Below are 282360 nucleotides of genomic sequence, written 5' to 3' on the forward strand. Positions count from 1 at the left end.
TCAGTGACAAACAGCTGAGTTAAACTTCTTTTAATCTCTGTTAGCTGAATTAGCACGTAAAGCAATTGAAAAGTTAGCCATAAGACATAAAACATTCAGAACTACATGAGAGGTAATTTAGCTTAAAAGTGATTTAAAGCAACATTATATAGAAATTGGCATTTTGTTCCAAATCTAAAATTCGAGCTGATCACCGGGACTGTGTGGATGTGGTATGATCGCATTTGTTTGACAGGGAGCTCAACACCTGTTGTCAGAATCTGATTTGAATGCTGCTGAACTCTGATTGGTGCACAGAAGAATGTGACATCACCTCATTCTGTCAGAGCACCTCCCACTTTAAACCAGCCAGAAGAACACAGAGAACAGAACCAAAATTCTTAAAATCTAATTTAAATGAGCAACATATAAAAAAAAACCCACTCAAAACAAAGAGGGGACAGCATGTTGCTAGAGTAACTGCTAACTGCTGCTTACAGTAGCTGCTGTTAGCTCTGTTAGCCATGCAGCTACTGGTCTGGACTGAGAGAGCCGGAGAAGTGTTGGTGGGATGGGTGTTAGCTGGTTAGCATGCTAACTTCAGTAGTTATCTGCAATGCTATACACAAACTACAGAAAACACCACAAAGCATCAAAGGTGTTATCTCTTAATTTTCTGCTGATCAATTTTGGTTCAATTCTAAATGTCATCAGCTAAAATTCTTACATACTGCACCTTTAATCCAGTTGAGCGTACACATAGATGTCATTGATATTCAATTAAATTATAAAAACAAACTGCAACAGGCAAACTGGTAATATTATCATTACATTTGATACTTAAGGTCATATATGTATTTGTGGTGGACCAGCCTCAGGCGTGTACAGAGCCATTAGGACTCCTTTGTCCATCGTACCTGATCCTGCCCATTCCTTCGGAGGCTGCGGGGGGATATGCACTCATTACCTCCTGCCTCTTTATTTTAGCCGGCCCTGCTGCAGAGGCATTGTTCCAGCTGCGCTTATCGACGCCGCTCATGTGGTTCAGTTGTATCCTGGAATGCAGAGGCTGAATAACTGGAAAATCCCCGGTCGCTCGCCTCAGAGAGTGAGTCTGCAGGATAGAAAATGGGAGAGTAAGTAAATGCAGACAGAGACACAGAAAGTGGCTCCCTCGTTTTAATATAAGACTGGAAAAGTACATTTAAATAGCTGATAAAAATCACACTCAATGGAAGCCAATTTGTGGCACAGCTGAGAAAATAGACTGCAAACTGTATGTAAGTCATTTCACACACATCGCTTTTTACTACTCTGCTCGGCTGTCCCACAGAAGCCAGCGTAGGCAAGAAAATGTTGCAGTCATCATCAAAGTATGTGTGGTTCAGATCTAACCTGCGTTAGGACGCTGGAAAATAACTGTGTTTGTGTGTGTGTACACTGCAAATCACCTCCTCGCGTCTCTCCTGGGACTGTTTCCTCAGAGGGAGTGGCAGGAGACAATGTGTTCAGGCCCGGAGCGTAATATATGTCAAGAGAACTGAATCTCTCTGCTGACGCAACTGAACTCGAGATGTTTACAGAAACTATAACAACCAGCAAGTTTTAGTGCTCTGAGGTCTAAAATGAAACTTCTAAACTTCATTTCTCAGGTTTTTAATGTACAACAATGTGTTCTCCATCCCTCCATCCCTTGATCTTGGATGATCTTGGACAGTCCGTTAAACGCACATTCAACTCGCTGTTTTTTGTTTTGTTTTGTTTTGTTTTGTTTTGTTTTTTTTTTGCATAGACAAGAACTCAGAGTCTGCGTGGACAGAGCAGTGTTTTCCTCTTTCTTTTCATTTTTTATTGACATGCATCTTTTTACACTCAGCTGAACTGATAAAAGCGTTCTCACAATGGTAGTTTTTCTATACTCTTAATGAGCCTGAATCAAAGTATCTCAGGAAATGTGCATCTCCTGAGTGACACTTAATGTTTTGATGTCGGGCTCTTTTTGTCCTCTATTTGCACATTATTTCGTCGCGGCGACCCGTCTGCACCAACAACAGGCCCGGGGTTTGTTTCATTGCCTGTCTCTGCATCTGCGCCTGTGTCATCTGTCGGGTCTGCTCCACAGTCCGTCTGATTGAGCTGCCGCTCCAGCAGAGTGATGCGCTGCTTCAGCCGTTGCTGAGTGTGCGTGTACTCGCTGAGCAGACGGGAGAAGCGAGTCTGAAGACTGTCCAAGGAAGACTCCAGCCTCTCCACCTTCTCCTCCGTGTCTTCTTTCTGTAGCCCGCCGCTCTCTGCGTTCTCGTCCAGCAGACCCTCCTTCATCAGGATCTCCCGGCCCCTCTCCTCCAGAACAGTCTTAGCATCTGGGTACTCGGTCACTGCTTCCATCAAGTCGTCCTTAGAGAGGCAGAAGAGATCAGAGTAGCCCAAGCTGCGGATGTTGGCTGTTCGCCGATTCCCCATTTTGCTACCTATTATGTTCAGGATGCTGATTTCCCCGAAGCAGCTGCCGGAGGTGAGCAGAGCGTACTGTGTGACCCCGTCGTCTGCCACCACTGCCAGCTTCCCCTCTTTGATGATGTACATCTCCTTTCCTATGTCCCCCTTTCTGCAGATGTAGTCCCCCGGACTGAAGACCTGCGGGCGCAGCTTGAGCACCAGCTCCACCAGCAGTCCTGCCTCACAGTCTTGAAAAATGCGTACTTTCTTCAGAGTCTCCAGGTGAACATTAATAGCTATCTCAGCACGCAATTTGTTTGGCAAGTTCTTCAGCACCTCCTGCTCGTCCACTGCCTTCTTGTTGGTCCACAGGTAGTCGAACCATTTAATCACACGCGTCTCCAGTTCCTTGCTGACTTTGCGGAAGTGCATGTAGTGTTTGATGGCGTCGATCCGAGCTTGAAACTCAGCACGCGTGGCGTTCATGTTGGCGATCATAGAGCCCACGTTTCCCACAATCGTGGCAAAGATCAGTACCCCGACAAGAAAGTCAAAGACCACAAAGAGGTACTCTTCGTCTCGCACAGGTGCGGGCATCTCTCCAATGGTGGTGAGGGTAAGTGTGGACCAGTACAGACAGTAGACGTAACTCCGAGTCAGGGAGGAAAACTCAGGCTTGGAGATGTTCGGGAACACCCAAGTGTCTGAGCCCAACCCCAAAGACTTGGATATAGCGTAGTAGATGCAGGCGTTCCAGTGAATGATGACCAGGATGTAAAGCACCAAGTTGCCGATACGAAAGATGTTGGGGTAGTTGGTGCGTGTCTCAGTGCGGTCGAAGAACTCAAACATGCGTGGGAAGCGCAGCAGGCGGTTGAACCTGAGCTGCGGTGTGTGGATGCCGGTGGAGATGTACGCCAGGTCAGTGGGCAGGATGGAGACCACGTCCAGCTTGAACTGTAACGTTCGGACGTAGCTGTCTCTGAGCTTGGCGTGGTCCTTCACCAGCAGGCCTTGTTCCAGAAACCCTGAGACGAGAGACATGGAGCGCAAATTCAGTTGAACGGTGAGAGTGACAGTATGACACAATATGGGACCTTTTAGGCTTAGCACCTCTGTTATGTGAATAGAGGCCAGAGGCTAGATTTTAAAATAGGCTACCTGTGCGAAGTCGGACAAGAGTGTCCATCAGGTACACAAAGTCAGACAGGTAGTCCAGCACCAGCCAACAGATGTAATTGCCCACCTGTAACCTGTCAAAGCACGCCCTGTTAATAAAAAGAAGAGAAAGATTTATTGCTCCAGTTGGAGAGGACAGTACACAGTACACCAGTCACTGCATCCATCACCTCTCTCTGGAGGCTGCAGGGCTCCGACAGATAACAACTGCTGTGTGATTACCTCGCTACGACGAGGAACCAGTTGTAGAGCACCGCCATGGCGATGACGAATAGCCAACGGTAGTAGGCGTTATCGGATGGGGACACCACAAACAAATCCCACTTTTTCCTGAAAGAATGGGAGAGAATGAAAAATGATACCAGATGCAACTGTGGCTTGTGTGTCTGCAAAGACAGACGGCAAGATAGAAGTAGCCGCGAGATATAAAAGCAATGTGTGTTGATTCTGTGGGGTCATTTTTGAAGCTTGTGCTGTTTCTGTACCTTATTCTTCTTTGCACACTCATAAACTGCAGACAGGGCGCAGCGTATTACCAGAGTAAGTAAGTAAGTCTTTAAACTGGGCCATGTTCACTGGGAGGCTGCTGAGCCCAGTTCCATTGCCTGTGTAATAAACCCCAAGACGGTACGCCAAGCTCTCAGTCTGGGTGGACCTGAGTCTCCTAATGGGCCACTAGCTGCATGGCTAACTGAGCTAACTAGCTAATGTCAGGTGGTAGTGACAGACAAGTGAGGTAGCAGTTAGCGGGGACTCTGCTTGGCTGTCCCCTGTATGTTTGGAGCAACCTTTGACTGGTGGCCATATCTTACTTCCTGACCTTCAAACCTGCCAGAGTTGAATCAACACCCTGAAGTGCTGTGCTCTTTTCCCACGACCCTCTCGTAGAACTGGCCTGCATTACTCCCATTGTATATAACGTACTGTAAATCAAAGTGCAGAGTAATGTTTCATGCACGCAGACAAACCTGAAGTTCCCTTTGGCATTGTTGCCGTTGGCGTCTTGCGTGGTGCTGTTGCGGCTGGGAGCCATCCTCAGCTCAGGGCCCCGAAAGCGCTCCATGAAGGAGTCGGGCCGCTCCTCCTCCTCCAACAGGCTCCTGTGCGCCCATTCCCTCAGTCTCACCACCAGGCTCACCAGTCTGACACACACACACACACACACACACAACAAACACACAGTCACTTTACCAGTGAAACATCATGTGTGAATCAGAGCTGTTTCTTTGGAAGACGCTCATCAGATTGAGCACAGATGAAAACAAATCCCTGACACAATCAAGAAGCCGCAGAACAACTCTCCATCAAATGGACGGTTATTTATGGACAGAAACATCACAGAGTGGACCGGCAGCCTCGCCAAACACCATTTCCTCCAGCTGTCAACGTGTCTCACAAAACCAGACGGCGGGACAAGTGTAAGGGTGATGGAAGAGTCGCTTCCAACATCTGTGCAACATCCTTGGATTGATCAAAAACAAATGCGTTATGGGAAAGATTAAGAAACCAAAGAGATCCAGGAATTCCAATTAAATCATGTTAAAAAAAGGTACAAAATATCCTGAGCAAGTAACAGCTTTGAGTAAATCAAGAGGAAGTTTTACACAACAGAAAATGAGGGAAAACCTTCTCACTGGTTTTTAAAGATACAGTATGCAACATTTCAAACGTTGGACCAAATTGTCAAATTGTACCTTGTTGAATTTTTTTAGTTGAGATGGGTTTTTTTTTACAACAATTTTCAAACCAAAAGGAATCCGTAATTTCTTTAAGGGCTACACTGTGTTTTATTTGGCCATCTGGCGCTATGACTTCTGGGTAAACACCTGATCTGAGTCACGTCAGATAGATTGGCAGCGGGTGGTTGTTTGTCAGTGAAGACATCAACTCCCATGATTCCTTGCTACTTCACGACATTATCAAACTAAGTTTTATGCCTTGTTTGACTGAGAAACTGTTAGTTACATACTGTGTATTTAAGCGTTTCAACTAATGAATATAACAACATACTTCTATCCGACCTCTGATCTTAAAAAGACTTGAACAAAAGACTCGTCGTGACTCGTCGCCAGTTGATGAAAGCTTTGTGAAGGAGCCTGACGTGGGTTGTCAAAGCTTTACCTTGAGATCGCTCCGTTCCTTTGAAAAGAATTTCTGGAGTTGCCGCCATGAGGGTCAAGAGCGGCGACTCTGTTCAGCTCTGAGGACGTGTCATCGCAGACAGATGGCACCCTGCGAGATAAAAAACACACACATGGTCCTACATGCTTCTATCAGACAAAACCTCTGACACAAACACATCCCGACACAGGTCGTAACTGTTGCTGTCACCTGCTAAGAATACTCTCGGCTCTCTCGATCTCCTCCTCCAAGGTGGTCTTCACAGACAGATTGTGTGGCGACCGGTCTCTCTCCGCCGCCTGGCCCGTCATCTTCAGATCTGCAGGTGTGGGCAAAACACTGGTGTTACAGCCTCCTTAGATCTATTCTACATGACCTCGGAGTGATGGACGTGTTTTCACTCCTCCTGCAGTGGCAGCAGAGGAAAGTGTTTATAGTTTACAGGGAGTGTTTATGGTGCGTATGACAGATTATAGTCAGGGGACAGGGGGAGGGAGGACGACTGGGACTGTCTGCCACAGTCCCTCACCTGGCCCGCCACGCAGCAGCCGGTTGCTGCGGTGACTGAAGCACACGCTGCATTGTTGGAAACGCAGTCTTGACGTGATGGAAGTTCACCTGAAACATGTTTTTTTTTGCCCCCCGTCCCCTGGAACAGGAGTTGAGCGGCCTGCTCCCACCCGCGGCAGCGCAGACGGATGACGAGGTGTTTAGTCGACTGTTGCCGCTGTGTGACTAATTGGTGGATCATTAACGAAAACACACACACACTCGGGCTTGAAGCTCACAGAGCCAATCAGCTGGTTCCCCTCAGGGAGCCACATCGCTTTGGAAACCAGGGTGCTGAATAAAAGCCAAGTGGGTTCATCAAACCAGTTGAACTTCCTCTTCTTCTTCTTCTCCTTCTTCTCCTCTATGTTTTTTTTTTTCAGAGCCACATGATTCCATAATCATTTCTCAACTGTATTGCAAAGTTTCCAAGAAAAAATACTGTAAATTGGTTGCAATTACATAATTACTTCCAACTAACTGCTAGAGTAATCTCAGTACAGTATTTGTCAGCAGCAAGCAGTTTAAAACATAGGGAGATTGAATTATTTTACCTAATAATTAATGATTTTTCCCTATAATTACTGCCAGATTACATAATTATTTCTCGGAAAGGATTACAGATCTGTAAATAAAGCTTACTTAAAAAATCCACTTAACATCTTCTCAACAATTGCATATAAATATGTGATATGTAATATATACATATTGTTTTTTTCTGCATTATTAAGCTGAGCTTTTTGAACATTTTGATATATATTAACATCTCTCCTGATTCCTGTCACTGAATTGTTTTATTAAGAAATTAGACATGTGGATTATCAGCATTGTGATTAACGAGGTTAGCCAAACAAAAGGAGAAGAAAATGATAGAAATATAAATCAGTTCACACACGTCTGTAGTCTTACCTTTAGTTCCCTTCAGTGACTCCAATAAAATCCTCACGGTGACTTCACACAGACACACCCAGAGCAGCTCCTTCCCGGCCAGTCCATCCTCAGAGCCCGCGGTGGATGTTACAAATGGAAAAAATCAAACGGCATCCAAACAAGTGCTGTTTTTGCACCATCTTCTGCATGTGAGCCTCCTCCTGAAGTGCGTTCCCCACTTCTCCTCTGGAGCAGGTAACACGTGGTTGCACCTTGTGCACATGCAAGAAGAGGCTGGCAGGATGGGAGGTGCAGGGCGATGGAAACCTTCGAACGGTGAAGAGGCCAGATGTCAGCTTGAGACCGAGGAGTCTTCTGGGGAAAAACTCTCAGCAGTGCCTTCCCACTGCGCGTCTCTTACACTGGAGAAACAGCAGTGAGAAAACAGAACATTCACCTCACTGGTTGTGTTTGATATTCAGCTTTCATTGAAAATTGTGTAACTATATTAAATTACATATACTGATAATCTGTTCTAATAATAATCTGTATTTATGTAACACCTTTCTTACCAAGGTTACAAGTTGCTTGTGCAGAAAAATAAAATGAAAAACTCTTCAGATAAAATAAAATGCAATTAAAACAACATAATGCAAACACACTACACCAAATTACCAGAAGAATAAAATCAATAATCAACTTGTGAAACCAAAACATATCATGTCATATTTTAGGCTGTTTACTGGACATTTCCTTAAAAACAATTGTTTTCATAGCGCATTGACATACTGGCCTCACATGCTGCAATAATATTAGAAAATTTGTTCTGAAGTTTTTAATTAAAATATTGACTTACAGTGGTGACAAAGTATGATTAAAGTGAAACTACTTTGTTTGTGAAGCTACTTTATACTTTTGAATCCTTTAACTCTAAGACTGAATGTGGTACTTGTTACTCCACTCCATTTGTCTGATGCACTGCAGCTACTGGGTACTTCATGTATATTTTAGCTGATACTCGGCAGACACACTCATTGATGCAAATGGAGCATGAAAGTCCACATGATGAAGGCCACAGGAGACGGCTTCCTCATCACCCAGCTCCCTGACAGTCTCAGCTTTAATCAGATTCTTGGAAAACGGGGAAGGATTTGAGACTCACTGACGAAGCCTTCGGAGATTGGAACCAGTGAGCAGTGAAGTACAATCTGCCACGGCTATCCCCCTGTTGTGCCGCCAGACAGCTGATGGACTGTAAAAAATCAACGTTAACGAGGGGGAGGAGAGGTAGCAAATCAAATGTGTCAACAGAAATCTCATGTCACGTTGGAAATGTAGGCATTAAAACTGAAATTCTCCTCAGAGTAGATCCAACATAATCTAATGTATTATTTCTTTATATGTTGTGATGCTTAAAGTCTTCCTCTCTGGCAGACAGCAGCAGAGGGGAGAAACACAAACAAACAATATATAAATATGTAGTTTATTTTCACAAGGTTTGATTTAAAATACCAGCTGTGTTTTATGATGAAAAAAAGAGGGAAGAACATAAAAGCACAACAGCAGCAGAACAAACACAAATGGAGATAACAGAAAGGAGAAGCAGGGAGCAGTAAAACTAAATTGAGGTTGGATCATAAAAGTGTTGTTACAGGAGTTCATGCAGGCTGTTCTGCACTCCACACGTTAGCTTAGCTGGGAGCAAGACTGGGAACAAGGGGCACCTGGTATATAGAACACCTGTTTCTGCGCTAGGTTTTCATATATAATGATGTGTTAATGGGTTAGTTTGTAGTTGCTGGTTGGTGGGTAATGATTTGTTCGGACAGAGTCAGACCAGCTGTTTCTCATTCACAACTTTTTTTTTTTTTTTTTTTTTTGCTGAGCTACGACATTAGAATGTTGAACTGTTCCTTTAAATGCAGACTTGTGTTGCAACTAACATTTGTTACCGTTAATTCTGCCAATTGTTGCCACGATATCCCTCAAATTTCATCTTTAGTCCAACCAACAGTCAGAATCCCCTCAGCTCTTCGTTGACTGACGTACATAACAAAGAAAAGCAGCAGATCGGCAAATGTTTGACATCTGCCGGAAAAATTACTGGGATTTTTAAATTAAAATAAGTGTTTTAACTTTTATCATTAACTTTATATTCCAACAGAGATCAGTGTTACAGAGTCTTTGGTCAGTAAGCCGTGTCTGTCCTCCCTCTGCTCATGCAGAGAAGACATTTTCTGTTATCCCCATCAGGACAGGATCCTGCTGTTTGCTGCCATGTCTGACACAGAAATAGCTAAAACGACGCGCCACACTTTGACTCCAGAGGAAGATGCTTAATTCTTAAGCTGTAAACATGAAACACATACGCAGTTTTCAAATTCTTATTTTATTGTTACATGTAAAGCACTTAAGAGTAGACGACAGACCAAATACAATTTAGCCCTTGTCATAGAATATTGTGAAAACTACCTGGAATGAAGTAACTGTTTATATTTGGTACTGTTGGATACAATAGAAAAAAAAAAAAAAAAAAAAAAAGGGAAATCCTCAAAGCGCGAGTACAAATCGTCTTTGAGACAAGAGGAAGGCACAGCAGAAGCCAGGAGAGTCCAGTCAGCCTGCTCCTCATCCAACGTAACAGACAAAAAAAAAAACAAAACCCCAATACAACAAAGATTAGACACCCCAGAACAGCATTTACCTCACGTAATAATCCCATGAGACAAACATATGACGAGTACAAGAATACAGACGGCACATCAGGCTGGTCATTACTATAGTCTGACCGTATGGCTTCTGTATACAGATATGTAGAAGTTTATGGTGCCAGTTATGAAGACATGCTCTAAGCGAGAGGGAATGTTTGGGTGTTTTTTCCGACATGTGCTCCACCTAAACATCCCTCCAGTTTTTCCTTTTTTTTCTTCTTTTTTTTTAAACTTGTCAAGCATTTAATCATAAGTATGGTATTCAGGAATGTGTTGCTTGGTCAAGGATATAATTTACTTATCAGTCTGAGTAAAAAATATGTAAACAACCTTGCAGCTGGAAATATGCATACTCGCTTTAGAAAAAAAAAAAAGAACAGCATTCTTATACATTTATCAAGACTTCTGCATGTTGAAAGTAACAAGTTGTGCTCTGTAACAAGAGATCCATCTCTTTTAAATGCTGTAGCATTGTGGACTTTCTTTAAATAGGTGGACTGCTCATGATTCTTCAGTTAACACCTCGAATGAGGCAGGGTAACGTTCACGCCGAATTTCTGATTTTGACTTCATACCGTCATGTTATCTTCATTCAAAGAAAAGAAAGAAAAATAAACACTTCATTCCTTCAGTTGGGGGAGCTTTTTCAAAATGCAAGTGTCCCAATAAGTGCCAGTGTCTTAGTTGGCCTTCTTCATCCCCCGACCCATCAAGCAGGCGAAGACTGTCATCACCATTTTGGGCTTGACCTCCACGAGGTCTTCTGGGAGAGCGTAGACACGGGCTCCGATCTTCCTCGCCATAGAGACGGCATATCTGGGAAAGACGGAGAGGTTGACTCGTATAAAACTTCCTGACATAGGGTTAAATCACTGCTGCTTTGTTTTCTTTTGGTCATAGAAAATTCTTACTTGGCATTTTCCAGCTTGTCGTCGTCAGAGAGGCTGCTGGTTTTTACCAGCTCGTAGTTGATGCTGCCGGGCTGGATGGCGTCTATCAGCTCCAAAACTGCCAAACTGCTGCTGATCTCCTTGTCCTGATCACCACATGAAACACAGATTACATAACCGATGGGAAAATGTAGCACCTTTTGGTTTATATGACACTCTATGACAGTGCCTGCCTTTGAGCCTGGATTATTTAATAACCAGCCTTTCTTTAGGTTCCATAGTAACATATCTAAATGAGTCAACATAATTATTTACACAGAAATGGAATCAACAAAAAACAGGCTGACCTTAAAGCTCGAAATCTTGGATGATTTTCCAGCTTCTGCCAAAGTCTGGTTCACCCAATTTACGATGATGTCGTCATTTACTTTCTGCCCGTCGCCCAGGTCCTCCAGTACATTCAATGTATATCTGAAAGAGTGGACAGGCTGCGAGTTAATAATGAATAGGAACTACTGAACTACTGGGTCGGACCACACCCATCTTCATACCCAAGGTAAAAACATTACCTGTTGGCGAGGGCAGGACTGTCTGGTTGTGACATGACAACCCTCTGTGAGCCAATTGTCAGCATTTGTCAGAGAATCTCACTTTTTACTCCTTCTGTTTCACTGGGAATTGTTTTTTTTGTCACCCAAACCGTATTGCTTACTATGACACAAAGCATATGAAGTATAGACAACTACTCAATCTGTCAACGCACATCTTCTGTGACAGGGAGGCAACAGAGTTTACGGAACTGTGGTCTCAATTTGGAGGAACACACACAATAACAACACCACAGGCATGAAATAGAGGTTACCAGCTACCTTTAACTGTTTACAGTAAATATACACAATGAGGCTGATAATGAAGACGATGGTGACTGTAGTGTTTCTAAATACCACACAGAGACAGACTGACTGAAAAACAACATGTTCCTCAGATGCAGCTGATTCATTTGGCATTGTGGTCACGTACCAAAATAATAAGCATTTTCATTTTTTTATTTTGGTTTTCCTCAGAAAACCCCAGTAATTCCCTGAAAGTAATCCACTGTGATGTCTCATGGCTCCAGAAAAAACACTTTTGAAAGCCCTGATTTATGATTTTATTTTTTTGTTTAGTTTATATATTATGATGCATAACCTTAATGTTTTTATTACTTCAAGTATTTTATGACATTTCATAAAAGGCGACAATGCCACCGAGATGTTACAGAGAATCCAAGTATGTAAAACCACCACACATTCCAAAACTGTCAAGGCTTAGCATGCACGGACAATTTAGTTTTTTTCTTGTGGATCAAAACGGGATGTGGTTTTTACATTTTAGGAATGTATTTCTACTTTTCTGAATTTCAATGTTTCACCTTCTCATCAGCTGCCACACCAGTGCCAGAGTCAGGGTAGGGTTGCCATCGTTCAGGTCCTGCCCGCCGATGCCAACGAGGGAGAACTTTGCCTTATTTTTGCCCAGTTCCACAGCATGGTTACAGTTCTCCAACTGGGGGCACAAAATAAAAACTGCTGCAAAAAGGAGCCTCACATTTTTCTGTATCTGGGAACAGTTGAGAAGGAATCTGATTTACCTTTTTCATGTTGGTTCCCAGCTTGGGGTAAGGTGGTTTGTTGACCTTGTTCCAGTCAACGGGCACTTTAATTTTCTCATAGAGTTGAAGGATGACCATGGCGTCCTGTAGGTCTCTAGAGAACAAGGTTGTTTTTGACAGTCATTGAATTCATTAGGATAAAAGAGAAGATCCCACCTGAGCTCTTCAGATGAATTACCAACAGAAGTGAGATTATAGTATATTTTGTTTATGATACACACCCATACAGATGATTGACATGTGGGTTCACTCCCAGAGAGTTCATCCAGTTTCGGAATGTCCTCTCTTCTCGTGTCTCACCTAGACAGCAAAGGATCATGGGATTCAGGTGTGTTTCAGGTGACACAGCAGACTACTACACTGGAAATCTCAGTAATAGTCAGTTGGTTCTAAACATGCAGCGTGTTTGTCTCATAGGAACTGGATAGAACTGGTTTGATTTTGACAGTTCTGATGTCACTCTGTCAACTACACAAGCAAAAACATCTGGTCACCATCACAGAAATACATGTTTTCAATGTGTCCAGTAGGTGTTAGCAATGATTTGATGTCACAGTCTAATAAAAACAATGTGTTTCTATGTTAAAATAACCTGCAGGGGAGTTAGTTAGCTAACAAAAACAGCTGTTTTTTTTTTCAGAACTGTTTCTTCTCAGGCTGCAGAGTTGAAGCCCTGAAAAAGGACTTAATCAGTCAGCATCTTACGAGTAACGATGGGATGAGTCACAAAACAAAGGAGTAGACAGTCAGATGACAGATTATCTGTGTTTTGACTGCTTAGCTCTTACCAAATAATTCCCACAGCTCTGAACTTTGACTCTGTTGCATATCTCGTCATGAATCTTTAAAATTGTAGAGGCATTTGTAAGATTTGACCCTACATTTTCAGGGATATTTAGACTAGGACCAGTGGTGTGGATAACTGACAATAAACTGATGATTATTCAGTCTTCATCAGAGAACAGAGAAACCGTTTTACAAATATCCCTCTGGTTGTTATTTGTGAATTTATATCTTAGTTGTTCACAGCCAATTCACCAGTCGACCTCCGAAAAAATATATGTGAACGACCCAATCATAAATCTGACATCTTCAAGTCTATGTGCCCACCTTCCAGAAGTCCCCAGTCAATGTCTTCATTCTCAGGTTTGGTCAGCGCAGGATACTTGTTGAACATATTGGCCACAAAGGCGAGGTTGAGTTTGGGGTTTCCACTGACGACGTCAGCCGGGGTGACAAACTGTCGACAGCCGAGCCTGTCGGCCTGCTGCAGCATGGCCTCTGCCCTCTTCATGTCGTCTCCCTCCTGTACAACACACGGACCATAGCCTCCCATCAGACACACTGTGCAGCTGTTACCATGTGGTGGAGACTCTCTGACTGTCAGAGCACTTACCCCAAAGCCTCTCATGTCAATGTCTATGCGTGGCTGATCTTCCTCTGTGCCTTTTGGAGAGATTTGATTCAGGAGATGGAAATAGGCCCTTGAGTCCTGGAAAATAATGCAAACAAACAAGAACAGTTATAATAATAGTAATGGACAAACAAGAAAATACACAGTAGGACATAACTTTCATTAACAGGCCCTTGACACCTGGCATTGACAAGCGTCTCGAGTAACCGGATGTGATCAGAGCTCACTTCACATAATCTAACATTTGCTAACACTCGTGATTACTGTTCACACATTATCACTGTCATCCTTAAGGGACACGACCCATTCAGCAGCATTTTTGGAGCAATCACAAACATAAACTGCCCGGCACTGTATGCTGATAGATACCTGCATTTGTGTATTTAGTGGCTAGAGAAGTGCATGGGAATAAACAACTTTAAAAAGTGTTTTCACTACCTGCATCTAGTTTTTAGAGTTAGTGAGTAGGCCCACCTTGATGTCACAGCTGAAGTTGTTGATCTTCTGCCAGCCAGCGTTTTCCAGGTGAAAGTTTGCCCAGCGCAACAGCAGTTCTTCTGGAGACAGCTTCATCAGGTCCTCCAGGGTTTCCCCATCTCTCAGCAATGCTGCCAGTGCTGTCGAGAGGTGTTAATGATTAGTGATGCTACTTAACAACAGACCAGGAGACCCTAGTGATAAAACACAGTCTGGAAATTCATTAATTATGTAATGGTCATTAACTATGCCCTGTACCTTCATTTCTGCTGAGCTCGATGTCAGCGAACAGACCAATCTTGATGATCTGCCACAGCAGGCCCAGCACCAGGTGAGGCTTCCCTTCTTTCAGGTCTGACGCACCAATGTTCACCACGTGACAGCCAATTGCAGAAGCAGAGTTCAGGGCCAGGTTCAAGTTTTCCTGTATAGTACAAAGCGTCAGTTGTTAGAAAAGATACATAAAGAGGAAGAGAAACAGGATCCCTGTAAATTTAACTGACCTGTATTGTAAATGGTGTGAGCTTCTTCTTGTTTATGGTCCTCTCGTCGATTGTGTCTGGCACTGACAGGTTGATCATTTTGCTGTGCAGATGTAAAAAAACAAAAACATTTGATGTGGTGTACACATCATAAAAAACAACAGCCAGCCTAATATTCATTATTGGCAAAAGAGCAATGCAAGTCAAGTGAGTCCAGTCAGAGACCTTTGTTGACACTGCACAAATCTCTCTCTCTCCACTTGTTTCTTGTCTATACTGAATACAATCTCTGTTCACCCACAGTGGTGCTGGAAGCAGAGAGTATCTGAACATGAATTAAAAACAAAACAAAAAAAAGAGCGAGGGCATAATGCGAGGACAAAGCCCCCGGATGTGACAAACAGTAACATGGACCTTGAACAATATGCAACCATTTGGTGTTTTTTCTTTTAGCTAGAATGTCATCACAGCATTAGGTGCTGGTATTTGACATTTGTTTCAGAGGGGTTGCTGGGAGAAGGAGGGGGAGGCAGAGTTGCTGGCTCGAGGGAAAAACAGAAACACTCACCAGAGGACTATACCATCACTGACAGACGAGAAGAGGGAGCCTGTGCTGTGATCCATGGGCAGGACATGTTGGCAGTCAGGATCTCTTTCCAGCGCAGTGTTGATCCAGTTCACAAAAGCGAATCGCTCCTCCTCTGTAATGATGAGCACATACAGGCATCAGTTAAAGTTGAGACACAAACATTATAAAGTTACAGAATGTCTAATAAGGATGCATTTCAGTGGGTCACATTGTCGACTACAGGTTTCTTTAGTAAGTGGAGCATATGTAGCTGAAGCGCAGAGAGCCAACAGTTTATAACAACTATTAGCAGGGACTGGAGAGAGTAAAGAGACGCGTGTCTTACCAGAGAACGAGTGTTGTGTGCCTTCGCTCGACAGCTCGGATGTCCCTCCAATAGCGAGGATGCCTTCTTTTCTGTTGATGACTTTGCGGAAAGTTTTTGCTACTTCACTGCCCCTCAGTTCATTGAGGATCTAAAACAAGACCAAGAAATGCAGAGAGTGAAATCGCCACTGTGTCTCCAAAATCCCACAGTAATGTTTAAGGCTAAAATGTATTTATCTTTGGTGTCATTTAAACATATAATCATATGTTTATTACTGATGTCATGGCCTCCTCATTTGCATACACATGGGCGCACCTTTGAGTGTGTGAATGCAGTCACAACACAACTACTAACTATGACCACAATGCTAGATCATAAAATTTAAATAATATTTTCATGACAATGTCAACAAAAGCTGAACAATGTAGGCATCATAAAAGTTTATGGCAGAATAGTTCTATTGGATCGCTTTAGACTGTCCACCAAGTGCCCAGTGTGTGTATAACTGCAAATATCTAAAGAAACCACAACCAGATCAAACACATTCATTCATTCTTCTTCTTCTTTTCAGCTTTGTAGAAGAAGAAAAAAAAAAGACTAATACTTAAAAATGTTGAACCAAAAAATGAAAATTTTGTCATTATGTGTTCACCCGCAGGTCAGTGGAAAGGCGGGTCAAATTTCGTAGTCCACAAAAACATTTGTGGGCAAAACAGCATTCTCCTAAAGTAGATGGAGACTTGCTTTACAATGTAAAACCAAACAAAAAAACCCAAATCCTAATAAGGCATATAACTCATCCGGCAATATCCAAATCTAACGAGCAGCCAAGATCCATTTTAAAAAAGACATTATTTACACTCTTTTTAAATTCAAAGTCTTCACTGTACCTGCTAAGCTACAAGCGTTAGCTAGCTGGCATCTGAAGAGGGTACAAAAGCTAGACCGCCTGCCGAGGGTGTATATAATGTCTTTTCAAATCAATTTGGGCTTACAGAGACACGAATTACACTAGACAAACTGGAGCCTTTTTAATGCATCCATTTAAAAACAAATATCTTGCAGTGCAGTTTTGTATCCCAGAAAAGTTTTGTGGACTACGAAAAACCTCACCCGACTTTCCATCAGCATGAGGGTTAACAAACAATGAATGAATTATCATTTTATTGTGAACATAGCCAATCACATCCTTCCTCAATGGTGGAAAAACTCTTTAGTTGCATTCATATGTCTGTGCCAAAGCCTCAATCATCTTCTCTTCTTTGAATGTTATTTGCTTCCCTTGTTCTGCTGTTGAGCTCCTCTCCACCATGACAGGCCAGGTCACTCTGCAAGCTCAAAAGTACTCCTTGAAAACGTAAACACCCCCAGCTAAAGGGCTGACAACAGTTTTTGATCAATGCAAATGTGCTGGAGAACAGTGTTAATATTTAATATTATAGGTGCAGGAAGGTGTGTTTACAAAAGTAACTGATGTTATGTTGTGCATTTAAGTTCAAAGTAGTGATTTAAAGCCAGACTGTGCTTTCACTACACGTCTGAGTATTACAGTGCTGAGTGCCAGTATGTCATTATGGTTATCAGCAGTAACACTAAACCACCCAGGCTACAGCTGTTATCATCCCCCACACTAATACCACCCGCAGGCTTATCCACACATCCTAACATCAAATAATTATCTCCGAACATTAAATCAGGGACCATAGAGATCTGTAGTGTAGGTTCATGCTGTATGTAGCTTATCAGTAACGCACAGCATGTGAGCGGCTTCACACAAATGACAATACGTATTCTACAGTAATATGTGCGATATTTCCTGAACCTGAAGTTATCAGTGCTTCATCAGTGACCTCAGCCCCACAGGCGCTCAGTGTGACCACAATGAGCTATTCAGCCTGGCACTGCGAGACTTGTTTAAAAAGCGCAGCAAAACTGACCACAAACAATGTACGAGAGTCACACGGTGCCGGCTTGCATTTTTTGACCACTCAAGGTAAAAGAGGTAACCACAACAAGGCAATCATGACCTTGCACAGAAGATATGATTTCCACTTATTCTGCCAAGTTAGCAAAAAGCTGTTTTGTTTTTTTTCCCCTTTGCTCAAAACTCACATCTGTAGGTAATAAAGAGGATATTTACATTAACTCCACATTCATTTAATCTGAGTTGTCATCATCCATGAGAACTATTTTGTAAAAGGGTGTTTTATCAAAGCATAGCAGTGGAGAAAACACCAAACTAATACAAAGCTACAATGCTGTTTAGCTTCTAACGGGAGGCTCAGATGTCCTCAGTACATGAACACTGTGTTATATCAGTCACATCTAATGGGTATCATTAAATAAACATTAACAGCCATGCACCCAAAAAAAATTTAACTATCATAGTGAAGACAACACAATACACTACACTACACACTAAAGACAGATATAGAATATGTTTGTTTAAGCCCTGAGCTCCTGTACAAGAAGCTGCTGCTGTGAGCGACTCCGCTCCCTAAACGACTGCTCCCTCATCACGGCCGAAACAAAATACTGGAACTCACACCACTTTGCTGACCTCACTTCCACATTCCTTGAGTATGTATGCGTGTGTGTGTGGTTCGTAGAGGCGTTTCAACTACTCTGTCGTGTGTGTAGCTGCTCAAAGTTGCTTTGCATAGTGGCCCCATCCGGGAGGGTGAGGTGCGTTAAGGCAGCAGAGAAAACAAAGACCTACTCAGTAGTACGAAAGGTTCTGAGTCAAGGTCGACAGTGCGAGCTGGACTTAATTCTGCTTAACGTACCATCAAAAACTCGTCAAAGCTGATGTTGTTGTCCTTGTTGCGGTCGAGCTGTTGGAGGATCTGTCGAACCTTGTATCCAGGTTGTGGATAGCCGGCGTCATCAAGGAGCGTTTTTAATTCACAATCGGAGATAAATCCATTGCTGTTTGTATCTACAGAAACACAAAAAGAATCGTTAGACACCGGGACACAATGACACAACTAAACAGAAAACATGCATTCTAAACAAACTGTAACCAGCACATATTTTGCTAACATAATTATGTTCTAATAAAAGGGTAACACATTTAATTTTGTTAACAGTTCTTGGGGAGTACAACTACATATGTCAAATAAATTAGTTTAAAGACTTTAGAAGCTGCTGGTAATCTGCTAAACTACCTTCATTAGTGGAGGCAATTTATCAGATCAGATGCAGCTTCCTCTGGAACTACGAAAAGGCTTCATATTACATATACTTTTCGCCTTTAATAGAAGAGTAGCAATGATAAAGTGGCTTTAACTCACCAATTCTCCCAAAGATCTCCCTCATCTCTTCCATCTCCTCTTTTGTTATCTTTCCAGACATTTTTCTGTGATTGACCTGACGTGGTCAGTCAGAGAAAGGTGAGACTGCGGAGAAGAAAATGACACATTAAAAAAAGACTTGAGAGGGACCCAATATTCATCCGCCTTCTATAAACCTCCTTTCAGCCGCTGAATCATATCCAGACTGCAGCAGCCTTCTGCATTTTCAACCCTATCATCTCACTCCTCGCTGTTCTGCTTCTTAGATCACCAACTGGTCTCAGCTCTAGCTTCCTTGCCAATGGAGGAGTGACCTTTCCCCCACGGCAGAACAAAACTCTTACAGTAGTACCTCATATAACCGGCTCCTCAGTGAGCCCCCCTGATCCCCACCCTTGCTGATCATACCTTTTGTTCTCTTCAGTTTCTGTAGTGAGCCCTTTTCCTTTTCTAAGCATGTCTCTCGTCCATAATCAAAGTAATTTCCTGTTAGTTCCATTGTAAAGCAACAAGCCTATGTTGAAAACAAAACAAAACAGGGAAGCTGAGATTACTCCAGTCCATTATACCATTTTACTATAATCTTTGCCTTTTTTGCCCTTTATTCTGACCTTAACATAAGAGTAGAATCATTTTATTCTAGCTTTTTATGTTTCTTGTAAAACTTGCACGCAAACTGAGCTTTGTAACGTTTGTGAGCCTTCTGTAAGGGCTGCCTTGATGCCGTTATATTTCAGAGTTTTAGCAGAGAAAAGTACCATCACTCGGCATAGAAATCCATCAAAATGTGTAAGGACTTAACTCACAAAACAAGACTACAGCCAGTGCGACTTTATTTTTCCGAGGTTATTTTGCTAAACAAAAAAAAAAAACACTGTGTTCCTAAACTCCTGGGAGGCAAAACCACCATCTGAAAATCACTGAAAATAAGGAATTCCTCAGAGTGCCTCCTTCCCGTTCTGTAGTGGCAGAGGAATGCATAAGGCCTGGGCTTCACTTACAGAGACTCAGAGAGGTGAGCAGGGTGTAGTACCGCCTTGCTCGCAAAGACTGAACCGGTATGGTGGCATTCCTGTCCAACACAAGTGTTCAGAAAACAAAGATGAGGCTTACGCTGTGCTTAACAGAAAGATCCTAATTTTTCCAGACAGAGGAGTGTTCCCGTTTCCTGATTTAAAGCACAGACTGTTGATTTTCACTGTCTATTAGTCAGAAATCCTGGGCAAGGCCATTTCTGGTTTCCACAGTACTGCACATGTAAAACCATATTAGGGAATAGTTGACTATTCACTTGGTCAAATGGATAATAATTCAAAAAGTACTTTATTCCTGAATTGGTGAATTTCTTTAACCAACCCGTCCTTCTGTGGTCCCAGCAGCCTCACAGACACACATTCAGTCAGACAAACAATGAACAAAAGTCCACTAACGGCACATCCTCTTTCATGAATGAAACTATTAATAGTGTTCATGAAAGATGATTCAACAGTAGCCATGTGGTCACGGAGATGTGACTCAGTTCCTGTAATGCTGCTCTTACAAACAAAACAAGGTGATGAAACAGTTTGACCAACAATTCAAAGATTATTTTGTTGTCAAATGAGTCATTAAAGCTCAATACGGTAGAAAACTGGCCCTAGGGCAACGATAATATGGTTATCTTTGTCCCTTAAATCAGAACCAACACTTTGCAGAGATGCTTTTAAATGCCACTTCATGAATCACAGAGAACAGGGTGTTTTTCTTCTACCAAGTAACACTAAATCAGGGAAAGCACAAACTCCTGACTTAACGATTAGGAAAAATGACGATGCCAGTGTTGCTATATTTAACTTCTCTCCAGAAGGATGTGAAATGTGGCTGCTGAAGTCAGCCTCGCTCCAATAAAGGGCTGACAAACATTACGTTCTTTGCCAGCCCCTGTCACACCCTCTCGACAGAGGGAGAGTGGAAACAGAAGAGGGGTTAAGTACATGGGCGAGGGCACAGATGGCAGCGGACAAATGCGAGATGTATCACTGGTGGTACAGAAGAATAGAGGGTTTGTGATCACGGTCACAAACCACGGCAATAAATCCTGTGTAGCGCGAGAAAATGAGTTCGGAGTGTCAGGCTCCACAGACAGTTGCTGTCTTTGACAGCTGGGCTGTGTGCATCGAGTGCAGAGAAAATTCCTGCAGTCTTCAGCAAGCTGCTAAATGGAGCAGCTCATGTTTGACTAAAAGCATATCAATACATATCAGAATGACGCTGCCATACTTTTTAGGGATTGACCGATATGTGTTTTTTCCAAGCTGATCCCAAAATGATGGAATGTAAAAAAGTGTTGTTCAAGTACTGTACTTAAGTACAATTCTGAGGTACCTGTACTTTAGTTTTCTGCTACTTTTTTTACTTCTACTCCACTACATTTTGGAGTCACATGCTGAACTTTTACTCCCCTACATTTAATTGATCATTTTAGTGACTTTCCAGAGTGACTTTTCTGCATCAGAGCCAAAGTAGCACATTTTTAAATTAACTATTTTCACTGGCCATTGATAATAAATAAATAAAAATTGGCAATGAAACACTGAGTAAGGATAATCAGCCAGGTTGATAATCGGTTGGCCCATAGTATACTTTCGGTAACTTTACAAAACACTGCCGATACTAACCCGATACTGATTATTAGTAATCAAAGAGACCAATAATATTTTGAACCAATACACATTTGTAGTCTACATGAACAATTTATTTACAGTATTTACAATTTACTCAAGTACTGTAATTGTACTGTATAATTATGAGGTTCTTGTACTTTCCATGAGTATCTATATTTTCTGCTATTTCCACTCCACTACATTTTGAAGGCAAATAATGCACTTTTTAACTAATCTACATTTATTTTGACAACTTCTAGTTGCTTGCAGATTGATAGGCTATTCTTTGTGACAGCTGTAGTTTTGCACTTTGGAGGGATTTAAAATGACCACCTAAAAAAAAGCCTCACAGAGACGCTGTAACACAAACTAAAAACAACAAATGCAAGTTAAGTCATCCAGGTCACATGACATCTAGCAGTAGCAAAAAAAAAAAAAGAGCATCTAGACTTGCTTTGTCATCTTTAAGACAATATTTCACCACTGATTCAAGACATCCTCTCAGTTCTCCTGCTCTTGTTTTACAACTAGATATCACCCTCACTAGCATGTATTTCTTTCCTAGCACCAACTTTAATTGTTGAACCAAAACAGCACATTGACGCTGTTTACAATCGCGTTTGAAGGATCTTTGAGTCAATTTAAAACCAAGGGCTGTTCCCAGATGGCTGAGTTAAATGTGTAGAACCGACACACCCCGTCCTGCCAGTGTTTCATCCACAAAGTTACATGGGAAATGTGAGGCACACAAATAGATTGGGCACCCTTCCCAAGTGTGGTTAAGTCCATAAGCACACACCCAACAAAGTCTGCAGGAACACGGACATTTTTTACTCAGTCACAATCGGCTGCAGATGTGAGGCGAACTGACTCATGAACAGTCTGTAACACCAGCCCTTTATTTCCTCTTCATGCTGTGTGGATAAGATAAGCATGGCAACACTGACAGGTAAGGAGGAGGTGACGACAACAAACTCTGTACGTGGAGTTTACACAACTCTCACATTATGTCCAGCTGCATGCAGAATAGCCTGGGCTGCGTTTTAGGGGTATTACAGAAGCTCACAAAGCTTAGTGTATACTGTGAATCATCCTGAAAAAATTTCAAATGAAATGTTCCCTTGACACAACCTTAACCATCTGCAGTTGATCTTTACAAGTTACTTGGTATACTTTACAGCAAATGAAAGCATATAGCTGTTAGCATATAGTTGTACAAGATGCAGTTATTAAAAACTGGCTGTGCTAGTGAAGACGTTAACACAGGAATCCCCTACCATCACTTAAGAATGTCATACAACAGGTTACTGAGGTGCTATATGTAAGCAGCCACACCTACAAGGGCTGGTCCTTACTTAACAAAACACACTGAAAAACATTAATTAGCACATAATCAGTTAACATGAGGCACCACCCTTTCCTCACGCAAGCATGACAAACACATGACGTACTCCCTCTTTGCTCAAGGGCCATTTTTATGTATATGACCACTGACCTCCAAAACAAGGGACACAAAGGCAGGGAGTATTTCTTTGTGGGGGTTAATAAATCATTACACTATTATGTTTAAAGTTAAATGAAATAGAGCAGTCAATGTAACCCACTGTGCTCTTTGCTCAAACTGGAAACCTTTCAATTAAAAAAATTTAAATCAGGATAGTTGTCTTGGTAGCAAGAGCTTTCTTATTTGAAATAGCTTAAGAAACTGATAAAGCTTAAAAAAAATAAACAAAAAAAACCCTCTTACAATCTTGCCAAAGTATAAAGCTGAAGAAAACAATTCAAAGTAAATCAAGTGAAAAGTAACTTGATCACTTTCACAGCAATGGATGGCAAGTGAAGGAACCTGTTTGAAATCCTGGCTATGCAGAAAGTGGGGAAACCTGTTCATTCAGCACAAAATATAAGCACACTCCCTTACCTCCCTGTACTTGACTATCTGGTGTGTTCTTACAGAGACACCATCAGATATGTAATGTCTGTATTTAAAACACCTACAGTAGGTGATCTCACATGGTTGAGCAGCATGTACAAGGGAAATGAGCATTTTACTTAAGCTGTTGTGAAGCATAGTTATCATACCACACATGCAACTTCATGGGCAATTGGACCAAACCAATCAGGCTAATGACAGGCACAGTTGGAATGAATTACAGCCCTTTCCTGTCCCATAAAGGAAGTGCAAACAGCACTTTATCCACTGCTGATCCTTTGAACAATCCTTCTGTATTCTGTCTTCTGAGCCCTGGTGTCAATAATGGCTTTAATACTTTTGTCTTTACCAATTAAACATCTTTGCCCAAACATCTCTATCAAGAAATACTGAACAATGTCGAGAGTATGCGGCAGTGATGCCAGGAGTAGGATCGCTGTATTCACAACATGCTCCTTGTTCCAAGTCATAATATTTCTCAAGGTTCACATGCGGGTCTTTCTGATACTATCAGAGAGGCTTGCTGTTCAACACTGTCACGATTGGGATCCCAGCTGTACATGTGCTGCAGCCCCAGATGGCTCAACAGGAAAAATCTGGTAAATCACTCAGAGCAATGAAAAACAAGTTTACATAGACCTGTGTTTTACATGAGCTCAAAATACTGAGTAACTAACAGGACTGTCTCATCACCCACCTTCCACTGTGTACTGTGACACTTACATAAAGACCATATGAGAACAATGTTCTCTTTTTCTTTTTTTTTGGGAGGACCGAGTGAACCAACTGGTGTACAACTATCTCATATCATGTCAAAGAAATGTGGCACAGAGAGGGAGGAGGTGGATCGATTTAACAGAAAGTATCATATTTTTTTAGACTTGTGCTGGCATCCCATACACAGTCCACTTTTACCGATCATTGTGAAGACTGGCTGTGTCCGTTTGTTTATGTACGGGTCATTTAAGCGCCTGTACCGGGAAGATTTTGAAAAAGTAGTGCAGGCTCCACCTATGCAGCTTCCCGGTGCACCGAGGGAGCAAACCTAGCTGTGCCACACGCTTTTATTATATTCACAAATATGAAATGATGGAAAAACACGAGCCTTATGCACACTAATAACGATAATGAAATAAGCGCACACGCCGAGTTATAGGTTTTACACTGGGAGTCACTTATTCTAAAAGTTACCTCGTCACAAATTAAAGTAGTCAGAGACTACTGGTCATTTCTCGGACGCCGAGGGGATGAATAGGCTACAGTGAAGGTATAAGCTAAAGCTAGCCGGCTAACGACAGACATGCAATTTTTATGGGCAGGAAACTATCCGTATTTACTCTCTCAAAAAAAACCCAACAAAAAAACCCTCCCAGCCCTCTGAGCGGCGGACAGCGGCTCTCACAGAGGATAAAAGACTAATACGAGGGTGATGATTGTTTTTTTTTTTTTAGTAAAGACGCTAACAGAGACGCACTCTATGCTGTAAGTAGTCGTTGGTGTAGAGAGAAGTTGCCAGGTAATTGGTACTCACTGTCGTTGCGCCTGAAATTCCAGACAGCGTCCAGTCCGCAGCCGTCCTGCCTCCTCCACGTACAGACAAAAGTAGACGGCAGTTGGAATGTTGGCCACGCCCTGTCGGTGACGTCACCGCCAGACGTTGAGATCCGGTCTGTGGAGGATCGTCTGAGCCTCGAAAACCATTAAGAATACAGAAAAGGATTAATGTGTCTAATCCCCGTTCTCTTATCGAAAATGTAAAGAAAAATGTTGTTGTTTGTGTTTGAGTCTTCGCAGTTACGTTATGGGGGGAAAAAAAAAGAAAAAAAAGAACAAAAATAATGGCTCTGTTTTTATAGCCGACTTTCTGCGACTCCAAATAAAGAACAATAAGAATATAGTCTATGAACAGTAAAGGTGAGAGATATAAGTAAAATCTGATACTTAGAGAAATAGAGAAAATAAAAATAATATGAATATAATGTGAATAGAAGCCACACAGAGGCGGTTTACCTTTACATTTACAGCAAAGTCCCATTTAAAGTGACATTAGTAAGCAAATAATAGTATATCCAAGAGCCTTAAGCAATATAGATGTACTATCTATGAGTTTATTTTCCAATGAACATTTGATGATATTATTTTAACTTATGTAGGCTATTGAGGTCAACTCTCTGTATGAATCACTTGAATGTAATCGAGGCACCTGCAGTTTTAAATGATGAACACCATGATGAGATAAAGGGTAAAGATGTGGTCCCCCTCAAAAAAAAAAAAAAAAAAAAGGTGAAATGTTTGCTCTGAAACCAGCAGTCAGGATATGAACATTCAAAATCAATTTGCAGTCAAAATTAGTCGGGTAGTGGATCTAGGATAGTGTGCTCATAAGTTATTAATATCCATTGTAATATACAGGTGGGGTCAAGTGAAAGAAATATAATGTATGCTGTCAGCAAGGTCTACAAGAATAGCTAAGGGTGGATGAATGGGCATGTGATTGTGGGTTTAGGTGCCCAAAATGAACAATTCTATGAAAATAATTAGACAGAATAAACAAGGAGAAGTTTATTCATTTATTTTTATTATTTTTTTTATTTTTGGGAGTGGGGTGTGTGAAAACATAGCAAAGTAGTCCATTTCAACATTTAAAATAACTGTGATGAGGATCATTTGATCAGTGTGGTAAAAAGCACATGACTGTGCTGTGGTGTGGCAAACAGGGGGAAACAGACTGGCTGCAATATAGCAAAGCAGTCTGTAATAGAAAGAACAACAGTGGGATAAGTCAGGAGCCAAATGTAATAACTCTAAAAAAAAAAACAAAAACAAACAAAAAAAAACATGATGAATTAAATATATTCATAGGCTGTTCCAGGAATGGAGTTCATCAGGAAAATGTTGAGATGGAGATTGGAGCTTGTCAAACTTAGAGCAGGGGTGCCCAGACTTTTTCCCTTGTGGGGACAAAATTGAAACTTAATGTTGGGTTGTTTGGCCAAAAACAATCCCCTGTTGTGCTATATTGTATTGTTATGATGCAAAATGATCCTTAACTGACTGACGTATAGTCCACAATGCTCAGATTATATAGATAAATAATGATAAACGATCCTACATTTTAAAAGAAACATTTTTATGTCACAAAAAATAAAAAGCATAAAGACGTAAATTCAGTTTAAACGTGTAGGGCCAAATTCAACCTTATGATGGTATGACAGGCTTAAATAAGTGCCTGTTTATCTTGGACTTTACAGACAGAAAGCACTCGCTGCAGATTTGAGGGTACCCTCAAATATACCTTTTGTAACAGAGGTTATAGAAACACCGACACTTTTTAGAATATATCTTAGTGCCAGGGAATTAACACCAGGCAACAATGGCTCATAAAACGGCTGCTTGCATGAGAAAAGCGGGCAGTAAACATAATCTGGTACATACTCCGGAGCAGCAGGTGGCGCTAATGAGCGACATGTCAAATTGTAAGTCAAGTGCGTTAAAAACACCAAAACAAGTGGAAGGGACCATTCACTGCTCATCGCTTACTGCTTCTCTGCTCATGGCTTGAGGAGGAGATGCTCACAGCAGATTGAGCGCCATATTTTCACCAGAATATATCGGTACCATGAGAATATAAGGACCTTAATGACCTCGGTTGTCCCCTTGTCTCGGGATATATCTGCAGCAATGTTGAGGTAAAGACTACGGACTGAAATGCGGTTGCCTGAATACGCTATAACGGCGAGTTAGCTTAGCAACCAGCTAGCCGTGTGAGCTAACAGCTAACTAAAGTGATAATGTCACCATGGATGACAAACATTACAGTTTAGTCAGCTACTTACTCAAATTTAATATCGTTAAGAGGTCCTGCACAGCACGGAAGGTCGTCTGACTTCGATAAAGTTGTTTTCTTGACGTTAATGGTAGTTATTATTAGCTATTTTTCGCAGCCATTGCTAACAGATACATTAAACCTGTTATCGCAAAGGTTATAATGTCCAACATTGTGTCAGCTGCAGTTTGTGGTGCTGTTGAATTTAAACTGCGTCATTTTTGTAGATAATTCTGTAATAATCTGTCCACCCCCTTTAATACAGCGCAGGACACACGAGACAGTTCAAACACTTCCATAAATCTCATCACAGATCAGCAGCACTGGCAATAAAGATGAAGCAACATCTCTCTCCAACACAGCCAAAACCAAAACTGAGCGTTATAATCTTCATGGATGTAGGATCCATTGCGCTCTGATAAACTAATAGTTTCTATATTTATTAAGGAACCGAACCATCCCACCATGATCCAGTAACAGCTGCAGGGCTTGAATAAAAACACAACAAATGAACACTTGACACCTGCTACATTCTCGGTCCAAGTAACTAGGAGGATAGATGTTAAGATGAAACACCTCAAACATTGCTAAACATTAAGAAGGAGTTAAGGAGTCTGAATCTGCTGAAGCATGAAGCCCATGTTTGAGGACTTTGACAACCAATGAACTGCTGCCTTTCCCCCAACTGAGATATACTGTGGAGTATTGTGACAGATTTCTCAGTTTCTAAATCAGTTAACTAAAAGTTCATCATTGATAAGTTCCCTCCAAAAGTAAACAAAGTACCCCAACTAAAACTTCATATAATAAGCTGTTTTGGGGTTTTTTTTCCAATTTTATATAACATCCTTTGATTAACAGAAAAAAAATAATTTCTGGCTTACGTATTTCTCTCCTGTATTTGTTTGCTATTGGTCAAGTGATATCTTATTGTGATGACTGATAACCACTTAAACATACAGTAAGTATATGGTAGGAACATGTTCACATTTTCTTGGCTTTCCAAGATTTTTCCATATTCAAAGGAAAATGTGTGTTTACTTCTGTGTAGTTGTAAGTTGATGTTTACTAACCGAAACTACATCGATACAAGAACAGACTATATTTGTCAGGCTTTCAACGAACAAGTTGAATAACCAGCTAGCCATTTAAAACTGTTAAACTGATCTTTACCGTGCTCTCTTATTTTGCTTGAATGTAGCACCACCAGCAGCAAGCTGAATGTATTGGTCAACAAACTACACGAGTACTTGGCTCACTCCACTGTCGAGGACAGCAATGGCACACCACCCTCAGAGAATGCTGATGGTATGGCTTTTGATTAGTTTAGTCTTTAGAGGGATGTAAAAATACTCATCATGTTTCCATGCTCAAGAAACATTTCAAACCTATCTTCTGTTCTCAGGTCTGACAAACAGTCGCTGTTCTGTTGGAAACTCAACTGGTCATGCTACAACAGAGGTAACCGAACATTCTTGGTGTTTTTTCATATCTGTTGTAGATCCCTTAGATCTGGACACTAGCGACACCAAAGGTGACTACCAAAATCTGGTCACATTCCGAAATTTGCAGCTTTGTCAAAGGGAGATTCCACAAGTTCTGGCACTAACGCAGGAAGGAATAGTAAAGATAAATAGGATTTTACCAGTTTCAGTCTCTTTGCAAAATCTTGCACATATGTGGGCCTTCTATTTGAGCTGGTAAGTGCTCTGTATAGGCATCCAACTACAGCAGTTTTTCATCTACAGTATCCAATTGGAGTGTCATCCATTGTCAATGTGCAGTTATGCATGCAATATCCACCGTGGTCTACATTGATTAAATCTCATGCAGTCAGTACCAGGCTGATGAAAAAGAGCCACAGAAATGTCTGTGTCTCACACACATCACCCAGGTTGGTTATATAATGGCATTGTATAGTAGCGGTCATTTAAACCTTAATGCAGTTAGAGGTTGACCTGTAGCTGTGATGAATAATGTGATGTGGCAGAACAGAAACATGTCTGCTGGTTAGATTTTTATCTTACCTCATTTCCATTTTGCATGTGCATCTCTGGCCAATAACACGCCAGAAGTGCACTGCCACTACATCTAAATATGTTCCCACTTCAACCTTATCTGTACTTTGTATGAATATTACACAACATGGTCTTTAAAATTCAGTCCATGGCTTAAAAACTAAATGTTTGCTTCAAGATCTCCCTGTCACTGTTGAGACTGGCAGTCTTGTCAGTCTTCCATGGTCTCCTCCATTTACTCCATGATGAATTTCTTCTCAGTAAACAGAAGTCCAACTCCACATTACTACTTACTGTGTATTCAGTGTAACCAATTACACTTTTTCCACAAGACTCACGGTCTCCTAGAATGATATTGTTCGCTTAAAGAAAGTACTAGCTTCTGAGTGAACATCCCCTACCACCACTGACAAATATAATAATACACTGTCTTGCTTTGCAGGCAGGACTGGATACCAGATACTCAAGGAGGTGAGTTGGCATTGCATTTAGACTCTGCAAGAATTGATTAGCATCATGGTATGAAACAACAGATTTAACGCAGTTTATTGCAGTAAATGATGTATAATATGATGGGCTAAATTAACAAAAATTAAGCAAGTGTTGGAAACAGTAGTCTTGATAACAAGAGGGATAATGACAATTATGTAGTGTGATATGATTGTACTTGAGTGATAATTTTAAAAGCTTCAGTAACCCGCTACCGTCTTTCTCAATTTTCAAGTGGACCAACCTGTGGGAAATGTTGTTAAGCTCTTGGACTCACATATTTTTTCTTTTTCACCGATATTACAGAAAACCTACTGTTGTCATAAAGCACTCTGGACTCGATGAATCTGGGGACTCAAATGCAAGCGAGGACCTGGAGTTACCACTCATCGTAAATGGCCACCTTGATATCAATAGATTGCCGAAAGGTATGTCTTTCCTTATTTACTTTTTACTAAATGTAGATGCAAATAATGTCAATTTGTTATTTGTGTCCATTGCCTTTCAGTACAAATTTACATAATTTTTGAAGATTGGTGCTTTTCTACCCTTGATTTATCGGTGGTATGTCTTATTTAAACAGGCACTGTAATGGTGAGGCCTGAACCTGTTGATAATGGAAGAGATGACTTCAGGGGTCCAGAGTTTCGCAGCCGGAAATCAGGTGTGCTGCGGAAAGAGTTTTCCAGAAAACGTGGAGGTCAGTTATTACTGGTGGATATTGTCATAAAATTGTACATCGCATGATTATTCAGGCAGCCATTTCTTTAGTATAACAGAATCACGTTGTCACATCGATCAATTTTAAGCAGATGAAACAGAAAGAAGGAACTTGTTGAGGGTACTCATCCACAGACAACAAACACAGAAAATGCAAGAAAAAAAGCCTTTAGTTGTCAAAAAGAGGTGAAAATTCACAGAATTTTCTGTCCAGATGCAGCTTGATCAGTATCCTGTGAGAAAGATCACGATACTCGATTTTGTGGAAAGAAAATAGCTGCTCAAATTGCTGCATGTTTTCATATCCTAACCAGGGGGTTTGTTCATGGACATCTTTCCTGCAGAATGTGATGGAAGGGGGCTGTCTCACACCTTCTGAGGCCCTTCATCAAATCACAGTCATAACCATTATGTTGATAATGACAGTGGTGTGCTTTCTTAGGAGGGGAACACATGGAAATTGTCAGTTGCACCGCATGTGGCCGACAAGTTAACCACTTCCAGAGAGAGTCCCTCTTTCGACATCCAGCTCTGAAAGTACTCATTTGCAAGGTGAGTCCTCATATTTATTAGAAACAACCATTTAGAGGGTTTTTAAAATTAATTTAACCATTTTCTGTGACCTTAATGACAGTATTTATCACCGTGAACATTTTGTCATCATTCATAAACCCTGTAAAATATATCTAAATATTAGTTAAATATTTGTTGTTATGATGATGATTAGATGTTAAACTGCATGTGACTGTTCATGAAAATATATACATGAAATGGTGATTATGATTAGATTGACATTTTAGAATGTTGTTACCCTCTCACATAATTTGACATCTTAATGAAGTCAATAGTGTCTCTTCTAGTCCTGTTTGCTTGTGGTGAGTGTTCGTCATGTTGACATGATAAACAGCACTTTTTTATTTTTAGAGAAATTACAGTGTTTAAAACGTGACACGTTTTGTTTTTGTTAGTCTTGCTACAAGTATTACCAAAGTGATGACATCAGCAAGGATGGAGATGGAATGGATGAACAATGCAGGTTGGATTTATAATATTTCTCCTTAACTCACTTTGTACTAAGTTTTTATCAACTGTATCTAATATTTCATCCGCCTTGCAGGTGGTGTGCTGAAGGAGGCAACTTGATATGTTGTGATTACTGTAGCAATGCCTTCTGCAAGAAGTGTATTCTTCGAAATTTGGGAAGGAAGGAGCTGTCTGGCATCTTGGAGAGCAAGTGGTACTGCTATGTGTGTAGCCCGGAGCCCCTGTTTGACCTGGTGGTGGCCTGTGACAATATCCTTGAGAACATCGAGAATCTGTGGAATCAGCATCGCAGGAGGAACCGAGTCGACCCAATAAAGTCTGAACTTTACCGCATGTTGCCGCACTTGCAACAAAACGTTCCTTTGGATAAATGGGATCACACTGGTATGGATGGTAATGTGGTGTTCAACTATAGCACACTGCAGGTTTCCAAGGATATCACCAAAAAGGCCAAACATTTAGTGGACTCAACAAACATCTTAAACCGAACATTTGTCAATTTCATTCATTCTGTGACGACGACGAAACAAACACCTGGTGTTCGCCACCTATATCTGACCTCTTTTTTGTCTGTAATTAAAGGCTTGAGAAAATCACTTGCAGCGCTTGAGGAAAGCCTTAAGGAAGAGTTCAGTGACTTGGATATCTCAAGCTATTTGGAAAAGTTCCTTTCTGATGACTCTGATACACAATTGGTGCCAGAAGGAGTCACAGAGCTGGGTATCTCTGATGCAAGATACTTGAGTGGCTTGCAGAAACTGGCAGAGGAACATTTGATGGATGATGATTCTGACTCCAAGGGATTAGCAGATCGGAGAAGTGCACACAACTGTGCCAGGGAAGGCATTTATTCAGACTCAGAGGAAGCCAGACAGAGGGCACAAAAGACTGGCATGAATCCTTCCGAAGGTGGTGTCAACATCACTAAAAAACTAGTTGTAAAACTTACACCTGTTGCTATGGAACAGGAGCCGTCCTCTGATGAACCAAAGATGGAGGGTGACACCCACATGATGGATAAGTCAGAGGGAAAGGATTCATCAGAAGATGACGAGACAGGTGGTGCTAAAACTGACAGCAAGATGAGCAACGACAACTCTAGTGCATCTCTACACATAGAAGAAGAGCATGGCAATAGGCGGTCTCCTCGTGTGAAGACAACACCTTTGCGTCGACAAAGTGATGTCAAGGGCAAACCGCCTGTTTCGGCAGCAGACAGTGACAGTGACTCTGACCCTGAGGAAAGTTCAAGCACAGTACCAGCCAAAAACCCTGAAGAACAAAGTCTGAGCAGAGCAAGGGACGACTCTGACTCTGATGAAGTCCCTGCAGCTCTGCTTGAGCGAGCAGCTTTGTCACAAAGCTCTGATGAGCCCCAGAGTGATGATGATGGGGGAAAAGCAACAACTAAGGTAGCCAAAAAGTGTCTGTTTTGGCTGACGAAGAACACCCCGATCTCACCGGAGAAGATGCGCCGCAAACGGAAGATGCTGGACCGTTCCTCTGAGTCCGACGCAAGCAACAGACGAGTAAAGTCTAGAAGGGAATGTGGGACAGATTCCTCTAGTGATGATCAGGACTCACAGAAGAAAATACAACACTTGAATACACTGAGGTCAATGGGGAAGCCTCACCTCGTCAAAAGAGAGGACGAAGGCACGGCTAGACAGCAGGGTCGGATGCAGGCTGCGAAGTCTAAGACTAAGTCTCGTCAGGAAGTTACTGAGTCGTCATCTTCATCAAGTGAAGATTCTAATGAGGATGACTCTGGGAGTGAGGGGAGTGATCAGAAGATGAAGCCAATCACTGAAGATGTGGCCTTAATGGGAGCAGCAGCATTCCACCAATCATCAGGTGAGTCTTTTTGTATTATTGATTATTATATTGGAGATACACTAATGCACTTTTTTAAAGTTCCAAATTGATTCAGATACCAGAGTTTGGTTACCTGCTTATACCGATACAACTAGTTATAAAAGTTACCAGCAGCATTCTAATACAATAATTACTGTCAGCAGGCCACAATGAATGTTTTAGTTGCACCTGTACTGCCATGTTAATTGATGTGCTGTGAAGAAGGTGTGTGAATCTTACTGCCACTGGAACAATTAAGAAACAAGTGTGATGAATCTAAAACTTATTTCAAAATTCATGTTAGCAAAATGTATTGAGACAGCAGAGTACATTGTGGACAGACTGATGAGATCAGTTCCTCTTGGCATTTGAGTGAACTGCAGCTTACGAGTTTGTCTGTTGGATGTTATTTCTCTGCTACAAAACATGACTTGCTTAATTAAACAGTTTATGTTTCCAATTTCATTGTTTTTTGTAGGAGATGAGGAGCAGTCTGGGCCCTCGTGGGCAGCAGAAGATGATGACGATCCTGAAAATAGGTATGGTTCCAAAAGGTCGGATGTAAAGTTTGTAAAACACCCTAAGTGCGGAAGAAAGGCTGCACCTTCGAACCCCAACTACCGTGCCAAATCTAATAACACACCTGTCATTAAGACTCAGGTCCAGCCTATTCAGACAAGACCAAAACGTAGCTGCAGTAGAGCCCCAGCAATTAAATACACTTTCTAGAGGTACACTGTGAAGCCCACTTTATGATGCAATGAGACTGAACCTGCCTTAGATCAGGCTTGTGAATGATGAGCAACATTCTCCGCTTGTCTATGTTTTAGTTAGTGTTCAGTCCAGTATATATGTAAATGCAAGAGACACATTTTAATGAAGATTTTTTATTATAATTCTTATTTCTTACGCCATGCTCGTGTTCTTTCACTGGCAAATTAAGCTGGTACAAAAGGGAAAACGTTTCAGTTGACACGTTGAAGTGGCTTGGTCAATGAAACTTACTTAGCCTAACACTTTGACCTGTTAATGCACTACAGGTTTGTTTTCATGATAAAATTTCACCATATTTTGAACATTTTGAACTTGTTCAACGAACTGTTGGGCCCCATCGGGCAGCATTGTTATCTAAAGTAGATTGAATATTGTTGATTACGGTGAAGTATAAAGTTTGAAACAAGCCTGCCAGATTATCCACACATAAAGACGTTTTGAAAACGAAATACAATTATGGGAGATTTTTCTTTTAATCATATTCTCCTTAAATCATTAGTAATTGCAAGCAAATTGTTTTGTGGTCACTTATGGTGGGCAAGGCTGACAAAGTTGTAAGCATTTATAAAACTTTTATGCTTCACCATCTTTTTGATATTCTGCTCTTGGATAAACCTTCAAGGTGTCTCTAGTTATGATGGCAAAGGGATTGTTAGACTATTTGTACCTGGCTCTGTAAATGCATTTGAGCTTTATGTAATTAAGCTTTTAAGTTCTTTTAGGCACAAAAGTTGCTTTTCCTTCCTGTTACAGCTCTTGTTCATTCCGGCTACCAAATATATTTAGTACTTCTTCTACCACACATGACTGGAGCTTGACTTAGTGCTGTGTTTCCATGAATGGGCTTATATTTGATGCCTACTGTTGATACATTGTTTCAGAGTGTTTGTTTTGAAAAAGACAACAATGATGGTATCATGAACATCTGTAAATCTCAGGTCTGGTTATAGGGCTGCTCTCACCGTCCAACATTTGAACATTTTTAGAAATGTTTTCTGGTAATAAACCCCTACAGCCCTCGACCTAAAACACCATAAACAATTGATACATTTCTGTTGTTTTTGTGTTATTTTATTGAGTTGAGTTTTGTAATATGCAAATCGTGGTAGACACTAATGTTAACGGCCAAGTACACGTCAGCTGACATTCCTTTATTCGACATAAAAGGCATCGACCTCGAGGCTCTGGTATTTGCACTGGGCTACCATGATGCGAAATAGATTTTATTTGGATGTAATACATGTATAGTGTGTCTTTTTCACATGCAGGCTACTCGCTCTGGTGTAAAGATGTAATGTAATGCCTTTTCACAGAAGTTTAGTGCTGCATTTCCAGATGCTACTTGCAAACTGTTTTTGGCCCGACTGGACTGGTGACTGTCCGCAATCCCACCGGATGTAGTTCAGAGCAGGCTTTATGGCACATTGACATTGATTCACAGAATGTTTTGAGTTCTCATTTGTATTAAACTATGTCAGAGCCTCTGACTCATTCGGTGTGTTACTGGCTTCATTGACTGTGTCAAGAATCTCAAGTAAAAGTTATAAACATGAAACCCTGGCGCTGTTTTCCCAAATTATCTCAATGGCGGGATGACATTCGCTTCATTGTAAGTATTTAGGCTTTGATGGGTGGAGCATTCATGTTAACGGATGACTTTGATATACTGCTGCTATTCACTTGACACAGTCTTGATACAAGACCAACATTAGCGCTCCTTTGTATGTTTTAATGATGTAATATTTGTGATACAGATGCACCAGGTCAAGGTGTTGTTGGAGCTTGGAGCTGACAGTACACATCGGCATAGTATAAAAGAAAGTTCAGAGTGGGCGTCATTTAGCTTCTCCAACAGCGCTGCTTTCACAAAGACTCTCTTAAATTGCTGTCGAAGTCAAATCATGACAACATATTTTTATCTGTCTAAGAATATTTACACGGCAGCACAATGGAGTTGGATGAAACTGTGTCGTGCCAAGCCCTGAGGAACAGCACAGGGTTTGTGTAGAGATTTGGTATCGGAGGTCATGTGACTTTTTACCCACACAAACATTTACAAAAGATGTAGCTGTTCAGCAATGACAAACAAAACCACAGTCACGTGCAATCTGTAATGACTCTTTTCTTGTGAATATATTTTGGCCATTTGCGCCAAAATAGTCATGCAAAGTTGCATTAATATCCTTTTTTGGCCATTCATGTCGAGCCAGCTCAGCCAGGGAAAGCCTTAGTTGTATGTGTGCGCTGTGTTCCCAGTGAGCAGATTTAATTGGAAAGAAAAGACACGATCATGGAACACTGATCCAGTTCTTATTATGCATCCACGCTCAAAACACTGAGGAATGCACTGAACATTGAAAATGGTTCTTTCTGGAGACAAAGTCCTGGTTAATCAAACTAATTTACGTACCTCATGATCAACAGTGTCCATCAGAACCATAGCGGTGTTTCTGTATGTTTTACCCCACTTTCTATACACAGAGTATACATTACTGCTGACCATTTTCTAAAGCATACAGCCGCCTTTACCACATTTACACTCGCAGAGCCTTAAACCCTGCTTGACACTTGAACACGCTGTCGTTTTTTTTTTTTTTTCCCCCCAAATCAAGAAATCGAAATAATGATAAAAAAACAATTCGTGTTAAAAAAACCTTCCAGGTCAGTGCTTTTAAACGTTAATGAGAAGGTTGTATATATCTGAGAATTGAGAGTGGGCTGTGAAACAACAACCGTTAACATGCAAGCAGCGACCCAAGTCACATTGTGCCTTTTTAATGACACCCATGTTTGTTTCTTATGTTTTTTCCAGGTCGGATTTTCTGACAGCACAGGAGTGAATGCAGTGTTGTTAGGCAATCTGGGATATTGTAGCCCGCCCCGGTCGGATTCAAGTCGTTCTTATTTTTTTCCCTAAAGTCTGTTTACAGCTGTAGTGTTGATGAAGGTTCTCGGTCACGATGCAGCACTTTAGAATTACGGCTGTATTCATAGCACAACTTTATCTTTAAAAAAAAAAAATGGTCAGCAGAAATGTAAGTTTTATATTGTTTGTAGTTAGTGGCATAAAACATGAAAAGTGCTGTTATTTTCCTTTAAAATCCACACAGCATGCGATTACCAATGGCAATGATGCCAAAGTCATGTGTGGCGGTATGTTTATATTATACAGTGTTATTATTTCTTATGCTGTTTCGTCCTTTTTCCCAGTTGAACAGTGTCATATGAGGTGAAAAGCTCCGGTCTGTTACTGCTGCAGTCGTTTACATCTTTTACAATAAACTCTCATAATCCAGTAAACCGGCAGTTTTCCTACAACCAGCGACCGGCGGTGACAACGATCTTTAAGATCAGGATCGGACCTGTGCGCGCACGGCGGGTTGCTTGGTGCGAAAGGGCAGTTGACCAGAGAGTAGATGAGCTCGAGCCGGACTCATGTCCCATGTAAGCTGTTTGACTCCCGGTTATCATGAAATAATCACAGACCAGTGTTGGGAAATGCATGTTGAACACTGGTGTATGCTGAAGGGAATCTAATTGTGTTCAAAACCCAATATCTCAAAACCATGAACTTTATGTTAAATGTGACTGTGCATAATTTTCTTTATCTTTATGCTCCACTGGAGTATAAGGGGTTTAGAAACAGATGAGATAACTTCTTGAGTGAATACTCATGTACAGATGCTGTTGGTAATTTGCTGTGTTTGTGTCCAACATGTTTTTCTGCTCCTTTCCTGAGGCGATATTAAACGGCGTGTAGTACCAGAGGAGCATGTTGCCACCCAGTCAGCCCTTAGTGTGTATTCAAAAAGCCTGTAGCTCCTCAACCGGGACCTGTCGTGACTGGATGAACCAGAGATCGATGTCATTTTTATTTTAACTTTAAAAAAAAAAAAAAAAAAAAGGACAAATATCGTTGTCAGACTTGAACCGGCACAAGACATTGTAGGACAAAAAAAGATGAAAGTATCCCTGCCTATTCCCCAAAAGAGAATAAACTGAGACTATGTCTTTGTTTTTTTCTGTGAAGAATACTTGTTTGTTGGAATAAATTCTTACTCGTAAAATGACTCCGTCTCAATTTTCTTACTTTTTCTTCTTTTTCTTTTTCTTTATTTTTTTGTCGTCCCATGTGGTTTAATTCGTCCTTGTCCTCACTCGCAGATCTTTACACCAGCCCATAATATTGACTGACCAGAGGTGAATTCTGATACATTTTTAAGACCAACTGCACGAAGACTGTTGACACCTAGTCGACACTTTAATGATGATTTTTGTTAAATATCAAAGGTCAAATTGCTGTTACACTGTAAGTTTAACAATATCCAGCTGAAGACAATGTTACTGATCATGAAATGAACTTCAGGTACCTTTTCCTTCTTTTCTACTTTTGAAAGAATCGCTAAGAACATGCTATTGGCCCAAATCAATCTGCCCTCTTCAGATGAGGAAACGCAGGAGGATGATTCTGAGTCGGAGGGTGAGAAGGCAGTCAAACAAAGCAAAGACGATAGTGGAGCTGATGAAAATGGTAAGTTTTCACTCTAAATTAGCACATTCGTAGCTTTCATCTTGTGCATCTCTTTTATAAGCACAATAATTATTTACAGTTGTAGTCATATTAATCTATCTGAATTTGGTATTTGTTGTTTTCACCCAAAGTTGTGAAAAGAAAGCATTTGGGGGGGGTATTAAAAAAAGTGGAGATAATGATAGATTATATCTCTGCAGCAGGGGAAGATTTGGCTTCAGAACCATCTGACACCATGTCTGAGGGGCCCGGTGCCAGGCACCATCTTCTCCGCCACAAACTAACCTTAGACGAGGGACCATCAAGTGACAAGGCCGCAGCAGAGGGTGAAGAAGAAGGAGAAGAAAATGAGAGCAAGCGAGGAGCCAGAAAGAAACAACAGAGCTGTAAGGACGCCTCTGACATTGGAAACTCACCTGTCCAAGCGGAATGTACACGCTTTGCTCTAACATCTGATTTTGATTTTTGTCAAGCTGATAGTGAAAGTGATGGATACAGCACCGAGTTATTCCCAGAAGATGATGGCATGAGCGAGGAGCTGAGTCAGTCAGAGGATGAATTTGATGACGATGGACCCAAAAGGTGCGTCAGTATCAGCTGCCAGTGATAACAGAAAATGGAAAAAATTAAAAATGTCTTAATTGATAAAATGAACGCAATTGTTTTAAATCACAGTTCCTTGGGTTTATTGGATACACTGAGAGATATAATGTGACGCATCGGTATCATAATGGAATAATGAACCTTCACATGGCAGCCATTTTGACTTGTCATAGCAGGTTATTAATTACACTTATGTGTTTCCCATGATAAACAGCCACAACTTATACTGTGAAAAGGATCGATACTCTGATAAAGGAACAGTAAAAGTCCAGCACTTATGATCCTAAAATGTAGAAGTGTGTCAGAACTTACTGAAGCTTCAGGGAACCATTAGCCCAAAAATTAAGATTCAGTCACTGTAATGCTGATGTAAAGTCAGGTGAACTTACGCAGTACACATAATGTTTCTGGAGCCTCACTGCAAAACAGCACTGCAACATTCTCCTCAACAGCTGCCATACAGCTCAAAATCCTGAATCCAAGTCTCTGTAAGCACAGAGCTCCCAAATTGATGTGAAAAGAAATTATTTACACACTTTTGTAAGACTAAATCCTCGATGTGGCCACCAAACTTGAAGCCCGTCTGAAGCGGTTACACAAGCTGGACTTCAAATTGAGTGGATTCAATTTGTCTGTACACTGTGCAGTTGGTGTTGTACCATTTGTAAACAGTTACCAAATAATGACAAATGCTAAAATGTAGCACAACAGTAGCACAAGTAAGACATGTTAATAACTATATAAAGTAGGCTGATATTAGTTATCATGGTCATGCCAGAGCAGGTTGGGTGGTATCAGCAAAGATGGTGTTGAACTGAGTAAAGGTGAGTTTTAATTTTTATGAGATAAATGATTAGTTTGTAGGAGAATGAACTTGCTTATGTCTTATTTCAGGTTAAATAATATCAGACATACGTGTACATTTAGTCTTGTTTCCCCTCACTCAAATTACAATTTCAATGAACACCTTTACACTGAATATTTAACTTCCATCCTCTTTCCAGCTCCAGATCATCCACTAAAGTGAAGAAGTCACCAAAGAAACAAGTGCCCTGCATTTGGTTGTCCGACTCCAGCATTGACAAGGTAGCAGCTGATGTTGCAACTAAGTTCTTTATTATTTTTAACCTGCTCATCTCTCGTAACCTAAACTTGTTTTCGACCTAATTTAACCTCCAAGGCTAAGAGAAGGTGGCTGACTTGGGTGTCTAATGGTCGTGTTGCTTGTGGATCTTTTCTGTGTTTGAGCAGAGTGACAATGAGGATGGCGACGGGGAGACGAGCGACAGTAAAGGCACGCCCAAAGGACGCAAAAAGATCCGCAAAATCATCGAGGTTGAGAATCTCCGCGCAGAGACCCAGGAAGCCCTCAGAGAGGAGGAGGAGAGATGTAAACGTCTGGCAGATAGGGACAGCCAGATGGAGGACAGGAGAGAGGTAGCACGCACACAGCAGCTCAAACTGGCCTTGAACTCTGAACTCTTGAAGAATAACAGATGTTGATGAATGATAACAAGCACAATACATGAAAGTTTTCATTGTGGGGAGAAAAGGGGGGAGCAAAAAGACAAAAATCCAACCAGCTGTCATTGTTTTCCAGATAATTGAAGTACCGGATGAACTGTCTCAAGTGGTGTGTCCCGTCACCACCAAGCTGGTCCTGGATCAGGACGAGGAGACAAAGGAGCCGCTTGTTCAGGTGCACAGGAACCTGGTGACGAGCCTGAAGCCTCACCAGGTGGACGGTCAGTTTGTGTTCTCTTTTTTTTACTAACACCGAGGAAGACATTGCTTTGCTATTATGCACAACACAGCAGGTCGACGGCCTCACAATGACAGCCTCACTTAACAGAGTTCCTGGTTGCATCAGTAATAAAGTTGTGACAGTTTTTAACACCTTGAAATGAGTTCAGAGATATCTCCAAGAACAGTGGGAAGGTCTCGTCATGCCTGTCAAAAAAGCCTTAAAAATAACTGCAATAACCAATAAATCGTCACATCTTTGCTACATGTTTTTTACATTGTGGGCACATTTTTTTGTTCCCCGGCCTTTTGTTCTCTTTATTTTCCAACAGGCGTCCAGTTTATCTGGGACAGCTGTTGTGAGTCTGTGAAGAAGGCCAACTCTTCTCCTGGATCAGGCTGTATACTGGCACACTGCATGGGCCTGGGAAAAACTCTGCAGGTGAAGGCATAAACACAAACGTCCAACTCAAGTGTTCTTGTTTGCTTTGATTCGTCCTAAACAAATGAGTGATTAATTAACATGATTGTTGAGGCTGCTCGGATGTATGTCACCTATTATCAACCATTTTTATTTTCCATGATCTGATTTATTGTGCTTTCATATTCATAGTATTTTCATATGTATTTTTTATTTTTTTGTTTGTTTTTACAGGTGGTAGCGTTCCTCCACACGGTGCTGCTGTCAAAGAACCTGAAGTTCAGAACGGCGCTGGTCGTTTGTCCACTGAACACCATCCTCAACTGGATCAGCGAGTTCACGAAATGGCAGAACAACATGGGACGGGATAAAGTGAAAGTATGCAAAGAAGTGTAGTGTTTCAAATCGCAGCTAGACACTACAAAATATTATGTTTCCGATGCTTTATCTCTCATTCTTGTCTTATCGTGTCCAAACACATGTATGTACTGCACGTGGGTTTTTGTTCCAACACACCTGTACTCTGTGTCGCAGGTTACAGAGCTGGCTACAGTGAAGAATCCTCCAGAGCGACTCAGAGCTCTGCAGACATGGCAGAGAGACGGAGGTGTCATGATAATGGGCTACGAGATGTATCGCAACCTGTCACTGTGCCGCAGAATCACAGATGAGGCGTCAAGGAAAGAGATGAAGAGCGTGCTGGTGGATCCAGGTACACTAACTTCATAATGGGGTGACGCTCTTACAGTGTCTGAAGCACTTTGGATCTGTAGCAGTTTTGTATTGTGCTATTTATTTTTAAATTTATTTTACAGGTCCAGACTTTGTGGTTTGTGACGAGGGGCACATCCTGCGCAATGAAGCGTCCGGTGTCTCCAAAGCTATGAATGCCATCAAGACCAGAAGAAGAGTGGTGCTGACTGGCACGCCGCTACAAAACAACCTGCTTGAGTGTGAGTCTGCACCACAACGTCCTTCTGAATACTTTTCCATTATTTCACCACAGTTTGAATTTGACCTTTTCTTTTGTTTCCATTGCACCATTTAGATATTTTAGTTTGAAATCAAACTCTTTATATTGATACAGCACATTTTGTTCCCACAGATCACTGCATGGTTAATTTCATCAAGAAGAATCTTCTGGGCTCACTCGGCGAGTTCCGGAACCGCTTCATCAACCCCATACAGAACGGCCAGTGTGCCGACTCCACGCCGAGAGACGTGCGGATCATGAAGAAGCGAGCACACGTACTTCACGCCATGTTGGCTGGATGTGTGCAGGTAACAATGAGATACTGCCGGTTTCAGGCTGTCTCTGCACGTTCAGTTTTGGTTTTATATTCTTGCCCTTATGAACTTGTTTTGTCGTCCTTTAGAGAAGAGATTACTCTGAGCTGACTCAGTTTCTGCCTCCCAAACATGAGTATGTGCTGGCGGTGAGGATATCCCCTCTTCAGTATCAGCTGTACCGCTGCTACCTGGATCATGTCACTGGTAAGAATCTGTCCTCACATTGTTGCTGTCAGAAAAGTATTATAGAATTATAGAAAACATCTAAATTGTGATTTTCCCCAGCATGTTATATTCTGTTGGATTCATGGTGGATTTGTTCCCCCATGACTGTTTTCATGGATGAATACACAACTTATCCAGAGCTCTAGTTAAGCCTTAAGCTGTTTTTGTGTTAAATTATTGTTTCAAATGGCCACTTATCAATTATTTCTTCTCCTGATTCCATGCATTTCGCAGAATATCGGGGATCCTGTAAGTCCTTGAAATCCTTTAAGCTCTATGAGTGGGGGGGCAAGGCTTTTTTGAAAATAGAAATATATAAATATATGTAATTATTGCTTGCATTTGTTTGTTTTGTGCAAGAATAGAAATTTAATTTTGCTTTGATATTTTTCTTTTCACTTGCTGTGCGTGTAAAGGTTACGTTTTGCTCTCTGCATGTGTGTCTCCTGCATGTTTCTGCCTTCAGTGAAATCGCGACTTTATGATAACGTCTGGTTGTTTTTTTAACTGTGTCGCTCACAGTGTGAACATAACACAACAACACAACTGACAAGTATTCGCTTATTCAAGCCTTTTTAACGGTTGTCTGTGTGCTTCTGTACAGGCTGCGAATTTTCATTATAAAAATTCTGTGTTGTTTCAGTAGTTTATCTTGATCCAAATTTCAAACTCTGCTTCAGTCCCTGAATTTGAGGGAAGTGGATGAATTAATGGACTCCTGCTTACACAAGCAGACTTACACAATTTAACAACTCAGCCCCTGAGATTAAATCATTAAAGGCTGGGATATGACCATCGTAAGCAAATGAGCTCATACAGATGTTCAACCATCTAAAGTTGTTTGTGTTTCCAGGTGTGGATTCTCAGACAAACACAACTAAGGCGCGGACCGGAGCGAACCTGTTCAAGGACTTTCAGGTGCTCAGCCGTATTTGGACCCATCCCTGGTGCCTTCAGCTCAGCTACATCAGCAGAGAGAACAAGGTCCACAAACAGTCATGCTGGAAGTGTGTTGCTTTCTTATCAGTCTGACAGAATGTGAAGTGTTTTTAACTGAATTTTTATTACAGGGACATTTTAAAAAGAAGGATCAAGTGAAGGCAGCAGCTCTGCTGGGACCTGAAACCACTGAGGCTGCGACGTAAGGCCTGTTTATAATCACAATCTGCCATGACACTTTATTTGTTTCTCACGTAAGCTGGGGCACATCAAGTGGCTGATGAAAATAAAAAGATACAGGGACGTTATTTGTGCCTTTGAAAGCCATGCTCAGTGAGTTAAAAATCAAATATCACACTTGATTAAAGGAAACAGGATGAGTTGAAACACGTGCATATTGTATGTAAATATTCATGTAATTCTATATTGATAAATGTGCAAGACCTTCCAAAATTAAGCTCTTGTGATGCATTATCTGCCATCAATCTACACCTTTAAAAAACAGTGTGGGTTCTTTCAAGCTATCTGCACTTGTTTTCCCGGATGTAGAGCACTGAGAGAGAATCAAGGAGGAGAAGGGGCCGTCGGTAACAGCACTGCCGATGTTTCCAGTGGAGCTCCAGCAGCAGCACAAGGTTTTAAAGCTTCATGGGTCACAAATAGTCAAATCCTTTATCGTGCACACTAATATAGCTCGTCCTGTGTTGTGTTCTGTGTAGGAGAGATGGCAGCTGTCAGCTCGAGGTCTCAGAGTCTAGACGAGGGCTGGTTCAAGAATCTGCTGTCTGAAGGAGACGCCAAAATCCTGGAGCACTCGGGGAAGATGGTGCTGCTGTTTGAGATCCTCAGAATGGCTGAAGACCTGAATGACAAAGTGTATGTTTCCAATCTGATCTGAAGTACTTTTCCAACAGAGACACTGTGAATGGATATCAAGTGTTGATATTTGTTTACATTTTTGTATTTTCAGGCTGGTGTTCAGTCAGTCCTTGATCTCGCTAAACCTGATCGAGACTTTCCTCGAGGCTTCTCACTTTGCCAGAAAGTCATCGTCATTCAAAGGTATGCTGTTTGAGGCAAAATCAATATGAATGCATTTAAGAAACTTCTTCTTTGGTGGTACTTTACTTCATTGTTCTCTCAGCGGGCAGCTGGATAAAAAACGTCGATTACTATCGTCTCGACGGATCCACCCCTGCTCCACTGAGAAAGAAATGGACGGAGCAGTTCAACGATCCTGCCAATTTCCGGTACAGATTATCTTCAGTCTTTCTATATAAACTTTACAGGAATAAAATTAGCGCGTGATGTTGACAGAAACATCTGATTGTGCTTTTACGTATCTTTATATTAGCGGCCGATTGTTTCTCATCTCAACGAGAGCCGGTTCACTTGGCATCAACCTGGTTGCTGCCAACAGGGTCATCATCTTTGATGCCTCGTGGAATCCCTCGTATGACTTGCAGAGCATATACAGAGTGTACCGCTTCGGCCAGCTCAAACAAGTCTTTGTGTACCGCTTCCTGGCTCAGGTAAGACCACTGATCTTTGTTATAGGATATAATGCTTCCACACTAAAATGTATAAAAACAACTGGAGCATTGTTATATATTTTTTTAGTTTGTGTAAACACATTATCATTTTTACAACTTTTAAATGAAAAGATGATTGGAATTTTATCATTTAAAGGAACTTACATTTGGCTTCTTGTGCTCATGTAAGCAGCTCAGTGATTAAGTGAATAACACAAAAGTCAATTTTCATGTCCAGGGCACCATGGAGGAAAAGATCTATGATCGCCAGGTGACCAAGCAGTCTTTGTCCAATCGAGTGGTGGATCAGCAGCAGATTGAGAGGCACTTCACCCTCTTTGAACTGACTGAACTTTACACATTTGAGCCAGACCTGCTGGACAACCCAAACTCCAAGAAAAGCAAGAGAACCACTGCTGTTGTGCCAAAGGTGACGCCACCGTCTTTATTTTTTTGAAAAATATAATACACAGCTGTCTGACACAAAAACTTACAAGCAGAACTGAATGACTCTCTGTCTCTCAGGATGAAGTCCTGGCAGAGCTATTAGAAATCTGTAAAGACCAGATAGTGTCTTTCCACGAGCATGAATCTCTGCTGGACCATAAAGAAGAGGAGGAGCTCAGTGAGGCGGAACGCAAAGCCGCCTGGGCTGAGTTCGAGGCCGAGGTAAAGAGCTGCACACTGCAGAGCATAAATTATCATGAGCAGGGAAACGTCTCGTGAAACCGCATGTCCTCAATTTATACAAGGTGTTTAACATTATGACTCTGCGTGCTCACTGCATGTAAATGTGTTTTCTCCTTAGTCAAACACAGCCAGCCTTCTGGCAGGCTCGAGCCAGAGCAGCTTGGAAATGAAGACCAATGAACAGCTATTGGTATGAATGAGCATCATTTTCGGAGAGTTTTTTTCGTGGAACTTGTGCTGGTGACGTTTGTACCTACTCAACGCATTAAAAACATGTCTGCAGGAGCTGCTCAACAAGAGCAGAGCGAGTGTATCGGAGGCCTTCCTGTCACTGCAGAAGATGAGACTCTACACCATCGATCAGTACAAGTTACTACTGGTGAGTGAAGTGGTAAATAATTGTCTTGGAGGTGTTCATTATCGCCATTATAGCCTAAAAATGATGTTGCAATATTTATTAGGCTATGGTATTTGTTGTGGCAGCTTTTCAGTTGTTTGGAATCACTGCTTTTCTTTCATACCTGATAATATTTGTATGATGATGATGCAATGTTGACAATTTAAAATTTCCACTGTGGAGTTTATAAAATGCGCTGCAGCACATTACTTGGAAGTTAACAGAGGACATAAATAGGTCATAATACAGACCTTACGTCACAGCTGAGAGCATGTGTTGAACATTCATCCATCTCTCTTGCAGAGGCAGCAGTATCCTCAGCTGCAGGAGGCCGAGGTCCAGACCAAGGCTCAGGACTGGAAAGGGTGGGACGAGAAGGTGAAGGAACGCAGAGAGGCCATTTATCGAGACAGTCTCACGCAGCAGCGATCAGTAAGTAATTTATTAGTAGTTATTTTTTTTACACGTGGTTGTGTGTGCGAGACAGACATTCTCACGTTTTAATCGTATCCCTCTGCAGCTCACACTGAGCATTCAGGCCATATTCAACAGTCGGAGAATTCAAGTGATGCAGATGGCCGGGGCCGCCGTCAACCAGCCTGGACAGACCTGAGGAAAATAATCATGTTTTAGTGAAAGAGGGTGATGATTCTATTCTTCATCATGTTAGGGACCTTGTTTCAGCTTACCGGTGAACTGAATGTATGTCTAACCACTGTGGAAAAAGTGCCCTTAACTCCCAGAACATTTAAACAACATAACATCATTTTTGTTAGATATTTCTCATTCCTTAGTTACTCTGTTATAACACTCCTTTGTATTAAGTCCTGACATTTTTGTTCGTAACACTTTGAGCACTTTAACTTACACGGTAGTCAAGTTGTACGAATGTCCTTTTCAAAGAGTTTGCAAAAATTGTTGTTCAGCTGCTTCAAGCCAAAAATACTGTGCGGCATCCAGACATGCTGGATGTCTACTGTTCCTTAAAATTCAATGTGTCACTATTAAATTATGTTACATTGTGTGTTTGTTACCAATTTGTCATAATGTTGTAATAAATCTATAAAATAACAGAAAGCTGCTCTTGTCTTATATTTCTCCCCGTGTTTGTAAACCATCAACAACAGACTGAGACCATAAATTCATTCAAAGACCATTCCATATCATTTCAAGAATACCATCCTGTGAAGTCACACATACGTTCTGAACATATGTAGCTTTAAAGCTTTACGCATGTGTATCTCGCATGTGCTGCATTCTCCCTCTCCCTGACATAAACCAACATAAGGCGCTCGTGTCGTCCCCCTGAGTATCCCGGTAGAAAGAAAGCAGCTGTTCAGACACGGACTCGTTCCCCTGAGAGAGAGGCTCCCTGGCCAGAAGCTTATTTGTTAATTAATGAAAGCAAGCCAGCTGCAGTGGTGGAGAACCTTCAAGGTTTCCCTCAGGCTGCACTACGACTGACACTGGTGAAGAGTAAAAGAAGTGTGCACAAAAAAACAATGATATGTTTCTTATAAATTATATTTTTTAAGTGGTATAAAAGACATTAGACAGGAGTTAGTCTACACGTACAGCAGTTTCATAGAAAATTTGGCAGTTTCACCGTCATGACAAGGTGTCAGTGTTCATACACTTGCAGGTATGATCACCATGAAATAACTTCTTTTGCTTGAATTTGAGATTTACAGCCCTCTTAAGTTCAGACAGTAAAAGCAATACATTTGTGATGCAAGGTAAGGTAATGGTATCGACTATAAAGTTCAAATGCACCGGGAATGTTGAGTTCAAGGTCAATAGGAAAGGCGATGTACACTAGTGGATGGAGTAACATTTAACCACCAAATCTTGTGATGGTGTGATGCATGCGGTCAGTCAGGTCCTCGGCTTGCTTACTGCCTGAGAGACAACAGTCAGTCGTGCAAAGGAAAGAAAACACCAACAAGCGTGTGAAGAGGTTACTGCCAGATTTGACTTGAGTTGAAAAAGGTATAAAAAAAAAAAAAAAGGAAAGGTAAAACGACACTCAGACAGTGATATTTTAAGTTAATTCATAAAAACTTGGTATATTTAAAAAAATAAAAAATAAAAAAAATTAGTTGACATAAAGTAGTCCTTCACAGTGATGGCTGTAGTTTCCTGAAGTCTGACCCTCCAGAAGGACGTTCAGTCTCTTATGTGAACACAAACACATTGCTCGTGTTTGAAGCTTCACACGTTCCTCCTCAGTCTGTGCACTGTAAAAGCAAAAAGTCGGCCTGAGCTCCAAGCTGTGCAGGGAACATTTCCGCGAGTAGCCAGAGAAGCAGTCCGTGCGGTGGTTTGTCAGTGTCCTGTATCCAGGTCCCTCATGTACTCCTGAAGAGCCTGCAGCCTGGCATCAATCTCCGACAGTTCAGCGCCTGTATCTGCAGAGCTGTCTGGGTGCAGACAAATGAGATGAATGGTAAGATGGTGTGTATTTGTATTTTTTTAGCGAATCCAAACCAATTTTTATTGTAACAAGGCTTGTGATGAATTACCTTTATCTTTCATTCTGTGTGATGGAGTACTGCATAATGGCTTTCTGGTCAAAAGGCCTCCTCGAGACTAGAAACAGATTAAGTGCACATTAAACAAGAAGTCTGGCAGTATTCTGTTTTACAGAAAATCCAAGAAAAGATCAAACTAACACTATTATTTATTTTAATCTTTATCCAAGTTGTTTTTTTATCTGTCATTTTTAAAGCACAGATTTGCTGTGTTTCTCTGTGTTTGGGTTTTGGTTGAACAAAAGAAGCAATTTGGGCATGTGATGTGTGCATTCCACAATTTTTAGACATCTTATTGACTAAACAATTAACTGTCACAATAAATGACAAATAATTCAACAATGAAAACAATCATTAGTTGCATGTCCTAGCTCCAGTGCTGTTCTGCATCCTGCTGCCTTTGATACTCTTGTACACTTGTATCAAATGTGTATTAATCCTCAGCTGAATAGTCCCCAACATATGCAGCATTTACTCATTTTAAATAGCATTTGCCGAGAACTACAGTGGCCGAGATGTTTTAGGAAACAACTGAGCCTTTAAAAAAACTGAAACTACATCATTTGCAACCTGGTTTCAAGATTTGTTTTCAAAGGGAACAAATGGATCTGAGGCTGTGAGCCACAACAATTGAAATAACGCATTGTTGGTTTTGTGTCTTTGGTTTCTTTTCAAGGGATTTGTTGATTGTGAAATAAATAGTGTTTCATGACTCACCATGTCACTCACCACACTGGGTCCATTGTAAGTCTGTTTTCTTCCTCTGTAAACAATGAAAAACATTTTTTTAAATGTAGAAAGTAAAGTAAAATAATAAATTATAAATGAATATATTGAAAACATTAAATATAATAACAACAACAATACTATACTAATACTACAAAATACTAATACATTTAAATAAAGTAAATAAGAACACAAAGCAACTGTGATTTCACAAAACCTCAATGACCCCATCATCACCTGAACAGAGTTTGGGCCATTTCCTCCATATCCACTAACGAGCTCTCAGAGGAGTTCCTGCTCCCTCTGCGCTCCACGGATAAACTCCTGCCTCTGCTGCCAGACCGGACCATCTGAGGATAGGCCTCTCTGGAGCGTGAACGCCCCCTCTCAGGGACGACAGGTGATGTCAGTATGTCCCGCCGTACCTTCCTCTGTCTGACACACAAAACGGAGTAAGCAGCAGATACAACATCAGTCTGTCGTCTGATGGCAAAATATTGGAAACCAACTTTTTGAGTTCTGCCTCTCTCTGCCGCCGTTGTCGGTCCTGGATGTAAGCAGTTGGGTCAAAGCGAGGAGCCCGTGACCCTGTAAGACAGCAGGTAGGAATTTTAACACCTAAGCACAAATCATGATGGCGAATAATAGCGTTAAAGCAACTTCATGAGAAGAGGCAGTACCTGTCGGAGATGGTGACGGCCTGGGTATGCGAGCACGTGGTCCTGAGGAGTCCGCTCTTCTTCCTCTTTCCTCTGATCTTTGCACCCTGTCCTCCATCCGTTCTCTGGATCCTGAACGAGCCCTGACTGTCCCGTAGCCCGGCCTCCTATCGCGGGAGAGCGAGCGAAAGAATTCCTCGTCAACCCGAGAGCTGAGGCGAGCCGACACAGGAGTCACTCTACTGCAGACACACAAAGAAGGTGTGCTTTAAGTAGACAAATAAGAATCTGACTACATTTGTTTTCTCCACATTGCAGGTGAATGGATGAAAGAGAGAGAAAGTAGATATAGTACACGCTTAGATTGTCTAACCCTCTCCGCAGCAGCGCCAGTTCATTGGTGAGACTCTTGACTCGAATGCGTAGGGCGCGCTCTGATGCCCTCAGTTCCTCCAACTAGCACGGAAGATAGGAGAGGAAATGTTAAAATCTAGCTGAGTAACATCCTCAATCTTTTTCAGCTAACTCCAGCTGCCGAGGAGGCTTACCTGCTCCGTTAGCAGTCGCTGCTCCTGACATCTCTTGCTCGCTGAGCGCTGACTTTTGGCCCTTTCTTTGCCAAGCTGCTCCTCCAGCGTCCTAACCACATCTCTGGTTCTCCAGTCCTCTGGTCCAGCTGTGGAACCACTTCCACTGACCTGCAGTCGCTCCAGAATCTTCGCCATGGCCTCCTTCTCTTCTTTCACCAGAGCCAGCCTAAAAAAGCATTTTAAAACATTTTTTAAATAAGCCCAAAATCCTTCAAAAATTGGTCACTGGAGAAAATAAACACAACCTACTCTGATCGTAGCCGCTGTATTTCTAGCTCTGCAGATTTGTTGACTCCATGAGAAGCGACGGCGTTGAGCTCAGCCCTCAGGGCTCTGACTTCCTTCTGCAGGGCGGCTGGGTCAGGCTTCCCTACGTAAGGCAGGGGTAGTGGGTAGTGTATCCTAAAAATACAAAGTAGTTGAATAAAGACACAACATACATCTGAGGTCAACAACAAACTAAATTTAGTTTATAGGTCTAGTGTGTCGGATTTTGCCTTTTTGGGGGGCAGAAATAGATCATATTGACAGAAATCAAATATTATGTTTTCATTATTGTAAAATCAGCTGAAACAAAGAATAGTTGTGTATTTGTTAAAATTAGTCTTTCAGTTCTACAGAGAAAGCAGATCTTCAACTACAGAATCTGCCATGTTTCTAAAGTGTCTGAGAACAGAAAAAACAAACATTAACTCTAGAGAGCCTTTCACGTTTTTTCACATTGTTACTGGTCATTGACGAGGGGTGTTCAGTTGGTAGTAATCTGTAGCCTATTTGCTAGGTGCCACTAAATTCCACACACTGGACCTATAGGATGTGACTGAATAAACTTCACCTCACACAAACCTGTCAAACTCCACAGTGTAGATGAGGATGAGATATCTTTTGGCAGTGAGAGCAGACGACTGCTGATTCCCGCGAGGGCGACTAACCACTCCTGCTTTCCTGTTACGTAGCAGCTCCAGGTCGGAGTAGGTCAAGAGGTCGAGCGTTACAGAATCACTCGTCTGAAGAAAAAGCTCAAGTTAGAGGTACAACATTGGAAATAATACATACCTAGAACTAAACTTACAAGGCCACAATCATAAAAACATTTCTTTTACATGTGTTATGTTTACAGATTTGATGACAGACATGCTCCAATATAAAATGTTTTACTGTTTAATTTACAATTATCATTAATAAAAACAGTACGATTCAGTATTTTCCTCTTCTGAGAAGCTTGAATCAAATGTTGTTTCATTGTATTTTGACTGTGTTTTTGTGGTCCGTGTATCACTTTTGTTTTCGCCTAAAACGACTTGACAGACTGGACTGACGTTAGCAACACACACAAGTCCGTGTGTGTGTATGTGTGTTTGTGTCCTGCGCTTGTATTTTAGTTGAGACCAATTTCAAAACGTACACAAATTTTCAGTTGTTTCCCTGATTTCCCTCCAGGCCCTCTCCTTTTGTGAATTAATGAAAAGAGAGAAGGAATAAGACAGCTCGGGATAACTGTGCATTTTTCGCTCAAGTGGAAACATTAAGCTCGAATGAATGAGTCTCGCCTTAGCTCACACAGCCTCGGGCAAATCTGTGTCTGTTCTCATCTCTCTAGTGGCTGTGTATGCATTCATGCCATCTCAGAAATGTTTCTTCCTATTTTCCCTGAGCACACCTTCAAACGTACCTTTCTAACAGCCGATTCCAACATGCTGCAGAAAATGGGAAACTGCTTGAAGTTGCCAGTCTTGCGGGTGAGGTCCTCAATGTCTGAAAATAAAGGTTAAAGAGTGAGTGAGACTGTGTGTGCCCCTGCTCACATTTTTCATCTATGATAAATGAGTGCTACTTACAAGCTGGATCAAAGTCCCCTCTCCACTGATCCGCCGTCGCGGAGTCAGAGATTTCCACTATCAGCAGACCTTTGTCCAACTCTACCTTCACAGAAAACTCCACTCCTCGAAACACAATATCTTCCATCAGCTCAGAGCCCTCGTCCATCGCTCTGCGTCTGTGGTAGAAGACAATAGTAATTCCCTGGATTCCTGACAGCCTGAATGACCTATAAGGTCTAAAGGCTGATCATTACCCTGATCTGATCAAGAAAGTGAATGTTCCTTGCAAAAAAAAGAGGAACCGCTCAGTTGTACGGTTAGCAAATGTTTCATATTGTAGGAGGGTTTAGGATTCAGAAACCCTAAAATGAATTTTCCTTGAAAAAGGAGACAGCCTGGAGGGAAATCCAAACCCTCCTACACAATGAAACATTTGCTAACCGTTCAACGGAGCTTCTGACCAGATGAAGCAATCAAGATCATAGCAATCAAATTTGGACTAAGAGGTGCACGACGCAGGGAAATTTATCTTGTCTGCTATTTATTCTTATCAGTAAAATTATAACGGATAAATACAGATGAAAATACATGGGAAACCCCTACACAGTAGGTATGGGAATGGACCGTTTAACATTGGTTTGTAATCTGCCAATGAATTCAGTAAAGAAAGAACAAGCACAGATCATCATACATTTCCTGAGAGGAGGGAAAATGTTAACAAGCACATCCGAAACACAACAAATCCACTATGGGAATTTAAATCATCTATCAATCTTTGCTCACTACATCTTAACTTTCCCCTTTTGTCAGGTGTGCATAGAATACAACTTAGAAATGTCCCTGAGAAGCAGGCAGTTACTGGCATCAGTGTACACTGAAAAAAATAAATAAATGAAAATCTGTATTGTGCATCCCTAGTTTGGACAAATCAAAACCTGACTTCCAATATTTAAAAAGGGAGCTCTGAATAGACGTCTGTGATGAATCAGTCAAAAACAATGGAAGAGCCTCATCTTCTGTGCAGAAGTTGTAGGGGACATATTTCATGTGCACATCCTGTTTTTTATACTCACAGGATTGATTTCTCGGTTCAGTATCACAAGATCCTACATGTAAAAGCACAAAACGTGAAGCGTTTTGCCACAAAGGAAACACAACATATGTCTGTCATCTGGGGCATATTAGCATGCTTATTTAAAAACACACCCATGTCATCATCCTGCCTCTCTCTTTCCTGTGTCACCTGGCTCACCTCACAGTCCGTCGTCATCACAACACACCGCGCGGGGCGGTAGCGAGCGGACAGAGTCCATTTCAAAAGGTGTCATCATTTTTATTGGAAAAAGTTCGGGTTGGTGGGACATATCTCACGTCGGGGACTCTGTACATGTTCTAAGTCATGTATTACGAGGTAAGTTATCATTTCTGTGTTGTCGTCGTTCTTAGCGAAGTTGCAGTCGTGTTAGGTTTCGCGCTTGACTTCACTTTCTCCCGGTGCGGTGAAAGAGAAATCTTTGTTAGGTTCACCTCATCCTTCGCTGTGACATGCACAGAAATCATCACCGACGGCGGACAGTTTCTCGTTTGACTTGTCAAAAACAAATATCGTTAAGTTCGGGGCTGTATTGAATTAATTAATCAGGGCATTTTTAATACAAGAAACGCGACGTTTTTCTCCACTTCAGCTAGCGAGTGTTAACATCCCTGCGCTGTTAACGTCAACTGCCAAACGTTAGCTAAGGTTAGCTAGCAGGGGCATTATTGTTAGTTAGCGCTGCTTCACCACAACTAACCCTAACTTGACTCGCAGTTAGCTAACTGAAACATCTGTATGAGGAACCCACCATGATATTCAGTGTGCGGATAAACGCCAACATTAAAAAAAAAAAAAAAAAAAAAAAAATACGCACCTTTGGTTGAAGTAATGATGCTGAATGAGGCAGGGTTAAGTTGTCAACACATAGCTACTCGTTGGAAAAAGCATCACGGCGCGTTAGCTCGGTGAGGTAAATGAGACAGCTAGCGTTAGCCGCTCGACTGGTGCGACGGGACAGTCCAAAACAATGTGTAAGACCCTCGGCACCGTGGAGACTGGAGCGGTTCAACAACCGGGAACCGTTAAACTCTTCTTCTTCACTTCGCTCTGCCACTGCCGCCTCTTCCTCTGCCGACATTAGACGGAGGCTCGAAGCCTCTGAGGCGTGTCGCTGCCCCCTGCAGGCCGTGGACAGACATTACACCCGCTGTAGTGCAACACAGACCAGGGGCCACTGGAGGAAGAACTGTCAGATACCTTTATTTAGTAAAGGAAAAGAAGCAATATGATCATGTTATTGCTCCAAGTTATTGCATTCAAACATTTAATTTAAACATACTTTAGTGTCATCATTAATGATATTTGATAAAATGCAAAACATACTCAAGTAAACACACAATAAGCAGGAAAAATGGCACTTGTTTATAAATCTTCTGACTTTTGTGCAAGCTTTTGGAATTGTTTGATACGTGTTCTTGTATTTATTTATTTATGGCCTCCTATTTTGCGCATCTATACACATTTGATCGTAATCATTTTTATAGTTTTATTTCTTCCACGTTCACGTCTTCTACTCTCATTTTATTTGCTGGTTTTATTTTCTTTTGTAAAGCAGTTGAACAATGTAAGGATGCTATTTAAATACATTTTATCATCATATTATTTTCATTACCACTGTTAAAGTAAATATAGAACTAAAGATATTGTGTTCTAATATACATACTGATATCACATGTAGTTAAGGATCAAGAGTATATGTTTTGTAAATTGTACATATATTTACATGTTAGTATATTGTGTACTATGGCTGGACAGATTATTGGATCTGATCTTTTTTCCTGATTATTGGAATTTGAGGGGTTTTTTTTAAACTTAATGCCCAAAAAATAAATTAATTAATTAAAAATGCATCTGCTTTGGCTCTGATGCAGTGTGCCATGTACGAAGTACTTTTTACAAAATTTATCGGATAAATTTAGAATGATGTGGAATAGAGGTAAATTAAAAGTACATCAAAACTGTACTGACGTACAGTAATTGAGTGATTATACTTAGTTACGTTCTCTCACTGATTGTTTCTCTTAGACTGTGTTAACTTTACTTTGAAAGGTTTCATCTCCAGCAGTGCATTGTATTTTATGCAGTATTCTGATAACCTGCTGTGTTTGTTAAAACTCTAGTACCTGGTGATGTCAAATAAAAATACAGCATTACATTTTTAACACATTTTCAAAACTTGAAACCAACTTCCATGTTGTCATTGTCAGCATGTCTGTCTCAGCCTTCCACCGTTCAGTTAATGGCCATTTTCAGCAGGAAGAAAACAAGCGCTCCCGATGAATGTTTGACAAACCTGTTGTGTAACATCCGAGCCGACTGCGTCCTCTGCGAGTCGTCACCCAGTCGTGGTTTTAAGGGCTGTTTCCATGGAGACGTTGTTCACCCATTAAGGAACGAGTTGAGCGACTAAGTCTGAAGTCTGAGGTCCTTGCTTCCTGTCTGTAGATGCAGGAAAACACAGGCATCAGAGGAGTATGACCTGACGTGTGTGTGAGTGTGCTGACTGAATTATGACTGACTGAGGTTTTTTTTATTGGTTTTCCGATGCAGAACTCCGCATGGAAGAAACATAAAACGTCGCCACTCCTTCTCATGGCTCCCAAGACACCTCAGCAGTTGATGCAAGTGGCCGGACATGCAGGTTAGTTAGTTTGTCTCTCTCTCACTTGTCACTTCATCTAGCTTCTCGGCTGGTCTTATTCTGGGAAACAAATATCCACAGGAATGGAGTAAACATGGTTGTATGTTTCTTGATAGGTGACTTTCGTGTTGGGGATTATGGCACAATGCTGAAGAAGTTCTGTGAGAGGGAGCAACAATGCTACCTCAGGCTGATGAAAGACGCTTTGAGGCCCTTTGTTCCAGCCTACCACGGTGTGGTGCAGCAGGACGAGGAGGATTACAACATGATGGATAACCTGCTGAACGATTTCAGCACACCTGCTGTCATGGACTGCAAGATGGGCAGCCGGTAAGCTTAAACAGGGCAGTTTTGTCACTGAGAGCAGCTGAACGTGTCTTGTTTTTTTTTTTTTCAGGCAGATTTGAAGGAGACGTACTAGAGCGCAGCACAAAAAGGACTCATAGGTCTTGATTTCTCCTGTTTATCAAAAACTACATGAATGAGACAGTCGTATTGTCAGAAAACCAGCAGAAAAGTTTTCTTGTGAGGAATAAAAGCAGTTAAAATAGTCGAGGAACTCATAACAATTATAGTTTTAATAGTAGCTTTAATAAGCTGTCAGATTTAATGGAGAATAACAGATTGTTTTGCACTCAATCTATTAATTCCCCTTTTAAAAGCTCTGTATTTAAACAGTTACAATAATCCTTTAATGCAATTTATGCGCCCCAGTCACAATACTTTCCTTCACAGCACGTACCTCGAGGAGGAGCTGCTGGTGGCCCGAGAGCGGCCCCAGCCTCGTCACGACATGTACGAGAAGATGGTGGCCGTGGACCCAGAGGTCCCGACAGTCCAGGAACGAGCCCAGCAGGCGGTGCTGAAAACCAGGTACATGCAGTGGAGGGAGACGCTGAGCTCCACGTCGACTCTGGGTTTCCGCATTGAAGGATTCCAGGTGAGCTGCAAAGTTCTGGACAAAGCCAGATGTGTCGGGTCAATGATTGTTCGCTTTTTTTCAACGTGTCAATTTTCATTATCTAAGAGCTGCAGTTTTTTGCATTATGATGCTGTAATCTGTATTTTTTGTCTGTGCAGAAGTCCAATGGAGAATGTCTCACCAATTTCAAGAGGACCAAAAGCAGAGATCAAGTGACAGAGGCATTCAACAACTTTGTTGAATCCAATACACACATTGTGGTGAGTGTGAGATTCGCTGACGTTTCTCAGGCGACTCATAGATTGTCTCTCTTTGCTCTCTTATAAATCTTATCTGTCCCTCTAGTGGGGCTATCTCAGATGGTTGAAACAACTGCGCCAGGTGTTGGAAACGTCAGACTTCTTCAGAGCACACGAGGTCAGATGTGTTGAAAGGAAAGAAGCACTGAGCTGCAGGCTCATCATTTATACACATTTGAGCTGGTGGAATGTTTTCTGACAGCCGTATCTCTCCGCAGGTCGTGGGCAGCTCCCTGCTGTTTGTGCACGACTGGACCGGCAGAACAGGAGTCTGGATGATTGACTTCGCAAAGACCGTGGCCTTGCCGTCACACATCACCGTGGACCACCGCAGTCCCTGGGTAGAGGGCAATCGAGAAGATGGCTACCTGTGGGGTCTGGACAACCTCATCGACACGCTGGCCAACATGCTGCCACAGACTTGAACGGCGCTCCAATCACACGTGGACGTTTACTCTCAGCCCTTCCTCCACCGCTCATGAGCGAACGACTGCAGAGGCACCGTCTTCTGAAACGGTTGTGTTGAAATAAGGGAATGAACTCTTCAGAATAATAATCCAGTGCGAGGGTGTAAAAAATGATTGCAATAACAATACACCCAGCAGAATTTGTTATATGGGTAAATACTTTTCCAGAACAGATATATATTCGGTAAATTAGACACACAGCGTTGGGGTGAAAGAATGCCGGTGATTTATGGAACCAAAAGTTCGACCACTGAATAGACCAACGACACGGAGCTCAGCCTGTAAGAGCCACGACGTCTCCAGCCTCAGCGGGAGACCCTCCTGTCTTAACATGACCTGCTCATTATTCCAGGAAAACATGGCACAAGCAATTATAAGCCAAAGATGCTGTCTGGCTGCCCCCTCTGACTCCTGATGATCAGCAGTTTAAATGTCACACTGTGTCATTAAAATGGTGCTAAACTATCAGGCTACAAAGTGGACTTCTTCCCTGCATTTTGATTCATTTGTGCTCATTATCATCATTATTTGTTGTCCTTGTTTTTTTATAAATGAGTCATTTTGCAGTTTGTCACGCATTATAAGTAAATGAAACATTTATGAATAGGAGTTAGGATTATGTTGTTAATGTAAACTACACGTAATATTAATAGCAGAGAGTGATGTTAGGTAGCTGAGGGTACCTAACATCAAGATGAGCCCTCTACACAAAGTGATTTTATGGAGTTAAAGGACAAGTTCACCCAAAACATTTCTGGAGCTTTACAGCAAAACACTGTAGCAGCGTTCGCCTGATAAACTGAAGGAGATTTTAAAAAAAGTAAGTGAAAAAGACCTAAAATATCTCGGTATAGTTCATCTGGTGTAATCCAAGCATCGGTAACTGCCAGTGATTACAAATTAATTTGAAAAGATAATATTTTTTATACCACTTTTAAGACAAAATCCTCACTGTCACTGCTAAACTACAAGTGTTCGAACACATGCTGACTTAAATAGTTTAACAAGCTCAACTGCGTGTCAAGGATGTAAATAACATCTTTGGGGGTGAGGACATGAAGGCTGAATGAGTAAAATGATTTTGCACTTACAAGGGGCTTAAAGTTAGTTTGAACTGAACTGAAAGGATGACTTTCTCAGCATCCTGGTTGTTATTAGCAGATGTTAGCTAGCGTGTGAAATTAACATGGATAAAACTATAAAACATCACCACACTTTGATATTATCATACTCGTTGATGTGAACATGCTAACTAGCCTTTAGCTCAAAGGAAAACAGTCATGCCTATGTAGCTACAGCCTGTAGACTCAAGGCAGCAACAGAAGATCCACATTATTAAATGCATTGTTAGCACACTCGTGAGTCGGATAATATTACCACACAGTACTTTTATCTATTTAAAAAACAATGAATACAGCTTATGCTTTTAGCCATCCAAGCTGTGAGCCACATTTTCTGATAGGTCCCAGAGATTTTTAGGTTCTCATGAACTCTTGCAGCCGACATCTTGACATTGTAATCCACATGTGAAAACGGTCAATCACATATTAATGTGATTAAAGTGTGATTTATTATGTGGGCATTTTTATTCATAAGTGAAAATGTCTAAGTCATATGTGACATTATTTTCTTTCCAGGTTTAAATTTGAGTTAAGATGTGAAAACTGTCGGATCAAACTGTGAAATCACACTTTTCACATGTGACCTTGTCATCAGAGGTATCTTTCTGTCTCAGAACTGGTTTGTGGTCATTGACTCTTAGAATAGAACCTCATTTAAAAACAGCTGGATTATTGCTCTTTTGAGGCTTGAATGTTGATGACATTTAATGGTCTTTGCTTACGCTAAATTGCACACTTACCTCACAGTCCCTAAATAAACCAGTGAATAAATGTATTGTAGTAAAGAGCACGTATTTTTTTTATATTGCATATTAAGCTTGTTCAGTTTGTGCCAACATCAGTTCAACACCTGAATAATGCATAGAGCATTCAGAGTATAACGTTTTTCGTGTTATATACAGTAAAGCAATCCTCTAAAACCTTTTTAAAAATTAAACTTTTAAATAAAAATCTGATATACGTTTAAAACCTTATTTTATTGTTCAGTAATTCGTTCTTGTTAAATCTGTCAGTTCTTACGTTTACAGTCATTACGATAAGTTTTGAGTTGCAGGACTGTAAACCTGAGCAGATTATGAATCAGTGTTCAACACCTGACGCGGGGCCGACTGCTGAGATGAAGGCAGATGTGCTCTCTGTCTTGCACACCTGTTCACTCCTGTCACTCAGCCATCAGACGGCAGGCGAGGGGAACCCCTTTGCCCTTACCTGCAGCGCCAGACGAGATTAAAGGGGTGGACAGACAGAGAAAGTGAGAGTCATGCTCGACAAATCCTCCCACGCAGTCTGCTGCAACAACAAAAAGCCCTCTGAGAGGGACTGGGAGCTGCACAGTATTAGCACAGCCGGATCTGAGCAAATCCCACCGGGAGCTCTTTTCAGCTGAGTGCCTTGCTCAAAGGGAAACTCAGTGATGGGAAAGAAAAAAGGTCAAGCACTAATTTAAACACCCCCCCCCCACAACTTAATAGTAACCTGCTTAATTGGTGGGCTTGTGATTACATGACATGACGCCTCTAATATTTAGACCACCGCTGAGGGGTTAGTTTCAGTGTCAGACTGCAGCTACAGCTCAGTCGGGACCTGAATTAACAGAACAATTATTTTTAAAGACTTTAATGTGAAGTTAAATTGAGGTGTGATGAGGGCTTGAAAAAAGAAGGGGACACAGTGCTTTTGAAATGAAGAGATGACTGCAGCAGTCAGGGTGTGCTCAAAGATGGAGGGGGTGGGCTAAGGGATGATGATGTCAGCGTGTGACAGATGAAACATCAGACAGCCTTTCAGTTTGCACGGAAAAACTCAAGAGGCTTTCCTCTCGCTGGTCATTGTTCAGCAGATCCATGGAGAGAGCACAGCGCACCAGGAACGCTCGGGGAACAGACGCCACCGGCAGCGAGACCAGGTACGAGGTGTTCTTTTTGATTTAAACTTTTTTTTTGTTTTTATTCCATATTACATTTCATTTGATCTGCTCCTGACTATTTAACCAAAGCATTGCACCTTTTCAGGGAAAGTTTTGTAGTTGAAGTCATTTTGTGTCATAAAAGGGGGGGAAAAAAAATAAAGCACAGATAGTTTGTGAAATGAAATATTTATAGGTCTTTTATTGTTGTCTCACAGGCTGTACCCTCCTCATCGTTCTTCTACTATATGAGAGAGCCAAATGTGTTGCTTGTCATCTGAACCAAAAGTGCTTCAGATAGCCGGTGCATGTATGTATTGGCTGCTGCGTGCAACACATACTGTGGGCGTGTGATTTGGAGGCACTGTGGTGGAGGCGGTGCATGTTGTTGCTGTGCTCATGGCTCAGAGGAGGGCTGCTGGTGGCTGCTGCTGCCCCAGGGCGCCCATGAACGAAGACAATGCCCGTTTCTGCCTGCTGGCCGCGCTCATCCTGCTCTACCTGTTGTGCGGGGCGGCCATCTTCTCAGCCCTGGAGCACCCCTTCGAACTGCGCGCCCGCCGCCTCTGGAAGCAGCAGCTGGACAACTTCACCCAGAGATACAGGGTCAACCTGGGCGCCCTGCACACCCTGCTGCGTCAGTACGAGGAGGCGAACGGCGCTGGGATCAGGGTGGACGCCTTGAGGCCTCGCTGGGACTTCTCTGGAGCGTTCTACTTCGTGGGCACGGTGGTCTCCACTATTGGTAAGCAGTGAAAAAAAAGTTCCTCAATGACACTGTCGGTCAACTTTTTAATTTTTGTGTTACCCCTCTACAGGCTTCGGCATGACCACACCAGCGACCATAGCTGGGAAAATATTCTTGATTTTCTATGGTCTCATCGGCTGCGCTGCCACCATCCTCTTCTTCAACCTCTTCCTGGAGAGGATCATCACGATGTTGGCTTACATCATGCGCTGGTGTCACGAGCGCCGGCTGAGGTGTGCCGGAGTCAGGGTGGAGTCGAGCAGGGAGGAGACGTCCGGTGAGGAGGACAGTCTGGAGGGCTGGAAACCGTCGGTCTACTACGTGATGCTGATCCTGGGTGTGGCGTCGGTTGTGATTGCGTGCAGCGCCTCCACCCTGTACAGCTCCATGGAGAACTGGAGCTACGTGGACTCTCTCTACTTCTGCTTCGTGGCCTTCAGCACCATCGGATTCGGGGACCTGGTGAGCAGTCAGAGGGAGCAGTACGAGTCTCAGGAGGCCTACCGGCTCGGGAACTGCCTTTTCATCTTGATGGGGGTGTGTTGCATCTACTCGCTTTTCAATGTCATCTCTATCATCATCAAGCAAACTCTCAACTGGATCGTGGGAAAGCTGGTGTGCTGTGGGCGCCACCAGCCCTGCTCCTGCTCTAGACCCGGCTGCGGGTGGCTGTGCTGCCCCTGCCTGCAGAAAAACAAACACAAACAGAGGCGCCTGCCACCACACCTCAGGCAAAAGCGCTTAAAACGCAATGCCGTGCAGCCTATGGCTTCCCACTGCCCTGCAGGAAGACACCGCTACACAGAGGGCTCAGTGGAGACGGTGTGTGACAGTGAGACGGATGCAGGTGCAATGGCTGACGGGGTGTATGTAGGCCGGCGTATGTCAGGAGAGATGATCTCTGTCAATGAGTTCATGGTGTCCAATAAGGTGTCTCTGGCACTGCTGCAGAAGCAGCTCAGTGAAACAGCTCATCAGGGCCCGCGTCAGAGCTATGGCCACCAAAATGGATTCTCCGGTGGTGTGGGGGCCTTGGCCATCATGAATAACCGCCTTCAGGAAACCAGTGTAGATAGGTAGCACCAGCTAGATGTTATTATTCCAATGTGTGTCGCTTCGGGTTCTCTATATTGTAACCCTGATTTCAAGAAAGTCACTAACTCGTCCTCTAATTAGCATCTGTGCGGCGCCCCTCCGGACGTCTATGCAGATAATAGCAGATCTCCAGCAGTGATCCTGGACATCAGCTAATTGATGACATTTTATTCAGCGTAGACAAAGAGAAGAAAAAAGCAGAACGTGATTTAAAGAATTCAGCATGGCTGTGAAGAGGGGTCTGATGTCTTGAAGTGATTGGCTCATACAAAAGCAATCAGATGAAAGAAGCAGTGAAGGACCACTTGATGGGGGCTGCTGATTTGAGAGTGCCGGCTGCACATGTCCCCCTGAGCTCCTCAATAAATGTGGTTTTACGTGAGGTGGTAGTCAGTAATAGTCACCATACAGACATTAACACATGTCCACAGTCTGCTCTTAGATAACTAGCTGCATATATAAAACATTTGAGCTGTCGTTTGTAGGTAAACCGAGCTTCTCATAGCTCAAGAGCGCTGAGAAAGAGACGTTTTAATTTGTTGATTGCCCACAAGTCGCCCATCTTGTTTCATCAGTGCACGTCATTGAAATTCATAGTAATCATGAAAGAGCGCTGGGATCCAGGGCCTTCAAAAGAGCATGTCTAATCAAACGAGGCCCACAGAGGACGTCCTTATGTCAGTAAGTGCTGTACAGATAGTTGCTGGATCACATCAACAGAGCGGCGAGCAAGATTCAGGCTCTCCTTGGCCGGCTGGAGGAGATCCTTTACTATGCAAGAAAAGCCATTTTAATTTGTCATCTGGTTTTCATCAGTGCTCGGGATGATGGGAAAAGCTTCTGTCTAAGAGACAACATCCTCCATTTTCCTCTCGTGGTCGCGCTTCACTGTTACTAATTTCAAACCAGCGATGGAAATAGTTCCCTAGTGAGTTACTGTGGGTACAAACACTGCACGTCGTCAGTCAGATATTCTTTATTTAGATTAAAACAATCATGACTCCTAACATGTAACGTCTATACACAGAAAATTTTACTCACCGAAATAATGTAACAATGCAGATTAAATGATCCGTTCTGAAACTGACCCGTTCTGATGCTGTTTGTTTTTATCAGCTATATAAAATATGAGTAAGGCAGCACAGTACATATTATCCAACTCATGGAAAATAAACACATTTCATATACACCGTATTGAAGAATGTGTTTAGAACGATGGTTAATACATGAGGAGAACTGCTTTGCAAAACATGTCTACATGTAGAACTTATTCAGTAAATAGAGATTTTGAGGTTTTTGACCAAGTTGTGGATGTTTTGATCTCAGTTTTTTCGCAGTCCAATGGCAACAGACTTTCCAGGCTAGAAAATCATCTATCACACACTTGTTTTTGTCAGATAACTGTCTCTAAACATCACTTCCGCTAAATTGATGTTTTTAATTCATGTTTAAAGGTGCAATACACAACTCCAACTCCAAACATTGCTGCTCCAAACATTAACTGCTGCTAATTAACTGTTGGCTAGTAAGCTTAGTTAACCTAGCAGATAGCGGCTGTATTAGCTGACCCTGCCAGGACTGGGAGCTCGGGGCATGGAGGGGGGGAGTGTTAGTGTTGGCCGGTTAGCATGCTAACCTCATAAGCTATCTCAGCCGTACAACAATAGATGTCTTTTGCGTCGACTCTTGTTATTTATTCACACTTTTGGTCTTTTTATTAGTTACATATTGCACCTTTAAAATAAAACACAAATAAAACACTTCTTCAAAAAGAATGTAAATCATGTGTGAAATGGGTTTTGTCTTGACTAAGTGTGTGTGTTGTGATTTAATTAGTCAAACTGAATATTAAATCTGTGTTTATTTTGCCTGTCACCTCCAAACCCGTGGGAAAAGTATACCTTTGTGCGTTCCCATCAGTATGCCAGCTACTAGCACTGTTAGCTCAGTTCCCTGTTGAAACAAATATATATATATATGCTAGCTGCATGCTAGCATTTGGCTAACAATGACAAGGTTTCAGTCAACACATTTTTCCTTCCTACGGAGGAAAGGCCAACAGAAAATAAGTTTAAATAATTACTCTATTATTACTCATATATATATATATATTATATCTATTCTTAAAACATCATTTTTAAAATATACCTTAACACACACTCATGTCACCTGTTTCATCCAGTGAAAATGTTCAGTTTCACAGTTGGCTGTTGTTCATAATATCATCTGTAATAATCATCTGTAACTTCTGTTCACTGGATATGAGGCAGAGGTTTGTTGCTGGATCAGTATCTCTGAGTTAAGTTTTTACAAAATGTCCTTCTTGTATAAATATAAAATGCATCAGGCTCTATTAGATCTATTTTTTTCATTGTATTTGTTGTGACAAGGTGCTGCTTGCTGGCATGATGTAAACAAACGTCCCTGTCTGTTAATTATCTCCCTTTTCGTCAGATTGCACACACGAAGAAAAACAGTTTTAATATTGACGTTAATTACAGTCCGTCCATGGATCCGTGGAGATAACATCCAGACCGGGCTTCTCAGGAGCCTCCCAGGCCCTGGTCAGACAGGTGATGGAGAAAATAATGGTGAATATACTGGAAATAACATGTTTTCTAATGGTTAGAATGGGACAGGTGTGTAAGTTTGTACTCACATTTGGCAGTGTAGGTTTGTGTGTCTCCCTTTGTTGGTAGTAAGCAGAAATAATGCAGTTCCGCCTGTAACACACAGAAGTGACGTGGTGAATTTCTCGATACAGGGTGTAGACGTACACACACATAGAAAAACTCTGATTTTGTGTCTCTTACTTGCTCTGTATGCCTCCACCTGGTGGTAACCCGGGGATGGCTGTGGACGCGAGGACAGTGAGGACGGACAGCAGGTCCGGCTCCTCTCCCCTGGCACACAGCTCCTCATAGATCTCTGTCAAATAGTAAAGCAGAAACAAAAATATAAGCACAATTAGTGAGGCAGCAAGCAAAGAATAAGCCCTGGAGTTGATCTATATTTCAACAACATGTTAGTCCATCTATCAATACTTTTGGCCCCGAGCCTGTAGAGCATGTTCACACATCAGGCCACTTTCCCCTGATGTCACCGTCAGGACGGGAAGTTCAGATGCTGGGAAGTGTTCCAGGTTGCGGGTTGTATAACAAATGGAATATGACAAATTGCTATTATTTTCACCGCTTCCTGATTGATCGGCAACTGAAAAGACATTGATAAGTGAACATCAGGGCATGTTTTTTCACGGTAAAACAACATATTTAATTAGCCGACGTTACAATTTCTTTTCACTTTCAGGTTGAAGTGAATGCGTGTTCATGTTTTCAGAATTAATTCACACCTTCATCTTTCACGATGTGAAACACTGTCAAACAACATTGTTGGCTAGAAAGTGATTAAATGCTGATGCGAACGGTTTGTCAAATATTGTGTTTTTCACTTTAATTATGGCTCGATGTCCCGTTTGGCTTGAAGTTGCTCGTCAATCGTGAAAGCGGTGAAATAGTAACAATTTGTCTGAATCACTGCATTTAGAGGGTTAGGGTTATTTGCAAGCATGACATTTACCACGTCGGGACAGTATATAGATGCAATTTTAAGAGGGACTGACTCAAAACAAACTCATTTTTGGATGACAATAGAGCTCGACAGCACAGACGAGACTCTGACTACATGAAGAAGACTAGTTATTGTCAGTAGGGTCCATTTATTGTTGATTGTAACTCCTTTTATGTGATTTGTTGGCAACAAGAAAACATAGAATACCATAACTTTCGATAATTAAAAAGGTGAACTAGTAAAAGCGAGACGTTGATTGTTTTTGTGTTCTTCAACTGCAAAACCATGAACTCCAAGAAAACTGACATGTCATCATGAAACCACGACCAAAAATAAGGTCTTTAAATGCCTCAGGTGACAGCGCTCTGCATTCAGCCTCCCTCGTGTGTCATCTATACCCACACACCTGCTACTTTGGACTCCAGCAGGTCCTCCAGCTCGGCCTCCTGGTGCAACGCCTCCGCGGACAGCTGGGGGGCTCCAGGGAAGCACAGCAGGATGATGCTGATGTTGTCCAAGCTGCCCTGTGGAGAGAAGCGGCGTCAACAGGGGGTGAGTGATAGCAGCTGACCCCAAAATTGTCAGCACATCAAACATGAACTCAACCTGGGTGAACCGTGTTATTTTAGAAAACAGATCACTTTCACCTCAACGCGTCCGTGCGCGCCACCGTCACGCACGGACGCGCCGGAGCAGGAGAATGTAAATGGGGCTGTGGGAGAAGCTGTGACATTTTGAGGTCATTCAAGCTGAAGCGCCGTTACGTAACAGTGACATGATGGACATAATGGCCAAACAGCATGGATGTTAATGTGTGCACATGTGGCCCGTGTTTACCCCGATGTCTCTTTGACTCTGCAGAAGATACAAGATGGGCAATTTACTTCATGAATTGCCTCGTGGGGCTCTTTGAATCCTGATTTAAAACGTGATATAACACTGATGTGATTTTCATCAACAACACAATAAAGTATAAAACAAATAAAAGAGTTTAAATCTTCTTGACAAGCCAATTCACATATTCCACAGATGAGTAGAGTTATAGATGGATATTAGACACAGTGTCCTTTGCTAAACACCTTTAAATCTAGCAGCTGTGCTATGAGTGGATCTGGCTGCAGTGGAATAATTAATCACCCTCCTGGTCTGAAGTGATAGTTTACGTGTACGACGAGCAGTTCCATGTTCTTCATCGTCAACCTTCAACCGCTCTGACGCTCTCGGAGTGAGAGTGGCCTCATAGGAACCAGAATAATAATCCCATGTAACCTGCCCTGACACTTCTGTGCTCTATTTTAAGGTGGTCTCTCACACTATTACACCCTGATCACAGCAGCGACAGTCTAAATGAGACTGAGGAGGAAAAAAAAAAAATCCTCCGGCAGAAATCAGAGCTGCCGTTCACAGACAAGTTGCTTTTCTCTGGTTTGTTTTTTTGGCCTCCATTTGGGCGTGAATGTTTTCAAAGTGTCTGTATTAGCTAGTCTACTATGTTAAAGTAGTCGCTCACAATGATAAACCCACAGAACTATCACCTGGCTGAGCTCACCTGAACAGAGCTTTTAGCATCTTTAAGATCATTGTTTCTACTCCCCTGTTTATGTTCCCATTAGTGGAGTTTTCAGCCCCTAAACGGCAGACAAAGTTATTGACTAGTTATTACAATGTGCTATATTATATAAACTGTACTTACTTACACACTGTGACTGTTTTTGTAAACCTTTCCATCCCACAACATTTTTCCACGTATGACTTATCTAATCAAAGCTGTCGGACAGAAAAGGTGTGAATGGAGTCCTTGGGTTGAGTGAAAGTCAAATACAATCGATCCTGATTGATTATGATTATGTATGTGTGTACTTTTAATTACATAGAAACTCTGGCTGTCGCTGGGCTCCTTTCTCCAAACGTGGACTGACCCCAGCCTCTCTCACATGGAGCCCAACAAACTCAACACAGCCACAGTTTGAGGGATTATGTTATTACATAAAATGCACAACCCATTAAAAATTTACGTAACACAGTTTTGTGCGGAAGTTTCATTTTTCCTGTTTCTAATCGGTTAAAAGGATTTGCCATTCAAACCACTGAGCCTGTCGACATCTGTAAGGCGCTGGATGACTTTGTTTGTTGTGTTTGGGTTTAGATGATGCGCATGCTGGCGTAAAGCAGCAGGTTCTGACCTTATAGAGACAGAGGTCAATGACTTGAGTGCAGACGTCTCTAAGATCAGTGCACACCCGCAGCCGGTTGTGGATGAAGGCGCACAGCTCCTCGTTGCTGATCGTGTCCCACACTCCGTCGCAGGCGAGAACCAAGAACTCGTCCGCTGGCGAGCGCTCCACCACGCACACCTCCGGCTCTGGTGACACCATCTGCTGGCAGGGCGTCCGGTTCTCAGCCCCCTTGTAGCTGAAGTCCCCCAGAGCACGGGACACTGCCAGGGAGCCGTTGATCCTTTGGATGGTCACGGAGCCGCCTGCGCTCTCAATGCGCTCCTTCTCCAGGGGGCAGTAGGGTTTGTGGTCCTCGGTGGAGAAGCAGACCTGGCCGGACCGGCACAGCATGGCCCTCGAGTCACCGCAGTTGGCGAAGTAGATGTAGTAAGGTGAGATGAGAGTGGCCACCACGGTGGTGCCTCCCCTCTCCCAGCCTTCTCGACGTGCCACAGTGAGCAGGTGTTTGTCTGTTTGTAGGAAGCCGTCGACGATGGCCCCTTTCACTCTTTCAGGGTCGTCCTCTGCTCCGATTCCACCTGTTTGCACACAGACACACTGTAAGACTATCTTCTCATCTCATGGAAACACATCATTACAAAGAACTGGATAGATATTCACAGAACGCAGTGGAAAATGATATATGATCATGATAATAAAAAGGAGCAATGATCTCTCTGCATCAGCTCAATATATCGCTAAATGTATTTCCCAATAAAAGATAACAACAATCCACATCTCTGATCTTTTATATTCATTTCGTTCAGTTTCATATCTCTCACCTGTGGCCAGGATGTGACCCAGAAGATGCTGGGAGCAGTACTGTGCCACCGTGCTGCCTGCGTGTCCATCGAACACAGCGAAGAAGCTCCAGTCGGCCAGCTCTCCACCCAGCTGTGGCACACAGTTGTGGAAGTCCTCCATGTTGGCCCTCCAGCCCTGCATGCTCCCCAGGGCGTAGGTGAGGCCCCAGCGGGCGCAACCCTCCTCTGCCAGCTTGTCCAGGACCGGCCGGTCCAGGTAGGGGCTGGGGATGACCTCCTCCTTCTCCCCCTCCCCTGGCTGCTCCCCCTCTGCCGCTCCTCCACGGCCCCCTTTGAAGAAAGAGCTGACCCTCTTCTCCGTCTCTTTCACCAGCTGCCGCATAAACGCAGGCATCTCCACCGTGCCCTTCCTGGCTGTCCTCATGGTTCTTATGCTCAGCGGTTGTGATGGGAATCTTCTTTTATCCCTCGCCCGGTGTTTGTGGCTGGGACGGAGGGCTGAGATGGGCCTGATAGGGGGCCTGTGCAGTGTCTGCGTAGCCCTGCTGCTCCAGGGCTCAGAGCATGGCTGCCTCAGCTGATGGATGTTCTCAGTGCTGGCTCTCCCTGCTCATCTCCCCTCCTCTCCTCTCTCCTCTCTGGAGACCTCACTGATCAGCGCTCTCTGCTACACTCATCCTTCCCTCTCCTCCTTGTTCGGTCTCTCCTCTGCGCTGCTGTGATTTCACCTTCTCCCTCGCTTTTTCATCGCTCTTTACCTCTTTCACCGGCTCTCCCTTGCTTTGTTGTTTTTCCCCCCCTGCCTCCGCTGCGATTGGCTGGCTATTTGTGTGCACCAATCCCTGCCCATCTTGCATCGCCGCTGTCACGTCTGAGCTCAGCCTCTCTCGCTATCCTCCTATCTGCAGCTCTGCCCCTCCCACATCTCTGGTAATCTCAACCTTTGATCGGCCTGGATTATGGGCTGCCACTGTTGTGGATTACAGGACTGTCGGCCATTTAGCACGCAGTGTGCGACTGGCTGTGGAGGGAAGAAGCACTGGGGGAAGAAAGCTTATTTGCAGCGAAAACACGGATGATCTCTTTAAGCTGATATTTATTTTTACAGTAAGCATAGTGACAGTGCATGCACTGCACCTCTGCAGGGATTCATTCTGATCGTCCACCAATCAAAACCTGACATCAGAGCTGCATTCATGCTTAATCATGAGTCAGATTAGATTCAGTGTAATAAAATATTTTGCTTGTAGTGACTCTGGACATCCTGTTCCTGTTGGTCTTCGTTTTATTTAAATCGTTCATTACTTGTAACTGATACTGTTTAAATAAAACATGAGGGCTTTGGACTGAAATGTTCCATTAAAATCTTTGAATTCTGCTGAGGATGAAGTCATGACAGATATTCTTTGTTCTTGCGTTTCACTTGACAATAAAGCTGCATGTGTTATAGGATGGATGCTGCTGTGAAACGATCAGCATTTCTTCTTAAACTCTTTAAAGCAAAATGCAAAGAAGATGATATAATTTTTTTTTTTTTATAATTTAAGACATTTTCTGTAAATACTTCAATAGAGATTAAAGGGAAATGATTGCATCACATGTCAGAAATGTGATTTCTGGTCTTGCGTGATTATGCGCGTCAATGTAACACAACTTACAGCTGTTTGGTTTGGCGTCGTTCCTGCTTAAATCTGTGGGGGTCGGCCGGGATCACATGCTTGGCTCCGTAATACTCCTCATAGTTTTGATTTGGGTGTGGTCATGATGCCAACTCTTTAGTCAAACTTGCTCGTCATGATGGTGTTAAAGCAGCCTGTCACAGAGGCACACACACAGCAAACCCCATTTCACTTTAAGTAAGGCCAGTAATACTACTGGTATATTCTATTTTTCTTACTCATATTTCTTATTGTCTTCTCTATTTAACTTTTTCTTAAAATCTCTCTTTGGTTTGATGTTTCTTTTCTAGCAGGAATGACTGTACGAACCAATAACCCCCTCAGGCATCAACAAAGCATTTCTGATCCTGAGATATCTGAACATCCTGCTGCCCAATCCTGCACCTGCAAAAAAAATATTTTTCTTTTTTCTTTTTTTTTGTTACATCTTAACCAATCCAATAATGATCTGGAGGGATTTCAGGAACGTGAAGGAGTACAGAGATCAGCGGTGTGTGGCCTGTAGTATCTACTGTATTGATGATAATAATCTTAATATTACTGTAATGTACATCAGACATGGCTTTCAGCCTGACTTTAAATATGTCACCTGAGACATTCGCAGGAAGCAGAAATAAAAGGCCTCATAAGTCTCACGTAACAAACCCTGCAGTGAAAAATGTCTGCCCGAGTGAAACCCTCTGGATCATTGTTTTTGTATGATTCAGACAATATTATGAATTCATTAGTCTGTCACGGATGCAGCTGGAGGACACAGCAGCCCGCTGACATCGGCCGTCTCCTCACTCGTCCTGATCGGAGATTCACTTTGACGTTAAAATCAGTCTCTGGCTAACGTGGCTGCATGTGAAGGCCTCAGGGTGCAGGTCGGCCACCAGCTGGCTGAGAGAGTCTCTGAGCGCTGAGGGACAAGTACATGCTGATGTCTCAGGTTCCCTATTTGAGTGTGAGTGTCCGAGAGTGAGCGTGTGTGTGTGTGTGTGTGTGTGTGTGTGTGAATCCAAACGGGGGTATCCAATACAGGATAAAATTAGGCCAGCCAGGCCTTATACTGCTGACTGAGCTGGGGTGGCCAAAAAAAGCCTGGGGTGCAGGCAAACAGTGGAAGCTCAAGGAAGAGGGGAGAGCAAGCAGGACCGCAGCCGAAATGGCCAACAAACGTAAGGAAATAAACGTTGACGGCTTTAAGACAAGTGAATCAGAGCAAACAGGGAAGTGGTTAGACTCCAGCTGTAAGGTAGAGGACGAGGAGGAGCAGATCAGGTTTTTTCTTTTCCCCTCTTCTCCTAGGCAGGTGCGAATCCAAACAGGATGACCAGTCAAGTACTGAGCGCAGCATGTCTTTCATTCGGTGGACAGATGGACAGGATGGGGCTCGACTAAATGAGACCCCGTCGCTGATTGAATGTTGTTGTTCTGTTTGAATCACAAAGGTCAAAACTGTCCCACAAGTGAGGAGGATTGATGAGCGTTTTCCTGTCGGAGCTTTTTGGGGTTGTGGTTGTGCCACGCTTGGAAAATGACTTCACTGATGTAACAGCACAAGTATGAGTGTCCGTGTTTCTGCCTCAGTAGCGTCCTGTCGAAAAAGAAAAACCTTAAAAATAAAGTTATTTTGCAGGTATCTCTGGAAAGTATGAATTATGGCGTTAGTTGTGCGCGTGTTTATGTGCGTGTTAATGCACGACACAGTTTCTTGTAAATTGTCTTTGGAGGACAAGTCGTTGTGGTGTGTCTGTGATTAGCTCTGAGATCCTGAGTGTTTGTTTTAATTAGATAATTACCTTGAGATTAACACTGGATTGTGACTCATAGTACAATTATTTCTTGATTTATAATTCATTCAGAAATTTGCAATGTGCAACACAACTCTATGCTGCCATGCAGAACGTTAACAGATTTTATCGACTGGTTTAATTTTCCCCTTCTCCATGATATACAGACTTTTGCCCGTGTTATTTTTCTTCGCCATGCTTTTCCTTACTTTGCTCATGCAAACATGATATGGCATATTAGCGGTTAAGATGCTATTTAAAGGTGCAATATGTGACAATTTTGGCTGAAATTAATCATCAGCAGAACGTGAAGAAATAAGAGTTTTTAGATTGTGATGTTTGGTTAGAAGTTAGCATGCTAACCAGCTAGCCTGTCTCAGTCTGAAGCTCCTGTACCAGCCATATGCCATCATATAAACCATGTCAACACTGACACTCGCTAGCTGCTTGGCTAACTGAGCTAACCAGCCAACAGCAGATGAGTATGAATTCATCAACACACCAATTCTTATAGTTCAAACAGAGGACAAGACCTCTTTGAAAAAAAAGAAAAAATCAAAATGTATGTTTTTAATAACTTCCCGTCACTTTGCCTCTCATATTACCAAAGCGTCTCAGTGGCACAGAGGGAGCAGTGTGTGGCACATTTCTGTCAGCAGCAGCAGGTTTGTTTGTAATAAACAGGAGGGGACAGAGACAGAAGACGATCTGGGTTATTAAAATGAGGAGTGTCATAAACACACACACACACACACATTGCGTTTTGAAGCGGTGTCTTGGGAAGACGTGAGCAAAGTCTGAGCCTCCTTAAAATCCACAGCAATATGTAATGGACCATTCAAATACAGAGCCTTAAGAAAATCGCCTCAAAAGCAAAACACTTAAAAGAGTTAAGAATATTTTTGCTCCTTGTGCTGGCAGATTAATTTAGGGGGATTTCACCATTGACAAACCATGATATCATTAAAAGATTCTGAGAATTGGAAGACATCTGTAGGGAGCACGGCACTGAATCTCTGTTATATCATAATGACGACAGAAGGTGGCACATCCTCTGTCTCTGTCGTCTCCTTGTTCAGTTGTGGATCTGGTGTACTGGAGGAACGTGAGGAGGACTGCCATCGTGTTCACGGGGCTGGTGATCGGTCTGGCCAGCGTGTTCCAGCTCAGTGCCATCACCGTGCTCTCCCACATCTGTCTGGGCGCCATGTGCGTCACCTTTCCCCTCCGCCTCTACTATAAACTGCTGGAGCTGCTGCGCTGGAACCCCGGGGTCCACCCCTTCCAGTGAGTGTTGTCAGTGCCGATTTAGACATCGTTGGTTTAGTTTCCCCCCCCATCGTCGGCTGTTTCCGACGTGCACTCAGCTCTTTGTGCTCTTTAAGGTGCGTGCGTCTCTGTCCTCAGGTCGTATCTGGACAATGACAGCTCCCTGACAGATAAGGAGACGGTGATGCTGGTGGAAGAGGCGGTGCTGCTGATCGCATTCGCTGTGACAGAAATCAAACGCTTGATTTTCATCGACAGCATCATCGACTCTATCAAGGTCAGAGTGTGATCATAGAATGACGACAGACACAACAATATAGAGTGATGAGATCCTATGAATTAGTTTTTTTGGCGTATGTGGGCACGACTGTGAAAAGCTTCCCACATTATTAAATCAAATTATATCTTTTTGTTTGGTGCATAGTGGAGGTGTTGATTCTCAGTGACAGTACAACCGACCCCTTCACATCACAGGAGCTCATTGTGTTATTGCATAATTCAACTTAACAATTACATCAACGTTTCTTCTTTCTCTCAGTTTGTTGTGCTCCTGTATCTGCTGACCTATATCGGTGTCTTGACCAACGGACTGACTCTGATCATAACTGGTGAGTTCTGCTGCCCACTCTGTGATAATGGTCTGGTTAGGTTTAGTACGGCGGCCCCTGACGGTCAAAGCACACACAACATTTCAATTTACAGAGAAGGTGGGATAGCACCTTTTTTTGTGTGTGTGTTTAGACAGAACCCCGGCAACAGTTGAGCGTTTTTTATGAAATATTTTTGTGTGTTGACCCTCAGGGCCACCGTAGTTTAGGAAATTAACACTACTCGGTCATGAGTTTCAGTGTCCAACTATTCACCTTGACCTATCCCTAAGGACCCATTCACACAGAGACACCTTGCTTAGAGAAATGTAATGTAATTCAATAATGAAAGTAAACCTGTACAACAGCTCTGAAGTAACAGACATTGTCTTTGTTTAACAGCTGTGATCGCCATTTTCTCCATTCCTCTTTTGTACAAAAAGCAGCAGGTGAGAGTTTCATGCTTGTCACTGACATTTTCAATAGCAGTAACACTTACTCAAGCAGAAAAAAGTGAATAATTTCCTCTGTAAACTGTTCTTGAGAAGCCTGCTCGGGAAAATCTGGAGAAAGTAATTGCAAGCACCCTCCTGCACACTGCCTCACTCGCAAACAACACATTTATTTGCAACATTTCAGTACCATACCTTCATGAGTTAAATGGGCCCGATCTATCTACTCGCCTGACAAAAGATCCAGTGACGAAACATTGTAAATGAATGTATTTTTGAAAGTTATACAGTGTGTGGGAGTCTGCTCGCAGCTTTCCGTCTTTGTTGTCCCTCTCCTACAGACTTGGCTCTCAGTGGATGCACACATTATTTTTCTGCTGGAGAATATCGTTGTAAAGCTCATTATAATGCCAGAGAAATAAAAGTTTGATAAAGACACTGTTGCATGCACTTGACCTACATGTTATTTTGGTGACAGGTGCGGATAAGGAGAATGGTTAGAGCTGTTAAAGCTTTTGTAAAGAAAATGAAAAACATGTAAGTAAACTCCCCGTTATATATAACATTCTTCGATGTTTCTCTTAATATCACGCCTGTAATTAATATCACATTCTTTTTTTGTGTGTTTTTACATTCTGTGGCAGGTGCCTGAGTCTGTACGGTTCCCTGAGACCCTCTCCTGCTCCCGAACCTGCCGCAAAGCCTGCACCTGCAGCTGCCGCCAAACAGAAGGCCAAGTCCAAGTAACATGCTGGTCACATGTCGAAAGCACCCACGGTGCTTTTTGGGGGGGATTTGGAAAATGTTGGATTGGTTCATCCTCGGTGGTGGTCGCCGGAGGGGCACCTCGTTTCCATTTCTCCACCACGATGTTTGTTTATGGGAGCACGATTTAATCGATCCTGACAGCTGAAACAAAGCTGCCATTCACTCAAGGACGGGCAGCGAAAGTGCACGGAGAGAAGAATTTATTTAGTGAAATGCTTTTCTGTGGGCAGCGTTTCATAGAGCCAGTTCACACAGTCATGTACTCGAAGCGGGGACAGCACAGAATATCACTGTTTTGTTTTGTTTTTTTTGCTCCTTTGACAACAGCTCTATTTTTACACAACTAGTGAGCACGGTGTTCCTGTTGAGCCGCGGAATTATTCATAACGAAGGAGGGGAGCATCATTGCTGCTTTCATTATTTTTGCATAATTCATTTTTTAGCTGGATGGAATAAAACCTGACATGAACATCACCTGCAGTTAATTAACATGAATGTTTTTTGTGCTTGCTTCGTCACCTGAGTTACTTCAGGTATTAGAAAAAGCTTTTCTCAGCAGCGACATCTTACAACATTTATGAGACGAGAAATAATGAGAGTGTCGTCCTCTGCTCTTCATTCTAATTGTTTTTAATCAGGTACAAGCGGTGACTTCGCGCTGCTCTTGGGGCGGCGCAGTGATTAGAGGAACAAAATGAAGCAACCAAACAACTCGTAATAAGTTGAGAGCAGCCTCAGACGTCCTGCAGCAGCTCCGACTGAATTTTGATGGATGAGCGGCACTAAAAATGCCAAGTACAAGTATTAGCAGCATTAGCATTCATTTGGCGTCGTGCTCCTGCTCATCTGATGATTTCTGATGATATTCACTCCTTTATTTTTCAAGAGAGTGAACCAAAACAGGACAATTGTGGGCCTGAAAACCAAAACTATGAGCTGAAAGATGCTGAAATGCACCACAGAGCTGAGAGGAACTGCGGATTTTGGATTCATTGCTATGAAAATATAGATTATTGCTGCTTTAAGCTTTGCCAGAATGTATTTGTCTCATGTTGGCCTACATTTGCTTTCACCTTTGGTTTGTGTCTTATATCTAACATAACTAACTACATAAGAATAATATTTTTTTTTATGAGAACAAAACACCTCCAACCTGCTTCAGTTGCATAACTGTGTGAACAAGCCGCTCCATATCAAGCCTGCAGAGGACAATTCAGTAGATAAAACTACAATCTTCAAAATGTTATACAATTCAGGGACATTTTGAATGAGCAAAAACAACCAAATTACTTAAAAAGAAGGATTGAGACAGAAAATTTGGTCAATTAATGAAGTGGCATCACAACAGGCTGCTGACAGCTTGTGGGGAGAGAAGGGCTTGAGGGGCAGTTTGACAAGGAGGTTGAGGTCGCTGCTAAATACAAAAATATCCATCTTAGGAAGCCATTATAATCCCTAGTTGGACTATTTTCTCAGAAATGGCACCGTCCTTGAGGTAGAATAATGAAGTTCACATCCAGAAAATGACATTTGACTCTTCTATTCACTTCATACAATAATTTCACACATTCAGCGAGGGCTTCCGACGGCTGCTGACTCTGAACTCCACGCCAACATTTTCCAAATCCACCAAACTTCTCAAGAACGTGGTCATTGTTTTGTTTCTGAAAGTGACCAAGACATCACCATAAAATTACAATGAAACTTTTCTCATCATTTAAATTCTCAGTACTTTGAACCAAACACGCTGCAGAACGCTGCTGGTGCTGCGTGAGATAACCTGGACTCAATTTATGATGAACCGTTGCCTTTTTTTTTTTTTTTTTTTTTTTACTCCACAAACAGTCCGGACACTTCAGTCGTGACCTGACATGGGTAGTTGCACTTGTTAAACTTGATGTGCGACATTTCAAACTTGGCCTGACGAGCCCAAACCTGAAAGACTGAACGACCAACATAAATAGATGAGGGCTGGGGTGTGTACCAACACTGGCTTGTCAAAAATGTCTCAGTGCTTAAACTGACATGTGGTGGGGAGGGGGGGGGTGTTGATAATGCTAAAGTTTCAGCTCTTGGTGAACTATTCCTTTAATATCCTGATAACTGTATGGTTTTAGCTGCCAGACCTGAGCCAGTCATCTGTTAACAGTAACTCAGCCTGTGAGCCACTGTTCGCATGTCAGATTGATGTAGGTGACCACGTGGCGCCCTCTAGTGGTCGCTGTTTGAGAACTTAAACGCAGCAGCATTCATACTAACATGTCTTAATAAACTGAAGTTATTAACTGTCATTTCACATGATCATCCTTCAGACCCCTGCTGAGGGGAACGGTACACCTCAGGATAAGAAAACTAATAATCTCACTTAGTTTGGAGTGGTGTTCATCTGCAGATAGTTCTGGTTTGGTAGACAGTGGTCCTTACAAAGACAGCAGGGTCTGTAGAACATACACAATTAATCGTTTTCTTTGTATTTTTTTTAAGTGCAGAGATAATTCGAAGCAACAAAAACACACTTGAGCTGAGGTGATGTCTCAAAACTTGGACACATTAAACCTGACCTATCTGAATTTGCTACCAGTGCAAGTAAGTGAGAAAATGTGGGGTTATTTTTGTGGTGATTTGGACGAATCGACCCTTTAAAGATGCAGCCATGCAACAGGTTGCCATAGTAACACCTGTCTCAGTATAACACACATGTTACTGTTAATGTGAAAAATGGCATTTTTGTGATCTATTGTGATGATTTTTATTTTCTTCAGGTGTGTGTCACAAAATAAAAAAAAGTGCTGTCGTCGCCGTCATCCCTAGAAAAATGCTTAAAGTGAAGCGTGACATTGTTTCGCTGTTGTGGTCGTCACTTTTATTCTTTGTCTTAGACTTGTTTCTACAGGTATTTATGACTTTTTTTTATTGTTGTTTCCTATTGTTTTGTTGCTCCCCAATTAAAAGTCATTTACTAAAAATAGAGGCGAGTTTGCTTGTCACTCTTTTTGCAATAGAAAAAAGCATGTGTCACTTTTTATAACATCAACAGAGGCTCTCTTCGATTCAAGCGTCCCTGTAAGTCAGTGTGAGACTGAAGCAGCTAAATGGAATTCAGCCGTCATTACTTTGATGTTCCGCAAAGCTCCTCCAACCCAAAGTCTGAACACGTTCCCGTGTTTTCAGTCAAACACAGTGAAGTCCTCCTGGGTGATCAACTGTTTATACTTTCTCTCATGTCACCACCAGGAGTTGCACCGACCATGTTTGACCACTAGGTGTCGCTCTTGGAAAAGTGTCGAGCGGATGGAGAATCGCAGAGCACTGACCGATCTACAGAGATCAATGAATCCTGACAAACATTTTAACCATCAGCAGTAAGGTCAGTGCACTGCAGGCCTCGGCTCCTCCAACATGGCATCGCCCACATAAATCGCTCCTTGTCATAAAAAACTGCTTTTCTTGCCGTTGTGAGAATCACGGAAGACACAATGTGACTGTGACCTTGAGATGAATTCCCCCCTCAAACGCGTCAATTCAAACTCTCTCTTGATTCTTCAAGGACTTTCTTCTCTTGTTTCACTGCGCGGTGACTCAGATCTTCTGTCTCCGAGAGTGTTTACTTTCAGAAGGTTGCTGAACATCTTAATGCACCGGAGAGTTTGTTTTTTACTAAAAGTGAGAACTAAATGGTGAATATGATTGATTGATTGTGGCCACAGCATCATGTCATGGGTGTAAACTTGGCAAACAAAATGCATTTTTATTAGATGAATCAAACAAGACGACAGCTCATGAAGGTCTAATCTAGAGATGTAAACACTACAGAATGCTATATACTCAGAGGGGATAACCCCAAAATGTCAATATGGCACTTCAAACAGTTAGTTCTTCAGATCATCATGATAAAAGTCAGACAAACAGCACAGTATATAACAGCTCAGTGAATATGTCGCAGCCCTCACTGAGCATTTCATCCGGTTTAAATGTAACGAGTGCATCTCTCTACAGTATATATAAGAAGTACTAGCAGCTCTCAGATTACTGTTTTCCTGATTGGTTATGATTCTACAATAATCAGTCTGGCACAGAGGCTACATTTACACATATACAAATCTACAGTTTCTGCTGCCAAAAAGCATTGTGTCATAACATTACAACAGCAAAATCGCCGAGCTGGGACAGCGATACCTTAATTAATCCCTTCATGGTCCGTGCTGCAGCTAGTACATTTGGTCTCGGTGGACCTAAGTGGCTCAGATCTGACGTGGTTCGGGTCTACTGATATGCCTGAGAACAGAGTCCCAGATGTACCTCTCCGATAAGGGGGGAAAAGGGAAATAGTGGAGAACAACAGTAGAGCCCCTCAGCTATTATCTTTCTACATCCACTCGTGTACAGTGTGACGATCAGGAGGCAGATGAAGTGAGTTTTTGCTCTCTTGGTTGTGTGATTTTCTTTAGTACCATCTAAGTGATATCAAACGCTACATATAGATAAATATTTGCAAAACAGAAATACAGAGAAAAAGGAATTAAAGGAAAAAGTTCAACATTTCATGTACCGCTCTCACGTCTGTGGAGTAAATATGAAGCTGGAGCCAGCAGGCAGGTTAGCTTAGCTTAGCATATAGACTGGAAGCAGGACGCTCACTTGGACTGTCACACGTAGTGTTCCCGGTGGTTGATGTACACCCGGTCCGTCCCGCTCTGATGACACACCCACTCCAGGCGGGCGCGCTGCTGGGTGGGGCTTTGTGCTCCCGGAGGTCTCGACCTTGCTGTTTGTGGGCGCTGCCCGTCAGTCAGCTCGTACCGGTGGTCCGCCCTGCGAGTCTGCAGGTTAGAAATCACCAAAGATAGTGTTCATGGCCCCAAGACGCCAAGTAGTTTAACCATCTTGTGTCAGAATCAGGGTGAGAAGAGGCCTGGGTGAGACTATAAAAGTACTGAAGCTTGAGCTTAGCTGAGAGCACAAATTAAAATTTAAACTATCCTACATATTAAATGAGCACAGCCATTAGGGCGCTCTGCTTAATAAACACACATAATGACGTCGGTCAGCATCCAGGCTGCTTATTACTTCCTGTTGTGACTCAGTGCTCATCATTAGCTAACCAAATGTTAGTTTTGTGGTGCGTCGATCAGTCAGTGATGAATCACCATGCACCCAAATGTACTGACGGGACATTGAAGCGGTTGTGGAAGAAGCAGTGGGGGTTTACCTGACAGAGCCAGGCCACTTGTGATGCGTGGACACCCAGAGGAACAGCCGGTGCTCTCGCGCAGTAGGGCGGAGGGGGTTTGTGTGTCGGAGGAAGGTCAATCCTTCAGAGATGGAGAGAAAGAAAATCAGGATGACGGAAGATTTTACTTTTTTCCCCCCCAAGAATCTGGAGCATCTGAAAGAGGAAACTGTTAAGAGAGATGAGCGAATACACAGTTACTAAAATATGGTAATACATATGCAAACTCTTAATGAGCGCGGCTTAAATCAGAAACAGGTGGTGCTGTAACTGGAAGTGGGTGGGACTGACTGGATATTGTTAAGTTGAGGCTGAAACTGATACGGGTTGATCAGAAGTTGATTAAAAAAACATCAGCCAGCTACCCAGTGAAGGTTTTTTCCTTATCACGAGAACGGATATTGACACATTTAATTTGTTAAAAGTACATTGTCTGTACCAGATACTTGTTTCAGTTGAGCACTCTCTCTACCCTAGACGTTAGCAAGAAGCAGCATAAACCAGGTAAGTGATTTCCGCTGGGCGCAAATTTAACATCTGGATAAGATTTAGAGAGAGAACGCTTCAGGGAACACCTCAAAGGTCGATATGGAAAAACGTACCTCCTGCTGAATTCAAAATGAATATGGCTACAAACAGCTAGTTGTTATCTGTAGCTACCGTTAGCTCACTAGCACAGTTAGCCCTGCAGCTAGCAGTCCGGACTGGTAGTACAGAGAACCGGCGTCACATTGGTGTTTCAGCCACTAGAACAGGAGCTTTAGACAGGGTCAGGTCGGAGCTAGCAGGTTAGGTTACATTTTTAAAAGTTTCCAACAATTCTTAAATATCGACCCCCCCAATGATGTCATAGTGATGTTGTGGGGTTGTAGATTATAAATTGTGACAAAGAGTGAGTGAAACAAACTGGAGTCTTAAAGACAGGTCATCTGCCAAGCAGGGAAGATAAAAAAACAAGTAGCTTCGGAGTTGCACAATGGGAAATGTAAGATTTGAGAGCTCCACTCAGGGGAATAAAAGTCGATACATTTCAGCCTCTGGCAAATCGATTTTGGCCATTATTTAAAAAATCTATCACTTGCAATTCCACCAACTTTATAAAGTATAACACTAAATCTCTGGAGTGTCCCTTTAAGCAGTGGCAGCCAGTGATTCTAATGGCATCGTGCTTTAAATCAAAAGGGTTTAGGATATTGGACAACATGGGTATAAAGGGGATAGACTTACATATATAATAGTAAATTGGAAGCTTTCTGACAGCTGTTCACTGTACCATCTCCTCTCAAACACAGTTAGACGTTTAAGTCGGAGTCATTTTCTCATTTATTGAAATCCCCCCTCCACTACTAAACCTAAACCTAGGAACTGACCTTGACCATTCATAAAATGGTGTCATGACAGGCATTGATTTTCTAACACTGTATATCACTCGATGCTGCTCTTCTCTTTCACACTTGGGATGAGAAGCGGTAAGAGATTACAGTCCGTGCTCTCAGTGACACGCTGTCCTACACTCACGTCCGCGTATGATGAAGGAGAAGGACGAGGCCCGTGTCCACCCGCCATCCCCCCCCGCCATCCCACTGGGACTTCCAGCCACGGTCACACTTAAGATGCTAAGTTTGTCGTGGCATTGACCACAGACCAACACGTGGTAGATACACCGTCCTGTAGTGTCAGTGGAGTGATGCAGAGGCCACACACACGCACATATGTTGAGTATTTCCCCCTCAGTGCTGTTTTATGCTGGTGTCAGCAGTGTCACATCCAAACTCAGTCTCAGGCATGCATGGCAAATGTTCCCTGGAGAGGTTTGCGGCATGATTAGGATACAACATTTCAAAAAAGAACAAAAATGCCTTCAGTGGACAAACAAACATCATCGTTCATGAGCTGACTGAGTGCTTTTATTTTGGGTAATGAAAGAAACATGAGATCGCAGAATAAGAATAGAATGGCTGAGACCCAAAATCCTTTCGACGGAACAATAATAATCCATGTATGAACGTTCTGTCATTATCCACGCTTTGCTTTGCGCTTCCAATTATGAGCTGCAAACAGTTGCAGCCCCCTTTTTCATACATCATCGACTTAATTGCATTTGACATGAAATTTGTATGGGGGGGGATTTGACACCCTGCGTAAAATGCTTCAGGATTTATTCAACAGTTTTGCTCCTTCCTTGATGCACGCTTGACGCGCTGTGTTTCTCTGGAGTGAGCATGCTCAGCGACACACTAACAGGGATGGATGAGGGGATCGAGCTGCAACCTTGCAGATATGGTCCACAGGTTCGTAATAATGATTTGCGTGTGAGGGGCTGCGGTATTGGACACATGAAGTGCATCTTTGTGTCGCTCTTAGGACTTAAACGTTAAATAGGAACAGAGTTAATCAAAACAAACCAACAAGGAGCAATTAATGTGCACTAAAACACATAAACAGTCCTGTTGAGTCCTGCAGTTTACCATCTGTCACAGTGATTCAGAACACACATACAGTGATGGGGACGGAGAAAAACAAAGAGCAGGCGCACACAAAAGCATTTACCGTCGGTCACAGGACACAGTGTGACCCAGCGACTGCTGTATATAATTTAACCTCAGAGTAATCCTTCTTTGCTGGGACATTAACATGAGCGCCGGTGCACTACAGGAACAGACCGAACAAAATAGGACAAGGGCTTCCTGCCAAGACAGCAATTATGTGCCGCCCCTCAACCTTGTCCAGCAGCCTCCCTGCTCCAGGGGCGTGCACCGCTGCAGCACTTCTCCACAGGAGTGCGGAGCAACTCCCTGAACCCACCGACGGGCTTCAGTCAACCTCGCAAGGTATCATGCCATTAATTAACCAGCCGAGCATGCTCCGTGCCATGAATTATTTGTAACACTTACACTTTGTCGGTGAAGGCTGGCGGCGGGGCCTTGCGAGCGGTGAGGATCACGATGATGAAGACAGCGATGAGGAAGAGGGCCAGGACAGCCCCCATCACAGCTCCGGCCACGGCGATGGAGTTCGACCTCTCCGCTTGAGACTGGTCTGTGGCAAAGTACAGACACTTTGAGCATCACAAACATGTAAACATCGACATGAGTGAGTAAAAGGGAAAGAGCCAAAGGCCTGCTGCCATCGAGGTGAATCTCGTAATGTTCAGATTTTGTGAGGTGTTCATTCAAAGCTGCTAAAACTTGGTATATTTGTTAAACTCACAGTTACAGTTCAACATGTGCCCGCTAGAGGCCATGTGAATAACAGCAACATCAGTCTGCATCAGGGAAGTTTGATGCTTTGTAAAATTTGTAGCTGTTTGTTTTTGGAGGATGTGTCTATTTTTGTGGCTTGACATTTTTTTACATTGTAAACCTGCAAAGATGTTAGAGTTCTGTTAACTGGAGCACAGTTTGTTCTGAAGAGAACAAACTGCTCCGAGAGTCATCACATCTCTCCTGTCCTCAAGGACTGCCCTCCTCGTTTCTCTGGAGAAGAAAGGAGGGAGCTCTTAAACAGGTTTGAACATTTCTTAGAAACAAAAGGGGTCGAGAGGATGCCGACGCCAAGAGAAGAAGGAAGTACACAATCCTCTCAATATAACAATACTACAGTGGTATGAATATAATATACCTGATGTTTATTGATAGAAGAGTGACAGACAAGTAACTTATTCTCACAATAAGTGACACATACACTTGCATGACCAGCAACTAGCTACCTGTAACCTAAGCCAAGCAAAGGGTTATGTCTCTATATTATCCATCCTCTGTTTTGTTGTCTGTCGGGCTCTAAATGCTGTTATAAAGTCGGCTGAATTAGCTTTGTTTGACCATATGCTTGCATGTGCTCCATGTTGTCCACTGAGGGGGATTAGGATTAATTGTGATTAAGATGAATTAAACTCACAGAACGGCGGGCTTTGGGCCAATCAGCAGTAATGTGTAAAACTGTGATTGCGGGACACTGAAGGAACTGGAGGACAAAAGGTGACAGCGGGGGGTTGGGGAAAAAAAAACAAAAAAAACAACGCAAAGTGTGTGATGGTCAATTCCAGTTGATTTAGCTGCTGAGGTGGAGGAAAAAAAATCAATAATGTGCTGAGATGAGAATCCTAAATAACAGTTCAATTATGATGCAGATTGGACGAGCCTGGACCTCTGCGCTCGCCCCTGAAAAGCCACTTCTTCCTCCTCCTCCTCCTCCTCCTCTTCCCCTCCCCCGCTCCACTCTTCTCCCTTCATGCTGTCCTCTACCAGTTAATAACCGTTCGATTACCTTTGATGGTGGCTGAACTATGACAAGAGCCTCTTGATTTGATCAAAACGCCTTTATATAAAAAAAAAAAAAGCAGTTCATCATGCAGCCTGCTTTAATGTCTGCTGACAGACATTTCCACAGACATTAATAATGTGAGAAGGGATGAGACTGCTTTAAATCTACAACGCATGGAGCATCTTAAAGTTTATTTATATAGGACTAAAACTTGATGAGTTTGGCATTAAAATATGCATATTTTGCACGTTCTGTTTTGATGTTTTTCCTCCCAGTTAGAACGTGCCATTGGTCCAAATACCATCCATTCTGAAGGGGCTTGGATTAGTGGAGGATCAACTGTCCCCCAAACTGGGATCTGGCTCCAGTGCAAGGCTCTCTCCGTCTCCCGGACTTCAGCACTTTATCGGAAACACACATCATGACTGCACGGCCAGGAAAAAAGTACAGGCTGATGGCTCAGCAAGGGTCAGCGCGGCAGACGGGCTCATCATGAATTAAACACAGCAGACCTCGGTGGCACGAGGAGAAGTGAGGGGAGACTGTGACGGCAAGACAAACCCCACCACCCCCTCAACAGCAGGGTCAAGGGTCATGCTATTGCCCAGACAACATCCCCCACAGGGAGCAGATGCCGGTGTAATAACAGGGGAAGGGGAGGGGGTTAGAGCGGTCGAGGGTCTGTCATTTTCCTCTCAGACATCTATTTCAATATTTTCCGCTCAATGATGGTGACAATTTGATCCCACCGCTGCTCAGAGTCTCTTACACGGCGCTGCATCGCCCTGTGCTGCCTGAGACGTTCGCTCACTCCTTTGTGTGTTGTGAAAAGTATCCTTGGAAACTGTTGTGTCGAGAAAGCAAACCCACTGATCTTCTACAAGAGCATCGCCGGGCTGACATCATTACAACCACTGAGCTGCCTCACTCTTGTGAGCTCCACCATGTATTCACAGACCGAGCGCTGCCCCGTTTCAAGGTCAGAAAGGCTGTGACCATGATAAGATCTATGGAAGACACAGAGGTCAGCTGAAATTAAGACTTTTAGAGGAAGTGTGTCTTGAGGACCCGGAGTGCAAGCTAAACAGTGTCAAGGTCATATCAGCGTGATGCGTCCTTATAGCCAGAGGAGCTCTGTGTAGTTCAGCCAGCCAGCGGGGCGTAATGGGCCATTTTCAATTCCAGTAGCTAATTCTCTCTCTCTGCTCCGCCTTTCACAGCAGCACAGTTAAACTCTCAGCAGCCCCCCCCCCCCCCCTGCATCCCTCTCTCCCTCAGCTTTCTGTGGCCAGGTAGAAGACAGCCTCCATCAGATGAGCTTGTTGCCATGGGGACAGTCAATGGGCTGGAGAGTGGGGACTTTGGGCCAGACATAAACACTCAGCGTTTAATTTTACCAGCTGGTAGACAGTGGGAGAAAGACATAAGGGGGTGGGGGGGGGGGGTGAGAAGGATTCACAAAGGAGACGTGCAGTAGGGGAGAGTGAGGGCCTTTCTGTCCTGACCAAACAAAGCAAACTAGGAGAAGAGGGCGCAGAGAGAGCAGAGGAAGTGCTGGATCTCCCCCCGGACTGTAGAAATACCAGTGGAGAGGAACACCATTACAACATTCTTGGAAACTGAAGAGTAACGAAGATGAGGTGGAAGTGAGGAAGCATGGATTACATCATGTGCGGCGTCCCACATGTGCGCACTGGATTGGGGGGGAGGGGGGGGTGTATGCAGCATTAGGGAGCTAGAGATGATGTCATTTATAGAAGCACAAAGAAGAGCAGAGACTGAGCAGCCTGAGTAATAGCAAGCTTAAATTAAAAAAAACCTCCAGAGAAAATAACTCACAGGTGCTAAGGTGCTTTATTGAACTAAAGTATCTCAAAAAGATTGACAAAATAATGCTCCACTGTTGTCACAGACATAAATATTTTTTTTTTCTTCCCAGAAACTTACATTTCTTCAGTATATACAAAAAACAAATATGACCACAAGGTGCTTTTCATTGACAATGTGTGACTGAAGTCTTCACTCCTTTGAGCAACAGTGATTCTACAGAAAAACCCCTGACAGATACTTGTGAAACGCGTTTTACATCAAAATTCATTCAAGCTTTGTCTGTTTCGTGTGTGTTTTAATGCCTCTTGGTTTGCAAGTATACTGCGATTTTAACCGTCTTGGTGACATGGGCAGAAAAATAAACATGGCACTACGGAGTCCTCCTAACACACAGTATGCAGAGAAAATATAAAAAAAACCAAAACCAAATGGCCAACAAAATAAATCTCAAAGCAACAAAACTTACATCCACAAAGTAAATAAACATAACACTTCTTCTTCTAGGTATCTAAGGCACTAGTTGTATTTCTCAACCCAAAATGAAGGACATTTCTCAAGGTAAAGACACTGATGACCGACCTCTATACAAAATGTCACAGTACAAAAGAACTTCATTAATCCAGGTGCAGGGATGCAAATTGACAAGTCAAGCAAAAATAGTATAGTGATTAGTGGAATTTCCGTCTTAGTGCATAGAAGCAAACACACGAGGGGGGTTAGGCTGCTGCTTCCTGTTATTCTCCGCTTTTATGTGAAAGTGACCAGAAAGGCAGAATAAATAGGCATCGGCAACACAATCCTTACTTTTAAGTCAGCGGTCTAAATGAGGGTTTCTTTTCGGTTAACAAATGACCAATTGTACACTTCATTTAGGACGCTCACATTAAAAGGGGTCAGCTCACGCAAATTACACAGCACCGCAAATCCTCACTTTTATGTAGCGGTATCTAACAATGCAGATGCAGTTGTGGATTTATTAACCCAGGTTTTGAGATATCCGTCTCTCAGATTTGTTTATGGAGGTCAATTCTACAGAAACAATGTTGTCATTACTCTGGGTGACCCCCACTGTAAATGCTTCATCGCTGGAACTTTATTCTGCCAAAGAAATAATATTTAATATTAATAATAACAATGATGATATTTATTTTAGAGATACTGTCAGGGGATCAATTCTTACCTATTGCACCTTTATCAAATGGTAAATTCACTTAAACTTTAGTTATTTAACTGTTTTAACTATGAAATACTTTATAAACCATTTGTTAAGCAACTGCTCATTAAAGTTGCAACAGATTTTTATAATATTTGCAAATGGTTAATAAATATAGCATTACAATCTCAAAACAAGGGTGCATTAAACCACAACTTTAATGTGGTGCGTGAGGCCTTATTTTCATGTAATTGGAGTGAACTGAAACTTCAGGTAGTTATTGGAAAGGGCCGCTTCTGTCTATGATGATAAATGACTTCTAGGGTTCTGCACAGCGCTGAACGCACGGATGAAACTACATGAACTGCAGTATAAAGGGACATATTCTCTACCTGCAAGTTACAGTGGCACATTATCAAATCTCACTGCAGCCTAGTCACTGCACAAAATTCACACCCTGACAAATAATTAGCAAGGGCTCATAACAATATAACTAATTCCCATTTTGACGACTGTAATATTAAAGTGGCCTAAAGCATCTTTTCACTTCTATTTCAGGCTACAAGACCCTGTATACAACAGTGATACGTTAATTAATTTATATAAGCTTATAATCAGTTGTTAGCTAGTCAGCAATACTTAACGTGAGACACTGTCATCATCATATTTATACATACAGGTTAAACAAATATTTGGCATCCGGCAGCAAATATTGTATAGGTGACCGTACTACAACGTTGGCATGTATTCACAACACTAGAGAACATGGAAGAAACTGTTGGATCTCCTCCATGCTGCCTGGTAAATAAGTGCATGTGTCAAAAAACTAATCCTTATGAGTACCTGATCACATAAAAAAAACATTCATCTTTACACCGTAATAAAATACATTTCTCCTCACTTCTATCACAGTACTTTGTGTTTTCTGACACGTTTGAGAATCTTGATTAGCAACAAAATATCGCTGTTAACAAATGAGCACAGTTCTGACTGTAAAGCCAGCAGAGGGTGTATCATTTTATAACTATTCAAAGGATAATTATGAGTGAAAGATTCGACGATCAATACTCTGTCCCCTCTGGTGAGCTGAAGATAAGAAGCTGAGTGCAGGTTTTGATAACCACAGGTGACAGCACATCCATCACATAATGTATATTTTACTGTGGTAGTACTGGTAGTAATAATACATGTATATTAAAAGAAAGAAAATGAGAGATTAGAGCGTGCAGTTGAAGACATGGATAAGTGACAATAAGCCTATTAATGCCTCAGATTATAGTTGTGACACAGTCCTGTCTTGTTTCTACAGATTACTGAGAGCAGTGAAATGAGTCCATCCGTGATTATTTGTGTACTGGTTGCACTCTTGAATGACGTCTTTGTGTAACAAAATACTTTGCGGCTAAGAGGCCAGCGTATGGTGGCTGCCATACTGTAGCCTGCTATGAACAATGCCCCTGCTGACGGCTTGCTTGAACTTTCAAGAGCCCTGGTTTGGTGCCAGAGTGCAAATTCTCAATCACATCCGTTTATAATCTGGAGGATGTGTTAGTGGTTTACTAAAAAGGACAACTAATATGACACTCAAAATCAAGAGGTCACCTCACGAATGTTCAACAATTAAACAGAAGTATTTGAACGCATCTAAGCTGAGAGGATTTTGTAGCACGTTTGCATATCAAGGCTGTTTGATAAACCCAGCCTGTTCTTACAGCGGACTGTGCCTCCTCTGTGCAGGCCTTCCTGCTCACTCTCTCCGTCCCTCCCTCGTGGGGATAAGAGATGAGCCGAGGACGTATAGTAGAAATGCTCTTAAGGTTCCCACTTTAGGCCATCAGTTTTAAAAAGGACATTGCTGGGACATCAGTGGTCAAGTCCTCGAGCTCTCAAGTCTCCCATCATCGCAAGTTACATAAAGGCTAGACACTTTAGCAGAATACAAATTATGTGGATGTCTATTAAAAAGTTATGCAAAAGGCAGTGCAATACGTTTTTTGACCATGAATCAGTGTGTGTCACCAGTAATTGTTTCTCTATGGAGGTCTTTTCCTTTTTGTTTTTTTAACTAGCCTGTATGCCTCAGCTCTGTCCTACTGAGTTTTGGAAAAAAGACCTCTGAACATCTTAATTTCATGGATTTACTTTCAGTAATACTCAGAGTCAGAGCTCTTTTAAACAAAATCAGCGTAAGCAATAACTACACATAGAAATAAGCAAGTGCCACAAGTGCCTCAGAAGGCTGATTTTGTAGAAAACAAACAAAAAAAAGCCTTTTTCTTTTACAACAACCACATGTGATCTGTGAACCCCCAGGGCTTCCACTCAACTGAAAGACATCAGTAATGCTAGATAAACTGGCAGTCCACGTAGTAAGGCAGTACGTAGACAGCACATACATCATGATCCTTAGTTAGTCTCTACACAAACAAACTAGAGACACGCCCTTTTCTGTCAGCATTTTAGACTGTCCAAGTTGCTGTGCAGTCCACCGTCTGCCCACATCAACAACGGAAACGTTTCATCTCAAGTGTCTACCAGGACGCGTGGACAAAAAGAGGGAACTGCAGAACTGAGATTAGTAGAGGTGTGCATGTGCGTACGGAAGAGAAATTCTGTGGGGTTTTTTCTCCCTAATTTAGTAAATGAAAATTTTAGGTTTCTGTCGTACGTCTGCTCCTGCAGGACCAGGTGGCTTGTCAAACGTACCACTCCCTACGTGAGATGACGGAGCCGTCTGTGTGAGAGACGTAGTCCCCCTCGGGCCCGCTATCGTAGCAGTCATCTGACATGTAGGGGGAGCCGTTTCCCTGTAGTTTAGGTGAATGAGGGTATCTGGCACATCGGGGCTGCCGTGGACTAGAATACTGTGCGTGTTCACGGTGGTGGTGGGGACTCTGTTGATGGCTGTTTTGACTGCTCTCCCTCATCGCCCTGGTGTAGCCATTAGAGGGATACTCGTCTCCATTGTAGTTGCTATGGTGACGACGGTCACGCTCCTGTTTGAGCTGGCGGTCGCCCCACTCTTCTCGGTCGTGGTCCCGATGCTTGGAGCTGCTGCCTGCTTTGGTAGGGTGGAGCTCGTGCTGCGTGGGGGCTTTCTGGAGGTCATTGGGGCCCAGGTACTGCTTGGTGTAGTAGTTCCCGTGGAAGGTCTGCTGCTTCCGTAGGTAAAAAACGCCAACCAGAGACAGCAGCAGGAGCAGGAACAAGGCCCCGCCCACAGCCCCACCCACTATGGAACCGAGATTGCTCTCAGGTAGGGCTTCAAGAGTGGGAGAGCTGAGGAGCACGTGCCCCTTTTCATCCACTAAGGTGGAGGAGGCAGAGCCAGTTAGGACAGGAGCAGTAATGGTGGAAGGCATGGTGGGAGGATCTAATGGAGGGAAGGAAGGAGGATGAGAGGGAAGTAGAGGGTGGAGGGGAGAGATGGACAGACAGAGAAGCAGAGAATGTCAACTACATCAAGTAGGGATAGGTTGACAAATACTTCAACTAAACTACCACACAAACAAAACTATGGAAGTTTGCACTGCCAGTTCTTCAGAGCTCGTAGGTGAAGTCCCCAAGTATTAAACAATGATGGTAGGTAAAACATAAGTATAACTGGCTGAAAAATCTGACATATTACATGATGGACAAATGTTTCCAGCAGGGTCTGAGCAGTGCTTTAATTGAAATAATGATCACCGTATGATGGTACCTATACGTGAAGCCTTTAATACAAGTATAAAACAATTACTACTAGTTTTCTAATGTCTCGGTTGCAAACAAGTGAGCTGGCTTATGTGAGATTGTTACAGTAATGCTTATTTGTGCATGACACTCCTACATTTTAAAAAAATTAAACTGGATGCAAAGTTGCTGCACTTGGTACCACTCCTCTAATATTAGTGCAGACTGGCAAGGTTGCACCACTAGTGGCCAGGTGATGAAGCGCAGCATTACTTTGTCTTTGTTTACCTGACTGATGAAGTTGTGAATGAACTGTGTGCGTCCAGACATTTCTATCCCTAAATCACCACAACTGAAGACGGCACATGTCCGGTTAAATACCAACTGATGAAGTATGAGGGTCTGGAAAGATTGTCCCATTTCCCCCTTGTAAATCGGTTATGAGGAACAAGAGGGGACTTGAGCACGAAGGGTAATTATTAGAAGTTGGATCCATTCCAAATGTGGGACTTATTGAGGTGACTTCATGACAGGAGACTTTGAGAAACACTACATTATCGTCCCTAAATTTCTACTATGTTGGTGTCAGCAATTTTAAAAAGTGCATAACGAATTCACTTTTTACTATATATTGCATGCATAAATTGGACGAGAAAATGCATTTAGCACCCTTCTTCTTCAAGTATAATGAAGCGCAGCCGCTATTTCACTACAGCACTATTACAACACCAACCTTAAAATGAACTGGATTAGTGGTGATGGCCGGAAAACAGAGAAGCCATAATCAGAGGGAGCTAGAGTAATGGAAAGAATGCGAGTCTAAAAGCTTTAATGGTGCTGCAAGATTGCTCTGCCACTTTAACCTCAGTGCCAAGCCAGATGTGAGGAAGAGATTCACATCTGAAAGATGACAAACGAGAACTCAAAGGTTTGTAAGTATCTGAGTGTATGAATTGTACAACTCCATGCAGAGCCAGTGAACTGACACATGTGAGCACAACCACAGCAACACACACAACCAAGGGTACGCCAACACATGTAAGCTTGCACACACCCGTACAGGTCCTCTCAAAGGAAAATGAAATACGGATGATAAATAATAAATAGGAGTTGAAAAGAACTAGTTAATGTTTTATGAATCTGGGACATCATCTCACAGTCAGGCTGCAGGCTTTTGCCTCTCACTGCATGACACATGCAGAAATAAAAGAAACACAGAAAGGAAGAGGGAGAGATGTAAAAGAAAATCACATCATAATCAGAACTTCATTCAGGAAGAGAGCCTCCACAGACAGACAGATTTTGAGTAACCAGAGGAACATGCTCCTCATACACAACAGAGAGACGTGACACACTTAGATGCCAAGCCAGGAAGACACAGCAGAGGCAGAGCACTGTGGTCTAGAGAGGGCTTAAACATTTGCAGCTGTTTGGCCCGGGAACTCCCCTTTTGAACATCTGAGACCTAATGTTAATTAAGGCTAATCAGCGTGCAATTAAGACTGAATGAAAGGGTCAAATATTATCAGTGCCAACACACTGTATCATGGGTGAACACTGTCAGTACGTACAGAATGAGCGAGAGTGATACAGTGTCACATTTCAGCTTGAAGGACAATGTCAGAGGCACCGATCTCCTCTATGACGTGTGTGCACGCACAGTGCTTCCTGGGGGAAGAGCAGGCAATAGGAGTCAGCTGTGTCCCGGTGTGTGTACTCTGCTCACCTTGTATGAGAATGCGCACATCACGACTGCGGAGGTTGATGTCATTTGCAACCTCACACCTGTAAACTCCCGAGTCATTCCGCTGGAGAGGGCGCAGGAAAAGCAAAGTGCTGTTCATTATTTCCACCCCTTCTGGCATTTCACTGTCCAATCTATGACGCACAAGAGACACAAACATTAAGACAGACACACCTCCAACAAGTATCCTGTTATGTAATGTGCATGCATGTGACATTTAATGTGGAGGATCTGATAAATAGAGACTTAACATTTCGGATGAGTAAAAGATATTTTAAAACATTTGAAAAGTGACTAATAGAACCCTTCAGCTGTTAATCTTCTAGTGGGCCTTCAGCAGTCTGTTAAAATTGCATTTCAAGTGCACTTATCCAACTTCTCAAACTACAAAATGAGTGGTTTGGCTTGCTGGGGCGATTTTTGGAAAGGAGAAGGACAATGTCATCCAGAGATACACACACCTGATCCATCGGAAGTGATGAGCTGGTGGGTTTGCGTTGGCTTTGCACGTCATTTGAACATTTTCCCGCCCCACATACCAGTCTCCATCATAGCCCACTACTGAGATATCAGGAGCATCTACAGAGAAAAAAATACAACAAATTGTTTAGCTATCACTACAAACTGAGCAGAAACCTGACAAACAACATTAGAAAATGATGCTCCAGTAAGGTAAACTTTCACTACTAAAAAGATTTCTGCTTTGATATTGTACTGGCTTTACATCAGCAAACATATGCAAGATGACCGTTTGCTTAGTTTGTGTGCAGTGTTATCTGGAGGACGCTGATGGCCTACAGACATAAAAGCCTGTGACCTCCAAATATGCACTAAGGTGTTTGGTAATCAAACGCATAGAACAGTGCACAGAGACACAGTCATGACATGATGGATTTCACAATTTCAAACCAAATCATCAGCACCACTCCCAATCACCTTTTTTTAGACAGTATTTTAACAGTTTATACTAATCCATCTCCTCAAGCTGTTTCAAATGGTTTGACAGATGTTAGCTAATTATGCTATAGAGTACATTGTGTTTATTTCTAATGTGCAAAACATTAAATACACATAGTGTTCCACCTGCCACAAAAACAGTAGGTTGGGAAAAAGTTAAATGTATCTGTCAAACAGAAAAGATTTTCAAGGAGGTAATTTTACCCCTTTCACTGAGCAGTCTATTTGCAGCTGGTATGCAGGGACCCATTAGTGCCCCACAAGGTAAAGATATGTACTCGAACATCTACGGGGGCTTACTGACAGAAAACATTTTCACTTTTGACAGTTTAGGGGCACACAGGGACACGTACTGACATAGAAAAGCCTAAAGAAATACAGACTTTGAAAAGAAAAGAAAAAAAATCAAAGACAACACCAAGGACAGCCTTTCTTCTACCATAATTAATACCTGTAAGCACGGACTGTCCTTGATTTCCTCTCTGTCAATTCAGCTGTTTTCAAAGTGAATTGCTGTTGAAGTGCTCTAAATAAATCAAACGTCAATACTGACACGGCCAAGGATAATAAACTGACTGCCGACGTTAAATAACTTGTATCAAGACTGACTCCTGTACTTTCTCCTAAAGCATAAGGATGCCATGTTTGCCCTCCTTAGTTGACATCTGGAGCCTCCTCCTCAACCATTTCATAGACTCTATTTCACCCTCTAATCTACTCACTCACAAGTTTATTCTAACTTCAAATGACTTGAAACGTTTTCTATGCCAGTGGTTGTTTCACTGATGACTTACACTGCACATTGAGTTGGTAGGGGATCCTGAAATCGCTCTGCAGCGCTGGGTGGCGGACCACACAGGTGAGTGCATGGCCCTGGATGTGTCGGGTGGGCTGCCAGATGTAGCGTACTTGTGTGCTGGTCGTGCCGTTGACTTCGTCAAATAGCTGCACTTCTGACTGGCCAAACAGGTTGGACTCCCAGGACACTTCAGCAGGGGGCCGAGCCCGCTCAGCAATGCAGGTAGCCACCACAGTATCATTGCCACCATCGATCAGTGCAGTTGAACCTGCAGACACGTAGACCTTCGGCTCCACTGTGTTTTAGGGAGCCAGCAAAGACAAGAAAGGAGGAAAACAGGTTGGAACATTAGACCTTGTTTTGAGTGAATTGCACTGTCTGAAATGTTTACATTACATTTCAGTTAAATAAAGTTTAGTTTTACTGCATTCTCTCCCCTTTTGCCATTCTTCCATAAACCAATCCAACCCATTATTATGCCACAGCTACCCCTGTGATCTTTTCTGTGGAAAGGGATTGACTGAGTACACACTGAGTTTGTGTACGAGTACTGACAACCTGTGATCCAAATGCAAACAAAAAGGGTGATCGCTTCAGTAAAACTCAAACCACAGGATTTGTACATGCCATAGTTTGTTCTTTTGTGAACACATAAAAAAACTGACAATATCAAAGTTCTCTGATGCTGTAAAACTCATTGTTCATAATGGCATTATTGCCACATTTTGACATTTCATTGACTAAACGATTAATAATTGTCAGATCAATTGGTTACAAAAATCATTAGCTGCAGCTGTAAATATGATTTAAACCAAACTGTCCAGTCCAAACACTCTTGCATACATTCACCGTTTGACATTGTGGCTGCAACTAATGATTATTTTCATTAAAAGAGAACATTTTTTAAATGGATCAGTTTCTCTATAAAATATTAGAAAAACAGTGAAAAATGCTCATCATAATTTGCTCATTTTGTCCATCCAACTCTCCTACATTATTCAGGTTACTGTCAAACTATCAAATAGATTAACTGATTAACTCCATCCACTGTAGATTAAATGAAATAGTAGATTAAATTAAATTGAAAAGAGTTGTTACCGGGAACACATATACTTTACTTACCAAGTACATTGACAGTAGTGCTGGCTTGTGTGTTTCCCAGGGGAAAAGTTGCAACTTTACAGGTATAGATCCCAACGTCAGAAAAGCCCACGTTCTCAAGTACAATGGTGGCATCATGAGAGGAGGGCGAGCGAAAGTACAAGCGCTGCTTGAACTCTGGAGGGATGGAGATGCCGAAATGTGGGTTGTAGACAGCCACTGTGACAGAGCCCGAAGGCAGACGGCGCTCCCAGGAACTCTGGGTGAGGGTAAGGTTGGCGCCCACCTCCACCCTGCACTCCAATGTCACATTCTTCCCCAGCACAGCGTTCACCCTCTTAGGCACCACCACCTGACTGCCCCACACACCTGCCGAACACACACACACAGAAAAACACTTTAAAAACACCACATGAAATCAAGTTCACTGGAAAAAAGGCTTCAATAATTTAACACCAGTATGAAAACAGTTGGAAATTAAAGCACTTACAACTTGTTAAAACATCTTTAAAAATGTATTATGCCCACAAAATCCTTGTAGCCTAATTTAAAGTGTAATTGTTAATTTGTACTTATAAAGTTCCAATCCTTTAAAGTGAGAACAAACACCGCTGGCAAAATAAATACACTACTGTTTAAAGTAACTAACATCATAAGCTATTATGTTGAGAGCTTTGAACATGAGAATCTAGACTTGAATTGCTCTTTTATTTAATGTGTTGCAACACTTATGATACCAAAACCACTACCTTTAATGACAACAGTAGACATTCTTCCTTGTATGGAGTAAAGTACTAGAGCGGGAAAAATTATTTGATCAACAGAAAATTAATTGGAAATCATTTTGATAACTGATTACCTGCAGCTCTTTAATAAAGCAAACAAACACTGTTTCATCCAAAAAAGAGCTGGAAATAACTGTGTCCGTAAATTGTGCACAAAAACGAGTTTACTGTTGCAAGTGTAAAAAGGTGTATATTCACATTTGTGCGGAATTAATGATTTTTATTAATAACTAACATTAACAATAATCAATTATCAGTTTTCAATCAATTCTTTAATGATTATCTCAATGATTAACTGACTAAGTGATCTGATGCATTCCTGTATTTGATATAATTTTAAAATTGAAAATATTTCAAGTTCTGGTCAAAGCTTTTTTTCTGACATTTCAGAAATAATGAATCAAAAATTAACGAACAGCTTCATTAATGAAGAAAAACAAAAGTTTGCTGGAGTCCTAATTAATATGGCCTACAATTAAGTTTTCTAGTAGTAAAGAAATACAGTCATAGATCTCATACTGAGCAACACATCAAGAGCACCATGATTGCGTCAGTGAGTATGGAGTATTTTTGGTGTTACCTCTGACGTCAGTCGAAAATGAAAAAAAAAAAAAAAGGGAATATCTCTGCAAGTTCATCCGCATCGGACATCTGTGAGTATCAGACTGGAATCCAAGCTTGATACCACCACAGCCGGCGTTGGGCTTTTCAACAAATGAAACACAGCTGACTGTGTGACTGAGTGCTCCATTGATGAAGTTGTTTTGTCTCTATAGCTTTCCTCCTCCTGACCTGAATTCAAGAATTAAAAGCAGGCTGTCTGTACGTCCTTTGTCCAAATATAACTGACCCGTGCACTCTGTCACCTGCACTTGTCAGAAATGTGGCATGTCTCAAAAGCAGTGAGCTCAACGTCGTGTTAAGGAGAGTCAAAGGGATGTGAGGAGAACAGACTGAGACGAAGGGAAGAGATATGCTAACACGAGGATGACATCATCGCTGAGAGAAGAAAAAAAGAGGGCTGAGAGTGAGGAGAGGCGAGAGCAAAGTCACGTATGAAACAAAAGTGAGAGGAAATGGAAAACCACAATTTTGTAAAACAAAAGAAAATAGAATTACATTATTATTTAGAAAAGACAATATAACACTGCGAGACTGACAAAGCCCCTTTAACCAGATCACTAATTGCAACAAGCTGCCAGCAGGAAGACATCATCATAAATCAAAACCTGCTGCGCTGCTTGGCAACTGACTGCAAATATTCCATTGTTGTTTTGCCAAAAGCCGCTCTTTCTCTGGCCAGTCTCCCTTGAAAAGGCCATGTCCTCAAATATTAGAACTGCATAAGTTTCCTAACACCTAAAGTACAAAATGTCTATTTCTGTATCGGTTGTTTCCCTGCCATTAGATAACTAGTTAAATCAGTGAGAACACTCCACTCCACAGTGTTTCCATTTTTCACTAATGTTTAATTTTCACATTACAAGTTCAGAGATTCATTTTGCTGTTAGTTATTCAGGATTCCACATAATTAAAAAAACAACAAAGACCTGATTAGTGTGACAGCTAAATTACAGAGTGACTCATTTGTCAAATTGGAGAATAGATTATATTATATTATACTGTACTATTGACAATATGCAACAATCCTCTTGAGGAATTTAATCATCGACAAATGCAAACTTTCAACACCTTTTATACGTTTGCCCAGATGGAGCCATAAATAAATATGTGCCAAATGTTCAGTTGTGGATATCAAATCTTGGTGGCACATTTTTTGTAGAGTAGGTATCATGAGTCATCGTGTTGCTCATACAGAGAAAGGGCAGCAAATATCAGTGAGGAGATGTTCAGCTGTGGAAGCACCCTTTCTGAATTGATGTGCTATTTAGGGCTATGCATTGGTTTCAATTCATAAAAGTGCATGCAAACACGCACACACAAAAAGTATGCCATGTATTGATTAGTAAAAAAGCTAAAATAATATACTCATAACAAAAACTCGGCATCGATATCAACATTTACCCAACCCATGTGGCTACTCCATATTAGAACAATGTTTACATGATCAGACAATTATTTCTTTTGCTCTTCAAACTGGTCAATATGTAATCCATTCTGTATTCCACAGTCATTGTTCGATACTTCATATGCAAAATATGAGAGTTTAACAAATGAGTAAGTTAAATCATGTGGATATTATCTAAAGTTGCTGTCTTCTAGTGCAGAATTCCCTCTTTGTGTTTCACAGTGTCACTGGCCAATCTCACAGTGTCACCGTGGAAACACAAAGAGGAAATACTGTAATGAAAAGACTGCAACTTTGGATGAGGTCCACTTGATTTGGCTAACGTGGACTGTTTAATTCTAATATTAGCTTCAAATAAACTTTGGCATGTGTTTTTGCACAGACTGAGGACTGTGGATTTCATCCCACATCGCTTCCATTGAAATCATGTAAGGAAGAGATCTTGGTGAGTATGAGAAGTGAGCAGGAAGCAAAAACTGTTTCAGTTTATATATAGGCACCTGACAACTGTTTGTAAAGCAAATGTCAAGCTATACTTTAATCCACACGATGATACAGTTTGCTAAGCAATCACCAATTTAATTTCCACTGCAGCACCCTGGGCTGAAAGACACACAGGAGGAATAACTCTTCTTATGACAGACTGAAACATTGAACATGAATTAGATAATATTGGAGTAAGAAATCTGGGTTAAAAAAAACAATTTGGGTCGAAAATAAGTCAGATCTGCTGTCAAATGATATCTAAACTCTTGTGTCTCTTTAATACATTTCTTCAAAGTCTTTGTTCACATGAATTAGTCATAGTCTGCACTATAAAACAACAAAGTTTTCTCTTACATGTCACTGGGAGTTCATCATTCCTGCTTAGTTGCTTGCAGAGCAGTGCTAGCAACCATCAGAGCAAGTCTCTCTGTCAGACCAAAGTGAGGCGAGGCTACACCACTTTGTGGTACTGGAGCAGTCTGGATCTACTTTAAATGATTAATCAAAAGTGCGTTTGCATGTGTATTCTTTTCCCCCAGCGTACGGTCAGCTTACGATATGTAATATACAGTTCACTCACTTATATGGAGGGCAAACACATGGTGCATATGGACAGATGCACTGTACTAGAGAGTCAGGGGAGGAAGATGTTAAACATAGAATTTTATAAAAGCAAGTAAAGACTATTGATTTTGACCATCAGAGCAGACCCTCCACAACGTACAACGTAATGGAGACAACACATCCCATCAGTGGTGTTCACCCATTTATAGTTTTGAGAACCAAAATATACGCTGTCCATACATACACTATATTACCAAAAGTATTCGCTCACCTGCCTTTACTCATTCTATGAACTGAAGTGCCATCCCATTCCTAACTCATAGAATTCAATATGATGTCGGTCCACCTTTTGCAGCTATTACAGCTTCAACTCTTCTGGGAAGACTGTCCACAAGGTTGAGGAGAGTGTTTATAGGAATTTTTGACCATTCTTCCAAAAGCGCATTGGTGAGGTCACACACTGATGTTGGTCGAGAAGGCCTGGCTCTCAGTCTCCGCTCTAATTCATCCCAAAGGTGTTCTATCGGGTTCAGGTCAGGACTCTGTGCAGGCCAGTCAAGTTCATCCACACCAGACTCTGTCATCCACGTCTTTATGGACCTTGCTTTGTGCACTGGTGCACAGTCATGTTGGAAGAGGAAGGGGCCCGCTCCAAACTGTTCCCACAAGGTTGGGAGCATGGAATTGTCCAAAATGTTTTGGTATCCTGAAGCATTCAATGTTCCTTTCACTGGAACTAAGGGGCCAAGCCCAGCTCCTGAAAAACAACCCCATACCATAATTCCTCCTCCACCAAATTTCACAGTTGGCACAATGCAATCTGAAATGTACCGTTCTCCTGGCAACCTCCAAACCCAGACTCGTCCATCAGATTGCCAGATGGAAAAGCGTGATTCATCACTCCAGAGAACGCGTCTCCACTGCTCTAGAGGCCAGTGACGGCGTGCTTTACACCATTGCATCCGACGCCTTGCATTGCACTTGGTGATGTGTGGCTTGGCTGCAGCTGCTCGGCCATGGAAACCCATTCCATGAAGCTCTCTGCGTACTGTACTTGGGCTAATCTGAAGGTCACATGAAGTTTGTAGCTCTCTAGCAATTGACTGTGCAGAAAGTCGGCGACCTCTTTGCACTATGCGCTTCAGCATCCGCTGACCCCTCTCCGTCACTTTACGTGGCCTACCACTTCGTGGCTGAGTTGCTGTTGTTCCCAAACGCTTCCATTTTGTTATAATAGAGCTGACAGTTGACTGTGGAATATTTAGGAGCGAGGAAATTTCACGACTGGATTTGTTGCACAAGTGGCATCCTATGACAGTTCCACGCTGGAATTCACTGAGCTCCTGAGAGCGGCCCATTCTTTCACAAATGTCTTGTTTCACAGTCTGCATGCCTGAGTGCTTGAATTTATACACCTGGGGCCAGGCCAAGTGATTAGAACACCTGATTCTGATCATGTGAATGGGTGAGCGAATACTTTTGGTAATATAGTGTATATCCTCAGCAGACTGGATGTATTGTCTGAATAAGTCACCAGTTAAAAAACCACGCTAAAAGGAAAGGAGGCTTCTCTACTCTCTGAATAGAGAATTGAGATGTTCCAATACCATTTTTCTTTCTCAAATTTCTTCAAGCTTTAGTGAATCAGTGCCTATTAAAATATTTTACTTCCAGTGTCCTCAGTTGGGATTTCAGTGGGTATATTTGTTTAAAACATGACGTTTGCTGTCTTGTAGTGCCACTTCACATTGTTGCTTTTAATAATGACCATGGTCTCAGATATGAGTCACGCTGATTTTGAAATCCCTGTGGGAAGAATGAACGTGTGGGAGTCCATTGTTGATTAAAAGCTCTGTTTTCACTGTCCATTATCTCCAACAGTTGTATGTTGTGTGTATAGCTGTCTGACTCAAATCACAGTGCTTCACGAATTACACATATTTGATTGGCTTTGGAGTATCAAATGCAAATGGTTTCTGAGTTTCCTGGGCCACCATTGCTGTAAAGGCTAGTAAAGCTGTGTCAGTTAAATGCAGTAATTCTTATGATACATTGGTTATGTGTGTAGGTCTGGATAGGATAGGATGGCAACTCGGTCCAGTGGTCTGCCTGTTGGGAATCACTAACATTCCAAAGTTTAAGGTAATATCAAAGGGACTGTCCCAAGCAGATGTTTGCTTTAGTTATTCAGTTGCCAAAGTGAATTAGTGAATATCCAGCATACAAGTGATTAAGTCAGGTGATTAAGTAAGGAGGCGGAGAGCTGACAACACTTAAATAAACTGGTACTTAATTGCACATACTGTGCATGTCACCAGTAATGCCCCACGGCAAGGTACTTAACAGGCACTTCTGCAGTGTTTCCCACACAAGTGGAAACAGTGTAAGATTCAAACTTCCAGGATGTATCCATAATGCAAAGCATTTGCTTTGCAACTTAAATTGAAAAACATATATGATTTGTATAAAATATCTGAAATGCAACATTAGACTCCAGACAGCAACTTCTGTACAATATAAGTTCTCCTCTGCCTTAAGTAGAAATCTACATTTTACAACTTGCTATATTTGTCATAAGGCCAGATAGCAGGAATAAGAGCAGAGTAGGAGCAAGAAAGCAGCATTTTTCCTGCACTGAATATGTAATGGAGGAGGTATGGCGACCACATTAAATTTTTATTGGTGACACAACGACAACCTTACATAAGCATGCCCTCGTTTTCTCCAACTCAGAATAAAAGTGATGAAAATAAGGGCAAAGTCTATCTGATCTTATATGCAGCCTGTCTTGACATAGTCACAAGAACGTTTTCTCTCTTCTTCTGTGCTTTAAGTTCTCGCAATCCTCAAAGAGAGAAGCTACTGTAGACACTTTCAGTTTGGTTTGGAAATGCAACGCAATGTCTCATTCTCTCAAACACACACACGAAAACAGATTATAGATATCCTGGCATCAAGGACACATTGCTCTCTGGGGACTCGCTGCTGCTCGTTCTCACTTTAGTCAATATTACCTTCACATGCACCACTTGTGTGGCAGCAAGTTTATTAATATGTGTGTCTTGCCAGAGGGCAGTGTGTCTTGTTAAAAGTGGAAATAAGAACATAAATGGTGATGGTGTTAGGGTGAAAGTGGCAGAGCCAGCTGTGCAGGGCATGACAGGCTAGGATTGACTGGTTGTTTGACAGCGCGGCTTATCAGACCCTCAAATCCACTTCTTGCACACAGACAGTTTATAACTGGCTTGATCGAGCTGCACAAAGGCGCAAATGCACAGTTGGTGACACAATACGCATTTCTAGCTGACTGCAGAGGGCAGTAATGCAAAAGTGTAGAAACACTCATCATTTCAACGACATGAAAAAGACATTAGCTGTATGATGTCTTGTGGTGTCACAAACAGGTAAAGGAGAACTTGACGTGATACATGCAGCAGGTCTTAAAACTTTTAAACACTAAAAATATTCAAATAAAACTGTCTTTCATATCGTTTTATCGTTTGTTGGGCATTAAACCTCTATCACTTTTATACTAACATCAAATCTAATAATAGCTGTTTCTTTATGTTTTTATGATATGTACATTTTTATGTGGTTTAATCTGAGCCATTCTCATCAACCCCTATGAAACATCAGAATAAATACTGCCGCTGCTCCGTGTGTGCTGGATGTGCAAGCAGGAAATTGTTGGCTAACATGATAACTTTAAAAGCTGAAGCTCATTTGTGTGGCTCTGTGTCTGTCAGCCCTCGTAGCCAGAAATAAGATTAATGGAGCCTTAATGAAACACAGTGCATCTAAGTAGGAAGCATTAAATCTTGTGAAAACTGTGCTTGTTCCCCTTTAAGACCTAGACATTATTAGCTGTGAGGGTGTGTGCATCTATTTTGCATTCAAAAAAAGACACAAGGTCAAACTGCTCATTGACATGTACAGCAGACTTAAACTGAAGCTAGATAAATGGGCACCTGTCTCTGCTCCTTAACCTGAACTCTCCGAGGGAAGTAAACAGTCCTTTCAGGAATGCACTTTGGGATCCGGGTAAGAACATGACAGAACATAATGCAGTACTTTAATAATGTGCTAAAAGGTCTCCGGGTCGAGTCAAGTCTTTAACAAAAGAGTTACAGATCTGTTTATGGGTTCAGCCCGATTGCAGTAGCCGAGAGTTTCTCTTTCAGTACACTGTCGAGAGGCATGTGTAATACAACTGCTTCTTTTTCACTGAGTAATGGATAGAGCTACTGAGGTGACACTTATGTAAAATGCTACAGCGTGAAGTCAATTTGTGGTTTTCTATATTTTACGTTCATGTCGGTTTTATGGCTATAACACAACCACGACCAAGTTAGAAAACCGTCAAAACCGCAAACCCTTTTGCAATGTAATATCCAATAACATAGCCCTGCAATAAATGCCAACTGTTCGTAAAAATTGGAGACTGGTGTTGTATTTAACTGTATTTCACCAAAAGCTGTTCAGTCAACATATCAGGGTTTTTTTCCCCTTCAGATAAAGCAAAATAAATATGGTGAGAGAATCAGTATGGTGGACAGACAGTGAGTCAGCCAAGGTTTACTATACAGACATCAGGTTAGTAGTTCTCAAACCTTTTCACGTCAACTGACACAAAGTAGACCATTTTAATAAGAGTTTGTCCCAAAGTTCCCAAACTGAGAAGAAGTCTGCTGCAAGATATTTGCTTTCAAAGTGTATGAAATCCATGACTAAAATAGTCAACCTCCGTTATTCTGTCTTATGGATGGGTTATAGTAAAAATAAACTAATCTATTTTTTTTTTTGCTGGGGACCACCTAGAACCCCTTTCAGGATGGCTGGGTGTCCTTGGACAACTATGTGTTGATTGGATGTGACATTATTACATAATACACTGGAATCACTTTACCTAACCTTTACCTTAGTAGTCTAATTAGATTTTGTTAAGAAACAGCAATTTATATTGTAACACAGACAGGATGTGTTTCACTGAACACCGTTTTTGTGGAAAACACAAACATTTGGCTAACAGAGCTGGATTGTGGTCACGGAGATAATAAGTAAGAAGGAGCGGCTGGTTCGCAAGCTGGAGACCATACTCAGGCAGCTTCTGTGGTTGGCCACTACATTTCCCAGTTGTTCTTTCCTTTGGAATAGATAGTAGGGGTGAATAAAAATACAAATTCACATAAGAATCTCAATTCTTATGATAATTCAGAACAATTAAGCAGTTTAAATAACTGGACTCCCCCTTGTGACAAAATAAAATGATTAAAAAAAAAAACAAAATATAGGACTGTATGTTATTGGGCTACACATGTTTTTCACATAACTTGTGTGAGGATTATACACAATTACCCAGATTCCCGATTATCCTGAATAATGAAAACTCACCATGATCAAAGCGATTAACTACTGATCTAATTGGCTGATATTGGCCAATCACAGACACACTGTATTGATGCATGGGCAATACAATACTTTTAATTATCAAATTCCCTGTCAAGTTTGCTGTGTCACTGAACTGATCTCAAAAATATCCTTCCTCCATTACATATATTAGTCTCAAGCACATTTGAGTGATCACTGGAAAAAAAAATGTACATACATCATATTGAAAATCTGCGCATCCTATACTGCTGTATTGACACATGCATGTTCACCCAGTGTGCTGACTTGAGAGCAGACATGAGGTCAGTTAGAAGACAGAGTTGGAGCCACACCGAAGTATCCTCCCTCTCTAGGTTTCTTTTTTCAGATTTGAACACGGCAGCAGCACTTGAGCACTTGGCACAAAGTTGGCGTGTTTCAGGGTGGAGTTAGTCAATTGCCCACCCCTTAATTAAACCATAATGAGCTCAGGCTGCACTGCAGGCACATGGTGGCTGACCCTGATCCCGACCTGAGAGGTGCTGACAGTTAGCATTGTCTTCTTTGATGACACACAGATAAGTTCACCAACATTTAGCAAAAGGCAGACACGGGAACAGCACGATGTTAAAATGTTTCAAGAGCTAATATGGCTGCCAGTGAATATACAAAGACCCAAGTGTAGGTCGGGTAACGTTATGGACATCACTGCTCATCAGTGCCTGTGCTCCCCCAGTTCTTACTGACTGTTGGAGCCGCGCGGGTCGCACCATCATCCGCGCTGCTGGCGGTTGCTAGCTACCGCTCCGAGGCTTTGCGGTGAACTTGTAACCAAGTTTCCCTTGGTGCTTAAATGACACCTGCTACACCTGACAAACTTGACACTTCAGGTGATCCACACTTTAAAGCACACGGCGGTAGCTAGTTTCGAACACTTAATATCCCGCATGATGCGCGCGACCGTCGGCTGCCCTCGCAAAACTTCTGTGAGCCGTTAGTCCAACAAATGAGAAGAAACTGCCGTACAAAACACCGGACTCACCTGTTATACTGCACAAAAGGTGAATTAACGCGAGCCTGCCCTGCTGTCCGAGGTAACTCCGGTGAGAAGGCGGTAACATTTTCAAAAAGCAGTGCAGTCTCCTGCTTCAGGACCCAGGCGTAGGCTGCATGCCAATTTAACGGTATGTGCTGAACAGAGGAACCTCCTCAGCAACAACTCCGAACTGCATGTGGACTGTACCAACTGCTCCGCGCGGAGCGGGGGGGCCGGGAGCTCACCTGACAATGGAAGTTAACGGTCATTTGTCGAGAGCCGACAGCGACGTCCCCCTGGAGGAATGATCCATTAGTATACACATTACGTCATCTCTGTTGATAGCCCGACATACATTGATTAATTAAATCACTTTATTCTCGCTGTCTTTGCCGGGTACTCACTAAAGGCACGTGGTTTTTAAAAAATGTATTTATTTATCTATTTTTTTTTTATCGGTGACAGAAAGGATGTATGTTCAGTCTGTTTTCTCTGCTTTTCTGTTTGCAGAATATTTTGATTTTAACAGATTTTAATACAATTTGGTGTTAAGTTAGGACAGTTAATCAAGAATCGGTAATTGAGTTTTGGTGCTAATGAGGCAAACGTTTAACATACACAAAGCACATTTTCTCTTATTGGTTCATTGTAAATGGTAAAGAAACAATTCATTTCTTGACTGCTGGCATGGTCCAACCATTGGTGGTCACCCATATGGTCCAACCATGTGTCATATGTGTCACGCCTGATTCCGTTTGCACATTATTCACAGTTATTTTTGGGTTTTTTTGGGGGGGGGGTTCGTCCGCCCTCTTATCATGTGCAGGGTTTGTGGGTGGCTGGAACTGAACCCAGCTGCCATTGGGGGACATTTTGGATCGAGAGACTGATTTACCTAACCTGCACCTCTTTGAACTGTGGAAGAAGCTGGGATACCCAGAGAGAACCCACTGCTACTGCAAACTCTGCACAGAAAGTCAGCTATCAAACCCAGGAACCTCTTGCTGTCCAAGTTTTGTGGAAATCCATTCAGTAGTTTTTGTATAATCCCGCTGACAAACCAACCAACCAACCAACCAACGGACACAGGTGAAAATGGTGAAAGAAATTAGATGAGAGAGGTGGTTAAGACAAAGGTAGAAAGAAATTGCTTGTTTCTTGCTTCACTGCATCTTGCAAGTACATCCATATTATTCTTTTTTACAAGTCAGACATGTTGACATGCATCTATTCTGACATGCAACATTGCTCACTAGTACTGCCTCCGGGGACACTTTGAACTGAGCCGTCGTTCATGTTATTATTCCTACCTGTGTTTGACGTGTTAGGACATCTCGAAACGTCTGCAGTAAAAAAGGCAGACACCATTATAATAAACCATCTGTGGTATTCAGGAGGTTAGAGTGGTACATAGTGTACCGTTCACTGTTTGCAAATTTCTAAAAATGGTCATATTGTCTACTTTTCTCTCTAGATATACACCATCATTGGTGATACCCAACTGATTTCTAAGTTTTATAGGTGACAATTAAAGGTTGCTGAGAATGTTAACACTGCTGTAAGTGGTCGGTTGTAGCTGCACGGGTCTGTAATTGAGACATATGTTGTTGCTCATAATCAACAAGTTAATCTTTGCAAAGCAAATGCGGGTGGGATGGGATGGGGGCTGGGGGGGCAGCACCCCCTTCTGCTGAGGGAAAGCTAACCAGGTCAGTGCTTTAATTTGAGTCTCAGTGCTGTCCTTTGGAGATCCACCAGGGATACAATTACTCTCCCACCATCCCATTCATCTGCTCCTCCGCAGTGCAAGCGGTTGCGTGCGTGAGTGTGCTCGTCAGCACGTCTTTTCTTTAATCCATCTCGAAGTGGGTAAAATGAGTGCATTGAATATTCTCATTGTTCTGAAGTTCAGTCTGAAGATCTCGCCTTGAGTGCAGCGCATCAACATGAAAGCCATATGCTGCTGCGACAAAGAATTTTATGATGAGGGAGAGAGAGGAGCCGACTTTCAGACTGTATGATTCAATTATGGGGCTTCTTCTAAAATCACAGACATATTTGAATTTGCATACTATAAAGTTTCCCGCTGACTTTTCCACAAACCCTCTTCCTGGAGCAGTAGACTTTTCCCATCAAATGCGATTTAGACATGACGAGCCCGACTGTTGTATCCTCTCTCCACCCCCTCTTTGCTTCTCTCATCAGCAGCTAATTTTTGAAATACTTTTTCCACCGCTTTTTTATGTCTAACAGATATGTCAAGGTCTTGCCAAATCAACAAAGACAGTCAAATGTTTTGTAACTGCTAGAGTTTCCAGGAATACTCTTATAATAAACACACACTGCATTTGTAGTTGGTGGAGGGAGGTCTTAATTCAGCTATTTCTCCTTCTTTCTTCTTCTGAGGCTATTATGTTATTGCACAGGAATGGATTATGTTTCAAGGTGAACAGGTTTCCCTGCAGAATAACATCTTCCGTTGCCTTCCACTCTGAATGCCGTTTTACAATAAAAGACTTGTGAAGTTAAAGGGACACTATGTAGCTTTTAAAAGAAAAAAAAATCAAACTCAGTTCTAATATTTACAACATTATTGAGGTAATAATACCAAAACAGATATATGCATTTTTCCATAACTGATTAAACCAGCTGTTCTGAGAGGACAATAAGGTCCCCAGAACTAGAAAGGTGGCAGGGTCCGCCAAATGTAAATATGTGTTGTCCTTTAAGCCGTTTGTTTACTCAGTTCATTCAGTCATGAGAACAAAGAGAGTTTATTTATTTGGTTTGTTTAGGCATAAACAAATCAGTCAGTGAAAATCTTTATTTTCTGATTACCACAAAAAGTAGAGAAATATGAGAACAATAACAAAAATAAGATACAAACATTTACAGAAGACGTACAATGTGCACTATGCAAATATGCAACACTGGTGCAGATATATGGTATAACACAAATGTGCATTGTTATACAGCACGAATGTCCAGTGATCAGTGCAAAACATGTGTGCTGTTGATGACAATCTGTGCAGAAACTCCACACATAGTTGCAGTTGTGCGTATGTTTGTGTGGGCTGGGGATTGGATGATGGGGGTGGGGGGCAAGTGAAGTGTCCAGTATGTTGACACAGTCAGAACAACATGCAACCCCCTAAATACAATAAGAACTTCTTTCACAAAAGCATTTTTTTGTGGGCTACTGCGCTGGTTCGCATTATATTGTGTGAGCGTTCTTGGTATTTCATCTCCCGTCTGCAGTTGTAAAGTTTTCCCAAGCTGGTAAAAAAAAAAAAAAAAAAAAGAGTTGGTTTTCTCTGTCATAACTCTCCAGTTTTATTGAGGATATTTTCTGATAGGATAAGAGGGTGGGTTTGTTTACTCCTCATGTAGCCCAGAAATACACGTTTTTGTTTAAGTCAGCAAAGTATTTGTGCTTCTTGTTAAATCAGCTCTTTAAAAATACTTGTCAAAAATATTCTTTCAGTTCAGAGATAATTCTTTTTTCTGGATGCACTTCCCACACAGCCACAGCCGAATGCCACAACACGGTGGAAACACTGACACATAACCTGTGTGACCAGAAATAAAACAGGGGCCTGTGTTTATGTGGCTCGCCATTATTACACCAAAAACACAGACTCCCATTTTCTTTGGTTGAGGATGTGAAGAATTTGTGTGATCATGATAACAAACTCTCCCTCCTGCTCTCACTCCAAACTAAAGCTGCTTTCTGTCACCAGGTATTTTTCTCCCTCCGGAATGTTTTTCAACCCTTCGAGTGCTCTTTCACGAAGGCCAGAGAGGTATTGAGAGGGCTTCAGGATTGTGACGGAGTAAAGATCGGTTAAATTAGTCCACCTCCCGCTCAGACGCTTCTTTTCTTCCGCGGGTCAGCACCTCCCTCCCTGTTTACCCACATAAATTGGTCTCTCTCTCTCTGCTCTCTGTCTCTGTGCTCTCTGCCACACAAGTGTCCATCTGGACTGTGAGAAAGAGGAGGGGATGGGAATCTCATCCATATCACAAGTTGCTGAACAGCCCCATTTTTCACAACATCATAGACGTTCCCACAGCTGCTATATGCCTCCATAAAGAAGACAAAGTTACCATAGGCTTACATATTAAAGGCTGAAAGTACTCATTGTGGTGGTTATCACCGTAGTGGACTATTTCCAAGCCAAAAGTGACCTCTGCTGGCTGAAGGGATGACTTACACCCAGCAGGATTTATATCTCACTTTGAAAATGTGTCTTTACATCTTATGACATCCCTCATTTCTCTTGTGTTAACTCATGACTTAGAAACCAGTTGTTATAAAACATTCAACTTATTGTATGTTTACAACACTGAAGGCAGTAGACAGAGCGATTAGTGACGACGGCTTTAAAAATGTCGACTTGTCCTGTCAGATTTCAGGATGTTTAGTGTCCAGACATTTAAGTAATCTGTTGTATTCCAGTGATATTTGTCATTTTTGAATATATTTTTAAATCTGAAAAAAATGATTATCTTTCCGCAACTCCAACTAAAAATCTCATCTCTATCCATTCTTTTACAAAACCTCTATAGATTAAAAAAAAAGCCCTATATGTACCACACCAGTTGCATACCAATGAATGACATTTCTGAGTGGCGTAACCTTTAAAATAAGTGTAGTATGAAATATACAATATTGTCTATGGGAAGAGACTATGCCATATGAATGTTAATAAAGAGAGTAAAGAAATAAGCATAAAGGAGCTGCAGCAACAGAAGGTTTTACTTTTTCATTTAATGAATGACCTCAAGGATTAATCACATTACCTGCTCACACTGCATCTGAAACTAATATCACAGACGTGGATGAAACGACAACCTACCAACACGTGAAGGAAATGAGATGGGTTTCATTCCCCTTAAATTTAAATATAACTGAATAAAGAGACGTGATTAGAGGGGATACGTCTGCACGAACTAACTTGTTAGTTATACACAGAGACTCAACATGATGAGGAAAAACTTTGTATCACATGTGACTCATTACCTTAAACTTATGTACTTCAATAAGATGGAGCATTTGCACGAAATTTAAACACTTAAAATGCCTGTTTTGGGCTAATTTTTTTTTTGTAGTGTACAATATCTTACATCTTGTAAGAGAAACAGACGATAAATAATAATGATTTAAGCCACATTTTTAGTTCTGACCTGAATCTGATCAGACACATTTGACTATATCACACAAGAAAGTCAATCACAGGAAGCGAACACACTTTCCAACTGCAACTATACGATCCCTTTACCTTAAAATAAATAAATAAATAAATAAAAATCAGGACTTAGGAAATGTCTTGTTAGTGATTTTGAAGCCGAAGGTGAAATAGTATATAAAGACGTGTCTGAAGATCTGATCTCTGAGGCCGTATATGAGAGGGCTCAAACACTTTGGGAGGATGATGAGAAGCACAAAGAGGACTCCTACCAGTTGTCCAGACTTTATCATACTAAACATGGTGGAGACCAGACACAGGCCGAGCTGAAACAGATGCAACAGCACCGTCCTATGGGCCTTGCTGCCCTCACGGACATTGGCAGAGGCTGACTTCACAGTGATCATGATAGCAACGTATGTATAGATGATAATAATGCTCACTATTACAAAATACACAATGTTGAAGACCTTGTATAAAGTTATAGAAATCTGTAGCCGGAAGACATTTTGTCTGCTGCAGTACCGAGGCACAGTGGAGCTCATGTTCTCGAGCCGGACGAAAATGAAAAGCTGGGTGAACGCGTCCAAAGACGCCGCCGTCCACATGACGGCGATGGCCACACCTGTCCTCACGGTGGTGGCGATGTCCGCGTGCCTCAGCGGGAAGCAAATGGCAACGTACCTCTCCAGGGACATCACAGCGAGGTTTAGGGGGGACATTTTCACAGTGATGGTTGCAAACAGTGTGAGGAGGACGCAAGCATAGCTGACCATTCGGACGGCGGCCACGGCCATGGTGAACAGTAAGACAGACACCAGCAGCTGCAGGGACTCAGTGAGCAGCAGGTGGCCGAACAGGATGTACCGAGAGGACTCCTGGAAGACGGGCTTCCTCAGCACGGCGAACAGCATGACGCCGTTCACGTACAGAAACAGGACGCACGGCAGCATTGTCAGAACTGTGACAGACACCTGATACTGCTGCAGCACCTGGGTGACTTCTGACGTGTCGTTCATGACCACAGCTGACGCACAAACACACAACCAATTATTGCTTAATGAGCAGCTGTCGGTCCCGAAGCATGTTCAGGAATATTCTGCAAAGAACACATTAAAGAAGCACAATTCTACCCCTGGGACAGTTTTTCAGGGGTTGAAAAAATACCAACAAGATTTAACATATATACAGCATCATGATATAACAGAATCTATGAAGTCATGGTAAACACGTTTTCTATAGGAGCGACTGATGTGGTCTGATGTCGTTTGACAAAGAAGTTCAGGCGGAAAGTCTGAGGAGTAAATCAACCTCCAGCCCATCACGTCCATTATGAATCATCTGTGTCCTGATGTCATCACCTCCACAGCCAGTCAGAGCTCGCAGTTGTTGTTGTTTTGTTTCTTCGGGGGAGGGTTTGAGAAGTTGTGTCCAACAAGAGAAGTTCATATTTACATTTTTCCTTATTAACAGTACAATAAATATCTATCGCATTTCTCTGTCTCTCTGTTTTCTCACATTGTTAAAATACAGTCTTGTTTCTCATGTGGTCGTTAACCACTTGAGCAACTAAAATGAAATTAAAACCATATGTAAGCATGAAGGCATATGGGAAAATATTGAAATATCAGCCAGAATCACCCAAAAGTTTCTAAAGGTCCAGAGTTAAGCTCAAAGCCGGTGGTACTGGCTCACCATCTTTGTGCATAACCTGGAAATTAGCTTCTCCCAGTTTCCCTCTACAAAAATCTTCTGGGATTTTTGAATTGGACATGAACTCTGTGGCAAACAAAGTCAGAAGTTTATGATACTTTGAAGTTTTGTTAGGCAAGGTAATCTTCACAGATGAACACCACTTTTGGGGATTTTCAAGGCATAAATAAAATTGTTACAAGTAAAAAGTTAATGCTATGCTATAAACAGACTACACTGAGGTTGCGTGACTGCTGAGCATCTTACTACATGATTAAAAAACACTTAAAAAAAAAAATAAACTGATCAATCTTCTACTGTTAAGTTGAAGTTCAGGAATAATTTGCAAATAAAGTCTGCCAGTGACTAAAGTGGGAACCATGACTGGAATCATCGAAGCTCCTGCTCAACTCCAACTGCATCAAATCAGTCAAGTTTGATTTGCATTTGATTTCACAATTGGGCCTTCTAATGTTCAATTAAGGATGTTTACAAGAATAAGAATAAAATTTAAAAAAAAAACTGTGGGGCTGTGCCGCTGTTTTGAATACATGTAAGCTTTCTCCACTGCTGCACTGGTGATGATAGATTTTATGTCGTAGCACATTTTTGCTGCAAATCTTATTTCAGGCATCCAGCCAAAAAAAAAAAAAAAGAAAAGAAAAAAACCCTACAGACTTTGAAACAAGGGAGTTTGAAGTGTGAAAACGCCAACTGATTAACAGGTTTCAGGACTTCACTACACTCGCTATATACAGAACAAAATTGTTTTTTGTACCTGGCTGTAAATGTGTTTATTTCTGCTTTAAAGTTAGACATTTTAACAGGTTGTCTTATGGAGATTGTCTCACTTTTGGAGTCTAACTCAGGTGACCACTCAAGATGCTGCAGGTATTGGTACTTTGGCACTGACGACCACAGAGGCAGTTGCTTGGTTGCAACTCAAGCCAAAAATCCTCGATATCCTCGACCAACAACCCAAACCATACCGCACCTTTGAATGGTGTGTTTTCAAACCAACAAATCCTGCACAGTATGCCTTTAAAAGTTTGATGTTTTAATGGAATTCTTGTGGGACCAGGTGAAGTCAGAGTGTCACCAGAATGAGCAGCTTTTATCCATAAATGTTTGTCAAGTTTAATTAGAATCGTTTTGTTTATAATAAAATGGTACTTTTTGTTCTGACCAGCACCTCTTACCTTTTCATCAGCCCGTCTGTACAGTCTTTCAGCACCACATCTCCTGAACAGCTCCTCCGTCTCTATCAGGGCCGAGTCTTCAATAGACGACAGATTGGTGAATTTTTCCTGTTGCAGACTGTTTTTTTTTAAAATTTATTTTTTAATTTTTTCATTTGTGGAAAAGGAAGGTTTCAAGATCCAATGAATTTACAAGTCAGCTTCAACAGTGATTCTGTGTATTTGGCCTCATGTACACACAATAATTCAGTGTAAGAAAATGGTGCAGATACAGTTAATACACAGGAAAGAGTGTAGAAATTAACTGTTAACAGTACAGTGGTATTAATCTGTGGGAATATATTATTTAAAGGTGTTGTAAATCATGCACTTTTCGGCTTGGTGAAGAAACCAAAGTAAAGGATGTGAATTGTTAGACCCAAAATGATGCAACTGGGACTGGACAACAAGTCAGCCTTGTTTACAAGCTCACATCTCTTAATGATCTCAGTGGCTGTAATTCTTCAGAGGACAGTCATTAAAAACACATCAATTATTCAGATATTTATATCAGACATCATTACATTATATTTTTCTCGTTGCGTTTGGGCCACAGCGGGACAATTAAAACCAGCATTCCTCGGGAGTAAACCCGGCGCATCATCCTTATCTTAAAATCTAAAACTACAATTTTCCCCCCAACTTCTGTTTACTGATGCTTTGTGAATTTCTGATAGCCAACTTCACAATTAACATTGTTTCCTATTTGAAATTGACTGAAGAAGGATGTTTTAAAAGAAATGCTCAGGACAACTTTATGGTGACATGAGAATAAAATGAGTAAGGGGAAATCAGGTGTACTGCATCATCATTTACAGCTGAGGACAATTATTTCTTGTTATTAAAAAAAGAAATCTACTCTGAATGAGATTGGAGCAGTAGATTATTAATGTATTTCCTGGCAACACAAACGGGGCCTTTTCAAATCTATATTTTAATGGCATACAATTCTATTTATTAGTGCAATACCCATACAGAACTGTAATCATATTACACAGTGAATAGTGTTCACCATGTATATGTCACTTGCTCTAAACAAGGGTTAAATATATCTTTCCGATGTCCCGTCAACTAAACTACCACCACACTAAAATGATCACGATGTCCTTTTAACACACATACCAAATATACAAGCATGAGTAAGTTTTTTTTTTTTTTTTTTTTTTTTTTTTTTTACAGCGTCCACCTTTAATCATTTAATTTGAATTCAAACATTACAAACACATTGACAATGATGCAGTCACTCAAAAATAAACCACGAAACAAGGGGAGCATTCAAAGATTTAAAAAAAATATATTGTAAAAGGAAAAGTACAATCAAATCCCAGTGTTTTCAAATAAAAATAAGGCAAAGCTAAAAGGCAAAGAATCACATAACAGAAGCAAAATAATAATAATAATAATAATAATAATAATAATAATAATAGTTATATTTTCCTTAATTTGCTGTTTAATTGTACAGGCGAGGATGTGGATGAGTCTTGAAACATTTCTTCTATGGCTGCTGGCTATATAGACTGAAACTGGAAATTAGCTGTGGAAAGATTGAAACACAGAATCAGTTATTCTGCATCTACACCCCGGTCTCTTAATTAATAACTCTACACAAAAACAATGTATTATGAACACCCATCAACTACTATTTAAAAGTCTGAGAAATCGTTTCTAGTGTACGCATTCTTCAGTTCACTTACCACAGGTATCCTTCTTTAAACTCAGTGAACTTGTGCCGGACCATAAATGTTGCTAGAGCGTCTGCTACCTAGCAACAGATGACAGAGGGCTAAGTTAAGAAAGTAGTAACAGCGAACTGAATCTGGATCAGAAAGAGTCTATATATAGATATGGCAGTGTGATTTAGCATGTTAAACTTATTTTGGCATATCAACAGGCATTTATGATGAATTTAGACATTGTGGTAAGTGTATAGACACAGCCCACAGCGTATGTTAAGCAAACAGCACTCACTTTTTCAGGTGCGTCCTCGTGGACAGCATGACCACACTGAGGGAGGACCTGCATCTGAAACTTTCCTGTGGACAAACGATGACATGATGGATATTTGAGAGGTCTGTGTATCATTCATAGCATTCAAAGAGTGATGACCTTTTAATTCAAAACATTTAGAAATTAGAAACCTTAACAAATGTGGTAAAAAGAAAATGGACAACTGTGCATAAACTCTCAGTTCGTGCTCCTTTACCTTGCATCTGTCCAATAGTAAGGTCTTTGTCAAGCCTGTCCACTCCTGCACAAGGGATTAAGTCAGGGGTGAAATTGTGCAGTCAGTGACATAACAGCTTGGAATTAAACATTAATTATTTGTATTCATCTAAACTGGTGGGACATGACCTGAAAATCTACAAAAAAAACTGCCTGTCAGGATCCTTTTTATGTATTTGGGTTACCATATAATCCTGAGAGTTCACTGTGAGAGATCTAACCTGCGAGCAGAAGTAGTTTTGGTACAGGGCAAGTGAGAAAGAGGGCAGACAGGCCTCTGAACCAGCCCTCCCAGTACTTTTCCGTCTTCGACAGCTCCACTCGCCAGGTAAATACTGTTTCCTTTTTTATCTGAGTGGAAGAAATCAACATATTTAGATCAACGTACATAGCTCTTAAAAACACTGTGACTAGAGCTGCAAAGATGATATGAAGGCATCACCTTAGGCTCTCGGAAATGGCGATCAGCATTTTTCAGAATGCTTCGATATATATAGAGAAAACAACCATTTAACAGTAAAAATAACTGGCAGAATAATCGATACTGAAAACAATGGCTAGTTGCAGCCCTAGATATTACAGAAAGACAAAGGATAAGAGAGACAGAACCTCTTGATCATCTTCCTTCATCCTCTTCTTATTAGATTCTTCCTCCACTTCTTCTTCCTCTTCTTCTTCTATTATACCTTCACCAATGCTGTTAGACACACCTGGACTGCTGGTGGATTCCTCACATCTGTGAGTCAAAACAGAGCAAATTAACATGCAGTACATGCAACTTAGAAAAAAAACAATTCCATGATAAACAGAGCAGACATACTTTTTCACCTGGCCTCCCATTGACACTCGTGCTGACTCAATGTTTCGGATCTGGCCGCTCTTCACACTGAAGGCAAAAAGGAAAAGAAAAGCCTCAGACACACGAGTACAAATGTAATAGTTAGATCGAAGCGCAATCTCTAAGAATGAAGGCCATTAAAACAATATCAATATACACACATAGATCAAAATGTCCTTTCCAAGCTGAAGGTTGTCCAAAACATGAGCAACTCTTCCAACACTCCTCCTCTTAGTTTTGGTTTTAGTTAAATAATCATGCTTCATGTTTACCTCCACTCAATGGCATTCTCCAGAGATTTAAATGTCTTTGGCCGACTTCTGAGGAAATTCTGCATACTGTTCAACGCATCCATTGCTGTACCTGAATGTGATTAACACAACTGACATTAATAAACCCCTTGTCAATGCTCATCATTAATTTAATAAAAAATTGGTCATGAGTATGTGTCATACATGTTCACTGCTGGTCATAGTAGGGGTAAAATCAACATGCACAAACCCTCTACAACGTCAATGACACAGAGGCCAAGCAGAGATGGTATATGATTGGCAGCAGCTGCATGAACGGCAATGGCTCCACCCATGCTGTGTCCGATGATCATGATTGGAGGAGGATTCTCTCCATAGAGCGCCTCTACCACTTTGCCAATATCCCTTTTGAAAGAGAAAAGAAATAATAATATGTTAACCTCTTTATATTTACATCACAAGTGTCAATATTTATCAGGATACACATCATCTTCAGAGTCAGCTAGAATTTGGCTTAATTTGCACATAAGTAGAACCTCACATACTTTATGAAGCAAAGTTGTAGCATCACATCCACATATATAATTGTGAATTGTGAGAGATGAGTCTTAACGTGTTTGAAGGAGAGGGACATTAAATGTTCACTTGAGAGCTGGTCCCACATGCAAGCTCTTATAGAACTGACTGAAACACCTGCTGCGTAGCTGCAGCTCCCAACATGGCCAGACTTGTAGTGCTGTTTTCCTCTTTTAACACTTTTTCCTGCATTCTGAAAGAACGAGGTGAAATGTGCCATGGTGACATTAGCAACTCATGTTGTCAAAGGTGAGAAATGTAGTTTCACTTTCACAACTAAATGGAAGTTTATCATCTTTATGAACGATTTTCACTTTTTTATATATATTTTTTTGGCCTTTTGGCTTTTATTGATAGAACAGCTGAAGACATGACAGGAAACAGGTTGAGAGAGAGGGGAAGTGACATGCAGCAAAGGGCCTCAGACCAGGACTCGAACCCTGGTCCACTGCAGCGAGGACAAGGTGCATGGGATGCCCGCTCTACCCAGTGAGCTAAACGCCACCCCAATTTTGACTTTCTTGACTTGCAAATCGTTGCAAGCAGGATCACGGCTGTTTAAAATGTGTGACAGTGCTGCACAGCAACTTACTTGGCCATAGTGTCTGCAGACAGATCATCAGGATTTTTCACTTTGGTGTCGCCTGCAGGTGATGAGAGAGAAAGAAGCAGAATGTACCACTTGCTTGATATAAGCTCAGGAAAGAGCAAAAGATCTGCCAGATGGTGTAATAATGTAGTAGGAGTCCTCCCATGATCACATGAGATGGGGAGAGTTGGCCTATAATTACAGGTTGTGTAAAGTAGTGATGAGATCAAGCTAGTCTGGGACAGCAATTTCAGTTCGTAATAATTTGTGGTACTAGAGCTGCAAATTGAACAGTAAAATACATCTATTAAAAATATAAGGGACCTCTGATTTTCTACTGACACCAAAATACCTGCCACTGCGTTATTTCATCAACATATTGCTTTGCAAAATAAGAAGCAACTAGAATCTGCTCAAACAGAGTCTTAATCAACAGCATTTTCCCTGTTTGACTCAGTGCAGTACATTAAATAGTGACTGACAGGAAATTGTTACGCAGAGGGGACTGGTAATACCAACTAACAAAACTGACATATATCCATTTCCTACATCATAAATGAAATGTGTCTTGTGACGATCTATATTTACCATGAGCGCGAAGGTCCAAGGCCACCACTCTGCAGTTGATCCTGCTGTATATGACGGCCTGTATGAAACCACTTAAATTAAAATATTGTCCAGTGAACTTGCCGAAATATAAGAATATCTCCATAAATATTCCACAGATTGTAGCTGTGTATTTTAAACATACGATTTATCAGTGTTAAGAGGCTGTAGGGTTTTCTGTAAGTTGCCATACTCACAGTGAACACTGCCCAGGAGAGTGCAGAGTGGCCTCCTCCATGCAGCAAGAGCAGCACAGGACCATGGGAACCGCTGCAGTAAATTCTGAAAATGTTCATGGTAGTCAAGGAAATTCATACCAGAGCTGTATCGGAGTAATAAAGTAAGCAAATGCTGTTTAAAAGACAATAATGACTCATTCTTAATAAACTGATACATAGCACACTGGTATAAAGAGGTGGTTAAATCTGACATGACCTAGTTAGATTTGAATACTCTGGGTGATGCCAAAGTTTCAATAATTCATGCTGAACTTTCTCCTGGCAAACAGAAGCAGCAAACAAGGATATATCTTTGCCATTTTCATTTTCCACCTCAACGTCTTCCATGGTTTCAAAGTACTGACTCCAGGGCAGCGGGGAGAAGTCTCTCTTCCGTCCAGGTCTGTATAAAAAAGAAGATAAGAAGAGAAAAGATGATAAGTAAAATATGGACCAATCTCATACTGCAGTGGGATAAACAAAACACATGGAGCCTGACACGAATCTTTGTTGACACTTTCAGAAGACGGGGATAATTCAATGAAAGCGAGAAATTGTGAAACTCAATCAATATTTTTCAACAAGAGCAGCACATATGCTGCGTCATCAGTGTTTCACTCAGTGTCATTTCTTCTAACATTATCATTTCTTTACCTCAGACCAAAAGCAGCCACATGACTACACATTGAGGTTTTCTAATGCTGTGGTTGCAGGTTACTTCACTGACCAGAAAGCGCAGACTCAAGACTTTTTCAGGGTAAAGTTTTAGTGTGTCTTCATGTTGGCGTGGTTTCAGTTATTCTCAAACAGTCATGAGAAGTTGCATGACGTTTCATTAAAACCCCAAACTTAGACCACTAACCAGAGCAAACGCTTGTTTATAAAGCTATATTGACATGGTGATGTAAACAAGCCAGAAACAGGCCCTGATGTTTACTGCACATGCTGTGGAAATGGAAACTGAGGGGGGTCCAAACCCTGCAGATCATAACAACATCTGATCTGACCTGAGAGAACTCTTAAGCTTATATCAAGATTAACATCATCACACGCTTCTTACGGTGTGTCGTTCAGACTCACTCTCACTCTGACATGTCTGAGCTAATAGTCGTCAGCTGATGAGCAATGTTTCAAATCAGATCCAGCGTAGAAAAACATAAAGCTTATGTTATGTTATGTTCCAACTACGTTTTATTCGCCACTGTTGGTCATAACTCTGGTAGCATAAGCTAGCTCAGCTAGCTAACGCAGTCATTGCTGTCCTGTCCTTTAACAAACAGTAAAGTTGTGAGTGCAATGGGACAGAGAACAACTCATGTTATGACGCATATAATAAAATGTAATCATAGACAGCAGGCAGAGTTGACAGCAAGCTAACAGGATGCTAGCTAACTCACCCCATTTTCATTTTGGAGCCGGACTGAAAACCACCAGCCATAGGAGGTCTGGAGGATAACAGGTTTAAGTGCAACTGTTTCTCCATGTTGTCGAAGGCGGGGTCGGTCTCTGTCAGGAACTGAGTGGTGCGACCTTCCCTCTCTTTCGCAGCATATGATTTTGCTCGACACCTGCAGCGACGCTAGCCAGGCATTGAGCAAATCTCGGCTAACGCTACGTTTTTTTTTCTGACAAGCTAACGGCTAACAGCGACTCTTCTTCGGCGGCTGCTGTGATTATTTTGGGTCGGCTTCTTCTTCTACGGTTACGCGTTACCCTCGTAGGTTAGCGAGGACCTTTCAAAGCATCACTGCCATCTACTGACTGTGAAACATGCTCTAGTATCCAGCAGCTCTTTATATACATAGACATATATACGTGTCTGTGTTTACATAAACAAATATTTGTCAAATCCCACTTTGTCTGTTTAAGAGTTATTTTGCCCCCACGTGGCCGGAAATTGAAGTGGCGACACTGTGACGTGGTTCCATGGTGTAATGGTTAGCACTCTGGACTTTGAATCCAGTGATCCGAGTTCAAATCTCGGTGGAACCTCTTTAACTTAGAAAAACATAAGAAATCATAAATCAGTTTCTAGTAGATGCAGCATTTTATTTTGTATTGTTTTCAATCGGTAATGCAGCATAACATGAAGCAACCTTAATGGAGTTTGTGTTGGCCCCCAAGTACCGAGAAATGCTACCTGGGGGCATATATATATATATATATATATATATATATATATATATATATATATATATATATATATATATATATGAACTGTGTACAAATGAACTGTGAATAGTGAATAGATATGTTAATTCATTTAACCTTTATTCAGTTCTATTTAAATTCAGTTCTATTTAAATTCATTTTACAAATTAATTGAATTAAATTATATTTAATTGGCACCTTGTAATAGGATACTCACTTAACTTTTGCCACAGTAACCAGTAAATCTGCCCAGTCATGGTGGAATACAACATTGTGATGCACAAAGGATTACCCACTGGCAAATTATACTTACAGACTTAAAGTATTGCTTTTCATTGTTAAGTTGATCTTTGCATGGACCCATTTTTGTGCCACACTAACTTAAATCAGGTTCCACCGAGATTTGAACTCGGATCACTGGATTCAAAGTCCAGAGTGCTAACCATTACACCATGGAACCTCTGCAGAGGTACACATCCATGGTATCATGAGAGACTGACCACCAACAACAGTAACAGTAGTAACAGTGGATAAATAAGAAAAGCAATTGGTTGTAAATGTAATTAGTCTGTTTATATTTATTTATACAGGGTGTATGAAAAATCAAAACAGATTTCTCATCTTTCACATTAATACAAAGAGCTAAAAATAAATCAACACTTTGCGTTATTTCCTCTTGTTTACAACATCCCTGAACACAAGGTGGCAGCAGTATACCGTACCCATGAGACAACTCACTTAAAGGGGCACTCCACCTAATTTTACAAATGAAGGTCAGGTAATCCATGATGGTTGGTCTTGTTCAGGTGTTAAAAAAACAGCCGTGCAGTGTTTTCTGTGGGTCTGCAAAAAAAAAATGACTCTGATGATGTCATGGTGATGTCATCATGGTTATCTCAGCTATAGCAAATAGAAATGTGGAGTTTGGAAGATGTGGGTGTTCTTCATAGGCAGTACAGTCTAATGAAAGACACTGTTGAGATGCATCGTGGGAAATGTGTGTGTGTTTCTTTCTTAACTAGACCCATACAAGGGCTGAAAACCCAGAGAATCTTGGCCTTTGCTGCATGAATTTCATCAGGTTTGTGCATTTTTTTATGGAATTCACTCCAAACAACTGATTTTCAGTATGCTCAGGAAACAAATATACGTACAGTGCTGCTGAGAAATATCTTGAGAGAAATATCTGATAGGTTAATGGTAATATTATTAACTGGTGATATTGCAAGTTGTGGTTATGATCACTGGGGGATCACTAAAGTCGCAGCTTCAGTCCTGTAATCGGAGTCACTGTTATTCAACAGGCGACATTTAAGGGACGTTTAAAATGTGGTTACATAAAGAGTTCAAGAGTTTGTTGCGACAGCTGATCGTCTATCATTGCAGACTTGTTAATTTGATCGTGAGAGGCGCAGGAAGGGAAGGGGAGAGGAAGAGGCCAAGGGTGAAGGTGAATAAACACAGTTGGTCATGTCCATTTTCAGCTTTCACACAGGTTTTACTTGAATTCGATTGTTTGATTTCATATTTGTAACTTTTAGGATCATTCATGTAAGTACTGGGTGGGAATAAAAATATCCAACTCACCACAAAGCTGATCAACGTTTCTTCTCTATTTTGGTGACACATTCATTTGATTTCAGTGTGTTTAATGGTGAGCTGTTTGTCCTCTGATGTAGCCTAACATTTGAGGCTGTTTAAAGTCTTCTGAGCATCCTGTTCTGAGAGAATGGATGTACATCAGTCTCTCCCTCCATTTATACAGTACATTCAATATTGAAATGTTGTGTTATCATGTTTACTGGGAGCAACAGACACAGTTAAATACAGTCGTTCTTGGTACGTGGGTCCATATGTTGTCCCAGTGAAATATCTCTTCATGTGTGAAAATGGATTCCAGAAACATTTGATGAGGATGATTAGAGAGTCTAAAATCATGACTATGATACAAATGGATCACTTAGAAAATATTTAAAGAATTAAATTTGAGATGAGATGAGATCAACAAATGAAGTGATGGTGATGCTGCTTCACTTTCTTTTCAATGACCGCTCACCTAATAAAGCTAAGACAGAAGATGGGGATTGGGGCTGTACTTGTGCCCCACTAACCTTTAGGTAGTGCAGCAGCTTCGATTATTTATAGCGTAATGGTCTATATTTAAAGTGCAATGGAGATTAGCTGTTTCACAGCACTCATTCATGATTCGTGGTATTCCAAGTGCAGGAGAGCAGCGCAGCGGTGACGAGAGTCTGCCTGCTCAGTTTCTTTTCCATCTGCTGTCGGTGAGGTCAACGCAGTCTGGTTGAAGCCGGACCAGCGAGTTGTTTACTGGTCGGGATGTGTGCTCAAAGGTTATTCACACAGTGTTCCCAGACAGGATCCTGTTTTTAGCCCCGGGTCAAGAAAGAATGGTGGTGGGCGCAGCTCCTCTCTTCTGCTGGGTTTAAGGTTGAATCATTTACAGTCATTGGCTCACAGATGACATAATATTAAGAAAAGATCCATGATCCAGATTTATACAACTTTTAAAGGAGCACTATGTAGTTTTGGAGAAAAAATTCAAACTCACAATTTTGATATTTACGCTAATAATGAGGTGACGCCCAGAACACTGTTTGTAGCGAGAAAGGTGGCAGGATCCGCCAAATATTAACAATGTTAAACAGTATCACACTGTGTTGCCCTTTAAGGTCAGTTTGTTTTTTCAGTTTATTCAGTCATGAAAACAAAAAGAGTTTGTTTGCACCTTTAAAATGCATCTGAAATACTTTAAAATGGATTATTGCCTTTAATCTCCTTGTCCAAATACACTCTGTCATCAATTTAGTTCCTTTAAAATGATAATTGAGAACTAAGTTCAATTTGAATCAATATCTAAACCTTTTATCTGCATTCTCGTAGCTAATAAGGCTATCTATTCACACACAGGCCATTGAAATCCCTGAATATGCACGGATCAAAACACGAAACTGTGCAGCAGGCGCAGGTTTGGAGAGGCGGCCATGACCACTGAGCAGAACAGAGCAGGAGTGATTTGGACTGAAGATTTGGAGAAACAGAAACCCCTCTGATTTCATGGCTGCTATTATCAAAGTGCTAGGGTGCACTAGGTAAACAGACAAACACAATCTAGAAACTTAGCAGTGCAGTTTTTGGCAAGAGAAAAACACCTTGACGCATGTACCAGCAGGCGAAACCTTAGATGTGTACAAGAGACACTTCTGCACAGTCAACCTCGTGACTTCACGTAAGCCTGCAGGGGCCCTGACCCGGAGCTGCAATGGAAAGTCACATGTACCGAGGCATGCACGAACAGGACTGCAGCACTCTACTGACAAAGTGTCTACCCCTCTTCTAACGCTCTCCATCCAGCGTCCAGTCCCGACTTTGGGTGCTGCTGGTTCGCCCTGACAGATGCTAACTGCTTGACTGATTGCATACAGATGCCGTGTGCATCCACCCACTGCTGTTCACCGTATGGATTGGCTGAGAAAGATGGCGGTTCCTTAGCCTGGAATGTTTCGTAACTTTATTACTTGCAGGGAGGGGAGAAATTCTAGAGCTCCGGAATAAGTTTTTGCTGGGCGGTAACACAGAGGAAGTGATGTAGTGAAAATGTTTTCCCCCTACAGAGCTCTTGTCAGCTTTTCAAATGCCCCATGAAAACATTTAGGGAATCCAGACAGGCCTCCCTTCCTGATTGGCCATATATACCAACCAATAGAAACACAGGGTTTGCTCCTTGATGTCTGTGTAGTAATATGAGCCTGTAACCACACGTGCTGAAGCTGGTATTTTGGGTCAAAACTTGAAGTAATGCTTCAAGTTCAAGTGCTTCATAATGCTTCTGATGAGTGAGTTTAATTAAAAAAAAAAAAAAAAAAGTAACACACCAAGAAAACACTGTAAACGTGCACTCACAGTGTCTGTACTGGGCTGTCACAACAGCGCTGTGAGGAGCAGATCAACAAGGGCTCAGATATCCAGCTGTGACTCGCAGACGCTGGTAAACACGGGACACATATGACAGGTGTGTATTACTTGTGGGTTTGCCCCACAGTCATGTGCTAAAGGTGCTTATAAATTGAGCAACTTGTTCGACAGTGAAGAGTAAGCAGACAGCACGAGAGGAGGACACTAAAGGAGCTAACTGCCTGAAGGATTGTACATATTGCTCTCTGGATTATAAACTCCCTGGAACACTACTTGGGTAACTTTGACATGAAGACAACAGAGGTTTTTTTTTTTCATCAAGCATGCACCATTTCTCATCCCTTTTAATTGATTTATATCTAAGTGCAAAGATACAAAAGTGAAATGTTAAATGTTTAAATCCTTCTCATTCTTGCATGGTTTTCTGTATCACAATAATACAAGTAATAACAGATAAAACCAATAATACACTTTCTGCTTGGTAAATGTGGATGTTTTTTTTGTTTTCAGTGAGCAGTGTTATGCTGGCTGGCTCACCTCTCACAGAGTTTATGGCCCAAGGCATCTCCACAACAGAACCACTTCTTAAGACTGCTGTACTTCTCGAAAAAACTTGAAGCTTTTCTTTACCATTGTTCACAGGTATTCCTTATGTTTGGCGCGAACACACTAAATACTAGTATCGTCAGCATTACTAACACAATCAGGTTTTTATACCAGTTAATGTGAGTCAGTGGCTCCAAAATAGAGAGGCGGGTCACACTGGTGTGCTGTGGCATTATATTACATGAACATGTTGCAAGCGGTGTTGTTAAAAGTACTCAAAAGTCATACTTGAATAAAGGTGAAGATATTGTTAAAATATTACTTTGATAAAAGTTAATGTTACCATTCGTATAACACTTGAGTAAAAGTCTTAAAGTGTCTAATCTAAAATGTAGTTAAGGCAATAAATGTACAATTGAAAGCTTCAGTAAAAGTAAATTATACATATATTTACATGAATGTAAACACTGTTTATCATGGGTTGAGTATAAGATCCGATATTCAGCATTTTCCTCGTAAATATAGTAGAATGGAAGTACAAAGTAGTAAAACTTAGTAAGTACCTACAAATGACAGTAGTTGAGTAAATCCCTCAAGGGAGCCAAACAATAAACCTGTTTCTAGTGACCAGAAAACAAGTCACACAGGCTGTTTGTATGAATGTGAATACAGATCTTCCTTGAGGTCTTGAAAGTTTGAAAACCACTTCTGGCTGTACCAGTGTAGGTCAGACCAAGTCAAAACGAGCAGTTGCCATTCAGCGCATGTCCGTCCGTCTAAGCTTAGTGATGATTTTCTTGGTTTGCGAGTCTGGTATGTGGTGTGATATAACCAGAGGTCCAGGGCAAATAGCTTTAAGAGCGTGTTTTTCCATTTATGTCATCCACCCAGGCGTACAAATGGTTGGCATGAAACCCGGCGACATGGTGCCCTCTGCGACAGTCAAGTTCTTCGGAGCCGGCACCGCGGCCTGCATAGCCGACCTCGTCACCTTTCCACTAGACACGGCCAAAGTCAGACTACAGGTGTGACGCACAGTCTTTAAGAGGGCTTGACACATTTTTAAACTGTACATGTTGTTCCAGACCAGCTGCTAACAATCTTTCAATGTCATCCTCTTGTCTAGATTCAGGGAGAGTCTCAGAAAGGTAAAGGTGGCATCGACGTGAAGTACCGGGGAGTGTTTGGCACCATCACCACCATGGTGCGCACAGAGGGGCCCAGGAGTCTTTACAATGGACTGGTGGCAGGACTCCAGAGGCAGATGAGCTTCGCCTCAGTCCGGATAGGTCTTTACGACTCCATGAAGCAGTTCTATACTCGAGGCACAGAAAGTGAGTTTCATTGTGTTGTGTGAATGAGGTTGGATCGCTCCGTCTGCCTCAATCTGACCAACAAACATGCTGCTTCACAGGCGCTGGGATTGTCACTCGGCTCATGGCGGGCTGCACCACAGGTGCCATGGCCGTGGCCTTTGCGCAGCCGACAGATGTGGTAAAGGTGCGTTTCCAAGCCCAGGTGCGACTGGCTGACGGCGGGAGGAGGTACAACAGCACGCTGGACGCCTACAAGACAATTGCCAGAGACGAGGGAGTGCGAGGCCTTTGGAGAGGTGCCACTTCAAAATCCTCAAAAACCTTCACATATATATGAAAAAACAATCCCTCCTCTAGTTTTGAAGACCACCCTCTCCTTTCTTCTAGGTTGTATGCCGAACATCACACGTAATGCCATTGTAAACTGTGCAGAGCTGGTGACCTATGACATGATCAAAGAGCTCATCCTGAAGTACGACCTGATGACAGGTGAGCTGCTGAGGAAAACTGATCCCAAAACTAATTTGTTTCACATCCAAATACAAACATTAGCTGTTGTGGAGGGATATGACTCATCTCCTGTTGCCCCTCAGACAATCTGCCGTGCCACTTCACCGCTGCCTTCGGCGCTGGCTTCTGCACAACAGTCGTGGCCTCTCCTGTGGATGTAGTCAAAACACGGTTCATGAACTCAGGGTCTGGCCAGTACAGCAGCGCCATCAACTGTGCTCTCACCATGCTGAGACATGAAGGTCCCACAGCCTTCTATAAAGGGTAAAAACATGTAAAAACATATATCAGTGAGGCAAACAGCGCTAAAATGACCAGTTTGGGACTCTTCTCAACTTGTATTTTTCTGTCCCCTTCAGGTTCATGCCTTCTTTCCTGCGACTGGGGTCCTGGAACATTGTGATGTTTGTGACGTATGAGCAGATTAAAAGAGGCATGACGAGGGTGCAACACAGCTGGGAGTCGCCGTTTTGACATCCTCGCTAGTTTCTTTGGACGGGACTGCACAAACACAACTGCCTGAATGTCGCAATGACACAGTGGTGAGCAGTGGCTGGAAAGGGAGACCTGGAAGTGGTCATGGCAGGAAGCTCTTTCACTTCCTGAATGAGGGCATTGTAGCAACACCAGACGTGATTTAAGGATTCATGTCTAAAGACACTTTTTTTGTTGCGTTGTAATTGGGAGAAGAAAAGCGTATTCAGGTATATAAAAGATGGATGTGAGTAATTCCCAAAGGTTATGTTTCACCTGTTATTAACTTATTTAGTAAAATCTTGATCAGGGGGCTGTTCCGTAGCTTTGACGAGGGATTTTCATGTTTACAAGAATGAACTGTGACATAATATGAACGATGCAAAGGCGTTATGTTGTTATTTAATAGACAGATTGGGTCTGGCAACACCAGACCTAAACAGTGACCATTTATATGTTGTATACTGTAGATTGTTTACAGTGTTTACCGTCGTTTATGCATGTGGTCGGGGGTTTATAGTCAAACCATGTGCTGCTGGTTGTAAATAGCTTGATTTATCGCTGGTCGATACGTCATAAATATGTTGTGCAAGGTGATATATGATGCCAAAATGAATAAATGATGTGCCATTTATTTCTTTGTCTAGTACTGACTTTTATTTAACATCTTTTTGAATCAACAAACCCTGAAGCTCAGTTTTAACAGTGGGATTTAGTGACTCAAGTGTAGCGATAAATTAGACCTTTTGTGCATTTTGTGCCTCATAAAACAGAACATGGAGCATCTTGGGAAGTGCAAGTTTCTGAGTGCAAAGCCACTGTCAGAAAATACCAAATCCCAGGTCTGTAACACTTTGTCAGGTGTAATGTACTTGCTAACTAGAAACAAAACTCAGTACATCAAAAGAATGTTGAACGTGTATGTTGAAGCAAACATGTGTGAAGTGCTGTGATCCGACCTTCTCACTGAGGCTACAAGCGACAGAGCGGCAGCGTGGCTGAGACAATTACAAGACACTGTACCATCAATTTGATTTTCAAGTTGTTAATTTAAGATGAAAAAGTTACATTATTAAGCTTTTTTTTCCATCGTGGTAGAAAACAGAGGTAAACAACATCTCAAACTTTGGGGCAAATCATACAATTAAATAGGATTCACATATACACAACTGTGATTTGTTGATTAAAGCTCCCGGTTTGTCCCCAATGAGCCTAGTTTCATGGTAAAAAGACACTGGCATCCTTTGATTGAATGTTTCATTTCTTCACTATGTGTTTTCATATTCGATGAGAAATATATATTTTCTTCCTACTAGCTGATTTGGGAAAGCAGCAGTCAGGAAAACACGGCTTCAAAGCCTGTGGTTACTGAGCAAATACAGAATAATTTCAATTTCCACGTTTACATAACCTAAGCAACAAGCATGCAGGCTGCCGACATGCAGCATCAAGTGTTCATCAGGCCTGAATGTTTCCTGAACGATCTGTTCCTCACGGTGCAGTTTCACACTCGGATCAGTCCGATCATAGAGGCACAAGGACAACATTTGCCATGCATGTATTTCACAACATGTGACTAATCCCATATTACACACAGACAGCTTCAGAACTGGTCTCCTAACACCCTCTCAGGTCCCAACAACTAGATGGAGAATGGAGAGATGGAGAAAATTAAAATAAATTCCTCCAGTGGGACAAACAGAATCTATCTACAACCACAGCTGCAGCACTGTTGTAGTTTCTGGGCTTTCCTCCTCCGATGAGTCGGCGTGTAGTTTGATGATAAAAGAATTCTGCGGCGGCGAGGCTGGGTGGAATGATAGAGCAATCTTTATTGAAACAGAATCTTGAGCCCTGAGCCCAGATCAGAAGTGGCCGCTTTCTGATATTATCAAATCTATGGAAAAAGCTATGCCAAAATACTTTGCCCTCTGCCCTATCAGAACTCCGAGCCTTCGATTTTAGGAGATCTACCAAGTGCCACTCCCTCGTTCTTCCTGTGAGGGCCTTTTTAGAGTCCCTTCTCCAGTACACTCACTTCCTCTGATTGGTCCCTTTGCCAAATTATCCAATAGACTAAAAGACCATTTGGCATGCAGGTCAACTTAGCTAAGCACTTTATCATCTGTTAACCTTTGACTCCTTACAGTTGAAAGCCAACCCCTGGACCTTCACTCACAATGAAAATCAAGTAGTCACGATTGAATCCAATCTAAGTAGATCAGTCATGATTGGATCTAACCCGAGTAGGTCAGAATGTGTTGTCCTCACTATGTTAAAACTACTGTGTTAATTCAATGAAGTGCTGTATTTATTGCTTGTAGACATTACTGCTCGCTGTGCCTTATTCAGAAAGTCAGTTTTAAATCTATAGTTTTTCATTGCTTGCTTTTAGTTTTTGTTATTTAAAATGCAATCACAACACTTTCCTTATGTTTTAATGTCTTCTCTTAATGTATTTCTACGTCTCCGTAAAGCACTTCGCCTCGCCACCGCAGAGCCCCATCAAGGGAAACATGTGCGTACACCCACCACTGCTCAGACATCCAGTAAACTATGATCTGTTTGTGTTTAAAACAAAACAACAGATAGCGTACTTGTCGTCTCTTGGACCAACTGCACAGAGTTCAGTAACAGTGTCTTGTCAGTAATCAGTGCAGGAACACAAAAAGCCGCGTTGAGGTCCTAACGGGTCTGAACATACGGATCCAATTCAGCGGGCGACGTACTGCGTGTTCTTGTATTTTCAGGGTGACTCAGCATTTCTTCCCTCGAGTCTGTACTCTGTGTACCATCATGCCACTGTGTGTACAGACCTTCAAGCAGATAGTTTAGATTTAACCCGAATGAGTTTGAGCAAGTTAGAAAAACTAAGAAATCCTAGTTTCATACAACGGCCTGTTCTCAAGACAATGTTTCCTGTGTCATCAGTCCCAACTTTGCTTTCCGGTGTTTGTTATGATGTCTGAAGGCACAACAGAGGAGACACTTGATTATGATTATTCAAGAAGGTAACAGAAGATAAACGTGAATGCAAAACATCCTTGGAAGCACTAATCAGACAAACACAACCACAGGGCTGTTTGTCACACAGACAGCTTTACGGTGTGTCCGTTTTGACCAGCAAGGCAGCTCGTATGGATGTGGTGGTGGGGGTGGGGCCGCAGCAGCAACACATGCCATGATGTAACAGTCAAGGCTGTATTTAAAGAGGAGGCTCTGCTGCATCCCGTCCACGCACTCAAGTCATTTGGACACTGTCGCTCCCAGAGGCATTTCACCAGGAATCTTTAACTTCCACGGATCAAATTACGGTACAATCGAGATCTTTCATACATGTTTCTTTTTTTTTCTTGGTGTATCTATATTGACATTAACACTGTTCCACTGCTGCTGTTGCTATTGCTGTTGTTGATTTTTCTCCCTGTCTTTCATTCAGGATTTGGAGTATGAATTTAAGGCTCTTCACTTTTGAAAAATCTTCTATGGAAAAACAGAGAAACCAATTCATAGCTGGGACTAAATTCAGCCAGAGGGACACATTTAGAGAATCCTGATCTCTAATGTCTCTGCCCTAAACTGCTCTAATAAAGGTAAGAATTAGTAACCAACATTCAGATATTTTTTTTCTTAATTGAATTTGCAAGGCACTGCTATCACTGTGAGCACATCCTGTTTCCATCTATTGAACATAACAGCTGTCTCTCATTTAGCACCACTAAAACCTCTACTAACAGGGGGTTCTGAATGAGCCACCCAGCAGCTGGAGGTAATGAAAATTACATTCATTCTGTAATGTGTTTTTTTTTTTTCCTCTTTTTCAGATTTTGGAGGAGAGCTTCTTGCCCTGTCCACATTAACAAGCCACTCTTCAATCCTTTTGTTGATCAAAATATTTTGGGGAAAAAAATGGTTGGATTTGGACCTGCAGACGTGCCTCCATCGGCAGCGGTGAAGTTTGTGGGAGCAGGAGCTGCGGCCTGCATCGCCGACCTGTTCACCTTTCCCCTGGACACAGCCAAAGTGCGGCTACAGGTAAAAAACAGTTTTTATGAGCACGTCAAATTCTGGTGTTGAACCACATATTTGGGTACACTGTATGTGGATAATCATAAAAATAGTATGTTAGGCATTAGAAGCTGTACTGACGTCTCTCTTCTTTCTCCTGAACAGATCCAAGGAGAGGCCAAAGCTTCAGTGACGTCTGCAGTGAAGTACCGAGGAGTGTTCGGCACCCTCATCACCATGGTGCGCACAGAGGGGCCCAGGAGTCTTTACAGTGGACTGGTGGCAGGACTCCAGAGGCAGATGAGCTTCGCTTCTGTCCGCATCGGTCTCTACGACTCTGTGAAACAGTTCTACACTAAAGGCTCTGATCGTGAGTATTGTGAGCGTCTGTGAGTGTCTTCTGTCCTGCACCAGTCAGGCCTCACATCTCCCCCCCTCTCTGCATCAGACGTTGGTATCGGCAGCCGCCTGCTCGCAGGAGGCACCACTGGTGCCATGGCGGTCGCTTTCGCTCAGCCAACAGATGTGGTGAAAGTCCGCTTCCAGGCACAGGCCAGGGCTCCTGGGCATGCCAGACGCTACTGCGGCACCATTGACGCTTACAAGACCATTGCTAAGGAGGAAGGCATTCGTGGTCTATGGAAAGGTAGCTGTTCGTTAGGCATCGAGGCATACTGCGTGTTTTCATTTGATAAATCTTTTCATGTGTTTTTATGTGACTCTCTGACACAGGGACAGCTCCGAACATCGCACGGAATGCGATTGTTAACTGCACTGAACTGGTGACATACGACTTCATCAAAGACACACTCCTCAGGTCCACTCCCCTGACAGGTAAAACAATGGCTGCAGTGCAACATGACACAGGGGGATGGTGTGTGTGTGTGTGTGTGTGTGTGTGTGTGTGTGTGTGAAAGGAGCAGTAACTCTCAGCCTTTCACTCCACAGATAATCTGCCCTGCCACTTTGTATCAGCCTTCGGCGCAGGCTTATGCACAACAGTGATCGCCTCTCCAGTTGATGTGGTCAAGACGAGATATATGAACGCCACTCTGGGCCAGTACAGCGGCGTCCTCAGTTGCGCTGCTGCCATGATGACCAAAGAGGGACCACTTGCTTTTTATAAGGGGTAAGCACTGACTGCACGGACAGTATCAATGAGGGATATAAATCATTTATAGTGGAGGGGAAGGGGACCAGTGGCTGTAAACAGCAATTAATATGGACAGAGCGCAATCAATCATGTTGTTTTTCTCTATTTTCCCTCTCTTGAGGTTCATGCCATCTTTCTTGCGCCTGGGCTCCTGGAACGTGGTGATGTTTGTCACGTACGAGCAGCTGAAACGAGCCATGATGACAGCAAACTGCACAAATATGCTGTTATAATGACTGTCCGTCAGAGGGCTGATATTGTGGCATCTCTTTACTTTCTGTTGTCCCCTACTGTATATTTCAATTTAGAGTACAGTTATTTGATACCCTTGTTTCTCATGACAGAAATGTTACTGCATCAATCACTTAACATGTGATCAATATTTCAAATTGAGAGCTTGTTTGATCAGCTGTGCTCCCTCAGTGGACAGCGTCTCGGGAAACTGGATGTCAAATGTGAGGACGAGGTTTCCTCTCTGGGCAGGATCCTGGGACAGAGGCATTCCCTCTCCGGTCACCACTTTTTTGTATGAAGGGCTGACAAACAAATCAGAGACAGGAAAACATGAATGAATGCAGATCAAACCCAGAGAACATTCTTCTGTGAAAGCCCCTGTTTACGTGTACTGTTTATATAAAGTGTTGAATTTCTACTACTTGTGTCTTCCTTCTCTGATCGTACATTCATCTTTTAGCTTATCCGAGATTAATGTGGAAATTAATAGGATAACATAAAAGACTCTATTATACACGAATGTAGAGAAGCACTTACTGTACAATGTCGTTGATGCGAATGCTGAGCAGCCTGCCATCTAGTGTCTCCACATCCATAGAGAACCCCGTCAAAGCCTGTGGGAACAGTTAAGTGTTTGTCATACTTGAACCAAACCTTTAAGGATGATTCATTTTTAAGTCCATTGTTCTGGCTCTCACCATCTCCAGAGAGATCTGGGTCTTGTAGATCAGGTCATTGAGTTGTCTGATGAACTGAGGATGACTCTTCTGTCGCACTATGAACACGATATCTGCAGGGATGCTGTTTGGGCCCTTAAAGTAAAATACAGCAAGTTAATTACCATATTGTCATTCTTAACCTAAAACATGGCTGAGTAAAAGTTGTTACTATGCCTGTTTTGTTAAAGGTTGGCTTTATGAACACACTTTAAATTAAATAATGAAATAAGAAGTAAAAGGGACCATCTGTATTGTGGGGCTTTATCCATTTAAGGTCATGAGTATCTTTAAAGTGATCTGCTGAGGCCATCTACTGGTGGAAAAGTGTCACATACAGGATACAGTCACTCACCTGTGCACATCAAACACTGGGTTTCTATTAATAGCTTTACCTGATTCAAAACTGTTCTGTTCTGTATTCGGTGCTCAACAGCTTGAGCAATGTTTCATCAGTGGTAATCAACTCAAACACATAATATAATCAAACATAACCACAATATCATGATAATAATAATATATACACAAACAAACCCAAAACGAAAACAACAAAATGTGTTTTGCTCTTCTCATCCAAAATAGTACATGTGCATGTGTATGATGAAGTACTATTAGTGGAGAAATTAGCTCTGTGGTGCAACAAAGGGTTAGTCAGCACCAGGGACAGCACCACAAGCCAAAATTCAGGCCAAGACAGGAGAAGACAAGAAAATAAAGGCACAATTGAGATCATGACCAAAGCCTTACTTTGTTTTTAACCGAAAATATCCCATCCTAACCACATCCAAAATAACGTATGCAACGTAACCAAACTGGATGAACCATTATAAATCTCATTCTAATGCATTTTCTTGTGAACAAATCTACAATCCTGTTTACGGTATTACTGCATAAATCCCCTTTGAAATTACCACGTTTCATTCCTTCTGGCACTAATTCAAACTGGATAAAGTCAGACTGATTTTGATCTGTGTCAAGACTGTTGAAATACCCGCATGAACGCACAGTAAGACAAAAAGTGTTTAAAAGCATAAAAGTAAAACAAAGCTCTCCTGTCACATAAGACACCAGACTGGAGGAGCTATTAGTTACTATTGTTACAGACGTCAAAATGATGCTGTATATTTCTTTTACCTGATCTCCCTCTTTGGGGAAAATGATTCTTGTGCCTTCTTTCCATCCAGGTTTCACATCTATACTCAGGATCTTGTCTTTGATGCTGGATGTGTATCCATCCTCATTCATAACCTATTATAATAAAAAAACAAACAACATAAATTCACTTTATTCAATCTGTTTGTTGGGGCCTTGTTGTGAGTGATTAGTTTGATCTAAGTCATGAGTATCCATAACCTTTCACTCTAATCAATTAGAGACAACTCCTGCACACACTCTTCACCTCTGCATTGATTTTCTTTTTATCAAAAAGGTCAATGTTTTGGTCACAAAGACCTTTTGTCATGAGAAAGGTCTTTGTGACCGAAATGTTTTTAAATCTATCGTAAGGGAGAGGGGAAAAGTGTGTGTGAGAATCAGTGAAGTGAGGAGTTTTGGGGGGGATTTAATTCCCTTGCACCACAAAAAGTGATAAAAGAAGTGGTGTGTGCGTGTTGCCTTCGACTCATCTTGTATATATGATTTTAAGCATTCCAAAGCTGAGGGATGAGAAAAGATAGTTCTCTGAGATGCAGTAGCTCTTACCCTGCGAGATATCTTAATCTTTTTTGTGCATCCGTGGAAGAGATCATCCAGTGACAAGTGAAGGTCTCTCTCTATAGCGGAGTCTTGGGTCTTCACCACTCCTGGTTGCAGGCCTCCAAACTGAAGTGGAGCATCATTTGTGTAGAAGTCTTGCAGAAAAAAAAGAAAAATTATAGTTGGTGTAGTAAGTATGACATTTGACAAGAACTTTCACAGTACGGTTTGTCTTTCCCACCTGCAAACGGGTTGTCGCCTCCAAAAAACTGTCTGAAGGTTTTCTGCGGGTTCCCGTGGTAGATGTACTTTGATGACCAAGCTCCAGTGTTGCCAAACTCAGGTGGGATACCCCCTTTTAGACCCTCCTCGCCAAACTTGTCATAGGTTGCCTTTTTTCGAACTGTCAGAACATAGAAGTTATTATAGACACATTTAGTACATACACTCAAAATACCAGTGCGGTGAAATATTGAAATTTTGCCAAAAGGTAGATCCAGTCAAATGCCCTGTAGCTTTTACAGGACAGATGCTAGTAAACTGTATGTATTTGCTTTAATTACTCATATTTTGGTCGATCACTTGAGTTTCCAGTATTCAAAGCCGTACAACTTTCCAATCAATCTTCAGATGTTCCTAACTATAACATCTTTGCCTCGGTGCAGATTCAAAGCTCAAAAGATTTAAGCACTATATAATTGTTCCAAATTACGCCAACTTCTTTCTTTATTTCATGCTAGCAGTGTGTTTGTCTTCGACCCTGCTGACATCCATCTTGTGCCTTGTGTCTACTCACGGTCGCTCAGAACATCGTAGGCTTCACCCAGCTGACTGAACCTCTCAGCGCTCCCAGCCTCTCTATTTCTGCTCGGATGAAACTTCAACGCAAGACGCCGATATCTGCATTTGATAAAAGAGGAAACGAGTGAAAATAAGTGTCATACGCCTGATTTAAAAAAAAAAAAAAAAAAAAAAGTGTGTCGGTTGCTTCAAGTTTTTAACGTACGTTTGTTACTCGGTGGTTAGTATTTCAATAAACACTTACGCCTGTTTGATTTCTGCGTCTGTTGCATTTCTGTTTACTTCCAGCGTCTCGTAGTAATCGCTACTCATTATGGATTTAAGCTAGCTCAATACTCAAAGTGGCAAAATTACAAACTCACGAGCAGCAGCGGTTGTTTAGCTTGGTCTCCAGGGTAACGGCTGAAGGTATCTTTCCGGATTTCAAAGTAAAGGACGACGTGAGCAAAACAACAACAACAACAACAACAACAAGAAAACAAAAACAAACAGTTTACATAAGTAGTCCAAGATTCATATACTGCTGAACTTAGTACTTCCTAGACATGAATGACATAAAGTACTTTTATTGTGTAAGTTTTGAGTAATCCTGTGTCAAAATCCATAACAGAGAAAAAGAACAAGTATAATTCACCCAACTTTGATGTGGAATAAAAGAGCGTATTTTACATTTGTAGTCCAATATTCATACACCACTGAAATTAGTACTTCCTAGACTACTTGTACAACTAGTATGAAATGCATTGACTGTGTAATTTTTGAGTAATCCTGTGTCAAATTCATTAACGGTGGTATTGCTCCCTTTTTGTTGAGTAAAAGATCAGAGTATTTCCTCCAAAACACTGCAAAGACTTCCAGCATCATGTAACTCTGGGACTGGGGTTGTTGTAACCGGCATGGAGTTGCTCTTATTTTCTCAATTTTTCCTATCATTGCGGAACTGACGATGCATTCAGGTGCGCTCGGAGACAATGGGAGATGGGAGTTGTCAAACCTGGGGGACTGTGTCAAGCAGGCGCCACCTACTGGACATTAAGGTCGATTATAATGGGAGATGAGAATAGTCAAACCTAGGGGACTGTGTCAAGCAGACGCCATCTACTGGACATTAAGGTCAATTACAATGGGAGATGGGAATTGTCAAATCTGGGGGACTGTGTCAAGCTGGCGCCACCTACTGGACATTAGGGTCGATGCACTTTCCTTTGTTAGTGCAATTCAGACTGCTCTTATGTCAGAACCATATCATCAATTATTTATCTGTTAGTTCTATTAATATGTGCTTTATTTTTTATTTTAGCCTCTGTTGGGAAGACAGATTGAGAGATTACAGGAAGCAGTAAAGGACCCCATGGTTGGACTCAGGATGCCTGCTCTACTAGCTGAGCTAACCAACACTGGAGGGCTCAGTGACTCTCTGGTGACATTAGGGTAAACCACATAAGTCCCGCCCATAGATTTTCTGAGCAATCGCAGGAGGCGCGCGCCAAAAGGGGCGGTCTCAGCGCGTTTCCCGCGCGAAGTTACTGCTTTTCCCTCCAATTTTTTTAGATCCCTATATATGTTGCTGATGTACTGGCATTCTGTTTGGGACTGCTCTTCTCGGAGGACGCAAACACGGTGAGTAAACAACTCTGTACGAATCTGCTTTATGTGTTTGGTTACCTGCTCAGTACAGGTGTATTCTGAAATTATTCTGTATTATTTCTGAAATAACTGAACAGAAGCTTTAGATGTCTCATTTAACTGTTAAGTGCTGAGGTAAATTCGGCTTCAACAGAATCCTGTAACTACATCCAATGAAATCCCGGCAGACCTTATGCTTAGCTATGTGTGCCAAACTCCATTGTGATTTTGTCTGTTTTATCTCTGCAGTGTTACATGAATAATCCACAGCTAATTAAATGTAGGTCACTATCAAGTCGGCAGTTTCCATGAAATCGGCATGAGACTTTTTTGAAATGTATGTATTCTTTAGAACACCATGAAATCTGGTTAGCTAAAGTATGCTGGTCAGCTGAAGTGAGTGGTTATGTTATGCTAGCTAGCTAGCATAAGTTGTTGGAGATGCACGCACGGTTTGGGAAACACGTTAGCAGCGGCTCTGCTGCCTTTATTAACGGGCAAGGACACATTAACCTGGTACTGATAAGGAGCTTATAAAGACATCTGAGTCGTCTGTTTTTACAGACAGGTTTGCATGTTAGCTAATGTGTGTGTCTGTTGGAGAGTGTTAGCATGACGCCATTAACGAGCTGTGTAATGTTAACTTGTTAATGCTAGCATTGTTACAGCCGAGTATCATAGTACAGCACAGTTAGCTAACAGGCACCATGTGCTGTGTGTAATAACGTCTCAGTATGTTAGTATGTCAGCATCTAGAAGGTAATTTTAAGCAGCTAAAGTAGTTTATACACACAATATGCAGCCTCATAGTGGAATGTATTCTGTGTGTTTGTCTCATTTCTGGTTTAATGTGTTATTTAAATTACTGCACTGAGTTCTCAGGGCTTAATACATTTGATTTACCTTTGAAAAACACATTTATTAAATCAGATTATAACAGATTTTACAGTGTAGACTGATGTGAGACTAATGAAGTGATGTCATGCACACAATTACAGACTGCTATATCATTCTTTATTATAAAATGATAATCCTGCAAGAAATCCCTTCTTTGCCTGATGTGTCCATACTCTGATTACATCTTCTTTTTTCCAGTTACAATCACAGTGTGTGTGTTTGTGTGTGTGTGTGTGTGTGTGTGTGTGTGTGTGTGTGTGAATATATATATATATATATATATATATATATATATATATATATATATATATATATATATATATACATACATATACATTTATACATATATATACACACACACATGCATGTAGTCATCATGCTATATTAAATTACTTCTTCCTCTCTCTAGGTGAACAGTGGGACTTGTCTTCAGCTTCAGGTGGAACTAACATTGCTCTTCTTTCTCATCTTGCAGGTGATGGATGGTTGACGGGACGAATCACCGAGACGAACAAGACGAGCCAAACAATGGAGAAGGGCCGCCACAGGAGCCTGAAGGGAAAGTGTGAGACTCCTGGTCCAACAAGGTCAGTGCAATGGAGGTGCAAAAATTAAAGGCAGAAAATGTGAGATTTTTCAGTTGCTGTTCATTAATGCTCTAGGATCGGTAAATGATTCTAGAGGACAGTCGAGTCTCACTCACAGGTCGTTGAATACCGACAGTTTTGGTTGGCAGAAGACAGTACAGTGTCGCTGGAACATAATGATCAGTGTTATTTATGTACTAATGTACTACATGTATGCTGCTACAGGCAGCATACAACTTTTGGTTCTTTGCAAAGCTGGATGTTTGCTAGCAAATGTAACTTTCCAGTTGACTTGCCACATTTCTTTCATTTGTTTGATTAATTAAATATATTGGAAGCACCAATTAGTCACACAGTGTGAAAAAAGTAGGACGTGATTAACAAGCTCAGATTTAATTCTTATTATTCTTATTGTTGTTGGTGTTTTTGTTATTCTTATTTTATTATTCTTATTATTATACTTCTTCATCTTATTATTATTATTATTATTATTATTATTATTATTACTATTTTATTATTATTATTCTTATTCTCATTATTATTATTATTATTATCATTATGATTATTATTATTGTTGTTGTTATTATTCTCATTATTCCTATTTTTATCATTATTATTATTACACTTCTTCTTCTTCTTATTATTATTATTGTTTTGTTATTATTATTCTTATTATTTCCATTTTTATCATTATTATTATTACACTTATTATTCTTCTCATTGTTATTATTTTGTTGTTATTATTATTCTTATTATTCCTATTTTTATTATTCTTATTATTTTAAATCATGCATGGAAATATGCATACAAAAAATTGCTGCATTGAGAATCGGTTCGTAATCGAATCGAATCGTGAGGTGCCAATAGATTCCCACCTCTAGTAGAAGTGAAGCGAATTGAGAGCTACAACAACAGCAGCACTGAGCGGAGTCACGTTGTTTTGGAGGCCTCGTGCCTCCAAAACAACGTGACTCTAGGGACAAAAGTTAGGTAACAGCAGTCCAGTTGTTAGTGGTCTTCCAGGCAAACCTTGTGTTTGTAAGTTGTAAGTTCTATCATTGTAAAATAAAGGTTAATTTGACAGGACTTCAGCTATCTTCAATGGCAAATGCCCGAGTGCTGTCCATCGGAGCTGTAAGCAGTGTTTTCCATGAATGGCAGTAGTCAGGCCTTTGATCAGTTGCTGGTATTGGTAATAGCGTATCTTACGAGCCCTTGTGCGATCCCGCCAACTTACAGGTCCCTCATGTTCAGACACCTATGGTATGGTAGAAGCGTGCCCAAAGTGTGCGCTGTTTAGCTTGGGCCTCGGCCTGGCTAGGGACATGCTCAGGGCCACGGTAGAAGCTAGCCTGACGCCACTAAAGCGGCTTGGATCTCTGCCCTCATCTGTCCATGACGATCTCCCTGGCGAGTTCAGTGTGTATGGGCGCGATGCCTTTGCCTTGAAGATAATGTTGAACCTCTGTGATAAAACTAAATTAAAACAATTGCAGGAATTCATTTTCTTTGCAACTGTGTGCAACAGCATCCTGCTTGATAAAACCATGCAGAGATCATTACAAAGCTGTTAAAGGGCCCTCGGCCTCACTGCCCAGCAGACCACTAATAAGGATCCGATTGTTAATGGTAGAAGTGCAGCAAACTGATTGCTACAAACAGTTTGAGCGGTTGTTTGTTTGTCTGCGTTTTTCTGAGTGTAGTGAAGGATTGTTTTCAGTTCAGGTACCTCTCCGATCGAGCACGCAAACGTGCGTTCAGAGAGTGCTAGATAAGCTGTATGAAGCCTTTGGAGTTGTTGTCTTGCGAACAACACCTATATTTATTATCTATATTTAAAATCTGTATATAAATATTTGCTGTTCATTCTTGCACTATACCATGTAAATATATACGTCAATTTGATTCTATTTTATTTCCTTTTTCATTATATTTTCTATTTTATATCGTCTATTTTACTATTGCTCTTGTTCTCGTAACATTCTGACGCTGCTGCGACAAGCACATTTCCCCGTCTGCGGGACGTCAAAGGATTTGTGATTCTGATAGCTACAAACAGTTTTATCGGTTGTTCGTTGGTCTGCGTCCTTCTGAGTGTATTGAAGGTTATACATCGAACATCGTGGTATAAAGCTTTTCAGGCTTAGCTAAACAGTGTTAGCTGAACAATGTTGAGCGCAGTAAGCGAGGACAACCTGTTAACCACCGTAGAGTTGTAGGCACAAAAGTTCAGTAACAGCTATCCAGTTGTTTGTAGTCTGCTCGACAAACCTGGTTATCAGGCTTGTGTGACCCGATCATCCAGAGCAGAGTTAGGCCCACAAAGTGCGTTATTTGACGATCTGAGAATGAGACTCAAAAATCAGCTGTCTTTGTACAGAATTGCTTCATGAGTAAACCGTCACACAATTAATCAATTGATTAATAATTGTCCTCCATAATGCAGGACACTTGCTTGTCTCAAATTTCCTCTCTAAGGTGTCAACTTTCTGCTTTTAATGCTGGATAATTTAAGCTATAATCAAACAGAATATTTAATATTGATGATATGAATCTGCAAAGTATCTTGTTAGACAAAGTGTGGTGAAAGTGTGAATAATATAGTAACTGATATAGTAATAACATAACTAATAAAATAAAAACTCAATTTATGCAAAATATGAAAAGTGTTTAACATGTATATCTACACTGTTCAGCCACAATATTAAAACAGCTGACAAGTGAAGTGAGCATTGATCATCTTGTTACAATCAAATGTTCTGCTGGGAAACTTTGCGTTCTGTCATTTCTGTGGATCCTCTTTGACAAACACCAGCCACCCAAACACCGTTCAGACCAACTGCACCCCCTCATGGCAAAGAACCCAAGGTTTCAAACTGGCCCCCTCATTCTCCAGATCCCAATCCAGTTGAGCATCCATCGGATGCGCCAGAACCAACTACCATCCATGTTGGGGCCCCCATGGATTGTTCTTGGCTCAGACTGCATCCAGTGGAAGCTCAGTTGGATTGAGATCTGGGGAATCTGGAGGCCAGGTTGACACCTTGAGCTCTTTCCCACGTTCCTCGGGTCGTTCCTGAGCAGTTTTTGCAGTGTTGCAGGCGCGTTGTCCTGCTGGGGGGGCACTGCCATTAAGGAGTGCTGCTGCCATGAGGGGGTGTACTTGGTCTGCATCTGTGTTTGGGTGACTGGTGTCTGTCAAAGAGACATCCACATGAATGCTAGGACTCATGGCTTCACAGCCGAACATGACATTGGAACAAAATCATCCATGTTATTATTTCACCTGTCACTGGTTCTAATGTTGTGTCTCTCAGTGTGTACACATGTTGACACCTTGAGCACTTTCCCAGGTTCCTCAAAAATCAAACTTTCTCCGAAATTGCTTTAAGAGTCTGTGCGTTAATATATGATAATACATCATGTTTGATCAGTTAATATTTTTTATTAATTATAGGAATCTGCAAAATAAGTAAGTAAGTAAGTAATAACTAAGTGCGGTTGTAAAATGTAAGTTATTATAAAATGTGCAGTGAAAACATTCATTCTAAATCAGTGAAAACTGAAAATAGAAATACTCAAGAAGAGTACCTAAATGCATGTTATTTATCTCTTTATATGAAGTATTTTACATGTATATACACCATCAGCCAAAACATTGAAACACTAATAGGTGAAATGAGCATTTATCATCTTGTTACAATCAGATGTTCTGCAGGAAACTCTTGAGTCCTGGCATTTATGTGGACGCCCCCCTCATGGCAACAGCACTCCTTGATGGCAGTGCCCCCCCTGCAGGTCAGTGCACCTGCAACACCGCAGAAATGGCTCAGGAATGGTCCGATGAACCTGACAACGAACTCAAGGCGTTGACCTGGCCTTTGAATTCCTCAGATCTCACTCCAGTTGACCATCTGTGGGATGCACCAGAGCCAATTACCATCCATGTTGGGGCCCCCATGGATGGTTCTCGGCTCATGGTACATCAAATGGACGTTCAGTTGGTTTGAGATCTGGGGAATTCAGAGGTGGGGTTGACACTTTGAGCTCTCTGTCATGTTCCCCGGGTTGTTCCTGAGCACTTTTTGCAGTGATGCGGCTGCATTGTCCTGCTGGGCGGCCACTGCCGTTGAGGAGTGTCTTTGACATGAGCGGCCGCAGTTGGTCTGCAGCGGAGTTTGGGTGAGCGGTGCTTCTCAAACAGGCGTCCATGTAAATGCCGGGACTCAAGGTTTCCCCACAGAACATGGCATTGTCACAAGATGATCAATGTTATTCATTTCACCTGTCACTGGTTTCAATCTTTTGGCAGATCGTTGTATACATATTAAATATTTCATAGATGAGATCAGTAAGTGATCAGAATCAGAGCAGTAGTATATAAATAATGTTGTAAAATGTAAGCTGTTAAATAATGTGCGGTGAAAATATTCATTGTAAATCAGTTAAAAGTTGTGAAAATAGAAATGTACTTAAGAACAGTACATGTAGCTCAAAATTTTACACCAATGTAAATGTTCAGATTTACTTCCCATTAAGTTAACTTAAAACTCAATTTAAACAAATTATGAAAAGTGATTTCAGGTTAAATCCAACTGAGGTAGGGACTAAATAGACTCAACAAAAATAGACCCACGTCTCTTTGTGGAGGACAAACAACTACCACAAAAACAAAACCTGTAAAAACAAACATACAAAATCTCTAAAAACAAACACATACAAAACCTCTAAAAACAAACACACAAAACCTCCACAAACACATACAAAACCTCTAAAAACAAACACAAAACCTCTAAAAACAAACACACAAAACCTCCACAAACACATACAAAACCTCTAAAAACAAACACAAAACCTCTAAAAACAAACACAAAACCTCTAAAAACAAACACACAAACACATACAAAACATCTAAAAACAAACACAAAACCTCTAAAAACAAACACAAAATCTCCACAAACACATACAAAACCTCTAAAAACAAACACGAAACCTCTAAAAACAAACACGAAACCTCTAAAAACAAACACAAAACCTCCACAAACACATACAAAACCTCTAAAAACAAACACAAAACCTCTAAAAACAAACACCTGTTTGTGTATTTCACCTGTCACTGGTTCTAATGTTGTGGCTCTCAGTGTATACACACGTTAAATGCTTTTTACAGATACACTCAAAATCTCCACAAATAAAGACAAAACTTCCACAAATACACTCAACATCTCCACAAATAAACACAAAACTTCCACAGATACACTCAAAATAACCATAAATACACAAAAAACTCCACAGAACTTCACAAATTCACAAAATACACACAAAATCTCCACAATGATGCACAAAACCCACACAATGACACAGAAAACCTGTACAAACCTCCACAAATAAACCCAAAACTTCCACAAATAAACACAAAACTTCCACAAATACACTCCAAATCTCCACAAATAAACACAAAACTTCCACAAATACACTAAAAATCTCCACAAATAAACACAAAACTTCCACAAATACACTCAAAATAATATAAATACACAAAAAACTCCACAGAACTTAACAAATTCACAAAATACACACAAAACCCCCACAATGACACAGAAAACCTCTACAAACCTCCGTACTCAAACCTCCACAAATTCAGAAAAAAAACGCACAAATATGCACAAAACCTGCACAAAGAGACGTGAAGCTACCACTGCTCTTCTTTCTCATCTTGCAGGTGATGGATGGTTGACGGGACGAATCACCGAGACGAACAAGACGAGCCAAACAATGGAGAAGGGCCGCCACAGGAGCCTGAAGGGAAAGTGTGAGACTCCTGGTCCAACAAGGTCAGTGCAATGGAGATGCAAAAATTAAAGGCAGAAAATGTGAGATTTTTCAGTTGCTGTTCATTAATGCTCTAGGATCGGTAAATGATTCTAGAGGACAGTCGAGTCTCACTCACAGGTCGTTGAATACCGACAGTTTTGGTTGGCAGAAGACAGTACAGTGTCGCTGGAACATAATGATCAGTGTTATTTATGTACTAATGTACTACATGTATGTTGCTACAGGCAGCATACAACTTTTGGTTCTTTGCAAAGCTGGATGTTTGCTAGCAAATGTAACTTTCCAGTTGACTTGCCACATTTCTTTCATTTGTTTGATTAATTAAATATATTGGAAGCACCAATTAGTCACACAGTGTGAAAAAAGTAGGACGTGATTAACAAGCTCAGATTTAATTCTTATTATTCTTATTGTTGTTGGTGTTTTTGTTATTCTTATTTTATTATTCTTATTATTATACTTCTTCATCTTATTATTATTATTATTATTTTATTATTCTTATTCTCATTATTATTCTTATTATTATTATCATTATGATTATTATTATTGTTGTTGTTATTATTCTCATAATTCCTATTTTTGATATTATTATTATACTTCTTATTATTATTATTATTGTTTTGTTATTATTATTCTTATTATTCCTATTTTTATCATTATTATTATTACACTTCTTCTTCTTCTTATTATTATTATTGTTTTGTTATTATTATTCTTATTATCTCCATTTTTATCATTATTATTATTACACTTATTATTCTTCTCATTGTTATTATTTTGTTGTTATTATTATTCTTATTATTCCTATTTTTATTATTCTTATTATTTTAAATCATGCATGGAAATATGCATACAAAAAATTGCTGCATTGAGAATCGGTTCGTAATCGAATCGAATCGTGAGGTGCCAAGAGATTCCCACCTCTAGTAGAAGTGAAGCGAATTGAGAGCTACAACAACAGCAGCACTGAGCGGAGTCACGTTTTTTTTGAGGCCTCGTGCCTCCAAAACAACGTGACTCTAGGGACAAAAGTTAGGTAACAGCAGTCCAGTTGTTAGTGGTCTTCCAGGCAAACCTTGTGTTTGTAAGTTATAAGTTCTATCATTGTAAAATAAAGGTTAATTTGACAGGACTTCAGCTATCTTCAATGGCAAATGCCCGAGTGCTGTCCATCGGAGCTGTAAGCAGTGTTTTCCATGAATGGCAGTAGTCAGGCCTTTGATCAGTTGCTGGTATTGGTAATAGCGTATCTTACGAGCCCTTGTGCGATCCCGCCAACTTACAGGTCCCTCATGTTCAGACACCTATGGTATGGTAGAAGCGTGCCCAAAGTGTGCGCTGTTTAGCTTGGGCCTCGGCCTGGCTAGGGACATGCTCAGGGCCACGGTAGAAGCTAGCCTGACGCCACTAAAGCGGCTTGGATCTCTGCCCTCATCTGTCCATGACGATCTCCCTGGCGAGTTCAGTGTGTATGGGCGCGATGCCTTTGCCTTGAAGATAAAGTTGAACCTCTGTGATAAAACTAAATTAAAACAATTGCAGGAATTCATTTTCTTTGCAACTGTGTGCAACAGCATCCTGCTTGATAAAACCATGCAGAGATCATTACAAAGCTGTTAAAGGGCCCTCGGCCTCACTGCCCAGCAGACCACTAATAAGGATCCGATTGTTAATGGTAGAAGTGCAGCAAACTGATTGCTACAAACAGTTTGAGCGGTTGTTTGTTTGTCTGCGTTTTTCTGAGTGTAGTGAAGGATTGTTTTCAGTTCAGGTACCTCTCCGATCGAGCACGCAAACGTGCGTTCAGAGAGTGCTAGATAAGCTGTATGAAGCCTTTGGAGTTGTTGTCTTGCGAACAACACCTATATTTATTATCTATATTTAAAATCTGTATATAAATATTTGCTGTTCATTCTTGCACTATACCATGTAAATATATACGTCAATTTGATTCTATTTTATTTCCTTTTTCATTATATTTTCTATTTTATATCGTCTATTTTACTATTGCTCTTGTTCTCGTAACATTCTGACGCTGCTGCGACAAGCACATTTCCCCGTCTGCGGGACGTCAAAGGGTTTGTGATTCTGATAGCTACAAACAGTTTTATCGGTTGTTCGTTGGTCTGCGTCCTTCTGAGTGTATTGAAGGTTATACATCGAACATCGTGGTATAAAGCTTTTCAGGCTTAGCTAAACAGTGTTAGCTGAACAATGTTGAGCGCAGTAAGCGAGGACAACCTGTTAACCACCGTAGAGTTGTAGGCACAAAAGTTCAGTAACAGCTATCCAGTTGTTTGCAGTCTGCTCGACAAACCTGGTTATCAGGCTTGTGTGACCCGATCATCCAGAGCAGAGTTAGGCCCACAAAGTGCGTTATTTGACGATCTGAGAATGAGACTCAAAAATCAGCTGTCTTTGTACAGAATTGCTTCATGAGTAAACCGTCACACAATTAATCAATTGATTAATAATTGTCCTCCATAATGCAGGACACTTGCTTGTCTCACATTTCCTCTCTAAGGTGTCAACTTTCTGCTTTTAATGCTGGATAATTTAAGCTATAATCAAACAGAATGTTTAATATTGATGATATGAATCTGCAAAGTATCTTGTTAGACAAAGTGTGGTGAAAGTGTGAATAATATAGTAACTGATATAGTAATAACATAACTAATAAAATAAAAACTCAATTTATGCAAAATATGAAAAGTGTTTAACATGTATATCTACACTGTTCAGCCACAATATTAAAACAGCTGACAAGTGAAGTGAGCATTGATCATCTTGTTACAATCAAATGTTCTGCTGGGAAACTTTGCGTTCTGTCATTTCTGTGGATCCTCTTTGACAAACACCAGCCACCCAAACACCGTTCAGACCAACTACACCCCCTCATGGCAAAGAACCCAAGGTTTCAAACTGGCCCCCTCATTCTCCAGATCCCAATCCAGTTGAGCATCCATCGGATGCGCCAGAACCAACTACCATCCATGTTGGGGCCCCCATGGATTGTTCTTGGCTCAGACTGCATCCAGTGGAAGCTCAGTTGGATTGAGATCTGGGGAATCTGGAGGCCACGTTGACACCTTGAGCTCTTTCCCACGTTCCTCGGGTTGTTCCTGAGCAGTTTTTGCAGTGTTGCAGGCGCGTTGTCCTGCTGGGGGGGCACTGCCATTAAGGAGTGCTGCTGCCATGAGGGGTTGTACTTGGTCTGCATCTGTGTTTGGGTGACTGGTGTCTGTCAAAGAGACATCCACATGAATGCTAGGACTCATGGCTTCACAGCCGAACATGACATTGGAACAAAATCATCCATGTTATTATTTCACCTGTCACTGGTTCTAATGTTGTGTCTCTCAGTGTGTACACATGTTGACACCTTGAGCACTTTCCCAGGTTCCTCAAAAATCAAACTTTCTCCGAAATTGCTTTAAGAGTCTGTGCGTTAATATATGATAATACATCATGTTTGATCAGTTAATATTTTTTATTAATTATAGGATTCTGCAAAATAACTGTTAACTAAGTGAGGTTGTAAAATGTAAGTTGTTATATAATGTGTAGTGAAAACATTCATTCTAAATCAGTGAAAACTGAAAATAGAAATACTCAAGAAGAGTACCTAAATGCATGTTATTGATCTCTTTATATGAAGTATTTTACATGTATATACACCATCAGCCAAAACATTGAAACACTAATAGGTGAAATGAGCATTTATCATCTTGTTACAATCAGATGTTCTGCAGGAAACTCTTGAGTCCTGGCATTTATGTGGACGCCCCCCTCATGGCAACAGCACTCCTTGATGGCAGTGCCCCCCCTGCAGGTCAGTGCACCTGCAACACCGCAGAAATGGCTCAGGAATGGTCCGATGAACCTGACTACGAACTTGAGGCGTTGACCTGGCCTTTGAATTCCTCAGATCTCACTCCAGTTGACCATCTGTGGGATGCACCAGAGCCAATTACCATCCATGTTGGGGCCCCCATGGATGGTTCTCGGCTCATGGTACATCAAATGGACGTTCAGTTGGTTTGAGATCTGGGGAATTCAGAGGCCGGGTTGACACTTTGAGCTCTCTGTCATGTTCCCCGGGTTGTTCCTGAGCACTTTTTGCAGTGATGCGGCTGCATTGTCCTGCTGGGCGGCCACTGCCGTTGAGGAGTGTCTTTGACATGAGCGGCCGCACTTGGTCTGCAGCGGAGTTTGGGTGAGCGGTGCTTCTCAAACAGGCGTCCATGTAAATGCTGGGACTCAAGGTTTCCCCACAGAACATGGCATTGTCACAAGATGATCAATGTTATTCATTTCACCTGTCATTGGTTTCAATCTTTTGGCAGATCGTTGTATACATATTAAATATTTCATAGATGAGATCAGTAAGTGATCAGAATCAGAGCAGTAGTATATAAATAATGTTGTAAAATGTAAGCTGTTAAATAATGTGCGGTGAAAATATTCATTGTAAATCAGTTAAAAGTTGTGAAAATAGAAATGTACTTAAGAACAGTACATGTAGCTAAAAATTTTACACCAATGTAAATGTTCAGATTTACTTCCCATTAAGTTAACTTAAAACTCAATTTAAACAAATTATGAAAAGTGATTTCAGGTTAAATCCAACTGAGGTAGGGACTAAATAGACTCAACAAAAATAGACCCACGTCTCTTTGTGGAGGACAAACAACTACCACAAAAACAAAACCTGTAAAAACAAACACACAAAACCTCTAAAAACAAACACACAAAACCTCCACAAACACATACAAAACCTCTAAAAACAAACGCAAATCCTCTAAAAACAAACACACAAAACCTCTAAAAACAAACACACAAACACATACAAAACATCTAAAAACAAACACAAAACCTCCACAAACACACACAAAACCTCTAAAAACAAACACGAAACCTCTAAAAACAAACACAAAACCTCCACAAACACATACAAAACCTCTAAAAACAAACACAAAACCTCTGAAAACAAACACCTGTTTGTGTATTTCACCTGTCACTGGTTCTAATGTTGTGGCTCTCAGTGTATACACACGTTAAATGCTTTTTACAGATACACTCAAAATTTCCACAAATAAAGACAAAACTTCCACAAATACACTCAACATCTCCACAAATAAACACAAAACTTCCACAGATACACTCAAAATAACCATAAATACACAAAAAACTCCACAGAACTTCACAAAATACACACAAAATCTCCACAATGATGCCTCCACAAATAAACCCAAAACTTCCACAAATAAACACAAAACTTCCACAAATACACTCCAAATCTCCACAAATAAACACAAAACTTCCACAAATACACTAAAAATCTCCACAAATAAACACAAAACTTCCACAAATACACTCAAAATAATATAAATACACAAAAAACTCCACAGAACTTCACAAATTCACAAAATACACACAAAACCCCCACAATGACACAGAAAACCTCTACAAACCTCCGTACTCAAACCTCCACAAATTCAGAAAAAAAAAGCACAAATATGCACAAAACCTGCACAAAGAGACGTGAAGCTACCACTGCTCTTCTTTCTCATCTTGCAGGTGATGGATGGTTGACGGGACGAATCACCGAGACGAACAAGACGAGCCAAACAATGGAGAAGGGCCGCCACAGGAGCCTGAAGGGAAAGTGTGAGACTCCTGGTCCAACAAGGTCAGTGCAATGGAGGTGCAAAAATTAAAGGCAGAAAATGTGAGATTTTTCAGTTGCTGTTCATTAATGCTCTAGGATCGGTAAATGATTCTAGAGGACAGTCGAGTCTCACTCACAGGTCGTTGAATACCGACAGTTTTGGTTGGCAGAAGACAGTACAGTGTCGCTGGAACATAATGATCAGTGTTATTTATGTACTAATGTACGACATGTATGCTGCTACAGGCAGCATACAACTTTTGGTTCTTTGCAAAGCTGGATGTTTGCTAGCAAATGTAACTTTCCAGTTGACTTGCCACATTTCTTTCATTTGTTTGATTAATTAAATATATTGGAAGCACCAATTAGTCACACAGTGTGAAAAAAGTAGGACGTGATTAACAAGCTCAGATTTAATTCTTATTATTCTTATTGTTGTTGGTGTTTTTGTTATTCTTATTTTATTATTCTTATTATTATACTTCTTAATCTTATTATTATTATTATTATTTTATTATTCTTATTCTTATTCTTATTCTCATTATTATTATTATTATTATTATTATTATTATTATTATTATTATTATCATTATGATTATTATTATTGTTGTTGTTATTATTCTCATAATTCCTATTTTTGATATTATTATTATACTTCTTATTATTATTATTGTTTTGTTATTATTATTCTTATTATTCCTATTTTTATCATTATTATTATTACACTTCTTCTTCTTCTTCTTCTTATTATTGTTTTGTTATTATTATTCTTATTATTTCCATTTTTATCATTATTATTATTACACTTATTATTCTTCTCATTGTTATTATTTTGTTGTTATTATTATTCTTATTATTCCTATTTTTATTATTCTTATTATTTTAAATCATGCATGGAAATATGCATACAAAAAATTGCTGCATTGAGAATCGGTTCGTAATCGAATCGAATCGTGAGGTGCCAAGAGATTCCCACCTCTAGTAGAAGTGAAGCGAATTGAGAGCTACAACAACAGCAGCACTGAGCGGAGTCACGTTGTTTTGGAGGCCTCATGCCTCCAAAACAACGTGACTCTAGGGACAAAAGTTAGGTAACAGCAGTCCAGTTGTTAGTGGTCTTCCAGGCAAACCTTGTGTTTGTAAGTTATAAGTTCTATCATTGTAAAATAAAGGTTAATTTGACAGGACTTCAGCTATCTTCAATGGCAAATGCCCGAGTGCTGTCCATCGGAGCTGTAAGCAGTGTTTTCCATGAATGGCAGTAGTCAGGCCTTTGATCAGTTGCTGGTATTGGTAATAGCGTATCTTACGAGCCCTTGTGCGATCCCGCCAACTTACAGGTCCCTCATGTTCAGACACCTATGGTATGGTAGAAGCGTGCCCAAAGTGTGCGCTGTTTAGCTTGGGCCTCGGCCTGGCTAGGGACATGCTCAGGGCCACGGTAGAAGCTAGCCTGACGCCACTAAAGCGGCTTGGATCTCTGCCCTCATCTGTCCATGACGATCTCCCTGGCGAGTTCAGTGTGTATGGGCGCGATGCCTTTGCCTTGAAGATAATGTTGAACCTCTGTGATAAAACTAAATTAAAACAATTGCAGGAATTCATTTTCTTTGCAACTGTGTACAACAGCATCCTGCTTGATAAAACCATGCAGAGATCATTACAAAGCTGTTAAAGGGCCCTCGGCCTCACTGCCCAGCAGACCACTAATAAGGATCCGATTGTTAATGGTAGAAGTGCAGCAAACTGATTGCTACAAACAGTTTGAGCGGTTGTTTGTTTGTCTGCGTTTTTCTGAGTGTAGTGAAGGATTGTTTTCAGTTCAGGTACCTCTCCGATCGAGCACGCAAACGTGCGTTCAGAGAGTGCTAGATAAGCTGTATGAAGCCTTTGGAGTTGTTGTCTTGCGAACAACACCTATATTTATTATCTATATTTAAAATCTGTATATAAATATTTGCTGTTCATTCTTGCACTATACCATGTAAATATATACGTCAATTTGATTCTATTTTATTTCCTTTTTCATTATATTTTCTATTTTATATCGTCTATTTTACTATTGCTCTTGTTCTCGTAACATTCTGACGCTGCTGCGACAAGCACATTTCCCCGTCTGCGGGACGTCAAAGGATTTGTGATTCTGATAGCTACAAACAGTTTTATCGGTTGTTCGTTGGTCTGCGTCCTTCTGAGTGTATTGAAGGTTATACATCGAACATCGTGGTATAAAGCTTTTCAGGCTTAGCTAAACAGTGTTAGCTGAACAATGTTGAGCGCAGTAAGCGAGGACAACCTGTTAACCACCGTAGAGTTGTAGGCACAAAAGTTCAGTAACAGCTATCCAGTTGTTTGCAGTCTGCTCGACAAACCTGGTTATCAGGCTTGTGTGACCCGATCATCCAGAGCAGAGTTAGGCCCACAAAGTGCGTTATTTGACGATCTGAGAATGAGACTCAAAAATCAGCTGTCTTTGTACAGAATTGCTTCATGAGTAAACCGTCACACAATTAATCAATTGATTAATAATTGTCCTCCATAATGCAGGACACTTGCTTGTCTCACATTTCCTCTCTAAGGTGTCAACTTTCTGCTTTTAATGCTGGATAATTTAAGCTATAATCAAACAGAATGTTTAATATTGATAATATGAATCTGCAAAGTATCTTGTTAGACAAAGTGTGGTGAAAGTGTGAATAATATAGTAACTGATATAGTAATAACATAACTAATAAAATAAAAACTCAATTTATGCAAAATATGAAAAGTGTTTAACATGTATATCTACACTGTTCAGCCACAATATTAAAACAGCTGACAAGTGAAGTGAGCATTGATCATCTTGTTACAATCAAATGTTCTGCTGGGAAACTTTGCGTTCTGTCATTTCTGTGGATTTTCTTTGACAAACACCAGCCACCCAAACACCGTTCAGACCAACTACACCCCCTCATGGCAAAGAACCCAAGGTTTCAAACTGGCCCCCTCATTCTCCAGATCCCAATCCAGTTGAGCATCCATCGGATGCGCCAGAACCAACTACCATCCATGTTGGGGCCCCCATGGATTGTTCTTGGCTCAGACTGCATCCAGTGGAAGCTCAGTTGGATTGAGATCTGGGGAATCTGGAGGCCAGGTTGACACCTTGAGCTCTTTCCCACGTTCCTCGGGTCGTTCCTGAGCAGTTTTTGCAGTGTTGCAGGCGCGTTGTCCTGCTGGGGGGGCACTGCCATTAAGGAGTGCTGCTGCCATGAGGGGTTGTACTTGGTCTGCATCTGTGTTTGGGTGACTGGTGTCTGTCAAAGAGACATCCACATGAATGCTAGGACTCATGGCTTCACAGCCGAACATGACATTGGAACAAAATCATCCATGTTATTATTTCACCTGTCACTGGTTCTAATGTTGTGTCTCTCAGTGTGTACACATGTTGACACCTTGAGCACTTTCCCAGGTTCCTCAAAAATCAAACTTTCTCCGAAATTGCTTTAAGAGTCTGTGCATTAATATATGATAATACATCATGTTTGATCAGTTAATATTTTTTATTAATTATAGGAATCTGCAAAATAAGTAAGTAAGTAAGTAATAACTAAGTGCGGTTGTAAAATGTAAGTTATTATAAAATGTGCAGTGAAAACATTCATTCTAAATCAGTGAAAACTGAAAATAGAAATACTCAAGAAGAGTACCTAAATGCATGTTATTTATCTCTTTATATGAAGTATTTTACATGTATATACACCATCAGCCAAAACATTGAAACACTAATAGGTGAAATGAGCATTTATCATCTTGTTACAATCAGATGTTCTGCAGGAAACTCTTGAGTCCTGGCATTTATGTGGACGCCCCCCTCATGGCAACAGCACTCCTTGATGGCAGTGCCCCCCCTGCAGGTCAGTGCACCTGCAACACCGCAGAAATGGCTCAGGAATGGTCCGATGAACCTGACTACGAACTTGAGGCGTTGACCTGGCCTTTGAATTCCTCAGATCTCACTCCAGTTGACCATCTGTGGGATGCACCAGAGCCAATTACCATCCATGTTGGGGCCCCCATGGATGGTTCTCGGCTCATGGTACATCAAATGGACGTTCAGTTGGTTTGAGATCTGGGGAATTCAGAGGTGGGGTTGACACTTTGAGCTCTCTGTCATGTTCCCCGGGTTGTTCCTGAGCACTTTTTGCAGTGATGCGGCTGCATTGTCCTGCTGGGCGGCCACTGCCGTTGAGGAGTGTCTTTGACATGAGCGGCCGCACTTGGTCTGCAGCGGAGTTTGGGTGAGCGGTGCTTCTCAAACAGGCGTCCATGTAAATGCCGGGACTCAAGGTTTCCCCACAGAACATGGCATTGTCACAAGATGATCAATGTTATTCATTTCACCTGTCATTGGTTTCAATCTTTTGGCAGATCGTTGTATACATATTAAATATTTCATAGATGAGATCAGTAAGTGATCAGAATCAGAGCACTAGTAGATAAATAATGTTGTAAAATGTAAGCTGTTAAATAATGTGCGGTGAAAATATTCATTGTAAATCAGTTAAAAGTTGTGAAAATAGAAATGTACTCAAGAACAGTACATGTAGCTCAAAATTTTACACCAATGTACATGTTCAGATTTACTTCCCATTAAGTTAACTTAAAACTCAATTTAAACAAATTATGAAAAGTGATTTCAGGTTAAATCCAACTGAGGTAGGGACTAAATAGACTCAACAAAAATAGACCCACGTCTCTTTGTGGAGGACAAACAACTACCACAAAAACAAAACCTGTAAAAACAAACATACAAAATCTCTAAAAACAAACACATACAAAACCTCTAAAAACAAACACACAAAACCTCCACAAACACATACAAAACCTCTAAAAACAAACACAAAACCTCTAAAAACAAACACACAAAACCTCCACAAACACATACAAAACCTCTAAAAACAAACACAAAACCTCTAAAAACAAACACAAAACCTCTAAAAACAAACACACAAAACCTCCACAAACACATACAAAACCTCTAAAAACAAACACAAAACCTCTAAAACAAACACAAAACCTCTAAAAACAAACACACAAAACCTCTAAAAACAAACACACAAACACATACAAAACATCTAAAAACAAACACAAAATCTCCACAAACACATACAAAACCTCTAAAAACAAACACGAAACCTCTAAAAACAAACACGAAACCTCTAAAAACAAACACAAAACCTCCACAAACACATACAAAACCTCTAAAAACAAACACAAAACCTCTAAAAACAAACACCTGTTTGTGTATTTCACCTGTCACTGGTTCTAATGTTGTGGCTCTCAGTGTATACACACGTTAAATGCTTTTTACAGATACACTCAAAATCTCCACAAATAAAGACAAAACTTCCACAAATACACTCAACATCTCCACAAATAAACATAAAACTTCCACAGATACACTCAAAATAACCATAAATACACAAAAAACTCCACAGAACTTCACAAATTCACAAAATACACACAAAATCTCCACAATGATGCACAAAACCCCCACAATGACACAGAAAACCTGTACAAACCTCCACAAATAAACCCAAAACTTCCACAAATAAACACAAAACTTCCACAAATACACTCCAAATCTCCACAAATAAACACAAAACTTCCACAAATACACTAAAAATCTCCACAAATAAACACAAAACTTCCACAAATACACTCAAAATCTCCCAAAAAAGACTAAAAAACTTAATAATTATGACACAAAATAACCACAAATACACAAAAAACACTACAGAACTTCACAAATTCACAAAATACACACAAAACCCCCACAATGACACAGAAAACCTCTACAAACCTCCGTACTCAAACCTCCACAAATTCAGAAAAAAAACGCACAAATCTGCACAAAACCTGCACACAGAGACGTGAAGCTACCACTGCTCTTCTTTCTCATCTTGCAGGTGATGGATGGTTGACGGGACGAATCACCGAGATGAACAAGAAGAGCCAAACAATGGAGAAGGGCCGCCACAGGAGCCTGAAGGGAAAGTGTGAGACTCCTGGTCCAACAAGGTCAGTGCAATGGAGATGCAAAAATTAAAGGCAGAAAGTGTGAGATTTTTCAGTTGCTGTTCATTAATGCTCTAGGATCGGTAAATGATTCTAGAGGACAGTCGAGTCTCACTCACAGGTCGTTGAATACTGACAGTTTTGGTTGTCAGAAGCCAGTACAGTGTCACTGGTGGGACACTAGTCTCTCTCCCTAATTTTCTGTTTGTTTTGTTAAGAAAAATAAATAAATAAATAATATAAACTGTGTATTGTAGTGTATTGTTATCAATAGATAATAAATATGAGTATGATTCTGTAGAATACTTGAATCACATTCACAAATTGTTGAATACTGGCAATTTAAAACAGTGCAGCAAACCCAAAAGGAAAGCGTACAACAGGACAACAGTGCCACAAACCCAAAAGGAAAGTGTAAAGCAGTGCAGCAAACCCAAATGGCAAACTGCACAACAGTGAAGCATACCCAAAAGGAAAACATACAACAGTACACCAGTGCAACAGACCCAAAAGGAAAGTCTATAACAATGCATTAAACCAAAAGGAAATCTTACAACAGGACAACACTGCAACAAACACAAAAGGAAAGTATAAAACAGTTCAGCAAACCCAAAAGGCAAACTGCACAACACTGCAGCTAACCCAAAAGGAAAGTGTACAACAGTGCAACAGACCCAAAAGGAAAGCGTATAACAATGCAGTAAACCGAAAGGAAAGCATACGACAGGACAGCAGTGCAACTAACCCAATAGGGAACACGTACAACAGTACACAATTGCACCAGTGCAACTCGAAACCCACAAGGAAAGTGTAATGCAGTGCAGCAAACCCAGAAGGCAAACTGCACAGCACCGCAGGAAACCCTAAAGCAAAGTGTACAACAGCACAACACTGCAACAAACCCAAAAGGAAAGTGCAAAGCAGTGCAGCAAACCCAAAAGGAAAGTGTGAGTTGCAGATCAGCTGGACTCCCTCATGGCAAAGAACCCAAGGTGTCAAAATTGCTTCCTCATTCTCCAGATCCCAATCCAATGAGCATCTATAGGATGCTGCCAGAACCAACTCCCATCCATGTTGGTGGCCCCCATGGATTGTTCTTGGCTCAGACTGCATCCAGTGGAAGCTCAGTTGGATTGAGATCTGGGGAATCTGGAGGCCAGGTTGACACCTTGAGCTCTGCAGCAAACCCAAAAGGAAGGCGTGCAACAGGACAACAGTGCAGCAAACCCAAAAAGAAAGGGTACAACAGGACAACAGTGCTAAAAACCCACAAGGAAAGTGTAAAGCAGTGCAGCAAACCCAAAAGGCAAACTGCACAACACTGCAGCAAACCCAAAAGGAAGGCTTACAACAGGACAACAGTGCTAGAAACCCACAAGGAAAATGTAAAGCAGTGCAGCAAACCCAAAAGGCAAACTGCACAACACTGCAGCAAACCCAAAAGGAAAGCGTACAACAGGACAACAGTTCAACAGACACAAAAGGAAAGTGCACAACAGTGCAGGAAACCAAAAGGCAAACTGCACAGCACCGCAGGAAACCCAAAAGCAAAGCGTACAACAGGATAACACTGCAACAAACCCAAAAGGAAAGTGCAAAGCAGTGCAGCAAACCCAAAAGGAATGTGTGAGTTGCAGATCAACGGGACTCCCTCATGGCAAAGAACCCAAGGTGTCAAACTTGCTTCCTCATTCTCCAGATCCCAATCCAATGGAGCATCTATAGGATGCTGCCAGAACCAACTCCCATCCATGTTGGTGGCCCCCATGGATTGTTCTTGGCTCAGACTGCATCCAGTGGAAGCTCAGTTGGATTGAGATCTGGGGAATCTGGAGGCCAGGTTGACACCTTGAGCTCTGCAGCAAACCCAAAAGGAAGGCGTGCAACAGGACAACAGTGCAGCAAACCCAAAAAGAAAGGGTACAACAGGACAACAGTGCTAGAAACCCACAAGGAAAGTGTAAAGCAGTGCAGCAAACCCAAAAGGCAAACTGCACAACACTGCAGCAAACCCAAAAGGAAAGCGTACAACAGGACAACACTGCAACAAACCCAAAAGGAAAGTGTACAACAGGACAGCAGTTCAACAGACCCAAAAGGAAAGTGTATAACAATGCAGTAAACCAAAAAGAAAGCTTACAACAGGACAACAGTGCAGCAAACCCAAAAGGAAAGTGCAAAGCAGTGCAGCAAACCCAAAAGGCAAACTGCACAACACTGCAGCAAACCCCAAAGGAAAGTGTGCGTTGCAGATCACCTGGACTTCCTCATGGCAAAGAACCCAAGGTGTCAAAATTGCTTCCTCATTGTCCAGATCCCAATCCAATTGAGCATCCATAGGATGCTGCCAGAACCAACTCCCATCCATGTTGGTGGCCCCCATGGATTGTTCTTGGCTCAGACTGCATCCAGTGGAAGCTCAGTTGGATTGAGATCTGGGGAATCTGGAGGCCAGGTTGACACCTTGAGCTCTGCAGCAAACCCAAAAGGAAGGCGTACAACAGGACAACAGTGCAGCAAACCCAAAAAGAAAGCGTACAACAGGACAACAGTGCTAGAAACCCACAAGGAAAGTCTAAAGCAGTGCAGCAAACCCAAAAGGCAAACTGCACAACACTGCAGCAAACCCAAAAGGAAGGCTTACAACAGGACAACAGTGCTAGAAACCCACAAGGAAAATGTAAAGCAGTGCAGCAAACCCAAAAGGCAAACTGCACAACACTGCAGCAAACCCAAAAGGAAAGCGTACAACAGGACAACAGTTCAACAGACACAAAAGGAAAGTGCACAACAGTGCAGGAAACCAAAAGGCAAACTGCACAGCACCGCAGGAAACCCAAAAGCAAAGCGTACAACAGGATAACACTGCAACAAACCCAAAGGGAAAGTGCAAAGCAGTGCAGCAAACCCAAAAGGAATGTGTGAGTTGCAGATCAACGGGACTCCCTCATGGCAAAGAACCCAAGGTGTCAAACTTGCTTCCTCATTCTCCAGATCCCAATCCAATGGAGCATCTATAGGATGCTGCCAGAACCAACTCCCATCCATGTTGGTGGCCCCCATGGATTGTTCTTGGCTCAGACTGCATCCAGTGGAAGCTCAGTTGGATTGAGATCTGGGGAATCTGGAGGCCAGGTTGACACCTTGAGCTCTGCAGCAAACCCAAAAGGAAGGCGTACAACAGGACAAAGGTGCAGCAAACCCAAAAAGAAAGCGTACAACAGGACAACAGTGCTAGAAACCCACAAGGAAAGTGTAAAGCAGTGCAGCAAACCCAAAAGGCAAACTGCACAACACTGCAGCAAACCCAAAAGGAAGGCTTACAACAGGACAACAGTGCTAGAAACCCACAAGGAAAATGTAAAGCAGTGCAGCAAACCCAAAAGGCAAACTGCACAACACTGCAGCAAACCCAAAAGGAAAGCGTACAACAGGACAACAGTTCAACAGACACAAAAGGAAAGTGCACAACAGTGCAGGAAACCAAAAGGCAAACTGCACAGCACCGCAGGAAACCCAAAAGCAAAGCGTACAACAGGATAACACTGCAACAAACCCAAAGGGAAAGTGCAAAGCAGTGCAGCAAACCCAAAAGGAATGTGTGAGTTGCAGATCAACGGGACTCCCTCATGGCAAAGAACCCAAGGTGTCAAACTTGCTTCCTCATTCTCCAGATCCCAATCCAATGGAGCATCTATAGGATGCTGCCAGAACCAACTCCCATCCATGTTGGTGGCCCCCATGGATTGTCCTTGGCTCAGACTGCATCCAGTGGAAGCTCAGTTGGATTGAGATCTGGGGAATCTGGAGGCCAGGTTGACACCTTGAGCTCTGCAGCAAACCCAAAAGGAAGGCGTGCAACAGGACAACAGTGCAGCAAACCCAAAAAGAAAGGGTACAACAGGACAACAGTGCTAGAAACCCACAAGGAAAGTGTAAAGCAGTGCAGCAAACCCAAAAGGCAAACTGCACAACACTGCAGCAAACCCAAAAGGAAAGCGTACAACAGGACAACACTGCAACAAACCCAAAAGGAAAGTGTACAACAGGACAGCAGTTCAACAGACCCAAAAGGAAAGTGTATAACAATGCAGTAAACCAAAAAGAAAGCTTACAACAGGACAACAGTGCTAGAAACCCACAAGGAAAGTGTAAAGCAGTGCAGCAAACCCAAAAGGCAAACTGCACAACACTGCAGCAAACCCAAAAGGAAAACGTACAACAGGACAACAGTTCAACAGACACAAAAGGAAAGTGCACAACAGTGCAGGAAACCAAAAGGCAAACTGCACAGCACCGCAGGAAACCCAAAAGCAAAGCGTACAACAGGATAACACTGCAACAAACCCAAAAGGAAAGTGCAAAGCAGTGCAGCAAACCCAAAAGGAATGTGTGAGTTGCAGATCAACGGGACTCCCTCATGGCAAAGAACCCAAGGTGTCAAACTTGCGTCCTCATTCTCCAGATCCCAATCCAATTGAGCATCTATAGGATGCTGCCAGAACCAACTCCCATCCATGTTGGTGGCCCCCATGGATTGTTCTTGGCTCAGACTGCATCCAGTGGAAGCTCAGTTGGATTGAGATCTGGGGAATCTGGAGGCCAGGTTGACACCTTGAGCTCTGCAGCAAACCCAAAAGGAAGGCGTACAACAGGACAACAGTTCAACAGACACACAAGGAAAGTGTAAAACAGTGCAGCAAACCAAAAATGTAAACTGCACAACTCTGCAGCAAACCCAAAAGGAAAGCATACAACAGGACAACACTGCAACAAACCCAAAAGGAAAGTGTAAAGCAGTGCAGCAAATCCAAAAGGAAAGTGTGAATTGCAGATCAACTGGACTCCCTCATGGCAAAGAACCCAAGGTGTCAAACTTGCTTCCTCATTCTCCAGATACCAATCCAGTTGAGCATCCACGGGATGCGCCATAAACCACTTGAGCGTCCAAATGTGCATTCAGAGAGTGCTCGATCAGCCTTATGAAGCCTTGGAAGATGTTTTGCTAGAGAAACATTGTGGCATAAAGCTTTTTAGTGTTAACAGTGTTAGCTAAACAATGTTCAGTGCAGTAAGCTAAGACAAGCTGTTAACCGCCGTAGAGTTCTAGACACGGAAGTTCAGTAACAGCAATCCAGTTGTTCGTTTTTCTGCTAGGCAAGCGGCTCCACCTCAAAACCCACAGGATTCAAGGAGTGTTTTTACAGCCACTGGATAAACACAAAAAATGTACATAAAAAAATATATATCTTGAAATAAAATGTATATGAAAATACAAGTCTTCTCACTGTTAACAACTTGACTCTCTGTGAGTCCTGTTAATAGCCCACAAAGTGCGTTATTTGACAACCTGAGAATGAGACTCAAAAATCAGCTGTCTTTCTACAGAATTGCTTCATGAGTATGCTGACATCAGGCAATTAATCAGTTGATTAATAAGAGATCTCCATAATGCATGACACTGGCATGTCTGGCATTTCCTCTCTCAGGTCTCAACTTTCTGCTTTTAATGCTAGATAACTTAATCTGTAATAATATATAATATTTGATCAGCGAATATTTAATTTTGATTATATGAATCTGCAAAGTAACTATTAACTAAACAAGGTTGTATAATGTAAGCTGTTAAGTAATGTGCAATGAAAACATTCATTCTAAATCAGTGAAAATTGTTCCTATTAAATTAAATTAAAACTCCATTTAAACAAATCATGAAAAGAGATTTCAGGTTAATAACAACAGAGGTAGGGACTCAGACCTCCACAAGCAGACTCAAAACTCAACAAAAATAGACCCAGGTCTCTTTGTGGAGGACAAACAACTACCACAAAAACAAAACCTCCACTAACTCACACAAAACCTCTAAAAACAAACACGCAAAACCTCTAAAAAAACAAACACGCAAAACCTCTAAAAAGAAACACACAAAACCTCCACAAACAAACAAAACCTCTAAAAACACACAAAACCTCTAAAAACAAACACACAAAACCTCCACAAACACACAAAAACTCTAAAAACAAATAGACAAAAACACTACACACAAAACCTTCACAAACACACAAAACCTCTAAAAACAAATAGACAAATCCTCTACAAACACACAAAACCTCTAAAAACAAACACACAAAACATCTAACAACAAACACAAAACCTCTGAAAACACACAACACCTCCACAAAGAGACATCAAACTACCACTGCTCCTCTTTATCTTCCTGCAGGTGATGGACGAGCAGCCAAGACGAACAGGACAAGCCAAACCCTGGAGACGAGCCACAACAGGAGCCTGAAGCAGCAGGAAAACTGAGGATCTGATTATCTGTCCTCTGATGACAACTCCTTCATGTCATGCAGTTGTTGACTACAGTTTCACCTGCTCAGAGACAGTGAGCGCTGTTGTCTTTACTGGCTGTTTTCATAATAAACCCTTTTTTTTTTTAATCATACTCTTGTGGTTTTAATCCTGCTCATCCCTGATTTTTAGAGAACGTGTTGATTCTTCCACTCAGTGGCACTGTCAAAGCATTAACTATATTTGATATATACATTTTTTTTTCTGCAGTGGAGACCAGTGCTTTCATTACCTTCTTTATCTGTTCCTATTTTGGAAGCGACTGATGTAGAAACAGGGCCCATGTGTTGTTTAATAATGTCTGAGCAGGTTAGCCTCTCTCCATCTCTTATCATATTAAAGAAGCTCAGTGAGAGGTTTGTAATGTTTTACCTGCAGCTGATATGAAATATACCTGAAGTGCTTCCTGTAATATAACCAAACAGATAAAGGGTCATTTTGAGCAGCGAAAGTAGTTTATATGGTCATTATGCAGCCTTGTTGTAGTCTGCACAGTATGGTTTCTGTGTGTTTGTCTCGGTTCTGGTTTAATGTGTTTTTTAAGTCAAAAGATTACTGATCAATATACAACTAAATGTTCTCAAAACTAAACACGTGGTTTACTTGTTCGGGGGATCAGGAGGGTTATTTAAAATGTTTGTTCTGATACAGTTACTTAAAAAATTAGTCAGTACCATAATCGAAGTAAAACTGTCAGCTCATCTAAATCAGAGAATAAAACTGTTGAGTGTGGCCTTCAAATAAGTAATACATTTAATGCATTTTTTAAAAAAATCTGTAGCTTGTTATTTTAGCTGAATTCTGTACAAATAAACTTGCCTACGTGTCTCTAGATCTTAACCTTTAGATCTCAACAGCAAAGGAAAAAGTGTGTGTATGCGGCTTGTGGTTTCACTTTATTAACGTGTCCGTGATTGCCCTAATTTCTCCCTTTGTAATCTTACTTAAGTAATTATGACGTATACATTTGATTTATGGGCACACCAGACATTTTGGCCTGGATAATGACTGGTTTCTATTTTTGAGTACCGGTTCAAATACCTGTTACAGTGACTGCTGGCTCAGTGGCAAGGCGTACTTCTGAGCCATCATTACTGCCATTAGTTCCTCCTGTGCTTTCTCCGCACTGACAAGTCAAAATCTCTGCTGTGAAATAAGCCTGTTAATCCAGGTCCAGCATACTGCACCAGCAGGACAGAGCTGATTACTGTCAGTCATTCAGTCCACATGACCAGGCAACTTTTCTGCTCCATCACCAATAAGCTCTTAACAGTACAGTCACTGGTTGGTAACGTTGTTCTATTTATGTGGTTTAAAGTTTCTGAGAGTTGCACTCAAGACTTAAAAAATAGATTAACCTCACCGCAACACTCAGAGTATTTAACCTCTGAATCATAATTTTGACATTAAAAATACCACGTAAATCGCTGCATCAAAATCTTACAACTTTCAGCAAGACACAGATGCATTTCAGCAGCAGTGACAAGTGTTTTTTTATTCTTTCATTTAAAACCATTCCAGACAGAAACGTTGAGGACTACATTGCTATACAAATCAAACTCTCCCCCATAATTCACACAAAAATTGCACGGCATTATTAGTACGATCAAATTGCCAGTTAGAGGTGATAGAGGGGGACAGCAGATGTCTCCACAGGTTCTGTTAAACGTGGTCCAGATGGATGCATATTTTTTTTTTTATTAGCGATTCAGGACTCATACCAAAAGTGAAGATATTAACAGCCATAAAAAAGGAAACATGAATCCAATAGAAATAAATATTACAAGTCATTGTGGATTAAATACACATGTCAAATAATCACTAACAAAAGATCAACTCCAAAAAAAATAAAAACAAGCAAAAGAAGTTTTTAAAGTGTTCGTAACATCATCCCAAACTTAGCTAGATAAACCCAAATCCAAGGAAGCCCTCTACAATTAAACGCCAAAAGGCATAATATCTTAATATCTAATGTTTATGATGGGTTTTTATGATTATGACTCGTAGTATATGAGAAATTCCTCTTTAAACACTATCATCAAATAAACTGTTTTAATCTATGATAGCTGTAGTATTTCAGAAAAAAGATCTATCCAAATAAAAAGGGAATACAAAACGGAAGCCACGGTAAAAATAACCCATCTGAAAAAGGTCAAGTGTGGGAAGAGAGGAAGGACGGTGTAGTGATAGTGACAGTGTTGCTCTTATAGGTATCACGTATTTGGGCTGGTCTGAGAACATGCGATGGCTGTGTTACAACTTGTCATGTCATGCTGGTACGTGTTGGGGGAAAACTGTGCTGTGCTACCTGCACACAGTTTAAAATGAGTGCACGGCTGCCACTTCCAACTTTAGCTGCATCGTGGTTGAATACAGTATACATGTCAACACTGAGATGACCGAGTTGATTTTCTTCAACACAACTTTGCAAATGTTTTGATGCATTGTTCCAGACAGTTAAAAAAAGTAAGGTTTGTTTATAACACAATTCAAGAACGGATTGCTGCTAATCAATTGCAACAGCACAAATAATGTTACCTGACAAATGCACAAGATATCCACAATGTGCTGATTAAGCTTAAAGCGTGTTTTAAAATCCTTTTTCAGAATATTCTCACTCTGAAACACATACACACTCATTTTGTTTCTTTCAGTTTGGTACAAAAAGCCATCTTTAGACACAAACTTGCTGCGACTCATTACTCTTCAACCATCATATTTGTCTTTTGGGAATGACAACAGGAGCTCAGCAAAGAAGGCTGAATACTTTTTCAACGTATGTGTGTTACAGTGCAAATATTCAATTTATGTGTTTCATGACTTTCAGAGCATCCCGATGAGAGAGCAGGTTTCCACGATGCAGAGGAAAACAGATGTAGTGTTCTATTTAGGGCTGGGGAACAGAGGCGGGAGAAAAACTGACTGAGTCTGAGAAAAAAGCCGAGAGGAGAAATATTTAGCGATGACATGAGCGGGCATTAGCAGGAACAGCCTCCTTCACTGGCAGGTTGCTCTGGTGGCTTCTCCAGCTTAATGTCAATCACTGAGGGGTTTAGGAGTCAAGGAACATTGAGGAACAGGAAAAGATACACGTTTAAAATGTAAATGAGATGACGTGAGAACCAGGATTAAGCTGAGTAGCATTTTGTAAAATGTTGTTTCATGAGTCAGTACGTTTAAATGCACAACTTGATCGACTATGTTACTCAATCGGACAACTGTAATTGTCCGAGTATACAGTTGTGGCTCATGTTGAGGAGGATGTTTGGCCTATTTTAGCCAATGACTGAGGTGTGATCCATATTCATTTTTACAGCTCTGAAAAAAGTGGAGTATTTGTTCAAGATTATACTCAGTGAGTTGCAGCACGATATGTGCCCTCACTGGTAAAATAAATCTAAAGGGACACTTGCAGTAGATTTTCCTTCTGGCAGGGACTATCTATAAGAGAGCAAGAGACCTCCTGTGTCACTTCTATCACATCAGACACACACTCTGACACACACACAAAGGATACTGTCCTCTCTACTCTTGTCCTGTGTGTTGTCCATGCCAGGGAGGGCGGCTGCCACACGCCGGAATAGCTTTAGGGAAAAAAGAACCACATGTATTCTGTCAGGCAAGGAAATAAACCCAGATGTATGACAAACACACAAGATGAAATCAAGATAATGTGCCGTGTATATTCCCATAACATGATTCAGCAGGTTCTCTTGAAGCTCGCACAGAGGAAGACACCCACCAGAGCTTTTCCAAATCTGGTCTTAAATTTAGCAGCACACATTTGTGTTACGGCAATGCCGCATTTCTGCACAGCAGAAGTGGCTTGAAAAGAGGTTCCATTGATAGAGATTGGAGCGCTTAAAGTCATTGATGGATTCATAGGAATTAAATAAAAATAAAAAAGGGACAGTGATGATGCTTGACATGCCTGCCCCTCACTACACAGCATCACATGGTAGACATGCAGATTTCACAGCAACAGAAATACTGCTACTTTGCTAATGAGTGGAGTGGAGGACTATTGGTTTGCAAACCCTGACCCACCTCTAAGGCTGAAGGATCAAAGGTTGGCCAGTTATAATCAATACTTCTCAAAGGTGGGAGAGAGCTTGAAAAACAAATCCACACACAACACTTTCCACCACACCCTGTGAAATGGAAGCCAATCAGAAGAGAGCATGAGCACTATGAAACACACACACACAGGTGCACACGCTCTACCTGTTTGACATTGTAGCCTGTCTTTGCACTCGTTTCAATAAACAGAACATTCATCTCTTTCGCTCTCTGCTCTCCCTCCTCTGTGGTTATCTGTCTGTGATGAGCCACGAGTCACCGCGCACAACACCACATATCACCAGACATCGACAAGAAGACAAGGGGAAAAATAACACAGTTTGAGATTATTTTGAAGTGGAGTAACAAGTCGTGCCCCTTCCTGCTGCGACTGCCACCTTAGCTCGAGACCAAAAGTCATCCGTTTGACCTCCAGGATGTACCGAATATCTATGACCTGATATTTATAGATTTTTTTAGGTGGCTGCAGAGGATTGTTTACCAACTTGGGAAATCCAGATATTTCAAATAAATCTAGTGCGAAGTCCAATAATCAGACATGTATTCAAAAAAGATGTAGATGTAATAAGTGTAAAAATGCACATCACTATCTTTCTGGCCAAAACACAACAGTTTCCCTCCTTCTTGCCACACAACTGGATTAATGGGGTGGTTTAGCATCATTACTATATTTATCAAAGAAAGATGATATTATTTTAAAAAGACCAACTCATTTACGATCTTTTTCTTTTTAATGATAAAATATGACAACAGCAACCTGAAGCTTCACTCGAAAAAAAAAAAAATGGTACAGCCCTAGTTCATTGTGTCAGCCACGCTCCACAACAGGAACAGCAGGCCTTTAAATTTGGACAGAAAATGAAGGATGAGTTCCAGCTGCTGGAACAGCTGGCAAATTCGGAGACCTTTGGAGGTGGAGCCCAGGCGGCAGCGTCCGCAGCAGGACGACAGAGCACGACTCACACACATTCTTACCTGCTTTACGTTGTAGCCCGCTTTCGCACTAGTCTCAATAAACATTACATTTAGTTCTTTGGCTTTCCGCTCACCCTCCTCAATAGATACTTGCCTGTGGTAGATAGGGGGGTTAAGAGATGCACAGCGACAGACATTACAGAACTGACTTCATAAGACAGGTGGATAAAGTGGATCAGAACGGTACACACTTTCAGACAAAATACTATCAAACAACAGCTAACAACTATCAATATAATCAGGAGCTTAATCTGCCAAAGATTAAATAATCGATATATTCAAACATTGTGGGCTGAAACAAAGAGAAAGAAGGCATAGAGTATGAAAAAGTCAATTACAGCTTTGACATCCACAAAGGGTGAAGGTTACTAATCTGATGCTGCCTCAGAAAGGGCCGAGGAGCTCAGTATTGACAGGAACAATCAATGACTTCATTAGTATGCTCTTAAAGGAGGGAGCCCACATGCACAGAGGCAGGAGGAGGGAGGAACAAATTACCTTTTGTCCGCAAGGTCTGTCTTATTGCCCACCAACATGATAATGACATCACTTCCTCTCTCTGTTCTCACATCGTCAATCCATTTTGTGGTTTGCTGGAAGGAGTTGACGTCTGAAAGAGGGACGATAGAAAAGCAGGAAGCAGGGCATCAGTATTCAGGATGTGACATGCCTCAGCTGTGAAAACTGGCGGGTTTGTGACAGGAAAGACTGATGTATACATTTGGAATCACAGGATTTTTAAAAATTTGAAAAAGAAATGTTTGTAAACTGTAGTGAACAGACATTCATTGGTTTCTTAACTTTCAGTCCACAAGAGAGGACAAGACAAACGTGTCAGACTTCTAAACCACCTGAGAGCACACGCAGTCAACCTACTTGTGATGTCATACACTACGACAGCAGCGGCAGAATCTCTGATGTAACTCGGGATGAGGCTACGAAATCGCTCTTGCCCTGCTGTGTCCCACAACTGCAACCTGATCTGTGGGGCAGGAAGGGGAAGGGGATGGGAGGAAAAATCCAAGAAGAGAAAAAAGAAACCAAAAAGAAACCAAAAAAAAAGAAACAAAAAAAAACAGAGGGGATGAAAATAAACAAGAAAAAAAAGGCAGAAATGAGGTAAGTTATGGTGACAAAAAGCAAATTGAAAGAAAACTAAATAAAGTCAGACGAATGGGAAAAGATAGCATAGTGCATGCAGGTAGTGAAAGACCATCAGAGAGAGCAAGCTGTCTGGGCCTGGGGGGGAGAAATAAATAATCACCCTTCACTTGACATCAGCACTCCTCCCTTGATCAAGTAAGGTGTTTAATTTCAAACCAGGAATGGAGAGAATAGATGGAGGGGTAGGAAGGAGAGGAAGAAAACCCGTGTTGAGGGGGGAAACCAACAAAGACAGGGAGGACGTTCCAGGAGGTGCGGCATCCAGCTCACACTTGGAAGAACATAACTGATTTATGTCAGCAACACAAATCTGGGTGCCCCCTGAAATCCCAATCACCAAGTCACTTTGAGGTTTAAGGGAGGTTCAGATCAGGGAGTGTTAATCATCATTAGTATAGATCAAAACAAACAAACTTACTGTTCTGTCTTCAAGGTACATGGTTTTCGACAGGAAATCTATTCCTATCGTGGCCTGAAAATGGGTAACAAGTTGTTAAATATGCATCACAATATCCTATTAGCATTGAATTGTAGAATAACATGAATATTATCAGCTGTGATTAAATCAGGTGGAGGTGTTCGTCTCACTTGGTAAGTGTTGTCGAAGCTGTCATACATGAACCTGGTGATCAGCGAAGTCTTTCCCACTAAAAACAAACACAAACAACAAAGTACTGTCAGTGTTCTGATCACACATTCATTCAGTTTCGTAGGCTAATCAACTTTTATTCAACACTGACAACAGTTGTGTGTGCCCATCTCGATTAAGGTTGCAACTAATGATTATTTCAATCATTAATTCATCAGCCTATCTATTTCACTCTATACAGAGTGTAACAGTGCAAAGAAGTCACAGTCCGTTACAAGTGCACGACAACTAGAAGAGGTGACACATATAGTCAAAATGCACAAGGCTCGGTTTCTTTTCATGTGTTTTCAACTGACAGTAGTGAGAGTTACAGTTTGCTCCACCTAGTCTGGACTTGCCATAGTGTATGTAGTAACACAATGCAGTAACACAACAGTGTCTTCTTCTTCTGCTTTGTTGTTTAACAGCGGTTGGAAAACAGCTTTTAGGAGCATTACTTCTGCATTACTGGACTGAAATGTGGATCAGAAGGGTTATAATCTCATTGACAGCACGACAGTTCAAGACAAATACATACACAGTTGCACCCCTGGATTCTATCTAATAGCCATTCTATTTTTTATGTCAACTGAGGATTGTTTAATGTAAAAAATGCCAGAAAATGGTATAAAATGTATGTAGTTGTAATTCAAAACATATGTCTCTGACCCAAGCCTAATGCATCACTTTGCTGACAGTATAAATTGTTAGCAAATAACATAAATGGATGGATCACCTACTGCAAGATACAGCTGACTAAGTGGAAAATAATATGAACAATCTGTATAATTTACCAAAGCCTTTAACTCCCATGAAAGGGCAAGTAATCGTCCATTTAAACAGGTGTGGTTCTGAATCTTTTGAAGTTCCTGAGGAGAGGTTAAAGGGATGAGGAATGCTGAGAGACAAGTCAGGCTTGGAGCCAGGTTCCCCATTATTACCCTCCAACCATGTTTTGCCTTGCTGTGTGCAGCCCTAAAAGAACAAACTTTTCTCTGTCTCTTTTCTTGCTCAATATTAAGGTTGGGCAATTTAACGGTTTAAACACTGCACAATGGTGGAAATGTGTCCACTGGTAGAGATTTGACAATACCCTTCCGCAGCAGAAGCTAATTCATTAGGGTATCTGCTGTAAAATCTGGACAGGTTATGTGGGATGACAGGGCTGAAATCACAATTGAAGTTGTGAATCCAGCTCCAAAAGGTAGTTTGGTTTAGGCAGCAGGACTGGTTACCACATTCTCATGTGATGTGAGAGCAACAATTAGTGGTGGTAATGCATATTAATACGTGTGATTTATACTGTCAGGCTGGTATTTATTTGCAATCAAAAATAATTGTAAAGTGATTCACACATTGGCCACATTGTCAACCCTGCTCAATATCTATGCTGAAAAAGAGTAATTTTGCACACTCTCCCACATAATTTGGCAGCTGTAAAATGATTCATAATATTTATTATAATCTTGTAGATATATCCCAGTACAACATCACTGTTAGCACATCAGAGAGACTCACTCATACGCTGGCTTTAAGCACCCTGACAGTGCTCCCCAACCTCAGACTGTTTTGCTGAGCTCGGGTTACATTATCAGTTACACTGCAAGCATCGGGTGATGATGACATGGCCAAAGCCAACACTGCTGTTTACAATTTTACAAGGAACCACAGCTGATTACAGAACGCCTGACAAACAAAGTCTGCCGGTCTTATCTCGGTGGAAGTGGAGGGTCATAATACAGGATAAAATACCATAGACTACCATAATCTGTTTCTATCTCACTGAAGCACCTATCAGATCCGCCAGATCAGTATTGGTTCTGATACTGACCTTATTAGGCTGACTGGGTATTGTCAGACTCAAGTGTGATGAATCCACATTACATATTATTTTTATTTTTTCCTTAATGCTGAAAAAATGTCAACTGCCAACTGTTTGATACCACAGCAGTGCCTGGCCATACATACTGATCATACTTAACATTATTTATTGACTTCTATCAATATTTTAATTATATTTTAGTTATGTATTAGTATTAAATATCAACAAGGGCCAGATGAGACATTATCACAACATACTTAAACCTGCAAAATGGCCAAGTGCAATTTCCAAATCACAAGAAGCTGCAATTTAAATGAAACTGTATGACATCAGATCATTATAACAAAGTACTGTAGCTTTTGCCAATAAATCGTGTTCTCCAGATGTAAGAAAACATGTTGAAGTTTTTTATGGTGAAAATGAAAATTGTGAGGCAAATACAGTCATTCATACTAATCACAATTGACGTCTGTCAAAATCAATGCATACTGTGCAGCAGCCCTATTATAAACATATACCTAAATTTGAGATATCATGGACTATCGAAAGAGAAAAGGTTTGTAGTGGTGCATCTATATTTTACACAAAGCTCCAAAGTCCAAAGCATGCTCAGCAAATAACGGTGGAAGCACTGTATTAGACTCTATAATGAACAAGCCCACACCTTTACCTTTGAAACAGATATATGATTGTTAAGTATGGGCTATAGCGAACAAGTTCCCTGCCCCCTCTTTCTCTTCCAGTACAATTACACCCTGTGTTCAGTTTGGATGGAAAAAAGGGGGAAAATGAGTAGACAGAGTGTAGGAATGCCGCTGGGCAGGTTTGGTAATTGGGATGTTTCAATTCTCTGCAGAGCCCCCAGTTAGACAAACTGATCTGACTGTATAATCGCTGTCATATTCTTAGTGGACTGACAATCTCTGACTGAGATTTGTAGCATTCCTCTGAACACAGCAGCAAATAACTTTACAGGTCATCAGCTGAAGCCAGCATAACCTGTTACTGTAGCTATCACTTTAGATATTAAATTGACATAAAACTCGTATTAATACACAGAGAGTACTTTAAATTCGATTTATCCACCATGTTAACCACATTCTTTCCATTTGTTCATTTCAACGAGCTTCCACTGCCTCTGTTAATAGTATGTTATCAGAGCCCCCCCAACACAACTTAGCTAAGTCAGTTTCGACAGATATGACCTCACCTATGAGTAATAAAACCTGCCAATGAAGCCAGCGTGGACATGCAGATAGTTAAGTTGCGCTGTCGCAATGCTATCACTATGCCAAGTTTAACGTTACGCAGCTAGTGTTAGCTAGCTAACTGGTGAATGTTAAATCACCCGACCAATCCACCAAACTGTGTTTGTGTTAGCTCAACTCCCACAGGACATAATTCAGATTCTACACCCTCGACAACTTCTAACGTTTATCATTAGACTTACCACTCTGTTCCCCGAGAAAGACCAATTTAAATTTTCTTAAAGGGTTCCCGAAGTCCCCGGCCGCCGACATGACTCTATGAAACAATCCCTGGCGTTACTTTTCAGGAGCTCTCCAGCTAGCCAGCTAATGCTAGCTAACCAGCGGTTGTCAAATATGAAATGTCCGGGATCCGTAACGTTTAACCCGCTTGCCCACGCCTCCACACAGGCCGTCTGGTGAGGTTTCGTGCCTAACAATCGCTCCCTTGAGCTTCCAGACACTTTCTGATAACTCAGTAACTACTGCGGACAAGTTAGCGTTACTGTCAGTTCTCTGACATTTCCACCAGCTAGCCACCCCCTGGGCTACTCTTCTTCTTCTTCTGCTTCTTTTTCTTCTTCTTCACATTCTTGACAGTGTTGCTGTCATTGTCGGGCATCTTGGTATGCTGCCATCTACTGGTGGAGAAAAGAAGAAACAAAATAATTAAAAGCTGTAGCCATGAGAGAGAGCAACGCAGTTTAAACTTTAACACAAAGACATGAATCATATCGCACCTTTATTTCATCAGTACAAAACAGAAGGCTAAACGCTAAACAAGAAGAAGGAGACTGTGAGTGAAGCGTGTTGTAACGTCGTGTTGACACAAGATGGCGTCGGTCGGTTCATCACAGCGCCCATGTCTCACCTGCTGAGGTATTTTTCTCAAAATCTCAGTCATTAGCTGTCCCGAGGAAATCACACTCTACAATTTGAAACTATGTGTGTTCAACTTGAAATACATACCACAAATGTGTGTTTTGTTTTGTTTTTTCCTGGTAATCCTCAGCTGTGGAGTGTATTTCTATATAAGCTTTATGAAGGTGCACTATGCAGTTGGGGAAGACATTTTAACCACAAGAGAAAGATCTTCACTGACTGACTTCTTTTCACCTAAATAAACAAACTCTCTTTGTTTTCATGACTGAATAAACTGAATAAAATAACCGACCTTAAAGGACAACATATTGTTTTATATGTGGCGGACCCTGCCACCTTTCAAGCTTCAAACTGTGTTCTGGGGACCTCATTTTCCTCGGAGAACAGCTTGTTTACTCAGTTATGGAAAAAAATAAACATTTCTGAGTTTCATTACTTCATTACTATCACAGTGCCCCTTTAAAGCTTTATCTGTCTAATTAGCCTCCAGTTTAACTGATTTATATGTTGATTTAGACATAGTTGGTGATCCTTGCTTAATCCCTGTATATCCTACCATTAATGATATCTGTGTTATACCTACATAACACCTGACATTACTGACATGGATGTTTTGATCTCATCCCTATCTTAACTCACGTTGTTGTTGTTGTTGAAAGAGTTACACCTGTTTTTGTTCAGGGCAGGCTATTTTGAGCCATCGCTACAATGCGCACATGCACGGTCCTACAGTATATTGGTCATATTGATGTCAGATTTGGCTGGCAACCTTTCAACATCAAGCCAAGAGGCATAATTATCTTTTTGGAACAAAATTAAATCACAGTTATGGGTAGCAGTATGAAGGTGTGAAAAGAGGGTGTCTGACTTGTTGAGATCTATTATGTCAGACACTTTTTCGGAAATTGGTGTAATGTGCTGTTATATTTGCAGGATCGACTGTCGCTCCCCTTCGATGACCTCCAGCTTATTGGACAGCTGCTGTCCAGAAGGTTGAAGCCCTGTGGCAATATACAAGGTGACTTCATTTGTTGGCTTCACCCGATGACGGACGAACAATAATAGTGCATTCCTTTTTTAACCGTTCAGAACAGACAGACTTGCCATTTTTATTGCTAATATTTTGCACACTGCATATTTTGCGTAAATATATTTCTTTGATTACTCAGAAATAATCCACTATGATATGTTTGTAAATTGAAATAGGGATCTTGCTGCAGTACAACAAAACTGGTCTCTGCTCTTTCTACCTGCATTCATTTAAATACTAAGCCACAATTCATCATAAGCATACTCACATCGATTAATAATCACCTCATAATTTAACAAGAGCCTTTGTTGAGAGAATAATTTCTCTCTTGCATAATTTTTCGAAACATTACCTCGGCTGAAATATTTATGTGAACAGGACTTGGGGGCATATATGGTATGTTTCCAACGTGAGCTCAAAGTTAAAGGGGCCCTGTGTAGTTTTGGAGATGAAATTCAACCCCAAATATTTAATATTTAAAGGTGGCGGGGTCCGCCAAAAACAAACAAGGTAAAATCCTTTAATGTTGGTGTGTTTATTCAGTTTATTCAGAAAATGAATCAACACAAAAAATGTCTCACCCCAAACTACATAGTTGCACCTTTAAGATTAATATTGTATGTTTTAAAATGTTGGATGTACAATATCATGTAAACGTGGCAGACTTGAAACATGCATTTTGCTTTTCCCTACATCAGCACCCTAACTATTGCACTTACATGAATTATATTTGTGTTTTTGATGTATGCGTGTATATATATATATATATATGTATGTGGGTATATAATATGTGTGTTTTATGCATGCTTGAATTCTGTGTTCTAGGTCGCTGAAGACACACCTGCGCCTCCCTCTCTCATCCAGCTCTTAACCCCGCTACTCAGAGTGCCGACCGGCTGATGCCAGCGCTTCAGCTGCTCTGTTTGTGGCCATAGCCTCGCCAAACGAGAGCCATCACACTCCACTGCCCGTCTCCCCTCCCTACTCTCCTCAACAGCACTCCTACGCCATATGTCCTTGGTAAGGGAAAGACCCCAAGTCCCCCCCCTGCTGAAGATGCTGATCAAACAAAATCCTCTTTCGCTCTCTGTCTCCCCCACTCTGTCTTTCTCTCTCTCTCTTTCTCTCTCTCTCTCTCTCTCTCTCACACACACACACACACACAGAGGGTTTTTGTGATCTATCTTGTTGTGTACTCATGCACACGACAAGATAGATCGATCACTAACACACTGGAGAGGTTGTTGTGTAAGGGCTGTGATCGTGAATTTGCTCACCTCATAGAACAGGATTTGAGTGTATGAAGGTGGTAATCAAATTTCCCCCATCAGAGACACACTGTCGGCTACAAAAGCATGGCATCCAAATTCAAAGAGGCGTAACTGCAGGAAAACACAAATGAATTGTTCCTGTCACCTCAAGCCATGACTTCATTCATGATGTGCTGGTCTCTTGTCATGCCACTGCATCATTTACTTCTGCATAACTTGACTCACTCTTGGAGCCGGGGAAACCTTGCTATGACTCACATCTCGGAAAAAAAAACTACTTGTGATTCTTCTTTTTTATGCTTGCTCCTACACACATGTATTTGTCAAGTGTACGAGCATCCTAATTACATCTTCCATGAATCTGTGTGATTGATTTTATGAGACATCTCCCTTTTTAAAAAAAATAAAATACCAGCTCTGCCGGGGGATGTGTGTAATGGAGGAAGACCGTCTCATTTCCACATCGCCTTAATATAAATCTAATGAATGCAGCTTTCAATGTCACGGCAAAGTACAATACAGTGCTCATCTCTCCCGAGAGGTGGAGAGAGCATGGGGGTGTAATGGAGGAAGCGGGGGTAGGACAGGATGAGGGGCAGAAAGAAAAGATGAGGAGAGGAAATACGGAAAGGGCACCAGGGTTGGGTCAGGGTAAAATAGGTGTGTTGTCATCACCAATACGGTAAGATGGAGAAAGGGAGGAGATAGGTGGGGGATGGGGAGGAGCAGAGCCACGGTTCTCCTGTAAACCTCCTCCTGGAAGTACGGGCTGGATGATGTATGAGAGAGAGTGAGGAAAGGAGAGGAAGAGAGCATTAGGAGGAGTCGGGGAAACACCACTGGCCCGGCTTCCAGACTGGAACAAAGGATTGCAGTGGAGACAGGGAAGAAAGAACGGCTAGATCACAAAAACCCCTCTTTTTTCTGTGCAACATCAGGCAGGAAGAGGCACAGCAGCAGTACGGTGGGAGGCATTCTTGCAAGCATAAGTGAAGCAGCGATCAGGGAAGCAATCCAAGCACATTTACCAGAGGACGGAGGGAGGGAGAGGGAGGGAGGGACGGAGGGAAGGAGGGAGGAGAGAGAGCAGATCTATTAGAGGAGGAGGAGGAGGAGGAGGAGGAAGGTGGGGGGAGTGTTGCATGCTCACAGAGTGTGACAGAGATAGAGCGGTTCCCTGAGACAGAGGCAGAGGGGGAGAGCACAAAGCAGGGATGGGGACCGAGCGCTGAGACTGAGGTAGCTGACAAGACTGAGAGACCTGCACACAGACGTGAGCAAAGAAGGGGGAAGGAGGAAGAGAGAGTGGAGGTTGAAGGAGAGCAAGGAGGAAGGGGGGGAGAGAGGGATGCAGGATGATGGAGCCCAGAAATAGGCTTCACAGGACAGCTTTTCGTCCCGGCTCTCTGCGACAGACATGACTCTGGGCACTGGACTGTGCTGAAATTAGCCAGGGGGACAACACAGGACAGCAGGTCTGCAGCGCACCGCCGCGGCTGAGCCTCACTGGATGCAGCAAGGCAGCTGATTTATTACTGAGGGGCTGGGTGGCAGCGTGTTTGCGTGTGCAGCTCTGAGAGTGTATGTGTGCGCTTATGTGTGTGTGTGTGTATGCAGGTTTTTATGGGTCCTTGTGGCGCTCGGAGCTGTGGGAGCGACCATTCCTCCAGTCATAAAATGACATTCAGCAGGCAGGAGCTTTGTGTGCTGGTGTGGATCTGCAGTCCTCAGTAGGAAGTGGGAGAGTGGGATTCGGAGCTGTCATCGAGTGCAAGAGAGTGTGTGTTTACAGAGCTGTTCGCTGAGGTGAGCCAAGTAGGATCAGCTGTATGCGGTGTGTGTGTGAGAGAGTGTGTGTGTTTAGGTTAGAGTAGCAAGGGTGCAGCAAAGGCAAAGATCCGACACAATGCAAGGACGAGCGCAGAGCAGCACTGATGGCAGTCAGTGCAGGTAAAGTACAAGGAGTGCCCTGGGGGTAGGGTGGAGGACGAAGGCAGGGACAGGAGGCGGAAGAAGAGGGGAAGAGCAACGGGACGGAGAGAGGCAAGTGGAAAAGAGAGGGAGATCATGGCTGTCATGCAGTGAGCTATAGCATATGCTGTAGCGCAGAACAGAGTGGTGCGGCAGGGGGAGGACAAGCATCAGCGCACAGGGGAGGAGGGGGGGAGAAGGGGGGAGAAGAGATCGAGGGAGAAAGGAGGGGGGAGGCAATCAGCACAGCACCTCTCCTCCACCAGGAAGGGAAGCACAGCGGGACAGGCCCAGGAGAGGACACTATCACACATGCACACACAGTCATAGACAAAGAGAGGCCAGGTCGATTGTAGAGGTCAAAAAAGAGAGCTGGTGCGGGACGAGGGTTGGGTGTACCCCCCACCCCCACCCCCACCGGGCCCGTCCTGGGAAGAGGAAGAAGAAGAAGAAGAAGAAGTGCGCTGGAGAAAGAGGGGTCTACCCCTCAGGTCCCGTTTCTTCTGAGAGCTCGGCCACTTATCCATCACCATGGGAGAATGGACCATTTTGGAGAGGCTGCTGGAGGCGGCTGTCCAGCAGCACTCGACCATGATCGGAAGGTAAGACCCTGATCGATTTTTGTGAGCGAAGGTTCTGTGTCCGTGTTGAGCTGGGTGATTTAATGTACAGTATATGTTATGTCGGTGACATCCCTACAGAGACGCCCCCCCCCTCCTCCTCAGGCTTGTCCCAGTGCTCTCCTCTGTTCTTCAGTCCCCCACAATCATCACTGCCTCCCCCGTCCACTCCTCCTCCCTGCTCTCCTCACCCTTATCCTCCACACTCATCATTAGTTTAGGGATAAACTAATTGCGCATAATCAATAACAGGCTTTACTGGGCATTATGGTTAATTCAGAGAGGTTCCTGTGTTGATACTACCTAATAGCCTCGCTATTGATAGATAACGCTTGATACCGTTGGCCGCAGACCAATAGGACAGAAGGAGGCGAGGGGAGTGGGAGTGAGAGGAGAGCAGAGGTGTAGAAGATGAAAGGATGGCGAGAAAGCAGGTGTTGAAGGTAGAATCAAAGGGGGAGTAAATGGCTCTGAACTCCGTGTGAACTTGAGACAGAAAATGAACAAAAAAAAAAAAAAACAAGTTCATTCAGTTTGATCTTCCCGACAGACACTAATTTGCATCACAGTGAAACCTCGATTCGATAATTCCTCATATTTTGCCTGAGAATGGTTCGTGGTGGAGGGTTGAACAGATGAGCTTTTAGTTTGATTAGCAGTGGAGACACGCCATGGAGACATGCTGTAAAATCTGTGTGAAAAAAAAAAAAATGTGCTCCACATCATCTCTGTGTGATTGATTAAATGAAAAAAGGGGAATTTTCCACCCATTAAACATAATCTCACATGTCATGCTGAGATTCTCATTTGGAAAAGTGAAGAAACCCCCGGATGTCAGGATTTGTGATTTGAATTTTACCTTTCAGGGAAAAACAAAGACACAAAGACCACAAATTTGACTGCACTGCTGTACTCATTAATAGTCCGCAACAAGGGCATGGCCTAACCTTCTCTTTGCTCCAGTGACTTTTTCTGTGTGTGTGGGTGTATGAGTCTTTCTCTGTGTGGAAGTTAAAGGATTGGAAATTGGCTCGGGCATTTATTGACTACAGTGTGCGCTGTGCGCAGAGGCATTAGGCTATATCCTTCAAAATCAGCGTCATTGCAGCTGCATCAGAGCGACAGAGATGATGTGAGCCGCATTAGACCAAAACTTCTGTTGATCAGGGATCTGGAAAACATGTGAGATGGAGATTTTCCTTCCAACCAAAACACTACACCAAGTCATTTCAGTGAGTTCTTCCTCTGTGGCTGAAAGTGCCTTCATCAATGAAATCACCTGGTATAGTCCTCAGATGGAAGGAAAACCTGCATACAGTGCGGCTTGTTGACTCGATTTAAAGGTGCATTAAGCAATATTTTGTGCCATTTAATGATATGACTCCCTCCTGCTGGTGGGGTTGGTAGTATTACCGGTGTGGCTGAGAATCAACATCTCGCAGCTTTTGGCCATTTTCAGCTCATTGTTTTGGTTTCTGGAGCGACAAAACCAAAACAATGTCGACTCGTGGGCAGCTGCTCCCAACACAGAAGCTAAGTCAAGCTAATTGTATGCTAACTGCCCCAGTGTGAAATGGCAAAGAGCCGAAGTAACTGGTGAAGAAACCTCGAACGAGCCAAAAAGAGACAGATATTTTTCTCATGAGCTGGCAGACCAGACAAGGGCTAAATGCCAGTGAATATTGGAATTACATTCAACAGGTGGCCAGACAAAGGAGACCAAAGGGATGTCCGTGTTGCTCTGTTTCTGCTGGATTTGTAAGTAGGCAACTGTTTGCTAACATGTTAGCCATAACAACTTCATAAGCTAATTGCTAACTGTTGTGAACTTGTTCTGGAGTCTTTCCGCCCCCTAGTGGTCAAAAATTACTTAATGCAGCTTTACAATCCAGTCCTGGCAGCTGAATCAGTAAAACCCTGTGAGCACAGGGTACAAAGAATGCTGAAAATTAATCTCCGGATGATTCAGTGACTGTGAGTCACCTACAGTTTTTCAGAGGCACAGAAGCAACTCTCAATTTGTCTGCTACCTCTTTCAAAAGTCATAATGAATACTCCGATGACGTAATGGCTCCCTCTTACATGCTTAATTTGAGCTATTTGTTGATCATGCACTTCACTGGTTGAGCATTGAAAAGGTTCCCCGAATACTTAAGATACTTTTAGTGAAATGATCTTTCTCTTGCTAAATTCAGAGTAGTGCTATATGCACCAGCTATTGTTTCTTCATATTATAGAATCTACAAAATTAATTACCAGTTGTGTCAAAGCATCCAAAGTAATATAACATCTGAGAGTTAAATGGTAATATGAGTCAGTAAAAAAACAAAACAAAAAAAAACAAAACAAAAAAAAGCCTCGTGCAGTAAGTAGTTTGTGTGCAGCTTTGTGCTACCGTATTGAATACAGTGAAATGCTCTGTAAACGATCCCTATGTGTTTTGGCTTCCCTCAGACTGTGTTTGTCCTACAAGGCTCTCTATTTGACCCTAGGGCATTAGCTGTAACATTAGCTGCTTTCCAGTGAGGTTCCCTCCTTCTACTCTGCTTGTCTATGCTATGCGAGTCAAGAAACATCGTCTTTGTACAGTATTTCTGCAAGTATTTTAGACTCTAGATCCCTGAATTTTTTTTTTTTTTATACCCTTGCCAAGTCGATTTAAATGTTGTCCCCAGCTAGCTTGTTTGCAGGATATCTCAAAAAAACATACTGGAGAATTCGTATGCAGTTTGGTGGATAGAGAGACCTTGGGTTAGGGTGTAACAGTTTATTATTAAGTGGTGGTCTGGATCTTGGCTGTAGGCAGGCATTTTTAGACATTAGATTTTTTTTTTTTTTAGAAAATCTTAGCAATAACACAAAAATGACTAAAGAAAAAGACTTGATTCCTAATCCAAGCATGTGTCTGCATGGTCAGGAAATTAATGACACTTAACATTTAAATAATCCGAATGATGTTTTTGGACGTACCAGCAAGTTGGAGAATTGTTCACCACTGGCACAGTTTTGTGCTGTAAAGATGCCTCCTAGATTGTTAATGAGCAACTCCACACTAAATCACGTATGGAGCCAAAATTGTTGCACTGACCTCTATGGGTTGAAAGGTTCAAGTCTGTTGCACCACTGACCACACCCAACAGGACAGTTGGGTGTGGTCAGGTGTGGTCTGTTGCACTTGTGAACACGACCAACTGTGACGTAGCGTTGCACTGTTGTGCATTGTGAAGTCCTGAACTTCACAGGGTGTGGCCGGAGCATGCAGCAACTACTAGATGCCATCACATGTAGGATGTTCAGCCTGTGTGTAGTTTTCTGTCATGGACTTTGCATGTGTGCGCTTGCAGTTCAAAGGATGCGGTTCCAAAGTACAGAACAGTGATGTCTCCCCATGGCTGAAAGGTCTCCCCTGCATCAAAACTTTGGAACACGGTTGCATGTCAGTCATCTATATGAGTGCCGACCCTCTCTCTTGCAACGTGAGGATGTAGCTCCACCATGAAACGCTGTCAGATAGCATTGTTGGATGTCTAGACTGTCTAATCCAGCTACAATTAAGCTGTTTCTTAATTGTAGGTTTTAAGCTAACCTATGCCCTGGCATAGGACAGATAATTAGCCCAGGCACACGTAACGGTGTAAAAATAGAAAGGGACCAACTCGACGCAGTGGCATAGGTTAGCTTAATTTACCGTCTTTGAAAGAGACAGACGATTGAGAGTTGCTTCTGTGCCTCTGACTAACTAACAGGTGGCTTGCATATTATGACTCATTCAAAGATTAATGTTGTGTATTGTGATTTCCATATGCCTGACTTCTAACTGGGCAATGTACAGTGTGTGCATGGTTAACCAATGTCTGTAATCATGATTACACAGTGAAAGAAATCATTGTCAAGGCTGCATTCACCTCATACTCTCGCCCCAAACCAAATTTGCTGTATATTCACAGTTATAATGACCCAGGGGCTTTCACCATTAGATAAGCGACGGTTCAGTACGGCCTGTAAAGTGTCTCAGTGTATCTGATTCAGCGTGTTAATTATGGAAATTAATTAAGTTTCTGCTCTTGATGGGCAGAGCCTGCAAACAGGTGAAGACACCACCAGGGCTATAGATTAAATACATACATCATAAATGTTAATTCAAGATTTGTGGTGTGCATTTATTCCTGTTGTAAATATCCTGTCAAATATTTTTTTTGCATAGACTTTATGTTAAAATGATCATAGTTTCTATAGGATCTTCTGCATACCCGATTTTTGTCACCAAAACTAATCAAACCTTTTGGTGTTGATATGCCGATGATGCACTGATGTTTTTAGGTAAATTGATACCAGCAGCCTTGACAATGTTTGTGTTGTATGTTTTGAAATGTTGTACACACATGATAATAATGATAATTTACACACATGTGTATATATATATATATGTGAACATTTACATATTTTGTAGTTCATAAAAATGTTGACAGGTTTTTGATCAGTATTCAGCGTTCAAATATAGATTTACTGGTAGGTCTGGTGTTACACAAGTCTTATTTCTATCATTACAAATGTTGCAATAGTTTTATTATCTACTGTTCCATTCACCCTCTTTATTTTATCTGCTGATCAGACTGGCATTTAAAAACCTTGACAAAAAATGCTAATGCACAAAAGAGATGTTTAATCCAGTGGGGGGGAAAAAAACAACAGCTTGTGTACTTTGCTGATCTGCCAAAAACAGCGATTTGTCCAAAAAACGCTGCAAACAACCGAATGTGGAGGTTATTTGTCAAACATCATAGGGCATCCGGTGATGAGTATTTGTTGGACCAGTTAGTCTATTTTATTTCCATGTGAGATGACACTCTATCTATCAATCTATCTATCTATCAATCTATCAATCTATCTATCTATCTATCTATCTATCTATCTATCTATCTATCTATCTATCTATCTATCTATCTATCTATCTATCTATCTATCTATCTATCTATCTTCTGCTGTAATTGTGTGTTGTGTGATGTAATGCATACTTCCATTTAAGGACAATAAAACATATCACTCAAAAAAAAAAAATCTGCCCAGAACAGTGACTTTAAAGGTGCAAATTGTAAGAACAGTGATTTAAAAGATTGATATTGAAGACGTTTTTGTATTGTGTTGCAGAGATATCCAGTGAAGTTAGCATGCTAAGCAGCTCGCACCTGCCAAAGCTGAATAAGCTATGTAAGCACCCTGTTTGTTTAGAGTTGCTAGGTGACCATTTCTTTCATATTGCACCTTTTAATTATTTTTTATGTAAATTTCCCATCTAATTGTATGACATCAGTTCAGTTTTTCTATCATGTTGACTCAATGTTGATAAATTATTCTGATTACGACTGTTTTTTGTTGATTCAATATTACAACTGACGTTAAGAGGAACCTTTACAAAAACATGTTTTTTAAAGTATTTATTATTCCAGTATTACACATATAAATAATGCAATTCAAATTGTAGAAATGTTACATTTAAGTGCTTAAAGTCACTGTTTTAGGCAAATTATATTATTAATATATCATTTTTATTTTTTGCGTGTTACCCACATAATATATTTAAACTTGACATACATACATACATTTTTATTTTCCACACTTGTGTCCTCAGATGTTTTGTAGACCACAGGTGTGTGTCTATGTGTGTCATGTAATAATATTAATAAAATAAAAAAGGTTCTTTCTACCGTGAGAGGATGAAGCCGTTGGGTTCAAGTTAAACACCTTGCAGGTAGGAAAGACAAAGGAAAGGAAGTGTGTTGATGCATCTTCCCCTTACACTGCAATGCTGTAGTGAGGTCAGTGCCAAAGACAAGTAGAGCGAAAACAGAGGCAGAGATAATGGAGGGCTAGAGTGATCTAAGGAAGATAAAATAATAAAGGTTGCCGGATGGAAGGAGAGGAGAGGATGTGAGCGGTACATGCAGAACAAAAAGGGTACAAAGGAAGGGAGAAGGGGGGGTGGAGGCGGTGGAGGAGGTGGAGGAGACAGAGGCAGGAAGAGAAGTTTTCCCTCTGCAGAGGTTCAGTGCTGCGAATCTGTGTCAGAGCTCCTTCCTCTGGAGCTGCTGACCGACCCTGCCGCTGAGGTAAAACAGTCTGCACAAACTCAGCGTGTGTCCTCTGCGTTGATGAGGATTCTTTTCTAAAAATACACAAGACCTTTGAGTTTTTAATTCTACATCTGTACAAATGTAATGCTCTTACTGGAGTGCTGGTGAGGTGAGGATGAGGACGCTGCCGTCCTGAGAGAAATTACATGCAATATTCACCATCTATGCAAACACAGCAATGCAGGTTTGGCTGAATAAACAGCAGCTTTAATAAGAGGCAGGAGCACTCTGTTTTTTTTTTGCGCCACATTTGCATTTCAATCAGACCTAATAATTATTTTAGAGAGCAGAATTTTTTTTTGTTCATATTTAATTTTTAATGAAATTTCTGTTTTGATTTTCCTTTTGTTTGCTTTTTTAGATAAACTATTATTTAACATCCATCTCTTCCTACTTGAACATCATAAATACTTCATAAAATCTTAATAAATGTTATGTGGCCCCTGTTGCAGGATGCAACCGATGTTCATTAAAAATGTATGCACATTTTACCAGCCTTTTAATGTAATGGATAGAGTGGTGTATAAAACATCTTGTTGCTTTGTAGTTCACTTTATATCCTGAAGAAAAAACAACTTGAGTGGAGAGTCCTGAAAGGTTTGATGAAACCAAATATATCTACGTCCTTGTTTGTTGTCTCTAAAAGCAAAAGCGAGATGACGGATTGCCTCCAAAATTGTTCCCTCCTGCAGTTTTGGTGCCCGTATTTCAGTCCTCTCTCCACTTTTGCCTAAATAGGTCAGGATAGCCACAAGAAGGAGGTACCCTACTTTGCGAAGGGCACCCTACTTCTCCCAAAATAATTAGAGATGCAGGAATGCTCCGCTTTAATTGAGGGCACTATCTTAACAGTGGGTGAACCGGGATGTATTTAACGTATCATTAATAATCAGCTTCCTGTATGAAAATCTATACAGTATGGGGAGATTGTGTTGCAAAGAAAAACACTGGAAACAATATTTCAGCGTTTGACAGGATCAGCAATCCATCATCCTGTGGCGACGAGCGGGGCTGTCGCTCAAATTAAACCATTTTTCTGCACATCTAGAGTTGTCATTAGTTTATTTGTGCAGCAATCCCTGATGTTGAATGGTATCGATTATACCGCTCGACAGGGGGGATTTCGCCAGTAAAGCTGAGCTCAGCTCTCATTCAGCGCAGGCTATTATTCATCCCAGCAACACATCGATGGTGTGTGTGTGAGCTTTACCGGGCGTGTAATGTTTCCCTATATACAGCCTGAGCGTTCTTTATTTCAATGATTTTCGCTGGGACGTGATAGAATTCCTTAATTAGGTGAGGACAAGACTCCAGAATTTGTTCTGCACCTCGAGTCTATTTTTAACCAAACCCAGAAGTCACAGAACTGTGATCAGTCACATATGTTTGTATGAAAGCATAATGTGTGGCTCTATTTTCAAGATCATAGAAGCACACAGATATATTTTAGGTTGTTGTTTGTAAAAAAAAAAAAAAAAGATATGTATGTGAATATCAGTTTAAATTAATTATAAAAAAACAATCCTTGTGTCAGAGGATCAAACTCACTACTTTTCACTTTATTTAATAAAATAAATACATATCAATGCAAGGAAACTCATCTGTGTCGATATCTTTGCATTACCTTTTCCTTAATGTTGGATTTCAAATGATATACATTACATTTAACTGCCAAAGCAGCTCGGAGGGCATTTTTAATTGCATCAAGTTATCCTTATGATGTTAGTAAATGATACAGTAAGCTATTACACAAGGGGAATTCAGTATCCACAGTTGGCTGAATGTGTTCTTATATCCCTGAGGCGTTCTCTTTAAAGTGGTGTAGTGTACTTTTTAATTTTTCAGAGCAGATCTCTGATTAAAATGTACACCATGTCCCATAGTTAGTCCACACGAAGAGGAAAAAAAAAAAAAAAGCAAGAAAGTGTGGGGAGTCAAAATGAAGGTATGAGGTTATTAAAAGTTTCCAACTCAATTTATAGCAAAACACAGAGGAAGAAAGTTCCAGCAACAATCATCAGCTTCACTCAGGTTGCCAGAAAGTTGATTAATGCACCAAAAAAAGTTAGCAATCGCCGTGAGGGGAGCAGGTGTTGTGCCACAGACCTCATTATGTTGGATGTGTTCCCCTGGATGTTCCAGCTTACCTTACATGTACTGTCATGACCTCAAAATGATTTTTAAAGCTGCGCAACTCAACATTTTTACATTAACAGTAGCTCTAATGAAAAACGGCTCACTCATAGCTATAAAATTTCTTTAGTGTCTTTTAGCTCGTTGTTTTGGTTTCACAGGCCACATGTTTGATTCAGTCTCACAGCTCTCATCACAGAGCTGTTCCTCTACACCCAACCAGAACCAATCGGACCCCAACTGTCGGGTCTACTCACATCATGCAAAAAAAAATGTGGTGTAGTTCAAGTAAATGATAAGATAAGTGATACTGAGTGACGATAATGATAATAATCATTGACGGACCTCGACATACTTAAACTGTGCCGGGCTCAAGTCTGATCCAGACATAAAGAAATAGAAACAAAAACTCGTAAGATGATTAAGATGTCTTCCACGTTAATTCTGTTGAAAATACAAAAGTGAAGAGGAGGTGAACTTGCTGTATTTAGTACAGAACATTAGATGTACCTCATTAACCGATCACGCTAATGGCTTCTTCATATTCTCAGTAGAAATAGTACTGGTGAGAAACCAACTTGATTCGATTTTTATCACAATAATTATTTTTTATAACAACTTGCTCGTCTGTGGGATTGATCACAGACATTCAACCAGGAGCTTATTGATCCGTTTCAGGAAAAACACTGAGAACATACCTTTGAACTGAATTTCTTGAGAGGATCTTTTCGTGTTCACATCAGGTCAGATTTCTTTCTACATCCTCGAATCCTCCATCGCTCCCTCTGCTCGACACAGGCTGGCCAAGTGGGCCAACGTCCAGTCAGCCGAGTCAGTGACCGTCATGACGGAGGAGGTGAAGCCGCGTCAGCCCCGTGTGCCTCTGCTTAACTGCCTGAGTAAATAAAGAAATGTGAAAAACTGAGACAAAACTGCAAAAAAGAATCTGAGACATTTGGAAACTGTTAAATCCACAAAAACTCCAGCAGACACAATAAACTGACGGAGACGTTAACAATGTAAATCCAGTTAACCACAACTAAAAGTGTAGCTGCTTCCTGTCACACACACACACACACACATCTGAGGGACTGAGGAACAAAGAACTTCCTGCAAATTCCATTTACAGTCATCCTTACATCATCCAGATTAAAAGCAGACAACTCTGTGCTCAGGTTTTTCCTATTTTTTTCCCCCACTTTGCTGTGATATCTTTTGTTGTCCAGCAAACATCCCGATGGCTTGGATTGTGAATACAGCTCCGGATAACCACCGAAAAAAATGTCAACTGTACAAAACAAGAGACGAGATGAGGTTTTGTAGTGAGAATCAGAGAGAAAGGGATCGCCTCTAATCGTAACATTAAGGGAGAAACTCACTACGGGGCTGGCAGAGATGAGGCTGGCACATGTCCTCAGCAGACCAAAACGTAGGACGGCCACAAAAGACAGTTCACTTAGCTAGAAAATATTTTTTTCCGACAGCTACACAATTACAATACAAAGGTGCCTGCAGGGACATTTTGTCTGATAACATCTATTTTATACTGAATTAAACCTATCATCTTCTCTTACCTTTTATGTTTATGCAGAGCGAGAACCTATCATTGCTCCAAATAGACCTTTTGATGTGATTTATGGAATATTCTGAAAATTGCACATTGACGTGATCAGCAAAAACTGTTAGGAGCGGGGAGGGAAATGCTGATCCCCCCCATCCATTTGAAGGCTTTTCTAAACATTCGAGTTATTTTAGAGAGGGATACTTTCTGCCTCCCTTGGCTCAAATTGAGATGAAAGGATCACTTTTAGATGAGAGGGTAATTTTAGACAAATGGGATGGAGGGAGGCTGCATCTGGTACACGCTGCATCATCACCACGCATGGCTAGGCTGCGCAGTGACTTAATAGAAAATGTGTGTGTGGAATATCTTCAAATGCAATATCCTGCAGCTTTGGGGGTGATTGCAGTGTTTCCCCCGTTCGTTTTCAACAAAGGAGGTTCTGCTTTAGAGAGAAATCACACTTGAGGACCCTTTTGCGTCTCATGGTTTAATCTGATTTAAGCCTTTCGACAGCCGAGGTTATAATTGAAGCAGTTACCTGTAGAGACTACCTCAATTAACTCCCTCTGTTTCCTCTGTTATCCCTGAAAAAACAGCTGGAAGCCATTTCCTTTCAGAGTATTTGAATGCAAGTGAGATGATTACGTCCCTGGCACGTGTCACAGAAAGGTGCGGCCTGCGTGTGTGTTGGTGCACAAGGGAAAAATGTACAGAAATAAAATAAAAAACTCTTGAATGATTTTTGTCTAAAATCTGAAGTATTTTCTAACCACTCGCGTGTTTAAACTCTCGGTAAAGTATCTCTTTTGGGTGGGTTTGAAAAAGGAGGCCAGACGTGAGTGAGGAGCCGCAGCTAGAGGGAAAAGAGTTTAGCGTATATTAATGTATTTGTCACACCGACTCATAATGGCACTGCAGGCGGTCGTGCATGTCTGCCTGATATGTGGGCACGACCGAAAACTATTAAAACAGTTTTGAGAGAGGAACCGTGGGTGAGGGGCGGGAGCAGAGAAATGTCTGATAATTAGAGTGCCTAATTTCTATGCCTGGTAAGGTCTTTATTCATTATGTGCCACCATCAGCGATCAGTGGAGCTTATTACTGAGAGCGAATGGGCAGGAAGAGTATTTTTACTCAGGGTCTCTGCACTGTGAAAATATACACTTTTATACGTCTGTTACTCTTTACTCATATACAGTAAAGGGTCATTTATATTCACAGTGTGTGTGTGTGTGTGTGTGTGTGTGTGTGTGTGTGTGTGTGTGTGTGTGTGTGTGTCAGAGTCAAGTCTGTGTGTTTACCAATCCATCTGTTGTTGCACTCGAGGCAATTGTAGTCCCTAGAGCCAGGCAGCAGCAGCTGCTGTATGAATGAACGTATGTGTGTGTGTGTGTTTGTGTGTGTGTGTGTGTGTGTGTGTGAAAGCCTCTGGGAAAGTCACAGCCTGCATGTCCAGCCGACACACCAGCCGAAGAGCAGCCATACTGTACACACAGTCTTACAGGTCAATCAGCTGCCGACACATCAGCTTGCATGGTCCTACACCGGGTCCGTATCTCTGCATCGTCCTCCCGTCCTGCCTCCGGATGTAACCACCAGCTTGTTGTCAGCTGTCGGAAATGCGGCACGAGAAAATGTAAATTGGAGAACTCTCACATGTGAGCCCGATCCAAGCAAACAGATTAATTTTCTCGCAAATCTCATTAAATCTCAGGCACCGGGATTTGGATTTAAATAGTCTCCAGAAAAAAAAAAAAAAACCCAAAAAACTTGGTGACTCATTTGAGTTGAAGGGAGGTCCCTCTGGGGGGAAAAAGTGCGGGAGATGATTTAAAGAACTTTTGGTGACAGAAACGACGGTAATCTTTCTCATTTCTCATTTCTGAATCGACTCGGCAAGTGTCCCTATTTTTACATCCTGCCCCTCAGGTTTTTAAGTGGCTAAGAAAACCTCCAATCTATTTCATCATTTATGGACGGTTATTGAATATTCTGCAGGTTCAGGCCTCTGCTGCTGTCCTGCCCCAGATCTGCTCTAACGTACAGTATTGGCTCGTTACTCCGCAGGACTTAAAACACTGATGTTTGCAGATAACCTTCTTCCACTGCATTCTGCTAATGCAGCAATCTGCCCCGTGCTGATTATCCTGTTATCCAGCAGCAGAGCACACACACATATGCAGACACAAACACACATATAGACCCGCAAACCCACACAGCACAACACTCAATACTTGCAATGTCTTGAGATTTTTTAATGACATAAAACTGCCCAACAAACAAGTATAGACTGAACTGGCTGAATATCTGCAGTAGAGTGGTTAAGAAAAGTTTCCTCTCTGGGAAGGTGAACAGAACCGCACCGAGGAAACTGCAAGATGTGTCGCATTTTATCCCCTTTTGTCCCCAGACAGCTTGTGACTGCTGCATTCAAGCAGTTCTCGACCGCTCGCGCATCAAGAGAACTGGGTTTAATTGAACACGCGTTTGCCTTCAGGTGGTTCACCTGCAACTGTATCTCATGAAACAGAGCTATGCAGCAACACGCCGCCTGTTCGCTCTCATTAACAGCCTGGATACGTTGATAATCCCCGCTGTAGCAATCATTCACACAAATTAGATTAGAGAGATTGGATTTATATATTCCTAATTAACTCGGTACACTGGGTGCCAGTTGTCCATGAGCTGAAGTGATAATACTTTAATCATTTTTTTGGGACCACGCGATGATAAAATGTGCTTCATCACTTTTGGCCTTCGTGAAGCACCACGCGGAGACTCGCAGTGTCTCCACAACGAGTCCTGTAGGATCCTTTCAGGGAGGAGAGACAGGCTCAGTCCACCCACCCTCAGTTCAGCCAGCACACAGGTCGTGTCCAACATCTGCCGTCTGTCTCTGAGCATGTTTTATTTATAGGAACACAAGCATATTTATATATAATGCACAGACAAGCTAAGAGAAACAGCAGCAGAAAGTCCCAGTGTGAGGCTTTAACACATTGTCACATTTATGCCTTTAAAATACATTTTTAAAACTGTGAATCCTTTGTGATAGCGGTGATTTACAGGCATATGTGCAATGTCGGTGAAAACGAGCAAGAATGAACCAAGACAAAATCACTCCACATGTAAAGAGACTGCATTATAGTTTCTGATCTTCTATAATAATGTTCTGAAATATTACACTGAGGGGAAAAAAAGCCTTACTAAGAAATCTGCGAACAGACCAAGTCCCGTTCATCTTACTGAAATGATCATGTCTTGTATTTTTTTTTAATATATATTTTTGGCCTTTTCTGGCTTTATTATGATCATGTCTTGTATTAAGTCTAATGAGATATTTTTTGATGAGCGTTTAGACAAAATTACTCGATATCAGGTTTTTGCTTCGTATCTCTGAAGATCTCACTTTTTTGGGTGCCTCTGTTTTGTCTCTTGCATTTTGCAGTCCTGGCAGCTTTAGACTTCAGTTTCTGTCAAGTTGTCAAAAAGGACGTGCGAGACTTAAAGCTGAGAGCTTGTGCTGCAAGAAAAGATAGTGAAATGATAGCATGTATGTATGTGTGGGGTAGGACAGTTCAAAAATGTGCCAAACAAACACATAATAAATGCGAAGAAAGTCTGCAGAAATGGAGTCTTGATGGCTCAGGCTGCCGCTAAAACTTCAAGATTCGCCTGTTTCCAGTAAGTCACAAACTGGTTGTACAGAGATGTTGTATGTTGCAAATGGCATTATGGCAAATATTTTTTCTCAGAAGGGACCTTCCCAGTAAGAGCTTGTGTGACTGTAGAGAGATGTGAATACCAGGCGGACTTAGTGACATTTAGTTAATGCTGATACATGTAAGTAAGTCGACCTAACAGTAAGAGAGTGCAGACGTGCAGTTTCTATCGTTTTAAATCAGCATCCAGAGCCGCACGTTCTCCCCCCCCCACCGACACAGAGCATGAGCTAGTTTCATATTCATGTTATCTAAACAAATATTTGCATATAAATGAGCGGTGTCGACCACAGATGTCTATCTCAGCGAGCCGTATGCGTCAGATGCCTCCTTGTGGTGCAGAGGACCATCAATATCGGCCCTTCGGTCGGATCTACTGCTGTCAGTGCAGGCAGATGCATCTGGCTCACAGCAGAGGATCAGGCTGGATGTCTTCATGTGAATTACAAACACGACCTGCATTTAACTCCTGGAAGACCGAAGGTGCAGAAAAGCTTCATTCTCTTGTATCTCTGAGCACACTGAGAGTCAGTGTAGCGTACACGCTCACAGCTGCTCCGAGCACTGACGGCCGGGCATGTTTGCCATTTTGCAAAAAGTCACACACATGGATGACTCTCCCTCTTTGTGTCCTCGTGTCTGTCCTTCTCACACAAAGTAGCACACAGGCGTGCACTTGCAGGTGGAGTGAGAACAGTCCTGCAGCGGCGCGCTGCTCTAGTTTAAGTCTGTCTCACGCTAACACATGTGCGCCTCTCTCACCGTCACCTGTCCTCCACACAGCTTTCACGAGCCGTCTCCTCCATCGCCTCAGTCACAGATATTTCTTTTCACACTCCCCGAGGTAAACACAAATGAAACATTCAGGCTATTTTCTCCTCAGTACCTCGGTGTCTGCGCCCCTCTTCTCCTTCCCAGATCCTCAACTTTTACTGTTTTGCAGGTTGCTGTGGTAACTCGCCCGTAAAGGCTGGTGTCTGCATTTTTTTATGTCCTCATTAAAAGATGAGAACTCAAAGGACTGTGGAGGCTCATTGGAAAGAACAAAGAGCAACGTTTCAAGTATAAACTGCACAGAATCGTGTTACCTCACATCACCTGAACTTTCGCCGATTGTCATACTGACATTTCCCCCGGTTGTTCCAACCCACCTGGGGCCAGCGCCCATCTATCTCTGTCACTTCAGAAGTCTTGGGTGGCCCCGCTGTCCTCTGAAACAAGTGTGTCTTAAGTAATTGTCTCCTCCACACAGGGAGTGTGCACATCCACTGCACAGTGGCATAAATACCAGGGAGCCCCATGATGTGCAGGCTTTCCTTGCTCATTAGAAAGAGCTGACAGTGCAGCCCTAAAGCCCCAGTCCTCCTCCGCAGTGCCCATGCTGGATCGACACCAGAAGATAACAGTACAGCACACCAGTCTCTCAGAAGGCTTTGACAAGCAGCAGCACAGCTCTCTAGATCCTCTGGTCCCTGGACACCGCGTGCTATAACTGCAGCACTGTACTAATGATGCTCAGTGGGAGAGTGACACTTTATCTTAAGGTGCTTGCACTAAATGTAAGTCAATAGATGATAAGGCCCTAATTATCAGACTATATATGTGTCAATAATAGCATCATAAACACATTTATTGTTAGATCATAAGACTTACAGGAAACTTGTCAGCAGGATTTATTAAAGGAAACATATTATGCTCCTTTTCATGTTCATAATTATATTCATGGGTCACCAATAGAAGAGGTTTACATGTCTCAATGCTCAAAAAACACACTAGTTTACTCGCGTTTCCAGTGCTGCAGCTCTGTCTGAAACACTGTTTTAGCTCCTGTCTCCTTAAGCCCCCCCCCAAAAAAATACCCGGCCTGCTCTGATTGGCCAGCTCAAACACACCTGAGCCAGTACCACTAACAACAACAGAGCACCTTCCATAAATGAATTAATAAGTGCTGCTAACTGCAAGGCATGAATTATTCAAATGTGTGACATGACGGCGTATTTTGATGTCACAAATTCACAGAATTAAAGATGAGACTACTGACGAGGTGTTTAAGGGGCAGTGATGGAGAGAGGAGCATCTGCTGGTGTGGACTTTTTAACTTTCAAGATCTTTTACCTGTATAAAAAATAAAAAAAAATACTGGTCAATGACATAATAGGAAACAATATAAAGCTTCTTTAAACTGTTAACAAGTTTCTTTAAAGGGCTTATGAGTCTTATAATCATGTTTATGAGGCTATTATTAATGCACGTAATGAGTTAGAATGATGTAAGAATGAGGACCTATTGAATATGTGCTACAAACGCCCTACAAATAACTGCTAACTGCTGCAAACTCTGGCTGCCGCAAGCCAGATTACTGAGTTAGCTGTGCAGCTAGCAGCTCGGAGTGGTGTGACTTCTTAGCACGCTAACTTCAGTAGATATCTCTCCACACCGTGCATTGTTATTATTTCCTCACATATTGTTGAAATATATTTTTTAATTTTAAACAATATTTTATATATATATTGCACCTTTAATAAGTGTCCTATAAAAGGGCTCAAAAGGGTGTTATTACTCATAATATAATGCTTATTACAAGGACTTTGATATAGAGTGTTACCGTGCTGGGTAACTGTCACACTCACTGATCCACAATAGGGTGTCTGATGCTGAGGTCACTTGTCACGCAGATTCATGAGTGATTTATGAAAGGACACGATGAAAGGCAGGAACTAATATCATCGGAAATCATTTTTACAACGCTGTTCCTCAAATCAGTGCGTAGCCGTTGCTGTTTAAGCGTATACGTGCGGTCTCACACGCTGATCTCCGTTTACGTCCTGTTCCCCCTCAGCTCTGTGGTGAAGATGAGTGTGAAATCACCTGTTCCAGTCTCTTATGATCAGTGCAGTCATGCATGCATGCTATCTAGAGCGAAACTCCTCCATCCTATGGTGTTGTTTGTCACAGCAGCTGACTGATAATACATTCATGATTGAACATACCCATGCACAGACACACATGGATACACAGGCACTTAAGAGGGGAAGGGGACTGTGCCTGATAGCAGTTTTTGCTCTAATGCTCTGATATGGTTTTAGAGTACAAGGTGAGGATAGACAAAGCAACATCCAGTCAGCAGTTAGATTATGTTGAACAAAGACTTACATCTTATTTTGAACAGTCAGAATCACACCCAGGTAGCTCCTGAGTCTCGGTGCATTTGCTCCTTTTAACTGATGTTCTCTGTCTCCTTTCCACCCCCTCCCCGTCCTGCCCTTTCCTTCTCCTTCTGTCTCTCTGCAGGATCCTGCTGACAGTGGTGGTGATTTTCCGCATCCTGATCGTAGGCATAGTGGGAGAGAAGGTGTACGAGGATGAGCAGATCATGTTCATCTGTAACACCATGCAGCCCGGCTGCAACCAGGCCTGTTACGACAAGGCCTTCCCCATCTCGCACATCCGCTACTGGGTCTTTCAGATCATCTTGGTGTGTACGCCCAGTTTGTGCTTCATCACATATTCTGTTCACCAGTCTGCGAAGGCTCGTGACCGAAGCTACTCTCTCCTGCATCCTTACATGGATCACCATGGTCACGGTCACCACGGCCGCCATCATGACCATCATGCTCGCAAGCTCCACTCTCGCAACATCAACGGCATCCTGGTGCACCCCGACAGCAGTAAGGAGGATCACGACATGGAGGTCAAGGAGATCCCCAACGGACCCCGGGGACTCCCTCCGACACACAAGAGTGCCAAAGTGCGACGGCAAGAAGGCATTTCCCGCTTCTACGTCATCCAGGTGGTGTTCCGCAACGCACTGGAGATCGGCTTCTTGGCCGGCCAGTACTTCCTGTACGGCTTCAACGTTCCAGGGATGTTCGAGTGTGACCGCTACCCATGTGTGAAGGAGGTTGAGTGTTACGTGTCTCGTCCCACAGAAAAGACCGTGTTTCTGGTCTTTATGTTCGCAGTGAGCGGCATTTGTGTGCTGCTCAACCTGGCTGAGCTCAACCACCTTGGCTGGAGGAAGATAAAGACGGCCATCCGAGGGGTGCAGGCCCGAAGGAAGTCCATCTGTGAAGTGCGCAAGAAGGATGTTTCACACCTGTCCCAGGCCCCGAACCTGGGCAGGACCCAGTCTAGTGAGTCAGCCTACGTCTGACAGAGGCTGCTATGCCTGGGGGCTCGAGGACCTCTTACGTTTTGGAGAAGAGCTTTTCCCCGGCCCAGGACCCCCAATCGTTAGGGCACAAAACTCACCACTGCATTATTATTCAGGAGCACAGACAGACTCTGTGTAGTCATGATGAAGCATAAAGTCACAAAATCTTTGACACTTCAAGAGACAAGAATCACCTCCCTGAAAAGGAACTGTGTTGCTGTAACGAAGCTTACAGCCAAAGCTTACATGATGGCGAGTTCTGCTCTGCCTAGGTGACACTAGCTGCCTTCAAAGAACCCGAAAGATTAAACTGAGCAATTACTAATGATACTAAAATACTGTAAAGATAGTCCGAGGTTGAATTATCTGAAGTTCTGCATTATTTTAACTTTGCTGTAGGTCAGAAATAATCCCCTTATTTTCCAATTATGTGTGCATATGCAAGAGCTTAAGCGTGTGCATGCATACGCATGTGTGTGGGAAAAAAAAGCCAATTTCTGACTCGAGCCAGAAAATTGAAAATGCTAAGCTAATCTGAGCTACTGAGCGAGAGATGTTATTTCTCCTTGTCCATAATCTTCGAGTAAGGTCACTCGGCGGGCAAACATGCACCTTTTTAAACATGTTCTGAGGAACTCACACAAAAACCCACAGCACTAAAAACTATCAGCAGAAACTGGAGCACAGCACTTGTTGTCAGTGTGCCGGGCTTTTTCATAAAGATTCTCACTTTTCTTCATAGTCTCTGCATTAGGTGCCAATCAGGCAACAGAGCGACTTCCCCTGGGAGCCTTTGTTGAAAGTGAGACACGTGGTGCTTTGAAGATGAGTTAGATTTACTTACTTTCCAACACTGTGTTACACACCGCATTGCTCCCGATGCCTGCAAGGCACGCTGTTTACTCTCAGAACGCAGCTGAAAACAGTCGAGAAAAGTGTGTCAGTGTTTCCACTTTGTAAAGCGTGATCACTGGCTACGGAGCTGAATGGAGTTATATAAGGATTTTTTTCAGATGAACAGGAGAAAGTATTGTAGTCACAAATATTTTAACGTGTAACCTCAAGCTTTTTTTCACAAGCAGACTTGGTGCCATATTTCAAAGTTACTGTACATAGATGAGATGTGATAATTACACTTAGCCTTTTCCTAACGCAGTATAGACGGGCTTCACTTGGATGGGGGAACATGGGGTTTGGGGGGTAATGGTTAATCATAGATCGCCAGCTTTAACAATATGTATTATTACTGTGCTCTTTGTTAAGCCTTCACCCTCTAATGGAGACTATATGTTCCGAGAAGTGTTTCCCCCCCTATGGACTTTGAAAAAAGGCATGTTACTGAAGCATTAATAGAATGGATAGATTATGACATGTAACTTAAAAAGAGACTGTTTTATTTATTTGCATCCTGCTCCTGTGAAATGTAATACTTAGCATGCATGAAGATGAAAAATATAAAGAGATATGAACATAGAAGCCCTCTGTGGGAATATGGAAAGAGAAAACCTGAAAGGCTCCTGAACTGCAGCAATAATAATATATAGTATGTGAAAAAAAAATATGTGAATAAATTATTATGCAAACAGTGATTTTTGACTGTCATGTGTTAATGATGAGTGTGTACAGCTGCCATTTTGCTTTTTATCAGGATGTTGCGAGGTAAATGTGGAATAACATCATCAAATCCTGAGGTTATTAGTACCACAACACTAACAAAATGTTGTATCAGAGGTAAAAGCTCTGCAGTCAAGGATCAAAGTATTATCAAACCTTCTTAAAGGGGCAAAAATGTTTGTATTTCTCTATTATTTTATTGTTTACAGAATGTAAACACGGCAGAGTTTGTCGCTGGTAGCTAATAAAGATAGCATGCTAACTAATTATGAACTAGTTTGAATTTAACAAGGGGGCCAATTCTAACATATTGCTTTAAAGTACGTGTTATGCAGAAAAAGTGAGAGATCTATCATGATTCATATATATCGGACTGTAAAAACTGATGCTTTCATGTGTGAGAAGCATTTTACTGATTTAGCTATTGGATGTGGAGTTCATCTGATCTACATTACATACAGTCTGGTAGTTAAAGCTATAAAATGCATCACATTTTTAGTGTTTGACTTACACTATATTGCCAGAAGTATTCACTCACCTGCCTTGACTTGCATATGAATTTAAGTGACACCTCGTTCTTAATCCACAGGGTTTAATATGACGTCGGTCCACCGTTTGCAGCTATAACAGCTTCAGCTCTTCTGGGAAGGCTTTCCACCAGGTTTAGGAGTGTGTTTATGGGATTTTTTTTGACCATTCTTCCAGAAGTGCATTTGTGAGGTCACACACTACTGTTAGACGGGAAGGCCTGGCTCTCAGTTTCCGCTCTAATTCATCCCAAAGGTGTTCTATCAGGTTGAGGTCAGGCCTGTTTGTATATAAAATCTAACTACAGCTCAGATCAGTTCAGTGGAACGAGTCAAACTGTAAAGCAGAGAATGGAAACAAACTCATGAAGATTTAGTTTGGGAATGTAGTTAAAGGGTAACTGCTAGTTTTACACTTTAAAGTGTGTTTACAGGCCTTGGGGAGGACTTCAGCATATTTTAAAAAAAAAAAAAAAAAAAAAACTTTTTGTGGCTCCAGAGGAAGCTGCATGTAATCTAGCAATTCACCTCTAGTGATGTGTTGACCATGTTTTGGTCTTCTCCTAAAACACTAAAACAACTGGTCAGAATCAACACAGAAGAACCAGAGATGTAATATTTGTTTTATTCCACGCAGTCTTCCTTTTGAAAACCTGACACACATGCTGCCTCAGCTTACACAGTCATGCTCTTAAGATCAGATAACACACTTTAATATGTAAAAATTGATAGAGATACACTTTTAAACAGAGTTGAGTTATTATATTTCATTAGCTTCCACCACTGGCGGTGTACATGACGGTGTGCTATGACTGCAGCATGAAATATACAGTGGTTTTCCATGTTGTATACAGAACAGTCCACACTGACTGCAGAGTTCAACGCGGTGCTTTCAGCTGCACAGATTGAAACCCGGCTTTAATATTTATTATTCAATGCCAAGAAATGATACATCTCCGAGGGCTACATCAGTGCACTCTCTGACTTTCTCGCGATGAATTATAGATATTTAACCTGCTCGCTTCATGTCGACTGAAGTCAATTTGTCAGGAAAACTATGCGGGAACTTCTTCTTATTCATTTCCACTGACAACTGCCACGTCTCTGCAGAGTGTTTACAGTGTTTACAGTAGCATTCATCTCATTCTCACACTGTTTTCTCTCGAGCCTGGCGTGAGTCATAGGCAGGTAAGTTACTAGAGCGGACCTGATAATTCCGGTAATGAGCGAGGTTATCGAGGGAGATGTGTGGGGGCGGCGGTGAACCTTTTAGTGTTATTAAACCTTCAGTCGGCGCGGGCGTCATGTGGCCGTGTCCTGGGGAACACTGAGAGCACAGTGGGACGAGAGGAAGAGGGACGAGCGTGATGGAGGGGCGTGTTAATAAAGCTGATTGTCTGATAGGACGCAGAGTAATGAATTGTGTGGTTTATTCATTCACTTAAAGGCCACGCTGTGTTCTTATTGACATGTGGGGAGCAGTGATTGACCGTCTGCCCTGTGTGATGTACATTCACATCAGCGAGCATCTGACGACCACACACACACACACGCACAGGGAGAGTCAATAAATGCCTAAACAAAAGCCCTTCTGAGGATGTGGCCGGGCCGGTTGCTGTGGTGACAGGAGGGCAGTAATGATGTTAAGCACCGCAGAGACTGAAGGGCAGAAAACAGCACTGCACCACCTCTCCTGCTGTCGCTCCACAGCAGCGTGTCAACCCACAAACACACACTGAGGTATAGAAAGTTCCCAACATGCTGGGCTGGGCTTTATGCTGCAGCGCTGCAGGTAAGTAGCCTTTAATCACCTGTTCAAGACACCTGTAGTTACAATAAAGACTAGGCTAAGTTTTAACATTTGACTTTTATAATATCTATTTTAAAAAAAACGCACCATTTGATGAAAATCACCTACTTTCCTTCAGTTTCTGGACTTCATGTTTCTTTGGTCAGACACGTTCAGGTGGTGAGTGTCTCGCTGGACCGCCTACAACAAGAGCTACTCAGTTGCTTCTATATGGTCAGATCATGGCTATAAATGGAGCCGTCACTCAACACCCACATACCTCCACATCTGTCCACAGTTCATTAAGTACAGAACAAATGCATGAGTACAACTCCGGGGTTCATCCCACCTGCTTACTCATGCATTACAGCATTGCAAATAGATGGTTCACCGCAGCACGGTGTAATCACAGGGATGGTGAGAGGCGCCGCGGGTACACGAATTTAGAAATAACGAAGAGAAAGTTATTATAAAGTTGTGGTGACCTGACTTGCTGCACGGTTAATTGAGAAAAACAACAAAAAGCAACAAAAGAACACAACATTCTTGTCCTTATCCCCTGAACATAAATGGAAACCACACACCGAGCTGCTGTCCGGGAGGATACAGAGCGACAAGCTGGTAAAAACCCAACAGATAAGCCATATGCTGGTTTCAGCTCAAATAATTTCCACTGGAGTGGATTAGAGAAAACATTTTACCCATTTATGAGTTGAAAAATTTATATTTCACACAGCGCCTGTTATGCTTTAAAACCAATGTCTGTAAATGTTCTTTTCCGGTCTCCACTGAAGTGGCTGATATTGAAGCTGAAACACTGTTATCTTTCTCATTATGCCGGCGGTGTGAAAGGATACAGCTGTTTGACTGTAACACCGACTTTAAAGATATAATATGCAGGAATTCTGCATTCAAATGTCTAGAAATGACTCGACCTTTGTCGTCAGTATCCCAAGTGTTTCCAACAATATTCACACCAGCCAGCGGCGCATTTTCTTTGGTCACATTTACATGAAGAAAACATAAATTAACACCTTTCCTCTCTGTGACATTGTGTTCATGATGTAAAGCATATTCACACATTTTCCAGTCAAAAAAAACAATAACGACAATGGAGGTCACCTCTGTGGATCGGCGCTGCTGTCAAGTTGATAAATGACGCTGAAGATAAATCCACTCTCTGATCCCAGAAGTTTAAAAGTCATCTCTGAGCTCTCCTCCCTGCGGAATCGGATGTGACTTCCGGGTGATTGTTCCTCCAGAGGCTCCGGCTCTGCACCTCATGACTCTCCAGGAAGAAATAACATATTGTCACCATCACTGTCCTCATTACTCTGAAATGTACTTAATTATACATCATTCAAATATTCACTCGGCTCAGATCCATCATGACGGATGTGCAGCTGCGTCTCTCACTATCCAAACTGATGGCCTGCGGTGTTTTATGCAGCGAGTAGCTTTTTCCTGAACTGACTTCACTTCAGTGTCACTGTCGTCTCCCTCTTGTCCGCTGATCTCGATCAGATCGGGCGGCTTTAATCAAGCTTTTTTCCAGTTCCCAGTGTTTGTTCTTCCACACTGCACTGGGGGAAAAACATCTCTGAAAAACAAAAAAACCCTGCCGACTTGACAACCGTACTGCACGTCAGTGTCTACATCGTTTAGTCATCGAGCACTGACGCCTGCTGGGAACACAAAAACGAATTTGACTGACACATTTTTGAAATCATTAGCGTCATTAATGGGGTGGGGTGATGCTGTACCTGCTGACATGTGGACGGCTTAATGAGTTTGCTCTCTCGGAGCCCTTTTAGCAGATCGAGCATGTGCACAAAGAGCACACTTGTTCTCTTACGGTCTATTTTAAGACGTTGTTTTGTCATTTTGAGGAGACCAGATGTGGCTTTTGTTCTGGTATCTTGTCTCAGACATTTCTATTAAGCTGACTCCACTCAAGACTTTACTGTACCGCAGCAGCACGTACAGTACATCAGATTGTGTGCTTTATTAGTGCGGTCTATTTCTGACCTTCTCTCCCCGGTGCATTGATCTAATTTTGAGAAAAATATCTGTATAATTTTCCTCTGTAAGGATGAATCGTGTCACCGGATTGATTGGCATTGACTGTCTATTCGCAGACATTCACCCTCGCATCCTCATCAAATTTTCATCTGCTCCGTGACCTGCTCCCCACAGCTGATTCATTACTGTCCCAGTAATAAGGCAGCACCGGGAGAAGAATCATTTCATTATTCCTCTCCTGTGTTCCTTGGCTATTCCCCCTCTCTGACTCTTCCGTCATTCGCCAGATGAAATTGGAGTTGGCTTATTTCTCTCTGGAGCCTGCTTCACTTCCAGCCTCTTAATGTCTCGGCCCATCAATCTGTGTCAGTCTCCGCGAGTAGCTCGGTCTCCTCGTGTGTTCGCCCTGCTTGGCACTCTCTCTCTCTCTCTCTCTCTCTGCCCTTCCTCTCCTCACTCCCCCCGTCTCCATCTGGTCCTCTCCTCCTCCACCTGACTCACTCCTCTCACTTTCCACTGCTTCCTGCCCTCCCACCTTCCTCTGACCTTCTCTGCCCTCTTTCATGTAGGACCTGCTCTGGCTGGTTCCCACCTGGATTTCACCTGAATCTGAGTCCAGTGATTTCTTTGTTTTTACAGAAGCTCCCATTCTCCCTCGCTGGGATCCGTCAAAGATGCCGAAGCTGAAGTCTTCTGCTGTGCAGCAGGAAAGCCCTTCCCCTCGCTCCTCCTCACCCCCCCTCCAGTTCATCCTTTTTCTCTCACCACAGAGGATTTTGTCGCCTCTTCAAAGAGAGCGCTGACAAAAAAAAACGGAGACATCTTCTCCCAACAGCTCACCAGCTTTCTATTATCTTCCTCCATAACTCCACTGATGCTCTGACACCTCGCTCGGCCCAGCTGATAATCCTGGAAATATGATATATATATATATATATATATATGGAGCAGAGAACATGCAAGTCTCGTCTGCTGATACAAGCTGCGGCTTCTTTTGGTGCCCAGCCTTCCAGATCAGATCGCCTCACTGGATTAATTCAGTCTTGAGAGCTTGCAGACAGATTTAGGGTATATCTTTTTAAAAAATACCACCCAACAACCAGTCGACCAGCTCTGAAACACTCAGCTCAAATCTGCCTCTGATGTGGTTGCTTGGAAATGTAGATAAAGCAGGAAAAGTCAAAAAGTCAAGTCAGTTTCATGGACATGATTGACAAAGGGCTGCATTCTGCTTTTTTTCAACCTGATTTTTGCTAACTGGGTCTGTTTAACATCACAGGGAGCTGTAAGAGAAGATATATAAGTGGCGCAGAGATGAGTCTAGCATTAAATCACTGATGTTGTAAGAGGTCACCAAAAGGCCAAGATACAAAAGCAGAAGAAGAATGAAGAATGGTGCGTGGACATCCATGTACATGCAGACACTACATTCCCCACATATCTGTAAAGGACACTTAATCCTTCACTGGGAGTCTGAATTGGCGCCTGCAGCAATAAATTGGAGAGCGCAGCTTCAGTTTGTGTGCCACCTTCTAAATATAAAAAACAACAGGCACGCTTAACTCAAAAGTCTTGAATGTCTACCAACCAAACAAAACGTTTCATATTGGTGGATTTATCCTCACCTGTCTTGTTGTCACTTTCCACCCCATGTCTTTGTCCTTGTCTCAGCCTTCTTCTGTGTACACCTGTGTTTAATTTGTTTATTAGCCCTTATGTAGCTTGGTCTGTATATTCCCCCACTGTCTGGGTCAGTTCTTCTGTTGTTATCCTAGTCTTTGCTCTCACATTACCCCTGCTCCGTTGACAGCCCTTTATATTAATTCCATTTTGGATTTTGGATTTATGCTTTTTGTTTTCAAGCGGCCTGCCTCTGCTGCTGCCGCTGCACTTGATTCTTCACCTTTAATCAACCTTAACACATGAAGTCATGAGCACTAGACACAAGTAAACATATAATGCCTGAATGGATCAAACAGACGTGTTTCAGCTCTGACGGGCTTCACAGTTAGCGTGGCATTTGTGGGTGTGACGCCTGTTAAACAGACGCCACCTGACAGTGATGACGACCGGCTGATGCAGGTCGCCATAACAACGTCAACAACAAACAGCGAATACAAGTCGGCAAAAACAGTTTGAAAACGTAAAGGTTCGAGTCCTGTCGACAAATAAGGGGCAGCATACTGCCATGGGTAAGAAAAATGAGCTCCCCTCGAAGCATCACATGATCCTGATACTCCTTCATTATCCGCCTGATGGCTTCACAAGGTTGGCGAGGTAAAATGTCGTGAGTCATTGGCTGCAAATTATACTGTTAAACTCCCATAATGGATAAACTGGGTTTATGAATAGAATTGTTCGATGCTGCTCGGATCCTTCTGGTTGTCAGTAGACACCCACCTCCATCTGAGCCGAGGCGTCTGCACCTATTTCATATCCCATCTCCTGACGTTGTGATTCGGAGTAAAACAAAAGGCATACGCAAGTTAAACACCTTGTTTTTAATAATAGACCAGCGCCTACCCACAGGCGGAGATAACATGGACTCACAAAATGAAGCTCCTGCTGCTGCATCCGCTCTGAGACGCACACGGTGAGACTTCTGCTAAAGACGTTAAGAGACGCTTACTGTACCACGCAAAGAGCGAAGATGATCATATCCTTGATTTAGACACTGAAATGCTGGATTCAAAGTTCAAGGACAGCAGACCAGTGAAGAGCGAGATGCAGTCAATGGAGATACCAGCCCAGTATCACTACAATTCAAGAAACATTTGACCTTCAAATGGACAATTTGTGTCCATGTACATGAGTCCTATCAATTAAATTTCTAATCCAAAGTGTTTTTGTTCCCCTGACCTGAGAACAAACACACACACAAACCCTTGATTCTGGCATCACAATCGTTCAGTTTTTACATTTAATATTGGGACTGCTGTGCAAACTGTTGTGAAATGGGCTCATTATGTGCTCTAAACAATCAGACACGTGGCTCCACATCCAAAAAGACATTGGACCTTTGGCTCACAATCTCTCCCTCCCATCCCCCCATATGCACCTCTGCCTCTAGGATCAATACACAGAGGTCACATAAATTAAGAGGGGAGTCTAATCTTATTTTGTAATCACACCAGTTCACGCGTAGTTGGCTTCCATCAGCCGAGTAAAGCGGCAAAGCTGAGGATGCTGATGTTCTAACTGCAGGTGTGACATTGCTTCAAATCCGACATTTGACATGAACCTGAGGTCACACTTCTGGAGGAGAGAGGGCGCAATCCTCTGACTCGAGCTACAATATAACCAAGATGTCACCTATTTACTGACTGACTCACACACACACACACACACACACACACACACCATGTCCACCTTGAACATGTCCACAGCAGGGCAGAAGCTTTATTTTCTGCACAGCTGGTGTCCGTCTCAAAGCATTACTAGATGGGGGAAGGTGCAGCGCAGAAGATTTATATGGACATTTAGGGGTCACAGTTGAGAGGCTGAGTGTCAGCAGTGTACTGTCTATTTAGTGATTGGGCTCAAACTGCAGCATAGCGCCTCCAAGAGGAACCAACCGCTCACTGCGGCTCCCGTTTAAGAAAACAGGCCATGTGAATCCCCCTTGGTGATAATCAGATTGTCATCAAGCACGGCAAGAATGTTTCTTCTCTACTTTAGGGATTATTTGTCGTACACTTTTCTGCACAGTTTCCCCCGACACACAGACTAAAAGTGGAAAGGAGGTCGTGGATAAATGAAGCATCTAAACAGATGTCCCCCCGCTGTGCCTTACTGATATTTTGTCCTAAAGGATCGGGCACAGCTGGACCACCTGTGGTCTTAATCCGGACTTCTTTATTCATCAACATGCGTGTCATCATCACACCTCCCACGGCTCACTACTGATGATCTGTGACTGTGTGCGTGTGTTAGCAAGATAAGAAAGATGATCCTGGTGTCTGTTTATTAACTCTGTACATGTGATCCTTGCTTTAGATTTTTCCTTCTGACGGGAGCTTTTCCATCAGACAACACAGGACTGCAGGGGGACATGTTATAAGCATGAAAGGTCCAGAATAAAGTAGACCGGAAATTGAAATCATAATAAGTCCCTTTCGCCTGACACACTCCTCACTACGCCCAGTTTCAAGGACCTACAGTGCAAAAAAAATTATCACGTAAGCGTTGAAGTTTCAAGCTGGCATTTGGCCACAGGAGCCATTACAGAAATATGCAAACATAATCAGTCCCTCGGTCTCATGTCAAATGGGAGCGAATGCATTAACAAAGGTTAAAAGGAGAAGCTGCATCCTCCGTGTGGCTCGCTGCCAAAAATTAGAATTTAAGGATTTTATAGTCTTGATGACTGTGAAGTTGGCAAAACTTCAACCAGAGTAAAATCAGTAAAAAGTAAAGTACAACATGCACATGATTCCTTTTGACATCATGGCATCTAAAGGACAAACCAGATGACCTTTTTTAAATGCATCAATATGCTCACTGACATGATATACTAGTTATCATAGCTTCTGATGTTGAAAGAAATCATCCACTACCTAATTCAACATGTTAGTATGTCATTTGCTAACTAGAACCTCCACTAAGGCCCAACAGTCCCCTTTAAATCACTGAGGCCTCATGCAATATCAAATAAAACAGATTCTAGTGTGCTCAGTCTGGACTGTTATTTGGATCTGCATCAAATTATACTCGCACATAGATACCAGCCACCTAAATACACCAGACTTTTTCAGCAAGATCTGTGCATTGTTCCCAAAGAAATGAAGGACAATGTCAAATAACACCCCGACTTGCAATGTTGAAGCAAATGGAAATCTCGGATCGGTCCCTTTATCTAATGAGGTCTATTCTTCTGTGTAATCCTGCTGACAAACCAAACAACCAGCAAACAATGTGCGAATTAGTGCAAAACAAAAAAGTGCAGATGAGGCGGATGGATTAGCTGCACAGAGAAATTAAAAACATAATCTGATTATGGTGCTGGATGTATACAGTTCCTCCTTATGGCAGACGTAAAGGGTGAATCTAACAGCGACCCGTCCAGTGACTGTTTGGTCCAAAGCGGTGGACTGTCTGTCTGACGGGCCGTGTGCACTGTCCAGACAGAACCATCCCCAGAGCCACGCTGCTGACACGGCTACAAACACAAAGTGCTCCATTCTCTAGAAATGTGCTGTGCTGTGTCACACTAAAGTACACAACATTGAAATCTTGTTTTTTTCAATTATTTATCCTTTCTTCTTCTTCTTCTTCTTCTTCTTCTTCTTCTTTTTTTTTTCTGAAAGTCAGAAACCCCTGAGACATCTTTTATGGAACGTCAGATTATTGTTTTTGGTTTTTGGACCCAAAATAGGTTTTGTACTTCAATTATTCAGCTCTCAGCCTCGTTCAGTTTGAAAACAGCAAACAAACAAACAAACAAAAAAAAGAACTGCACCACTTCTCTCAGACGTCCCCCCTCGGTGCTGAGTTACTCTTCTCCATCTGTTAAGTTTTTCTTTTTCTGTATAACAGCTTCACATTTTACACCCCGATGACATCTCAGTGTTTTGTCCACCAGGAAGCTCTTTTTCAATTAGCAGCTCTCAGCACGGCCATCAACGCCCAGCAGTGTGCCCCTGAAAATAAAACGAAATCTGTTCAGTCTCAGGGCGAGGCAGACTCTAACGGACAGCGAGTGTAACACATCTAATTGTCGTCCCCTTGAACGGGATCACGGCTCTTGCTGAGTGTGAAAAAGCAGTGCTGCTTTTTTAGCTGTGTTACAATTACACCACAGAAGAAGAAGCAGTGCATGGACATCCCCTGCTATCTGCCCCCCTGAGCCACCAGATGTTGCTGTAGTGCAGCCTGCAGAGACTCATCGGGAAGACGATCAGCATCTGGATTATTTTTAAAAAAAAGAAAAAAAAAGAAGCTGCAAAACAAGCTGTATTTCCTGCAAACGTAGCGTTTTTTGGACATGCAAAGCTTTAATGCAGAGAAAAAAGGTTTGATGGATGTTCACCGTCGATTTCAGGACAGGTGAAACATCTGGCTCGAGTGAGAGAGGAAAAAAAAAGGGCAAAGGCAGAAAGAATGAACTGTTAATGTTACTGCAGCTGAGGAAAAATCTCAGTGGGAAGAAAAGCTGGGTGTGTTTCCCTCCCTTCGCTCGGAGTTCAACCACATGTGGAATTTGTCATCTGTGTATTTTCACCATTAACATGTTTGCTGGATATTATTTCCCATGTCTCTCTCTCTCCCCCCGACACAAACAGCTATCTGTCATCTGGTTAAACATGAGCAGGCCTCCCAGTGACACCAGTCCGACTCTCCACCCCTGCAATGTCAACAAGTTCATACGATATTCAACTGGATTGTTGCCAGCAGGGGAAGAAAAACTCAAATCCTTCACTTGAATAAAGATAAGAAAACCTACAGTGTGAAAATGCTCCATGACAAGTGACAAGTCAAGTCCTTTTCTGAGTATTGTTTCATTTTCACTGTTGTATTATTGAATTACAGTTGGTTCTACATTCATGTGCAGCAGTTTTAATGTTGTAACTGGTCAAGATGTAGCTAATATTTCTGGTTTATTCACTGGCTGGTTGTTTAATTCATACAAAAACATTGTATCTTGTAAACTGAGCAAATCTCTTGTATGTAAAATCTTAATCTTACATTACAAACCTCTTGAATCCTGAATGTCCTTAAACAGTTTTAAAGTAAACTGTACATACACAGTCAGCCATGTTAGTAATATTATATACTGAACACAAGTAATACAGTATGACAGTTTTATTAAGAATATTTTATAAGATGTTAAGTCCCCAGATTCAGAGTTTATGACATTTTGATGTTTTTTCTTAAGCAAATAAAAAAACAAAACATATGGAGATGCAGTGAGGAGCCCCATGTTAGGTCCATGTTGAAGAAGTTAACTGGATAAAATGTAAAAAAGAAAAAAAACAAACAAACATGATCACATAAGTAGATTAAGAGGAGCAGGGGTCAGTCGTGTGATTAATTACAGGGATAAAGGCTGTCAGATAAAGAGAAAAGTGATAATAGTATCAGGATTAGGAAGTTTCAAAGTGCATCCACTGTTGTTCATGATTGATTCAATATTAGAATAGATAACAGATAATGATCTGATTGGAAAGACATTATATTTAGATTATAATTTTTAAATAATAATTTACTCCAGTCCTAACTTTGAATAATTTGTATTCTATGAAAAATAACTTGAATTTTTTGGTTTTCAGATCCTGTGGTAGAGACCCAGACTTTCTTTTTTTATTATTCTTGTTAAAAAGAGTCTGAAATATGGAAGATTAAAACAAAAAATCTAAATAAAACAAATCAAAGTGAGAAATTAAATGAAATACATGCAAATGTTTATGTTATTTTTGTTTTATAATTTACTGTATGAAAATTAATTAAATTAATTTGATGAATATAAAAACATTTTTAGAAGGACATCATTATTTGTTTAACTTTGTGACTTTGATAACTGAATGAGTGGTTACTTTGCAGACTGTGTGCTGCATCAGAGCCAAAAGTAGCAGATTTTTTAATTAAACAAAATTGTCGACAATCAGGTGACATAACATAGATTCCAATGACAGAAATAAAAGCTAAATATTGATGCTGATAATTAGCCAGGTGACTATTCAATCAACTCAGAGTACAGTATATTCAGACAGATCAATATATGAAAAATGTACTTTTACTTTTTGATACCTTCGTACATTTACTGCTAGGACATTAACATTTAACATCAGGTTCATATAGGTAACCAACACATTTTACAAAAGTAATATTCTAACAAGACACTTTTACTTTGACTCAAGTTTGACTTTCAGGTACTTTCTACAACACTGGTGACAGTTAGCTGAGGTGAAGCTGACTGATCGGAAACGATCACGCGTTCAGCTTGTGAGCAGGAAAGAGGAAACATTCCCCCCCGCGATGAAACTGCTCGGAGCCTGTGACAATCATTAACCCTGTAGGTGTCATGGCGGTTAAACATCACACTCATAAATGACACACAAAACATGGCTGACGTGAACCTCCACGCAGCACTTCTTAACACCTGAACAGCACATATTCATAACTGCTGGGCTCTGTCAGTGACTCAATCCCCACATTTGTTATCACATGTGACATCATAGCTATGTCTCAAAATCCCCTCCAGGTCCTGACATGTCCTCTTTTATTCTCCTCCCTGTTTGTGTTGATGTGAAACTGACAGAGAGAGAGAGAGAGAAGAGGGGGATTCACATTCCACGGCTGCCTGCTGTCTGTTTCACTTTTTCAGACGCAAACATTGTTGAATTAAGGCCGATAAATAATCTCCTCCATGTGCTCCGCTGCTCTCTAATTACTGCAGAACTCCCTTCCTGTGACTTCCCCTCAGACTGTGCTGCTGTTCTCCAGGATTTTTATCATCCCTCCCTCCTAATCCTGTCTCGTTCTTTTGTGGTCGAGGCAGAAATCTGGAGAATTCTTTGCAGTGACCACACCAAGCTCCTCCAGTCACATGCCCCTCTCTCTCTCTCTCTCTCTCTCTCTTTCCCTTCCCGTCCTTCTCCTAAATAAGGAATTACAATTTGAGTGGGGAAAAGGAGAAAGAGCGAAGGGGCGGGTCACAGAGTGAAACAAGAGGACCTGAAGGCGTATCTCTCTCTCTCTCACCCCCTCCCTATCTCTCTCTCTCTCCCTCTGTTGAATGTGGTGAAGTCATATATTTCAGACAAGGGGTGTTTGCTGTATTGATGTTGGCAGTCTTGTACAGTGCACTCTGCACTGTGTTGTAAAAGTTAGAAGAAGAGCGCGAACGCAGCAGCAGCAGCAAGAGCCCAACAAATCTCCACCTGTGTCCACCTGAAGTCCACACCACCACACAAAGTAAGTGAGCACTCTTTGCTCTTCTTCTTCTTTTTTTTTTTACTCCTCATTCATCAATCTCAGCGTTCTGGTTTCTCACTGGCAGTCAAAAGGTTTCTTTGTCTGGCTCGGCACAGGAAACATGAAGAAGCAGTGTAATGTATCACACACCCCACCCTCGCTCTCTCGTCTCCCCTTCGCTCCTGCTCATGTTTGACGCAGGCTGAGCGCTGGGTTAATGTTTAGTTCCCTCTGTGTGGATGTAGATGTTGTCTGACTGAGCCACTTGTGTTGTGAAATCCTGTTTTCTTATCTACCCGTTTTTTTCTGCTCTCAGCACTCCTCTCGACAGGCCTCACGGCTCCAGGGAGGGAACTCTAGGTTCCCTCTGTGAAATCTCTCATCAACATGTGGCCATTGCTGTCTAATACCATGTCATTTACTTGTCTGAGCACCAGTCTGCTGGTTTCAAGATACGGCAGCAAAAGTCATGCGTGTGTGTTTCATTTGTACACCACTGTAAAGATTTACGTGCATGTAAGCGCTTCGGACTGTAAGATAACTCAGAGACGGGGACTTCAGGTGGTGTCGGTATCTTCAGTGATAAGGGTGAAAGACAAGTTGCTGAATTAACAGGAACACTGTAAGAGATCATTTACATGAGCTGGTTTAACCGTTGGGATCCATCGCAGAAAGGTTGAAAGCCGCTTGCCGCTCGAAAGTGAATCACACGTCAAACTATGAGTAAGGATGGCATTGAGTTGACTCAGGAAGTAACCACTGACGCAAGAACGAGAGATCTTGAACCGGATGACAGGGTGAGTTACTATGATACAAAAGTTGAAGAATTTGGGCGGAGGGGGTGTGGGAGGGAGGGGGTGGTGAGGAGATGGGGATGACGAAGTTACCAGCAGCAGCTTGAGCAAGGCATTTAACCCTCGAATGGGACGAGCAGGAGCCGATCAGTGGGCGGACACAGAAGATGTGAGGAGTGTTTGCTCCGAGTGTGTAACGGTAAAGCAGAGGACTGAGGGAGATACAGACTTTTTGGGTGTCTCGAAGAGATTAAGTGCTCAGGAAATGCAAGAATCTACGTAAGACACTGAAGAAAAGGGGAAAAACTGAAACACATGATAGGTCTCCTTTAACGGAAAAGCTCACGTATGCTCAGAAATAATAATTGAGTGAGAAAGTAATGTAGTTAAATCATTACACGCTGGGATTTTCCACTTTATTCTGGTCGGAATGATGTTGGCGAAACTAAAAGATTACAGTGTGGTTTTCACTGCACCCGAAGCACTTCTTAATAAAGAACACAAATAACAAAATATCATTGTTAGACAGCAGGTTTGAGCGATGAGTGCATAACAGAAGTCGCATTGTGTTGAACAGTGAAGTGTGCAGAGCAGCGGTTCATTCATAAAAGCTGCACATTCAGACGCGTCCAGCTGGAGTTCACCGCTCTTTTACAAATATATCGATTGTAAATGAAAAGCTGTGAAACATCTATGAGCAATGCATCAACCAACTCATGATGCCTCTACTTATATCCCATATTTAGGGATCCCTGTGGTTACCTCCCATCTGTTCATCGACAGCCTCGGTTCTTGGTCAGTGTGACCCTGTGATTACGAGACGTTCCCAGTAAACACCAGGTCGCTTCCAGATCATGTCTAAAGTGCGTGCGTCCACATGATCCAATAAAACACACACTCGAACACCTGCACACAAACAACCGAGCTTGGATGGATGTTATGCCACTTTTACAGTCGCGTTGAGTGTAAAAAAAAAAATCCTGCTAATGGCAGACGTGCTCGAAATGCACAGTGCAGGGAGGGCATGACATAATCTTGTGACATCGAATCAGCGGCATGTAATCAGAGATCAAGGTGCAGAGGGTTCATCCTGAGAAGGTAGCTTCTTTGGCTTCATCACGCCCACATGCAGAAAAAAAAAGTGATAAGTCCTGATGTTCGCAGCAGCTGGATGCTCTCTGGGCGTGCAGGGACACCGCAGATGGATCTCGTGCGATTGGGAAAGCGAGGGCTCGAGAGTTCGGATGTTTAGACATTTACTTCACCCTTGTTGTTGGTTTTGGAACTGCTGTGACCTCAGACAATGGACAGAGACACAAGTGTGATCTACGGCAGCTGTGGAGATGATTTGTCAAACTATCAACACACATTGTGTAAGACTGACAAGCCTCTGTTTTGCAAGAGATGTAGTATGTGTGCCTGCCCCCCACCCCCACAGGACAAAAGTGCTAAATGCTGTCTATTAAACTCAGTTCGCCTGCGGATAGAAAACACAGATTCTTGCACAAATGTAAGCCTCTGCGATGTCTCCAGTCTTTTTGAAAAATGCAGAGTTTGTGTGCATACACTCAGGGAGGAGGTGGAGAAAAAGTAGGAGCAGGGGGATTTTCCTATCAGCTATAAACATCTCCATATGTTATCTGCCTCGCTGGAAATTCAGGAACGTCAGACTGCGTTGTGTAACACAGTAATTCAAGATCTGTAAAAGCAATAACCGCAGCGTTATCACGCACCGTCTCGTACTTTCATGATTTCACAGGCTGGATGTTTTTTTTTTTTTGTCACTTAAAGGCCGTTCCCATGGTGAGCAGTGGTGTGTTGTTTTGTTTAGAGTCTCTATATACATAGTTACCTTTGTCAGGAAGGGAAGGAAGGAAGTGACAGCTGAACGAGCAAACAGGATGCAGGGAGCGGGGCGGTCCTGCCGAAGCTGACAGGAAGCTCGTACTCGCATTAATAAGTCGCACAGGCCGACTGTAATTGCTTGCAGGGAACAGCAGGGTTGTAACTGTTGAGGACGTTTAAATTTGTTTTAAACTTGGGTTTCAACCGTGTTAATTAATGGCGCTGACGTGGTCTGGAGAGCAGAAAACACAATGCCTCAATCTGTGAGCGCACAACACACAAGTTAGTCGTTAAAACACGTGCACATCTTTCCATGATGGTTAATAAAGACGATGAGGAATCCCCCTTTAATTAAATGTGCTCGGCTCTATTGTAGAAAAACAGATGCACATTTATACGCACCACCTAGCTGGAGCCTGAGAGGCAGAGAGTTCAGAAGAGTAAATACCACTTCCACATTTGTCTGTTGAATAGAAGGCTTAGCTTATCTTAGCTTAGCTTAGCATAAAGACTGGAAAGAGGGGGAAACAGTTAGCCTGGTTTTTGTCCTGTTTTTACACTATGATGTGCAATGAACAAGACTTAATGTGTTCATTTGTGAGCTTTGGAGGTGCTGGTTAGTAAACCTGGTTACCTTCAGATAAAGACAGGGAAGCTTTCTCTCCCTTCTTCCTGTCTGTATGCTAAGCTAGGCTAACAAGCTCCTGGCCGTAGCTTTATATTTAAAACAAATGTCAAGTGTCTTCTCACCTAACTCTCCGACAGAGTAACTTTAACCAAAGACATCCAGTGAACATGTGATTACCAGACATAATTTGGTCACTCATCCTGAAACTTGAAAGGTTCTCACAAAAAAAAAAACAGAACTCACAATAGAAACATTCCCGCACACATGAGGAAATGAGCAACTACAATCCTATTTGTTCTGATTGCAGGGCTGTGAATGTTGTTACATCTGTTTAACATCCATATTGAAACGGACGCAACACGCTGCCAAGGAGTGAAGTTTGCTCAGCTACCAGCGTATCTAACACCAACTTTCCCTCCCAACAGGATCAACATGGCAAACAAAGGTCCCGCCTACGGTCTGACCCGAGAGGTACAGAACAAGATTGATAAGAAATACGACCCGGAACTGGAGGAAAGGCTGGTGCAGTGGATCATCGCCCAGTGTGGGTCTGTAGTCGGCCAGCCTGAGCCAGGAAAGAGTGGCATCCAAGTCTGGCTCAAGGATGGATGTGTGAGTGTTAGCCCCGCTTACGTAAATACAAAAGTGAATTCATGTCATGTAGATTAGAATTAGAGGAACCTTCCTTTTCTGTGTGTGTAGGTGCTTTCTGAGCTCATCAACAGCCTTTATGCATCCAACAAGCCGATCAAGGTCATCAAGAAGTCCGGCATGGCCTTCAAGCAGATGGAGCAAATATCTCTGTTCCTGCAAGCCGCAGAAAAATATGGAGTCACCAAAACTGACATGTTTCAGACTGTGGACCTCTTTGAAAGTAAGCCAACAAGCACAACTCACAACAACAGTGGTTTTGCAGTATAAGTAAAGGAAAGTGAAGCTGTGCTCGGTGGTGAAGAGCACAGATCTCGTCCTTATATTTAGCGTGGGCTCCGTTCACGTGAGATTGTTGCATGTCTTCAGGCAAGGACCTGGCTGCTGTCCAGAGGACCCTGATGGCTCTGGGTAGCTTGGCTGTGACAAAGAACGATGGGTGCTACAGAGGAGACCCCAACTGGTTCCATAAGTAAGTTCGAACTGGTCAACCTGTGGAAAGTTGCTCAAACAAAAGAAGGTTTCATTTCAGTGCCGAGGAATGACACTGTAGACTGAGATGAGTGTGTTTGTGTGTGTGTGTGTGTGTGTGTGTGCAGGAAGGCCCAAGAGAACAGAAGAGACTTCTCAGACGAACAGCTGGCCGAAGGCAAAAACATCATCGGCCTGCAAATGGGCACGAATGCAGGAGCATCTCAAGCTGGAATGACGGGCTACGGACGACCCAGGCAGATCATCAACAACAACCCCTGAACGCACCCCCCGCGGAGACACTCCTTCCTCTGTCCTCTCAAAGGCCGGCGAGGACTGAGAAACTCTGACTCTTACCTTGGCCACGAGGAGGAATGTAACCTGACTTTTAAACTGGACCAAAAACAGGAACCAACAGGAAGATGTGCACATATACAGTACAAGACACACACCGTTAACAGCACGTGTAAACAATTAGACAAAGAGAGAGTAAATCATAAAACATATTCTTTCTTTAAGGATCATTTCAGTCGTTTTGCATGTTTTAACCTGCTTAAAAATACAAATGTGTCTCCCATTACCTTCCAACCATCCAGAAGTTTCACTTCTTTTCAGTTCACTGTAAAAAAAAAACAACTTGCACAGACTTGTCACCTGCTCAGAGAGCAGTAATCCATCACATTCAGTGTTTATGACTGGTGAATGATGCATTCAAGGAGACTGCGATATCTGACATTTGAGTATTTTTAACAGATGTGACAACAAAATTAACCATCCAACCATCCAACGTCTTCCCAGCAAAGATAATTGATAAAGATAAAAGTCAATTGTTGTATGTGATGAACAGCTGATCTCAGACAAGTCTCAAGTCTCGTTTACTGTGTACTGGAAGCAACTGAAACATGGAAACATGGTGAGCACAGATTTTGTTCACAGATCAAGCAAAACCACCTTATCAAGTATCAGTTTAATAAGTTTAGTGCCTGGTTTTAAACAGTTTGAAGAAGAAAAAACAACTATGGAATAAAGTCATGTGTGTTGTACCTGCTCTGTTGCACGATTGATTAGATGCTCTCGTTTTACTAATTTCTAATCAACATGTTGAACCTTATTCTTTCCAGTGTTTAATACAACATTTATAATGACAATGATTTTGAAATAAAGTTCGATTTACCCGGAAAGAAAGCCTCTTGTGTGATGAACACATTAACTGGGATGGTGGCAGACTTTGTCCACATCTTCTAATAATGCTATTGATCGCGCAACGTGCCAAAATCACTGTGCTGTGTGACTCTTCATAGCCTGGTGGCACCTGGTAAACAGAACGAGAGATTATCTCGTGTACATAGCAACCCTCAGCAAACATGTTTGAGTTTCTGCAGGTAACTATAGCGCAACGCGTAGCTGTGTTTGTTTTAAACTCGAGCTGTGCTCCGCTCAGAGATAAGCAGGCGTAGTAAAGTCTACATACAAAAAAAGAAAAAAAAAGAAAAGAAAAATAGGCAATCAGCCTGAAGGTGGGAGGAGAGAAAATGATGGGAGGGAGTGATGATGGGTGGGGATAAAGCCTGGATTTTTTCCTGGCTAGGCTCATGCCTGGTTGGATGGAACCTGGAGAAACAAGGGGGATTCAGAGGAGGCCTATCACTGTCTCCTGCCAAGGTTTTGTTTCTGCTGTTTTCGCTTGAGTACCGACTAAGCTGTTCAGCATGAACTGACTCAGGAAAAAAGGCAGGAGATGGTGAATAAACGCAGGAAGGAGGAAGGAGGAGGAAGAGGAGGAGGAGGAGGCGGAAGAACAACGTTTAGGTCTGGTGAGAGAAGGAGATTATAAGAAACAACAGGAAGCTGTTTTAGAACAAGAAAACCGTCCAGATGGGAGATGAACAGGGGGGAGAGATTAAGGTGACCGGGGTCAGGTGGAGCGGAGGTCAAGACAGAACCGAGATGTTAAGAAGTCAGAGAGCGTTTCCAAAAAAGGAGAGATCATCGCAGCAGGAGGGCAAAACAAAAGACTTCCCTTTCCCCTTCCTTTTTTGATATTTCAACAGGAAACTGTGTGTGTCAGTTCTGACACAGTGGTGTATAGCAAATTATTGCAGAACAAGTTTGGATTTAAGTGGAAACAGCAGTTGAAAGTAGTAAAATTGACAGGATCAAGACGAGTATACCACCACGTGGACAAACGTATCGTTTGTTCTTAACATCTCGGTGGTATACTCGTCTTGACCCTGTCATTTTTACCATTTTCAAAATAAAAGCATTCGAAAACTGCTCCTCAGAAATCCTTGACTCATAATTATATCAAATAGCTAATCAAGATGTTTTTTCACAGCACCACACTTCCTCTGTTTAACGTCCTCAGTATCACAAGTGTTGCAGCACTCGAGTCTCTGCGGGACGGCGGCTGTGAACTCTGCTGTAGTTCAGACGACGATAATCACCAAACGTCTTTATTATTTCAGCACTCATGTTTATTTCAACGCCGAGCACGCACAAGTGAGCTCCTCGAGTCTCACACTCCTCGACACATCTGCCCGAGTTTGTCTCGAGTGACTGTCAACGTATCCGTGCCAGCTTCTGTGTCCCTGCATGACATTTTTTTTTTTTTTTTTACCCTCTCGACTGTATCCACAACAAACATCACTGCCAGAATCATTTTTGTGAATCCATAAATGATTCATGGTTATGTTCTGTTTTTTTTGTTTTGTTTTGTTTTTATTTATTTGTAGGTAGTGTTACCATGTGAACAAACTTCAGAAATGTGTTACACTGTTGTTTCATCATCTTTAGGGGGAAAAAAAAAAAAACGTTGATAAAGATTTCTTCATCATCACTGTGATAAGGAGAACTGCTGCAATGCTGACTTATGACTTTTACTCCATCACCTAAAGACTGACTGAGTTAACAACCAGCGCTAACTCCTAGTGTTTAGGAACCGGTAACTCATTATCAATTAAAGGTCACGTGTGCAGGATTTAGGTGTGAGGTTGCAGGTTGCAGCCAGGTGAGCGCTCTTCCTGCACTAACACTCTATCTTCCAGACATGTCCGTTGAAAAAAAGCCAGTATTTGGTGTCTCCGGTTTGGGCGACTGTAGAGGAAAAAAGAAGGTGACTGATATCAATGAGAAGAAAACTACAATTCCCATCATTTGCTCCACAAAGCCCTGCAGTGGAGCTGCTCAGTAGCGCACTATGGATGTGCTCTCTGACTCTGAGGGGATGACGGGTGTGTGACTATGTAAATGTGAAGTAAAGGTTGGCGTTCATGTACAACTGATAACTCATATCTCACCTCTGACCTGCTGGTACAAGAGGCAGCTGAAATTAATGAGACTGCACAACACATTTGTCACATTTGAAGTCAAACAAGCTAAAACAAACACATCACTCCTTTATTTAAGAAAAAAAAATGTCTCAATCTTTTACACATTTCTACACCTAATTTTTAGCAGAGCACTGGCGCCCGACCTCCTTGACGGCGGAGCTAATTTTTTTATTTTCTTTCTCATTCCATTGGGGTTTTAAAGAAAGTGTGGAAACACCAACACACCACTGGCCTCACTGCAGTGGAATGCACTTCGCTGCCATACAGGGGCATAACAGGGCTGACGATACGCCTCGAGGTTAAAGAGGTGGCCTTGTGACTTGAGAGATACCAGTTTGAATCCTCAGACTGTCTGCGAAAATGCGAACAGGGAGGCTGATGTAGCACCTGCTCTTTCGTCACCAGCTTCCACTGTGCTGTTGAGCAAGGTCAGGGGGTCCGAGTGGTTCCTAGAGGGCGAACTGAACTCTTACGGGTCATTTAAAAAATAGAAAAACGGGAACTGTATAACTCTGTAAGTTCTCAAAATTTGTTTTCAGTTGTGTCTCAAGAGGAATGATGCAATTTTGCACACTGGAAACAGATTTAGGAGAAGTACAATTTGTACCAATGTATTCACCACAACAGACACATAGCAGTAGATTTGTGTAGTTTATGGTCCAGATTCCAACCAGTCAGGCTGCAGTTAAGTAGACTGATCCCAACCTCAAGATTGCAGTATATTAAATGGACTATTTAGTCTGATTATCAGGCAAGAACTAATGCTAGTTAGTTAGTTCAAGTCGGTATGGTAGGACACCGATTAAGGCATCTGAGTGACGTGATGGAAAAAGCTGTTGCCAGCTACTGCCGAGACTTGTCTTCAAACTCTGGCAGCAGTTCTTCTGGCTTATTACCAAAACACAACCGGTGGGACTATCCTCCGAAGGCCTGGAGCCGACACGTACACACAGCTGTGACGCGGGACGCATTCTCCGATGACGAAATGTATGCCAAGCGGAACCAAACGGACCCATGCATGTTGCATATCATCTTCAGAAAAAATACCCAAATCAGACTCTGTTCAGCCCCAAGAGGACGCACATTTAAATTCAAGTGGCAAAGCCCTCTAGTACTGACAGGTGCAAAGGAGGAAGTCAGGTGACCTTATAGATGGACAGCGTCCAGGGAAGAGGTCAGAGTCGATTGTCAACAAACAGCCCAGTCTCCGGGATATAATGTTAGCAGTAACATGTCTGCATCCGAGGTTGAAACTTGTAGCAAACGTGTCTTATCACATTCACATTATATGACTATTAGCCTTCATGTCTTCATGTGGAGGGGACGGCGGTGTCGTTATAATAGCCAACAGAGCTGCCAAACAACTAACCATCATTCAAGTCACACCACTGGATATTTTCAGGGATGCCTGTGGATATTTCAATCCATTTTTGTGGCAAAAAAATAAATGAGTTTGTTAAGGAGACCTGGGGTTATTTGGAGCTAGTTTTGTTGCCGGCTATTTTTCCCACAGGAAGTCGGACCGGAGCAGGAGCACAGTGTTGTGCCTCGACAATGTACAGTCATAAAGTTTGAAACAACTGTAAAATATATAATCTGGTGATTGGAATGAAAGGTCAGACTTGAACATGGGAGACAACCATTCGTTTCCTGTTTTTGACGGACAATCAACTGTGGGGTTTTTTTTAACCGTGCTGTAACCATGACAACAAATCTCCCCTCACCTTACCAAAGTAGTAACTGGATTCCAAATCATAATCTTTCCTTAAAACTAACCAAGTCATTTTTGTGCCTAAACTTAACCAGACCTTGTCATTTGTTGTAAATGGCTTTTTAGTGGTAAATGTTAGTTGGTGAGAAGCCAGCCGGGGACCAACCACAGACGCTTTGTATTGTTATTTGTCTCAGAGATCAAGAAAGGCGCTCTGAAAGCTGGGTGTGGAACTCCATGACAAGGATCCATATATAACTCCATCAGTTGATGAGGATTATGTGAGACTGATCGAAGGCTTCGGGACAGCTTATAATGGATTCATTTTGGTTCCCTGCAGCACACGTGATACGAGCACCAAGTCAATTTGAACAAAGGTTACCACAATGTCCTTTAAAGTGATTTACACCTTTTCCCTAGAGTAGAGCAATTACACTATTTCAAACATTGTTTGTAGGTCTGAACACCACACAGCTCACGCAAATCTCTGCATCATTTCAACAATACTAATCTCGTTTTACAATGGAGTGGTAGATGAGGAGGGAATCCAATTTTAATTTGCTTTGTGGGGCGTGTTTGGTTTGAATGAAATGTCAGGAAGAGATGCCAGGCCTGCGGCTATGAGTGACACCCTCCTTTTTCAAAAGTCACAATGCCTTGTAAATAAATCGTGAAATGAAAGGCGAGGACAAGTGAGAGGAGTTGTGGAATGTGAGATAAACAGAGAAGAGGTTTGCTTTGGAAATAAGCCTGGTTAAGACCCAGCGATTGGTTGTAGACCGAGACAAGGCCAAAGGGCAGCTTCGCCAAACAATTACTTGCACTGAACTACATTTAAACGCAGATAAGTCAGGCATTAATTGACAGCAAGTGCAGTTTTTAGGCTGCTTTGTTTTGTATGCAGCCGGGTTGATGTCAGTCCAAGGTCATCAAGTGACGCCGCAGAAGACTGCAGTCAAGAAAATGATCGCCCCAGGGGTGAAAAGCTGGAGAAGTGAATAGTACAGCCTGACCTGAGACCTGCTGAATTAGCTTCAGGGCCGAGACAATTATCGAGAGGTGCAGTGCAGAAATCAATGGGTATAAATGAATTTCGATGACCTGGTCGGGGAATAGAGGGACCCTCTGGAATTCCGAGGCAGAGGTGGGGTTAGACAAGTGGTGCAGGTAAAAACAGCTTATTGTGCAGCAAATGATGAAGCAGATTGGTTGTAATTTTTGCACCGTAAGCTCAATGTCGAGGTTGTTTCAAGGGGTAATTTAAAGGAGATATCCTCCACGCATGAGTTTATGTACCTATGAGATTGAGAGTGACTCAGCTGAAGACTGCAGGTTTGGAGCCTGCATGGATGTCACATCAGATATAATGACGTCGCCTCCAGGCTGAGGCTAACATGAATGCCTGAATGTGTGTGTTTGTGAGTGTGAATGACTCATTGGCATGAATATGGTCGATCTGGAACCACAGAGGAAGGTGGTGTGGTATGTGGTATTATATATCGTCAGCTCTTTACATGGCTGCCTTGAACGATGAGAGGGGTGAAGGAGGTAGGTCACAGGAGTATCGGTTATAAACGGCTGGTAACGTGAGCCAGGAAGCAGATGTTTTGTCTCGAATCCGTTGGTTTGAGGCCAGATATCGAGATTCGAAAGGTGAAACCTCAATTCAAATACCACGTCAATTCAGATTCTTCACCTTGGAGAAACACTGCTGTGGTTTTAAACCATTTTTTTTAAAGGTTTTGCTTCAACACTTTGTGCAGCTGCAATTTATCACCTAATTATTCGGTCATGACAGTCTTTCACCTTTTGTCTGACGATAGCTGCTGCAGTGAAGCTGTAAAGTGGAAGGAAGTGGAGGAAGAGGGAGGCAGAGGAGGAATTCCTCAGAGAAATGTGGCTTTTTATCTGTACACTAATCCTGGGATCAGTCATGTGAAGTCATGCCTGATAACATACTTGCTGTTGATGTATAAAAACGCCTCCCTCAGTCACAAGTAAATTGATGAACAGATTATGAACTACTATGACGATAAGAGCACGACGACTCACACAACTCTTTGATCTCACTCCAGTGTGTTACTACGGGCGAGAATGTGCCTCACATTTCATTTTTATCATATATCCATCTTTATGAAATTCTAATAATCATCAGGGCTATAATCAAATAAGTAAGAACACAAGACGACAAATGTCATTAGACTCCACTTAGGAGTGCGGTCAGCTGGAGGATGCTGGGGATCAGCTGCAAACAGAAGCACATTTCAAACAAGAGGAAACTGAAGTGTGGTTACAGGTCTTACGGAGAGCTGCTGCATATGTGAAAAAAAGATGTATAAAGTTTTTTGTGGCTCCAGATAAAGCTGCATTAAATCTGACGAACTGCCTCTGGAGATGTCGCTCAGTGGCTGAGTTGCATCGTGGGTAATGTAGGCACTGGTCTAGCTTTGCACTCCTGTAACACTGTTAAACTCATCATAAACATTTTGAAAACAATTGGTCGAAGGCAATACAGCAGAGCCAGCGATTGCCTTTTAAATTCTCGCTTTCTTCTTTCTTATCAAAACACGATGCCCACATTACCCAAAATGCAACTGAGAGTGACATTACTGGGGAAAATCAAGATCAGCTAACGTGCCACTTCCTCTATTCTTTAAACTACATGTATTCTTTTTTTCCACATATGCAGCAGTACTACCCAAGACCCTTTGAACTCACTTTAATATGAGAAACTGGTGGCGTTAGCGCTTTGAAAAAAAAATCCCACAGTCTGTTGGTGACAGCAAACACAACATTTTGATGTTTGGCATTAAAAACAGCATAAAAACAAAAGTGGGAAACTCTTAATTCCTTTATCTTCTTTTTTTATCATGACTTCTGTATTTCATTTCCTCTGAAATCACATAATCAGATTGTGAAGTTGAAACATGTGATGGGTGAAGCGTTTGACCAGGACACACAACATCACAAGGGCCGCAGCACGTCACGGCCGCAAATATGCACTTAAACGGCCGAACGTTTAAAAAAAAACACCACATCTAAGAGTCATCGCAGTAAATGTCGATTCACATTATACGGTGATCAAAGAAACTGAGGCCCCATGAGTGAAATTTGCTTAATGCAGAATGGACAGCCTCTCGTTTTGCGATCAGGCAGACCTCGATTTTCCGGATGTCAAGTCAAACGACTGTGTCAACAGCGAGCGAACATCGTGTGCTGCTATGCTATCCTGAGTATGCAGACAGTTTGTTTTCTACTCTAGGCCTTAATACTTAAAGGGGAAGTTGACCCCCAAAAAATTAAAGTTATGTCATTATCTACTCTCCCACATGCCGATGGAGAGTCGCATGTTTTATAATCCACAAAAACATTTGTCTGTCGCTTCACAGCAAAGCAGCACTGCAGTATTCTCCTGAACTACTGATGTGGCTGGGGACTTGTTTTTAAAAAAATGGCTCTGTGCAACTCATACAGAATAATCCATGTCTAAGGAAGCCTCAAGATCCAAAATTGTTCTGAAAAGATGGTATTTACCCACTATGGACATCCAGATTCTTCACTGTAGCTGCTATGCTAAGCTAAGGTAGGACACGCCCCGTCTGAAGTGGGTGCATGAGCTCGACCACATATCAAGGGTGTAAATAATGTTTGTTCTAATTAATTTCAAATCTTAGGCTGCGAACCTCCAAAAACATTCTGTGGTCTACAAAACTTCACCGACTTCCTATCTGTGTACGAGTGATATTTAACTTTGTGGCTGAACTTATTCTTTAATTGTTATGTCACTGATGGAATGAGTGGTCACTGGAGTGAACCTTCAGCGTCCCCTGTGCTGTGTTTATTAGATATACTATAAAACCTTTACTGTCCTGCTGCGGATGACATATAGGTCCCACCGCACCATTCATCACATCTGGCAGTGTATTATAAACCCTGACCCCGCGGGTTCACACATAAAGTAACCCCGTCATAGGTGACAGCGGATATCTAATCAGGATTTAGTGTTTTCCTCTCGCCTGCTCCGCTCATGCAGTTCCCCTTCACATGCCAAGTGGTACAGACTCCCGACACTGCCCGGCTTGTTAATGCTGAACTGAGGCCAGATTTTAAACAGGTCACTGGAGCAGGAACAGCACACGAGGCCAGATTTAAATTTTATCAGTGAACATGCTGTCTCTCCTCGTGCCTGTTGGGGTTAGAACGATATTATTTCCCATTTTCAAGCTGTGTGCTGATAGTCGAAGGAGTTAAATATTTATCCATAGTCTGCACACCCACTTTCAAGGCTCCTGAAAACATTAAGCGGACGTTTAGATTTAGATCACCGGCAGTCTAAACATACGAGCTCTAGACGCAGGAAAGTGCCCTTCATAAATTTCCTTTTTACGATTTCAGTTCAGGAGAATGCAGATTTATGTGGCAGCGATTGTTTTTCTTAATTCTTTCTTTTTTTTACTGCATCATGACTCTTAAGATGGAAAAACTAGTAAAAGTAACAGCTTAAATTCCTCGATCATTCAGGTGTCAGACACATGAACTCAACAGGGTTCCTGCAGCTTGTTAGAAGTAACATTCAAGCACTTTTCAAACTCTATCAAGGTACCTAAACCAAAAGACTGTCAGACTCCAGAAGCCTTTATCATGGCATCTAAACTGTGACTATAAATGTGATTGCAGAAATGTAAATGCACAGAGCTCCTTCACAACCACAGCGATTATCAATATATATTGTCACTTGGTTTATTTTACCAGCTGTTCATATTAACTTTGCTTTTATGTTTTGATCTCATTCTTGCAGGCAAAAACAAACAACGTGATAGTTTCAGATATTAAAAGGTGCACTATGTGGATTTTGTGAAATTTAAATCTTTTTTTTATGCCTTAGCAAATTAAATTTACAGACTCTCTCTGTTTGGGTGACTGAATAAACAAACTGACAGCACAATTTCATAGTTTTACTTTGTTTATATTTGGCGGACCCTGCCACCTTTCTAGCTTTGAGCAGTGTTCTGGGGAACTTATTATCCTCTGAGAACTCTTGTTTATTCACTTAGGGAAAGAATAGATATTCATGAGTTTGAATTTCTTCTTCAAAATTAAATTGTGCAATTGTGCAAAATTAGATTTGTATTTGGAAAAAATAACATTTAAAATTAAGCATTTGTGAACTTTAAAGACTTTGTCTGAACCCTGTGGTTGGTTGAGAATCCAGCAAACCAGCTCCTCAGTAAATGAGTTTGCGTTTAGTTTTGAGCTCGGCGTGTTAACCGCGCTTCAGACTTCACACTCAGTCGACAGTCTGCAGTCCGAGGCCTCCAGATGGACCAACTATTTTAGATACACTGGGGCAGTTTTGGGTCACAGATAAAAATTAATGAGAGTGACATCCAAAGTGTGTGAACGGTTTATCGACCAAGTATTTTACAAGTGGCCACCAATCACATACAATCCAGCACGGCTTGCTAAATGTTTAATGAGGACGTCCCAACATGAGTCTACACTGCCTCCGAGTGCTGCCGGTGAATTATTACAACATTAGAGATTTTAATTCAGAGAGGGCAAATTAATTAGGCAGTAAGGAGCTCTTTGGCTGAAACAGAGGAGGCGTGGAGCGAGCAGCAAGCCTCGTCAGTGTCCGACTCTGTTCAGCTCTCTGATAAAATGCTTCCCTCTGCTGGTGAGCGTGTAAACTACACAGGGCCGCACATAACAAACGGACACTCGGGACACAAGATTAGATCTTTTGATTCTTTTTCTTTTTTTTATTGGAATGCTTTTAATAACGTGACAATGAGCCAAAACAGTGCAAATGCCGTATCGCACCAGACACAATCCGAACCCCCTTCAAACATCACTTTCTCAAGCTCCACATGTCTTATATACAACTGGGGTCACTCCTAGACACTCATACCTCCAACTTACCAGACACACTGTACACAGCCATCCCCATGAACACTTAAGGCACACACACATACACTATTTATATTTAACACAGCACGCAAACGTGCAGAGCTTAAGACAGCAGTAATTCGATGCTTGACAAAAGACTCTCAGTATAAGCTCACAGACGAATGGATTTTCTTTACATAAAGCGATTGCTTTTTTTCTTTTTTTTTTTTTTGCATTTAGCGTGACAATATTCAGTATAGCTGTGTTCAGTAGCTTCACCACATGGCTACTTTTTAATTCCTAAAAATATTCAGTTAACTATACCATGTGGAGATGTCAGGTCCCAGGGGAGGGGTGGCAGGGCTGGGGCGAGAGTCGGCTACAAATACAACAGGGACAGAAAAAAGAAAGAGGAGGTGAGGAACAGAATGAAGAGGTGCCTCTAGGAGGAAATACTGTATATCCATGGATTCAGGAGGGAGAGGGAGAGAGAGCCTGTGCTAGTCAAAGTCTGACTGTGGATACTTGGATATATTAGTGTAAAATACAGACGAAGAGTAAGATTCATCTGTATCTTTTAATCAGGAGTAACTCGTCTTACCATTAGCAACGTGAGATGAAGGCAGGAGGACTGGATGTGTTGAATATTTTCTTTTCTTTCTTTAAATATCCTTCAACAGACACCAAGGACACAGTCAAGAAGTCGTTAGCAGCACGATTTTTTAAAAGGTTGGCAGGACTTCACTCAGCAATACAAAACATTTTAAGTGTGTCCTCTACTATGGACACGCAAATGAAACTTCACAGTAAATTTATCTGGAAATGGTGAAATGTAATTCTTCTGCATGTGATGTGCATGTAAGCGTCAGTGCTGGAAGTTTGTGGAAGACCAGTGCAGATTATCAACAACAGCCTAACATCGCTAATTAATACGAATGAATGCATGATTTTATAACTGATATTCACTAATTTAACACACAAGCGCTGGCCGAAGATCTACACCAAAGGTTTGTCCTGAGACACGCATGCAGTCAAACAGGAATGACGTGGCGATCTGCAGTATGTGTGGTCTAGTTAACTCTCCACATAAACACTGATCTCTTGTTTTTATATTGATGTACAGTTTCAAAAGACATCTAAATAGTCATACACGGACTTCAAAAGGTGAACATTTAGCAGGCTAAGTGCTCCTGAATATATGAAGTAGTACATATGAAGAACTGGATTTATGTGAATGATTTTATATGCCAGTTGCTTGACATGGTTATGCTTTAAGCAAAAGTGTCTAATAGTGAGAATAATTTTTAAACGTTGCTCACTGCGTAACACTGAGTATATCTCTGCAGTAGCATCTGCAATACAGTGGTTCCAAACCTTTTTGACTCGTGGACCCTTAAAAGTATGCTAAGTGATTTTTTCTTTTTGATTTAATTTGTTAGGCAAAATAAGCAGAATTTTGTGGGACAGGTCTACGGAGGGCACTGACCCCCCCCAGCCTGGAAACCACTGCTCTGTAGCACACGGGTCAGACTCAAAACATTGTACAATGTTGGATAAGGTTAGTCGTGAACCTCTCATGTGTTCAATTTAACCGTTTCGACAGACATCTAACAAAACAAAGAAATCAGATTGTGTTTTTGTTTTGCGTCATATCTACGCGACAAAGGGAAACACAAATTGTATAGGCCAAGACTGATGTGTGTGTGTGTGTTTGTGTGTGTGTGTTTGTGTGCCACTGCAGTCCCACATGATCTCAGTTAATCATTCAGAGTAGATTGGTGAATCCTTTCCTGCAATCAAAGTGTCTACATCTGTAGTGAGGTCTCTCTCCCTCTTCAGCACCCCTCCACACCCAACCCTCCGCTCATTAATGTGATCCCACACCCCTCGTGGGCCCACTCACATCGGGGTGCCTCTCCCCCCCTATGAGTGAGCCCTTCCTCCTGCAGATTACCAGGGACATGTCTCCCCCGTCTCCCCGCAGCAGCAGCGAGTGAGACATGCCTCTGGGTAAATGTGCTGCTGGGCCGTGGCCCTCAAACCAGCGACGCCCGTCTCTCCTCCGGCGTCTCCTCCAGTATCTGAAGCAGCAGGTCGCTCAGGGGCTTCGAGACGCTGCGGTAGCCCGACGCCGTCAGATGGAGGAAGTCAAACATGTCCTGTGGGATGATGGTTCCATCAGAGTGGACGAAATCCCCGGTCACGTCCAGGTACTGAGCCTGGCTCAGTCGTGGTAGCCACTGGCGCAGGAACCCGTTAACAGCGGCGTTCTTCTCCCTCAGAGGGTTTGGACGCTCGCCTCGAGGTAGCAAACTCTGAGAAACGCAAAAACATTTTGTAAAAGGTCAATATGTTTAGAGCAAAACCTTGATACTTGGGCATAAATCTTACTTAAATACTGAACTATTAACTATTACTGGCCTATCATTACAATTTCCAGTTGAACCCTTGGGGCGAGGACAGTCTGTTACACCACTTTCACACTGCACACAAATAAAAAAACACTAGCACCTGCTAACATCTGGCTTTTGTATTCAATGTGAACATGTGCAATCTGCATTTAGTCCAGCATAAAATGATTCTACAATAGAATGGTGTGATGAAAGCACAACACCTGGCTGAACACCTCATGAGCCGATTGAAAAACTGTTGCAAACCAATTTTTCAACCAGGTTAAATTTCTGACCCCATTACTTTTACCACAAACGTACACAGAACAGCACAGCCACAGTGCAAAGCTGTATCCTGCGAAGTTCATCACAGTTTTGTACTCCAACCTTTCATGTCAGTGTTTCACTAAATGAATATAAAATAACAAAGCTATATATTGATAAATATGGACCCAAGGTCCAAAATGAAAAATTATTCTGTCTCAATGTGACAACAGCAGAGAAAAAGTTCACACACACAAGACTCAATTGTCAATTGTCAAACCACATCCGGTGCGAGAAAAGACGAGACATCCAGAGAGCAACTCACCAGTACAACTATCTTCGCTTTGGGGAGGCGGGAGGTGAGCAGCTGTACAATTGCAAGAATTCCTCCGGCGACTTGCTCTGCTGTGTGCTCGTGATTGTTGGTGCCTACCCACAACACCACCACCTGGACAAAAATACACAGACAGACACTTTCATTTTCACCAAGCACACTTTAATCTCCTGAAATTTGATCAAAGCATGGCATAGAGAAAAAGAACAAGTTCTCACAGACAGATTTCAGATAATGGACAGCAATGTAAGCGGTCCGTTATGTCTGTATCGGTAGCACAGACAATGAACACAGTTAGGAGGATACAACACATTGCAATATAATATTTTCCAAATTTACACGGAAACATGACATGACTGCTGGCGTCACAAAAGCTCTGATGGACAGACTATTCTCTCAAACCACCATCAGACCACCTGCTTCTGCCACATCCAACAGGATGAGGGGGTCAGGGGCAGATACAAACATAGACCTTGCACACATTGTTCTACCTTGAGATACAACTTGTAAACACAAGCTGTTTTCAGGATAACAGCAGCGAACTGTGTCGACGTTTGTTCTGCACCTGAGATGTAAAATTGTGTGTGCAAGAGGTGATAAGACTATTTTTGCCACACACTGTCGTCTCACCTTGGGACGGATGTTCTCCAGCTCTCCATTCTGCAGCCTCCACAGCACGTTACAGGTGGTGTCCCCTGCCAGCCCAAAGTTCAGCGCATGAAGAGGAGAGAATAACTCCCTCCAGACCTGCAGACAGGAGATCAGAAACCTGCATTTTATAGGAGAATTTCACACTTGTGCGACTAATATCAAATAACTCACTAATGCTGACAATGATGAGTTGCATCTAGAGAACTGTGCGAAAATATTTAGATTTAGAAAAATATCACATAAAAACGCTACTGCCACTTGAACAATTAAAGGCCCAGGTGTAGAATGGCAAATATCTTGTCTCACCTCAAACTGCTGCATTAGTTGTACCAAAGAATCCCCAACAAAAAGCACGTCTGGTTCAGCATCCTTACACTCCTGCACAAATCTTGTGTGCTGTAAAAAAAAAAAAAAAAAAAAGTCATGATAAAAAGAAGAACACAACCTTGTTCCAAAGAAATTACATTCATTCAAAGAAAACAATGCACTTTCATCTGTTCCTTAGTCTGCATTTCAGTCTGAGTTAACAGCTTTGTGTTGTGAGTTTTCTTCAATCTTAGTTGTGCTATGGTCCTTATTTTAGTCTTCCATGTCAATTCGAGTTCATCACTCGCGGGACGTGTCTGCAGACTGTTTCAGTCGTATTAGCTCTGGAGGATTAACCTTGCACAGACATACCAGAAGGTGTTGAGCAAACAACACGCAAGCTGCTCTCAAAGAAATACAAGTCTGGCTGCACAACTAATCACAACACAATCGATACAGCAAATTGGCCAAGTGCAATATTCAAACCGTTAAATGTGTGACAAAAGAGCATTATACTATTGTACTGCAGAGATGTTCTGACCTATAAATGTCGTTCTCCAGATGTCACTTCATGATTTTTTTTTTTCAAATTGATTTTTCAATGAAAATTAACTTTGTGATGCCAAAATTAGCTTTCCCACCTCACACCACAAACGCAATCTGTCAAAATACTCACAACATCAGTTATAACATTGCTGTGTAGCCTGATTTTCTGCTAAAGCAACAAAGAACACCCACACAAACCTTTATGCTACACTTGTCACGAACATTACTGAGAATATCACATTCTTGGGCAGACCTAGCTGCTCAAATCGTGAATATCAATGAGAGCAAATGCAACATATGATGTGTAATTGTTGTCTAATAAATGTGTCATAAATAGAGATTAGTAAATAAATCAACCAAAGTCATACATTCTTACAAACTGGGGTTTGAGCAAACATACATGTTGAAAGCTTTATCTTTATGACAATAAGCTTTAATGTGTATCATGAATGAGATCAGACTGGTAATGTGGACACATTTAAAACGCGGAAACTTGCAACTATGTAATCTATACCAACTACTACTACTGGGAAATACATACAGAGATCATTTAAAGCGTGTATTTCTCTGCTGTGGAGTGTTGTTTACATCTCTTTTCAACTGATGTGTTGTTGTTGTCATGTAAAAGCATGGGTGAGGCCAAGACTGACACGAATAGTGAAAATTCTCCAGCGGTTAATATGCGTTAAATCTACATGTGCAAACACAAGGAGGGAAAATGTGGTATTTTAATATGAAACATGAACATTTAGCTCAGTAATCACAGATGCCACCAACCTGTGACATCCACCGTGCATCTCCCTGCACATCCTCCACCGGCCGAGGCACCGCAGCTGGGTTCAATTCATCACCGCTCATCCTGCAAGAACCAACACCGCTTATCACACACAATTAAAACAATGCATAACTCAACAGAGACACGCTAATGTAAAGAGGAAGAGCTCGTGTTGTATTACAAGGAGGGAAGCACCAGCACCAGCTAACAGAAACAATCGCTGCGATACAGCAGATTAGCGTTTCAGGAGCAGACAGTCTGGCCTAATACGGATGTGGGCTACTTTCCCTTTCAAATCAGGTGCTTATGGATCACACAGCAGATCGTGTTAAATCCGCTTGGTTACTGTTTATCTGGCGTTAGCTTGTCGGCTAGCTAGCTAGCCGGCTAATGACTAGGGACTGTTATGGCTGCATCTCTTGACACTTAACGTTTGACACGCCCGTCGTTCATATGGAAATTTCTGGAAATTACGTCGCTCTCAAGTTAAAAGACAAACTACCTGGCCGTCACTTCTCGTCGGCTCCCTCGGCTTCAGAATAACTGTTTTTGACCCAACTTCGCTTCGCCGCTGTGACGGGTAAACGAGGCGGGGTGATGCTCGCTTAGCAGCCGTTAGCTGACTCTAGCTAGACGAGACAACAAAAGGTGTGTCAAGAAGGCAAACTGCAGAGAGTCTGTTGTGACGGAGAGCGCCGAGCTGCTGCCACCAGGCGCAACACCGGCGGAAGGCCTGCAGTAGATACACACCTTGGTACATTTTTACCCCGAGAGTTCCCTGTCAGGCAGTTATATATTCCCGATTTAAACTCACAACACGGCAACAGCTAACCCCTGCTAACCATTGTCACGTTAGCATAGACCGAAACACTGCTAAATTTACCTTCTGTTATTTATTGATGATGTCTGAGTCCGGGAAACAGATTAAATGTGCTCTGTCCTGACAGGCAAATCACGGGGAATTAAACGCCCTTTAAAAAACAGCCGCGCAATGAATTGTGGGTCGGCTCGGAAATTCGTTTAAAAGCGTTAACAGCCACGTACGTTAAGCTGTGTTCAACAACAGAATCCTTCCCGAGGTGTAAAATGTATTCAGTCGTGTAAGTTACAAGTATGAATACAGAATGAGGCTGTCTTAAGGCGCAGATAACGTAACTAAAGCACCGCCGACATCTTTGTTGGACCGCATCCTGTTAAATGATCTCTCACTGCCACTCGCGGCCAATCTCAACACAGCTACAGTCAGTCAACTCTGATCCGAGCCCGCTGTGTCAGCTGATCGCAATGCATCATGGTCACGTTAGATCAAGTGTTCCCTTCCAGTGCTGTGGGGGGGGACAAACAAACAAGAAGCAGCATCTTTTTAATATCTAGCTGTTGACATTTGTAGGGAATAATCAATCAAGATAAAACCAAAGCATATTTTACTAGAATTTCTTCTGTTCACATTTACATTTTAAAAAAATGTAATTACTCAACTACTGTAAGTTATCAATTCTGTCAATTTCCATAGTTTTTTTTTTTTTCCATTTATGTAATTCTTTTGTGACTGGTAACAGCTTGTGTGCTGCAGGCAGCCTTCTTTTAATGATACATGAAGTGGAATAAGCTTACAATGACACCTGTTAAATTGCCTCATTTTAAATCATGTTTGCTTCTTCTTTCTTTCTTCTTCAGAATTTCCTTTGTGTTGCATATCTAAACAGTCCTATAGGCTTAATTCCACTGTGCCTCTAAGTCGTTTTTATAATGCATTAACATCACTGACAGGTTTATGAGACAGACCCCGAAACAACCTGCATCTAGAGCTGAGGTGTGTTGTGTCTCAGAAGTCTGTGTTTTAAGCAACAAATGCTTTCAAATTGGAGATCAAACACTGAAGTTTACGTGAAAACTTTTTAAATTAAACCATTAAACCTTTCTATTTTAATTCTCATATGAAGAACTGTATATGGTGCATCTCTTTCCTCAGCTGTAGCTGTATTGCCTCTGTTTCTCCTGATGGAAGTTGGCTCTTGTTAACATGTGTATACAGTGCCTAAACACTGTAATGTCTGTTTGTTGTTGTGCAATTTAAAAACAGATTCCTGAAGATGACTCTGGCATCAACTGACTATTATTTGAGCTGTGCAACTGCATGAAGACATTTGTTAGTCCGGGCATTTCCATCATCACTAATGAAACAGTTCCAGCGGTTCTACCACAGCACATGTGTAGACAGGCCCCGAATGCATCATACAATAACAGGTTAATAAAAGGCTTAATGAAGCTCCTCCCACCAGGTACTGCAAAACATGCAGTATCTCCACCATCAATATTCATTTCTCAGGGTCTATGGTGAACAGCTGTCAGGAATCTTTAAATAAACTTTGGTTTTCAGGCAGCATGTTTAGTATCATGTTTCGGATGGCTCTGCTTATGGTTCTCCTCGGGGGAACCTCGGTGCCGGGTGAGTTTGAACAACCTCAGGCCTCCACAAATGCAAACAGAAACACTGCATGACAGCATGATGCATGTGAGTTTTTTTTTTTTTTTTAAAGAGTACATTCTATTGAAAACTTACATGAAAATTGTTTTGTTTACAACAGATATAGTCTGAATCTATTTTTTTATTTTCACAATTATTGTTGTTATGTATTTGCACAACTATATTTGCTCCTTTCCCACTTTTTTGCACTTAATTTTGCACAATCTTCTTGAGACTGTAGCAAAACCATTTTACTTTCTGGGCCTAAGTGTTCAATTGAGTGTGTGGGGGAAAAAAACACATTGTTCTCCAGAATCCACAAGAAATGTCAAAGTAACTGTGCCGAACCGTAACAGAGCAGTTTGAGCTGCAAATGCAGAATTTCATGGGTGTGCAAATACAAAATGCAGCCACTTCAGTCCAACCAGTGTCCATTTGTCTCTCTCTACCCTGAACACACATACAATCATTAACCAGAGACCAACTAAAATACAGCCAACAGGACATTTCCATGACTTTGCCGCATTATTTTCAAACATACACTGATTTAGATTCATGTGAAACAGAGACCTTTACGCACAATGAGCTGTTAAACTCTCAATTTTAAGCTACAGACAAGGGACACAGGAAATTTGGGACTCTGGGTAATTTTCTGTCAAGTGTTAAATGATAAGTTCAATGAATTGTCCAGAAGATGAAGGATAAAACTGTTAAATATGAAACATTAGTTAGTTTGTGATTCCCGCTGCAGGTCGGTGTGAATGAGCCTGCGTGTTTTTATTTCTCCAGGGGTTCAACACGTCAGCGGAATGATCATTTCCACTGCGAGTGAGGTGGAAGCAGTCAACGGGACGGATGTGAAGCTGAAGTGCATCTTCACCTCCAGTGCTCCTGTGTCACTGCAGACCGTCTCAGTGGCCTGGTCCTTCCAACCCTTTCATCCAGGACACGAGGAGGCGGTATTTGTGTTACTGGACTTTTGTTTCTGTGTTATTTATTCAGCCTTGGATATGAGCTTTTAAAATCTACACTGTGTTTTCTTGAATTTACAATGTGGATTCTGATTTTTCAGGTGTTCTACTACAGTAGGAGGGCGTTTCCGCCCACTGCAGGGCACTTCAGAAAACGTGTGGTGTGGTCAGGGGACATTCAGAAGCAGGACGCCTCCATCACCTTGCTGCAGGTGTCCTCGGACTTTAATGGTACCTACAGCTGCAGGGTGCTCAACCCTCCAGACGTGCATGGCAGATATGGAGAGGTTAAACTCAGAGTCGTCAACAAGGCTGGTAGGCTCTTTTCCATCCCCGGTGACACTTCCTGTCGTAATGTGACACAATTTGACGGTCCTGTATGGGCACATTTTTTAGAGATACACTAAATGTTCTACCACCTGAATGCAACTGTTGGTTCTGGTTCCTGAAAGGCTGCGATTGACTGTCACCATAATAAGCCACAAGTTCAATAGGATGAGTCTTGCTGGACCGGAACGTAACCTCAGGCTAACTTCTCTCTAACTCTGTCTCCCTCTCTCGTTTCCTTTGCAGGGTTCAACCTATCTGACTGGTTCCTGAGTTTGTTTGAAGTTTGACAGGTGTTGTTAACGTCAAATCATATTGTAACACAAACAGACGGACAGATGAGTCATTTTTTAACTTGTAGATAGACATTCTGACAGGATTAGTACTTGTTTTGCTCTGTTTTGGTTGAGGGGCCCCTAGTGGCAGAAATGACATATTGTGCCCTTAAACCACCATTTATCTGCTTTACTGGAAGTTCTGACGTCACCGAACTGAGTCACACAAAGACTGGGAGAGCCGTGACAAGATTCAGTGCTGCCTGCTTGTGATTGTAACTGAAAATCCATTAAGAAATGTGAGATAAAGAGACGGTGTTAATGTCACTACGGTTAATGTTAGAGGAGGGATAACATGTGGCCTAATCACAAAAGATAATGTCTTCTGCAAAATGTTGTGTAATTGCTGTGGGTTGATAAAGTCCGCTCCACTCAAAAATATGTCCAGAGTATTGTTGTTTTATGTGACATGTGACAGTTGAATAAATTAACAAAATCTGCAAATCAGACTTTCTTTTAAAACCTTTTGCATCAATTAAAATATATTTTTTATTGATAAGCAATAAAAAATAAATAAATAAATAAATTATGAAATTAAACAAAAAGTCACACAATCCTCTATATGGCAATAAGCTCTTGGCTGCCAACACAATCACTACCCCTGTTACACAAAATAAATATTTCCTTCATTTCCGGCAGCACCTGAACACAACACGTCGACCTTTGCTCCTTGAATGGAGACTGATCACTTTTGGGGGCACAAGATGGAAACAAGTCAACAGTCGTGGTTGACTCCATAGTTAACACATTACACTTGACTGTCACCACAGAGTGTGCCTGCCTGTGGAGAGGACGCGGTGCTGTCAGGGTGCTGATGTGCCGCTGAGCAGCAGGCGTTACAAAACAAGTTGAGCCAGAAGTTGTCCGAGAGGCCGTGAACGCCGCCCCTCAGGTGTGTGCGCGCAGGTTGACTCCCATTTCCACCTCCGCAGCGTAGATTCACAGATAAAACCTCTTTCAGCTTGACGACGGTCCCGCTCCGACGTTTTTACTGAGTTCCGGACTCCATTCAACAACAAAAACAAGACTTACATGAGGGGACTTTTACAGAGGAATTAAAACCGGCCGGAGCTGATCGAGGCAGGACTCATGTTTTCATGTTTCCCCATGTATCGGATATGGTTTCTGCTTCTCCTGGGAGGAGGATTCGTGCTGCCAGGTGAGTTTTCAACAACTTCCTGGAGAAAGAGACGGAGAGGACGAGAGGGGGCCGACCTCATTATATCTTCCAGAAAACGGAGTCCAAGTTAAAGTTCTGGACAGAAACAGAAGCATGACAAAGTGTGTAGGAGCTTGTTTAGTTGCAACATGAATCCTCAGAGCAGCATGTAGAAAGCAGTGCAGCCGTGAAGTATCAGAGTTTTGGCTTCCTGTGTGTCAGTATTGACAGTAAAGCCAGTGATTTATTTTTATTGGATTGTTACACCATTATTTATGTGCATCTTTTGTGTTACAGTTAAGCAAAAGGCACTGCCCACCAATAAATCCATGTTTTGTGTCTGTGGGCTCACAGGGCAGACCAGGACCATCATCCATCATGAAGTTATATTATTATTATTTTCTCTTTTTAATAGTAAAATTGAATCCAGTAACATGCTATTTACCTAAATGTAATGGCTCATTATATTGTAACATCTACTTGATCTGTTGATCAGCAGAAAATACTTTAACACACTTAGTAGTAAAATTTGTACATATTACAACTTTTAAAGTCGGGGAAATATTCCAGCAGCTGCTACACTAAATCAGACAGATGCAGCCGATCCTCTGATTTATTATTGATCACTGTCATGTGTCAGCTTCACTAGAGGTTTGATAATCAATGCAACACGAGGCTGCAGCTTTAATTTCCCTCATCTAAACCCTGGGAAAGTCATTTTTGGATATAACCGGTGGACTAGCAACAGATCCAGTCTGCGTTCTGCATGAATAACCTCTGAGTTGCTCCTCTGACAGGCTGAACGTCGTGAGCATCACCAGACTGGTTTTTACAGCCGGATTATTCTCTCTGTCGTTTTGTCCGCCCAGACCAGCACGTTCATGATGCCACCTCTGTGTGCTAATCAGTTTCATTTTGTGAGATCTTGTGTTTGACAAGTTGCAAGAGGTCTATACAAAAGTTGTGTGATATATTAGTGTTTGAGTAAAATGCACAGCACCGGTAAAGATGACTTTATTTGACTGATTTTTGGGAAACCTCTCTGATGGACCTGATGGTGATGTAGATTAATCAATATAGGGACTGAAGCTTGTACTGTGTATGAAGGATCTAATCTGTGGCAGTAGTAGTTACAGTAAACGCTTTACAACTTGAGGACACAAATTACTTTTCTAATTCTTTTACTAATAGAGTCTGTTGATCAGACTGGTGGAGACGCCAACAATGGATTGAGTTCAGCGCTGATTTTGGCGCCATTTAGTGTAAATTGTGGCCCAACAGTGTGACAGGTGAGCGCTAACATACAGTATGTTGGCCCTGAAGAAGACACACCATTTGTCTGCAGGTGTTGGCAGCAGGTTGTGTTTTGCTTCATCAGCCTGCCAGTTGTGAATGTGAAGGAGCTGTTCAGACAGGCACGCCTGGAAACGCCTGGTGTGGTGGGCTGGATTGTAAAGCTACACACTGCAATTACAGATGGATCTGTGGCACAGACTGTAGACTGTAGTTTTTAGATTTTAGCTTGAACCATGTGTGTGTGTCACTACTGTAGAGTTACATTGAAGGTTGTATGTCTGATAAGTTGTTTCCTGACATGACGGTGGAATGGAACATGGAGAAGGCTCACAAATATTGATTTATAGTGTCCTTGGGCTCTTTCCACCGAGGCAGATATTATGGAGGAATTGAAACGAAACCATGACTTCTCTCACAATCAGCTCACTACTGTTTATCATTATGCAGTATGCCCAGATTAATGCCACCTGTCTCGCCATGGGGTACTAAAAAGAGGCTTGACTTGACTTGACTCCAGTTTTCATTTTGCTTATTCATCTCATTCCTTTATCATTCGCTTGCCGATAACTTTGTGGGCTGCTGCGCAAGCTCGCACAGGTTTTATGGGTCAATTCAGTTTTATTGCGCAATCTGTGTTAGGTAAACACTGGCACTGTCGAACTCAAAGGTATCCATCACTGTGTCTGCAGGAGCTAACTTGATAATATAAGAAGAGTCACCAAAAACATATTTGCACAACATCCGGAGAGGCTGCAGGAGGTGGAGGATAGTGCTGGGTGATGAATAGCATTTTATTTCCAGTTTCTATGTTGGCTTGATGCCCTTGACATCTGTCGACGATGTCTGAAGACATTTTTTTTAAATGTGTATATATATTTGGTTGAATTATTTTTAAAGTCAAAGGAAATACACTGTTAAAAACCTGTTTTTTAAGTTCAATAAATAAACGAGCAGTCTAGCACATTTACTTCCTTTTCCTTCTATTGTTTCGTGATGGAGGAAGAAAAAAGTCAGCGCAGTCCAAAACCATTTTTTCTGGTGCATCCTGGTGAGAGATTCCTGTATGCAGTGTGCACCAATAAGAGGAAGTGATGGAACTAAATAAGTTCAGGAATGAGACAAAGAGTCAATTCTCAGTGGAAACTGATATGGATTTAACAGATCAAGTGATAGATGGACAGCACACTACAAACTGAATGAAAAGTACTAAGATTTTTTTGAGGGAACATTGAGGATGCCTCTCTGGCTGATACCTGAACATGTCTGCTGTGCCCTCATTTCAGGGTTACTGAAAGTTATTTTATTTTGAAGGGGTTTATCCTCTGTCATTAAGCATGTTTATTCCTTTATGAAAATATGCTTGCAGGTTCTCCACACACTGACCTACTCTTTACCAAATACTGTTCTTCTGTTTAATGTAGTTTTCTCCTACAGTCATAAACATTTTTTTCATCTCTTCCCCGGGATTACAGAACATTCTTGGCTTCTTTTTATCTGTAGTTTATTAGCAGGAATGCTTTAATCCACATGGAGGAATCTGCAGGTCTGCCCATCACTGTGGCTGACAGTCATCGAAGATTTAGCTCCACCATTTAACTTCACCAGCAGCCCTGAAGGAGATACTGCATTAAACTTACCAAGATTTCAAGTGAAAGTGTTTTAATTCGCTAATAAGATACAATCCAGACATCCAGACCGGCTCCTTCCAGATAAGAAGAATTTCCTGTGTTTTTGTGTCTGTGCTTGTAATCATTAACCCAAAGTATGCGCAGTGACCATTGGATTATTTGGATTATTTGCTCTCTTGTTTGCTGTATAGAGTGAAGTTATGTAGAAAAGTGGAAAAAATCTCAAAGCATTGTGAGCAGCTGTCGTCACGAGGAGCTGCTAGGTTACAGTTTTATTCTGTGAACGCCAGAGATCTGTGTCACTCTGCACTGAACTGTCGAGGGTGTTGTTGTGTTACATAAACAGTGGGAAATATGTGTGGTGTGAACAGCTCAGCTTTTGTTTGGATGGTTTAATAAAGGAGCTGAGGAACGAAATAATAAAATGTAGTGGCCCCGGGTGGATTGAAGTATAACTGTTGTGTGTATGATAAAGGAGATAAAGAAGCTTTTTTGTGTTTATGTAGGTTCATGGGAAGGTAAAAGATCCTAAAATAAAAAAAACAGAAGCTGCTCTCTCCCACAGGAAACACTGCTCCTGGAACGCATCGTCAGTAGTCTCTCCTTTAAATCTGTGACTCCATGACATCACACTATGTCACCATGTCACACATTTGCATAGATTGTACCAAGCAACCAATTTGGCACTTAAAATTTGACTTAGCACAGCTGCTCTGTTGTTGTTGGTGATGCTGGCTCGGGCATGTGTGAGCTAACCAATCAGAGGACACTGTGCATTGTATTGACCTTAAAGAGACAGGAGCTAAAACTGAGTTATGAACCTTAAAATTAGCTACATATTTCTCCTTCATTGTTGGTAAGTGTTCTCTCTCACTTGGTTGTGTTCACTGCAGGGGTCAGTGGAATAACTATCTACACTCCGGGTGAGGTGGAAGCAGTCAACGGGACAAATGTGAGACTGAAGTGCACCTTCTCCTCCACTGACCCAGTGTCGCTCAAGACCGTCACGGTGTCCTGGAACTTTCGTCCTTTAAATTCAGGATCGGAGGAGTCGGTGTGTATAAACTAAATATTTCACATCAGCCATAAACTCTGTGCAGTGTTGCTTGAGTGTGTGTTTGTGTTTGTGTGTCAGGTCTTTTACTACCAGGAGTTACCGTACCCTCCGGAGCATGGCCGTTTTAAAGGCCGCGCGGTGTGGTCGGGAGATATTATGAGAAAGGATGTCTCCATCACCCTGCATGAGGTGCTCCCGACCTTTAATGGCACCTACACCTGCCAGGTGCGCAACCTTCCAGATGTGCACGGCAGCAGTGGAGAGATCGTCCTCTCGGTCGTCAACAAAGGTCAGACTGGCGGCACTGCATGACTTTCTACAGCATCAAAATAGCAATGTTGGAGGCACTTTTAACTTATCTTTTGCTTTGTTTCTTATTCTTGCCCTCGTCTTCCCAGAACAGGTAGGAGCTCTGCCTTGCTCAGGATAACCTTGTGATGTGTGAAGTGAAGGACAGTGTGTTTAATTACTGGGACATTGTTTTATTTTTCATTTCGGTGCTATCTATATTGTGTTTTTCTCAAATTCCCCAACAGGGAGTATTCAGCCTTCACTCTTATCACTGATTTTGGGCCCTTGTTGCTTCTAGCTTCCCTATCTGAGATCAGCCTCCTGGCGGCAGCAGTCGGAGGCGCCTGCGCCGTAATCCTGGTCCTGCTCGGTATCTTCGTGGCGGTGAGATTCTACAGGAGGAAGCACATGGCCAACGACACTGAGATGAGCGTGCGGGAGCAAGAGTGGAAGGACCCGACCGTGTGGTGAGGGCCAGACAGCCGGAGCTACTCTGCTCCCCCTCTTCTTGGGACAGGTGTGGAGTGTGATCGGGCTGTTTGGGTCCACTCTGCTGGAAAAAGACAAAAAGAAAGCTGAGAGTGGGAAGGCACCTCTTTTCTTCCATGCTTGCTCCTCCAATGTGCACCTCTCAGATGTTATTGTTTGTTTACTTCAGTGTTAGAGATACCACGCTTCCCATTTGTTGTAAATCTTAATATACTTTTACGTGTTTTTACCAAAAATTTGCCAGTGATAATTGCTAACTTAATCAAGAGGTTTTTAAGCTGTAGGTAGGAGATGTAAATATGGAGGGATTTTCTTCAGTTCTTCAGCTTCAATGTTTGATTCACAGCAGCAGTGTGGCTGATTTGCTCTTTTATCCTACAATCATAGAATGACCAGCTTTTTAAGAGTCATTAGTTGTTTTATCACGTGGTTTATGACTGAATCATCACTTCCAAACAAAAATGAATACTTCACACCTCATACTGCTGCCTTGAATTGAGTCATTTTCATTTTCTGGGTAAAACCCTCCATTCTTCTCTGTGTGAAGGGGCTGAATTAACACAGTAAACGCATCTTTGAATTTTTGAATACAGGTAAAGAGTTTTATAACTCCAGAGAAACATGAAGTGGTTTCATTTCGGTCGTCTTTGTCGGCGAACGGGAGCAGAAACTCTGTGTGGTTACTGTGGCTGGGTTTGTTTCGAGCTGAGGATTCTGGGTATTGTATTCTTTCTCTGTTATTTTTTTCCTAATGGAGGTTTCCCGAGATTGATCAACGGGCTTCTTGTTTATTTACTACACTTTCTAATGCGGCCAGATATCCATTAGTATCTCAGCTCATTGTTTACGTCTGTGTGTGTGTGTGTGACTGAATTTGTTGTGCGGCGCTGTCATCAGTTCGCCTGAAGAGGCAGTTCATCTGAAAAAGTTGATGAGGAAGAAAGAAGCTGACAGTTCAGATGATGAAGAGTCTGAACCCAGCAGTGGAGATGATGAGGAAGAGGAAGGCCTTGAAGAGGAAGATGATGATGATGATGATGATGATGACTATGCTGACGATGATGGTGGTGATGATGATTAAAAGGACACACTAGATTGATTAGAATTGTTTTTAAGGTTATGACATCCACCTTGTTACCCTTCATTTACATGATTTGTTGTACCTTTTTAGAGTTCAGTGCACTACGAGTACTGAATCACATTAAAGGGGCAGTTCACAAAACACATTTTTCCTCTTACCTGGATGTAAGTTGCTTAGTTACAGAGGTATTGGCTGTTGATTCTGCCTGTTTGATACCACTCAGCTTGTGCTGATTATCCGCAGACTCTGTTGTGAGCAGTTTTATGCGAGAACTGCCCTCTTTCCGAATCACTCTGCAGAAGGAAACCTGCACAGGGACGAGAGGCTCGGGATGTAAACATTAACGGCGTCTTCCAGGTTTTAAGTTAGCAGCCCTCGTTAGCCGGCCTCTAGTTCCATTACAGACGCACCAAAATAATCTAGATGGATAAGCAGCACTACAGGGAAAGAGGAAAATGATGTGTTACTGATTTTAAGGTGAACTTTTCCTTTAATACATAACAATACATGCTGAAAGAGAATCGCATCGACTCTGAGCCGAATCTGAGTTATTATCTCTTTCATTCAGTGTAGTCTACTTTCTGGTCAAAACCTGCTGCCTACATTTCCCACAATGCAACATAGCAAACCAGTGTTCAGTCAGAGATTTTGGTGTGTTATGTGTGTAGTGGTTAATTTAGCCTTTAGCTGCTTAGCCTCAGGCAGAGATGGGGGAGTGGGCTACAGATGCTTGGTGAGCTCACGTCTCTCTAACTCCACAGCTCCAGATTGTCTTCGTTTTCAAACTAAGCTCCGACCAACGCTGACTCAAGTGACATCACTCGGGGGCAATCCATCAGAATACAACCAAATACAGCGACGATCTCCTTTAATTTCTGTGTGTTTGATGAATGTGTGTGTGTGTGGTTTGTTTGTATATGACTGCTGTAACTTTTTACTTTTTTGTGCTAATTTGACTGGATTACTACAGGAAATACTGCCCTAGATCAATATTGTGAAAAGTAATTAATGTTCATGGAAAGTAGGTTTTTAAAGAGAGGAGCCAGGCGCATTTGGCTCATTGTCCAGAGCACCAGTGCAGATAGTGTTTGTCCATTTGTGCTGTTGCCAGATTTAATATTTCAGCCGTTTAATTTTCTAAGAGCCTCAGTCGAGAGGGGAAGAGTCATAAAAGTAAGAAACCACATTTAACTGTGTCGTAATGCGTCTTTTCGGGCGGGGGGTCATGAATGCTGCTGGAAAGAAAGCAGAAGAACCTTCATTAAATATTTGTCCGCCGTGAAATCTACATAATCAAACCAAGTGTTTACTACACTGGCAACATTGCACAAATGATTTTTACGTTTTGATTTTTGTATATAGTGTAAAATACTCAGAACTTTTTTAAACTCCTGAAATGTCATCATTCTTAACCTGAATAAAGAAATGTTTATGAAATTATTTCACTGTCATGAAGTGTATGTTGATCAAGAGTGTGGGAACAGATGAACCCTTCGGGTGAACAGATTGGGTGGGTGAGTGTGAAATGCCAACCACCAGCCACTCCTGTATGTGTCATACATGACAATGAGTTACAGTCACACTTTCCGACATTAACACAGCTGAGCACAGCTTTCAGTTTTTTCTGATTCAACAGCGCAAAAGTCACAGTTTGTGTGGAAAAACAAAAGTTGAAATCATCATTCTAAAGCCTACACTGATCAATCATGAGAATAACCACGTGCACTGCTGTTATATCACTCACATTAGTATTCAATGGAAAGTGTGTGAGTGTCTTTCTGGTGCTGTGATTGGAGCGTGCATTCAGAAAAACAAGGCATGTGGGACACATCACCCCCTGGTGGTGTTATGAAATCTATTAAAGTGGAACACCGTCAAACACCGCCCATGCTTCAAATCCATCCCCTGAAAACAAGACAAACAAAGCTGATGTTTGTATGTGAGACATGTGAACCTGTCTGGAGTGTAACTGTGTCCCGCTGAACAGGTTCTGTCTTTACATGAATGGGTTAAGTGCTGTTAACAGATTCATTCCCAAGCAGTATGACACGAGGCTATTAAAAGACCTCTTACAATCAATTAACTTAACTAATTTTTTGGAAGTAAGATCAGCAAGAGAAACAAACCTGCTGATTGTGGGTAAGAAATGAAACACATTTGATCACAGTTAATGTAAATGTTGTTAAGCATAGTCCAGCCAAGTTGTGCGCGTGTGTGTGCACAGGTTTTTATTTAAACCTGCAACAACAGTCACTTATTCACAGGTCCAACTGTTATGGAGCAACAATATCATCTATTTCGAAGTTGTATTTGTGTCCAATGAACGTTTTATCTCCTTTAGCTCAGTTTCTGGTCTCAATAAACGTCTTGCATGCTTGCAGCTCCAGTTAGAGCCTCTCATCTCATAAACAGTCTGTAAACATTTGGCGTCTTTCACTGGTTGGTTATCTTTAAACCTATAATATGTAACTTCTGCCACCAGGGGGCCTCTCTATCAAAACATAAGAAAAGTGAATTTATCTTCACTCCAGTTTATCAACCCGACTGCAGCAGCCATCCATAGAGATGACCTTCCGTTTTTGGGTGACGTGACGACGGGAGCTGGAGGTGGGAAATGTTCTTTACTCCATGGAAGGGATTTCTCTGGGTTTGATCATCGTTGGAAACATCTGGGAAACCGTAAGCACACAGCTCAACACATTGTATAATGAAGGTGTAGATGTGTTGTTTAGACATTTAAATGTAGAATTAAAACACATTTCTTTAAGTGAAACCTGAATGTATGTTAACACACGAGGCTAGCTCTTTAGCTAAACACTCCTTGTTCACCAGCGAGTTGCCAGCTGAGCACGGTGAGTTTTGAAGAGTTTTATAGCTGCCTTAAAAATGATCGAGAACTAAAAAAAAATAATAAAAGAGAGAGAAAAGTAAGGATTAAAGCAAAGTAGTTTCTGTTTCCTGCCATTTACGCTGTTTCATCGCAAACCCCCAGAGCCCCATGTGACATCAGGCCCTCCCAAGACTTCATGTTTTAATCACAGAGTGGTTTGCATCTGTATTTTCATGATTCCACAGATGATACTTTATATTTTACTTGATAGAACATTTTTCTGTAGCTCCCCTTGCAGTGATTTCACTTGTGATTGAGCTTTTTTTTTTTTTCTCACAGTGTTGTGCTGGTCCCCCTCCTCGAGTGAAAAGTGTCTGAGTTTCTTCCCGCACTGAATTCCTGTTTTCACTGTGGGAGCACTGCACTCTGCTCGAACTCATTAATGTACAGTCAGATGTGAGATGTGTGTCCTTGTCTCCTTCCTTTGGAGCAGCACACATTTTGCTGCAGTAAGAGCAAATGGACCATCTGTGCTTTTCTGAAAATCCGAGGCTGCACCTACATCATCGCAAAATATCTGATCCACAATCATAAATATCTGTACAGTACACGCTGTGTGTGAATATGACTGTTCGTTGTGTTTTCCTGCACAGGTCCTGCAGCAGCATCCGGTCTTTCTGCAGCAGAATGCTGTTGTGTGTGTGTGTGTGTTTTTTTTTTTCTTCTTATTGCAGTTCTGGAAGAGTTCCCACTCCTGCTGCATTGATACTCCAGTGGAGGGGCCTGGAGAGGAGAGCGCTGAGCCCCGCAGCCCGGCCACATTATCTCTCACTCGGAGCTCCACACCCTGTCCTCCGCCTCACACCACACTCCACCTGCCTCATTATGGAGCCCTGAACCTCATTAGTGTTCGTAATCCTTTGACTAACAGGTTACAGTCGGAGGCTGTTAAATCAAAGGCAGGGTGGATTAACTTTGCTCACTCAACTTATATTTGAATATTGCAATGTTCCTGTGTAATATATACAATGTATATTCACTGACTGCAAAAGACATCTAAATAAGACATGCTTCATATTATATTACACGTGACAGGCACTATAAACTTTAAATGAGCTCCTAAAGAAAAGCATGGCTTCCTGCAGAGGCTGCATATGTACTTAATAACCCATTACATTAATAATAGATCACAGTGTTAAGTACTTGCCAAGTAAGTAAAGTGCAGTCAACACTTACACATACCTGCACCTGTCTTTTTTGTGCAGTTTCAGTCACAGTCCTGTAAGGTTGCAAACATCACCTTACCCTTTCTTCACTCTTCTCTCAAAATGAAAAAAAAAAAAAAACAGTTCTGTAAGCAGAGAAAAACACAAGCAGGGAGGGAGGTGAAGTCCAAAATGGGCGTGCAGCCGTCCTCTTGTCCTCTGCCTGTGCCACTGTACCTTACCTCGGATGGCACGCTCCCGTCACATGATCTCGGTGGCATGCATCCTCGTTAGCGCTCACACTTCTGCTGCGCACCAATTAACCTCTTACCAACCATCTTTTTTCTCTGCCAGAGAGCAGTCACCCTCTCTATTTACAGTAACTCCGTGAAACAGTGTTTTTTTTCAATGGATGGGAGTTTGAGAGGCACACAGTCTTTAATGCAACATTAGTCGGTTCCTGAATTGACTAATCGAATCTGAAAACCGAGCTATGCGCCTCTTGCGGTGAATAGTGCAGACACATGATATTGGTTTGACTGATGCGTTAATACATTTATGGGACGGGAGGGGTGGGGTTCTGTTGTGAGAAATGACTGCACACGCCACCTCGGGTGAGAGTAATGAACTCCTCGTGGTATACAAGATAGTTTGACCTTCTGAGACATTGAACGGGACACGCGTGCACGGGACGCGGGTGGCTGTGGGTGTTGGGGGCAATATAGGTACAGGAATAAAATAAGGTAAACGCTTTCAAAGTCACATTGCAGTTCAAAACAACAGACCTCCCCCTCTCTCTTCCCTTACTTGTGATTCCTGATCCCTGGACGGACGGTGACGTTAACAGTGACAGGAGGCGTCTCTTTATGAATGGAGCATCCTGATATGGGACCTTGCGTCTGGGCCCCGGCTCTGGAGGGGGGGCTGCATTACACAACCTCCTCCCCCTCCCCCTCCTCCTCTTCCTCCTCCTCAACCTGCACTGCAGAACTTTTCTCTGATCTTCACAAACACTCTGACAAAAGTGCCTGAGTCTGCATACACGCCCCAAGTCAGGGGGGGGGGGGAGGCTGAGGGGAGGGGAGGAGAGGGGAGCAGGGAGAGGAGGAGGAGGAGGAGGAGGAGTGAATGTGGGGGGTTGATGGAGGAGAGGAAAGAGAACAAGAGGGATACGGCGGCAGGTAAGGGAGGGGAGAGAGGGAGAGAGAGAGGTGGCATGCAGCCAAACCGAGGGGATGGGGAAAAAGTTGTGAGGTAGCCAGAGGGACGGGCAGGGAGAAGCTGCACTGGGGGCTCTGCTGAGGAGGATATGAGAGCCTCTCCTCCTGTCCGTCTGTCTCCCTGCGTCCCTGTCTGTCTGTCTGTCTCCCCCTCCTCTCCCCTCTTAATTGTCTCTCATCCCGGCTGCCGCTGCAATGTGGCTGTCTCTGCAGTGAAAGTGCTGGCTGGCAGATTCTCCTTGAGTGAACCCTGACTGTGCGCAGTGAACGTTGGCCGCTCCGCCGCTGTCCTGTCCACACTGACTCAGCTGCGCCGGCCTGCGAGCGAGCAGCAGCTGCAGAGAAGCAGGTAAGGCATGGCAAAAACTTGAAACTGTGCTCAGCGTCATGTAACATGTTTTCCTTTAAGCTTTGGCTCTGCAACAGTCAGACAGAGAGGTATGGTGTGTGTGTGTGTGTGTGTGTGTGTGTGTGTGTGTGTGTGTGAGAGGACATGCAGAAAAACATGCAATCTGTGCAAAGATGTAACTTTTTTTACTGCACTGCCTTTGCTTTTATAGTAACTCAATGTCCCTGTTTTAATATTACAATTGACTCACTTTTCCCCTCCTTCTCGTCTGTGATTCCTCTGCCCTCTGTCTAACCTACAGCCTCGTCCACAGGAGTGCTGGAAGGCAGGCTCACCACCCCCCTGGGACCGCTGGCTGGAGGGGCAACATTGGGACGTGCCTCGTTTTGGGGGTCCAGCCACCCAGCTTCCATATTTAATCCAGCGTAGCAGAGAGGCCGAGTTGCTCTAAAGGAATTTTTCTACCAGCCATCCCAAGCCGGGGCTGGATCCTCTGGCAGCATCTGTTTTGGAGCACATCTGGCAGCGATGGAGGTCCAGTGGGTTGGGGTTGAACCCCCGAGGTTGGGCCCTCCACACTCAGCCGTCAGCCTGATTTTCGCCATAGTGCTCGGTAACGTCTATATTTCACCTTACGTCATCTCCCTTCGGCCCATGTGCACCACTTCCTACGCATCTCTCTTTTTTAAAAACTGTTTGTTCTCCCTCTTCCTCCTTGAGCTTGTGCCAACATCAGCATGTCTTTGTGTGGCGATGCAGAGCAGTGCTGCTGTGCCTTTTTTCATCTGATCTGACATTGACCTTCATCTGATTGTGACCTAGGTGCTGCAATTACATTTATGTAGTTGATACGGTCTGTTTAGAGGAAGGGTTTTGCTTCGGTGACAAGACTAGTGTGTTTCATCAGATGAGCAAATCTGTGCTGCTGGTTCTGCCTGAATGGAAACACGGAAATGACGAGACGATGAACGTTGTTTGAAACAAACAAAAAAAAAAAAAGTGGTGGTTTGGGATAAAGTCTTTGGCTGCCAAGTTTTAAAACATTTTTGCTACATTTAAACAGCCTGGTGTTATGTGGGATCCATAGTGGTTTGTATTAGGATTGGATGTCCACAAAAGGAAGTGTCAGCAAAGATGGAGCGGCCCGTGTGCTGGTGGAAAAGCTGTGTCAGACAATAAGCACTTTGAATGAGGCCCTGTCATTCACAGTGCGTCAGGACAAGATGTGTATCTGCAGTATTACAGCAGCAGGGTCACTCAGACCGGTGTCCTGTACCGGGCTGCAGCTAACGATCATCTTCATTAACTTCATCCGTTGATTATTTCCCCGATTGATCGGCCAGTTGTTTGAGCTACAAAAATGTCAAGCAACCTGAAAATATTCACGTCAGAAGCTGGAATCTGGAAATTTGAGGGTTTTTTTTCTTAAAACTGATTAAACGATTATCAAAGTAGGTTGCGATTAATTTAATATTGATTAGTCGTTGCAGCTCTTAAGGGCTGGTTACATTTGCAGTGGTTATTTCAGTATCTGGATCTGACATTGCTGTCAGTAAGTCCAAAATCAGATCTGAGCCTGACGGAGGTGGCCGCCTCTTGTTATCTGGGCTGTGGTGTATCAGGTGTGGATAATGTATTCTGTATGCCTGGGCAGACATCTCCATCAGAGGGTCTCCTTAACTTCATTAAAGAAATGCACCCTGAAAAATCCTCCCAATAGAATCACATTTCAGCTATAGTTCATCTTGAGTCAAACACAAGCTGTCACTATTGTTTCTACATTCACTGCTTAAACTTTACACTATATGAGCACCAGTGGAGTTGTAGTGCAGCAAACACGTATTAAAAAAGTTGAACCTCCACGAGACTTAGGCTCTAAAACTACCTTCAAACATTCACAGCCTAGTAAAGCTAATTGATTATTAATTATTCTGAATCAGTTTTAAATATTCACGATCTCTCTCTCCCTCCCATTTACACACATTTGTGAGTGCAGCTGTGTTGCCAGGTAAACGCTTTAAAATTGTTATTTCGGGAGCAGAATGGCTGCCTCTTGCTCACAGGTGTCGTCTTTATTTAGACCGAAGAAGAAAACATGTCGGGTTGCACACAACAACAAACCTGCATGGTGGACGAGCAGGTGCAGGATAACAAGTAACTCAGAGAGCGATGCTACAGCAAAGAATCTCAGCGTCATCATTTTGTTGTGTTTTACTTATTTCTGTGTAAATATTTTTATTGAGAGAGGAATCTATGTGCAGATAAGTTATTCTGTAAAGAGGATTAGACTGTGTTTGTTGTCATCAATGAAGATCTTTCTCCCAAAACTACACCTGTGCATCTGTGAGCCACATCTCACAGGCTGGTCACTTTGTGTACAGTGATGGGAAATCAGGCTGAGATGTACTGAAGTATTAAAGTCATGGAAACAGTGAGATAGTGACTGTGAGAGCAGTAAAAGAGGTTTGTCTCTGCATTCTGTAAGGTACGGCCAGTATAAAACATAATGTAGAGAAACAACAGTGTTGACGATTTGTCAGTCATCTGTGTATTGTGTTACAGAGATATCTACTGAAGTTAGCATGCTAATCAGCTAGCCCCTGTCTTATAATATCACTTCACCCACTTCATCACCCCCCTGGTTTCAGCCCCCCTGGTTTCGAATTTACCAAAGCCCTCCAGGATTTGTCTTTTCACAATCACCTCTGGTTGAAAATCCTCAAGTCGAAGAGTCAGATGTGAAATTATTCCAGCTCTACACGCTGTTCTTCACCCGATGCTGATGCCCGACTCTCTCTCTCGCTCCTCTGCCGCTTCACGTTTCATCCAGTCCCTGCGTGTCACGTCTTCTTACCTCCAGAGTCATAGGTCCTGATTGGAGCTGCGGTAAACAGCCTCCAGACTGTTGTCTCCTGAGGTCGTGGCGCCTGCTGACTCCTGTCAGCCACGTCAGGGCCACTTAGCTCCACAGAGCTACATGCTAACATCTGCTCGTTGCTACAGCAAAGCATGTGATAAGCAACAGCAAGCAGTTTTGCTGGCGCCTGTCACTTTTAAGCTGCTTTCAAATTCTGGCTGTTTCTTACAAATCACTCCTTTAAGAGACGTCTTGTGTTGTGTCCTCGACATTCCAGCTATAGAAACTACAGCGGCTCTGCAGTGTGTCTCCTCTCACCCCTTTGAATTAGACTGATTCTTGCCCCGTCTAAACCTAAAATGTACAAAAATCCCAGTTTTAAAACCAAAAAAAAAAATCTGCTGGATACACCGGCCGTTATTAGCTCACTGCAGACATACTGCATCTGTGTTGGTGTAAATGTCGGCTGATGGGTATCAAGAAATTGCAGCAGGCCTACAGAACTGAGAGCACTGACACAATTATCTTATTGGTAAAAATATTTTTATTATTGAGCTTAGCATTTCAGTTTGAGGCTCGGGCTATATGTATATGTTTTGTGGTTTGGATATACTACATATCTTTGAAAGGGACGTGGAGAGCATATTTTGTATTCATCAAATATATTATTGTCCTGAAGTTGACATATATGGGCTAGAAACTGGAGCATCAGTGTCCTACTTTTATTTGGAAACTTTATCTTTCAATATAGAACTGTAATCAGAAACCTGAATAAGAAATTCGGAAAAGAGACGAAGGGCGGAAAAGATACAGATTTAAGGGGAGAGTGGTATTTGAATGTCGTCATAGACTTTATCATGTTACACTTGTTTTGTTCTTCAGTAACTGCAGCAGGCTCGTCTTACGGAAAACAAAGTCACGAGGATAAAAAGGGGAATATTGAAAAAATATAATATTGCAAAAATATTTTAAATGTTGTTCGGAAAAAGGCCCCGAGTGAGACTAAAACTGTGACTGAGACAGGACCCCTCCTGCTGTTGCTCTCTCCTCAATGTTTTCTATTACCTTTTTTCTGCAAGCTCACTGTGCTGCATTGGACCAGCTGAGGGAAAAGATTGGAGGGAGTGAGTTTGCGAGATAGCAAGAGTGAGAAGAGGATGAATCAATAACATCCCCACATACTGTACGCCCTCCTCTTGCTGTGTGAAGCCCTATCTGTTTGGTCTTAGTCCTCGTTTGCTGCAGTGGTGCATGTCAGATGTTGACCTTGACCACATTACGAGCAAAAGCGTAACGCTCTGTCCGTGAAAACAGAGGGTAAAAATCACAGCAAACAGTGAAACTTGACTAGTGTGGAAAAATGTTGCGGCTGCAGCCGTGGATCATACGCAGATGTGCCAGTGTGGCGTTTTCTCTCTGTAACCTCTGCATCTGTGCATCTGGTCCTGCGTGTCCTCCTGAACGTGTAGTTTACACCTCACACACTAGATGGAAGCATTACGCACCAGGCGCTTCACTGGTGCCAAAGAGGAAGAGGACAGGCCAACTGTACAGTCTGTCATTGATCTCCCTTCACTCTTTTCTACCTGTGACCTTGACACGCGTCTGTTCACAAGCCGGATGAGAAGGCTGAGTACCTGCTCTGTCTGGAAAAAAAAAGAGGAGGAGGAGGAAAACAATTAAAAAGAGATGTGCCAGTTTTCCCCAACCCGTCTGCGTCGATTGGTGGAAGTAGGATTGAATCACTGCGACTCCCCGATGCTGTCTGACTGCGGTCCCTGGTGTACAGTTACACGTTTCACATGGGCACAGCAGATTTCCTCCTCTTATTCACAGTAATGTCACAGCAAGGACTTTCTGGTGTCATATTACTGAGGATGTGACCGGTCAAGTGGCAGTAATAGACGTATAATGTACATATATAATAATGTGCACTTAATATGTAGGAATTTAAATGTAAAACAATCCAAGAGTTAACTAAAGTTATAATTAGAATCTACAAAAGTAACAGTTTTAATGTTTTGTATTACTGCCAGCCTGAAAACCCTCTCACTGGGATCCAAAGCTCATGTGCTGTTGGTGTAAACACCAGCAAAACTCAGTCCGGACTGCTAGCTGCACCGCTAACTGAGCTAACTAACTAATGGCAGCTACAGCTACGACAGTGTGTTTGATATGTAGCGTAGGTTTACTAAATAGTTTAAAAGCTTTTTTATATTTGGGGGATTTGATTAGATAAATTATGTATAACAGTTTACCATGCATTAGTCAAAGTGTTGGTAGTCTTGTATTCCAGCTTTCTGGAGTTTAATGAAGCAGGTTTGCTGTCACCATCCATGAACTTGTTCTCATTGTCGTTGCTCACTTCTTTTTGTGATGTGACCTCCACCACAGAGGTTATGTTTTCACCCATGTCTGTTGGTTGGTTGGTTGGTTTGACAGCAGGATTACACAAAACAAAACACTGAATGTATTAGCTTGACACCTGGATGGAAAGTCTTGGCCCAACATAGACCCCTTTGAGGGGGGGTTAGTGAACTTTAGCTTCAGTCTGAAAGAGGCTAGCTGTTTTAAGTCTTTATTCTAAACTAAGCTAACCTGTAGATACATATTTAACAAACTGATATGAGAGTGAGAGAGTTGTACTGATCTGTGCTTAACCCTTTGCAAGAAAACACAGAAGCAAATTTTCCTAAATGTTGAACTGTGGACTTTAAAGCAGACTGACTTTGTTGCCGCTGCACTGTTAAACTAATTCTTGTTGTGCTTGTGTTCCTCAGGCCTGTGGTCTTCTCAGGCCCTTGAGATGTCCGTGGGGAAGATTCCCTTCCTGGAGGCGGTGAACGGCAGCACAGTAATGCTGCCTTGCACATACGCCAGCTGCATCGGCATCAAGAACCTCTACTTCAGCTGGCAGTTCAATGACAACGGCACCATGCAGAAGGTTAGAGCCTTAACGAGAACATTCACGTGGTTCTGTTTTGGATGACTGATTGATGACTGATTGCTCGTTGGTCCCAATCAGGTGTGCGACTCGGTGATATCGTCAGAGGGGGTGGTGCCAACCGTGAAAATATATCGGGAGCGGGTGGAGTTTGTGGGGAAAAACGATCACAACAACATCTCCATCTTGCTGTGGAACATCACCTTCGATGACGGAGGCTACTACACTTGTTATGGACGCAACCCCAAAGAGAAGGACAAGAACCACAGTGCCATCTTCCACCTCATTGTGGTGGACGAGTGTGAGTGGTCGAAGTCTGTGAGGGAGGGGTCTGATTTATGTTTATTGTCCTTTTACGAGACAAGTAAATGGGGGCAAAATGGTATTTCTATGATAGTTTAGTTATATATTTTATATCTATTTTATAGTTATATCTTTTTAAAAACTTGCCCAGATGATCCTAAACCGACCCATTACTCATATCTATGAATAACTTTTCCACCCCTCTCTGTAACTAAAATGAGTGTGGAAAACCCATCACTATAGATAACTATACGCCCTGACATACTGTAAATTGGCCAATCACAAATGTGGGACAGCTCATTGGGGCCCGCTTCATGCCCCCATAATGTGCATACCGGAGTGAAAATAAACTAGAACATGCATTCATTTCTATGTTGAAGATGAAATAAATCAGGCCACGTATACACAGACAGTCCTGCTGAAGAAACACAAAGTCTGCTGGGAAAAAAAAAAAAAATCCCTTGCACAAGAAATAAAATAATCCTGCAGAGGGGAATATAAAACCTGCGGTGACAGTAAAGGATGAATTAAATATTTATCTTCATGGTATGTTCATTTTTCTAGTTGTTAAGCATCAGGTAGTTTACAAGTACTTATTCTTCATCACTGTTAAAATCTTCAGTGCTGTTTTTAACAAGAAGGAAAGATGTTAGCTGGTTTTATTTTTAAACGGTTTTAGAATAGATGCACCTGTGGTTTGTGCCAGTACTGTAGACCAGCTGTACATGCTGAACAAGCGAAATGCATATTTACACTGAGAATATTCTGAGATGTTTAAAGGGGCTCTGCGTTACAGTTTGTATCACTTTACATTTGTGAATCACTTTATTATTGGTCATATGTGAGCAGAGACCTTCCCCGTCTCCCTCTCTCTCTCTGTGTTACTTATACAAGCCTGTGGATGACGTGTTCAAGTTGTTTCATGCTGCTGGACTGTGGATTTCTTTCTGACTTTATGCGCGTACTTGAATGCCTCGTCTCCAGAAGCTCCACAGAGTCCCTTTAAAGAGAAAAAAATATATTAATGGCTGCGTCCATTTTTTTAGTGTAAGAAACTCGCACTTTACTTTACATTCTGTGACTTTCTACTTCTACTCCGCTATATTTTGGAAGCAAAATATTTGCTTTTACTGACTGCATTTCTTTGATAACTTCAGTTACTAGTTACTGGCTGTATCAGAACCAAGTTGGTACATTTTAAATTAATTCATTTAATCTATAATCAGATTAAAATAACCCTAACCCAATAATAATCAGGAAAAGGCTGCATATCCAAAAGTTTGACTTTTGGATACTTTTTATAACACTAAGCAGAAATTCCAAAGTAATCAATTTTTTGTAATCCAATGGGTTCAATGCTAATAACAAAAATTGTAACTTAAAAAAAAAAAAGTAACTTTTATTCAGAAGATATATTTCACAGTAAGCTAACTCAACCATGCTGACGAGGGAATAAAGAAGATTCACCATGGATCACTAAAACAGTTCTGGGAAAGTACAAGCAAAAGGAACAAATATCACAAATTATGAGCTCCTTATTATTTTTCGTACATTTTAAATCAATATTCCGGTGTGACAGGCTTTGAGGAGCTGGCTGCAGCTGTGGCCAGACTCTAATCTGTTGTCCAGCGACCAGTTTGTCTAAATAAAAAGGCATTTTAGCAGCTCAGAGGGCAGCCAGGGCTCTCTTACATGATATGATATGATATATATATATATATATATATATATATATATATATATATATATATATATATATATATATATATATATATATATATATATATATATATATATGTCTGTTTATCTCCGACCTCTGCTGTAACTGTTTGTATGTTTCCATCTTCATCATCCTTTTTGTTTGTTTGTTGCTGTCTGCAGTGAGGGTGGTGGACAACACGCTGGCCACCATCATAGCCTCATGTGTGGGCGGAGGCATCGCGTTGCTAATGGGCTTCATGTTGCTCAAGAACTTCACTCTGTTTGTTCTTGCCAAGCTTGAGGAGAAAAAGTGAGTTTTTCACGACCTCCTGAGTGCATGTCAGCAATGTGACCATCTCGAACTGCTGAAATGGAGCAAGTTCTCCGAGCTGCCGTGATTTAACTTTAACCTCCTCTATTTTTCTTTTCCTCCCACCCCCCCTGCAGTAAGGAGTGCCTTGTAACTTCATCAGGGATCGACAACACAGAAAATGGCCTCTCAGGATCCAAAGCTGATTCAAAACCGACACCAAAAAAGAAATGAGAAAGCGCATGTATATATAACCTTATGAGTACTCACATTTCTGTACCTACTTTGCATATATTTGTATATATGCACATGTGTTTTGCGCACATGCAAATTCATTGTATTGGAGTTGGGATCTTAAAGCTCTGCCTGGCTGTGGCCTTTAAAGGGAAACACACACACATGCACACATGGACTCAGCGACACCACGTGTGCATGAGAAGTAACTGCAGATGATGTACAACTAAACTGTCATTTAAAATGTGCACACGGTTAGTTAACGTCTAACGTGTAATTTGACATACTGGAGACACTTAAGCTTGATTTATTTTCCATACAGCCCATCACAATTACCTGAAAAACATATTTAAGTGTTATTTTTGTTTGTTGTCTGTGTCAGTGTTCAGCAGAGTCGTATCTGTGTGGTTTGACAAGGAAGCCTAATGTGCACTTTAACTTCACGAGGATGGGCTGATGGTTCACAGAGCCTGAATATCGAGCCACAGTAGGGATGGAAAGTATAGGTTGTACGACAGGGTGGAAGATGACACCTTTGAGGTTTAAGTCAACCGGCTCTGTATGATTTGAACACGATGGTGATGATGGTGCAGATGCCACCAGGGAGCCAGATAATCTGTTGAGCTCCTTTTATTACAAAACTGGGAGATGACCGGTTGGAGAGAAATGGATCCAGGGAGGGTTGCAGGGTCGCTTGACTGAAGGTGGGTCCCAGGCAGAGTGGCAAGTGTAGTGAACAAGCAGCAGGCTCGACAGGTGAGGAGGATCAGGCAGGGCCAGAGTCAGGGGAGGCAGGAAAAAATGTAATGCAAGGTTAGTCGCTGGCGGAGAAGATGGCTGAGCGGATTATTTGAGGAGGTCTTTGTTACAGTGATGAGGTGCAGCTGGTAAGAGAGAGAGAGGGAGAACGTGCTGTTCCAGTGTCAACCAGAAGGTTAGGATGAAGCAACAGATAATGTTCCAGGAGCAGATGGAACAGATGGATATTTGGTGGCGAGGTCATCATCTGATTAGTAATTACTGAACAACTCCACTGAATGTCAACCTGTCCTCCAACATCGTTTTCTCCGACTCTGTTTAAGTAATTCATTCATACGTAGATAACGCTTCAAATACTCTATAGAGCGAGAAGCTACATTAATGCATTTTAAGAAAGACTGCCACGTGGACTCGTCATTTCTGAACAGTAAGCTAAGTGTCTCTGGTGGATGGTTTGTCTTTTTAAACTCATTCGATAGAAAACTAATCAAGTGCACATATTGTGAATCTATGCGGATGCTTGTGTGAATTTTCTTTTGTGCGCAGTTGATCAGACTGTATGTGCGGGTTGAATCGAAACAGTTGTATATCACTTCTGCAACACTGTGCACTGTTTAAAGTGCTTTGTAAAGCCATGTTATACAAGTGAAGGTCTGTGGCCGCAGCCAGAGCAGATGCACATTTGAAACTTTGACTGTTTTTCATCTAAAGTTAGAACAAAAATAACTTTTTTTATTTAAGTGCTCGAGACAGGGAATAATGCAATGTAGCTACAGCCGGGCTGAGTCCCTCAGAGTGGACGTCGTCAAGTTTGTTGTCTGATTTATTCCTATTTCAAATTTTATTCATATTTCAAACAATTTAGAAATGATGGGTGATTAACGTAGTACTAACACAAATGTATGGAAGCCCTGAGAGGCAAGAAAGAAACATTCTGGTTATCCATTCTCTAAATTTGATCTGATTTGATGAATGTTTATAAAAAAAAAATGTACATTCTTCCGCCGCGCACCGGAAGTATCTCCCACACTTGTCTCCCTTGTTAACTCCTCAGAAAACTGGTCTGCAGTGTCGTGGTGCACTTCACTGTCTCGAGGCCAAAGTAAGTATTAGAGCAACTAACACTGAGAAGAATGAACATTGAAAAACTGGGATGATTCAAACATATCCTTTGGGAAAAAAAAACAAAAAAGTCCAGACTGTTTCAGAGAGGAATAAAAAGATTAAAGTTCTTTCCTGGCAAAACTTTTTTCTTTTTTTTCTGTTTTTAAGACATAACATGGGAGAAAACAATTTAGACCTGACATAAAAAAAAAAAAAAATGGATCACCAGAATTTGTATTCCTGACTTGCCTCTTGAAGCTTCCGTACTAACGGTGTCGACAGAACACTGTGGGACTCAGCCCGGCTCTTCACCCTCTCCCCATCTTTGCTTGATATAAAAACACAGGTGCCTGTTAGTGCTTCGACGCTCCTCTGCCAGCGAGGACAACTACATACTGCAGAAGAGACGATAAAACTCAGCAAACAGTAATAATACAACACGCTTCTGAGCTGGAATGATAGACAATCCCCTGAAAACAATCCCCCCCACCCCTTTAGAAAATGAATGACCCTCTGATGATGCTGCTTTTAAGACAAATAACCAATGCATTTTAAGCATGTGCAACATGGGCCAGATTTTAGATACAATGCTAGAAAACAGAAATACATACTTTTTTGGAAAAAAATAACATGTTCTAATGTACTAACGCTAGTAGCGTCAGCTCTGAGGTTAGCTGTAAATCCCATTCTATGCCATGCTAATTTCATTGTGCTAACCCCGGCTAAGGCTTAGCACTATTTGGTGATGTTGCCCCGGATACTGTATGCCTGGATCAGACTCAACATATACACACTGCTTAGTGTCTGCCTCTTCATGGGAACAGCTTGATTTTCCTGAGAAACACATTCAGTCAGTGTCCCTCCTCTTTGCTATAAATAATCTTTACTTGCAGCCCTGCAGTGACAAAGACAAACCTGGCGGTCCCGCCCATGCATACAGTACACAACCCATAGATTCATGGTTCAGCTGATCATGGGATCTGGACGGGCTGAGTAGAGGGGCTTTAGTTCAAGTGTAACTCTGTTCAAGTAGGATATAAGTGACGCTCTCAGTGGAGCCCAGTGACTGTGCCAAATGGGGATGACTCCAGCTGAGCATCGCATTAGGAGATGAATGTATCTGTATCAACTGCATTACAATACACATCTGTTTCACGTCTAAGACGCTGAATGTCTGGCTTTAAAAATAGAAAAAATACCTCTGGAGAGTGGGACGGATGTGTGGATAACACTGTGTCAGGTCAGATATAAACGTACCTCCCAAGTCGCAACAGCTGTTGATCGTACTGTAACGCTAACGTGTGAATGTCCAGCTGTTTTCTGAAACTCACTGTTACGTTAATAATAATGTGCCTCCACATTAAAGTGACTCCAGTCCTTTAGTCACTGGCTTGAAGCAATATAATAAATGGGGTGTGTTTGGGCAAGATGTATATTTTTGTTGTATGTATAGTCCAAACCAGTGTCGGTTTGTCACATTGATCATCCGAGTGAGATGAGAAGAAAACCAAACAGCTCGCGTGAGGAAAGAGCAAGGTGATTCTTTAAGGTCTCATGTAATGATGTTACAATGTGAAGTTGTGGAACAGCGCAAGATATCAATCTTGTAGAAATAGTTTGTCATTTGGGGAAATCCACTTATTTGCTTTCTTGCCAAAAGTGAGATGACAATATATGTGAAGGAGCAGCCATTAGCTTGTTAGCTTCGCCTTGCATAAAGACTAGCAACCCTTTTTCTGTGCAATTGAAACAAAATCAACCCACCCACACCTCTAAAACTCACTAATTTACACATTTTATCTGACATTCTGGAGTCTCTGCTGGTTTAATGACAATTGCACAGTGGTGACAACAGTCAAGCAATTAAACAAGATATAATGTGTTAATTAGTGCGCATTAAAAGGTGTTGGTAGCAAGCCACAACCTCTAGGACTGATATGGGAAAATGCAGTTCATCAAACAGCCACTTGAGGCTGGTTCTGAAAGGAAGTCAGTCTCATATTAAATGTGCAGTATGTGATAAATTGGTCGGTCCAAACTAATAGTTCAAAAAATGGGGGGTAGCCAGTCACAAAGTTAACCACCAACTGCACCTTATCCTTCTAGTTAGCAGGTTAGTGGCTCATCCATCCCTCAGCAGCAAAGAAAATAAACATATTTCCCAAAATGTTGAATTATAGCCTAAAGTATTAGTTATGAAAAAAAAAAGTATAATAAGAACAGAGAAACCTAATCGCTGAAAAAGCAGTGATGACTTCATTGCATGGGATCTTTGAAAAGATATCACAGGTACACAAGGTGCAAGACGTATTATGGGTAATATACATTTGTCATATGTGTGTTTACCATATTCTTGTTTGCCTTAAAAGAGAAAATCCACCCTCGAGAAATCAGGTCTACACTTCTGGTCTGATGCTGTGACTTTGAAAACACGATGACGGTGTTTTGCAGGATCATACGCTCAAATAATTTGATTGCAATAATTTAATTTGAACTAATGAAGAGTAGGTTTTGTTGCTCTTGTTAGACGATGTTGAAAAAAGAATGTGATTTGTCTGAATGTCGGCGCGGGCCTTATGATGACAAGCAACTCTATGCAAATCACAACAGAAGTGACGGTGTGTTTGTCATGCTGCAGCTTTGAGTGACTGCGACAGTTCAGGTCTGTGAGCAGTATGACTGTAGAGGATTCAGGTCCTGGATCAGAAAGTTGTGGCAAACGGGATGCAGGGTGAATGGGGAACATCCAGAGAGGAGCCTTGAGTGGACTGGAGCCCCTGTACTTGATCAGACCCTGCAGAGCGTATAGACTCATCGTACTCCACTGCTGCTCTCTGCACACCAATATACAGCTGTAATGCTCTGGCTCGCTCTCAAATGATGTCTCCATTTTCAACCTCTCATCTGTGCATATCAGCTCTCGATCTCTTTATTATAGAAACGTAAAAATCTATTAAAGTTTTGAATAAAGATGCATCCTGTCGTGTTTTTTTGTGTGTGTGAAGGAATGCAAACACTCAGTGTTTGACAGCAGTGCCTCCTGTCGGGCAGAGGCCACGTTAAAAAGTGACACTATTTCTCTGGATGAGAAAAAATGCCCTCCCCGATGATGTCATCGGGGTTATCGTTCATGTATTTGCATGCAGGAAATCAAGTTGCATTGTGGGAAAAATAGGATCCAGGTTTTTTTGGAGCTCAGGACTAAAGGTGATGATATTTCTGCCAGTGCTGTATTAGGTATATAAGTTATAAACCAGGGGTCTTTTCAGGTCAAGGACCCCTGAGTGAATAGAATGACAAAGCAGGGACCCCTGCCACATACAGAGCCGAAGGCACAACCAAGGGACTTCATTTTGGGAAAAACATGTATGACAGTGAGCAGAGAAAGACAAACAGTCTTTTGATCCAACTTGAATCGTGCCATGAAGTACACATATGATGTTTGTCAACTTAAGATATGATTTACTTTTTGAGAAAGTCGCAGATTTGTTGTAAAAGTAATGTAACATAAGACTGTGAAAATATATAATTTTAAATCCAACAGACCAAACAGTTTGATTTAAACATTGTAGAGCTGGTCTTTTGGTATAATACAAACTTTCATATAAGACCAGACTTATTGTGTTTTCCACCTTTGTTAATGCCTTTTTGTGTGCTGAGGCGGTGGCCATGCTGGTGATGGTGATATATATATATATATATATATATATATATATATATATATATATATTGAGCAAGATGCCAAAAGTTCACTGATCCAAAACTGAATCATTCGAATCCTGTTGTGACAAAGGCTGCACACAAGGTGGAGGACGCAAAAGCCACAACTCAAGACCATGCTGTAAAAATCAGAATGTCCTTTAATAGGTACATACAAGGAGGCTGGTACACAGGCAGGCTGTCAGATCAGGTAAACAATCCAAAAAGGGGGAGGCAAAAGATTTTTAAAAATTCTGTTTCATACTGAATCAAACTGCCTGTTGTGGTCGTCCTCATTTCATGCAAACTCTGGGTGTGTAACTTTATACCAGCTATGAAACAAAACATTATGTATTGTAAACTGTATGTATTTAAAGATTCGAGCATTTAAAAAAATGAAGTAACATTCAACGTCCCATATTATACTGTTTTTCATCAATTTCACACAGCTGTCAGAGGTCCAACAGCTCTGTACTCGAAACTCAGAGCAGTCTGGTTCTGTGCCTGCACCTTTAAATGCTAATGAGCTCCGCCTGTCAACGCCTACCTGGTGAGTCCTGCCTGCTACGTCACTCTCAGGGAGCGGATGCCCCCTTGCGTTAGCAGTTAGCATGCGCTAATCTTTACGGTGGATGTATATATGTGTCGCTATGGCTCGTGGAGATTTTTTCGTTCAACCATACCAGTTTGACCCAGAAGGAGAGGCTCCTGAAGAAGTACAGACTCCGTGGCTGCAGCAGGACGCTTCAGGATGGTCAGTGTGTCTGAATAATGTTAGTTTGTTTGTATGTGTTGTTACAGTTACTGCCGTGAAGCTAATGGCTAACAGCTAGCGAAAGCTGTGTTTGTCTCCAACTCAGTCTCCAAACTCTTGGACACTGTTCGCATCGTCTCTGTCTCCAGTCTGCACATTTCCAGACTTTTTACAGTGACAACCAAGCTCCCTCGTAATATTATTAACTTTAGACTCGCTTCAAACGCAATTGCATAGCGGACCGAAGCGGAGCTAACTAGTTAGCCAGTTTCCAGCTGACTTCACCAGACTCCTAGGCAACTATAAATACTATCAAGCTGTGGTGACACACACACCTGTGGCTCAGGTGCAGTTGCTGGGTCCGGTATGGGTGGGACTGATCCTTTTACGAGGGTCAGTGTGAGGCAAAGCCAGTTTTGTACTGACCGTCATTACTGAAACAGTCCGATGTGAAGTGGTTAGCACACACATACAAGCTAACACGAACCGCAGCCGGCATGTTGTCATTAAAATGTGAAACGCAACCACTGTCTCTTCTGTTGTTCTATAGCTGGGACAGAAAATAGGCACTGATGTTGATTTATACAACCAACAACAGAGCTATTTGCATGTCCAACTTTGAGCTATGACATTGTGAAACACTGCTGTCTCTCTGCTGTCTCACTGCTGGACACACCGAACTTCACCTCTCACATATCTCCTATCACCGCGCAGAGGAGGCCGGCCTATGATAATGACTCCTTTCATTAAGTCACGACAGGAGCTGAATCTGAACAGCCTGTAGGAGCACCATGTTACCAGTGGGTGGGCTGCAGAGACCATGCAGGAATCACTTGTTTTCCCCAATTCTGGGAGTTTGCAGGCTCATGGAGGACCAGCTTATATATGTAGAGACCAGAGAAAACGTGTTTAGTATGATATGGATAATATGGGACATTTAAGCAAATAACGCTCTTTGAATTATTATTTCCGTAAATACTGAACCTTATGTTCCAGTAACCTTTTTCTCTTAGATACCTATCCATACCTACCCTAGATCGATCTATCTATCTATCTATCTATCTATCTATCTATCTATCTATCAAGTTTATTATAAGAGCACAAGAAACTAGTGAGTAAATTAAACACAAAAAAATTGTGTTAAAATAAAACCAGTCTTAATCTCATGAAATTGCTTTGGAAAACTTCTCCTACAAAGTGTCACAGACATCCACAGTCTCACCTACAAGGTCACACACACACACACACACACACACACACACACACACACACACACACACACACACACACACACCACTTCACTGTGCACGTGTGAGTGTGACCAGCAGGTGTCAGCAGTCAGCCGCACGTGGAGGCTGAAGCTGCGGTCAGATCAGCTGGCAGCGGCCGCTGTGGGGAGGAGCGATGCTGCTGCTGCTGCTGCTGCTGCTGACCTGCTGCTCCTCAGGCTGCTCTGAGTTTAAACTTAAAACCAACTTTTTTCCAGTGATTCACCTCCGAGCCATCGGTGTCAAAATCAAATGTCTGGATTTTTTTTTATTTTCAGGTGTACTTTAAATGTGCTGGACGGGATGGGAAAACAACTTTTACCCTCACGAGATTTGACTTGCGATCAAAGTAATGATTAGTATAAGAAGATGGAAATACTACATTAAATCTTTATAGTTTCATATATATATATATATATATATACACTCAAAAAACACACACATCTCCAATTTGATCTTCTCTGTCAACCTCAAAACCACCGTATTCACTCCACACGTTTGCAGCCTCGGCTCTTAATTATCGATCAGCCCAAATGACACAGAAGGAACATAAAATTCTTGTCTAAATTTAATCATTTCATTGCGTTTTTTTTCTTCTTCTTTTTTTTTGCCCAGAGGTTTTTTTTTGCGTCTGGTGCAGCAGAGGACCACTTCTCGGATCCACCTCTGGAATCCACACGGATCTTAAATATTCCATGAACTGGGAGTGTCCTGCAACTCACCGTCCTAATTTATGCTCATGCAGGGGGAGAGCTTATCACATAGGCAAAACAGAGCGGGGTGGAGAGGTGGGTGGGTGGAGGAGGGTGGAGGGGGAGCGGTGGTGTGGAAAGTTGCTCCCTGTCCTTAAAGGATGCACTGAAACCTCTCTTTCATAATTGGTCGGATTCACCTGCTGTGTTTTCACCTGCTGTGTTGAAGTGTCATGCCCCACACCCCGCTACTCTCCCTCTCTCCCGTTCTCTCCCCCCTCTCTCTCCTCCTCCTCCTCCTCCTCCTCCTCCCCATCTGCAGTGCATATCTGTGCGCAAATGTCTACGCACGTTCCATGGCTCCGAAAAGACAAAGAAAAACAGTCATTAGTGTGTGGTGTAGCTCCACGTCCCCGTTATACACACCCGAACTCAGAGGGGGAAAAAGACATGCACACATGTTTTAGAGTCTCCGCAGCAGCCTGAGCGGCATTTCTTTCTTTCTTTTTTTTTTTGTAGATCCATATTGCGCAAAAGAGAACGCGGTCATCAGGGGCGCACAGGTGGGTGCGCGCTCTCCAAGGTGCCAACACATCTGTCTGCGCGGCTCCACCGCTCACACAAACTGGCTTTTTCACTCCCTTTTTTTTTTTTTGGTGTGGTGGTGGTGGGACACAACTGGACCAAAGACCCACCGTTCAGCTCACCAAGCCACCCGCGGCTTCGCTGTGGCCCCGTCGTTCTGCGGTGTTTGATTAGTGTGGGGAGGATGGATTTGTATGCACAGTAGTCTTGGGAGGAGAGGAGGGGACATGGGCGGGGCCGAGGCGCCTCTCATTTCCCCTCCATGCTTAGCGGGGCAGCAGGGCTGGAGAGACCTCCGGGGAGCACAGTCGCCAGTCCAGCACGGAGACCCGCCTGGCCAAAGAACCGCGCCTCACACTTGCCAGGATTGCCAAATATTCCTGAAAAATATACCTGCTATTTATGGCATGTGGCTTGTAACTTTACTCCTGCTGTACTCTCTCCAAGAAGGTAAGAGAGAAGGGGGAAAAAAAGGAAAAAATGCTTGAAATATTCACACCAACTGGTGGAGTCCTGCTTGTTTGTTTGTTTGTTTGTTTTATATAAGTTGAATGGAAAGTGATAATCGATCGAAATTAATTGATTCGTGGCTGTGGATGGTGTGTGTATGTGTGTGTGGCTCCGAGCTTTTGATGTCTCATCGGCAGCCTTGTGATGAGGAATTGATTGGAAACGATTCTTTCAATCAAAACGTATAAAAGCTGCAGCAGCTGAGCAGGTGGAGATCTGCTGACAGTGAAGGTGTCAAGTTATTTTTTCTTCTTCTTTTTGTGTGCGTGTGTTTTGTGTTTTTTTTTTTTTTTCACGCAGCGGCCCCGTGATGCCTCCGATGGTGCTGATAGCACGGATTGTTTTCGCATTACCAACTCCAGTTATGAATATGTAAAATGGCTGAATAGGGAGAATGAGGTGCAAATAGAGAAGGAGGGTGAGAGATGGGAATGAAAACATGCATCGGCCCGCAATTATACCGATTGTTTCTCAGCTCAGTTTTTGCAACAAATCCGCTGGAGATGTGTGCGCTCCCGTAAAGTTTGGAGGGGGGATTCTTGTGATTTGTGGGATCTTTGTGCGCTCATTGTGCAGCCTTTTTGCTAATTGCAGCTGTTTCCATGGGCTATATTTGGCACAAGCGCTCCATTCTAACAGAGATGCGCTTATTTATTTTCATTTTTTTATTCCCCCGGATGAGACGATTTTTAGGGTTTTGATTCTTTTTTGTGTGTGTGATGAGAAAATTACCATTTAAAATTGGATGACAAATAAAAGGCCTCTCTCTTTTTTTTCCCCTACATCGGCCTTAGTTTAATGGACCTCCACCCACATAAAGGCCATAATTAGTGCATTCACATGTGTCCTCCTTATTTGAATAATTTGCTCTCTTCATATTCTTTGGTTTAATTGTATTCTTTTTTAGATATAAACGGAGGTCTACTTGTTTAAATGGATTCATTTTTTCTCTCTGCCTGTATATGCAGCAAATCCCTGACCCTGTTGCAAAGTTGATCTTCCGCTATTACAGTGCATTATGATAATCCTGAACAAATCTGCGTCGAAAAATAACAGAAGTTCAACACTATCTCCACATGAGAGCTGTTTATGGGCCTTTGTGCGTGTGTGTGTGTGTGTGTGTGTGTGTCAGCCTGCCTGTTTGGAGCCATGCATGTTTACGTGTTGTTCCGTCCTTATTAACGCAGGAACACAGGAGCTCAGGCCCTGAGAAGGTGTGAATGTCTCTCACCAAGTGTTGGTTATGGATCGGCTGGGTGGAGGAATATGGCTGTTCTCGATCAGAAATAGGCCATGAGGTTCATTTATACATTTCAAGTTGTGGCATGTTGGACCAGCCTGTTTTCTTTTTTGTTTTGTTTTTTTTAAAATATCAATTAGCGGCATGTGAGCTGCTGTGGGTTGTGTTTTCACTCTCTTGAATTCAAATATGTGCGATTTGATTTTGATCACTCGCTCAACTTGAGAGACGTTGATGTCCGGAATCATTTAAATATGCGCAAATTTATTCCGCCAAATGAGAAACTCCAGGGGCGTGGGTGCAGATTACAGACTTGCCCGGTCATGTTCCTCACTAATAGCGCACCTGGACCCCGCGGACGTGATCGCGCGCGTGTGCCAGCGCGTGCGTCCCGCCTCGTGTTTCTCTTTCTGTGTGTGTGCGCGCGCGTGTATGTGTTAGTGTTGTCGGGCGCGCGGAGGAGGGGAAGTGACGGGGACACCCCTCCTGGTCTTGGACACTTTTTCGGTGCCATTTTTCTTTTTTTCTCTTTTTTTTTTTTTTGGTGTGATTTCTGCAGGAGTTGAACCGGAAATTCACTAATTTCTAATTATTTACAAGATTTTTTAAATATATATATGTCAAAACAAATTTCCACACCACTCATAATAAAATTAGGAAATGAAAAAAATAATGTTGTTAAATGATGTGAGAGGTTCTCAGGTTCAGGAGGCAGTTCGGGTGTGCGCGTAATTAACGGATCCTTTAGGAGGGAAAGGTTTGAAGGGTGACCAATTAAAGCACAATGCCTGTAATTTCTCTCTCTCTCAGTGATTTAATATATTATATGCAATTAAAAGAGGGCTGATTGTGATTTTTAATTGGTGATTTGAAAACACAAAATTGCCTGTTTTTCCTCTATGGTTTAAAATCAAATTCACAGGTTTAATTTACTGGAATTACTGGATTAATTAGCAGTGAAGACATCAGTTTTAATCTACAGGCCTGCTCCTGTTAGGCCTGTTTTTGAAGCTGAAATTTTGAAATCAAATTCATTAAACATTTAAATGTGCAAAAAAAGAAATCCAAACAATATGACTGGGATTTGATTGTGAGGTGTGAAAAGCAATAAGGTGATCCCTCACCCTGGCACACTCCTGTCCCCCTCCGCTGCTCACCCGCTACAAATAGAAATATGCAAAAAAAAAAAAAAAAAAAAAAATCCTCCCCCTGCTTCCCTCCCCAGTCCAATTCCCCGTGCTGCCTTTGCAAGGCTGCACAATTAAAGCTGCAATCTGAACCACGTAGGCTCCACTCAGTGACAGAGCTGTGTGGTCCATAGGGGTGCCAATCATTACTCAGGCAGGGCACATGCAGGCCTACATGTTTTTTTGTTTTTTTTTACCATTACCTAACCCGGCATTATTTAATTTTCCAACAACAGCCGTCTTAAAGAGGGTCAAATGAGGAATATTGAGCTCTCAGTGTGACTTTGGGTGCATTTTTCTGGAGCTTCAGTGCTCGATTTAAGATGAGGGAAACGTGCTCCAACAAAAAAACATTACATTTAGAAACGAACACCACTGTTGCTGGCCAGCTTTTCTTTTTTTTTTTCAAATGATCTTCACCACACTTCATAATCTTAACTATAAGAGCCAGCAGTCAGTTATAATCAAAACTACTAAAATTTCAGTCGTCCCTTGAATAATTCATCAGCCGAAAATATCTGCACACAAATTTTTTGTGTTTTTTTTGTGTTCAGTGTTATGTTGCCAAATGGCGGTTTAAAGAAGTGTGCCGGTGTACGACTGTCAGCAGGGAAACTGGAGCTCATTGCGCTTCCCAGCGCACCAATAGGATGTCACGGCTCCGTCGTTGCTTTCCCATTCGTCCTTAAATTCATTATCATAAATCCCAAACGAGATTATGAATCGGGGGAACCAATTGTTTTTAAAACGACATCAACAAAAATAAAAGATGCAAATGAACGCCATCGACGGTGAGAATTGTTATTATTTATGAATTTATTTGTATCCCCCCCCTCAACAAGAACTCTGTATCACCACACTGATGCTAAATTGAGCCGGACCTCCTCCCAAATTTTATTGGATGGCGGAGCTGCACATTTTTCAGAAGGAGGGGTGCGTTCAGCAAATGTCAAATCTCTGAAGCAAGTAGTTGTTTTTGTTGGATCTCTCTCTCTCTCTCCCTCTCTATCTCCATCTCTCTCTCCATCTCCATCTCCATCCCTCCCTCCCTCCATCGCTTCCTCTCGCAGCAGCTCCCCTCCCTCTCTCTCCCTCATCACTAGGCAGAATTAAAGGTTGGGGGAGGGGCAGTTTATGCAGACTGTGCTGGGACTTGTGATCCACAGATTTGATATTCACATTAAGAGAGAAACTGGCTGCTTTGATGTGAGGGGGGAGCAGGTCTCAGGGGACTGCTGAAGTAGCACACTTTTTTTATTTTTTTTACTGACACAGCACAGGCCGGGGGGGGGGGTGTTAAGGATGGGGTGGGTGGGTGTTGGGAGCCGATTGTTGGGGACAGGGTGTACAGAAAGACAGAAGGTGGGCAGCAAGCGATACCCCACATTGTTGATTAGATGTCACCCCGACAGCCCCCTCCACCCGCCAACCACCTACTTAATGCCAGACCCCCCCCCCGAGGATTATCCATAAGATTACACCTTTCTTCACCCCCCCCCTGCCCGCACCCACACCAATATTCAATTCACACCCCTTCTTGCGGTGCCGTCTCCTCCCGCCTCCTCCGCCCCTGCTGCTTTATGTCTCTGCACACGGTTCCCAGTCGTTGTGGCCCCTTTTATCAAAAAAGACAAACTTTCAGTCCCCCCCCAATAAAAAACACCTGAAGGATGAGTGACAGAGAGGTGGCACTGGTTGGAAAATGAAGCCGTTTTCTAAGCAGTCAAGGGGGGGGAGAGAGGAGGAAGAGGGGTTTTTTTGACAGTTCTCATGGCTGATGCGCTTGTCTCAGTTAAGTTGGATCCTACTTTTGACCTTTGCCACGTATCGGTAAATCCGATTACGGTGAGGTGCTGGTGAAAATGATTCTGCCGTAAGAAAGGAATGTGAAAAGACAGAGAGGAGAGGAACATGCGGCGGGGCGCAGGGAGCTCTGGGTGAGAGAATGTGTGAGGGTTTTCTGGGGTTTGTTTACCTCCTCATCACAATACAGTCGTGAGCTTCAAGTGTGTGTCTGTGTGTGTGTGTGTGTGTGTGTGCGTGCTCTCCTGTGCACACTCGCATCCTGGAGAGGCGTAGATCAGCTGCATTATGCATGATGAAACCTTGCATAGGTTATGACTTCTGCCTCTCTGACATACATATTCATGCGTGGCTCTCTGGCAGGATGTATAAAATAGTGGCTGCGACTCTTGACAGCCTAAGCTTTTGGCTCGAGCAGGCGCCATCAGTTGCTCCAACACCTTCCAGAGAGGGGCTGCTTTTTCTCTGTGTCTGAACGGGGTTGATGAAGCCTCCTGGGTGCAGGTGAACTGCAGCAGCAGCGACAGGGGAGCCCCACAGCTGTGGTCAGTGCTGCTATCAGGGAGCTGAGTGTCCACACGCTGCTGGAGTTAGATGTTTGTGGACGTGCGTCGCTGAGAAAAGGTGGTGTCACTGAAATGAGCAAAAGGGCACCATGCGAATGTGATCTACGTGTCCCATTGTGTTACAGTGGTTTTTTTTCCCTCCATCTGTTAAAGCGATGTTCTTTCAGTCCTGGTCCTCAGAGAGCCCCGTCCTGCCTCCCTGCCCCAACACACCTGATTCAAACAATCAGCTCGTCATCAAGCTCTGCTGAAATCAACCCGTTCATCTGGATCAGGTGTGTTTGGAGAAGAGACACGTTTAAAACATGCAGGATGGGACGGCCCAGAGGACCGAGATCGAACAATACTCAGTTTAATCAACATATGTTGAGCTGAAACAATTAGCTGACAGACAGAAAATCAACTAATTTGATTATTGTGTCAGTCCTTTTACAAGGGAGAAAATCCAAATATTCTCTGCTTCCAGGCTCTCTAATTGGAAGATTTGTCCCTTTTTTCTGTTTTATTTTATCATAAGGAAATATATATTTAGGTTTTGGACTGTTTATTGGATAAAACACCTTTTTTCTTCTATTTTCTGACATTTATAAGACTACATAATTGATATGTTAATTGAAGTAAATTGACAGATTTACCGAATAATGAAATTATTGCGTTGATGTCCTGTTTCACTGCAGGAATGTCACCTGTCACGGAACATGCATAAAAAATAGATATTCAGTGTTCAAACTCAGCTTTATTTTTGTTAATTCAGTGTGACCACAATGTGTTAAAAACAATAGCTGTTAAAATCTGCTAATTGTGTTAAAAAACAAAACAAAAAACACCCTTATAACTAGCAAACAGTGTCTGTTATATGTTGTGTCTTACTGTAGTGGTTGTAAGAATGGGCGATATGGCTCAATATTATCAATACATATATCGCTTTATTTTGAAATCTCCTGAAATCTCACTTCATAAATGCTACAACAAAATAACATATCGTGATATATTTACCATATATGTTGATATGAATATTACAACAGTAACGTGGGGGTGACTGTTGGCACTTTAACAAAAACAGATTTTAAATAATCAACAGTAATATGAATAAAATCATTAAGTGAGTAAAACAGTCTGGTAGTTCAAAAAATTACATCACTTTACTGTAACGCCTTTAAAACTGCCTTTATCAAGATGTCACAATATCCACAATCTAAGACAGCATATAGTTTCATATCACAATAACAATATGATATCAATATACTGCACAGTTGTGGCTGGATGTGTCCTGTTGGCGTGCTGGTCTGACAGGATGTTTACTCTTCAACCTGCTCATTGTCGTGTCTTACTGTCAACACTGGAGTGGAAACAGTTCCTGTCTTCTTCCCCTCAAGATCCCTGAAGAGCAAAAGTTTTGTAAAAACTTGAGCTGCGAAAATTAAACATCAGTTTTCAGTAAAACAAACAAACTAGTCAACAATGTTTCAGTAAAACAACTATGAATTCAGACTTAAGGTTATGATGAACTGGTCTGTTTGGCCAGTTGATCCTGTCATTGGTTAAACATGACATCGTTCTCTGTCCTGATGTTTGATGATGATGATCGAACGTCAGTATCAGAAAGTTGTTCAGCAGCGATGTGTCAGGGTGAACTGGCTCCGACTTGAATTTCATCCCTGACGTTTCGGTGCTTTTCCTTTCGGATTAACAAACGTGGATGTGTTTACCGTTCAGCCCCTGCGGTTTACCTTGCTGCTGGGTGCACGTGACTTTTTGTTGCCTCGTCACATGAGCCGTCTGTACGGGGTCGGCACAGGTGGTATTGTGATGTTTGGACTGTTGGTCTTTTATGGGGTGGAAACGCCACCCCTCTGGCACAGTGCGGGACAGGTGAGTTTTGGAGCGCGCCCAGTGTGATGTGTCTGCCTGACCACACCTAACCAAACAAGGACTTTCTCATCCTGGTCACAGATTAAATGAACGCTCGTACTGTTGTCCCCCTCTGTGCTTTTCTTCTCTTTTTCTTTTTAATTTCGTCCCAATCTGTAAATATTTGAGAATTTTGGGCTTGTTGACTGGAAGTTTCTAAATTTAGACTCTTCAGTGGGTCACTGTTGTTAGGTTAAATTGTTGCATTGTTTTTCTTTTTATTCAGTCACAGCTTTCAAGTGCCAGCGCCACCATGGCAACCCACTCTGTCTCCTCCCAGTGTGACTGAGCGCCGAGAGCTGCTTTTGGAGGGTTTGTGTTTGTGTGTGTGTGTGTGTGTGTGTGTGTGTGTGTGTGTGTGTGTGTGTGTGTGTGTGTGTGTGTGTGTGTGTGTGTGTGTGTGTGTGTGTGTGTGCGTGCGTGGCTCGCCTGGTTTTGACAGGCTCTGAGTGGTGGGAGTTTGCTCTGATCCCCTTTCTATTCCACTTCCCGCTCCATCAGTCCCAGTGCAACCCCAGCCCCCCCAGTGCCCGGGCCCCCCAGGCCATATAATCTACTGTATGAGAGGTCCTCCTGCTGCCCAGCCCCCCCCCCACCCCCTGAGCTCTCAGGGTGACCCCCTCACTCCTCCACTTTAGTCCTGTCCCCCCATTGGGAGATTATAGATATTGCAATCTTTAATATGGGCTTTATGCTCAGGGGCCATTATCAGTAATCTGCAGAGGGGAGGGAGTCTGACCTGGTTTTTGCAGCCCACCGCCGGACTGCCAGACACATTTTCATATACCATCTGTAACATTCTGCCCAGCTTTATCAATCTCCAGTCTACAAGGGACAGAAGCACTTCTTTGAAAAGGAAGAGGGAATTATTACCAAACCCTCCTGGATGGAGAGCGATAGCTGTCTTCGACCTGGTGCGCTGAGCTTACTGGCAGCGCACTGACACTGTTGATGGTGGTGATTAATTTCTGCCAGGTTTTATTTGTTCATGTTTTTCCTGCCATAGCTTAAAGCCACCGCTCGTGAAAGTCGCAGCTTAAACAGTAAAGCATGAATGTTTGGTTGCGCCGGATGATCGGGTGTGATATTTGTTTTCGGTCCTTTATTTCTTGCGCCCGATTCAGAGTTCGTTTTTGCTCTCAGTGTCAGAACTGATGGCACAACGGCTTTCACACAGGTGTTTTTGGTTGTGATAACTTCAAGACTCTGGTTTAGCTGATGTAGCACAGTCGTCAACGTAAAGAACAATACACAAACAAACAGTTATTAAGAACAGCACATGCAGTGATCGATCTAAGTGTTTAAACTGTTCAATATTCCCAAGTTGTTGCCTTAGTAAGAATCTGCAACACGTTGAAATAACCATCATTACCAAATGGTAAATTAATGCTTAATTTAACTTTCAACAAGCAGTGAAATACTTTAAACGGTCTATTAAACAATGCCAAGTATAGCACTGTTGTAACTTTATAACAACTGCTTAGTTAGCTTAGATTTTTAACAGCAAAATAACTGTAAATTAAAGTAAATTTAACATTTTATATGATGTTGTTATAAAATGGTTCAAGCTGTCTTTGTCATGTGTGATCATGAATTGAATATCTTTGAGTTCTGGTGTGTTGATCAGACAAATCCAGCGACTGGATGACCACACATTGGACTTTATTGACCAAAACGATTAATCAATTTATAAAAAATAAATATAAAGATGAATCAATAAGGAAAGTAATAATTAGTTGCAGCCATATAGTGTAAGTTTTTATCCATCTCCATGTCTTAAGTTCTGTCTCACCTGATACTTTGGCAGCAGTCTGTCCTGAAAGGTGACCTAGTGGACACATTTTTGCCAGATCTTCAACTGTTTGGTTCATTTAGGTTCGTATAGTCAAATGAATTTATTCATGATGCCCAAAATGACCCAAACCACATTGCCTCAGTGGGCTTGTGGCTGAGACCCTCGATTAAGAGCAGAGTGTAAAACACCCTGATGTGACCACCGAAACACCTGAACCTCCAGAGTCAGACTTTGTGACACTAATTTGATCAATCAAAGGTGTAATTTCAGGATATTGAAACATGTTGATTCTACCACTCAAAATGCATTCATGTTGTTCAATTATATGTAATTGATAATTAAGCAATTTCAAAAAGCTGTGTTTAATAGGAGAGAAATAGAGAATAATAATAATATCAATATGATAAAAAAAAAGGTAAAAACACACGTTTATGACTGAACAGTTCCCCGAATGCTAATTTGATCCAATTTGGATCAAAATCCTCCGTCGCTCGGTGTCTGTCGGCATCCTCCATGATGTTTTACAGACTCTCAGTGCTGAACATTATCAGGGTGATGAACATGTGGCGGGATGGTGTGTATTAGATGATATAATTCAGAACCAGAGGTGGTTGACATCCACATCTGTCCATCAGCAGCACTCTGCTTTCTCTCCTAATCTTTCTTCTAATGACCCCAAATTTGAGACACCACCCCCCCCAACACACTCTTCTCCTTTCCCTCTTATCACTCTCCTTTCTCTGTTGGAGCTGTATGTGTTTAATCTGAGTGCCAATGAAGAACATTCCTGTACGTGTGTGTGTGTGTGTGTGTGTGTGTGGGCGTGCATTTGTGTGTGTGTTAAATATGTAAGGAGATTAAATAGACTTAAATCTCTGCGTCTGGCATAGAAATTCCAATCACATAACCTATCATCGTTCTCTCTCTCTCTCGCTCTCTCTGTGTGTGTGTGTGTGTCTGCTTGTGTGTGTGTGCACTCACTGTACGGAGGTAACAGGCTCCTCCCCCCTCGCCGCCGATCCACCTAAACCATCACAGGCTTTAGCCCAAATCCCTGGCTTTCTGGATCACATGACTGATGTTTGCAGCTGGACATTTGACATACATTTGTTATGATTATTTTGCCACACATTTGAAGGACATTCCCGCTCTGTCCATTTTTTTTTGTCCATTAATGTGACACTGATTGCTTTAAATCAATGAATCCTGTTCGCCTGTTGTTTATACCACATGACAGGGGCTCATCGCCGACCTCTGACCTCAACCTCGGCCTCCTGAGTGATGTTTTGTTTGTCTGTTTGTCCTCCTTGCAGTACACAGTGAGGATGTGGGCTCTACCAGGCTGTACTTTGTGAATGCCTCCCTGCAGAGGGTAACCTACTCCAGCTCGGTGGGGGTGTCCCTGCCCTGTCCAGCAGGGGGCACCCCCAGTGCCATACTGCGCTGGTACCTGGCCACCGGCGACGACATCTACGACGTGCCCCACATCCGACACGTGCACGCAAATGGCACCCTCCAACTGTACCCCTTCTCGCCCTCCGCCTACAACAGCTACATCCACGACAACGACTACTTCTGCACTGCCGAGAACCAAGCCGGCAAGATCCGCAGCCCCAACATCCGCATCAAAGCTGGTGAGTCTGGAAAGAAAACAAGGCCTGAGAGTTATAAAAGAAGGTGGTTTATGGAGCAAGAGGTCAAAGAGACACACAACATGATGAGGAACTGAGAAAATGGAGACAGGTTGTGAAAGCACAAAGTAGAGCAGATGTGATTGGCAGCTGCAGGAAAAAAGCCCAACCCACACGCAGAATCACCTGCCCTAAAATAGCCCATCTCGACCTGAACACAGATTGACCTAGAACACAGTCTACAGAGAGAACATCTGCATCGCATACTACACCAGGCCGAGGCCTTCGCTCACACCTATTTGACTGAGCTGGTGATGAACCGCTGCACTTTATACCGACCTAACCCCTTCAGCTCCATCTACGGCACGGCACCATCTGGTCGGATGAAAACCCAAAACACAGCCCCTACAGTACTTAGAGTGAGACAGCGAGTCTGATGTGATTTTTTTTTTTTTTTTTTACATTTTTTCAGATGATATAACCAGATTGGATGAGGAGAGGAAAAAGTGTGACAATAGGTTGGATCGCATTACAGGCTCATTCTCATTGACGGCCCTTCACTTTTTAAAAAGGACAGTACAATGAAGGCCACCAGGAGCTTGACAGCCACTTGGATTTTTTTTCGTGCGAGGCTGTTTTTTTTAAAGCTTTTGCAAGGTGTGAAGAGTCATCAACACCTGGTGATAAAGAAAAACAGTTAAAGTATCAGTGACCAGATCACCGTTTCCTCCTTCCGTCCTCCTGAAATTTATTTTCGATATGCTGTTACCTTACAAACAAAAACACCTCTTTTCAGAAATCACAAAAGGACCCAGAATGGCACTCTGTAGAGAGTATACCTCCACCAAGGCCCAACATAGATAGATAGATACCAGTCACGTAAATAAAACAGATTATTCCCTGGGAATTGGCATACTATATAAAAAAAAACCAAATGAAACTCTCTATCTTTGCAATGTTAAAGAAAGTGGGGAAAAAAAAAATCCTGGATCCATCCTTAAATCTGGATCCACACCAAAAGTTAATTGGGTCTACTCTGGGCCAAAAACGTTTTTCTGTTTAATCCTGCTCTCAAACCAACCAATTAATAATTCCCAAGAGTCAGTTATTAAAGAATCGATCAATAAACTCAGTAAAAGCAGTCTATTTTATTTATTTTTTTATTTTTGACCAAAAGCTGCCTCTGTTGCCATCTTCTTCTCTCCTCTGTCCTCTTTCTCCTCCCTGCTCCCGCCTCCTTCCAAGCCGTCCTCCTGTGCCAGACTAAATATAGCCACAGCACACTTCTTTAATTATCTCTCATTAACAAACCTAACTGGTGCTTTTCATTGATTGGACCTCGCGAGGCTGCTTTAATAAGCCAGACCTCATCAGAAGTAAAGCAGTACGTCTGGGGGTTTGGGTTCCTCCAGCTCTCGAACCAGCAGTGATACGTGAAGAAGAACAGACAGTTACATCAAACCACAGCTGGAACAAAAGCTACAGCTGGATGATAGTTACACTGCATCTATTGTCCCCTCCCCTCCTTCCCATCATTCATTCAGGCCACTCGGTCCCTCCCCCTTCCCTCCTGCCGTCAACATCTGTTTTCATATTCTGCCTCCCAACACCGACCTGAACTAATACTCATATTCATTCTAATACTAATACTAGCGCCAAGTTGAGGATTTGAGCCAGGACCCTGAGCTGCATGCCAGCCGGTTGCTGCCTTCATTCCCACATGACCCTAAAGCCTGGCCTCAGGAGACGAGGGATTAGCATGAACCAAACATCCTGCAGCCAGCGGCCTCTGGTCGGCAGCTCTGGTGCACAGGTTACAGTCAGACAGGGTGCGGATGCTTTGTGTCGGGGTTCGGTCCTGTGGCCGCGGCGCCGCACTAATTGACAATCATCTGAATCACCTTCACTGCTTCGAGGCCAACAACAAAGTCACATCAGTGGTCCTCATTCTCTATTATTCCAAAAGAACTTGACAGATCTGATTTATTCTCCTCGACTGTTCAAAGGAGATGTAAATTTACATGCACTTGCATGTGTTTCCCTCTTGCAGCGGGAATGTATGCATGCTGTCATCATGTCTGTTACCAGGGAAGGGATTTCGCACCAGTTTCTTAGCAACCTTCGGATACGTCCTAGCTTTCATGTGATTTTGCTAATGAGTCCCCGCTCATTCACTAGAGTGTAAAATATTGCATGAAGCTGCATAAACTGAAGCGCCAGCAACCTTTATTTGGTTTAGTTTGAGTGCGCAGCTCAGTGCTTTTTTTTTCCTAATAAGTTGTACACACAAACAGTTGGTCTTTCATGATGATGTCACGCCAAAGCTGAAACAAAATAATTTCCATGATTATCCTGCTTAATGGCGGCTCGCGCCATTTATGGTGAGAGCAGAGGCAGGATTAGAAGAGTTCAAACAATACACAAGAGTGGGCCAGTAATTTCCAATGAATACATGTGGAGTGCTATGGTAATTGATGAAAGGCTGTTTTGCTGTGGAGTGTTAATGTGTTGTTTTTGATGATGTAAACACAAGCAGATTATTGTTTTTGTCTCGGAACAGGCTAACGCTGAACTATTACGTGATTAAAACCAAAACAGCCATAATGTTCATTTATTTTCAACACACATATCTGATGGAAGATATTTTATATATATTATGAATATCTTCAAATTTGACCTGTTTTAGGAAACAACAAACAACCCTTCATTGTGTTTGTGCCTGGCTGGAAAAACATCTCAAGTGACATTTAGTCGATCATGGGTCAGCACACCTCGGCTATCCATTGGTAGGGAAAGAATCTTGCCTTTCTAAAGCTCGAGAATCAACTTTCTCTGTGTGTTTTTGTAGTTTTCAGGGAGCCCTACACCGTGCGGGTGGCGGACCAGCGTTCGATGCGGGGCAACGTAGCTGTGTTCAAGTGCCTCATCCCCGCCGCCGTGCAGGAGTACGTCAGCGTCGTGTCCTGGGAGAGAGACACTGTTTCCATCGTCCCAGGTAGGACAAAAAAAAACAAAAAGAAAACACGAGTGAATGTGGAATTATCCTGGGATGGACAGCTTGGTTTCTTTTTAACAGCAGAGATGGGACAGAGTCATTGTTTTGCAACTGATAAATATCTCTCAAGTCCCGGGTCCTTAACTTAGAAGTATGTGCTCCACCAAATGTCATGCCGTTCCAACAGTTCCTCAATTTACTGCTTTATGTGCAGCTTCAAATGTCGAGAAAAGTTGTCCTTCGTTGCATCTCCGCCTGTAATCTTCACAGTTTGTGTGCTGTGATTAGTAATTGTTTGTCACTCAGTAGATTCTGAAGCCTACATGACCAAAACTATCTTGGAAGAAACATAATATTATTTCTTCAAGGTTCTGTTGGATTAGTTCAAAAAATGACAATAACTTCCTCCTGAAAAGTTTTATCAAAAAATGTTTTTTTATGTTGATTGGACAGACGCACTGTCCATCTTTTAAACAGGAAGTAGGTGCCACGTATGGATCCCACTGCCTTCTCTGCATCTGATTGGCTAGCGACTTTAAAAAAAACATTTTTAATGACAACAGCCTCAAAGGCAAAATAATCCCTTTTATTTTTTCCTGTCGATGTGAGAAGGCTAGAAAATAAGTGTATGTT

At 42.0% G+C, this 282360-nt stretch overlaps 21 protein-coding genes, 2 long non-coding RNA genes and 2 other non-coding genes across 48 annotated transcripts in view; 14 read left to right on the forward strand and 11 right to left on the reverse strand.

Moving 5' to 3' along the window:
* Positions 1-955: 955 nt before the first annotated feature.
* Positions 956-7648, reverse strand: cnga2b (cyclic nucleotide gated channel subunit alpha 2b). 2 transcript variants are annotated; one of them, XM_037119837.1, is made up of 8 exons: positions 7177-7648; positions 5929-6037; positions 5719-5829; positions 4566-4739; positions 3820-3927; positions 3580-3686; positions 1431-3446; positions 956-1093 (listed from the first exon to the last, which is right to left on the reverse strand). In XM_037119837.1, the coding sequence occupies exons 2-7, from the start codon at positions 6027-6029 to the stop codon at positions 1954-1956; spliced, it is 2094 nt and encodes a 697-aa protein (XP_036975732.1). In that variant the 5' UTR covers positions 6030-6037; positions 7177-7648; the 3' UTR covers positions 956-1093; positions 1431-1953. The 2 variants fall into 2 exon arrangements, with proteins under 2 accessions (XP_036975732.1, XP_036975730.1); XM_037119835.1 differs by lacking the exon at positions 7177-7648 and adding an exon at positions 6337-7122.
* Positions 7649-9507: 1859 nt separating this feature from the next.
* On the reverse strand, positions 9508-25211 carry LOC119031401 (plastin-3-like). Its single transcript, XM_037119838.1, has 16 exons — positions 25058-25211; positions 18952-19056; positions 18445-18596; positions 15677-15806; positions 15331-15463; positions 14784-14865; positions 14539-14704; positions 14278-14420; positions 13786-13881; positions 13500-13695; positions 12611-12689; positions 12369-12483; positions 12150-12283; positions 11086-11209; positions 10760-10884; positions 9508-10664 (listed from the first exon to the last, which is right to left on the reverse strand). The coding sequence occupies exons 2-16, from the start codon at positions 19010-19012 to the stop codon at positions 10529-10531; spliced, it is 1872 nt and encodes a 623-aa protein (XP_036975733.1). The 5' UTR covers positions 19013-19056; positions 25058-25211; the 3' UTR covers positions 9508-10528.
* Positions 25212-27021: 1810 nt separating this feature from the next.
* On the forward strand, positions 27022-47695 carry LOC119031399 (transcriptional regulator ATRX-like). The gene is made up of 35 exons (XM_037119834.1): positions 27022-27215; positions 28554-28660; positions 28758-28813; positions 29813-29841; positions 30166-30287; positions 30443-30559; positions 31022-31131; positions 31548-31615; positions 31697-33477; positions 33956-34016; positions 38649-38782; positions 38983-39168; positions 39256-39364; positions 40390-40471; positions 40637-40822; positions 40986-41130; positions 41461-41570; positions 41784-41927; positions 42084-42261; positions 42365-42502; positions 42655-42830; positions 42926-43043; positions 43918-44048; positions 44135-44205; positions 44553-44638; positions 44723-44879; positions 44974-45065; positions 45148-45253; positions 45358-45535; positions 45774-45965; positions 46061-46204; positions 46344-46415; positions 46509-46604; positions 46926-47054; positions 47143-47695. Exons 1-35 carry the CDS (start codon positions 27166-27168, stop codon positions 47233-47235), a joined length of 5754 nt encoding a protein of 1917 aa, XP_036975729.1. The 5' UTR covers positions 27022-27165; the 3' UTR covers positions 47236-47695.
* A 433-nt stretch (positions 47696-48128) lies between these two features.
* ccdc61 (coiled-coil domain containing 61) lies at positions 48129-55191 on the reverse strand. Of its 3 annotated transcripts, none has more exons than XM_037119841.1 (13): positions 54859-55191; positions 52967-53124; positions 52801-52883; positions 51975-52135; positions 51378-51530; positions 51087-51294; positions 50912-50994; positions 50560-50705; positions 50389-50467; positions 50117-50314; positions 49871-49916; positions 49145-49211; positions 48129-49042 (listed from the first exon to the last, which is right to left on the reverse strand). In XM_037119841.1, the coding sequence occupies exons 2-13, from the start codon at positions 53112-53114 to the stop codon at positions 48948-48950; spliced, it is 1467 nt and encodes a 488-aa protein (XP_036975736.1). In that variant the 5' UTR covers positions 53115-53124; positions 54859-55191; the 3' UTR covers positions 48129-48947. The 3 variants fall into 3 exon arrangements, with proteins under 3 accessions (XP_036975736.1, XP_036975734.1, XP_036975735.1); XM_037119839.1 differs by having other exon boundaries at positions 50560-50780; positions 50894-50994; positions 54859-55190; XM_037119840.1 differs by having other exon boundaries at positions 50560-50780; positions 54859-55185.
* On the forward strand, positions 54203-58838 carry itpkca (inositol-trisphosphate 3-kinase Ca). The gene is made up of 7 exons (XM_037119843.1): positions 54203-54359; positions 56595-56685; positions 56802-57015; positions 57421-57625; positions 57766-57867; positions 57953-58024; positions 58125-58838. The coding sequence occupies exons 1-7, from the start codon at positions 54348-54350 to the stop codon at positions 58329-58331; spliced, it is 903 nt and encodes a 300-aa protein (XP_036975738.1). The 5' UTR covers positions 54203-54347; the 3' UTR covers positions 58332-58838.
* Positions 58839-61288: 2450 nt separating this feature from the next.
* On the forward strand, positions 61289-64080 carry LOC119031888 (potassium channel subfamily K member 13). Of its 2 annotated transcripts, XM_037120667.1 has the most exons (3): positions 61289-61400; positions 61619-62145; positions 62219-64080. In XM_037120667.1, exons 2-3 carry the CDS (start codon positions 61800-61802, stop codon positions 63226-63228), a joined length of 1356 nt encoding a protein of 451 aa, XP_036976562.1. In that variant the 5' UTR covers positions 61289-61400; positions 61619-61799; the 3' UTR covers positions 63229-64080. The 2 variants fall into 2 exon arrangements, with proteins under 2 accessions (XP_036976562.1, XP_036976563.1); XM_037120668.1 differs by lacking the exon at positions 61289-61400 and having other exon boundaries at positions 61610-62145.
* Positions 64081-64204: 124 nt separating this feature from the next.
* Positions 64205-70243, reverse strand: ppm1nb (protein phosphatase, Mg2+/Mn2+ dependent, 1Nb (putative)). Its single transcript, XM_037120669.1, has 6 exons — positions 69812-70243; positions 68997-69568; positions 67220-67337; positions 66057-66171; positions 65903-65966; positions 64205-65804 (listed from the first exon to the last, which is right to left on the reverse strand). Exons 1-6 carry the CDS (start codon positions 70215-70217, stop codon positions 65787-65789), a joined length of 1293 nt encoding a protein of 430 aa, XP_036976564.1. The 5' UTR covers positions 70218-70243; the 3' UTR covers positions 64205-65786.
* A 2310-nt stretch (positions 70244-72553) lies between these two features.
* rtn2b (reticulon 2b) lies at positions 72554-79598 on the forward strand. The gene is made up of 7 exons (XM_037120670.1): positions 72554-72632; positions 74327-74534; positions 74655-74793; positions 75055-75124; positions 75506-75552; positions 76034-76092; positions 76200-79598. The coding sequence occupies exons 1-7, from the start codon at positions 72620-72622 to the stop codon at positions 76300-76302; spliced, it is 639 nt and encodes a 212-aa protein (XP_036976565.1). The 5' UTR covers positions 72554-72619; the 3' UTR covers positions 76303-79598.
* Positions 79599-80037: 439 nt separating this feature from the next.
* Positions 80038-107695, reverse strand: nectin3b (nectin cell adhesion molecule 3b). Of its 2 annotated transcripts, XM_037119326.1 has the most exons (8): positions 107346-107685; positions 97094-97441; positions 95967-96266; positions 94677-94794; positions 94198-94349; positions 84448-84592; positions 81533-81635; positions 80038-81143 (listed from the first exon to the last, which is right to left on the reverse strand). In XM_037119326.1, the coding sequence occupies exons 1-8, from the start codon at positions 107422-107424 to the stop codon at positions 80970-80972; spliced, it is 1419 nt and encodes a 472-aa protein (XP_036975221.1). In that variant the 5' UTR covers positions 107425-107685; the 3' UTR covers positions 80038-80969. The 2 variants fall into 2 exon arrangements, with proteins under 2 accessions (XP_036975221.1, XP_036975220.1); XM_037119325.1 differs by lacking the exons at positions 80038-81143; positions 81533-81635; positions 84448-84592 and adding an exon at positions 87652-92172 and having other exon boundaries at positions 107346-107695.
* A 4395-nt stretch (positions 107696-112090) lies between these two features.
* On the reverse strand, positions 112091-114018 carry LOC119031116 (odorant receptor 131-2-like). Its single transcript, XM_037119327.1, has one exon. The coding sequence runs from the start codon at positions 113545-113547 to the stop codon at positions 112651-112653; it is 897 nt and encodes a 298-aa protein (XP_036975222.1). The 5' UTR covers positions 113548-114018; the 3' UTR covers positions 112091-112650.
* A 2584-nt stretch (positions 114019-116602) lies between these two features.
* On the reverse strand, positions 116603-122558 carry ppme1 (protein phosphatase methylesterase 1). Its single transcript, XM_037120828.1, has 14 exons — positions 122157-122558; positions 121069-121162; positions 120739-120831; positions 120524-120581; positions 119939-119990; positions 119021-119175; positions 118792-118882; positions 118502-118567; positions 118291-118417; positions 117903-118032; positions 117662-117706; positions 117427-117491; positions 117153-117220; positions 116603-116992 (listed from the first exon to the last, which is right to left on the reverse strand). The coding sequence occupies exons 1-14, from the start codon at positions 122240-122242 to the stop codon at positions 116989-116991; spliced, it is 1134 nt and encodes a 377-aa protein (XP_036976723.1). The 5' UTR covers positions 122243-122558; the 3' UTR covers positions 116603-116988.
* A 121-nt stretch (positions 122559-122679) lies between these two features.
* trnaq-uug lies at positions 122680-122751 on the forward strand. The gene has a single exon. It is a non-coding gene; the product is annotated as a tRNA-Gln (tRNA).
* A 547-nt stretch (positions 122752-123298) lies between these two features.
* Positions 123299-123370, reverse strand: trnaq-uug. The gene has a single exon. It is a non-coding gene; the product is annotated as a tRNA-Gln (tRNA).
* A 3543-nt stretch (positions 123371-126913) lies between these two features.
* Positions 126914-130326, forward strand: LOC119031565 (mitochondrial uncoupling protein 2-like). Of its 5 annotated transcripts, none has more exons than XM_037120129.1 (8): positions 126919-127149; positions 127357-127488; positions 128284-128417; positions 128519-128726; positions 128807-129004; positions 129096-129197; positions 129302-129482; positions 129578-130326. In XM_037120129.1, the coding sequence occupies exons 3-8, from the start codon at positions 128292-128294 to the stop codon at positions 129690-129692; spliced, it is 930 nt and encodes a 309-aa protein (XP_036976024.1). In that variant the 5' UTR covers positions 126919-127149; positions 127357-127488; positions 128284-128291; the 3' UTR covers positions 129693-130326. The 5 variants fall into 5 exon arrangements, with proteins under 5 accessions (XP_036976026.1, XP_036976024.1, XP_036976023.1 ...); XM_037120128.1 differs by having other exon boundaries at positions 126919-127123; XM_037120131.1 differs by lacking the exon at positions 127357-127488 and having other exon boundaries at positions 126914-127123.
* Positions 130327-130410: 84 nt separating this feature from the next.
* Positions 130411-135116, forward strand: LOC119031567 (mitochondrial uncoupling protein 2-like). The gene is made up of 8 exons (XM_037120134.1): positions 130411-133006; positions 133132-133285; positions 133517-133727; positions 133866-134070; positions 134149-134346; positions 134433-134534; positions 134649-134829; positions 134975-135116. The coding sequence occupies exons 3-8, from the start codon at positions 133602-133604 to the stop codon at positions 135084-135086; spliced, it is 924 nt and encodes a 307-aa protein (XP_036976029.1). The 5' UTR covers positions 130411-133006; positions 133132-133285; positions 133517-133601; the 3' UTR covers positions 135087-135116.
* Positions 135106-138706, reverse strand: dnajb13 (DnaJ heat shock protein family (Hsp40) member B13). The gene is made up of 8 exons (XM_037120132.1): positions 138544-138706; positions 138295-138398; positions 137740-137901; positions 137505-137653; positions 136938-137051; positions 135786-135899; positions 135625-135701; positions 135106-135389 (listed from the first exon to the last, which is right to left on the reverse strand). The coding sequence occupies exons 1-8, from the start codon at positions 138609-138611 to the stop codon at positions 135230-135232; spliced, it is 948 nt and encodes a 315-aa protein (XP_036976027.1). The 5' UTR covers positions 138612-138706; the 3' UTR covers positions 135106-135229.
* Positions 138707-139647: 941 nt separating this feature from the next.
* LOC119030712 lies at positions 139648-165426 on the forward strand. 3 transcript variants are annotated; one of them, XR_005078384.1, is made up of 7 exons: positions 139648-139730; positions 139851-139919; positions 141298-141409; positions 147132-147243; positions 152825-152936; positions 158870-158981; positions 165202-165426. It is a non-coding gene; the product is annotated as an uncharacterized LOC119030712 (long non-coding RNA). The 3 variants fall into 3 exon arrangements; XR_005078383.1 differs by having other exon boundaries at positions 139703-139919; XR_005078385.1 differs by lacking the exons at positions 139648-139730; positions 139851-139919 and adding an exon at positions 140421-140441.
* Positions 165427-166800: 1374 nt separating this feature from the next.
* rab6a (RAB6A, member RAS oncogene family) lies at positions 166801-175796 on the reverse strand. 2 transcript variants are annotated; one of them, XM_037119538.1, is made up of 8 exons: positions 175452-175796; positions 172140-172198; positions 171970-172023; positions 171264-171369; positions 170886-170997; positions 169557-169650; positions 168850-168916; positions 166801-168375 (listed from the first exon to the last, which is right to left on the reverse strand). In XM_037119538.1, exons 1-8 carry the CDS (start codon positions 175519-175521, stop codon positions 168311-168313), a joined length of 627 nt encoding a protein of 208 aa, XP_036975433.1. In that variant the 5' UTR covers positions 175522-175796; the 3' UTR covers positions 166801-168310. The 2 variants fall into 2 exon arrangements, with proteins under 2 accessions (XP_036975433.1, XP_036975431.1); XM_037119536.1 differs by lacking the exon at positions 169557-169650 and adding an exon at positions 170388-170481 and having other exon boundaries at positions 175452-175792.
* A 112-nt stretch (positions 175797-175908) lies between these two features.
* Positions 175909-178941, forward strand: LOC119031212. The gene is made up of 3 exons (XR_005078552.1): positions 175909-176127; positions 177064-177148; positions 177986-178941. It is a non-coding gene; the product is annotated as an uncharacterized LOC119031212 (long non-coding RNA).
* A 1704-nt stretch (positions 178942-180645) lies between these two features.
* LOC119031210 (gap junction delta-2 protein-like) lies at positions 180646-200303 on the forward strand. Of its 3 annotated transcripts, XM_037119533.1 has the most exons (3): positions 180646-181004; positions 182724-182780; positions 197864-200303. In XM_037119533.1, the coding sequence occupies exons 1-3, from the start codon at positions 180934-180936 to the stop codon at positions 198723-198725; spliced, it is 990 nt and encodes a 329-aa protein (XP_036975428.1). In that variant the 5' UTR covers positions 180646-180933; the 3' UTR covers positions 198726-200303. The 3 variants fall into 3 exon arrangements, with proteins under 3 accessions (XP_036975428.1, XP_036975429.1, XP_036975430.1); XM_037119534.1 differs by lacking the exon at positions 182724-182780; XM_037119535.1 differs by lacking the exons at positions 180646-181004; positions 182724-182780 and adding an exon at positions 195993-196131.
* Positions 200304-213418: 13115 nt separating this feature from the next.
* Positions 213419-219164, forward strand: LOC119031718 (transgelin-like). The gene is made up of 5 exons (XM_037120368.1): positions 213419-213590; positions 217283-217469; positions 217560-217731; positions 217878-217980; positions 218108-219164. The coding sequence occupies exons 2-5, from the start codon at positions 217290-217292 to the stop codon at positions 218259-218261; spliced, it is 609 nt and encodes a 202-aa protein (XP_036976263.1). The 5' UTR covers positions 213419-213590; positions 217283-217289; the 3' UTR covers positions 218262-219164.
* Positions 219165-228753: 9589 nt separating this feature from the next.
* Positions 228754-235163, reverse strand: pafah1b2 (platelet-activating factor acetylhydrolase 1b, catalytic subunit 2). Of its 3 annotated transcripts, XM_037119176.1 has the most exons (7): positions 235058-235163; positions 234677-234803; positions 234177-234258; positions 232854-232943; positions 232527-232643; positions 231888-232010; positions 228754-231223 (listed from the first exon to the last, which is right to left on the reverse strand). In XM_037119176.1, exons 3-7 carry the CDS (start codon positions 234255-234257, stop codon positions 230945-230947), a joined length of 690 nt encoding a protein of 229 aa, XP_036975071.1. In that variant the 5' UTR covers position 234258; positions 234677-234803; positions 235058-235163; the 3' UTR covers positions 228754-230944. The 3 variants fall into 3 exon arrangements, with proteins under 3 accessions (XP_036975071.1, XP_036975072.1, XP_036975070.1); XM_037119177.1 differs by lacking the exon at positions 234677-234803 and having other exon boundaries at positions 235058-235159; XM_037119175.1 differs by lacking the exon at positions 235058-235163 and having other exon boundaries at positions 234677-234908.
* mpzl2b (myelin protein zero-like 2b) lies at positions 234304-246715 on the forward strand. Of its 2 annotated transcripts, XR_005078512.1 has the most exons (7): positions 234304-234474; positions 236258-236456; positions 236555-236623; positions 237431-237600; positions 237714-237927; positions 238186-239433; positions 243251-243384. XR_005078512.1 is itself a non-coding variant. In XM_037119178.1 (5 exons), the coding sequence occupies exons 1-5, from the start codon at positions 239364-239366 to the stop codon at positions 245273-245275; spliced, it is 795 nt and encodes a 264-aa protein (XP_036975073.1). In that variant the 5' UTR covers positions 238813-239363; the 3' UTR covers positions 245276-246715. The 2 variants fall into 2 exon arrangements, 1 of the variants encoding a protein (XP_036975073.1); XM_037119178.1 differs by lacking the exons at positions 234304-234474; positions 236258-236456; positions 236555-236623; positions 237431-237600; positions 237714-237927 and adding exons at positions 243493-243703; positions 244004-244172; positions 245092-246715 and having other exon boundaries at positions 238813-239433; positions 243251-243411.
* Positions 246716-251362: 4647 nt separating this feature from the next.
* Positions 251363-264028, forward strand: scn4bb (sodium channel, voltage-gated, type IV, beta b). Of its 2 annotated transcripts, none has more exons than XM_037118599.1 (5): positions 251363-251492; positions 256517-256680; positions 256762-256981; positions 258865-258994; positions 259132-264028. In XM_037118599.1, exons 1-5 carry the CDS (start codon positions 251408-251410, stop codon positions 259226-259228), a joined length of 696 nt encoding a protein of 231 aa, XP_036974494.1. In that variant the 5' UTR covers positions 251363-251407; the 3' UTR covers positions 259229-264028. The 2 variants fall into 2 exon arrangements, with proteins under 2 accessions (XP_036974494.1, XP_036974495.1); XM_037118600.1 differs by lacking the exon at positions 251363-251492 and adding an exon at positions 255284-255467.
* Positions 264029-265489: 1461 nt separating this feature from the next.
* Positions 265490-282360, forward strand: part of LOC119031583 (Down syndrome cell adhesion molecule-like protein 1 homolog) — a 57398-nt gene continuing 40527 nt past the window's right edge. For 3 of the 6 annotated variants that reach the window (XM_037120154.1, XM_037120155.1, XM_037120156.1), the window contains exons 1-3: positions 268302-268539; positions 278415-278735; positions 281581-281727. In XM_037120154.1, coding sequence (XP_036976049.1) covers positions 268317-268539; positions 278415-278735; positions 281581-281727 — 691 coding nt within the window. In that variant the 5' untranslated portion in view covers positions 268302-268316. Of the gene's footprint in view, positions 265545-268280; positions 268540-278414; positions 278736-281580; positions 281728-282360 lie in introns of those variants that run through there. The other 3 variants (XM_037120158.1, XM_037120157.1, XM_037120159.1) reach the window with 3 other exon arrangements.

The sequence above is a fragment of the Acanthopagrus latus genome, chromosome 13 (genome assembly GCF_904848185.1).
Source record: "Acanthopagrus latus isolate v.2019 chromosome 13, fAcaLat1.1, whole genome shotgun sequence".
NCBI lineage: Eukaryota > Metazoa > Chordata > Actinopteri > Spariformes > Sparidae > Acanthopagrus > Acanthopagrus latus.

Coding starts and splice junctions, on each gene's coding strand:
- ccdc61 (XM_037119839.1), bottom strand. CDS start 53,114: ATGGACGAGGGCTCTGAGCTGATGGAAGATATTGTGTTTCGAGGAGTG. Junction 50,995..51,086: donor AGCGACTGCTAACGGAGCAG/GTAAGCCTCCTC, acceptor CTTCCGTGCTAG/TTGGAGGAACTGAGGGCATC. Junction 49,917..50,116: donor ATGGCCCAAACTCTGTTCAG/GTGATGATGGGG, acceptor CATTGTTTACAG/AGGAAGAAAACAGACTTACA.
- ppme1 (XM_037120828.1), bottom strand. CDS start 122,242: ATGGAGAAACAGTTGCACTTAAACCTGTTATCCTCCAGACCTCCTATG. Junction 120,582..120,738: donor TCTCCTGGGCAGTGTTCACT/GTGAGTATGGCA, acceptor GGTTTCATACAG/GCCGTCATATACAGCAGGAT. Junction 119,176..119,938: donor TCTGCAGACACTATGGCCAA/GTAAGTTGCTGT, acceptor CTCTTTCAAAAG/GGATATTGGCAAAGTGGTAG.
- nectin3b (XM_037119325.1), bottom strand. CDS start 107,424: ATGTTACCGCCTTCTCACCGGAGTTACCTCGGACAGCAGGGCAGGCTC. Junction 94,350..94,676: donor CATCACTTCCGATGGATCAG/GTGTGTGTATCT, acceptor TGTGCGTCATAG/ATTGGACAGTGAAATGCCAG. Junction 92,173..94,197: donor TGTGCGCATTCTCATACAAG/GTGAGCAGAGTA, acceptor TCCCTCCATTAG/ATCCTCCCACCATGCCTTCC.
- rab6a (XM_037119538.1), bottom strand. CDS start 175,521: ATGTCGGCGGCCGGGGACTTCGGGAACCCTTTAAGAAAATTTAAATTG. Junction 172,024..172,139: donor GCTTCGACAACACTTACCAA/GTGAGACGAACA, acceptor ACCCATTTTCAG/GCCACGATAGGAATAGATTT. Junction 169,651..170,885: donor ACAGACCTTGCGGACAAAAG/GTAATTTGTTCC, acceptor GGCTCATCACAG/ACAGATAACCACAGAGGAGG.
- mpzl2b (XM_037119178.1), top strand. CDS start 239,364: ATGTTTTCATGTTTCCCCATGTATCGGATATGGTTTCTGCTTCTCCTG. Junction 239,434..243,250: donor AGGAGGATTCGTGCTGCCAG/GTGAGTTTTCAA, acceptor TGTTCACTGCAG/GGGTCAGTGGAATAACTATC. Junction 243,412..243,492: donor ATTCAGGATCGGAGGAGTCG/GTGTGTATAAAC, acceptor TTTGTGTGTCAG/GTCTTTTACTACCAGGAGTT.
- LOC119031399 (XM_037119834.1), top strand. CDS start 27,166: ATGACCTCGGTTGTCCCCTTGTCTCGGGATATATCTGCAGCAATGTTG. Junction 31,616..31,696: donor GGAATGGATGAACAATGCAG/GTTGGATTTATA, acceptor TCCGCCTTGCAG/GTGGTGTGCTGAAGGAGGCA. Junction 43,044..43,917: donor CTACCTGGATCATGTCACTG/GTAAGAATCTGT, acceptor TTGTGTTTCCAG/GTGTGGATTCTCAGACAAAC.
- pafah1b2 (XM_037119176.1), bottom strand. CDS start 234,257: ATGAGCGGTGATGAATTGAACCCAGCTGCGGTGCCTCGGCCGGTGGAG. Junction 232,011..232,526: donor TGGAGAACATCCGTCCCAAG/GTGAGACGACAG, acceptor ATTTTTGTCCAG/GTGGTGGTGTTGTGGGTAGG. Junction 231,224..231,887: donor AAGCGAAGATAGTTGTACTG/GTGAGTTGCTCT, acceptor TGCGTTTCTCAG/AGTTTGCTACCTCGAGGCGA.
- LOC119031888 (XM_037120667.1), top strand. CDS start 61,800: ATGGCTCAGAGGAGGGCTGCTGGTGGCTGCTGCTGCCCCAGGGCGCCC. Junction 62,146..62,218: donor CACGGTGGTCTCCACTATTG/GTAAGCAGTGAA, acceptor ACCCCTCTACAG/GCTTCGGCATGACCACACCA.
- cnga2b (XM_037119835.1), bottom strand. CDS start 6,469: ATGATCCACCAATTAGTCACACAGCGGCAACAGTCGACTAAACACCTC. Junction 3,928..4,565: donor AATGCCAAAGGGAACTTCAG/GTTTGTCTGCGT, acceptor CCATTCTTTCAG/GAAAAAGTGGGATTTGTTTG. Junction 3,447..3,579: donor TCTTGTCCGACTTCGCACAG/GTAGCCTATTTT, acceptor CTCTCGTCTCAG/GGTTTCTGGAACAAGGCCTG.
- LOC119031210 (XM_037119533.1), top strand. CDS start 180,934: ATGGGAGAATGGACCATTTTGGAGAGGCTGCTGGAGGCGGCTGTCCAG. Junction 181,005..182,723: donor CACTCGACCATGATCGGAAG/GTAAGACCCTGA, acceptor TACATTCAACAG/GTGGCCAGACAAAGGAGACC. Junction 182,781..197,863: donor GCTCTGTTTCTGCTGGATTT/GTAAGTAGGCAA, acceptor GTCTCTCTGCAG/GATCCTGCTGACAGTGGTGG.
- scn4bb (XM_037118599.1), top strand. CDS start 251,408: ATGGAGGTCCAGTGGGTTGGGGTTGAACCCCCGAGGTTGGGCCCTCCA. Junction 251,493..256,516: donor GATTTTCGCCATAGTGCTCG/GTAACGTCTATA, acceptor TGTGTTCCTCAG/GCCTGTGGTCTTCTCAGGCC. Junction 256,681..256,761: donor ACAACGGCACCATGCAGAAG/GTTAGAGCCTTA, acceptor GGTCCCAATCAG/GTGTGCGACTCGGTGATATC.
- itpkca (XM_037119843.1), top strand. Junction 57,016..57,420: donor GACTGCAAGATGGGCAGCCG/GTAAGCTTAAAC, acceptor TTTCCTTCACAG/CACGTACCTCGAGGAGGAGC. Junction 57,868..57,952: donor AATCCAATACACACATTGTG/GTGAGTGTGAGA, acceptor CTGTCCCTCTAG/TGGGGCTATCTCAGATGGTT.
- LOC119031565 (XM_037120127.1), top strand. CDS start 128,157: ATGTCCGTCCGTCTAAGCTTAGTGATGATTTTCTTGGTTTGCGAGTCT. Junction 128,727..128,806: donor CTATACTCGAGGCACAGAAA/GTGAGTTTCATT, acceptor GCTGCTTCACAG/GCGCTGGGATTGTCACTCGG. Junction 129,005..129,095: donor AGTGCGAGGCCTTTGGAGAG/GTGCCACTTCAA, acceptor CCTTTCTTCTAG/GTTGTATGCCGAACATCACA.
- LOC119031718 (XM_037120368.1), top strand. CDS start 217,290: ATGGCAAACAAAGGTCCCGCCTACGGTCTGACCCGAGAGGTACAGAAC. Junction 217,732..217,877: donor GACTGTGGACCTCTTTGAAA/GTAAGCCAACAA, acceptor GCATGTCTTCAG/GCAAGGACCTGGCTGCTGTC. Junction 217,981..218,107: donor GACCCCAACTGGTTCCATAA/GTAAGTTCGAAC, acceptor GTGTGTGTGCAG/GAAGGCCCAAGAGAACAGAA.
- dnajb13 (XM_037120132.1), bottom strand. CDS start 138,611: ATGAGTAGCGATTACTACGAGACGCTGGAAGTAAACAGAAATGCAACA. Junction 135,900..136,937: donor TCCCCAAAGAGGGAGATCAG/GTAAAAGAAATA, acceptor TTTTACTTTAAG/GGCCCAAACAGCATCCCTGC. Junction 135,702..135,785: donor CCCAGATCTCTCTGGAGATG/GTGAGAGCCAGA, acceptor CTGTTCCCACAG/GCTTTGACGGGGTTCTCTAT.
- LOC119031116 (XM_037119327.1), bottom strand. CDS start 113,547: ATGAACGACACGTCAGAAGTCACCCAGGTGCTGCAGCAGTATCAGGTG.
- rtn2b (XM_037120670.1), top strand. Junction 74,535..74,654: donor CCCGGGGTCCACCCCTTCCA/GTGAGTGTTGTC, acceptor CTCTGTCCTCAG/GTCGTATCTGGACAATGACA. Junction 76,093..76,199: donor GTAAAGAAAATGAAAAACAT/GTAAGTAAACTC, acceptor ATTCTGTGGCAG/GTGCCTGAGTCTGTACGGTT.
- LOC119031567 (XM_037120134.1), top strand. CDS start 133,602: ATGGTTGGATTTGGACCTGCAGACGTGCCTCCATCGGCAGCGGTGAAG. Junction 134,535..134,648: donor CAGGTCCACTCCCCTGACAG/GTAAAACAATGG, acceptor TTCACTCCACAG/ATAATCTGCCCTGCCACTTT. Junction 134,830..134,974: donor CCACTTGCTTTTTATAAGGG/GTAAGCACTGAC, acceptor CCCTCTCTTGAG/GTTCATGCCATCTTTCTTGC.
- ppm1nb (XM_037120669.1), bottom strand. CDS start 70,217: ATGAGGACAGCCAGGAAGGGCACGGTGGAGATGCCTGCGTTTATGCGG. Junction 67,338..68,996: donor TTGACCTCTGTCTCTATAAG/GTCAGAACCTGC, acceptor TTCTCTCCACAG/GGCAGCTTGGACAACATCAG. Junction 66,172..67,219: donor GCTGGAGTCCAAAGTAGCAG/GTGTGTGGGTAT, acceptor ACTATTTGACAG/AGATCTATGAGGAGCTGTGT.
- LOC119031401 (XM_037119838.1), bottom strand. CDS start 19,012: ATGTCTGGAAAGATAACAAAAGAGGAGATGGAAGAGATGAGGGAGATC. Junction 15,807..18,444: donor GCTTTGACGAGTTTTTGATG/GTACGTTAAGCA, acceptor GTCTTGTTTTAG/ATCCTCAATGAACTGAGGGG. Junction 12,690..13,499: donor TGACTGGGGACTTCTGGAAG/GTGGGCACATAG, acceptor TTTGCTGTCTAG/GTGAGACACGAGAAGAGAGG.